This window comes from Delphinapterus leucas, chromosome X, assembly GCF_059928025.1.
Source record: "Delphinapterus leucas isolate spDelLeu-1000000601 "Yukka" chromosome X, BTC_Dleu_Yukka2, whole genome shotgun sequence".
Lineage (NCBI taxonomy): Eukaryota > Metazoa > Chordata > Mammalia > Artiodactyla > Monodontidae > Delphinapterus > Delphinapterus leucas.
This window is the reverse complement of record NC_143150.1, coordinates 88397489-88685846: the sequence shown is the minus strand read 5'-3', so window position 1 is coordinate 88685846 and position 288358 is coordinate 88397489. Positions and strand designations below refer to the sequence as shown.

The 288358-nt window shown below is 40.2% G+C and overlaps 1 protein-coding gene, 1 non-coding gene and 1 pseudogene across 7 annotated transcripts; 2 read left to right on the top strand and 1 right to left on the bottom strand.

Annotated features, from left to right (window-relative positions):
* Positions 1 to 50089: 50089 nt before the first annotated feature.
* SHROOM4 (shroom family member 4) lies at positions 50090 to 269866 on the bottom strand. Of its 6 annotated transcripts, none has more exons than XM_089904543.1 (11): positions 268874 to 269866; positions 164354 to 164483; positions 163305 to 163456; positions 100396 to 100530; positions 95595 to 98055; positions 90040 to 90101; positions 68246 to 69046; positions 64551 to 64700; positions 63494 to 63674; positions 59748 to 60017; positions 50090 to 58837 (listed from the first exon to the last, which is right to left on the bottom strand). In XM_089904543.1, exons 2-11 carry the CDS (start codon positions 164372 to 164374, stop codon positions 58568 to 58570), a joined length of 4503 nt encoding a protein of 1500 aa, XP_089760669.1. In that variant the 5' UTR covers positions 164375 to 164483; positions 268874 to 269866; the 3' UTR covers positions 50090 to 58567. The 6 variants fall into 6 exon arrangements, with proteins under 6 accessions (XP_089760669.1, XP_089760667.1, XP_089760668.1 ...); XM_089904541.1 differs by lacking the exon at positions 268874 to 269866 and adding an exon at positions 165257 to 195916 and having other exon boundaries at positions 164354 to 164512; XM_089904542.1 differs by lacking the exon at positions 268874 to 269866 and adding an exon at positions 165257 to 195916.
* LOC115804067 (U6 spliceosomal RNA) lies at positions 119769 to 119872 on the top strand. Its single transcript, XR_004024910.1, has one exon. It is a non-coding gene; the product is annotated as a U6 spliceosomal RNA (small nuclear RNA).
* Positions 193460 to 194751, top strand: LOC111169469 (spermine synthase pseudogene; annotated as a pseudogene).
* Positions 269867 to 288358: the final 18492 nt, after the last annotated feature.

Here is a 288358-nt window from a genome sequence, read left to right as displayed (position 1 = left end):
GATTTTTTAGAATTCCATTTTGAATTAGCTAGTATTTTTTAGTGCATCTCTTCATATAGATTTTTTAAGTAGTTGGTGTAGATATTATATAATACTGTGCATATTACATATTACATAACTTATCAAAGTCTACAGGTTATGTATACATTTTATTAGTTACATTGAGGTATTTCCCTTTAGTTTTAATACACCTTCTCCCATTCATACTATAATTTTATCAACTATATCCTCTATATACATTGAGAATCATATCAGACAATATTATAATTTTTATTTCAACCATTAAACATAATTTAGAAAAGTCAAGAGGAGAAGGAAAGTTTATTACATTTACCCGTAATTTTATCTTTCCATTATTTTTTCTTCCTTTCTTATGTTCTAAGATTCCCTTTTTTATATTTCTTTTATGTTTCAAGAAGCTCCTTTAGGCACAGCATAGGTCTACTGATGAAAAATTCTCTTAGTTTTCCTTCGCCTGAGAATGTTTTGATTTCTGCTTCATTCCTGAAGCATATGTTCACTGGATTTAGAGATTTGGCCTGATTTTCCATTCTTGTCATTTCACTGTCTTCATTTACCTTTGACATAGGATTCAAAGTCCTTGCAGGGCCAAAGTCTAGCACAACTAGAGGTATAATTTTCACTGTGTTCTATACTGTGTTCTAGGACTGCCATTCACATATGAGAGAGTACTTCTGGGGTTGCATAAGGTGCAGTTTCTCAGCCCATTGCTGAAAAGAAGAGGGATTGGAGGGGTTTGATGAGTGTGGTGCCGATTTGAATAGGCACTGAACAAATGGGAGAGGAAGCTAACAAATAAGAGTTAGCCGAGTGGTGCCAGAGGGCCCAACTGAGAAAAGAAGCCATTTGTTTGTGGTGGCTTCAATCTGCATAGCTGTGTTTTTTTTGTTTTTTGTTTTTAGCAGTCTGGAATAGAGGGTAGTTGGAGGCAACAGTAAGAGGATAAGTTTAATGAAAGCTTTTGTTGTTTTGCTCTTGTATTTCTTCTGTCATGGTACCTACATTATCTACCCTCACTATAGAAATCAATAGTAACATCCCAAACTACAGTTAACAGTATTTGTGGATATATCAGAGTATATAAGGCAGCAAAAAAAAGCCCTGTTTTGTTGAGTGGAAGGTTGAAAACAGGTGGGGATTACCTAATTGGACATTCACTCTTCCATCCCTTTCAAACCCCAAAGGCTGGTAGATTACAACCTGGGGACATTGGCTCCTCAACACTGCTGCTTATTTCAAAGAGTATCAAGATGAAGCCTTGATCATAGCAGCAAATGGGAATGATCAACAGGTTCTGTGGTACCTGGGGCTCTCTTTTCCCCATTCCTTAAACACATTTTGGCTGACACAGACTAGGAGAGATAAGGTAAAACCTGTATATGTATATGTATATATGTATATGTATGTACACATACACATACGCACACATTTTAATGGCATTTAAGAATATCAAAGACTTCTCAAATCTTCCAGATAGAAAAGTAAAATTCTCTACAAAGGAAATAATTAAATTAATATCACTTATTAGCAAAATTAAATACAACAATCAAGTAATATTTTTAAGGGACTGGATCTATCATGTTTAAAATACTTTTAACCTATAATTTTATATTCAGTCATTTTTTATTTAAATGTAGTGGAGTAATAAAAATATTTGGGGGCATAAAATGTCTCAGAAGGCTTGCCACACAAAGATCCTTGTTGAAGACAATTTTGGAGGAGGTCTTCAAATGAGAAGAGATAAAAAGAGATACTGCAAGAGATATGGGAAGTAAGGGTGATTTAATATCATGGTATAGTTTATTGCTGATGTGAAAAATTGAAAATACTGAGCAGAAAGAAGAAAAATCATATTCCTAGTAGCCCAGAACTAAAGTTTTAAACATTATCAAAATGATGGGGAAGGTGTGATGGGATGCAAAGGACATAAGAACATTTTCAAATACTTGTATTGTTAAGAGGAAAATACACTGATAAATTAATAGGGGTAAATAAACATAGATGTTAAGGGAAACCACAATAAGAACAACAATAGAATGTATAACTTTTAAGCCAGGAAAAGAAAATTCCACCTATCCTATAGAAAGCAGTAAAGAAGAAAAAGATAAATGAGTCAAAAAAGATTTCCAATGTGGATTTCCTATAAAGATCCACTGTGTAGTCATGGGTGACAGTGGCTGAAGTGAAATGGGATTGAGGCATTCAACACAACTGAGAATCTAAGGTGCTGGGTGTCATGTCTGCATGGATTCCATTGCCAGAGATGAGAAATTTTATCTTCCTTTGAGACTTCTGTTGTTGGGATTTCCCATTCTCTACCCTCTTTGTCAAACCATATAATTTATGGGGAATAAGAAAATAGATTTCACCAGAGAGGGCTATTTGGAAAGTATAATCTTCAGGGGAGTACCAAGTCTCAGTTAAGGAGGGCAACAAAGTACATTTTCGCGAGCTCAGCTTGCTTTACTGTGCAACGGAGTTACAGGTAGAACTATGGAAAGGTTTTAAAAGAGGGAAATCAATAATGGGAAGAAAAATGGATAAGGAATTCATGATTAGAGTACGAATGTAGGAGGAGGGTAGGTGATGGTGTGGGGAGGTGCTTGCCTTTGAGTAGTGTCTGTGTATTAAAGGATGAAAAGCATAGATGAAATTGGTTGTCCACAGACACTCCAACATTCATGTGCATTGTTTTGTACCCAGAATGAGCTGAATTATTAGGTGGAAAATAACCTGATACTAGCACCACTGACACCACCACCACTACTACCTCATCCTTAACTTGCTATGTTAAAAGTGAAGATAAAGCCCCCTCCAGCCCTATTCTTCATTCCATCTCTCTGTTCCTTCTCTCATCTCCCACTTCTCTCTCACATCCCTATATCACATTCATTTTGGACAGTTAGGTGACTAGACCAGATACATTTACTGTAACCATTGGTCAACCCATAGGACTTTAGACAGAGGTTGCCACCTTGTGGTTGGAGACCAATATAACCAAGGATGGGATGGGTAAAACAAATGTGACTTGAATTTGGGGTCTCACACTTGAGTGTGCATCAGAATCACCTGGAAGCCTTGTTAAAACAGAGTGCTGGGCCCCACCCCCATAGATTCTGATTCAGTAGGTCTGGGTTGAGACTAGAAAACTTGCATTTCTAACATGTTCCCAGGTGAGGCTACTGTTGCTGCTTCAAGGTCCACAGTTTGAAAACCACTGCTTTAGGCAAACCTCATTCAGGATAGGGAGACCTCCATTTAGCCATCCAAGATTGGTAGAATTGGAGTTTGAACCTAGGTCTGTTCAAAGTACATGAAGTTTTTGCTACACTATTATTAGGAAGTGCAGATGGTACTGCTTGGGCAGCAGTCTCGTTTGTATTCTGTATATCTAGAAAGGGTAACTACCTAAAAAAAGGAAAGAATAGTATCCATTCTTTCTGCATGGATTAGATGTACCATGTTATAATTAACAATTTCCCTACTATTGGACATTTAGGTTGCTTCAAAATTTTCACAATTATTAAAAACCTTAACTTGTTCATAAACCCCTCTCTTGCTATTTACTGATCATCTCTGATGGAATCATTTAAATGTACTTTTATGATGCTAACAGTCTCCCTTCCCATGAGGGGTGAGGATAGGTAGGAGTAAGGGGGATATGGGGGAGAACCATATTCCACCAAAAGTACTGCTATAAGCAAAACTGGACACTGGCTCCTGTTCCTCTGGAGATTAGAGTTCAGCATAATACTCAAACATTAATCAACTAGTCATACAAATAAATGTAAAATTGTGGGAGAAAAAATGTTATGAAGGAGAGGTCAACAGTATGGTAGGCAGTGTGACAGTGCTTGGAAATGTTATCCCCATATTATAATAATAAACAAAAAAATTGACTGCTAACAAATAATAAATTTACGATTAATATTTTGATATAATTTCAAATTTACTCTTGTATACAAGAATTTCAATATATAATGAGGATTTGGGTGTTTGGCCTTAGCTTTGGCTGAATATTGTTTTTGATACCTGGCCAAGCAGCATTTGTCCAAACTCTGAATTAGGTGAACCTCTACCACCTAACTAGTAGCACCATACGTCTGTGTGGTGAACAGGTTTTGAGGTAGACCCTTAAGATCCCCATCACCTGGTATTCACACTTCTGTGTAATCCCCTTCGCTTGAATGTGGGCAGAACAGGTGGCTTGCTTTTAACCAACAGACTATGACAAAGGTGATAGGAGGTCAATCCTGTGCCTACATTACATTACATAAGACTCTGTCTTGCTAGCGAGCTTATTTTATTTATTTTTATTTTTTGAACTGAAGTATAATTGACTTATTGTATTAGTTTCAGGTATACAGCATAATATTTTGATATTTTTATACATTACAACATTATCACCACGATAGGTCTAGTTATCATCTGTCAGTATGTAAAGTTATTACAATATTATTGACTATATCCCCTACACAGAACATTACATCCCCTTGACATTTATTTTATAACTGGAAGTTTGTACTTCTTAATATCTCTCACCTAGTTCACTCATCCCTCCACTTCCCTCACCTATGGCAGCGACCAGTTTGTTTTCTGTATCTCTATTTGTTTTGTTATGTTTGTTCATTTGTTTTATTTTTACATTTCTCATATAAGTGAAATCATATGGTATTTGTCTTCCTCCATCTGACTCATTTAACTTAGTAAAATACCCTCTAGGTCCATCAGTGTTGTGGCAAATGGCAAGATTTCATTCCTTTTTGTGGCTAGGTAACATTCCATTTAATCTATTGACAGGCGCTTAGTTTCTTTCCATACGTTGGCCATGGTACCTAATGCTGCACGGAACATCAGAGTACACATAACTTTTTGAATAAGTGGGTTTTGTTTTGTTTGGGTAAATACCCAAAAGTGGCACTGCTGGATTGTATGATAGATATATTTATTAATTTGATTTAAAAATTTTTTCAATTTATTTTTTTAACATCTTTATTGGAGTATAACTGCTTTACAATGGTGTGTTGGTTTCTGCTGTATAACAAAGTGAATAATCTATACCTATACATATAGTCCCATATCTCTTCTCTCTTGCGTCTCCCTCCCACCCTCCCTATGCCACCCCTCTAGGTGGTCACAAAGCACCGAGCTGATCTCCCTCTGCTATGCGGCTGCTTCCCACTAGCTATCTATTTCACATTTGGTAGTGTATATGTCCATGCCACTCTCTCACTTCGTCCCAGCTTACCCTTCCCCCTCCTTGTGTCCTCAAGTCCATTCTCTATGTCTGGGTCTTTATTCCTGTCCTGCCCCTAGGTTCTTCAGAACCATTTTTTTCCTTTTTAGATTCCATATATATGTGTTAGTATACGGTATTTGTTTTTCTCTTTCTGACTTACCTCACTCTGTATGACAGACGCTAGGTGCATCCACCTCACTACAAATAACTCAATTTTGTTTCTTTTTATGGCTGAGTAATATTTCATTTTATATACGTGCCACATCTTCTTTATCCATTCATCTGTCAATGGACACTTAGATTGCTTCCATGTCCTGGCTATTGTAAATAGAGCTGCAATGAACATTGTGGTACATGACTCCTTTAGAATTATGGTTTTCTCAGGGTATGTGCCCAGTAGTGGGATTGCTGGATCGTATGGTAGTTCTATCTTTAGTTTCTTAAGGAACCTCCATACTGTTCTCCATAGTGGCTGTATCAATATACATTCCCACCAATAGTGTAAGAGGATTCGATATCCTCCACACCCTCTCCAGCATTTATCGTTTGTAGATTTTTTGATGATGGTCATTCTGACTGGTGTGAGGTGATACCTCATTGTAGTTTTGATTTGCATTTCTCTAATGATTAGTGATGTTGAGCATCCTTTCATGTGTTTGTTGGCAAACATTTTCTTTGGAGAAATGTCTGTTTAGGTCTTCTGCCCATTTTTGGATTGGGTTGTTTGCTTTTTTGATATTGAACTGCATGAGCTGCCTGTATATTTTGGAGATTAATCCTTGTCAGTTGCTTCATCTGCAAATATTTTCTCCCATTCTGAGGGTTGTCTTTGGCTCTTGTTTATGGTTTCCTTTGCTGTGCAAAAGCTTTGAAGTTTCATTAGGTCCCATTTGTTTATTTTTGTTGTTATTTTCATTTCTCTAGGAGGTGGGTGAAAAAAGACATTGCTGTGATATATGTCACAGAGTGTTCTGCCTACATTTTCCTCTAAGATTTTTGTAGTCTGGCCATACAGTTAGGTCTTTAATCCATTTTGAGTTTATTTTTGTGTATGGTGTTAGGGAGTGTTCTAATTTCACTCTTTTCCATGCAGCTGTCCAGTTTTCCCAGCACCACGTATTGAAGAGGTTGTCTTTTCCCCATTGTATATTCTTGCCTAGTTTATCAAAGATAAGGTGACCATATGTGTGTGGGTTTATCTCTGGGCTTTCCATCCTGTTCCATTGATCTATATTTCTGTTTCTGTGCCAGTACTATACTCTCTTGATTACTGTAGCTTTGTAGTATAGTCTGAAGTCACAGAGCCTGATTCCTCCAGCTCCGTTTTCCTTTCTCAAGATTGCTTTGGCTATTTGGGGTCTTTTGTGTTTCCGTACAAATTGTGAATTTTTTTGTTCTAGTTCTGTGAAAAATGCCATTGGTAGTTTGATAGGGATTCCATTGAATCTGTAGATTGCTTTGGGTAGTAGAGTCATTTTCACAGTGTTGATTCTTCTAATCCAAGAACATGGTATATCTCTCCATCTGTTTGTATCATATTTAATTTATTTCATCAGTGTCTTATAGTTTAATGTATACAGGTATTTTGTCTCCCTTGGTAGGTTTATTCCTCGTTATATTATTCTGTTGGTTGCAATGCTAAATGGGAGTGTTTCCTTACTTTCTCTTTCAGATTTTTCATCATTACTGTAGAGAAATGCAAGAGATTTTTGTGCATTAATTTTGTATGCTGCTACTTTACCAAATTCACTGATTAGCTGTAGTATCTTTTCTGGTAGCGTCTTTAGGATTCTCTGTGTATACTTTCATGTCATCTGCAAACAGTGACAGTTTTACTTCTTCTTTTCTGATTTGGATTCCTTTTATTTCTTTTTCTTCTCTGATTGCTGTGGCTAAAACTTCCAAAACTATGTTGAATAACAGTGGTGAGTGTGGACAACCTTGTCTTGTTCCTGATCTTAGAGTAAATGGTTTCAGTTTTTCACTATTGAGAACGATGTTGGCTGAGGGTTTGTAATATATGGCCTTTATTATGTTGAGGGAAATTTCCTCTATGCCTACTTCCTTGAGAGTTTTTATCATAAATGGGTGTTGAACTTTGTCAAAAGATTTTTCTGCATCTATTGAGATGATCATCTGGTTTTTCTCCTTCAGTTTGTTAATATGCTGTATCACATTGATTGATTTGCGTATACTGAAGAATCCTTGCATTCCTGGGATAAACCCCACTTGATCATGGTGTATGATCCTTTTAATGTGCTGTTGGATTCTTTTTGCTAGTATTTTGTTGAAGATTTCTGCATCTATGTTCATGAGTGATATTGGCCTGTAGTTTTCTTTTTTTGTGACATCTTTGTCTGGTTTTGGTATCAGGGTTGTGAAGGCCTCATAAAATGAGTTTGGGAGTGTTCTTCCCTCTGCTATATTATGGAAGAGTTTGAGGAGGATAGGTGTTACCTGTTCTCTAAATGTTTGATAGAATTCGCCCGTGAAGCCATCTGTTCCTGGGCTTTTGTTTGTTGGAAAATTTTTAATCAGAGTTTCAATTTCAGTGCTTGTGATTGGTCTGTTTATGTTTTCTATTTCTTCCTGTTTCAGTCTTGGAAGGTTGTGCATTTATAAGAATTTGTTCATTTCTTCCAGGTTGTCCATTTTATTGGCATAGAGTTGCTTGTAGTAATCTGTCATGATCCTTTGTATTTCTGCAGTGTCAGTTGTTACTTCTCTGTTTTCATTTCTATTGATTTGAATCTTCTCCCTTTTTTTCTTGATGAGTCTGGCTAATGAATTACAAATTTTGTTTTTCTTCTCAAAGAACCAGCTTTTAGTTTTACTGATCTTTGCTATCATTTCCTTATTTCTTTTTCATTTATTTCTCATCTGATCTTTGTGATTTCTTTCCTTCTGCGAACTTTGGGTTCTTTTTGTTCTGTCTCTAATTGCTTTAGGTGTAAGGTTAGGTTGTTTATGTGAGAGGTTTCTTGTTTCTTGAGGTAGGATTGTATTGCTATAAACTTCTCTCTTAGGACTGCTTTTGCTGCATCCCATAGGTTTTGGGTTGTCGTGTTTTCATTGTCATTAGTTTCTAGGTATTTTTTTATTTCCTCTTTGATTACTTCAGTGATCTCTTGGTTATTTAGTAGTGTATTGTTTAGCCTCCATGTGTTTGTATTTTTTACACATTTTACCTGCAATTGATATCCAGTCTCATAGCGTTGTGGTCGGAAAAGACACTTCACATGATTTCAATTTTCTTAAATTTACCAAGGCTTGATTTGTGACCCAAGATATGAGGTATCCTGGAAAATTTTCCATAAGCAGTTGATAAAACTGTATTCTGCTGTATTTGGATGGAATGTCTATGAATATCAACTAAGTCCATCTTCTTTAATGTGTCATTTATTTAGTTATATTTTTACATCTTTATTGGAGTATAATTGCTTTACGAGGGTGTGTTAGTTTCTGCTTTATAACAAAGTGAATCAGTTATACATATACATATGTTCCCATATCTCTTCCCTCTTACGTCTCCCTCCCACCCTCCTTATCCCACCCCTCTAGGTGGTCACAAAGCACCGAGCAGATCTCCCTGTGCTATGTGATTGCTTCCCACTAGCTATCTGTTTTACGTTTGGTAGTGTATATATGTCCATGTCACGCTCTCACTTTCTCACAGCTTACCCTTCCCCCTTCCCATATCCTCAGGTCCACTCTCTCGTAGGTCTGTGTCTTTATTCCCTTCTAACCTCTAGGTTCTTCATGACATTTCTTTTCTTAGCTTCCATATATGTGTGTTAGCATACGGTATTTGTCTTTCTCTTTCTGACTTTCTTCACTCTGTATGACACACTCTAGGTCCATCCACCTCACTACAAATAACTCAACGTCGTTTCTTTTTATGGCTGAGTAATATTCCATTGTATATATGTGCCACATCTTCTTTATCCATTCATACAGTGATGGACGTTTAAGTTGCTTCCGTCTCCTGGCTGTTGTAAATAGAGCTGTAATGAACATTTTGGTACATGACTCTTTTAGAATTATGGTTTTCTCAGGGTATATGCCTAGTAGTGGGATTTCTGGGTCATATGGCAGTTCTATTTGTAGTTTTTTCAGGAACCTCCATACTGTTCTCCATAGTGACTGTACCAATTAATATTTCCACCAGCAGTGCAAGAGTGTTCCCTTTTCTCCACACCCTCTCCAACATTTATTGTTTCTAGATTTTTTGATGATGGCCATTCTGACTGGTGTGAGATGATATCTCACTGTAGTTTTGATTTGCATTTCTCTAATGATTAATGATGTTGAGCATTCTTTCATGTGTTTGTTGGCAAACTGTATATCTTCTTTGGAGAAAGGTCTATTTAGGTCTTCTGCCCAATTTTGGATTGGATTTTTTTTTTGTTGTTGTTATTGAGCTGCTTGTAAATTTTGGAGATTAATCCTTTGTCACTTGCTTCATTTGCAAATATTTTCTCCTATTCTGAGGGTTGTCTTTTCATCTTCTTTATGGTTTCCTTTGCTGTGCAAAATCTTTGAGGTTTCATTAGGTCCCATTTGTTTATTTTTGTTTTTAATTCCATTTCTCTAGAAGGTGGGTCAAAAAGGATCTTGCTGTGATTTATGTCACAGAGTGTTCTGCCTATGGTTTTATCTAAGAGTTTGATAGATTCTGGCCTTACGTTTAGGTCTTTAATCCGTTTTCAGCTTATTTTTGTGTATGGTGTTAGAGAGTGTTCTAATCTCATACTTTTACATGTACCTGTCCAGTTTTCCCAGCACCACTTATTGAAGAGGTTCGCCTTTCTCCACTGTACCTTCCTGCCTCCTTTATCAAAGATAAGGTGACCATATGTGTGTGGGTTTATCTCTGGGCTTTCTATCCTGTTCCATTGATCTATATTTCTGTTTTTGTGCCAGTGCTATACTCTCTTGATTACTGTAGCTTTGTATTATAGTCTGAAGTCAGGGAGCCTGGTTCCTCCAGCTCCGTTTTCCTTTCTCAAAATTGCTTTGGCTATTCGGGGTCTTTTGTATTTCCATACAAATTGTGAAATTTTTTGTTCTAGTTCTGTGAAAAATGCCAGTGGTAGTTTGATAGGGATTGCATTGAATCTGTAGATTGCTTTGGATAGTACAGTCATTTTCACAATGTTGATTCTTGCAATCAAAGAACATGGTATATCTCTCCATCTATTTGTATCATCTTTAATTTATTTCATCAGTGTCTTATAATTTTCTGCATACAGGTCTTTTCTCTCTGTAGGTAGGTTTATTCCTAGATATTTTATTCTTTTTGTTGCAATGGTAAATGGGAGTGTTTTCTTAATTTCACTTTCAGATTTTTCATCATTAGTGTATAGGAATGCCAGAGATTTCTGTGCATTAATTTTGTATCCTGCTCCTTTACCAACTTCATTGATTAGCTCTAGTAGTCTTCTGGTAGCATCTTTAGGATTCTCTGTGTATACTTTCATGTCACCTGCAAACAGTGACAGTTTTACTTCTTCTTTTCCGATTTGGATTCCTTTTATTTCCTTTTCTTCTCTGATTGCTGCGGCTAAAACTTCCAAAACTATGTTGAATAAGAGTGGTGAGAGTGGGCAACCTTGTCTTCTTCCTGATGTTAGTGGAAATGGTTTCAGTTTTTCACCATTGAGAACGATGTGGGCTTGTCATATATGGCCTTTATTATGTTGAGGAAAGTTCCCTCTATGCATACTTTCTGCAGGGATTTTATGATAAATGGGTGTTGAATTTTGTCAAAAGCTTTCTCTGCATCTATTGAGATGATCATATGGTTTTTCTCCTTCAATTTATTAATATGGTGAATCACGTTGTTTGATTTGTGTATATTGAAGAATCCTTGCATTCCTGGAAAAAACCCACTTGATCATGGTGTATGATCCTTTTAATGTGCTGTTGGATTCTGTTTGCTGGTATTTTGTTGAGAATTTTTGCATGTATGTCCATCAGCAACATTGGCTTGTAGTTTTCTTCCTTTGTGACATCCTTGTCTGGTTTTGTTATCAGGGTGATGGTGGCCTCGTAGAACGAGTTTGGGAGTGTTCCTCCCTCTGCTATATTTTGGATGAGTTTGAGAAAGATAGGTGTTAACTCTCCTCTAATGTTTGATAGAATTCGCCTGTGAAGCCATCTGGCTCTGGGCTTTTTTTGTTTGTTTGTTCTTAGGAAGTAAAAATGTAAAGTTTTAGAATGTGTTCATACTTAACTTGCTATCAATTTTTTTAACATATTTATTGGTGTATAATTGCTTTACAATGGTGTGTTAGTTTCTGCTTTATAACCAAGTGAATCAGTTATACATATACATATGTTCCCATATGTCTTCCCTCTTGCGTCTCCCTCCCTCCCACTCTCCCTATCCCACCCCTCCAGGCTGTCACAAAGCACCGAGCTAATATCCCTGTGCCATGCGGCTGCTTCCCACTGGCTATCTACCTTACTACGTTTGTTAGTGTGTATATGTCCATGACTCTCTCTCGACCTGTCAAAACTCACCCTTCCCCCTCCCCATATCCTCAAGTCCGTTCTCCAGTAGGTCTGCGTCTTTATTCCTGTCTTACCCCTAGGTTCTTCATGACATTTTTTTTCTTAAATTCCATATATATGTGTTAGCATACGGTATTTGTCTTTCTCTTTCTGACTTACTTCACTCTGTATGACAGAATCTAGGTTTATCCATCTCATTACAAATAGCTCAATTTCGTTTCTTTTAAGGCTGAGTAATATTCCATTGTATATATGTGCCACATCTTCTTTATCCATTCATCCGATGATGGGCACTTAGGTTGTTTCCATCTCCGGGCTATTGTAAATAGAGCTGCAATGAACATTTTGGTACATGACTCTTTTTGAATTTTGGTTTTCTCAGGGTATATGCCCAGTAGTGGGATTGCTGGGTCATATGGTAATTCTATTTGTAGTTTTCTAAGGAACCTCCATACTGTTCTCCATAGTGGCTGAACCAATTCACATTCCCACCAGCAGTGCAAGAGTGTTCCCTTTTCTCCACACCCTCTCCAGCATTTATTGTTTCTAGATTTTTTGATGATGGCCATTCTGACTGGTGTGAGATGATATCTAATTGTAGTTTTGATTTGCATTTCTCTAATGATTAATGATGTTGAGCATTCTTTCATGTGTTTGTTGGCATTCTGTATATCTTCTTTGGAGAAATGTCTATTTAGGTCTTCTGCCCATTTTTGGATTGGGTTGTTTGTTTTTTTGTTATTGAGCTGCATGAGCTCCTTGTAAATTTTGGAGATTAATCCTTTGTCAGTTGCTTCATTTGCAAATATTTTCTCCCATTCTGAGGGTTTTCTTTTGGTCTTGTTTATGGTTTCCTTGGCTGTGCAAAAGCTTTGAAGTTTCATTAGGTCCCATTTGTTTATTTTTGTTTTTATTTCCATTACTCTAGGAGGTGGGTCAGAAAGGATCTTGCTGTGATTTATGTCATAGAGTGTTCTGCCTATGTTTTCCTCTAAGAGTTTGATAGTTTCTGGCCTTACATTTAGGTCTTTAATCCATTTTGAGCTTATTTTTGTGTATGGTGTTAGGGAGTTATCTAATCTCATACTTTTACATGTACCTGTCCAGTTTTCCCAGCACCATTTATTGAAGAGGCTGTCCTTTCTCCACTGTACTTTCCTGCCACCTTTATCAAAGATAAGGTGTCCATATGTGCGTGGGTTTATCTCTGGGCTTTCTACCCTGTTCCATTGATCTATCTTTCTGTTTTTGTGCCAGTACCATACTGTCTTGATTACTGTAGCTTTGTATTATAGTCTGAAGTCAGGGAGCCTGATTCCTCCAGCTCCTTTTTTCGTTCTCAAGATTGCTTTGGCTATACGTGGTCTTTTGTGTTTCCAGACAAATTGTGAAATTTTTTGTTCTAGTTCTGTGAAAAATGCCAGTGGTAGTTTGATAGGGATTGCATTGAATCTGTAGATTGCTTTGGGTAGTAGAGTCATTTTCACAATGTTGATTCTTGCAATCCAAGAACATGGTATGTCTCTCCATCTATTTGTATCATCTTTAATTTATTTCATCAGTGTCTTATAATTTTCTGCATACAGGTCTTTTGTCTCCTTAGGTTGGTTTATTCCTAGATATTTTATTCTTTTTGTTGCGATGGTAAATGGGAGTGTTTTCTTGATTTCACTTTCAGATTTTTCATCATTAGTATATAGGAATGCCAGAGATTTCTGTGCATTAATTTTGTATCCTGCTACTTTACCAAATTCATTGATTAGCTCTAGTAGTTTCCTGGTAGCATCTTTAGGATTCTCTATGTATAGTATCATGTCATCTGCAAACAGTGACAGCTTTACTTCTTCCTTTCCTATTTGGATTCCTTTTATTTCCTTTTCTTCTCTGATTGCTGTGGCTAAAACTTCCAAAACTATGTTGAATAAGAGTGGTGAGAGTGGGCAACCTTGTCTTGTTCCTGATCTTAGTGGAAATGCTTTCAGTGTTTCACCATTGAGGATGATATTTGCTGTGGGCTTGTCATATATGGCCTTTATTATGTTGAGGAACGTTCCCTCTATGCCTACTTTCTGCAGGGTTTTTAGCATAAATGGGTGTTGAATTTTGTCGAAAGCTTTCTCTGCATCTATTGAGATGATCATATGGTTTTTCTCCTTCAATTTGTTAATATGGTTTATCACATTGATAGATTTGCGTATATTGAAGAATCCTGGCATTCCTGGAATAAACCCCACTTGATCATGGTGTATGATCCTTTTAATGTGCTGTTGGATTCTGTTTGCTGGTATTTTGTTGAGGATTTTTGCATCTATGTTCATCAGTGATATTGGCCTGTAGTTTTATTTCTTTGTGACGTCCTTGTCTGGCTTTGGTATCAAGGTGATGTTGGCCTCGTAGAAGGAATTTGGCAGTGTTCCTCCCTCTGCTATATTTTGGAAGAGTTTGAGAAGGATAGGTGTTGGCTCTTCTCTAAATGTTTGATAGAATTCACCTGTGAAGCCATCTGGTCCTGGGCTTTTGTTTGTTGGAAGATTTTTAATCACAGTTGCAATTTCAGTGCTTGTGATTGGTGTGTTCATATTTTCTATTTCTTCCTGGTTCAGTCTTGGCAACTTTTGCATTTCTAAGAATTTGTCCATTTCTTCCAGGTTGTCCATTTTATTGGCATAGAGTTGCTTGTAGTAATCTCTCATCATCCTTTGTATTTCTGCAGTGTCAGTTGTTACTTGTTTTTCATTTCTAATTCTATTGATTTGAGTCTTCTCCCTTTTTTTCTTGATGTGTCTGGCTAATGGTTTACCAATTTTATTTATTTTTTCAAACAACCAGCTTTTAGTTTTTTTGATTATTGCTATCATTTCCTTCATTTTTTTTCATTTATTTCTGATCTGATCTTTATGATTTCTTTCCTTCTGCTAAATTTGGGGTTTGTTTGTTCTTTCTCTAATTGCTTTAGGTGCAAGGTTAGTTTGTGTATTTGAGATGTTTCCTGTTTCTTAAGGTAGGATTGTATTGCTATAAACTTCCCTCTTAGAACTGCTTTTGCTGCATCCCATAGGTCTTGGTTTGTCGTGTCTCCACTGTCATTTGTTTCTAGGTATTTTTTGATTTCCTCTTTGATTTCTTCAGTGATCACTTGGTTATTACGTCGTGTATTGTTTAGCCTCCATGTGTTTGTATTTTTTACAGATCTTTTCCTGTAATTGATATCTAGTCTCATGGCATTGTGGTCAAAAAAGCTACTTGATACAATTTCAATTTTCTTAAATATACCAAGGCTTGAATTGTGACCCAAGATATGATCTATCCTGGAGAATGTTCCATGAGCAGTTCAGAAAAATGTGCATTCTGTTGTTTCTGGATGGAATGTCCTATAAAAATCAATTAAGTCCATCCTGTTTAATATATCATTTAAAGCTTGTGTTTCCTTATTTATTTTTATTTTGGATGATCTGTCCATTGGTGAAAGTGGTGTGTCAAAGTCCCCTACTATGAATGTGTTACCGTCAATTTCTCCTTTTATGGCTGTTAATATTTGCCTTATGTATTGAGGTGCTCCTATGTTGGGTGCATAAATATTTACAATTGTTATATCTTCTTCTTGGATCGATCCCTTGATCATTATATAGTGTCCTTCTTTGTCTCTTCTAATAGTCTTTATGTTAAAGTCTATTTTATCTGATATGGGAATTGCTACTCCAGCTTTCTTTTGGTTTCCATTTGCATGGAATATCTTTTTCCATCCCCTCACTTTCAGTCTGTATGTGTCCCTAGATCTGAAGTGGGTCTCTTGTAGACAGGATATATATGGGTCTTGTTTTTGTATCCATTCAGCCAATCTGTGTCTTTTGGTGGGAGCATCTAGTCCATTTACATTTAAGTAATTATCGATATATATGTTCCTATTCCCATTTTCTTAATTGTTTTGTGTTTGTTATTGTAGGTCTTTTCCTTCTCTTGTGTTTCTTGCCTAGAGAAGTTCCTTTAGCATTTGTTGTAAAGCTGGTTTGGTGGTGCTGAACTCTCTCAGCTTTTGCTTGTCTGTAAAGGTTTTAATTTCTCCATCAAATCTGAATGAGACCCTTGCTGGGTAGAGTAATCTTGGTTGCAGGTTTTTCTCCTTCATCACTTTAAATATGTCCTGCCAGTCCTCCTGGCTTTCATAGTTTCTGCTGAAAGACCAGCTGTTAGCCTTATGGGGATTCCCTTGTGTGTTATTTTTTCTTTTTCCCTTGCTGCTTTTAATATGTTTTCTTTGTATTGAATTTTTCACAGTTTGATTAATATGTGTCTTGCCCTGTTTCTCCCTGCATTTATCCTGTATGGGACTCTCTGTGCTTCCTGGACTTGTTTAACTATTTCCTTTCACATATTAGGGAAATTTTCAACTATATTCTCTTCAAATATTTTCTTAGTCCCTTTCTTTTTCTCTTCTTCTTCTGGGACCCCTATAATTCGAATGTTGGTGCGTTTAATGTTGTCCAAGAGGTCTCTGAGATTGTCCTCAGTTCTTGTCATTCTTTTTGCTTTATTCTGCTCTGTAGTAGTTATTTCCACTATTTTATCTTCCAGGTCACTTATCCGTTCTTCTCCCGTAGTTATTCTGCTTTTGATCCCATCTAGAGTATTTTTAATTTCATGTATTTTGTTGTTCATCATTGCTTGTTTCCTCTTTAGTTCTTCTAGGTACTTGTTAAATGTTTTTTGCATTTTCTCTATTCTGTTTCCAAGATTTTGGATCATCCTTACTATCATTATTCTGAATTCTTTTTCAGGTAGACTGCCTATTTCCTCTTCATTTGTTAGGTCTGGTGGGTTTTTATCTTGCTCCTTCATCTGCTGTGTGTTTTTCTGTCTTCTCATTTTGCTTATCTTACTATGTTTGGCATCTCCTTTTTGCAGATTGCACGTTCGTAGTTACCATTGTTTTTGGTGTCTGTGCCCATTGGCTAATGTTGGTTCAGTGGGTTGTGTAGGCTCCCTGGTGAAGGGGACTAGTGCCTGTGTTCTGGTGGATGAGGCTGGATCTTGTCTTTCTGGTGGGCAGGACCACGTCTGGTGTTGTGTTTTTGGGTGTCTGTGGCTTTTTTATGATTTTAGGCAGCCTCTCTGCACATGGGTGGGGTTGTGTTCCTGTCTTGTTAGTTGTGTGGCATAGGGTGTCCAGCACTGTAGCTTGCTTGTTGTTGAGTGAAGCTGGGTGTTGGTGTTGAGATGGAGATCTCTGGGAGATTTTCGCCATTTGATATAATGTGGAGCTGGGAGGTCTCTTGTGGACCAGTTTCCTGAAGTTGGCTCTCCCACCTCAGAGGCACAGCACTGACTCCTGGCTGCAGCACCAAGAGCCTTTCATCCACACAGCTCAGAATAAAAGGGAGAAAAAGTAGAAAGAAAGAAAGAAAGAGGATAAAATAAAATAAATAATATAAAATAAAATAAAGTTATTAAAATAAAAAATAATTATTAAGAAAAAAGGTTTTTTTTAAAGTAAAAAAACTAAACAAAACAAAAAATGGATGGACAATACCCTAGGACAAATGGTGAAAGCAAAGCTATACAGAAAAAAGCTCACACAGAAGCATGCAAATACACACTCACAAAACGAGGAAAAGGGGAAAAATAATAAATCTTGCTCTCAAAGTCCACCTCCTCAATTTGGATGATTCATTGTCTATTCAGGTAATCCACAGAGGCAGGGCACATCAAGTTGGTTGTGAAGCTTTAATCCGCTGCTTCTGAGGCTGCTGGGAGAAATTTCCCTTTTTATTCTTTGTTGGCACAGCTCCCAGGACTCAGCTTTGGATTTGGCCCTGCCTCTGCGTGTAGGTCACCGGAGGGTGTCTGTTCTTCACTCAGACAGGACGGGTTTAAAGCAGCAGCTGATTCTGGGGCTGTGGCTCACTCAGGCCAGTGGGAGGGAGGGGCACGGGGTGCAGGGCGAGCCTGCTGTGGCAGAGGCTGGCGGGACGTTGCACCATCCTTAGGTGTGCCGTTCGTTCTCCTGGGGAAGTTGTCCCTCGAACCGGGACCCTGGCAGTGGTGTGCTGCACAGGCTCCCTGGAAGGGAGGTGTGGAGCATGACTTGTTCTTCCACACAGGCTTCTTGGTGGTGGCAGCAGCAGCCTTAACCTCTCATGCCCGTCGTCTCTGGGGTCTGCACTATTAGCTGCAGCTCACGCCCGTCTCTGGAGCTCCTTTAAGCAGCACTCTTAATCCTCTCTCCTCGCGCACCAGGAAACAGAGGGAAGAAAAAGTCTCTTGCCTCTTCAGCTCGTCCAGAATTCTCCCTGGACTCCCTCCCGGCTAGCCATGGTGCACTAACCTCTACAGGCTGTTTTCACGCCGCCAGACCTCTCCCTGCGCTCCCGACAGAATCCCGAGCCTCAGCTCCCAGCCCCACCCACCCTGGCGGGTGAGCAAACAAGCCTCTCGGGCTGGAGTGCCGGCACCAATCCTCTGTGAGGGAATCTCTCCAGTTTGCCCTCCGCACCCCTGTTGCTACACTCTCCTCCACTGCTCCGAAGCTTCCCCCCTCTGCCACCCACAGTCTCTGCCCACGAAGGGGCTTCCTAGTGTGTGGAAACCTTTCCTCCTTCACAGCTCCCTCCCACTGGTGCAGGTCCCATCCCTATTCCTTTGTCTCTGTTTATTCTTTTTTCTTTTGCCCTACCCAGGTATGTGGGGAGTTTCTTGCCTTTTGGGAGGTCTGAGGTCTTCTGCCAGTGTTCAGTAGGTGTTCTGTAGGAGTTGTTCCACGTGTAGATGTATTTCTGATGTATCTGTGGGGAGGAAGGTGATCTCCGCGTCTTATTCTTCCCCCACCTTCCCCGTCTCCTAATGTGTCATTTAAAGCTTGTGTTGCCTTATTTATTTTCAGTTTGGATGATCTGTCCATTGGTGAAAGTGGGGTGTTAACGTCCCCTACTATTATTTTGTTACTGTTGATTTTGCCTTTTATAGCTGTTAGCATTTACCTTATGTATTGAGGTGCTCCTATGTTGGGTTCATATATATTTATAATTGTTATATCTTCTTCTTGGATTGATCCCTTGATGATTATGTAGTGTCCTTACTTATGTCTTATAACATTCTTTATTTTAAAGTGTGTTTTATCTGATATGAGTATTGCTACTCCGGCTTTATTTTGATTTCCATTTGGATGGAATATCTTTTTCCACCCCCTCACTTTCAGTCTGTATGTGTCCCTATGTCTGAAGTGGGTCTCTTGTAGACAGGATATACATGGGTCTTGTTTTTGTATCCATTCAGCCAGCCTATGTCTTTTGGTTGGAGCATTTAATCCATTTACATTTAAGGTAATTATCGATAGGTATGTTCCTATTACCATTTTCTTAATTGTTTTGGGTCTATTATTGTAGGTCTTTTCCTTCTCTTGTGTTTCCTGCCTAAAGAAGCTCCTTTAGCATTTGTTGTAAAGCTGGTTTGGTGATGCTAAATTGTCTTAGTTTTTTCTTGTCTGTAAAGGTCTTAATTTCTCCGTCGAATCTGAATGAGATCCTTGCTGGATAGAGTAATGTTGGTTGTAGGTTTTTCCCTTTCATCACTTTAAATATGTGTTGCTACTCTCTTCTGGCTTGCAGAGTTTCTGCTGAAAGATCAGTTGTTAACCTTATGGGGATTCCCTTGTATGTTATTTGTTGCTTTTCCCTTGCTCATTTTAATATTTTTTTCTTTGTATTTAATGTTCAATAGTTTGATTAGCATGTGTCTTGGCATATTTTTCCTTGGATTTATCCTGTGTGGAACTCTGCATTTCCTGGACTTGATTGACTATTTCCTTTCCCATATTATGGAAGTTTTCAACTATAATGTCTTCAAATATTTTCTCAGTCCCTTTCTTTTTCTGTTCTTCTTCTGGGACCCCTATAATTCAAATGTTGGTGCATTTAATGTTGTCCCAGATGTCTCTGAGACTGTCCTCAATTCTTTTCATTCTTTTTTCTTTATTCTGCTCTGCAGTAGTTATTTCTTCTATTTTATCTTCCAGGTCACTTCTCCATTTTTCTGCCTCAGTTATTCTGCTATTGCTTCCTTCTAGAGAATTGTAATTTCATTTATTGTGTTGTTCATCATTGTTTGTTTGCTCTTTAGTTCTTCTAGGTCCTTGTTAAACGTTTCTTATATTTTCTGCATTCTGTTTCCAAGATTGTGGATCATATTTAGTATCATTACTCTGAAATCTTTTTCAGGTAGACTGCCTATTTCCTCTTCATTTGTTAGGTCTGGTGGGTTTTTATCTTGCTCCTTCATGTGCTGCATATTTCTCTCTCTTCTCATTTTGCTTAACTTACTGTGTTTGGGGTCTCCTTTTCACAGGCTGCAGGTTTGTAGTTCCCATTGTTTTTGGTTTCTGCCCCCAGTGGGTCTTTTTCAGTGGGCTGTGTAGGCTTCCTTGTGGAGGGCACTGGTGCCTGTGTTTTGGCAAATGAGGCTGGTTCTTGTCTTTCTTGTGGGCAGGACCGTGTCCAGTGGTGTGTTTTGGGGTATCTGTGAACTTATTATGAATTTAGGCAGCCTTTCTGCTAATGGGTGTGTTTGTGTTCCTCTCTTGCTAGTTGTTTGGCATGGGGTGTCCAGCACTCTAGCTTGCTGGTTGTTGAGTGGAGCTGGTTTTAGTGTTGAGATGGAGATCTCTGAGAGAGTTTTCACCATTTGATATTTCGTGCAGCCAGGAGGTCTCTTGGTGGACCAATTTCCTGAACTCGGCTCTCCCCACATCAGAGGCTCAGCCCTGACACCCAGCCGGGAGCACCAAGATCCTGTCAGCCACATGGCTTTTGGGAAGTCTGATGTCTTCTGCCAGCATTCAGTAGGTGTTCTGTAGGAGTTGTTCCACCTGTAGTTGCATTTTTGATATATTTATGGGGAGGAAGGTGATCTCCACATCTTAGTCCTCTGCCATCTAGGGTCAAGTGAAAGAGGCCCTATACCATCAAAATCTATTTCCAGTGTCTAGCGGGGAGATCTGAGTGGCCTGGGCATGGGCACCGGCTTGTCTCCGGTGCCCATTTGTTCATTTTTGTTTTTGTCCCTTGCCTGAGCAGAGAAATCCAGAAATATATTGCTAAGTCTGATGTCAAAGTGCATACTGCCTAGTTTTCTCCTAGGAGTTTTATGGTTTCAGGTCCTACATTTAAGTCTTGAATTCATTTAGTTTACTTTTATATATAGTGTGAGAAAAAGTTCAGTTTGATTCTTTTGCATGTAGCTGTCCAGTTTTCCAAACACCATTTATTGAAGAACCTGTCTTTTCCCCATTGTATATTCCTGCCTCATTTGTCGTGGATTAATTGACCATATACATGTGGGTTAATTTCTGGGCTCTCTGTCCCATTGATCTATGTCTGTTTTTATGCCAGTACCATACTATTTTGATTAATGTAGCTTTATAGCAAAGTCTGAAGTCAAGGAGCATTATTCCTCCAGCTCCATTCTTCTTTCTCAAGATTGTTTTGGCTGTTTGGGGTCTTCTGTGTTTCCATACAAATTTTAGAATTATTTTTTCTAGTTTTGTGAAAAATGTCATTGTTATTTTGCTAGGGATTGCACTGAATCTGTAGATTGCCTTGGGGAGTATGGTCATTTTAGCATTATTGATTCTTCCAACCTATGAGCACAGTATATCTTTTCATTTATGTCATCTTCAATTTCTTTCATCACTGTCTTATATTTTTCTGAGTACAGGTCTTTTGCCTCATTGGTTAGATTTATTCCTGGGTATTTTCTTCTTTTTGATGCAATTATAAATGGTATTGTTTTCTTCATTTTTCTTTCTGATAGTTTGTTGTTATTCTAGAGAAACACAACAGATTTCTGCGTGTTAATTTTGTGTCCTGCAACTTTACTAAATTAATTTATTAGTCTAATAGTTTTTTGGGGAGTGTTTGGGGTTTCCTACATATAGCATTGTTGTCATCTGCAAATAGTGACAGTATGTTTTTCCTTTCTAATTTGGTATTCCTTTTATTTATTTTTCTTTTTTTCTTCCTTCCTTTCTTCCTTCCTTCCTTCCTTCCATCCTTTCTTTCTTTCTTTCTTTCACTAGGATTTCCTATACTATGTTGAAAAAAAGTGGTGAGAGTGGGAATCCTTGAAATGTCCCGATCTTAGAGGAAATGCTTTCAGCTTTTCACCACTGTCAGATGTTGGCTGTAGGTTTATTGTGTTGAGGTATGTTCCCTCTATACCCGCTTTGTGGATAGTTTTTATCATAAATGGATGTTGAATTATGTCAGTAGTTTTTTCTGCATCTATTGAGATTATCATATTATTTTTGTGCTTAATTTTTTTGATGTGGTATATCACATTGATTGATTTGTGGATATTGAGCAATCCTTACATCCCTGGGTAAATCTCACTTAATCATGGTGTATGATCTTTTTAATGTATTGTTGAATTCAGATTGCTAATATTTTGTTGAAAAATTTTACATCTATGTTCATCAATGATATTGGCTGGTAATTTTCTTTTGTGTGGTGTCTTTATCTGGTTTGGGTATCAGGGTAATGCTGTCCTCATAGAATGAGTTTGAAAGAGTTCCTTCCTCTTTAATTTTTTGGAATAATTTGAAAAGGATAGGTGTTAACTCTTTTTTAAATGTTTGGTAGAAATCACCTGTGAAGCCATCTGGTCTTGGCCTTTTGTTTGTTGGGAGGTTTTTTAAATTACTGATTCAATTAATTACTGATAATCTATCTGTTCATATTCTCCATATCTTACCAATTCAGCCTTAGGAAATTATACATTTTGAGGAATTTTTCTATTTCTTCTAGGTTGTCCATTTTATTGATGTATAATTTTTAGTAGGAATCTTGTGATCCTTTGTATTTCTGTGGTGTCAGTTGTAACTTCTCTTCCCTTTCTGATTTTATTTATTTAGGCCCTTTCTCTTTTTTTCTTGATGAGTCTGACTAAAGATTTATCAATTTCTTTCTTTCAGAAGAACCAGCTCTTAGTTTCATTGATCTTTTCTATTTTTTTTAGTTTCTTTTTTATTTAGTTTTGCTCTGATATTTGTCATTTCTTTCCTTCTAACTTTGGGGGTTTTGTACTTCTTTTTCTAGTTCCTTTGGGTGTAAGATTAGATTGTTTATTTGAGATTTCTCTTGTTTCTAAGAGGTACTATAAGCGTCCCTCTTAGAACTGCTTTTGTTGCATCCCATAGATTTTTGGATCATTGTGTTTCCATTTTCATTTTTCTCCAGATAATTTTTGATTTCCTATTTGATTTCTTTAGTGACACATTGGTTGTTTAGCAGCATACTGTTTAGTCTCCATGTGTTTGTGTTTTTGCAGTTTTTTCTTGTAGTTGATTTCTAGTCTCATACCATAGTAGTCAGAAAAGATGCTTGATTTGATTTCGATCTTTTTAAATTTACTGAGACTTGTTTTGTGGCCTAGCATATGATCTGTCCTGGAGAATGTTTCATGTGCACTTGAAAAGAATGTGTATTCTGCTGCTTTTGGATGGAATGTCCTACATATATCTATTAAGTCCATCTGTTCTATGTATTATTTAAGGCCCATGTTTCCATATGGATTTCCTGTGTGGATGATCTGTCTATTGATGTAAGTGAGGTGTTAAAGTCCCCTACTATTATTGTGTTACTGTCAATTTCTCCCATTATATCTGTTAATATTTGATCTATTTAGGTGTTCCTATTTTGGGTGCATATATATTTACAAATTTTATATCTTCTTGTTGGATTGGTCTCTCTGTAATTACCTTCTCTGTCTCTTGTGACAGTCTTTGTTGTAAAGTCTATTTTGTCTGAAATAAAGATTGATACCCCACCTTCCCTTTTGTTTCCATTTTCATGAAATACCTTTTTTCCATCCCTTCACTTTCAGTGTGTGTGTCTTTGGATGTGAAGTGAGTGTCTTGTAGGTAGCATATATATGGGTCTTGTTTTGTACCCATCTGGCCACTTTTGATTGGAGCACTGAGTCCATTCACACTTAAAGTAAATCCTGATAGGAATGTACTTATTGTCATTTTCTTAATTGTTTCTTGTTGCTTTTATAGTATTTTTTTTTGTTCTTTTCTTCTCTTCCCTTGTGATTTGATGACTATTAGTTTTATGTTTGAATTCCTTTCTCTATTTTTTGTATCTCTTACAGAGTTTTGGCTTGTGGTTACCATGAGGTTCATGTATAACAGCATATACACAATCATATATATATATATATATATATATATATGATTATTTTAGGTTGATGATATTTTAAGTTCAAATGCATCCTATAACCCTGCATTTTAATTCCCTGTAACACGTTTAATGTTTTGACATCATGTTACTTTCTTTTATCACCTTAACTACTTATGGTAGATATGACTGATTTTACTATTTTTGTCTCTTAACTCTCTTACTAGCTTTATAAGTAGATAATTTACTACCTTTACTGTATGTTTGCCTTTACCAGTGAGATTTTTCCTTTCATAATTTTCATACTTCTAGTTGTGGGGGTCTTTTCTTTTCTGCTTAGAGAAGTCCCTTTAACATTTCTTGTAAAGCTGATTCAATGGGTCTCAACTCTTTTAACTTTAGCTTGTCTGTAAAAATGTTGATCTTTCCTTCAACTCTGAGTGATAGCCTTGCCAGGTAAAGTATTCTCTGTTGTAGGTTTTTTCCTTTCATCACTTTAAATATATCATGCCACTCCCTTCTGGGCTGCAAATTTTCTGCTGAAAGTCAGCTGATAGTCTTACAGGAGTTCTCTTGAATATAACTCATTGCCTTTCTCTTGGTGCTATTAAGATTCTCTCTTTACTTTTAATTTTTGACACTTTTTTAGACATCTTTATTGGAGTATAATTGCTTTACAATGTTGTGCTAGTTTCTGCTGTATAAAAAAGTGAATCAGCTATATGTATACATATATCCCCATATCCCCTCCCTCTTGTGTCTCCCTCCCTCCCACCCTCCCTATCCAACCCCTCTAGGTGGTCACAAAGCACGAAGCTGATCTCCCTGTGCTATGTGGCTGCTTCCCACTAGCTATCGATTTTACATTTGGTAGTGTATATATGTCATTTCCACTCTCTCACTTCGTCCCAACTTACCATTCCCCCTCCCCGTGTCCTCAAGTCCATTCTTTACATCTGAATCTTTATTCCTGTCCTGCCCCTAGGTTCTTCAAAACCGTTTTCTTTTTTTAGATTCCATATATATGTGTTAGCATACGGTATTTGTTTTTCTCTTTCTGACTTACTTCATTCTGTGTGACAAACTCTGGGTCCATCCACCTCACTACAAATAACTCAGTTTCATTCCTTTTTATGTCTGAGTAGTATTCCATTGTATATATGTGCCACATCTTCTTTATCCACTCATCTGTTGGTGGACACTTAGGTTGCTTCCATGTCCTGGCTATTGTAAATAGAGCTGCAATGAACATTGTGGTACATGACTCTTTTTGAATTATGGTTTTCTCAGGGTATATGCCCAGTAGTGGGATTTTTTTTATTGCCAGTTTTAAAATAAAGTGTCTTGGTGTGGACCTCTTTGGCTTCATCTTGTTTGGGACTCTCTGTGCATCCTGGACCTGGATGCCTGTTTCCTTTTCCAGGATAGGGAAATTTTTAGCTCTTATTTTTTCAAATAAGTAAGTTCTCTGTCTCTTTCTCTCTCTTTTCTCATTCTGGGACCCCTATAATGCGAATGTTAGCATGCTTGGTGTTATCCCAGAGGTCTCTTAAACTGTCCTTATTTTTTAAAATTGGTTTTTCTTTTCAGCTTGGGTGATTTCCACTACTCTTTCTTCCAGCTCACTGATAGGTTCATCTGTACCACCTATCTACTGCTGATTACTTCTAGTGTATTTTTTTTAACATCTTTATTGGGGTATAATTGCTTTACAATGGTGTGTTAGTTTCTGCTTTATAACAAAGTGAATCAGTTATACATATACATATGTTCCCATATCTCTTCCCTCTTACGTCTCCCTCCCTCCCACTCTCCCTATCCCACCCCTCCAGGCTGTCACAAAGCACCGAGCTAATTTTTAACTTCAGTTGTATTCTTCAGCTCTGTTTTTACTTCATATTTTCCAACTTTTTGTTAAACTTATTGTGTTCACCCATTCTTTTCCCAAGTTCACTTAGCCTCTTTATGATCATAACCTTGTACTCTTTATTGGGTAGATTGCTTATTTCATTTTGTTTAGTGTTTTATTTTTTTTGAGGTTTGGTTTTATTCCTTAGTTTGGAACATATTCCTTTGTCTCCTCATTTTGCCTAATTCTCTATTTCTATGTATTAGGTAGGTTAGTTACATTTCCTGATCTTGGAGAAATGGCCTTATGTAGGAGACATCCTATGGGGCCTAGCTGTGCATTCCCCTCTGGTCACCAGAGCTATGTGCTCTAGGGGTTTCCCCCTATGTGGGTTGGGTGGGAAGCTCTGTTGTGGTGGGCCTGACTACTGTATGTGCACTGGTAGGCAGGACTGAACCCTGGCCTGGCTGGCTGCCAGGCCATGCCTTAAATGGGGCTGCCAACCCACTAGTGGGCAGGGTTGGGTCCCAGCATGGCTTGCTCTGTGGCCCAGAGGGTTCTGGTGCTGGTACTGGATTGCTGGTGGGCAGGGCTGGGGACACAGTGTGACTGGCTGTGGGGCCTGTGTTTCCCAGGGTTTGTGCCAACTTGCTGGTGGGTGAATAAGTCCCTGGTGCTCTTAGGTTAGAGAGAGGACTCCAAAATGATGCTTGCCAGCACCAGTATCCTCGTGGTAGAATGAATTCCCAAAAGTTGGTACTGCCAGCATCTATTATTTCAGAGGGAGTCCCAGTTGCCACCTGCCTCTCCAGGAGGCTCTCCAAGATCAACAAATGCTTCTGAACTTGGTTACTTTCAAATGACTTCCTCTGTGCTGGAACTTGGAGCACATGAGAATTTTCATGTGCCTTTTAATAAAGTCTGTTTCCTATAGCTCTCCAGCTCTCCTATATGCAAGCCCCACTGGCCTTCAAAGCCAGAAGTTTTGGGGTCTTGTCTTCCCAGTGCAAGACCCTTGAGGCCGGGGAGCCTAATATGGGGCTCAGACTCCTCACTCCTTGGGGAGAACCTTTGCAATTGACATTATCCTCCCATTTGTGGGTTGCCTACCTGGGGGTGTGGGTCTTGATTATACTGTGTCTCTTTCCCTCCTACCATTCTCATTGTGATTCCCTCTTTATATGTTTAGCTGTAGAAAATATTTTCTGCTAGTCTTCAGTTATTAAAGATAGTTGCTCTGTAAATAGTTGTAATTTTGGTGTGTCCTTAGAAGGAGGTGAGTTCAGGATCTTCCTACTCTGCCATCTTGGCCATACCACTAGCTGACTTTTATAGAGTCTCTCTCTCTCTCTCTCTCTCTCTCTCTCTCTCTCTCTCTCTCTCCCTCTCTCTCTCTCTCTCCCCCCATCCCCCATTGCTGGCTTGGAAGAAGCAACCTGCCGTGATTCCTAAAGCCACAAGGAAAATAATTCTGCCAACAACTGGACTAAGCTTGGAAGTGGCCCCTTCTCTAGTTGAACCTCTAGATTAGAGCCCAGCCTTGGCTAAGATTTTAACTTCAGCCTTACAGAGAACCCAGCTTAACTTTGCCTGGATTCTTGACACATAGAAACTGTGAGATAATAAATGTATGTTGTTTTAGGTCATTAAGTTGTGGTAGGATAGTAAACTAATATACCTTCCTCACAGCACTTCAGCCCCTTAACATGTACTCAGCCTTCTCATTCCTTTATATGCCACCCCCTCTACTTAGAATTTCCCTCCAGTTTCTTCACTATACTTTTGCCTGGCTAAATCCTTCAGGTTTTAGTTTAATTGTCATTTGCTTTAGAAAGGATTCTTTAACCTGCATTTTTGAGACTTTCCTTCCTTGAAAATTTGAGATGGAAAAGTTGACATACTGGTTTTAAGCCATCCTCATAAGATGTGAACAATTTCCAAATAAGGTATTTTTTTCTTGAAAGAATAATGAAATTAATCACTAAACATTAAGTATATACTTAAAGGTTATGTTGTTTAGTATTATGAATGCTAATACCTCAAACAAGTCTACAGTTTAGAATTATAATATATTTGGATCTTTGTTACTTAAAAATTTTAAAGACTTTATAGTTTGAAATTGGTATTCTTCCTAAGGTTATCTAGTGAGTACACTATTTAAAAATTTTTATTAACCACCAATATACTTCTCTATTTAACTATATGAAAGTTCTTAAGTTTTATAGAGGTAAAATTAACAGTTGTTACAACCAGCATTAGTTTTTGTTATATTTTACTTTTGCCGTATTAGATATATATTTATTCTTCAACTGATTGATAGAAGTAAAACATATAGAGTATATGACAATACTTTCTCTTCAAATTCCATCTAAAAATGCTTATCTATGTTTAAAAGTGAATGTTAGGGCTTCCCTGGTGGCGCAGTGGTTGAGAGTCTGCCTGCCAATGCAGGGGACATGGGTTCGTGCCCCAGTCCGGGAAGATCCCACATGCCGCGGAGCGGCTGGGCCCGTGAGCCATGGCCACTGAGCCTGCGTGTCTGGAGCCTGTGCTCCGCAATGGGAGAGGCCACAGCAGTGAGAGGCCCGCGTACCGCAAAAAAAAAAAAAAAGTGAATGTTAATTGTGAAAATGACTATACTACCCAAAGCAATCTACAGATTCAATTCAATCCCTATCAAACTACCAATGGCATTTTTCACAGAACTAGAAAAAAATTTTATTTTATTTTTTAAACATCTTTATTGGAGTATAATTGCTTTACAAAAACTGAACTGGAGGAATCAGGCTCCCTGACTTCAGATTATACTACAAACTACAGTAATCAAGACAGTATGGTACTGGCACACAAAGAGAAATATAGATCAATGGAATAGGATAGAAAGCCCGGAGGTAAACCCATGCACATATGGTCACCCATCTTTGATAAAGAAGGCAAAAATATACAATGGAGAAAGGACAGCCTCTTCAATAAGTGGTGCTGGGCAAATTGGACAGCTACATGTAAAAGAATGAAATTAGAACACTTCCTAACACCATACACAAAAATAAACTCAAAATGGATTAAAGGCCTAAATGTAAGGCCAGATACTATAAAACTTTTAGAGGAAAACATAGGCAGAACACTCTAAGAAATAAATCACAGCAAGATCCTTTTTGACCCACCTCCTAGAGAAATGGAAATAAAAACAAAAATTTAAAAATGGGACCTAATGAAACTTAAAAGCTTTTGCACAGCAAAGGAAACCGTAAACAAGATGAAAAGACAACCCTCAGAGTAGGAGAAAATATTTACAGATGAAGCAACTGACAAAGGATTAATCTCCAAAATTTACAAACAGCTCATGAAGCTCAATAGCAAAAAACAAACAACCCAATCCAAAAATGGGCAGAAGGCCTAAACAGACATTTTTCCAAAGAAGACATACTGATTGCCAACAAACACATGAAAGGATGCTTAACATCACTAATCATTAGAGAAATGGAAATCAAAACTACAATGAGGTATCACCTCACACCAGTCAGAATGACCATCATCAAAAAATCTACAAACAATAAATGCTGGAGAGGGTGTGGGGAAAAGGGAACACTCTTGCACTGTTGGTGGGAATGTATATTGATACAGCCACTATGGAGAACAGTATGGAGGTTCCTTAAAAATCTAAAAATAGAACTACTATATGACCCAGCAATCCCACTACTGGGCATATACCCTGGGAAAACCATAATTCAAAAAGAGTCATGTACCAAAATGTTCATTGCAGCACTATTTACAATAGCCAGGACATGGAAGCAACCTAAGTGTCCATTGACAGATGAATGGATAAAGAAGATGTGGCACATATATACAATGGAATATTACTCAGCCATAAAAAGAAATGAAATTGAGTTATTTGTAGTGAGTTGGATAGACCTAGAGTCTGTCTGTCATACAGAGTGAAGTAAGTCAGAAAGAGAATAACAAATACCGTATGCTAACACATATATATGGAATATAAAAAGAAAAAATGGTTCTGAAGAACCTAGGGGCAGGACAAGAATAAAGACACAGACGTAGAGAATTGAATTGAGGACACGGGGAGGGGGACGGTTAAGCTGAGCTGTAGTGAGAGAGTTGCATCGACATATATACACTACCAAATGATAAATAGATAGCTGGTGGGAAGCAGCTACCTAGCACAGGGAGATCAGCTTATGCTTTGTGACCACCTAGAGGGGTGGGATGGGGAGAGTGGGAGTGCAACAGAAGAGGGAGGGGATATGGGGATATATGTATACGTATAGCTGATTCACTTGGTTTTACAGCAGCAACTAACACAACAATGTAAAGCAATTATACTCCAATAAATATGTTTTTAAAAAGTGAATATTAAGATGTTAACAATAAGTCTTACTGACTTCCCTTGTTTATATTGTTATCATTATTATGGTAATGAATACGACAGGTTATCACATGATTATTGATTACACACAAGCTTAAGAATGCCAAAAATTAAGTTTTTGGTAGATTGTATTATATACTCAACATTATTTATTCCTTCCCCACCCTGTAGGCTGAGTATACCTTACTGCCCCATCATTTAGGGAATTGGCCAGCCATGTGACTTACTTCAGTCAATAGAATGTAAGTAAATGTGGTGTACAGACTCTAGAATTGTCTCCGTGATCCTTACCTGGTGTTCGTGCCCTTTTGCAATCCCTACCCCTTGAGTTTGGGTGGGACTTGTAATATGCCTCTAACTGATGGAATATGGCAAAGGTGATGAAATGTCACTTCCATGGTTATATTACAGGACATAAGATCTAGTCTTGCTAGCAGATTTACTTTAGAGACTCTTCTTTCTAGCTCCATGGAGTCATCAGCCCTGTTGTCACATTGCAAGGAACTGTGGAGAGGCCTCTAGGAACTGCAAACAGCATCTAGAACTGTTGGCAGCCTCTAGGAGCTGAGGGCAACCTTTAGGAGATGAGGGTAGCCTTCAGCTTACAGCCAGCAAGTAGCTGGTGAACCTTTAAGCAGTGGATCCAGTTAAGCAATGTCCAGACTCCTGACCCACAGGAAATGTGAGACAATAAATGTGTTGTTGTAAGCCACTAACTTTTTTGTAAATCGTCATTTAGCAATAGCTAACTAATATAGTGGATATGGTATACCTCACATCAGAAAAGAGGGTTTAAATACCCTTTCATGGTTTGGCTCTGTCTCCCTCAAGCTTTAGCTTTCCAACAAGAGAAGAGTGGGCCAAAGGGAGTGGCAGTACCTTTAGCTTGGGTCACTGAATGAAAAGATTCATGAGGCCCAGCCAAACAGCAAAGCTGTAACTAACCATTAGCCCTCATGTAAGAATCACTGGGAATGTTTGTTGTAAGCCATCGAAATTTTGGAATTGTTTGTTGCCACAACATAAACTAATTAATTAAAGATAAATAAAATTCATTAATTAATTAAAAGTTGAAGAATATATTGGCTATTCAGTCTGCAAATATCAATGCCAAAGCTAAGGAGTAATGTCTTCAAGATGGTGAAGTAGAATACCAAGCCTCTGTCTTCCCACAAAGATCAACAATTACATAGCTATCCATAAACAGAAACAGCTCTAGGAGACCACAAGAGTCCACTGAAGAAACTTCAGCAACACAGTGGAACAAAAAACCTAAGAATAACCACACAAAAAGAGAAGGAACAACAGCTTCATTTTGCCTGCATCATCCCATCCCCCAAGCTGACATTACTCAGTGCCAAGAAGTAACTCTCCAGCTAGAAAGAGTTCCATTGCTAGGAAAGGGAGAATGCGGTGAGTGACCAGCTTTCCCACCCTTTCAAGGCACCACATGGAGGACCCATTTCAGTTTTTTCTCACCGAGACTGGCAAAGCTGAGACATATAGAGGTGGCAAGGAACAAGAAAGAGAGCAGGGCTACCAGTATTAGCTATGCAGCAGGAGAGTCCATGGTTCCCAGTGGCCTGCTCTATAGAGGACCCAGCAGCCTTTGCCACTAAAGAAACCAATGGCCAGCACAGCCTGTGTGGACCTCCTGCAGATTTCACCATTTTTTGCTCCACAGGTATTTGCATTCACAGATGCCAGCTACCCACGACCCTCCCAGCTCCCTCTACCCGCTCCTACTGGAGCCTGAGATCTGTACCAGCAGCCAGCCCAGGCCTCTGTAGCCATGTGAATGCAAGACACTAGTCTAGATGCCTGTGGCTGACCCTAACTGCTATATGAGTGCTTGGGGATAGTCCCTCGAGCAGTGCACTAGCACGCTGACACCCTGCCTCTCATCACTGCTACGTTTGTGCCCATGGCAAGATCCTGCAGTCAAGGTCCTCACAGCTGCTTATGGGTCTAGATTTGGCCTTATATCCAGTCACTGGCCTTATATCCAGGTGAGCCACCAATGGGCTCACCTGCATCTAGCCTCCCCCATCCCCTAGCTATGCACCTGCATGCCCCTGGCCTGACCCTCATCACCCACATCCATTGTTGGGCACAAACCCATGTGGAGACACTGCAGCCGCTATAGTGCATGCCAACAAACAAGGCCCCTGAAACTGCTGTGGACCTGGCTCTTGTCCTGTCTCCTGTCTTTAGCCTGAACAACTGGTCTCACCCGCTACTAGCCCTTCCAGGTTTGCACCTGCATAACTCTAGCTGATTTCCTTCCCTGGCCTCAACTGCTGTATGTGCACTCATGGGAAGACCCTACAGCAACAGGAATGCATGCAAATACCCAGGTCCTCCACAGCTGCCAGTGTGAACCAACAGTTGGCCCAGTCCCTTACTGTTGGCCCTGGCCCCCACCACTGTGTGTATGTCTGCAAGCAGCCCCTCCCACTATACAGTCACTGGCAGCTGGCCCCCATAGCCAAGCATGTGCATGCCACCAACTCCAGCTACCACCACTGCCTGACCTGGTCTCTAGCTGCTAGGCCTGGAGGTACAGCTGAGGACCCCAACAACCCCTGTAGCCACTGCAAGCCCCCACAGTGCTCACCAAACATTTATGGATGCTGTGGATCCCAGCAGCCTGAGCTGACAAGACATCATGACTCCACTCAGACCTGGAGCCACCACATGCCCCTGAACTTGTGCCCTTCACCACCAGATCCAGGGTCACATTATGCTCCATCATGCTTCAATTGCAAGTGAAGGCCTTTCCTTACCAAAGTCAGTCCATAAAGTCTGGAAAGGGTGACTGAATCTTCAAATGTGCAGGAACCTATGCAAGACTACAGGGATCACAAAGAATCAGGGAAATATGACACCACCAAAGGAACATAGTAAACTTCTAGTAACTGACCTTAAAGAAATGGAGTTATGTGAATTGCCTGACAAAGAATTCAAAGTAATTTTTCTAAAGATGCTGAGAGAGCTATAAGAGAACACAGATAAACAATTTAACAAAATCAGGAAAAAATACAAAAACAAAATTAAGTCCAACAAAGAGACAGAAAACATAAAGAAGAACCAAACAAAAATTGTGGAGCTGAGGATACAGTGACTGAAATGAACTCAATAGAGAGCTTCATCATCAGATGGGACCAAACAGATCAATGAGCTCAAAGACAGATCATTTGAAATTATTGAGTCAGAGGAACAAAAAGAAAAAAAGAATGAAAAAGTCTATAGGACTTATGGGACATCATTAAAATAAACAATCTATGGTGTCATTGGAATCCCAGAAAGAGAAGAGAAGGAGAAAGTTTAAATAAATAATAGCTGGGAACTTCCCAAACCTGGGGAGAGATTTGGATATCCAAATTCATGAAGCTAGGTGGCCACCCGATAATATCAATCCAAAACAATCTTTTCTAAGAAACATTATAATAAAACTGTCTAAAAGCTAATACAGAAGAGATTTTTAAAGCAGAAAGAGAAAAAATCTCTTATACAAGGGAACCCAGCAGAACCTTGAAGACCAGGAGAGAATGAGATGATATATTTAAAGTGCTGAAAGAAAAAGCTGCCAACCAAGATGACTTTACCTAGCAACGTTGTCCTTCAGAAATGAAGATGAGATAAAGACTTTCTCAAAAAAACAAAAGATGAGGGAGTTCATCACCACCAAATTTGCCTTACAGGAAATGCTAAAAGGAGTTCTTCAAGCTGAAATGAAAGGATGCTAATGAGTAATATGAAAACATAAGAAAATATATAACAAACTGGTAATGTTAAGTATATAGTCTGATTTAGAAATCTCTAATACTGTAATAGGGTGGTATGTTGACCACATAACTCTAGTATAAAAGTTAAAGGACAAAAGTATTAAAAATAGGGAGGAGATAGGGGGATGGGGATATATGTATATGTATAGCTGACTCACTTTGTTATAAAGCAGAAACGAACACACCATTGTAAAGCAATTATACTCCAATAAAGATGTTTAAAATATAGCTACAATAATTTGTTGATGGCTACACAATATAAATACATGTAAATTGTGACATCAAAAACATAAAATGGAGGGAGCAAAAGGGTAGAGTTTTTGTATACAACCAATATTGAGATGTTATTAGCTTAAGTAGATTGTTATATCAATAAAATGTTTCCAGTAAGCCTCAGGGTAACCACACACAAAAAATCCTATAATACATGAACACAAAATAAAGAAAAGAGAATCAAAGTACATTACTGTGGAAAAATCATCAGTTGAAAAGGAAGACAGTAAGAGAAGTAAAAAGGAGCAAAGGAACTTCAAAACAGCCAGAGAACAATTAATAAGCTTTTAATAGTAAGTCCTTACCTATCAAAAATTACTTTGAATGTAAATAGATTAAATTCTCCAATCAAAAGGCATAAAGTTACTTAATGATTAAGTAAAAACAAGACCCAGCTATATGTTGCCTATAAGAGACTCACTTCAGCTTCAAGGACACACATAGGCTCAAAGTGAAGGGGTGAAAAAGATATTCCACGGATATGAAAACCAAAAGAGAGCAGGGGTACTAATATCAGACAAAACTAACTTTATTTTTTTTATTGAATGAAAGATTTTTAAAATTCTAAAGTGCTTTACAATTTTTATGTTTCACACACATGATTTCATTATAATCCCATAATAACCCTTTTTTTGCCTCTACCCCTATATTGCCCCTCTCTCCTTCTCTCCCCACACTGGTAATCACTGTTTGTTCCCTATACCTGTGAGTCTGCTTCTTTTTAGTTTTATTCACTAGTTTGTTGTATTTTTTAGATTCCACATATAAGTGATATCATACAGTATTTTTCTTCTCTGTCTTACTTATCTGACTTAGCATAATATCCCCCCAAGTCCATCATGTTGGTGCAAATGGAAAAATTTCATTCTTTAGAGAAAACAGATTTTAAGTCAAAAATTGTAATGAGAAAAAGTGCTCAATTCATCAAGAGGGTAACAATTGTAAATATATAGGCACCCAACATCAGAGCACCTAAACATATTAAGCAAACACTAACAGATCTGAAGGGAGTAATAGACAACAGTATGATAACAATAGGGACTTCAATAAACCAGTTTTGACAATGGATAGATCACCCAGATAGACAATCAATCTGGAAACATTAGACTTGAACTATACTTTAGACCAAATGAACCTAACAGACATATACCAAACATTCCATTCACAATGAGCATAACACACATCCTTCTCAAGTGCACATGCAACGTTCTCTAGGATAGATCATATGTGGTCACAAAACAAGTCTTAGCAAATTTTAAAAGACTGTAAAAGTATCAAGTATCTTTTCTGACCACATGATATGAAACTAGAAATCAATGAATAAGGAAAACTGGAAAATTCACAAATATGTGGAAATTAAACAACACACGCCTGACCAATCAATGGGTCAAAGATGATCAAAAGGGAAATCAAAAATATCTTGAAATAAATGAAAATGGAAACACAACATACCAAAACATATAGGATGAAGCAAGAGAAGTCCTGAAAGGGAAGTTGATAGTTATAATGCCTACATTAAAAAAAAGAAAGATCAAGGAGCTTCAAGAAGGTGGAAGAATAAGACACGGAGATCAACTTCCTCTTGACAAATACATCAGAAATACATCTACATGTGGAACAGCTCCTATAGAATACCTACTGAACGCTGGCAGAAGACCTCAGACCTCCCAAAAGGCAAGAAACTCCCCATGTACCTGGGTAGGGCAAAAGAAAAAAGAAAAAACAAAGACAAAAAATAGGGACGGGACCTGAACCAATAGGAGGGAGCTGTGAAGGAGGAAAGGTTTCCACACACTAGCCTTCCACACGAAGCCCCTTCGCAGGCAGGGACTGCGGGTGGCAGAGCGGGGGTGGTTCAGAGCCATGGAGGAGAGTGCAGCAACAGGGGTGCAGAGGGTAAAGCGGAAAGATTCCTGCAGAGAGGAGCGGTGCCGACCAGCACTTACCAGCCCGAGAAGCTTGTTTGCTCACCCATCGGGGCGGATGGGGGCTGGAAGCTGAGGCTCGGGCTTCAGTCGGATCCCAGGGCGAGGACTGGGGTTGGCTGCGTGAACACAGCCTGAAGGGACTAGTGCGCCACAGCTAGCTGGGAGGGAGTCCAGGAAAAAGTCTGGACCTGCCAAAGAGGCAAGAGGCCTTTTCTTCCCTCTTTGTTTCCTGGTGCGTGAGGAGGGGGGATTAAGAGCGCCACTTAAAGGAACTCCAGAGACTGGCGCAAGCTGCGGCTATCAGCGCGGACACCAGAGATGGGCATGGGACACTAAAGCTGCTGCTGCCACCAACAACAAGCCTGTGTGCGAGCACAGGTCACTATCCACACCTCCCCTTCTGGGAGCCTATGCAGCCCACCACGGCCAGGGTCACGTGATGCAGGGACAACTTCCCCGGGAGAACACATGGCACACCTCAGCCTGGTGCAGAGTCACGCTGGCCTCTGCCGCCACAGGCTCGCCCTGCATCCGTACCCCTCCCACCCCTGGCCTGAGTGAGCAAGAGCCCCCGAATCAGCTGCTCCTTTAACCCCGTCCTGTCTGAGCAAAGAACAGATGCCCTCCGGCGACCTACATGCAGAGGCAGGTCCAAATCCAAAGCTGAACACCTGGAGCAGTGTGAACAACAAAGAGAATGGGAAACTTCTCCAAGCAGCCTCAGGAGCAGCAGATTAAATCTCCACCATCAACTTGATGTACTCTGCATGTGTGGAATACCTGAATAGACAATGCATCATCTCTAATAAAGGAGGTGGACGTTGGGAGCAAAGATATATATTTTTTTCCTTTTTCCAGGGGGATGAAGGGCTCCTGGTTCTCCAACCAGGCATCAGGGCAGTGCCTCTGAGGTGAGAGAGCCAAGTTCAGGACACTGGTCCACAAGAGACCTCCCAACTCCACGTAATATCAAATGGCAAAAATCACAAAGAGATCTCCATCTCAACGCCAAGACCCAGCTTGACTCAACGAACAGCAAGCTAAAGTGGTGGACACCCTATGCCAAGCAACTAGCAAGACAGGAACACAATCCCACCCATTAGCAGAGAGGCTGTCTAAAATCATAATAAGGCCACAGACAACACAAAACACACCACCAGACACGGGCCTGCCCAACAGAAGGACAAGATCCAGGCTAACCCACCAGAACACAGGCACTAGGCCCCTCCACCAGGAACCGTACAGAACCCACTGAACCAACCATAGCCACTGGGGACAGACAGCAAAAACAACGGGAACTACAAACCGGCAGCCTGCAGAAAGGAGACCCCAAACACAGTAAGTTAAGCAAAATGAGAAGACAGAAAAACACAGAGCAGATGAAGGAGCAAGGTAAAAACCCATCAGACCTAACAAATGAAGAGGAAATAGGCAGTCTACCTGAAAAAGAATTCAGAATAATGATAGTAAAGATGATCCAAAATCTAGGAAATAGCATAGAGAAAATACAAGAAACGTTTAACAAGGAACTAGAAGAACTAAAGAGCAAACAAACGAAGATGAACAACAGAGTAAATGAAATTAAAAATTCTCTAGAAGGGATCAAGAGCAGAATAACTAAGGCAGAAGAACGGATAAGAGACCTGGAAGATAAAAGAGTGGAAATAACTACTGCAGAGCAGAAAAAAGAATGAAAAGAACTGAGGACAGTCTCAGAGACCTCTAGGACAACATTAAATGCACCAACATTCGAATTATATGGGTCCCAGAGGAAGAAGAGAAAAAGAAAGGGACTAAGAAAATATTTGAAGAGGTTATAGTTGAAAACTTCCCTAATATGGGAATGGAAATAGTCAATCAAGTCCAGGAAGCACAGAGAGTCCCATACAGGATAAATCCAAGGAGAAACACACCAAGACACATATTAATCAAACTATGAAAAATTAAATACAAAGAAAAAATGTTAAAAGCAGCAAGGGAAAAACAACAAATAACACACAAGGGAATCCCCATAAGGTTAACAGCTGGTCTTTCAGCAGAAACTCTGCAAGCCAGAAGGGAGGGGCAGGACATATTTAAAGTGATGAAGGAGAAAAACCTACAACCAAGATTACTCTACCCAGCAAGGATTTCTTTCAGATTTGATGGAGAAATTAAAACCTTTACAGACAAGCAAAAGCTAAGAGAATTCAGCACCACCAAACCAGCTTTACAACAAATGCTAAAGGAACTTCTCTGGGCATGAAACACAAGAGAAGGAAAAGACATATTATAACAAACCCAAAACAATTAAGAAAATGGTAATAGGATCATACATATCGATAATTACCTTAAATGTAAATGCATTAAATGTTCCAACTAAGAGACATAGACTGTCTGAATGGATACAAAAACAAGACTCATATATATGCTGTCTACAAGACACCCACTTCAGACCTAGGGACACATACAGACTGAAAGTGAGGCAATGGACAAAGATATTCCATGCAAATGGAATTCAAAAGAAGCTGGCGTAGAAATTCTAATATCAGACAAAATACAATTTAAATTAAAGACTATTACAAGAGACAAAGAAGGACACTACATAACAATCAAGGGATTGGTAAATGAAGAAGATATAACAATTGTAAATATTTATGCAGCCAAGATAGGAGCACTTCAATACATAGAGCAAATACTAACAGGCATAAAAGGGGAAATCGACAGTAACACAAACATAGTAGGGGACACCCCACTTTCACCAATGGACAGATCATCCAAAATGAAAATAAATAAGGAAACACAAGCTTTAAATGATACATTAAACAAGATGGACTTAATTGATATTTATAGGACATCCCATCCAAAAACAACAGAATACACAATCTTCTCAAGTACTCATGGAACATTCTCCATGATAGATCATATCTCGGGTCAGAAATCAAGCCTTGGTAAATTTAGGAAATCTGAAATTGTATCAGGTATCTTTTTGGACCACAATGCTATGAGACAAGATATCAATTACAGGAAAAATTCTGTAAAAAATGCAAGCACATGGAGGCTAAACAACACACTACTTAATAACGAAGAGATCACTGAAGAAATCAAAGAGAAGATCAAAAAGTACCTACAGAAAAATGACAATGAAAACACGACGACCCAAAACCTATGAGATGCAGCAAAAGCAGTTCTAAGAGGGAAGTTTATAGCAATACAATCCTACGATAAGAAACAAGAAACATCTCAAATAAACAACCTAACCTTACACATAAAGCAATTAGAGAAAGAAGAACAAAAAAACCCCAAAGTTAGGAGAAGGAAAGAAATAATAAAGATCAGATCAGAAATAAATGAAAAAGAAATGAAGGAAATGATAGCAAAGATCAATAAAGTTAAAAGCTGGTTCTTTGAGAAGATAAAAAAAACTGATAAACCATTACCCAGACTCATCAAGAAAAGAAGGGAGAAGACACAAAACAATAGAATTAGAAGTGAAAAAGGAGAAGTAACAACTGACATGGCAGAAATACAAAGGATCATGACAGATTACTACAGGCAACTCTATGCCAATACAATGGACAACCTGGAAGAAATGGACAAATTCTTAGAAATGAACAACCTTCTGAGACTGAACCAGGAAGAAATAGAAAATATGAAAAGACCAATCACAAGTACCGAAATTGATGCTGTGATTAAAAATATTCCAACAAACAAAAGTCCAGGAACAGATGGCTTCACAGGCAAATTCTATCAAACATTTAGAGAAGAGCTAACACCTACCCTTCTCAAACTCTTCCAAAATATAGCAGAGGGAGGAACACTGCCAAACTCATTCTACGAGGCCACCATCACCCTGATAACAAAACCAGACAAAGATGTCACAAAGAAAGAAAACTACAGGCCAATATCACTGATGAACATAGATGCAAAAATCCTCAACAAAATACTAGCAAACAGAATCCACATTCAAACGATCATACACCATGATCAGGTGGGGTTTATCCCACGAATGTAAGGATTCTTCCATGTACACAAATCAATCAATGGGATACACCATATTAACAGTTTGAAGGAGAAAAACCATATGATCATCTCAATAGATGCAGAGAAAGCTTTCGACAAAATTCAACACCCATTTATGATAAAAACCCTGAAGAAAGTAGGCATAGAGGGAACTTTCCTCAACATAATAAAGGCCATATATAACAAACCCACAGGCAACATCATCCTCAATGGTGAAATACTGAAACCATTTCCACTAAGATCAGGAACAAGACAAGGTTGCCCACTCTCACGGTTATTATTCAACATAATTTTGGAAGTTTTAGCCACAGCAATCAGAGAAGAAAAAGAAATAAAAGGAATCCAAATCAGAAAAGAAGAAGTAAAGCTGTCACTGTTTTCAGATGACATGGTACTGTACATAGAGAATCCTAAAGATGCTACCAGAAAACTACTAGAGCTAATCGATGAACTTGGTAAATAGCAGGATACAAAATTACTGCACAGAAATCTCTCGCATTCCTATACACTAATGATCAAAAATCCGATAGTGAAATTAAGAAAGCATTCCCATTTACCATTGAAACAAAAAGAATAAAATATCTAGGAATAAACCTACCTAAGGAGACAAAAGCCCTGTATGCAGAAAACTATAAGACACTGATGAAAAAATTAAAGATGATACAAATAGATGGAGAGATATACCATGTTCTTGGATTGGAAGAATCAACATTGTGAAAATGACTCTACTACCCAAAGCAATCTACAGATTCAATGCAATCCCTATCAAACTACCAATGGCATTTTTCACAGAACTAGAACAAAAAAATTCACAAGTTGTATGGAAACACAAAATACCCCGAATAGCCAAAGCAATTTTGAGAAAGGAAAACGGAGCTGGAGGAACCAGACTCCCTGACTTCAGACTCTGTTACAGTGCTACAGTAATCAAGAAAGTATGGTACTGGTGCAAAAACAGAAATATGGATCAAAGGAACAGGATAGAAAGCCGAGAGATAAACCCATGCACATATGGTCACCTTATTTTTGATAAAGGAGGCAAGAATATACAATGGAGAAAAGACAGCCTCTTCAATAACTGGTGCTGGGAAAACTGGACAGGTACATGTGCAAGTATGAAATTAGAATGCTCCCTAACACCGTACACAAAAATAAACTCAAAATGGATTAAAGACCTAAATGTAAGTCCAGAAACTATCAAACTCTTAGAGGAAAACATAGGCAGAACAGTCTATGACATAAATCACAGCAAGATCCTTTTTGACCCACCTCCTAGAGAAATGGAAATAAAAACAAAAATAAACAAATCAGACTAATGAAACTTAAAAGCCTTCGCACAGCAAAGGAAACCATAAACAAGACCAAAAGACAACCCTCAGAATGGGAGAAAATATTTGCAAATGAAGCAACTTACAAAGGATTATTCTCCAAAATTTACAAGCCGTTTATGCAGCTCAATAACATAAAAACAAACAACCCAATCCAAAAATGGGCAGAAGAGCTAAACAGACACTTCTCCAAAGAAGATATACAGATTGCCAACAAACACATGAAAGAATGCTCAACATCGTTAATCATTAGAGAAATGTAAATCAAAACTGCAATGTGATATCATCTCCCATCTGTCGGAATGGCCATCATAAAAAAATCTAGGAACAGTAAATGCTGGAGAGTGTGTGCAGTAAAGGGAACCCTCTTGCACTGTTGGTGGGAATGTAAATTGATACAGCCAGTATTGAGAACAATATGGAAGTGTCTTAAAAAAGTACAAATAGAAATACCATACGACCCAGCAATCCCACTACTGGGCATATACCCTGAGCAAACCATAATTCAAAAAGAGTCATGTACCAATATGTTCATTGAAGCTCTATTTACAACAGCCAGGACATGGAAGCAACCTGAGTGTCCATCAACATATGAATGGATAAAGAAGATGTGGCCCAGATATACAATGGACTATTACTCAGCCATAAAAAGAAATGAAAGTGAGTTATTTGTAGTGAGGTGGATGGACCTAGAGTCTGTCATACAGAGTGAAGTAAGTCAGAAAGAGAAAAACAAATACCGTATGCTAACACACACACACTTGAGAATGGACTTGAGGATATAGGGAGGGGGAAGGGCAAGCTGTGAGAAAGTGAGAGCGTGGCATGGACATATATACACTACCAAACGTAAAATAGATAGCTAGTGGAAAGCAGCCGCATAGCACAGGGAGATCAGCTCGGTGGTTTGTGACCACCTAGAGGGGTGGGATAGGGAGGGTGGGAGGGAGGGAGACACAAGAGGGAAGAGATATGGGAACATATGTATATGTATAACTGATTCACTTTGTTATAAAGCAGAAACTAACACACCATTGTAAAGCAATTATACTCCAATAAAGTTACAAAAAAAGAGAGAAAGATCTCATATAAACAACCTCATGAAACTAGAAAAACAAAGCCAAATTAAACCCAAATTTAGCAGAAGTAAGGAGATACCAAAGATTATGCAAAAATAAGTGATATAGAGAATTAGAAAAATAATGGAAAAGATCAACAAAATCAAGATTTTGGGGTTTTTTGAATTTTGTTTTACTTACTTTTTTATACAGAGGTTCTTATTAGTTTTCCGTTTTTTACATATTATTGTATATATGTCAATCCCAATCTCCCAATTCATCACACCACCCCCACCCCCACCACTTTTCCCCCCTTGGTGTCCGTACATGTTTTCTACATCTGTGTCTCAATTTCTGCCCTGTAAACCTGTTAATCTGTACCATTTTTCTAGGTTCCACATATATGCGTTAATATACAATATTTGTTTTCCTCATTCTGACTTACTTCACTCTGTATGACAGTCTCTAGATCCATCCACGTCTCTCCAAATGATCCAATTTCGTTCCTTTTAATAGCTGAGTAATATTCCATTGTATATATTTACCACATCTTCTTTATCCATTCGTCTGTTGATGAGCATTTAGGTTGCTTCCATGACCTGGCTATTGTAAATAGTGCTGCAATGAACATTGGGGTCCCTGTGTCTATTTGAATTATGGTTTTCTCTGGGTTATAAGATTAACAAAAGTGACAAACTTTCAGCTACACTAAGAAAAAATGAGAGAGGACTTAAATAAATAAAATTATAAATGAAAGGACAGACATTACAAAGGATAATAAGAGACTACTGTGAATAATTATATGCCAAAAATTTGGATGACCTAGAAGAAATGGAAAAATTCCTAGAAACATACAAACTACCATATCTGAATCATAAAGAAATAGAAAATCTGAAGGGACAAATAACAAGTAAGGAGATTGAATCAGTAATCAAAAACCTTCCTATAAACAAAAGCCCAGCACCAGATGGCCTTGTGTGGGTGAAATCTATCGAACATTTAAGAAAGAATTAATGCCAACTCTTCTCAAACTCTTCCAAATAATTGAGAGGAAGAAACAGTCTCCAACTCATTTTATGAGGACAGCATTACCCTGATACCAAAGCCACATAAGGGTACTATAAGGAAAGCAAACCACTGACTAGTATCCCTCATGAATATAGATGCAACAATTCTCAACAAAATACTAGCAAAATGAATTCAACAGCATATTGAAAGGATCATACACAGTGATTATGTGAGATTTATCCCTGGGATGCAAGGATGGCTCAACATACACAATAATAAATGTGACACACCACATAAATAAAATAAAAGACAGAAATCATATGATTATCTCAACAGATGCATTACAAGCATTTGAGAAAGTTAAACATCCTCTCATGATAAAAACTCTCAATAAATTGGGTATAGAAGGGACATACCTTAATGCAGTAAAAGCTATATATAACAAACTCATGGCTAATATCATACTCAAGGGTGAAAATTTGAAATCTTTTCCCTTTAAAATCAAGAACAAGACAAGTGTGCCCACTCTCACCACTTCTACTTAACAAAGTACAGGAAGCCCTAGCCAGAGCAATTAGGCAAAAAAAGAAAATAATAATAAAAGGCATTCAGTTTGGAAAGGAAGGAGTAAAATAATCTCTGTTTGCAGATGACTTAATATTGTGTATAGAAAATCCTAAAGACTCCACTAAAAACTGTTTGAACTAATAAAACAAATTCAGTAAAATTTCAGGATGTAAAATCAACATGCAAAAATCAGTTGTGTTTCAATACATTATCAACAAAAGAAAATAATCCCATTTACAATAGCATCAAAAAAAAATAAAGTACTTAGGAATAAATTTCACCAAGAGATGAAATATCTATACACCAAAACCTATAAGACATTGATGAAAGAAACTGAAAAAGACACAAATAAATGGAATGATATCCCATGTTCATGGATCAGAAGAGTTAATATTGTTAAAATGTCGATACTACCCAAAGCCCTCTACAGAGTCAATGCAACCCCTATCAAAATTCCAAGTGGAATTTTTCACAGAAATAGAAAAAGCAATCTTAAAATTCATATGGAACCACAAAAGCCCCCCAAAACCCAAAGCAATCTTGAGACGAAACAAAGATAGAGGCATCACACATCCTGATTTCAACGTTATTACAAAACTGTAGTAATCAAAACAGTATGGTATTGGCATAAAAACAGACAGCTAGACCAATGAAAAAGAATGAAGAGCCCAGAAATAAATCCATGCATATATGGTCAACTAATATTTGACAAGAGAGCCAAGAATAATCAATGGGGAAAGAATAGCCTCTTCAATAAATTGTGCTGGAAAATTGGATATTCACATGCAGAACTATGAAATTGGACAGCTCTATCTACACTACTCACAAAAAAATAACTCAAAATGGATTAAGGACTTGAATGTGAGACCTGAAACCATAAAAATTCTAGAGGAAACAAAATACTAGCAAACAGAATCCAACAGCACATTAAAAGGATCATACACTATGATCAAGTGGGGTTTATCCCACGAATGCAAGGATTGTTCAATATACACAAATCAATCACTGTGATACACCATATTAACAAACTGAAGGCGAAAAACCACATGATCATCTCAAGAGATGCAGAAAAAACTTTGAACAAAATTCAACCCCCATTTATGATAAAAATCCTCCAGAAAGTAGGCATAGAGGGAACTTACCTCAACATAATAAAGGCCATATATGACAAACCCACAACCAACATTGTTCTCAATGGTGAAAAATTGAAACCATTTCCTCTAAGATCAGGAACAAGACAAGGTTGTCCACACTCACCAATGTTATTCAACATAGTTTTCGAAGACTTAGCCACAGCAATCAGAGAGGAATAAAGAGATAAAAGTAATCCAAATCAGAAAAGAAGAAGAGCAGTCACTGTTTGCAGATGACATTATACTATACATAGAGAATCCTAAAGAAGCTACCAGAAAACTACTAGAGCTAATCAATGAAGTTGGTAAAGGAGCAGAATACAAATTTAATGCACAGAAATCTCTTGCATACCAATACACTAAGGATGAAAAATCTGAAAGAGAAATTAAGGAAACACTCCCATTTACCACTGCAACAAAAAAATTAAAATACCTAGGAATAAACCTACCTAAGGAGACAAAAGACCTGTATGCAGAAAACTATAAGACACTGATGAAAGAAATTAAAGATGATACAAAGAGATGAAGAGATATACCATATTCTTGGACTGGAAAAATCAACATTGTGAAAATGACTCTACTACCCAAAGCAATCTACAGATTCAATGCAATTCCTATCAAACTACCACTGGCATTTTTCACAGAACTAGAACAAAAAATTTCACAATTTGTATGGAAACACAAAAGACGCTGAATAGCCAAAGCAATCTTGAGAAAGAAAAATGGAGCTGGAGGAATCAGGCTCCCTGACTTCAGACTATACTACAAAGCTACAGTAATCAAGACAGTGTGGTACTGATGCAAAAACAGAAATATAGGTCAATGGAACAGTACAGAAAGCCCAGAGATAAACCCACAAACATATGGTCACCTTATTTTTGATAAAGGAGGCAAGAATATAAAATGGAGAAAAGACAGCCACTTCAATAAGTGGTGCTGGGAAAACTGTACAGCTACATGGGAAAGAATGAAATTAGAACACTCCCTAACACCAAAACAAAAGCCCAGGACCAGATGGCTTCACAGGCAAATTCTATCAAACATTTAGAGAAAAGCTAACACCTACCCTTCTTAAACTCTCCCAAAATATAGCAGAGGGAGGAACACTCCCAAACTCATTCTACGAGGCCACCATCACCCTGATAACAAAACCAGACAAAGATGTCACAAAGAAAGAAAACTACAGGCCAATATCACTGATGAACATAGATGCAAAAATCCTCAACAAAATACTAGCATACAGAATCCAACAGCACATTGAAAGGATCATAAGCCATGATCAAGTGGGGTTTATCCCACGAATGCAAGGATTCTTCAGTATGCACAAATCAATCCATATGATACACCATATTAACATATTGAAGGATAAAAACCACATGATCCTCTCAATAGATGCAGAGAAAGCTTTTGACAAAATTTAACACCCATTTCTGATAAAAAGCCTGCAGAAAGTAGGCATAGAGGGAATCCTAAAGATGGTACCAGAAAACTACTAGAGCTAATCAATGAATTTGGTAAAGTAGCAGGATACAAAATTAATGCACAGAAATCTCTAGCATTCCTATACACTAAGGATGAAAAATCTGAAAGTGAAATTAAGAAAACACTCCCATTTACCATTGCAACAAAAAGAATAAAATATCTAGGAATAAACATACCTAAGGAGACAAAAGACCTGTATGTAGAAAAATATAAGACACTGATGAAAGAAATTTAAGATGATACAAAGAGATGGAGAGATATACCATGTTCTTGGATTGGAAGAATCAACATTGTGAAAATGACTGTAGTACCCAAAGCAATCTACAGATTCAATGCAATCCCTATCAAACTGCCACTGGCATTTTTCACAGAACTAGAACAAAAAATTTCACAATTTGTATGGAAATACAAAAGACCCCCAAAAACCAAAGCAATCTTGAGAAAGAAAAACGGAGCTGGAGGAATCAGGCTCGCTGACTTCAGACTATACTACAAAGCTACAGTAATCAAGACAGTATGGCACTGGCACAAGAACAGAAATATAGATCAATGGAACAGGATAGAAAGCCCAGTGATAAACCCACACACATATGGTCACCTTATCTTTGATAAAGGAGGCAAGAATATACAGTGGAGAAAAGACAGCCTCTTCAACATGTGGTGTTCTGAAAATTGGACAGGTACATGTAAAAGTATGAAATTAGAACACTCCCTAACACCATACACAAAAATAAACTCAAAATGGATTAAATACCTAAATGCAAGGCCAGACACTGTCAAACTCTTAGAGGAAAAGATAGGCAAAACACTCTATGACATAAATCACAGCAAGATCCTTTTTGACCCACCTCCTAGAGAAATGGAAATAAAAACAAAAATAAACAAATGGGACCTAATGAAACTTCAAAGCTTTTGCACAGCAAACGAAACCATAAAGAAGACGAAAAGACAACCCTCAGAATGGGAGAAGATATTTGCAAATGAAGCAGCTGACAAAGGATTAATCTCCAAAATTTACAAGCAGCTCATGCAGCTCAATATCAGAAAAACAACCCATTACAAAAATGGGCAGAAGAGCTAAATACGCACTTCTCCAAAGAAGATATACAGATTTCCAACAAACACATGAAAGAATGCTCAACATCATTAATCATTAGAGAAATGCAAATCAAAACTACATTGAGATATCATCTCACTCTGGTCAGAATGGCCATCGTTCAAAAATCTACAAAAATTAAATGCTGGAGTGGGTGTGGAGAAAAGGGAACCCTCTTGCACTTTTGGTGGGAATATAAATTGATACAGCCACTATGGAGAACAGTATGGAGGTTCCTTAAAAAACTACAAATAGAACTACCCTATGACCCAGCAATCCCACTACTGGGCATATACCCTGAGAAAACCACAATTCAAAAAGAGTCATGTACCAAAATGTTTATTGCAGCTCTATTTACAATAGCCAGGACATGGAATCAACCTAAGTGTCCATCAACAGATGAATGGATAAGAAGATGTGGCATATATATACAATGGAATATTACTCCGCCATAAAAGGAAACGAAATTGAGTTATTTGTAGTGAGGTGGATGGATCTAGAGTCTGTCATAAAGAGTGAAGTAAGTCAGAAAGAGAAAAACAAATACCGTATGCTAACACATATATATGGAACGTAAGAAAAAAGAATGATCATGAAGATCCTAGGGGCAAGACGGGAATAAAGACACAGACCTACTAGAGAATGGACTTGCGGATATGGGGAGGGGGAAGTGTAAGCTGGGACGAAGTGAGAGAGTGGCATGGACATATATACACTACCAAACGTAAAATGGATAGCTGGTGGGAAGCAGCCGCATAGCACAGGGAGATCAGCTCGGTGCTTTGTGACCACCTAGAGGGGTGGGATAGGGAGGGTGGGAGGGAGGGAGATGCAAGAGGGAAGAGTTATTGGAACATATGTATATGTGTAATTGATTCACTTTGTTATAAAGCAGAAACTAACACACCATTGTAAAGCAATTATACTCCAATAAAGATGTTTAAAGAAAAGACACTCCAATATTTAATAATTGTGTTGAGGCAGAGGAACCAGCATAAAATATCTCCAGAATATGAAGCTCACAGTAAAGACTTCATGAATGCCTCCCTCTCATAAAATATTACTACCGTCTATTTCTGAAGTGTGTACAATGAGCTAGGTCCAGTGTGAAAAGTGTTGGTGGTCTAAATTACTTTCTGCCCTCAAAAAGCCCACAGCCTAAAGCAAGAGACAGAAAACATTATTATCTTATCCAAATATCATATACTCTTATTAGTATAATTAAGGGATGTTTCTGAAAGTGGTGAATTCCGAGTTGACATCGAAGGACAAGCTGGAATTAGTTAAATGGGTGAAGTCAGGGGAGGGATTTTCAGGCAGAGGAACCTGTCTTTCTGCAGGCACAGAGGGATTAGACTGCATGACATGTTTGGAGAACTGGCTAGAGTGGAGGATGAATGTGAGGAGGTGTCAGGAGTCCTAGCTGGAGAAGAGAGAGGTCCACAGGAGACAGATCACAAATGGCCTTGTATGCAAGGAGTCAGGACTTTATCCTGTGGGCAGTGAGGCCAATTAGAGAGACCTGGCCTTGTATGCCATTTGGGGGTCAGGTGTGGAGAGTGGTGTTACATGCACCCTATATTCAGAGCCTGGAGCCAGGAGGGGTATTACTTCTTTAATAACCCCAGAAGTATCCGCTTCACAGACCTGACAATGGAACTCTAGGTCTCAGAGGGAGGGCAGAGCTAGCTCTATGTCTAAGGGTCTGAGTGCCATTACAGCAAGGTCCAGAAGACATGTGATTTTCCTCATTTTCAGATTGTTCAGTAACAGACATGCTTTAGGCTGTTTGTCAAAACCGGATTTGTCTGATTCTTACAACAGGCTTACTTAATAGCTGCCAGGCTGTGTGAAAGTGACCAAAATTATGTTCTAAATGCATTGCATTATCTAATTTACCCACAGTCTCATTACTCTTCTCTATCTGCCTCTCCTCACTCTTACCATTGCCTACTTTTCTGAAAGAAAAATAAAGCTTTCCTATTTGTAAAAGGTGTTTAAATATATAGTCATGTATAAGACTTCTAAACAGTAGCTATTTAAGCTTAGCCAAAATAAGAGATTTCTCTCAATTAGAAGTTATCATTTATTGTATCTACTAATGGGTTTGGTCTGCTATTTTACCTTTCTCAAACTAAAAAATGTGGACAAATCAGGGTACAGATGATTTTTTCCAGCACTTTGACTTATTTCCATTTAACCTAATGCATTTTCAAGTTGGAAAGATTTGTCACTCATGGCCTTTTCCCAAATTATTTCCTCTGTAAAAAATATGACCAACTCAGCACCCAAAGAAGTGAGTTCCATTAATTATCCTTTTTAGATGGAAAATCAGTAGCTGAGAGGAAAATGGAAATTCAAACCATGTTGTTTCACTCAGTTAGCAGCAGTGAGCAAATCCAGGATGAAGGGACATATTTAAGAAACTTAGTTTACAAACAGAGCATGGTCTTTTAAGATTTATATTGCCCAGTAGCAGAGAGGCTTTTGCCAGAACGCTTTAGCCTGTGGCTATGTTTGAACCATGCACAAAATGGGCATTAGTTCCATGTGATATAAGTTAGCTGTCTTTATTAATAGTGGAATTCAACCTTTCTGTCTAAACCATCTTTAAATCCAACTTCTTCAGGGACAGGGGTTTGCCATCCTTTTGCTAGGCATTTTTAAAATATCCCATTACAGATTCCATTCAGTCAGAAAATAAGAATATCACTGCTAAAATTAACATAAAATATTTTAGTTATTACAGTAGCAAAGAGAGTCATGAATTTAACCTATTGCTAATAGCTGTGGAATCAAGGAAAAGTCTGTTTTGTCTTGCTCTACTAGGGTAAAAAATGATTATGTGTGTATATTTCTAAATATAAAGCATTATGTAATTGTCTCATTAGTGTGGAAGCCTCATGAAGGTGGACAATTTGCCTGTTTTGTTCACTTCTGAATCTCTATTTAGTAAAGTGTTTAAATGTCACATAGATATTGCAAGGATTAAATGAGAATTTTTGTTTAAAATTGTATATCTAGCTAGAAAAAAATAGTGGCACATATGTAAAAGCGCCTAACCTAGGGTAGGGAACTCAATGACATTTAAGTTGACACCAAATATAAAGAGGAAGTTTGAGGAGAAGTTGATTTCCCTAAGCCATCCTTAAATTGGAGCCCAAGTAGTCCACAGGCAAAATAATTCTTTCCCTACTGCTCTGAATGGGGTATGTTCTTAGAAATATAGGTGGTCATCTTGCAGGCAGCTAATAGATGGCATTGTTCCCATCAGATGGTAGTATTGAGCCTGCCAGAAAATTCTACTTACTATGAGGACCTCCTTAGTCTGAAACATTTTCTCTGCAAGTCCGAGGAAATCTTGACCTGGTTCACAGAGCAGGATGGGTGAGGAAGGGAACCGCCTTTTACTGAGGACCTACTACATGCCTAGCTTTACCAAGGATCTCATTTGTTTCCTACTTTAGCTTTATAACAACCATTAATATTCATTGAGTACTTACTGTATGCTAGGCACTATTCTAAGCACTTTACATGGATTAACTCAATAATTCTTCACACCAACCCAAGGAGGTGTAAGTATTTTTGTTACCTCCAATGGACAGAAGAGGATACCCACACACAGAGAAGTTAAATATGCTCACGGTCACACAACTTGTAAGTGGTGGAGACAGTATTCAAAACCAGGTGGTGTGGGTTCCAGTGTCTAGGCTTTAAACTGCCTCCCTAGAGAAGGATTATTATACTCATTATTACAGGGAGCTTAAAGTCCCATAAATGAAGTGACTTCCCCAGGTCACCTTAACAGAGCTGTCTGATTCCAAAGCTGAGGGTGCTTTACTTTTCCTTATATGGTTTTGCTTCAATTTCACCTCAATAAAAATAATAAATCTAGCAGCTAACCTTTACTGAATGCTTACTGTATGGCAGGCATTATTTTAGGTGCTTCATGTGGATTATCTCATTTAATCTTCATAACACTTTGAGGTAGTGCTTTTTATTAGCCCCCTTTTAGAGATGAAGCTTGAGAGGGGTCAAGTAACTTGTATAGGTGACATAGTAAGTTGATGGACTCAGGATCTAAAACCTGATTTATTTGCCTAAAGAGTTGAAGTCCTTATCTACTCTACCATACTCCTTGCCTAGAAAGATTGCCCTCTTCCCCAATAGGTCCCATCCCTACTATTCCCGCTGAAGTCATGAGATAGCGTTGAGACTACTCTTACTCCTTGTGTTGCTGGGTCTGCCAAGTCTGCAAGGGGAAGGATGTAATGACAAGCTCCCTCCCAAAACACAAATGGTGTGAATATTGTATCTTTCAGGCTCAGGCATGAACTACATGCTTACCATCAATTCAGATTTTTGTCAATAGGAATGAGACTGACAGAAATAGGCCAAAGTATTTTTCTTTTTTAAAAAAGCACTTTTATTGAGAAATAATTCATATACCATACAGCTCACTCATTTAAAGTGTACAATTCAATGGTTTATGGTATATTCACAGAGTTGGGCAACCTTGATGACAATCTAATTTTAGAATATTTTCATCACCCCAAAAAGAAACCCCATGCCCATTAGCAATCATTTCTCCCAGACTACCAGCCTTTGGCAGCCACTCATCTGCTTTCTGCCTCTGTAGATTTGCCTATTCTAGACATTTCATATAAATGGAATCATACAATATGTGATCTTCTGTGACTGGCTTCTTTCACTTAGCATAACATTTTCAAGGTTCATCCATGTTGTGGCAGGTATCAGTACCTCATTCCTTTTTATGGCTGAATAATATCCCAACAAAGTTTGTGTATCCCTTCCTCAGCTGATGGACATTTAGGTTGTTTCTACTTTATGGCTGTTATGAATAATGCAGCTTTGAACATTTGTGTACATGTTTTTGTTTGAATGCCTGTTTTCAATTCTCTTGGCTATATGCCTAGGAGTGGTATTGCTAAGTCATATGGAAACTCTATGTTTATCATTTAAAGAAACTGCCAAATTGTTTTCCAATATGGCCACATCATTTTACATTTTACCCACCAGCAATGTATGTGTTTCAATTTCTCCATATCCTCACCAACACTTGTTATTGTTTGCCTTTTCTATTATAGCCATCATAGTCAGTATGAACTGGTATCTCATTGTGGTTTTGATTTGTATTTCCTTAGTGTTGAGTATTTTTCCCCGTGCTTATTGGTCATTTGCATATATTCTTCGGAGAAACGTCTATTCTGATAAAAAGAAAAAGTCTTTGCCCATTTTTAATTGGTTATTTTTGCATTGTAAGAGTCCTTTACATGTTCTGAATAAAAGCCCAATATTAGATACTTTACCAATTATGTGGATTGTCTTTTCACTTTCTTGATGGCATTGTTTGCAGCACAAAAGTTTAAAGTTTTGATGTATTCCAATTTATTGATTTTTTTTCTTTTTGGTGGTACGCGGGCCTCCCACTGTTGCAGCCTCTCCCGTTGTGGAGCACAGGCTCTGGACACGCAGGTTCAGCGGCCATGGCTCACGGGCCCAGCCGCTCTGCGGCATGTGGAATCTTCCCGGACCGGGACACGAACCCATGTCCCCTGCATCGGCAGGCGGACTCTCAACCACTGCGCCACCAGGGAAGCCCCCAATTTATTGATATTTTTGTCAGTTGTGCTTTTGAAGTTCTACTGAAGTAATCATTGCCTAACCCAATGTCAGGAAGATTTATTCCTATGTTTTCTTCTAAGAATTTTGTAATTTTAATGCTTACATTTAGCTTTATAATCCATTTCAAGTTAATTTTGTTGTGTGGTATAAGGAAGAGATCCAACTTCATTCTTTTCCATGTGGATACCCAGTTGTCCCTGCATCATCTGTTGACAGACTATTCTTTCTCCATTTTATTGTCTTGGCACCATTATTGAAAATTAAGTGACCATAAATATGAGGGTTTATTTCTGTACTCTCAATGTTATTCCATTTATTTATATGTCTATCCTTGTACATATACTGTCTTGATTACTGTAGCTCTGTAGTGAGATTTGATTTTGAAATTAAGTGTGAGTCCTCCAATTATGTTATTTTTAAAGATTGTTTTGACTATTCTGGGTCCCTTGCAATTCCATATGAATTTTAGGTTTGACTTTTCCATTTATGCGAAGAAACCAGCTGGGATTCTCATAAGGATTGCACTGAATCTGTGGGTCAATTGAGGAGTATTGTGATCTAAACAATATTAACTCTTCCAATCGATGAACATAGAGTGCCTTTATTTAGATTTTTTAAAATTTCTTTCAACAGTTTTTAGTTTTCAGTATAAAATTCTTATACTTCTTTTGTTAAATGTATTCCTAAGTATTTTATTCTTTTTGATGCTACTATAAATGAAATTGTTTTCAGATTGTTAATTGCTAGTGTACAGAAACAGAAGTGATTTTATATATCAGCCTTGTATCCTGAGACCTTGCTAAACTCATTTAGGCAGGTAGTTGTGAGCAATATGAGAAAAGCAAGAATGTGTCTGGGTTGGAAAAGAATGAACTGAGTAAATCAGGACTCGAATGATGGTTACTATGTACTGAGCCTATTTGTGATAAGCTGGTGCTTCTCAACTTTTAATATGCACATGAATCTCCTGGGAGTCTAGTTAAAATGCAGACTATTATCATTCAGTTTCGAGTGGAGTCTGGGATTGATTCTGCCTTTCTAACAAACAACCTCTTAGTATATAGCTGGTGGCTATCATTTATTATTTTTAAGCCACAACAGTCTTGTAAGAAAGACACATATTATTGTTTCCATTTTACAGATAAGAAAATGAACTCAGAAGTTGAGCAAATAAGCCAGATTCATAGAATAAGAAGTAAGTTGCAGAATCAGGATTTGAACACAGTTCACTCCAATACCCAAACTGGGCTCTTTCTACTCTACTGCACTGGATATCTGGAATAGGAGGAGATCAGTTGGGATATCAATAATGTATGGATGGGGGGGCAAGTAAGATTTTCAGGGTCAGAGGAGCTGCCTGGAGTATATTTGGGTCTAAATCTTGAGGTTATCTTGGAAAGCTGATCAGTGACTAAGAGTAAAGGTGTGAGACTGAACTATCAGGTAGAAGTCAGATGATACTAGTAGAGAGAACTCAAGATTGGAGGAGGTCTAGAAAGTGGCTCACCTCTGATCAGGATAGACTCCAGAACTGGGCTCTGTATACTGCTGAGGTCTACACCTGAGATCATGCCTATTGTTGACTCTTCCTGAATTCTCAGTTACTGTACTGGGAATAATGAATGGTGTAGCATCAATGCTATCCCTGAGGGGCCAGCATAAGGGTTTAGGGATGTGGGTAAGGCTCTGATCATACGGTTACCTATGAAGGACTATGGATAGGTGACCAAATTCCTTTCCAATACTTTTCAGCAGTATATTAGGGAATTTCCATGACCTTAGTCAAAACACGTGAGATAATTTTATTTTTGTCCTTAGCACCTTTTATTGAAGTATGACCCTTGATGACAATCTGGCAGGCATATCAATGTCAGCCAAGAAGGGAGTGGTGGAGGACACAAACGCAGAAACAATAAGATTCAGAAAAATAATAGCTTCACATGGGATAGATGACCCCCCCAACATTTGTACAACAAACACTGGTTCTTTCCCTATAGAAATTGCCCCTTGCCCCACCCCCCTCTAAAGACCTACTAATCTTCAAAGAATACAATATGCTGTTACAGAAATATTATTGGCATAGACAATTCCTTTGGCAAAGACAGAGGGAGACATCAAGCTTCAGACAGGAGAAAGTGGCCAGAAATGTGCCCAGCTTCCTCCATTTGGGGCCTGCTACTGGCAGAGCAGCACCTTTAGGGAGGCTGGGGTTAAGGCTGTGGCTCCGGTGCCCCTCGGCAGCTTTTTGGCACATGAGGTGAAATGGAAAACAGAACCTGAATCTGGCCTTGAAAGAGGCTTTTCATCTTTTCACCCTCTCCGTTCCTCAGCTTCCAGTCTCTCATTTTCTAGGGCTTTTTCTTGGCTTCCCCTTGAGCATTTACTGCTCTACCCTGGCTGAGTCTGCAGCTGGTGGGACTCAAGGAGACTCGATTACCCAGAGCCCCTTATGCTGATTCCGCTCTAAATTTCAACCACTGTGCTTACACATTACCCACTGTGGCCTGTATGGGGAAATCCCTTGCCCTGCCTTCCAAACTGCTACTCCCTGGCAGGCCTTGGTGGAGGGCTGAGCACAGCAAATGAGAATGGGCAAGAGATACTGCATCTCAAGTAATACCGGCGGCTTTGCAGTGCTATCACTCATGATGGGCCTGCCACGTCAGCATTGTGGGGCATCTGTGCCTGTCTGGTAGTTCACCTTTGTCTGCCGAGCTTCACTGCTCAATATAGTATTAAGTGCTTTGGAAACTCCGTGTGAAAATGAGCATTCTTGTACTCTGATCCTAACTTTAGAATAATTGGAGGTGGGATAAGGGAAACAAATAACAAAGTCAATAGTACTTTTAGTCTGATAAACTTAAGATACAATCATTCTAATGCTGACTAGAAAAGCCCAGACCATGGTCATGGTGTCCAGGTAAGTGGCCACTTTTTTCCCTAGGCTATATTCCCAAAAAGCTGTTCTGGCAAAAAAAAATATTAGAATGTTGGGCTACATTGGCCTCATCCTCCCCAATACAGGACATCTCTGCCTGCTCACTGTTTAAGAGCCTGTTTACAAAAAAAAAAAAAAAAAAAAAGATGGCAACCACAGCCTCTATTCAAAGCATTCCCCCATCTCATGCAACCTTGGCTTAGGTAAACCTAGCCCTTTATAAGCCATCAGCCTTCCTGAATAGAGTAGAATCCTCCACTTGATGGGAGAATGGCAGGTTGACATTTTAACAGTGGTTCTGACAGCAGCAGTGTACTGAGCATACTCAGGGCACCCCTCCCCACAGGACACCCTGCTGGCCAAGATTCTTCCATTGTTTCCAAATACAATGAAGAGGAAACGGAAGCTAGCAACCAGTATTTGTGGCAGCAGCAAAGTTCCTTGGCAAATTCTTTGGTTGAATGAGGCACCCCTGCTGCTACAGTTAACCTCCAAGGACCCTGAGGAACTGAGCAGTAACTAGAAGCGATGGCAATGCCGGGTTGGCTGCACAGGGCTGTGCAATACCAAGCATGGGCCCCAGTTAGCAAGGAACAGAAGACTGAGCTGGGTAACAGGGCAGCATTTGGCCACAACTCCCTTCCTGCCATCACCCACCTGAGGGCTTTTCCAGGATAGAAACTGGCTACCGGGTGGCCACAGCAGCAGCATTCATTATTTGTGTGCCTAAGATCCCGGCTGGATTATAACTTGCTCTGGCGGGCTGGCCCTGGCTGGAGCTTCCAGCTACCATGAATTTCGGCTACTCGAGCCAGGCCACAGGATAAGAAAACAATTAGATAGAGGAGCTCTTCCTGAGATCACCTCTACGCCTTCCTTAGCTTGGAAATGGTAGAGAAATGGGTGAACCTTTGTCCCTTTCAGATTTCTTTGGTTTCAAGAAAAAATAAGAAGCAGTTGAAGCCTGTTGGGGAACTCTAAGCTCATGGTCATCCAGACTTCAAGGGAAGTATATGGCCAGGCCACAGTGGGGAAACTGAGTTAGAAGTGAGAACTCCTTCCTTAGACACTTGTTAGCTATGGTGGGAAGAATTCAAGGCCTTGGCACTTGCTTACCTAGCCATGATGAATTCAGGCTGATCTGCAGAAAATGCTTTCCTTCTGGGCTAACTTTTCCCTCTCCAACTCCCCTCTTCTTACCTTATTAGTTAAAAAACAGAAAAAAACCATCAAGACATAAAAATAAATAAAATCAAAAGGCCATTTAAAATATAACAACAACCCCCTCCCCCCAATAATAAAACATGTATCCAGAACTCAGCTTTAGTAGAGCTATTCATGGCCCATAGTGTGAAGCCCTTAGGGTAGGCACCTGTAACTCCCAGCAGTGAAAAGGCAAGATGAAACAGGAAGTGGTAGGCCAAAGTCTTAGGACAGGAGGAGGGCCACACTAGCTGGGGCTGAAGATAGTCCTCCTCCCCCTCAGCTAGGTAATGGGGAAGGCAGGGGTAGAGCCAGTTTGTTTAAGCATAGCTCCTTCTAGCAGGGCATCAGGTGATTCCCAACCTCTGCTCACATTCTGTTAAATGTCATTTCTCCTTCTGTGCTTCCTACTGCAAAGCTGGGGTGAGGCCCTGAAGCTGGTGGTAGGTGAATGCCCTCAAGACAGCCAGATCTCTGTGGGAAATGGCTGGGCCACGAGCCCTGGGGAAGAGTGGAGCTGCACAGGCAACTTCTCTCTGAGACTTCAAAGGCTGATGATGGTGTGTGTGGGGGGGGGGGCTGAGTACATGATGTTCCTGGTGTCCTAGTACAAAGGATAATGAAGGCATTTTGTTGGTCCTGTGTGTGGTGAATGCTTGGCCGTGCAAACTGTGGGAAGGAGAGTGTGGTTGTATGATCACACTTTGCTGCAGCTCCTGCTTCTTGCTTCTACTCCCTTGGGTAGAAGCTTGGTGCCTCCCCAGGTCCTCTTAGTTGGTTGGGAACACTGCTAGGTTAAGGGGTAGTGAGAGACGTACAGGGTAAAGAATATGGAACAAACTGCTAACTAACTGTTATCTACTTGCTAACAAAGTGCTAACAAGGATTGAAAGCGCTTCCCATCATGGCGGGGCAGGGATGGTGCAGGCAGTCTGCTGGTGGAATTAGAAATTACTGGGCCCCAGGAGTAGGCTCTCCCTGAGACATTTGAGTTGCTCTTCCCCGAGCTTGATCTTCTCTTCCAGCTCTCGCTGTTCAATGATGAGAGCAGATTTCATCTTCACAAAGTGCTGGTAATCTTGGAGCTGGTCCTGAGGCAGATAGCGGGAGACCATACCAAACACCAGCTTCTCCCGGCGCTCCATGTGCTCCTTCAGCTCCTTGGCATCTGCCAACTGCCCTGTCAGCTGCTGCTTCTTCTCTATCAGCACCAACTGGGGAAGCAGAAGACCAATAAGGCTATCCCAATGACCAGTCATCTGCCCGACCCAGTGCTCCACCAGTGATGCTCCCACAAAGCCACTAGCCCCTCTGCTCAGTGATCAGTCCTAGATTTCTTGCCCTGAAGTCCACCTTCATGCAAAAGCCTTTCTTTCCTGTAGCAAGGGGAGGATAAACATGACAGCAATTCTGGATGGGGGATGAGCAATCACCTCTTTCTATCTCTAAACTGTTGTTAATCTGTGGACCACCGCTGGGATTGGGGTGGGGGAAGGCTCTGACAAAGCCAGCTCGTACACCTTCCATCTGGTAAAAAAAAAACATCGCTGTGACGATACTTTCAAAACAGTGTGTGTCTCTGTGTGAGTGTGTGTGTGTGTGTGTGTGTGTGTATCCATGTGTGTATACACAAGCATATGTGCCTTTCACTGTGGGTTCAAATTTGTATCCAAGAACCACTGGATAGAAAAAGGCAATGCCATTTGGGTTCAGGAATTATGCAGAGTGTCCCAACCTATGAAATTGACAGACTCCCAATCTCAACTACTTGCTACTATTACTACTACTACTACTGGCAACTAGCAATGATTTAGTGTTTATCTTGTTCCAGGCTATGTTTTAAGTCATTAACATGGATTATCCAATTTAAGTTTCACAACCCCATGAGGTAGGTAGTGTGTTTACCCTATTTTTGAAGGGATGGAGACAGAGCGAGGTTAAGTGAATTGCCCACAATCACACAGTTACTTAGTGGTAAAGTCAGAATTTCCACTTAAAAGCCAGTGCCCATACTCTTCACACTATGCTCTGCTGCCTCCAGACTAGCCAAACTTGAAAGAGGGATCCCTGGGAAGAAGCAGATGGCACTTCCCTCCATCCACACCCTGGAGACCTCAACCCTACCTTCTCCTGGTTGGCCTCTGAATCGATGCTGTTGAGAGCATTTTCCACACGGGCCAGTCGACCAGAGAGCGACAGCAACAGGTTGACTACTTTGTCCAGGTCCCCAATAAACAAACGGTATTTTTCAAACTCATTGGATTTGCAGACGGCTTTTAGGTTGGTCTCCACCTCCTCCCCAAGGGCAGAATTGGCAGTGATGTCCTCCAGCAATCCTCGCTGGGCCTCCTGCAGGACTGAAAGTTTTCTGCCAATGCTTTCGATGAGCTGAATCTAGGAGAAATAAACAGGAGAAGCAAAGGATGAGAATGGGGACTGACAGAAATGGATCTGTCCCTGGAACCGCTGTTTAGAGATCTAAATAACCGAAGGCGGGCTCTACCCTAGTCACTGGAAACAAAGGAAACCTGAGCAAGTTGTGAGCAATTCCAGTTTTCTGGACAGGCACCTTCTTTCTCATCTCTTCAGATCTGCTAGGAATCTCTGTCACCACCAAACTTCTTGGCATTAGATGAGTGGTACCCATTGGCTAGTTCTCGTTTGCCAAATGTAACTTACTAAATACTTGCTGAGGCTATTTAATAAACAGAAATGCTTGTGAGAGCATAGGTAAGAAAAGCACTGCCATCAAGTGTTTGCCTATTACTTCATTCATTCTCCTTCAATCCCTTTCAGTACCTCTGATGTTGATGACACTGTGCTAGATCTTCCACCACTCAGCTTGGCTCTTGAGGCCTTTTGGATAAAAGTGTGAGTCCTGGAGTCACAATGACTAGGTTTGACTGCTAGCTCTGCCACTTCCTAGCTGTGTGACCTTAGGTGAATTTCTGTATGGAGTTTTGCTTTCTTTATCTGCAGAATGGGGTAACTGCAGTACCTACTTCACTGAATTGTAATAAGGGTTCAATGAGATAATGCATGCCAAGGGTTTAGCACAGACTAAGTGCTCAATAAAAGCAGCTGCTATGATTATGATTCAGTCTGGCCTCACCCTACCATTCTAATCTCACTCCTCAGAACCTCTGAGGATTAGCCCCTCACGCTGTGTTCACAACACTCATTCTTATATTCCTGATTTGCTTATGCAGTTCTGCCAGCTCTTTATCTCTTCCTTCACTTTGGCTATTCCCATTCTTTCTTCAGAGCCCAGCTTTGCCCCTACCCTCCCTGCTGGAAGCCCCTGCCCCCATAACTCCTCTCTCAATGATCTTTTTCTTTTCTAAACTCTCCAGTCTTTTAGAATGAGAACCTTGAGTGTACTTTGAGGTTGTTCACTTTCTGTTTCCTGTGTGTGCATCTGATCCCTCTCCCACTACTGACTGTAAGTTTCTCAAGGGAAGGACTGCTTGTGTCTTCTGATTTGTCTCCCCTATAGGTGTAACCAGTTGTGGGACTGCACTCACAGGAAGGTAGTGTGGTAGAGTGGAGTTTTAGAGTCAGAGATGCCTGGATTCCAATTCCACATCCTCCAAACTGTGTGACCTTGGGCAAGATACCCAATCCCACTGAGACTTCTGTTTCCTCATCCGTAAATTGGAGAAGTGCCCCCCACCAACCGTCCATTGTTGTGAGGGTTAGATGTGATCATAGAAGTAAAGTACTTAGTATTGTGCGTGGCACATTAAGTGCTCAATATATGTTTATTGATGCTGTTACTACTACTACTTCTACTATTACTACTACTACTACCACCACCACCACCACCACCTGGCACTCTGAGCTAATGGATACCTGTCTAGCTGCAAGGTCCTGACAAGAATAGACCTGTCCCAGGTTGCTCCCAGCCTTTGCAGTCAGTATTGCATTATGGTCAATGGCATGGACTCTAGTGCCAGACTACCTGGGTTTGAACCCCAGCTCTGCCACAAAGTAATGGTGTAAACTTGAGCAAGTTACTCAACCTCTCTGTGCCTCAATTTCACCATCTAAAAGATGGGGTAACAATATTACTTACCTCATAGTGTTGTTATGAGAATGAAATGACTTAATACATACTACATGCTTAGAATAGTGTCTTCTATATAGGAAGTATGCTTCAGTGTTTTATTACTATTCCTGCTCAGGCACTCTGGGAGCATAAGCTTGTAGTTATGTAGAGTATGTTCTTTTCTCGTCCTTTATTTAGAGATGTCCGAGGTGACAAAGGACAAGAGAGCCTGCTCTGGGTCTGGGCCAGGTGTCATAATTCAGAACTGGTCAAAAGTCAGGAGCTCACCATGATCTTAGTGTAAAGTGTAATAGGTTTACATTTAGGGAAATTTCCAAAACCCACTGGAAATTAAGGATCAATGATATGAATGAGGCAACACAATTAGATGCCAAGAAGCTCCCAATTATATCCGCACCCTCTGCTTTCCCAAACAAAACTCAGTGCCAGGGACAAGGGAGGGCTGGGGGCCAAATGATCAACTTGGAAAATCACCTACCTACCCCCAGCTCTTAGGTCCCATAGATCTGGAAGGAAGAAAGTGGACAGAGCCCTTTGTTTCTCAGCACTTGGGCTTTATAACCTGAACTTCAACTCTGGGGAAAGGGTAGTGGATACAGCTGTGGAGTCATCACAGACCCAGCTAGAGCTGAGTGGCTTTTCTGGGATATTACAAATTGGTGACCTTCCTCACCTATCTTCCTCAGAGACAAAAACTGTCTTAGCCCACCCACAATCACTTCAAGTCACTATCTGCTGTTCTGTGTTTTGCCATTTCTGATCATGTCTCTTTTCTCCTCATCAGACATTTATTAGGTTTGCTCCTAATAAAAAAAATCCTGAGTGAGCCAGGAGCAGCCCTGTCATATTTAGGAAACATGGAATCCAAGGAAGCAGGCACCTGGATCAATAAAACTTTGATGCCACCATGCTTCCTATTCTTTCCCTGACATTTTGCTTCAGATTGGAAAGTGGTGGGGGTCTCTTGCAAATGGCCTTGAGCTTTTGTACAGGTCATGTCCTGAATAAGAAATATGGGCAGAAGAGCAATTTGCATTGAGTTCAGATGTCTACAAAGTGGTAAATTGGGCCTTTGAGGTTGCCGTGGAAACCCTATTTGCTTATGAAATAAAAGGGGTAAGTGCAGGGAGGGCAAAGTGATTCCAGGAATTTGATTAGAAACCCAGGCTAGTGGTACTTAGAGGAAGAAAGGGGAGGCTTCAGAACAACATCATCTCCATTTGTCTATTTTAGTACTTTTAAGAGATGATTGACTATTCTTGCAAATAAATATTAAAGTTGACTGGCCTATAATTTTTCCTTTTCTTTCTTGGCCAGTCTGCTCTCTCTTTGAAAGTTACACAGAATAAAATCAATGGCTGCCATTGGTTAGAGCTCACTGGCAAAAACTCTGATGTGCCTTGGGTAGCGAGTTGCTTACAAGGCTGGCTTATTTCAGAGCAGAAAGTCAGACAGTCTTGACTTTGAGTCCTGGCTCAACACTTAGTCTGTAACCCTGGGCAATCTGGTCCTCTCAACTGGTAAAAAGAAGACAGTAATGTCTATCTTATAGAGTTGGTTTTAGGATTTGAGAGACACTGTGATGATGATGATGATGTTTACTATACTATTATTACTTTTATTGACTGGATCAAAAAGAGACTGCAGTTGCATTTGTGAGAAACCTAGACAGGCTATTTGATTTCCATATTGAAAATACAGGAATGTACCAAGATATTCTGGATTGTGTAGAGGGCAGGTCAACCTCCAGACACACTCAGGCTAAATGCAGTAAATCTCTAAGGCATGCCAAAAACTTCACCTTTTTTTGAGCCAGTTCGTGGTCAATTTCCTCCTCTCCCAGGCCAATCTCTGCCATCTCGGGTTGGTCTTTCAACTTGTTCAGCAGCTCTGCTTTGGCCACAGAAATATTGTAATAAGCTGAATAAGAGGTAGGGATCCCTGGGGCACCCTGGGGAGGTGAGAAGTGCTGAAACTCTTGTCTGTGGAAACAAAAAATGACCATTTGAGCACCTCTGTTGACAGCCTGCTGACCTTTCTGCTTCCTAATTTCCTCATTTATAAAATGGGACCCTGCTTCACCAAGGAGTTATAAAATAAGGAAATAATGGATGGGGAGGCACTGTTCAAACATAAACAGGCCATGTGAAGGCTCCCTAGAAACCAAGTTAAGGCCAACTTTAAGAACTTAGAAGGCTATTTCTACATCCCTGACTTCCACAGCTGGGGGGACTTCTTTAGAGATCAATGGGTTTGGTCATTAACACCCCAATAAAATCCAGAAAAAACTAGAAGGCCCCTAAAGTTCCAGGCTTCTGATCATCAATGATTCCCCTTGGTTCAGGGTCCCAGTATATGGATCCCACGGGAGGGGCTAGGTGGTAGAGACATGTCTGAGACCTTAGCTATTTGTCCTCTAAGGCCGTTGGGCTCCATCCTACCCATCCTGGATGCTAGCCCAACCTGGCTCTATCTAGTCTGCTTGCTTATAAAGGCACTCCATGGCTTTCCTGGACACGCTCATCATTTCACCTTTCCTGGTGGTGCCACTCCTGCTTGAAATAACCCCTCCACTGCATCTCTCCCACAGCAAAGAGGTCACCTATGACCTCAGCAGTGGTCACCGTGTTGGAGGATGAGTTTAGCACCCCTGCCAGAGACTTTTCACAGCCCACCACATCTCTCATGAGCTCTTCTGAGATTGCCTGAGGTGGGGCAGGCCTTTGGCCTGAGAAGGGATAACATCTCTCAACTTCTGGCATATCCCCAATGGTCCCAGCCTCCTCCATGGTTGCAGAATGAAATGGGGGGAAATGGAACCAGTGGTGCCCAGGGGCTTGACAAGTGTAACAGCAGACCCTGTTGTCTTGGGTTCACTGAAGGCTGCGGGGTTGAGGTGCTGCTTCTCGGAGCCCCAGCCCATGAAAGAGAACTTCTCCTCAGGAAAGAAGTAGCTCTGGCTCCATGCTGGCTTAGGTTTGGACTCTTCTGCCATCAAAGCTTCTGGTCTGATGTGAGGAAAGAAATGAAATGCTTCAATGTTAGGGTTCAGTGATGGAGAGGCAAATAATTCCGCCTATGGTTTATGTAAAGGGGAGACCCACCCCCACTATGTTCTTGTTGCCTACCAGCCATCCCTACCCTCCACCTGTCTGTGTCACTGCCCCTTCACTAACCTCTAGCTGTTTGAAAGGAAAAATAGGAGAAACTCATTAGTCATTTTTGCAGCTATTTGCAGCTCTTAGATAAAGGTCAAAAATAATGGGTAAAAGGCTCCACAGCTATTTACTGATTCATGCTATGCTGTCTCCTAATTCACCACACAAAAGAAATTTGGGCATGCCAATATTGCTCATCCTAGGTATTCATTTTACATGTAGGTTTTTAAGCTGATAGCACTGATAAAAGAGCACTACTAGCTAACATTCACATAGTGCTTACTATGCCCAGGAGCTGTACTAAGATATATATGTATGTGTGTGTGTGTGTGTGTGTAAATATAGACATAAAATGTAATGCTCATGACAACCATTTTATGGATGAGGAACATGAGGCACTGAGAGGTAAAGTGACTTTCCCGGGATCACGACAGTAAATAGCAGACCCGTGATTTAGACCTAGGTGACCTAACTCCAGAATCTGTGCTTTTAGCCACTATACTATACTGCCAAAGGGTCAACTTGACATCACATAAAACCCTGAATGTAAGGAATTTTCTGGCTGGACTGTATCTATGTTAGCAGAGAAGAGAGAACATTCTGGAGGAAATATAAATGTATGAATTTAGGGAATTCCTACCTATAAGAAAAATATTTAGGGGCATGTGTGCGAGTTGAAAGTTAGAAAGTACTGAAAGAAAGCACAGAATTTTTTTTAAAAAAAGGATGTGGCTATCTGTCAATTATATCTCAATAAAACTGGAGAAAAATTTTGAAAGAGGATGTGCTAATTAGAGACTCAGTTCCCTAGCAGACATGGCCCTGTACTATATTATAGTGTATCATATCAGGCACTGTGTTCTAGGGCTCCTTTCCTCATATTCTCCATTAATAGGGCAGAGGTTATAGGAGATCTATGAGAACATAATTTGACCTTGATAATGAACTTTGTTGCAAAAATAAGATTCCTTCTCCAGAGCACTGAGAGAAAATGCATAGAGTCCATAAAGCAAACTATACCTGTAATTGAATCAGAGTTATCAGATTTAACCAATGCTCAATAATTCCACTCACCTGCTTCTACATGTATCCTGACATTTTATAACTAAAGAGTATGTGGGTTACAGAGAGACTCTAGTTTAACGTGGCTGAAATTAGGATGTCTTTTTTTTTTTTTGCATTTTAGATTCAAAATATTACACATCTACTTGCCCTTAACACTACTTTCCCTTACAAAACCTTAAAGGCACTTCCTGCTGGGTAGAACCCTGTGCTCTCTGAGGGTCTGGAATAGGATCTTCTTGAGGAGCCCAGAGATCCTGGGGTGATGTAGTTGGCACAGTGAGCCAGACTATCTGGGTCTGGCTACCTGTGATCTTCTGCAACTTAATTTATATCCCTGTGCCTCACTTTTCTCATCTAAAAACTGTAGGAAACTAATGGTATCTATTTCATAGGCTTGTTGTGAAGATTAAATCAGTCAATAAACAAATGTGCTTAGAACAATGCTTGGCACATAGTAAAGAGGCAAAAAATATTAGCTATGTCGGGAATGATGTTTTTCCTTAAATCTCCATCACTCAAAGAAGCATCTACAATTGACATTTTGCAGCCACAAGCCAGGCTTGTATGCAAACAAATGTTTCCCCTTGCATCCCATAGTCATTAAGAAAAAGAAAATCTGTGCAACAAGTTACAAGATCTCTAGTAATAGCAATTTCCTTCTCTCTGGACAAGGTGCCAAGATGAATGGAGGTACATAAAGGAGGAAGGACTAGGAGGCTGAAAGGGGTAAGCCTGGGGCCTGTAACTACTACCTCTGGTACACATTGCCTTCTAGGGGACAGGAGGTCTAAGTAAAGGCCTGGCTACTGCAGGAACCAGATCTCCCTAAGAGAGCCTGCCTAGGATGGCAAAAGCAGCATAGATTTTGGAGTAAGATCTGGCTTTGAGTCTTTTCTGTGTAATTCTGAGTTAGGTAGTCCCTTATTTTACTCAGCTTTAGTTTCCGCATCTGTCAAATGGGGATAATAATGGCCCATAGGGCCGTTGGGAGAATTCAATGAAATAATAGATATAAAATGGCTAGCAGTGTCTAACACATATCACATGCTTAATACGTGATCATTCATTCATTTATTCATTCTTTCTTCAGAAATATTAAGTGCCTACTATGTGCTAGGTTGCCTTCTCTTCTCTCTGCTGTGATAGGTAACAATCCACAGTCACTTTCCACAAATGTTTTCTAATTAGAATAAGAATACCCCCCAGCTAGATGGGCAGCTTGAGAAGCAGCCACTAGGGATCTGACAAATTCTCATAGTGTCTGGGAGCCAGGCCCTGTAAGTGCTGTGCCTGTGGCACCTTAGGCTGGAAAACTTGTCAACTAGCTCCAGATAGCCAAGTAATGGATTTGTCCATCAGTAAAAGACACGATAACAAGGTACTTCTAATAGCAACAAGTCTCAGGCAAGTTCCTTCTGTAAAGGTATTTAAAGGAAGCACTGAAAGGATAGACACCTGCCCCTCATCCCCATCCCCAGCAGAGAGTCCATGGAGCTCTCTGCAGGAGGATTGGCAGAGCCAAAAGCCAAAGCTCTTTTGTTTTGGAGCAAAGAGGACAACCACACATTGTGGGGCACGCCAATGAGCATTGGCACAGTGAAGGGAACAGTTCTGTGGCCAGAGTACACTCCTTCTGCAGCCTCTCTGCCCAGACAGCTGACCCTGTCAACTACCACTTTTGGTACTACCATTTGCCCACTGAAGCAAATGCAAAGAGGCAGAGGAAACAAGGGTGGGGGTGATGGAGAAAGTGGAAGATGAAAAGAATGCCTTTGGCTGTTGTAAGGAATGGCCAGGGCATAATGCATCCAACCCCAGGAACACCTTTGATGCTGGGGGTGGGGGAAGAGTTTAGAAGCTCAGACAGGTCCTACAGCAGAGGCAGGTCAGGTTGTGAGCTGGCCTCTTGTTCTAGAGAGCAAGCAGCAGAAAAGGCAGAAAAGGACCTGAGCCAGGCTTCTGGAAAAGGCCACAAGGCAATAACGGTTCAATGCCTTATTGCTCAGGGGCCAGACACTGATGCATACCTTAAAGACAAACTAGAAAAAAATAAATATAGAACCTTGATAGTGATATTTAGGGATAAGAACATCAATGACATTTACTGAGTACCTACTATGTGTTAAGTATGGGGCTATGTCTTTTACGTGGATTATCCTCATATTCACAACAACCATGTATCATCATGCCCATTTTCCAGGTGAGAAAACTGAGGCTGGAAATAGTTTAATTGACCAGCCCAAGGTCACACAGCTGGCAAATGGTGAAGGTGGAATTCAAACTCATGCTGCCACCTCTTCAGGGACCTAATGTCTTTCATAAGCACTTACTTGGGGGAATCAGTGGTCTCCTGCTCTGATGTTCTCCAAAGCCCACCAATGCCATAATAGCAAGGGGGCAGAGCCTTCTCAGCTTGAGATCCCAAATGGACCCTTACTGGAGGCAGGAAATTGCTGGAATGGAGAGCAAAGGACCCTTGCTCTGCTGGAAGGCTTTGTGAGCCCTGCCTTGAAGCCTCCAGGTGGCCAAAGCCCAGCGGTTGGGGCTGCTCCAGGACCTCCTCAGGATTGAGGGCACTGGAACCAGTGGTTTCTGAACTGAAATACTGGGGTGGCAGCTCTTCCTCCTCCCCCTCCTCCTCCACCCCCTCTTCCTCTTCTTCCTCTTCCTCCTCCTCTTCCTCCTCCTCTCGCTGCTGCTTTTGCTGCTTCTGCTGCTGTTGCTGCTGCTGCTGGGCTGCACGAAAGAGCCTGTACTTCTCCCAGTTGGGAGGAGGAGGGCGAGGAGGAGGAAAGGCCTTCTTCCTGGCACCCAGAGGATCTGGCTGGATCTCATCAACTTTGGTAAAGAGCTCCTTCCTATGCTGCCCCCAGGCCCGGGAGCTCTGAGGATCCAAGCTGATGTGGCTCTCTGAGAAGGCCCGGCCCCGCAGTGGGTGGGGCATGGAGGCTAGGGAGCTATCCTCTTCATAAACGGAGGTTTCCTCTGGTTTTTTTGAGGAGTGCTTGAAGTCTCCAAGGAGGTCAAGAGAAGAGATTGCTCGGTAGCTTGACAAGTCCAGTGCTGGGTTCTCAAAGCAAGGATGGAAGGGGGTTGCCCATGAAAAGCTAGCCTTGGAATGAGCCATTTCCCTGCAAAACAGCAGATAAAGGTTGTATAAAGCAAGCACGTTGCAGATGGTCCCATAATTTTGGATAACATCATTTATGTAAAATTTAAAACAGCCACAAAACAATATAATATAGGTAGTAAGTGTAGCAATAATAATATATGCTATATAATACTGATAGCTAACACTTACTGAGTGCATACTAAGTGCCAGACACTGTTTTAAGTGCTTTCCATGTCTTAACTTATTTAATGCTCACAATAACCCTAGGAAGTAGCTATTATTATTGTCCTGATTTTATAGCTGGGGAAACTGAGGCATGGGCAGGTTAAGTCATTGCTCAGGGTCATAAAGCTGGTAAGTGGCAGAGCTAGGATTTGAACATGGAGAGTCTAACTCCAAAGTCTGGATATACACACCACCCCACACAAATGTGCTGTGTTCTGGGGCTTGCAAGTGCGGTTATCCTGCTACATCTGTTGTTTTTGTTTTGTTTTTAATTATGAAACATTTCAAATGTTTAAAAACATACAGAGATTGTTATAATAAATATTCATGTTCCCACCTACTGCCCACAATTAGCACATTTTAATACTTTACCATCTATGCTTCATGAATTTTTAAAATAATAATATCCTTTGTTTCACTCCCCACTTCTATTCCCCTGCTGCCTCTCTACATGCAAGCTATATCATGAATTTGGCATGTATACTTTCTGTCCATGTTCTTATACTTGTACCAAAAAACATCGAGCAGGCCATTCACAAATATCTGCTATTTTGGATTTAAAATATATCCTTCTAATGCAATTCCAATCAGAATTCTCACCAGGACTTTTAACTATAGAATTTTTGTGTTAACTTGCAAAATAAAGCAGGATATGGTAGTCCCCATTTGTCCGCTGTTTCACTTTCCAAGGTTTCAGCTACCTGTAGTCAACCACAGTCCAAAAAATAGTAAATGAAAAATTCCCAAAATAAACAATTCATAAGTTTTGAAGTGCACACTATTCTGAGTAGTGTGATGAAATCTCCCGCCATCCTGCTCCATCCTTCCCAGGACTTAAATCATCCATTTGTCCAGCGGATCCCACCCATTAGTCACTTAGTAGCTGTCTTAGGTTATCAGATGGACTGTCACAGTGTCACAGTGCTTGTGTTCAAGTAACCCTTATTTTACTTAATAATGGCCCCAAGGCCTAAGAGTAGAGATGCTGGCAATTTAGATCTGCCAAAGAGAAACCGTAAAGTGCTTCCTTTAAGTGAAAAGGTGAACGTTCTTGACTTAACAAGGAAAGGGAAAAAATCATATGCTGAGGTTGCTAAGATCTATGGTAAGAACGAATCTTGTATCCATCAAATCATGAAGAAGGAAAAAGAAATTCGTGCCTGCTGTCATACCTCAAACTGCAAAAGTTACAGCCAGAGTGCATGACATGGGCTTAGGTAAGATGGAAAGGCATTAAATTTGTGGATGGAAGACATGAACAGAAAGCATGTTCCGACTGACAGCAATGTGTTGCGCCAGAAAACATGGAGCCTATACGAAGACTTCAGCAAGGGATCCCCTGAAACAAGTGACTTCAGCCATTTACTGCAAGTAAGAGATGGTTACAAAGATTTAGGAATAGGTTTGGACTGAAAAACAGGAAAGTTACTGGAAAGGCTGCATCTGTCAATGAAGAAGCCACTGCCACATTTCTGGCAGGGTTGAGGAAGTTGATCAAGGAGAGAGACAGGATTCATATAACTTTTATTACAGTATATTGTTATAATGTTCTATTATATTATTAGTTATTACTGTTAATCTCTTACTCTACCTAATTCACAAATTAAACTTTATCATCAGTATGTATGTATTTAAAAGAAACATAGTATATATATAGGGTTCAGTACTATCTGTGGTTTCAGGCATCCACTGGGGGTCCTGGAATATATCTCCCACAGATACATGGGGACTACTGTATAATAAAAAACATATTTTGCTACAGAAGAAATGGGGGGTAAGTAAGGTATAAAGCATAATATAAAGCAATTATAATTAAAACTGTTTTACTGACTAATAGAACATAATTGAAAGTCCAGAAACATATCAAACTATTTATAAAAATGTCATATATAATTCACCTTCCATAACAAGAAGATAAAGATTATTTAATAGATATTTTTGAGACAATTGCAGAGCAGTGTTATTTGGAGCTGTACCATATATTATATACCAAAATAAATTTCAGATTCAAGAGTTCAGGGTGTGTGTGTGTGTGTGTGTATAAAATTTTAATATGTGTTATATGTGTATATATGTATATATATATTACGTAGTTATAAGAAAAAACTATCAGAAAGCTTAAAAACTATGACTTGTGAGGTGAAATAAGACTCTCATCTCATAAGTAATAGAAAAGTATATGCAAGGAAAACAAGTCCAGGTTTAGTTAAATATGTATAAAAGTTAAACTTCTGTATAATAAAGAGGGACCAAAGCAAAGGACATCTCTTTAATCTCTGAGTTTAAAGAGTTAAGCCCTCTAAGCCAGAAGATCTGGTTTCCTGCTGTAGTCTGTGAGCAATCAGCATCATGCTAAGTACTGCCTAGTGACAGGAAATTCCAGCAGTTCAATTAAATCATCAGACAGAATATCCATTCAGTAGTCACAATGAAGACTGAGAATATTTCCTCAAAAAATAATAATACACATAATGGTGGCCCAGGTCAGATAGAATGGAAAGCAAAATCTCCTTCATTCCCCTCATCTGCAGTCCCCATCCTGGCTAGCTCATCCCTCATGTGGATCAGAAATTCATAGCCACACATCCCCATTCTCTTCTTATTTGGACCTTAGCCCACCTATAGCTCCTTAAGATTATAATAATCCCTTGTGTACAGACTGTTCCACCTGGCATTTCCCCCCTCAGGAAACAAACAAACAAGGTGGTGAGTGGGAAGTAATAGGATGATAAATGCTATCAGGCAGTGAGGCCTTTCCTGACCACCTTATCTAAAGTAGAGACAACTTATCCTTAATTATCATTTTTCTATTTTGCCTTTCTCAGAACATACACCCCCACAAGGGCAGAGATCTTGTGTGTCTCATTCATCTGGTACCTACTGCCTGGCACATAGTAGGCATTCCATAAATATTTAATAACTGAGCTAATTCCCAAAAAAACCCCAAGGACCATGATACTCATATCATAAAAAAAGTTGAATTAAAGGGAAAAAGCAATAAACAAGACAAAGAAGGGCACTATAATATTAATGATTAGAAAACACAATTAAGATCTAATTACCCTGAATCTTTATGTACCAAATAACATAGCATCAAAATTCATAAAGCAAATATATAGAAAATGCAAAGGTAGAAAAAGCAGAAACAAAATATAAGACTTTTTCAGCTGATGACAAAACTGTATCCAGTCACAATAAAATAACACTAGAAATTAATAGCAAAATGAAAAACAAATACTTCTAGCACACAGAAAATAAAAGGGAGAAAATATCCCTCACTCTAGTCAAAGAGGAGATCTAATCTAAAATTGTAGACTACCTACAAATAACAACAATGAAAATATCAGAAGCAAGAGGATGTGGTTGATTAAAACAATGATTAAAGGAAAATTGATAGTCTTAAATACTTATATTAATACATAAAAACAAATTAAAATAAATGAATTATGCTTTCAACAAAATAAGTTAAGAGCCACAAAAATAGACCTAAGCAAAGCAGAAATAAAACTAATGGCAGAAATTAATACACTAGAAAACAAATAATAGAACTAATAATTAAAGCCAAAAGCTTTCTTCAAAAGAAAATATAAAACCATAAAACAGATAAACCTCTTGCTAATCTAATTAAAAACCCTAAATGCACAAAATTAGAAATGGAGAAATAACCACAGTTACAAAGTAAATGAAAAGAGTAAGAGAACACTTTGCTCTACTGTATGAAAACAGATTTGAAAACTTAGTTTTCTAGGAAAACATAATTACCAAAACTAATTGCAGAAGAACGAAAATATCTAAACCACAGGTTATCATAGGAAAAAATTTGATAAATTTGACCAAAAAAACAGCACACTCCCATGATCTTGTGTTAATTCTACCAACCTTCAAGTAACAGACAACCTCAATGCTATTTACACTTTCTAGACTCTGGAATCTAGAGAATAGGGGGAGAAGAAAAGAATCCTGCATAACATCAATACCAAAACCTAGCAACTAGAACATACATAAAGGAAAACCAGAGACCATTCTCATCGAAGAATACTAATGCAAAACTCACCGTTTTTTGCATTTAAAAACATAAATATTAGAACATTAGTAGATATAAGTAATTTATTAATAAACTACCAACATATATTAAAGGTGAATGCTCAAAACAATTCTTTCTGAGAAGGGTGCATGATCCAAAAAGTTGGAAACCATTGGTCTGAGGCAGTTGTTCCTAATCGAAGTGGCTCTTAATTGGAATTACCTGAAGATGTTGTTTAAAATGCAAATTCCTCGGCTCCACTTCTATCAATAGAAATTGAGATTTAGTACCTTGTGGTGGAGCCCAGGAATCTACATTTTAAACAATTTCCCGAAGGGATTCTAATACCAGTGGTTCAGGGATCATACTATGGAAACAAAGGTCCAGGGTGAAAAAGATGGGAGTGTTGTGGTTTGGAGGTAGAGGTTTGGGGATAGAGTTATTTGTTCCAGTTAGGTTGGTTTCCAATCTGTACAGTATGTGTCCCACCCCTCAGCACACACATTCCTACCTTCTGTCCTTGCCTCTCCTGTTCTTCCCCACCTTCATCTCAAATCTAGATCTTATGAGATGCAGGTGGTGAAAGCAATGTCTCCAAAGGCTCAAGTTGGGCCAATGTCCTGCAGCTGTGGTGAGAAAAACCCTGCTCCATGATAGTCATCAAATTTACCACTTTTCCTTGCCAGGGCACAGGAAAGGCAACAGAGCAGAGCACAAAGAACACAGTGTTAGAAAGACTTGGGTCTGAATTTCAGTAAAATTTAAAAATCTGCCTCCAGAACCCAAAAGCTGCATGACCTTGAGGAAAGTATTTAATTTACCTCAGTTTCAGTAAAATATCTATCTTAACAAACCTGCTGTGAGGATTAACCATATAAAATAAAAAGGACCTAGCAATGATGCTGGGTACATGGAAAAGTGATTAATAAATGACAGAACTATGCTTATTATTAGAGTGAAGTCCTTAGGGCCACTGCATACGGTTGTGCAAACTGTGCAGTGTACAGCCTTCACTGCTGTATGCTTCAGCCCTGCTCCTTGTTCCCATCAAGGGAGTTGAACTGCACTGTCCCCTGGTTAATGTTCAGCCCTGCTCAATAGCCAAGAAACCAAGAGACCTGGAGTCCCAGCTCAGCTACATGGCTGCCGAGCCAGGAGGCCCTAGATAACCAAGGATTTTAATCCTAGGCTCATTCACTCACTCTTCTCATCTACTAAAAGGGAGAGAGAATAAAAGGCAAGTTTAGGCTTAAAAGCAGTGTGACGATCAACAAGACTAGATATTCTATGTTGTCTTGTTTAGGTACGAATCACTTATGTCAGCATTACAGAATTTACCTTTAAGTAGCCAACTCCAGAACCAGTTGGGAGAAAAGAGCACACCCTTCTAGGGACATTCGGTGCCCCGATTTATGGCACTGTGACACTATCCTGAGGCACTAGGCTCTAGCAAGGCAACCTGGAAATTGCTATTCTCTGCATCAATCCTAATTTCAAAAGCACTGCTCTCCCACTGACACAGCTTGTGTAAGGGCAGCCTGAACCTTGCAGAGTCATTTACATCAAGGGAGCAGAACTAGGCAAGACTCCAGAAAAGGGGAAGGACTGCCCTCGATGGGACCAGCTGGGCCAATGTGTGTACAAATCATCCAAGCTGTCATTCAGTATTACACTGTGCAAGGTGACCAGATCTCAGGGGAGCAAAACCCGTAGCCCTTGCTTTCCAGGCACTAATAGCTGAAGCAGACTGGTGAATGGGAGGCTTGCATTGAAGTGTGTCAGGCTCAGACCAAGGATATTGGTCTCTAGAGGCCCTAGTTTCAAAGGGCTCAAGCCACCTATATGCACAGAAATCTAAATCTACAACTCTTCTTTGGGATGAAGTAATGATTCTTCCCTAGAGTGGAGGATAAGGAGCTAAATTAAGGGAAAAGAACTATGGTTTCTTACATCTTACTTACTATGTGTCACACACTGTTGTAGACACTTTCATGTAGGTATTTCTATTAATCTTCACACCAGCTCATTGAAGTAATTACCATTATTGCCAGTTTGCAGGTGAGGATCCTGGGGCTTAGAGAGTGTCATTAATTTTCCCAGCTAGTAAGAAGTAGTAGTGTCCAGGCTGGAACTTGCCTTATCTGGCTCCAAGGGAAATCCCACTGAAGCAAGGACTCCTGAGTTAATGCAAAAGGTACTTGCACTACATTCATCCCCAAGGTGTTCTCAAAGACTTTAACTCCTTGCTGAAGAGAGGGGAGGGAGCATGAAAGCTAAGTCTGAGAAAGGGCTTTGTTGACACCAGCAAGGAGCCTACATCTCAAAAACAAAAGCAAATCGTGTGCCAAGTTCTGGGCTGTTCTCTTTTCCTCTTGGCACAGGCTGCCTGTTCTTCTGATGAATAGATTTTCCCCTTTTGTTACTATCTTTTTTTTGGGGGGAGGGGCTCATAGTAATTGAAAATGTAAACCAGTATTTTCAGAGACTGAAAAATCTCCTCCCGCCTCCTCCTTAGGCCTTTTGAAGTTTTCTTGTTTGGAATTTTTATTTTTAACCTCACCACAATAGCTTGGCATTCCAGGATCTCAGCAGCAAGAGTGCACAGTCCCAGCCCCTCTCCCCTTCCCCTTTCCCCAGCAGCCAAAAGATAAGACTGCTCCAAGAGAAACAGCCACTCCCAGCTTATTGCTGAAGGAAATATTTACAAGATCCAGGAAGTGAGATACAAGGAGGCTACACAGGGAGGGGAGAAGGGCCCAGAGAGCTTGTTGTTGCCACCCTTCTCTGTCTCTGGGGCCACAGAACTTCAAGCAAGGAACAATTAGTCTGGCAACAGCAAATACAAGTGGCAGGACTCACTCTGAGCCTTCTACAGCCCCCAGGAGCCTGCTGCAAAGTGTCCTTTGAAGAAATCAGAGAAGTCCTTGCTATACTGGGGCTGTCCTGGGTGAAGCTTAGATTCCTCTCTCCAATGACTCCAACTTGGAGTTTCCAAGAAGGTCTTTCCATTACTCCTCTGAACCCTACATAGTGTCACAGACATGGTGCTAAGGGATGGTAATGACCACTCTTGTTTACTCAGAGTCCACCATGTGTCAGGCACAGCACTGGACAGTTAACAGACTCCATCTCGTTTCACCCTGAAGACAATCTTCCAGCCTGAGTATTCTCTTGCCCATGTTAGAAATGAGACTCAGGGAGGTTAAACAACTGAGGGAACATAAAGAGAATAAGCAGCCAGGAGAAGTTACAACTAAGGTCCATCTGACTCCAATGCCCGTGCTTTTGCCAGCACAACATGCTGCCTCTTCAGCATTCTCATAACCTTCTCAAGAGATTTAATAAAAGACATTTTAGCAGCACGTAACACACTGTGGAGGGGCCTGGAGGGTTTGATATCCATGAGAACAATTTAATGGAGGATCAGGCTGGCCGAGGTTATTGAGGCTCTATTCTCTAATAGGCAGTGGTTCTGAAACTTGAACATGAATCAGAATCACCTGGAAGGCTTATTAAAACACAGTTGGCTTAGTCCTACCCCCAGAATTTCTAATTTGGTAGGTCTGGGGCAGAGTGGAGAATTTTTATTTCTAACAATTCCCAGGATGATGATGGTATTGCTGGTCCCAGATCACACTTTGAGATCCACTGCTCTAAACAGTCATTATCTACCAGGTTCCCAACTCACCAGGGTATCTTAAGAGGTATAAAGCCATCAAAAAAAATTCTCAAGGAGTTCCCCGGTGGCGCAGTGGTTAAGAATCCGCCTGCCAATGCAGGGGATATGGGTTCAAGCCCTGGTCCGGAAAGATCCCACATGCTGCAGAGCAACTAAGCCCACGCGCCACAACTACTGAGCCTGCGCTCTAGAGCCCGTGAGCCACAACTACTGAGCCCGTGTGCTGCAACTACTGAAGCCTGCGTGCCTAGAGCCCATGCTCTGCAACAAGAGAAGCCACTGCAATGAGAAGAATAAGAAGCCCACGCACCGCAAGGAAGAGTAGCCCCCACTCACTGCAACTAGAGAAAGCCCATGCACAGCAACAAAGACCCAATGCAGCCAAAAAAAAAAAAAGCTCTCAAAACAAAATGCATTTTAATTAACTATATACATACCACCCATGTAACAAGTGCGAGAAGATTTATAAAATAAAATAATGGGAGGTCCATAAAGCTCTGGGAATCCTGATGCTATTTAAGGAAATTCGGTGCCCCACAATCATTAAACAATGGATGTGCCAGGGGAAGAGAGCAATTTTTGTATATTTAAGTCCTCATATATACCAGATGTTAATGTACTAAATTTCGAAGACCTAAAATACAGTGGAATAGACTTAATACCAAAGTTATAAAGAACATGATTTTATCTCAGTTTAAAAGGCATTCTGGGTGCTCAATTATGAATGACAATTATCATAGAGTAGTTCTTTGGCACGAACATATTTAACATTTGAGGTTTTAACCCTTTGAGAGTAGCCCTAAAGATCCATGAAGTGTAATAACTGGTCATTTTGCAAAGGGTATGAAGTTGACTTGCAAGGCCTCACAATACTGCTTTGTAGGGCAAGTCACCAAGCAAAGGAGGGAGCCTAGTCAACCACTTGGCATTCCCATCTCAATGTGGCTTGATAGGTCTCTATTTGTTAACAAGGTACATAGGTGTGGAGTAACCATGGTAGAGAGAATATGTGCTTCTCTGTGAATAATGGCACTGAAATGCAAACTATTTGCAAACTAGTGCTGATGATGGAAGTGAAGAGAAATGTAATGGTCTTGAGAAAGTAATGGTTCTGAGTCAGATAATAAAATGTTCATTAGTGGGGGTGGAGAGGTTCTATGTTGTAATAATGGTGACAAATTTGAAGATTCACAAATGTCTGGTGATGTACCCCCCCAGAAATGTCAAGTTCTCACAGATTTAGATAAGCAGAAGTGCTGGTTGATGGAGAATTCTAGCAAAACAAATTCTAGCTAACAGAGAGATCAAGCATGTCTGGTAAGTAACAGTCTGTCATTGGTATAGGGATTTTTCTAAACCCCTTGATCTTTAACTTTGCAGGCCTAAATCAAACCAATGTGGGCTGCCTCTTCTTCAGATTTTCTTTTTTATTATGAATTCCAGCAACTTGACATGTACCCAAAGAACACCATGTGCATTCAACTCCAGCTATTTACATTTTACCAGATGATTTTCTGAATCTTCTTTGTGCAAGGCTACTATCAGATTCAACATGTGAGTTTAGAATTTAGCATTTTTTGTTGTTAATACTATCACAAATACCCATTTCTGTATAAGACCCAATATTTGTATACCTGTCACTGTTAATGGCTATATTCTATTCCATCATGATGATATATTAGATTAGTAAATATTTTCCATGATTATAAATAGCACTACTTTAAATATCTTTAAAAAATTATTTTTTTCCTTTTTAGGTTATTTCCTTGGGGGTATGCTGGATCAAGGAGTATGTACAAACAGTTTTGTAACTCTTGTCACATATTTCTAGACTGTCTTTTAGGAAAACTGAACCAATTTATACTGCCCCCCAAAACACATACTGTTTCCTTAAGTCTTGTCAAGATAGGGTTTTGTAATTTCTATTTATAATTTCCATTAATTGTTGATAATTTAATAAGCAGGTTGTGATACCTTGATGTTGTTTTTATTTGCACTTCTTTAATTGGTAGAGAGGTTGTACTTTTCGAGGCAGTGATTTTACTGCCTTTATTTCCTCATGTGTAAATTGGCTGTTCATTTTCCTTGCCCTTTTATGAAGCTGAATTTGAAAGCCGACCTTCTATATCTGTATCCATTCTTTATATTTTTCGGACAGTCAACTGTTATCTGTGATGCTGACCCCAGACATTTTCCTCATTCTGCTATTTAGCTTTTTATTACATTTTGTTGTACAAAGGTTTCTTCCGCCAACTTTTAAATATTTGAAACCATCCATCTTGTCTCTGATGATATCCTCCGTTTAACAGGCACAAATTTATCTTCCATCCGTAGCTGGAGTGAATATGCTGTTCAACTGGTCTGCTTTCTGAAATTTACTACAGAGTATTCTATGCACTGTGGCTCTAAGTTAATTATTCTCCATATTGATACCTACAGTTCCCAACATTTACTGAAGACAGATGATTGCTTTCTAAAGTTCACGGTTGCATCCAGTGTGCTCTATAGTCTTAGTATCTGTTCCTAGAATCTCTCTTTTTTATTTAATTTCACTGTGTGACTTTTTTTCAACCCACTATCATATGGTTTTAATGACTGTCACTTTATGACAGACTTTAAAATCTGATAGGGTAAGTCTACCACCATTAGCTTTTTTTTTTTTAACATCTTTATTAGAGTATAATTGTTTACAGTGGTGTGTTAGTTTCTGCTGTATAACAAAGTGAATCAGCTATACATAAACACATATCTCCTCCCTCTTGTGTCTCCCTCCCACCCTCCATATCCCACCCCTCTAGGTGGACACAAACCACTGAGCTGATATCCCTGTGCTATGCGGCTGCTTACCACTAGCTATCTATTCTACATTTGGTAGTGGATATATGTCCATGCCACTCTCTCACTTAGTCCCAGCTTGCCCTTCCCCCTCCCCGTGTCCTCAAGTCCATTCTCTACGTCTGCGACTTTATACCTATTCTGTTCTTCAGAAACATTTTTTTTTTAGATTCCATATATATGTGTTAGCATATGGTACTTGTTTTTCTCTCTCTGACTTACTTCACTCTGTATGACAGTCTCTAGGTCCATCCACCTCACTACAAATAACTCAATTTCGTTTCTTTTTATGGCTGAGTAATACTCCACTGTATATATGTGTCACATCTTCTTTATCCATTCATCTGTCAATGGACACTTAGATTGCTTCCATGTCCTGGCTATTGTAAATAGAGCTGCAATGAACATTTTGGTACACGACTCTTTTTGAATTATGGTTTTCTCAGGGTATATGCCCGGTAGTGGGATTGCTGGGTCATATGGTAGTTCTATTTGTAGTTAAGGAACCTCCAAACTCTTCTCCATAATGGCTGTATCAATTTACATTCCCACCAACAGTGCAAGAGGGTTCCCTTTTCTCCACACCCTCTCCAGCATTTATTGTTTGTAGATTTTTTGATGATGGCCATTCTGACTGGTGTGAGGTGATACCTCATTGGAGTTTTGATTTGCATTTCTCTAATGATTAGTGATGTTGAGCATCTTTTCATGTGTTTGTTGACAATCTGTATATCTTCTTTGGAGAAATGTCTATTTAGGTCTTCTGCCCATTTTTCGATTGGGTTGGTTTTTTTTTTTGATATTGAGCTGCATGAGCTGCGTGTATATTTTGGAGATTAATCCTTTGTCCATTGATTCATGTGCAAATATTTTCTCCCATTCTGAGGGTTGTCTGTTCGTCTTCTTTAGGTTTCCTTTGCTGTGCAAAAGCTTTTAAGTTTCATTAGGTCCCATTTGTTTATTTTTGTTTTTATTTCCATTTCTCTAGGAGGTGGATCAAAAAGGATCTTGCTGTGATTTATATCATAGAGTGTTCTGCCTCTGGTTTCCGCTAAGAGTTTTATAGTATCTGGCCTTACATTTAGGTCTTTAATCCATTTTCAGTTATTTTTGTGTATGGTGTTAAGGAGTGTTCTAATTTCATTCTTTTACATGTAGCTGTCCAGTTTTCCCAGCATCACTTATTGAAGAGACTGTCTTTTCTCCACTGTATATCCTTGCCTCCTTTGTCATAGATTAGTTGACCATAGGTGCATGGGTTTATCTCTGGGCTTTGTATCCTGTTCCATTGATCTATATTTCTGTTTTTGTGCCAGTACCATATTGTCTTGATTACTGTGGCTTTGTAGTATAGGCTGAAGTCAGGGCATTTGGTTCCTCCAGCTCCGTTTGTTTCCCTCAAGACTGCTTTGGCTATTTGGGGTCTTTTGTGTCTCCATACAAATTTTAAGATTTTTTTGTTCTAGTTCTGTAAAAAATGCCATTGATAGTTTGATAGGGGTTGCACTGAATCTTTAGATTGCTTTGAGTAGTATAGTCATTTTCACAATGTCGATTCTTCCAATCCAAGAACATAGTATATCTCTACATCTGTTTGTATCACCTTTAATTTCTTTCATCAGTGTCTTATAGTTTTCTGCATACAGGTCTTTTGTCTCCTTAGGTAGGTTTATTCCTAGGTATTTTATTCTTTTTGTTGCGGTGTAAATGGGAGTGTTTCCTTAATTTCTCTTTCAGATGTTTCATCATTAGTGTATAGGAATGCAAGAGATTTCTGTGCATTAATTTGGTGTCCTGCTACTTTACCAAATTCATTGATTAGCTCTCGCAGTTTTCTGGTAGCATCTTTGGGATTCTGTTTGTATTGTATCATGTCATCTGCAAACAGTGACAGTTTTACTTCTTCTTTTCCGATTTGGATTCCTTTTTTCTTTTTCTTCTCTGATTGCTGTGGCTAAAACTTCCAAAGCTATATTGAATAATAGTGGTGAGAGTGGGCAACCTTGTCTTGTTTCTGATCTTAGTGGAAATTGTTTCAGTTTTTCACCATTGAGGATGATGTTCGCTGAACCACCATTACCTTTTTAAATAAATGTATTCTTTGGTCTTCCTGCCCACTTATTCTTTCAGATAAATTTTACAGTGAATTTGATAAGTTCTACGAAGTATACCACAGTGACTCTAATTGGTAGTGCATTACATCTATATATTATTAACTTAGGGAGTATTGTAATCATTACTATATTAGTCTTCCCAAATTGAAGCAGAGTATAGCTATGCATTTATTCATGTCTTTATTTCTCCCATTAGAGTTTTATAATTTTCCTTGAATAGGTTTTGTGTGCCCACGATTAAATTAATACCCAAGTATTTAAATTCACTTTGTCACACTCTTTGACAAATCCTTTCATGCCTCTGAAGGTTGCATTCTTCTTAGCTGGTAAAGCCTTCTTGAAAAGTGTACTATTCCTAATGAAATGAGATTCAATTCTGAATTATCCGTTTTCTTTTACTCAATTGCCAAATAGGAAATGTGTACTGGATATTCCACACTCTGCTCATGATGTGGTATGATAAAAAGAAGGAAGAGAGCCCTAGGCTGTGAACTGAAAAACCTGGGTAGTAGTCTAGTTTTGTCACGTAGTTGCTGTATAATCCCAGAAGTAATGGGCTCTGGAGTCAGATGCCTGTTTGACCTTGGGCAAGTGACTTTAATCTATCTGTGAGTAAGTTTCCTCATCTGTAAAACTGGGTCAATAAATGGTAACTATCTCATAGGGTCATGATTAGTAATAAATAAAATAATTCATGTGAAATGCTTAGAGCAGTGCCTGATACCCAATAAACACTTAATAAATGTTAGCTATTATACCTTTTGTGGTTGTTGTTGTTAATAATAGTATAATAATACCTTTCCTGAGTCTCAGCTTCCTTATCAGTCAAATGGGAAAAATAAGGCTTCACAGAGTTTCTGTGAGGATTAACTGTGGTTTTATATATAAACACTCTACACATTCGAAAGGTCTGTGCAAAGTAGAAAAATGGAAATGATCACAGGAGGCAATTATAAGTATGGAAAACCAAATGAGATAATCTAGGAAATAATTTCTTTGGGCTTTTAAATGCTTCACATTTATGTAGCTTTTTCTCCCAGCAGATCTACTCACCAATGTTTTTTTCCCTCCTGCTAATATCAAAATGTGTTTGCATTCTCTGCATGCAAACTAAATAACTGTGGAGGGAGACAACCAAGAGTGTAACTACCTGGAATTAAAATTTGTTGCAGGCTTCCAGGCAGAGAATGGCTCAAGAATATACATTTGATTTTCCCACCTACACCCATCATTCCAGTTGTGACAGAAATGATATAAGAAATGTTAAAAAATGTGTGTGTAGTGGGGAGAAGGTAAGCGGAAGCTCCATCAGGATTTCTCCTCTTTAAATGTCATCTCTGCCCTTGACCTTTCCTAGGCCTTCTCATCTTCCTTGAGATCATAAACTATGATCTGCTGCCTCCACATTCAGCAAAAATATTCTTTCCCTTTCCATTGACCTCTCCTTTCTGTTTTTAAACTTAAACCAGTTTCCCAAATCCTGATCAAACCATCACTTAAACCAAAGGTTCTCATATTTAGCTTGCATCAGAATTGCCTGAAGGGCTTCTTAAAACACACATCTCTGGGCCATGTCCCAGTTTCTGAATCAGTAGGTCTGGGTGGGGTCCAATAATTTGCATTTCTACTTCAGTTCTTAGGTGATACTGAGGTTGCTGGTCCTAGGACCACATTTTGAGAACCACTAACTTAAACCTTATCTCCCCCTCTAACTACCACCCCATTTCTCTCCTTCCTTTTCCTAGCCAACTTCTTTTTAAACATTTTAAAATGTATAAATGTCTTTTCAAGCACTCTTCTTTTAAACCCTTTTACTAATCACATAGTAGCACATAATCATTGTATTAAAATTAATGAAAAGAAACTGAAACCCTCCTACTTTGCTGGTGGAAGCTGCTTTGGAAAACAGTTAGGCAGTTCCTTAAAAAGTTAACAGAGTTATCATATGGCCCATAAATTCTACTCCTAGATATATACCCAAGAGAATTGAAAACATATGTCCACATAGAAATTTGTATGTGAATGGTCATAGCAGCATTATTCACAAAAAAAGTGAAAACAACCCAAATGTCCATTAATGGATGAATGGATAAATAAAATGTGGTATGTCCATACAATGGAATATTACTTGGCAAAAAACAGAATGAAATACTGATATATGGTATAACAAAGATGAACTGCTAAAGCTTGCTAAGTAAAAGAAGCCAGACACAAAAGCCCACATATTGTATGATTCCATTTATATGAAATGTACATACAGAATAGGCAAATCCATAGAGACAGAAAGTAGATTAGTGGTTTCTTGAGGCTAAGTGTGGAATAGAGAGTGACTGGAAATGAATAAAAGCAATCTTTTTAGGGAGATAGACATGTTCTAAAATTGGATTGTGGTGATGATTGCAATAGCATGCAAATTTACCAAAACTCACTGAATTGTACACTTAAAAGGTGAATTTAGGATGTGTAAAACTGTGCGCATTTCTTCTGTATGCATCCCCTTTACAGACCATCATGCCATCTGCTTTCTATGCCCACCATTTTACTAAGTTTGCTTTCTCGAAGGTCACTTGTGTGTCCAAACCGTCAAAGCCAATAGCAGTCCTCTCTTTATCATCTGTGATGGTACACTGGCATACTTCTCCTTCTTACTACTCCAGATGCTTGCCCCTTCAATCCCCTTTGCTGGCTATTCTTCTTCATCCTACCTCCGCTGGCTGGGTGATCAACAGGCCTCCTCAAAAGCATCCCCTTGTCTTCCTCACTAACTTTAAATTCAACATATCCCAACTCAAACTTATTATCTCCACCAAACCAGGTCCCCTTGTCACCTGCCCCCACTCTGTCAATAATTTTCTCTTTCTAAAGACACTGGGGCAGAAAATTATTTTTGGCTTAACTCCTTTCATTCCCAAGTTCTTTTTACTTTTCTCTCAAAAGTTGTCACGTATTTGTGAGCAAATTATCTGAACCAACAATTCACATGGGAATCGATGCAAATATTAAATACATGAAAAATGTTCAAACCAGAATAATCAAAGTAAGCAAATTAAAATTATAATATGTACCATGTATACCTATTGTATTAGAAAAAGAAAAATCTCCATGATGGCAAATTTTAGGGGAAACTGGTATTCTCCTATATTGTTAATGGCAGAGTAAAACACCTCCAGGGAAAGCAGTTTGGTGAAATATATCAAGAACAATAAGAATGCTAATTTTCTTTCAACAACTAATCCCAACTCTGTATAACTGTTTTTAATGAGATCATTCAAAATGAGAAAAAGGTTATAGCTGCTCAAAATTTTTTAGCAGCATTACTTTATAATAGCAAGAAATTGGAAACAACCTAATTATCCACCAGTTTGGGAATGATTAAGCAAATTAGGGCACATTAAGCTGGTGAAATATTATACAGCCATTAAAATTTATAACTATTGAGGAAGGCTTTATAGCAACAGGAAAAATTGTTCACCAAATAATGCTTAGTGGGGAAAAAAGAAGCAGGACACATAAAATCACATCTACATAGTTATTATAATCATGACCCCCCCCACCCGCAAATCTCTACACCTATAGATAAAGGCTGGCAGGGAAATGAAAACAATTAGGGTGTTAGGGCAGTAAGAATAAGGATACTTTTTCTATGGTTCTGAAGAACCTAGGGGCAGGACAGGAATAAAGACGCAGACGTAGGGAATGGACTTGAGGACACGGGGAGGGGGAAGGGTAAGCTGGGACGAAGTGAGAGAGTGGAATGGACATATATACACTACCAAAGGTAAAATAGATAGCTGGTGGGAAGCAGCCGCATAGCACAGGGAGACCAGCTCAGTGCTTTGTGACCACCTAGAGTGGTGGGATAGGGAGAGTGGGAGGGAGACGCGAGAGGGAAGAGATATGGGGATATATGTATATGTATAGCTGATTCACTTTGTTATACAGCAGAAACTAACACAACATTGTAAAGCAATTTTGCTCCAATAAAGATGTTTAAAGAAAAGATGCTTTTTCTTCTGTTTTTAATTTCCTGTAATATTGCTTTCGCAATAAACATTTTCCCCCGAATATCCACATATTTATCTATCCCTTCTGTTACATTCCTATTGCACCCCCACCTTCCCAAAACAAGGCCACACTCATTCATGCCTGGATCACCGCCCCTGATTGGTCTTTCTTCAACCCATCTAGGCTGCAAATGCTGCCAAATCATCTGAAGTGCCATATTTACCATGTCACTTACCTGATCAATAACCTTCAATTGCTTCCATATTTGCCATCCTACCTAGTTTTCAAGGCCTAACTATCCTGGTGCAATACTTCACTCTTTACCCTTTTTCTCTACTGTTACTGTTGCTGCTGCTGCTCCTCTTCCTCCTCCTCCTCATTACAACTAACATTTACTGAGGGTTTATGGTGCCAGATTTTGTCCTAAATACTTTACATATATTAACTCAATTATTCCACACAATAGTCACAGGAGGTAAGCACTCTTACCCCATTTCACAAATAAGGAAACCGATGGGGTGGGGTGAAAGAGAGGAGCTGGGCGGGGTGGGGGTGGGGGGGAAGAGAAAGCCACTTGCCAAATTCACACAGCTAGCGAACAGAAGAACCTGGATTTGAACCCAGGCAGACTGACTTCAAGGCCAGAACTTTTTTTTTATTGAAGTACAGTTGATTTACAATGTTGTGCCAATCTCTGCTGTACAGCAAAGTGACTCAATTATGCACATATATACATTCTTTTTTTATATTCTTTTCCATTATGGTTTATCCCATGAGACTGGATATAGTTCCCTTTGCTATACAGTAGGGCCTTGTTTATCCATTCTAAATGTAATAGTTTGCATCTACCAACCCCAAACTCCCACTCCATCCCTCTCCCTCCTCACGTCCCCCTTGGCAACCACAAGTCTGTTCTCTATGTCTTTGAGTCTGTTTTTGTTTTGTAGAAAGGTTCATTTGTGCCGTATTTCAGATTCCACATATAAGTGATATCATATGGTATTCGTCTTTCTCTTTCTGACTTACTTCACTTAGTATGATGATCTCTAGTTGCATCCATGTTGCTGCAAATGGCATTATTTCGTTCTTTTTTATGGCTGAGTAGTTTTCCATTGTATATATCTACCACATCTTCTTTATCCATTCATCTGTTGATGGACACTTAGGCTGTTTCCATGTTTTGGCTATTGTGAACAGTGCTGCTATAAACATCGGAGCGCATGTATCCTTTTGAATTATAGTTTTGTCCGGATATATTCCCAGGAGTGGGATTGCTGGATCATATGGTAATTCTATTTTTAGTTTTCTGAGAAACCTCCATACTGTTCTCCATAGTGGCTGTACCAACTTACATTCCCACCAACAGTGTAGGAGGGTTCCCTTTTCTCCACATGCTCTCCAGCATTTGTTATTTGTAGACTTTTTAATGATAAGGCCAGAACTCTTAACGACCAGCAGGGTTTATTCCTCCAATACAGCCTGCTTAGTTTCCCCTCTGGGCCTTTCCTCCTATAGGCCCCAGCCTTTAGTTTTCTTACCCTCCAATGAACTTAAATAGGGCACAATGATACTTACCATGTATTGGCCCCTTACCATGTGCCAGGCTTTTCTTGTTTAAACCATGTATTTGACACTTTTTCATCTTATAGCAACTAGCCTGAGTTGAAAACCTGGCTTGTCCCTTTAGTATCTGTGAGACCTTGAGTAAGTTACTTAGCTCCTCTGAACCTCAGATTCTTTATCTGAATCATCAGTTCTCAAAGTGTGATCCCAGGACCAGCTGCATCAGCATCACCTGGGGAGCTTGTTAGACATACACATTTTGAGCCCCATTCCACACCTACTGGATCACACTCCCTGGGGGCGGGGTGGGAGCTATCATGTATCTGGATTTTTTTTTAACAAGCCCTCCAGGTATTTCTAATGCACATTCAAGTTCAAGAATCACTGCCCTAGTTATAATAATGCCTACCTGACAGTTTTGGGGAAGATAAAACAGGATATGTGTAACTTAGCTAGTGGCACATAGGTTGTTTTGCAACTGGTAATTTATTATTACTGCTACTTAACTTTATGTGGATTAGTCTTCCTTGCTCAAGCTGGGGATGGGCAGGCATTATGCTTCCTGATGCTCTTCCTTTAATATTTCCCTACTTGCCTAGAAACAGGCAGTACATATACTAGGTTTTAAATAAAGTCCCCTTCATTGACTGGCTGATTAGTAAGAGAGCCATTTTGGAGAAGCACCATAGCGTAGTATAGTGTCTCTGAAGCTAGGCTACCTGGGTCTAGTCAACTTACTAGCTGTGGGACTTTAGGCAACTGAATTTATCTATCTGTGTTTCAGTTTCTTCTCTCGGTCAAATGAAGAAACTAACAGTACCTACCCCTTAAGGTTATGGTGGTAAATAAATATTTGTAAAGCACTTTGAATGGTGCCTAGAATAGAGTACCGTGCTCAAGAAATGTTAGTTGGCATTATTATTTTTGTGTCATTTTACCTATTCAATGGTGGAGGAGGCTCTGTTTCTTCATTTGGCAAGCAAATGACAAATACATCTTGAGCAACTTCTCTGTGTCAGGCACCGTGCTAGGCATGGAGAATACATCCGTGACCAAGGTGTGGTCTCCTTTCTCGACAGTCTCAGTCTAGTAGGGGAAACTCAGCAGACCCACTAGACTGAAATGATTTCTCCAAAAACAGTGGGGAATCAAGGCCAGCCATAGAATCCCACAGTATCCCCACCCAGGCCTTAGGTCCCTGAGACATGATACTGAGGGGTCCATTTGAAGTGTTTCCTTAGGGATCCTAATTGAAGCAGTTATAATGGAAAAAGCATGAACTTTGGGGCCAGACAAACCTGAGTCTGAGTCCTGGCTCCATCACTTACTAGCTGTGCGACCTCAACTAAGTTATATAACCTCTGTGGACCTCATCTATAAAACAGGTAGTAAAATTAACTGTTGTGGAGAATAAATGAGATTATGGTTATAAAAAGATCCAGCCCAGTGACACTTAGCTGGTGATCAGTAAATGTTGGCTTCCTCTCTTTCCATTGCCAATCAGAAAACCAATAGGTTTCCCAGACTTTGGAGTCAAAAGAAAGCCCAATTTATTCCTGACTACACCACCAAATCACAGGGGATAATATAGACCACTGGAAAGAACCTGGGCTTTTCAGAGGTCAGGGGATCCAGATTCTAGCCCTCTTCCTAGGTGCCCCCACAGAGGCGCAGCTAAGAGCCATCTTCCCTGTCCCTCCTTTATTCCTGGAGTTTGAGTTAAAGAATCAATACAATTTACGGGCCTCTTGTCCTGGAGAAGAACTAGCTGAAAGAGTATATCAAACAATTTCACAAAAGGGGTTCCAACCAGACTGATGGAGAGCAACCTGGAGGAGGTAACTGTCTCCTCCACATGGTCACCTATGACAGGTGGGCTCATGTCTTTGGAGCATAAGTGCCAGGTGCCATGTTCCCCACATTATAGGAACAGATTCTCCACTCTGGGCATTCTTTTTTCCTTAAGGACTCTGCAGAAGCAACTCTTTCCCCTCTAGCCCAAGCCATACATACCATTTGTAAAAATGTCCCTGCCTTCTTTTAGGAATTCTAACCTATTGTTAGCATGATCTGCCTTGGATTTTTAATGAACAGACCTTAATCTCTCAACAAGCCCTATAAAAAGAAAGGTGGCAGAACCCAAGAAACATTCTGAGGCAAAGGCACAGCAGTGGCTGGACAGTCTTACCTCCTCTCTGGCCCCTCCAACCACCCAGCGGCTGCTTGGAAGGCAAGCATAGTTTATGCCTTCCCATCTGTGTTTTAGCATGGTCTGGTCCCCATGTCCTTGTGCCTGGGCACCTGCCTCAGGCCTCTGAGCTGATGGGCACAATGTCCCACAATACTCCTTTTTACGTATTCCAAAATGTGCTACCCATCAGTTTGGTCTATAGCCCAGCTGCCTGGTGGGCAGGCTGGATTACATCTTACAGCATCAAGGCCTTTGTACTGACACCAGACAAGGTTCCTCAAAGGAAACAGAGCAAATAGAAAACAGAAAACCTTACCAGTTTCCACAGAAGCCTCAGAGGTACTAACTCACTCCAACTCCCAGAGCGGTCACTTACCTCCCTGACTGGCTGGTCTTCCTGTTTCCTGTTATTGGCTTCCATTTGTCCCCAGGAAAGTCCTGCAAAGCAAAATTCTGATAAGTTAGGGAGCTCTGGACAGCCAGGTATATAGATGGCTTCAAAAATGTAAAGAGGTCAGGAGCTTGTCCTGGGCCAGGCCCACCCCCTCTTCCCCACCCCCACAGCTGGTTCCTTCTACTCTCCCATGCAGGCTACAGAACTATGTACCTAGAGGGCTGCCTTTCTGTCAGGAGGCTTGCTGGGCTGCTGGGGGCATGCAGAGTCTAAGACAGCACTCAAGGACCTGGACAATGTGGTCTAGAAACTGAGTTTCCCTCTCTTTCTTCACTCCCCTCCCAAACCACGTTAAAAACCAGTTTAGCATGTTTGCTGTTTGTTCTGGCTCTTGCAAAGAAAATCTCTTTGTTTGTTCTTCCCAGTGAACCTGCTTGTTCCTCTTGCCTCTTCCACCATAGAAAGCAACTTCTTGGAAGCCGCAGCCCTTGAGGAGGCTTTGAGGCCTAAAGCTCCTGCTGCTACAACCCTGTCCTAGCCCACCCTGTACTTCAGGGGCCCTTCCTCCTCGTTCCAGATCCGCTGACAGTGGCTGAGGCGGGCTTATTTCTGGGGAGCACTCATCCCCCATATTACAGGAGGAGACTCTTCACCCTGGGCATATTGTTCTTAAGGGCTTTGCCCAAGCATTCTTTTCCCTGCAGCCCAAGCCACATACGCCATTTGTAAAAATGTCCTTGCTTCCTATTCTAGCTCCAAGCCTAATGCAAATTTGCCTTTGACATTCTCCCTGATTTCAGCATTCCGTACCCTCTACCTAGCGACTCAGAACTTAGCCCAACGGGAATGCACAGTTTTTCCTAAACCTCACTGATCTTCCAAAGTCCCGCTTTCTCCAATGCTATTATTGGTCCCATTCAAAGTTTTATTAACTTTGCCTCAGTTAAAAAAAAAATACTACCTTTTTGGGGGTAAGACACCTGGTTGTCAGTCATTCTGGCTAAGATACTCATTATTTGAGGGTAGTTATGTCACTTCCCTGAACCTCAGCTTCCTGTCTGGCAAATAAGGACTAGGCTATCTAGCCTTGCTGGATTCTCAGGAGTGAGGATAAAATGGGATGTGTATAGAGAATGTTTAGCACAGCACTCGGCACATAGGAGGCTCTGGACATTAGTAGCCATGGAAACGATGAGATTTCACAGCTTTCAGAGGACCAGAGCAGTCCCTGCCTGTACCTGTCATGTGAGAGCATCAAAAACCACTTGTTCAACACAGATTCTGCCTTGATGCCCTTGTAAGATGTCCCTGCTTTCAAAGACACTATTACTCATTTTGCCACAGTGGGAGCCAGGATTTCCTGTCCATGCCCTGTCTAGCCCTGTGGGAAGTGCTCAGTAAATAGAAGTGGCCAAACCAAAGTCCTGTCCCAACTCTCAATCTCCTCAACTCCCCAGTATCACCTTACTTTTTTTTTCACTGAGCCACTTAGGTTGCTGTAAATTGTCTGCACTCTTTGAATCAAAGAGGCAGATATCTCCACGGCTTGTTGCAGATGGGGATTGACTGTGGTAGGAACTTGTTGCCCTAGTGGAAGTTATATTGCTAGAAGGCATACTGCCAGAGTGGGGAGGGCCTGGGCTTTGCAATCAGCTTTTGGAGAGGCAGTGTAGCACAACTAGGAGCTTGGCCTCTGAGGCCACAGTACATGGATTCAAATCCCACACTGAGTGTGACCTCAGGCAAACTACCGAGTTCCTCTTAGCTCATTTCCCCCAGCTATTTAATAGTGATCATAACAGTATCTATTTCTTGATTGCTTTGAGGACGACATGAGTTGACAAATGTAAAGCACCTAGAACAGCACCTGGTACGCCATAGACACTCAAATGTTAATTATCATTATGTTGTTCAAATTCTAGCTTCACCACTTGTAGGATGTGTGATCTCACTGAGCCTCAGCTTTCTCAGCTGTAAAATGGGGATCCTATTATAATGTATCTCATATAGTTGTTAAATGAAATACTTTGATAATATATGCAGAACTAACTGGCATGAAGCATGAGGGATTTAGGTGTGTGCTGATTTTAGTTCTCTTAACAGCACCAAAGAGGATCCAATTGGCTCCCCGTCCTCTTCCAGGGGCCATAAAGAGCAGGATCTCAACCCTACTTCAGATAGCCACCATCACAACTACCTTAGCCACCTGAGTTGGAGTATCCTAACGCATCTACAAGTTTTCCCCATGTCTGGAGGGAAGGTGAGCTCAGGTGGCAGGGGTAGAAATGGGTATGAAGTGGCTTCTGGACGGCTGTCCACATGTCTGAAAGCCTAGCGTCTAAGCAGACCTACTTATCTAATCTAACAGACATTAGGAAACCAATGTGTCCTTCCCTCAGAGTACAAAAGGAGAGGCATGGTATGGGCACATGCACACCTGCATTGCTGCTGTCAGCTGCTGCAACCTGCAAATTTCACCTCCTTCCCTTATGGAGTTACTGGCCCTAGGATGACCGTTCTGCAGCTGTCATCTGCTTACCCCATCCCCACCCCCAACTTTAGCCCCTTTTCTCCATTGTCTACTTGCAGGTCCTTGTTTCAGCAAAAGTTTCTCAAGGTAAGCCCAAATCTCCCTTTATTCTAAAAGATAATAACTAACCTTTAAAAAATGATTACTATCTGGTAGTTACTGTTCTAAATGCCTTGCACATGTTACATCATTTAATCCTCTCAACCAACTTATGAAGTAGGTACTGTTATCATTTCCATTTTTTTTAGATGGGAATGCTTAGGAATTCAAACCCAGGTAGTCTGGTTTCAGCATCATGCCCTTAAACCATTATTTTATATTTCCTCTCCTTTTTTCCTGCTACATTTTATTATGAATATTTTCAAACACTTAGAAAAGTTGAACAAGTTTACAATGAACACCTATATATCCACCATTGTATAGTTTCTACAGTTAGTATTTTACTGTATTTGCCTTATCACATATCTATTCACTCCTCTATCCATCCACAAATCCATCTTAAATTCTTGATGCATTTCAAAGTACAACTTTATCCCCATACATTTGAAAACTTAAATGGAATGGACAAATTCCTTGAAAGGCAAACTACCAAAGCTCACTCAAGAAGAAACAGATAACCCAGATAACCCTATATCTATTAAAGAAATTGAATTTGTTGTCAAAAATCTTTCCACTAAGAAAACTCTAGGCCCAGATGGCTTCAATGATGAATTCTACCAATCATTCAAGGAAAAAAAAATACCAGTTCTATGCAAACTCTTCCGGAAAATAGGAGAGAAGAGAACAATTCCCAAGTCATTTGGTGAGGCCAGTATCTTGATATGAAAACCAGACTCGGGCTTCCCTGGTGGTGCAGTGGTTGAGGGTCCGCCTGCCCATGCAGGGGACACGGGTTCATGCCCCGGTCCGGGAGGATCCCGCATGCCGTGGAGCGGCTGGGCCTGTGAGCCATGGCCACTGAGCCTGCGTGTCCGGAGCCTGTGCTCCGCAATGGGAGAGGCCACAGCGGTGAGAGGCCCGCGTACCGCAAAAGAAAACCCCCCAAAAAACCCAAACAAACAGAAAAAACAGACTCGGACATCACGAGAAAACTACAAACTAAAATCCGTGATATACATAGACAAAAATCCTTAACAAAATACTAGCAAATCAAATCTGGTAATATATAAAAAGGATAAGACGTCATGACCAAGTGGGATTTATTCTGGCAATGCTAGCCTGGTTCTTATTTCAAAAATCAATCAACGTAATTCACCATATCAACAGACTAAAAGAGAAAAACTGTATGACCATCCCAGTAGATACAGAAAAAGCACTTGAAAAAAAATTCAATATCCACTCTTGATAAAAGCTCTCCCAACAAACTAGGAATAAAAGGGAATTTCTTCAACCTGTTATAAGGCATCTACAAAAAAATCTACAGCTAACATCAAACTTAATAGTGAAAAATTGGGAACAAAGTAACAATATCTGCTCTCATCACTTCTACTAAACACTGTATTGGAGGTCCTAGACAGTACAATAGGGGCCTCCTCTCCTAATAAAGCCACACACAGTGGAAATGAAGACAAAATTACTTATATTTACGGATGACAAGAAAATCTTTTAAAATCTACCAAGAAAAGTGAGTTTGGCAAGGTTGCAGGATACAAGGAAAATATACAAAATTAAATTGCATTTCTACATAATAGTAAAGAATTTTAACTTGACCTTAAGAAAACAATAGTATCTACAATGGCAGCAAAAACATGAAATCTTAAGGATAAATATAACAAAATATGTGCAATATCTGTATGCTGAAAACTAGAAAATAAGTTGTGTAAATCAATATACTTCAAAAGCTCAAGCATACATATCATTAAAGTTTGATATTTGTTTACAGTATTTTAGGCAAAATCTACTTCCAGGGAAATGCACAAACATTAAGCGTACATCTGTTAAGGTTTGGCAAATGTATACACCTGTGTAACTCAAACTCTTATCAAGATATAGATCATCACCCAACAAAGTTCCCTCATGCCCTTTCCTAGTCAATCTCTGTGCTGCCTGCCACAGGCAACCACTGTTTTGAAAATTTTTTTCCATAGAATAGCTGTTTTAGAACTTTATATAAAGGAATAGTAGAGTATGTACTCTTCTGTGTAAGGCTTCTTTACCCCTAAGTTTCATTTCTTCAAAGAATATGTATTGAGCAATTTCATACAGTAAGTCTTTCAGAAGTGTAGGCCTATGCAAAAACAGTTCAACACAGGAACTAACTTCTGGTTTGAATGCACCAGCCAAAAGGTGGCACTAGGAAAGCCATGGGAAAGGAATCTGGCGGTAAGCTGGCAACAGCATAGGGAGTCCTTCCACAGATACCCTGAGGGATGGTGGTGGCTTGTATTAGAGTTGTAGGTCATAACCAGGGTATAGCAACAGCCAATTTAGACCTGGGTCTCTGCAAACAAAGCCTGGGAGACATCTGCAAGTTTTGCAGCTCCAAATATATTTTAAAGCAGGAAATGGAAGGGAATACATGCTGTTTTGGATCAGGCACTGAGCCTGGCACTCTGTGTTACACAATCTCATTTGATCCACCCAACTAATTCATGAGGCAGCCATTACTTTCCTCCACTTTAGAGATGAGGTAATAAGACTTTATTTAGTACTGGCCATTTTATGAGGTAAAAATTCTTTTCTTTTTCCCTTTAAAAAGAATCACATAACTACAACTTTTGGTGGCTGGATGACTTGCTTAAGTTCACTCAGATACCAATTATACAGTTAGGATATAAAGCCCAGTTGTGTTCATTTTGTGAAGCAAAAGTTATTTTATTCTACCTCTAAAGATGAGGTAAGTGCAATTTTGATCACTGAATGTCTTGCCCAAGGTTAGTAAGCTACCAGTGGACCCAGCACTATATAATTTTAAGATATTATAATTGTTACGTTTTCAAATGATTTACCTAGCTTCTCCTCACAAAGAGAATAATGAAGCTCACCCATCCAAGAGCCAAGTCCTCACCTGCACTGTTGGATTCCTGGGTTTCCAAGTGTTGCCAGGTGCCAAGCTGCTGTCCTCAAGGGTACCATGCTGGGGATTATGATAACAAGCTGAACACCGGATACACTGGTGGTGGTGGCACCGGCAGTTGTAGCAGTTTGGCATCATATTTCTCTTTCGCAAAGCAGGGCAGACTTCCCCAGAACAATAAATGCAAGGGTCATGGACTACAGCTCCCTGGACATTGCAGGAGTAAGAGCACGTCCTGCGGTAATCAAAATCACCACAGTGTAGTGGCTTACAACACATGGATTGTTCTAGACCTTTGCTTGCAAAACATTCTTTGTAAGTGGTAGTTTCTGACTGAAGGGGTGAAATGGAATGATATGATTGGTCTGTGGCATGACAGGGTTGGTCTGTGGAGTGATATGATTGGTCCATGGGATGGCGCCTCAATTCCCTATAGCTGGAGCTCATTGGCTGGAAGTTTTGGTCAACAGGTTTTGGTCTCTGGGTAAAAGTCTTGCTATGAGTGGTTAAACCTGGCAAATGAGATGTAGATAAGGATTTGCTACTCTCTTCAAAGAACTTTCTTCTGTCTGCAAAGGGCAAGAGGATGGCTTCCTCCCCAGCTTGGGCAGTAGAAGCCTTCAATTCCTTGTCACCTGGGTTGGAAGAGTTTTCCACGGCTAGTGCCACATGTGGCTGCAGGTTGTGCTCTGGCGGCCATCTCCAGTGACCTCCACAGACTCCACGGTGAACATTTGTTTTTTCAGAGTCTGAGGAGGATGGGTCAGATGCTTTCCACCAGGTGTTCAGGCTCAAAGAGGACTGGCCAGGTCTCTGGCTAGGGCTCATTCGTCCCTCCAAGCCCGTCCTAGATTCATGGCCCTCAGGGGCTTGGCTGAGGCACTCTGAAGACCTAGCCCTGAGTATCATGCTCTTGTTGAAGAGCTTGTCTCTGGGGCTAGGTGGTTTTTTATACGAAGATAGAAGGGATGAGTTAGAGGCAGGAAGTGGAGGACTTTCTAGGCACTTCTCGGTCTCTTCCACTGGCTCCCTGGTGTCACACAGCTGTGACAAGGGACTCTTGCCTTTCTGGAGCTGGGCCTTCCTCCTCTGAATTTCATTACGTAGATTGGTAGCAAAACGCTCGTTCTTCCGCCGGTTTTGTATTGAGCGGCCCCGGGTCCCTCCATTTCGCCTACCACCCACCCGGCCACACTCCTTGGGCTCACTGTCCCCTTCTTCAGTTGTCTCTGTGCGGCCAGCTACTTTAGTGGTTTGTTGAACAAGGGAGCCAGAGGCAGAGGACTGCTGGCTGGCCAATTCACTGTCAGCTCTGCTTGCTCTGTTTGGGTCCTGGAAACTTCTTTCTGGCGGATGTCCATCAGCCTCTCCATGTGGGGAACTGCTTGGGCTCTGATGCCCCGAACCCAGAAGTCTATCATCCACTGGCCTGGTCTTTCTCTCTTTGCTGGGCTGGTCCTGGGTTCCTCCTGCAGGGGGACATGGGCTTTTCTTGCCTGTGTGGCTACTGTGCAAAGGGGATAGAGTCCACTCCTGCCCATCCTGCCCAGCTGGAAGCTCCGTCCCCTTGCTGTCCCTAGTATCAAGGTGCACATGCTGCAAGTGGGACGCCAGTAGCTCTTCAGGGGCACTATGGCGATGTCCTGTGAGGTGTGGAGGGCCGCCAAAAGAAGAAGCCTTAGCTAGTTCTGCTGAAGCCTGGTTAAGTGGGCTGGAATCCGTGCTGGAAGCTTTGTCATATGCTTTTGGGAATCCAACAGCTTTGGCCGAGGCCTCCATCAGTAGATGCTCAGAGCCCTTCTGGCTGGATTCAGGAAGTTGGCTGAGCTCACAGTTCTGATGGCCCTCATTTGTCACTTGGTCTTGCCCGCTGAGGCAGCAGAACCTGTTAGGGTTCCTTGGGGATAGCATGGTGTCCAAGCTAGGTTTCTCCTTCTGTTGCAAGGAGTCCACAAGCTCAGAAGCCCTGCTCTGCTCTCCACTGAGGAGTTGGGCTCTGGAGGCCTGAAGACTGTCTCGCCTCACTGGAGGTTGTGGTGGACCCCTGGCAGCCTTGGCAGGCCCTGAGTGGTGGACCTCCTGTGGATGGGATGATATCTGGGAGCTAGGAGTCAAGTGGCTCCCACTGGTATGCCGGCCACCTCCTGAGGTTTCGGCCACATTAAGCTGGCCATTAGGGGCCTTAGTTGGCCCTGGGCCTTGCATGATGCAGTCCACAGAGCCTGGCTCCTCTGGCCTGAGGGAAAGGGCACAGTCAGAGGCATTTGAGCTGGCCGAGAAGGAGCTATAGGCTGAGTCACGCTGATTGGGGTATGTGCTCTGGTCAATGGGCAAGAGGTGGCCCTCATAGGTGGCTTGGCCTGGTTGCTCCAGGCTCTCCATGCTGCCAATGGAGCTGCTTTTCTCAGTGCTGCAGTGCCGGGAGAGTGGACACCACTGCACACACACGTCACTGCAAGACACAGGGCACACCAGTTAGTTACGTCACCAGATCCCTTTCCCACCTTGGCCAGCCCTGCCATGGGAGAAGCAGGACAACCCAGAGGCACCCATGTCACAAGTGAGAGAGAGATAAGACAAAAGAGGAAGGAAGGGAAACAGGGGAACAGATGGACACTGGGGGTACTACAGAAATGTGGTAAAATGGGAGACAAGATGATATGTGGAAGAAGGATAGGGCAAGATCCCAAAGACTAACAGTGTGAGAACTCCACTGAGGGTTGTGCTCTGTTTCTCTGCCTTCAGTGAGTCTAGAATTGCTTCTGGACTATTGCTGTCCCCAGGGAGTCAGCTATAGCTCTCTGCTAGGAGAAACAAGCACGGACTATTAGCATTTGAGAGGGGCCCTAAAGGGCTGATTTAATTTCAGCCAGCCCATTTTGTAAATCAGTGGTTCTCAAATTTGAGCATGTATCAGAATCACCCAGAGGGCTCATCAAAACACAAGTGACTAGGTCTCATGTCCAGAGTTTTAGGTCTGGGTGGATCCTGAGAATTTTACTTCTGACAAGTTCCTGGGTGATGCTGGTGCTGTTGGTTCAGGGACCATATGCTTTTGAGAATCGTTGGTGTCAAGCAAGCCCTGCAAAGGGAAGTGATTGTGAGGATGTGATTTTCTCAACATCGTCCAGCTCTAGTTCATGGCCCAGACAGGGCCAGAATTTAGGCGTCCTCCTGTTCTTTTCTTGGTAATAGTAATCCTCACCATTTACCGAGGACCTACAATGTGCCAGGCACTTTACAATGTCTCATTTCAAATTGAAGGGGAGAGATTATTATCTCCACTTGACAAATGAGAAAACTGAAGCTGAGAGAGGGAAAGTAAACTGACAAGCTCACACAGCAGCTAAAGAAGCAGACCTGGAATTTGAACCCAGGCCTCTACGAGTCTAATGTCCTAGGTCTTCTGCTACACTGTCTGTTAAATGTAAATAATAGTAATATCTGTATCAGAGGGTTGCTTTGTGGGTGAAACCAGATAAAAGTGAAGCTCTTGTCGCAGCCTGGGCACCTAGCGAAGGTTCAATACTTGGAGCTGCTGCTCTCTTGATTGTTGTTTTCATGGCTATTGTTATCAGCATCCTCTCTACTACGACTTTTGATACTATAGTGGTCCCTGCCCACCCAGGCCGCCCTCGTCCCCCATGGCAAAGCCAAACCAGGGAGAACAAAGAAGGGACTAGGATCAGACACAACCTTGAATTTTAAGTACCATTTCCCACACACAAAGCCAAAATGAGCCAAGTCATGCCAGTAACACCCTGTGGCTAGAAACCCAGGAGGTTGCAGGCTGCCCTCAGAAAGGCCACAGTTCCAAACACCAGAGCTGAGCAGTGGCGGGAGCCCACAAGATCCCCCAGGTCAGCCTTCCCTAATTCTTGCTCCCTGCCTTGCCCATTAGCCACTCCACTTACTTGACCTCTGGGCTAGGAATCCATCAATTACTCCTTGGCAAGGAGATCTGCTACCCAACCCACCACCCTTCCTGCTGAAAACAGCCACACCCCCACTCAAACAGGAGCCAAGCTCAGAATGTATTTCTGTGTGTTCTCCCAGAACAAAACTGCCTCTGCCTCTTCCCTGAGCCCCTGACTTCGGATGCCAAATAAAGACACCGAGTCAGGGCAAACTTAACCCTTAGCTTCCCTGAGCCTCCTCAACAGAAATCCCTTCTCAGAGGGAAGATCTTGTTGTGGAAGGGAAAAGGCATCTGAGGCCAGCAGCTTTGCTGGCTCTGGGCTTGCTGAGAAAGTTCTCTGAGTCTGCTGGGCAGCTCTTTCAACCACAGACCATCCCAAGCACCCTAAATTGAGAGATCCTCATTGCAGGTGACCCTGTTATTCAGGGAGGTTCCCATTCTGAAAGCTTTGGTTCTGTGACAGAGCTGGGATGAGAGGAACAATGGATGAGGTCACCATGAGTCACTGTAGTTAGAGAAGAGGACCAGAACCCAGCCCCAGGGCCACCGATATCAGAGACCAGGACGATGCAGAGGAGCCAGGGAAAGAGACTGCAAAGGAAATAAGGAGAAAAGGAGGAGAAAGTGGTGTTTTGCAAGTTGAGTGAGGTCAGTATTTCAAGGAAACATTTTTTAAAAGGAAAGGGACTGTCCCAAAGTCACAGACAGTTCTCAGTAGACGAGGACCAGAAGCCAGGCACACTGGAAACCCACCCCATTTTCCAGGATAGTACTCTGGGCTCTACAGCCTCCAACGGGGATGAGAGCAGAGGAGAGGAAGTGGCTGGGTGATCTAGCCTCTACCCTATCTTGAGGGGAGGGTTCTAGACTTACCTCGTGTTGCAGCCGGAATGCCAGGACAAGCTGAAGGCTTCAGAAGGGAAGTGCATATTGGTGGCTGCTTCAGGGCATCCCTCCAGCAGCTTGGCCACATGCCATGAATGTGGCCTACTGACGGGGGCGTTCCTCCTACAGTAAGAAAGGGACAGGAAGTCAACTTAGGGAACCAGAGCTGAAATCACTTCCCAGGCAGCTTCCGCCCCCACCCCCTCTTTCCCTTAAATGAAGTAGAACATCTTGCAAGGAGCTGATGTAGGAATCTTAGTGGCCACCCCCTCAGCTCTCAGTACTCAAATCTCCTTCACCCCAAGGACAATGCCTGGAGATACAGAATGTTAGCGTCACAGGGCTCTTTTGCTCATGGGTGTATCCCAAGCGTGTACAGCAGTGCCGGACGCATAGTAGATGCTCAATAAATATTTGTGGAATAAGTGAGTGCTGCTTCCCAATGAACAGTGTGCCCACCCTAAGTTTTCTCTGAGAAAAAAATCATTCTGGCCAATCTTCCCATTTTTCTCTAAGAAAGGGATAGGTAAATGACTGAGAAGTTTGAGCAAGTCAACACCAATTGGCTGCCAATTTTTGGCTTATTCATTTGATAAGCATTTGTTGTATGTGTCTTGTGTACCATCTGTACATACCTCTGGGGATACAGAGATCAATCAAATATGGCTTAGCCCTTGAGAACTTACAGATTAGTGAGAGAGAAAGACCTAATTCAAATAAAGCATGGTAAAGACATTCACAGAGTGAAGGATAAGATGGGCACAGAGGTGAGATCCCCAAGTTTGTAGGCAAAAGGGTGGCAAGGAGCCCCAACTCCTGCCAGGGAGAATAGAACGAGATGGTGGATGGTGTGCTAGGCTGACAGGGGAGACTGGCTGTTCAGCAGGACAGGGGTGAATAAAGGGAAATGGGTCTGAGGCCAAGGCTCTGGATACAACCACAGTGTCTGTCTGGTGCTGGAGGCTGCAGCCACAACTCTTGCACTCACTGGCTTCTACAGGACCCATCCCTGTGCTCTGGTATATTTCACATGAATAGATGTCACTCTTGCAAGTGGGGAAGAATGGGATGGGGAAGAGCATGTATGGGGCATGGGTAGTGCCAGAAGACAAAGAGATGATTGGTATGAGAGAGATTGAGGGGAAGGGGGAGAATAAGAGAGAGGGGAAAGGGAGGAGGGAAGGGGGAAGGAGAGAGAGAGAGAGGGAGGGAAAGGGAGGGGGGGAGAGGAGAGGAGGGGAGGGGAGAGGAAACAAGGAAAGAAAGATAGATGTCAGAAGGACCAGGCAGATGACAGAGATAAGAGGGAGAGACGGTACAGAGAAAAATAAATGACAGAAAGGAAAAAAAGTCTGAGAAAGACTATAAGGAACTACACAGAGAGAAATGGGTGATAGAGAACAAAATAATGACAGGCAAAATAATGACAGAGTAAGAGAAACATGATAAATAAAGGAGATGGTGGAGAGATAAATAGATGATAGCTTATTTACTAATTTATTCATTCATTTACCGTGGCAGATTCCATACTAGACACACTGAGGGAGCAGAGCTGACTAAGATAAGGACCCATGTTTTCAACACTCTTGTTATAGAGGGGGATAAATCAGCTCTCTACCTCCCAGGAGCAGTAGTAGACAGACTCAAGCTGATTCCATCGTAGCTGGGAATGCCCCTCACCCCAGCGGAAACACAGAATATCCCAGCTGTGCTGAGCTCTAGAGGGCTAAGGCCTAAAAAGGTAGTCCTGAGGAGAATGACCTTGCTGAGGAAAACATGTGTTGAGCAGTAACAGGCCAGACACAGAGAAGGAGGTGTAAGAGGAAGGGCAGGGGAAGCTGCCTACCAAAGGGCAGGAACCAGAGCCACAGGTCAGTAGCAGTGGCTAAAACTTATGGGAAGGAAAGGAGGTGAGGCTCCCACATTTAACCACACTGTTCTATTATGGATTCAGAGTGCCCAGCAGGGAGGCTCAAGGCACTAGAAGACCTTGTGGGGAGGCACTTGCTCCAGAGTTTCACACACAAAACCATGATGCTAGAAATCTCTCCAGTGGCTGTTACCCAGAAGTCATCCATTAACAACGATTTATAAAGCATCTCACAGAAGTACTATGTACTAGTATGTGCTAGGTACCATGTGTATCTACCATGTACAACATTTCTAGGCACGGGGATACAGTGGAGAGCACGGCACCTCTCTTATTTTGGGCCCTTCTTCCACATCCAGCATTCCTGAAGTTGAGTGCACCAACCATCCAGTCTCTAGCTAAATTCTACTGAGCCTTCTTTTACAGTATTTCTTTGGCTTTTCCTCTTTCTGTCTCTCCCCCAGCTCCCCACCACTATTTTCATTGAGGTTATTCCACATAATCATTTTGTTCCTCCACAGAGCACGCCACCCACAGTTCCTGTTCTAGCCTTTAACACTTTATGTCCAAAATGCTGTGCTGGAGACTGTGGGGAGATGGCGGAAGAGTAAGATGCGGAGATCAACTTCCTCCCTACAGAGACACCAGAAATACATCTACATGTGGAACAACTCCTACAGAACACCTACTGAAGGCTGGCAGAAGACCTCAGACCTCCCAAAAGGCAAGAAACTCCCCACGTACCTGGGTAGGGCAAAAGAAAAAACAGACAAAAGAATAGGGACGGGACCTGCACCAGTGGGAGGGAGCTGTGAAGGAGGAAAAGTTTCCACACACTAGGAGTCCCTTCGCGGGTGGAGACTGCGGGAGGCGGAGGGGGAAAGCTTCGGAGCCGCGGAGGAGAGCACAGCAACAGGGGTGCGGAGGGCAAAGCGGGGAGATTCCCGCACAGAGGATCAGGGCCGACCACCACTCATCAGCCCGAGAGGCTTGTCCGCTCACCCGCCGGGGTGGGCGGGGCTGCGAGCTGAGGCTCGGCTTTGGTCGGATCCCAGGGAGAGGACTGGGGTTGGCGGCGTGAACGTAGCCTGCAGGGGGTTAGTGCACCACGGCTAGCCGGGAGGGAGTCTGGGGAAAAGTCTGGACCTGCCGAAGAGGCAAGAGACTTTTTCTTCCCTCTTTGTTTCCTGGTGCGTGAGGAGAGGGGATTAAGAGTGCTGCTTAAAGGAGCTCAGGAGACCGGCGGGAGCCGCGGCTAACAGCGCAGACCCCAGAGACGGGCATGAGACGCTAAGGCTGCTGCTGCCGCCACCAAGAAGCCTGTGTGTGAGCACAGGTCACTATCCACACCTCCCTTCCGGGGAGCCTGTGCAGCCCGCCACTGCCAGGGTCCTGGGATCCAGGGACAACTTCCCCGGGAGAACAAACAGCGCACCTCAGTCTGGTGTAACGGCCCGCCGGCCTCTGCCGCCGCACACAGCGCGCCTCAGGCTGGTGTAACGGCCCTCCGGCCTCTGCCGCCGCACACAGCGCGCCTCAGGCTGGTGTAACGGCCCGTCGGCCTCTGCCGCCGCACACAGCGCGCCTCAGGCTGGTGTAACGGCCCGCCGGCCTCTGCCGCCGCACACAGCGCGCCTCAGGCTGGTGTAACGGCCCGCCAGCTACTTCCGCCACCGCAGGCTCGCCCCGCCCCCGTGCCCCGCCCTCCCCGAAGCCTGAGGGAGCCAGATTCTTGGAAGCAGTTGCTCCTTTAACCCCTTCCTGTCTGAGGGAAGAACAGACGCCCTCTGGCGACCTACACGCAGAGGCGGGGCCAAATCCAAAGCTGAGCCCCAGGACCTGGGCGAACAAAGAAGAGAAAGGGAAATCTCTCCCAGCAGCCTCAGAAGCAGTGGATTAAAGCTCCACAATCAACTTGATGTACCGTGCATCTGTGGAATACCTGAAGAGACAACAAATCATCCCAAATTGAGGAGGTGGACTTTGAGAGCAAGATTTACTATTTTTTTCCCCTTTTCCTCTTTTTGTGAGTGTGTATGTGTATGCTTCTGTGTGAGATTTTGTCTGTATAGCTTTGCTGTCACCATTTGTCCTAGGGTTCTATCTGTCTTTTTTTTTTCTTAAAAAATTTTTTTTTCTTAATAATTATTTTTAATTTTAATTATTTTATTTTATCTTTATTTTGTCCTTTCTTTCTTTCTTTTCTTTCGTTCTTCCTTCCTTCCCTCCTTCCTCCCTTCCTTTCTTTCCTTCTTTCCCCTTCCTTCCTTCCTTCCTTCCTTCCTTCCTTCCTTCCTTTCTTTCTTTCTTTTTCTTTCTTTCTTCTTTTTCTCCCTTTTATTCTGAGACGTGTGGATGAAAGGCTCTTGGTGTTGCAGCCAAGAGTCAGTGTTGTGCCTCTCAGGTGGGAGAGCCAACTTCAGGACACAGGTCCACAAGAGACCTCCCAGCTCCACATAATATCAATGGCGAAAATCTCCCAGAGATCTCCATCTCAACACCAGCACCCAGCTTCACTCAAAGACCAGCAAGCTACAGTGCTGGACACCATATGCCAAACAACTAGCAAGACAGGAACACAACCCCACCCATTAGCAGAGAGGCTGCCTAAAATCATAATATGTAAACAGACACCCCAAAACACCCCAAGAGACGTGGACTTGCCCATCAGAAAGACAAGATCCAGCTCCATCCACCAGAACACAGGCACTAGTCCCCTCCACCAGGAAGCCTACACAACCCACTGAAACAACTTTAGCCACTGGAGACAGACACCAAAAACAACGGGAACTACGAACCTGCAGCCTGAAAAAACGAGACCCCAAACACAGTAAGATAAGCAAAATGAGAAGACAGAAAAACACACAGCAGATGAAGGAGCAAGATAAAAACCCACCAGACCTAACAAATGAAGAGGAAATAGGCAATCTACCTGAAAAAGAATTCAGAATAATGATAGTAAAGATGATCCAAAATCTTGGAAATAGAATAGAGAAAATACAAGAAACATTTAACAAGGACCTAGAAGAACTAAAGAGGAAACAAGCAACGATGAACAACACAATAAATGAAATGAAAAATACTCTAGATAGGATCAATAGCAGAATAACTGAGGCAGAAGAACGGATAAGTGACCTGGAAGACAAAATAGTGGAAATAACTACTGCAGAGCAGAATAAAGAAAAAAGAATGAAAAGAACTGAGGACAGTCTCAGAGACCTCTGGGACAACATTAACTGCACCAACATTCGAACTATAGGGGTTCCAGAAGAAGAAGAGAAAAAGAAAGGGACTGAGAAAATATTTGAAGAGATTATAGTTGAAAACTTCCCTAATATGGGAAAGGAAATAGTAAATCAAGCCCAGGAAGCACAGAGAGTCCCATACAGGATAAAACCAAGGAGAAACATGGCAAGACACATAGTAATCAAACTGTCAAAAATTAAATACAAAGAAAACATTTTAAAAGCAGCAAGGGGAAAACAACAAATAACAACCAAGGGAATCCACATAAGGCTAACAGCTGATCTTTCAGCAGAAACTCTGCAAGCCAGAAGGGACTGGCAGGACATATTTAAAGTGATGAAGGAGAACAACCTACAACCAAGATTACTCTACCCAGCAAGGATCTCATTCAGATTTGATGGAGAAATTAAAACCTTTACAGACAAGCAAAAGCTGAGAGAGTTCAGCACAACCAAACCAGCTTTACAACAAATGCTAAAGGACTTTCTCTAGGCAAGAAACACAAGAGAAGGAAAAGACCTACAATAACAAACCCAAAACAATTAAGAAAATGGGAATAGGAACATACATATCGACAATTACCTTAAATGTAAATGGATTAAATGCTACCACCAAAAGACACAGACTGGCTGAATAGGTACAAAAACAAGACTCATATATATGCTGTCTACAAGAGACCCACTTCAGACCTAGATACACATACAGACTGAAAGTGAAGTGATGGAAAAAGATATTCCATGCAAATAGAAACCAAAAGAAAACTGGGGTAGCAATTCTCATATCAGACAAAATAGACTTTAAAATAAAGACTTTTAGAAGAGGCAAAGAAGGACACTACATAACGATCAAGGGATCGATCCAAGAAGAAGATATAACAATTGTAAATATTTATGCATCCAACATAGGAGCACCTCAATACATAAGGCAAATACTAATAGCCATAAAAGGGGATATCGACAGTAACATATTCATAGTAGGGGACTTTGACACACCACTTTCACCAATGGACAGATCATCCAAAATGAAAGAAAATAAGGAAACAGAAGCTTTAAATGATATATTAAACAAGATGGACTTAATTGATAATATAGGACATTCCATCCAGAAACAACAGAATGCACATTTTTCTGAACTGCTCATTGAACATTCTCCAGGATAGATCATATCTTGGGTCACAAATCAAGCCTTGGTAAATTTCAGAAAATTGAAATTGTATCAAGTATCTTTTCCGACCACAACGCTATGAGACTAGGTATCAATTACAGGAAAAGGTCTGTAACAAATACAAACACATGGAGGCTAAACAATACCCTACTTAATAACGAAGTGATCACTGAAGAAATCAAAGAAGAAATCAAAAAATACCTAGAAACACATAACAATGGAGACACGACACCTAAAAGCTATGGGATGCAGCAATAGCAGTTCTAAGAGGGAAGTTTATAGCAATACAATCCTACCTTAAGAAACAGGAAACACCTCGAATAAACAACATAACCTTGCACCTAAAGCAATTAGAGAAAGAAGAACAAATAAAACCCAAAGTTAGCACTAGGAAAGAAATCATAAACATCAGATCAGAAATATATGAAAAAGAAATGAAGGAAATGATAGCAAAGATCAATAAAACTAAAAGCTGGTTCTTTGAGAAGGTAAACAAAATTGATAAACCATTAGCCAGACTCATCAAGAAAAAAAGGGAGAAGACTCAAGTCAATAGAATTAGAAATGGAAGAGGAGAAGTAACAACTGACACTGCAGAAATACAAAGGATCAGGAGAGATTACTACAAGCAACTCTATGCCAATAAAATGGACAACCTGGAAGAAATGGACAAATTCTTAGAAATGCACAACCTGCCAAGACTGAATCAGGAAGAAATAGAAAACATGAACAGACCAATCACAAGCACTGAAATTGAAACTGTGATTAAAAATCTTCCAACAGGGCTTCCCTGGTGGCGCAGTGGTTGAGAGTCCGCCTGCCGATGCAGGTGACGTGGGATCGTGCCCCGGTCCGGGAAGATCCCACATGCCGTGGAGCGGCTGGGCCCGTGAGCCATGGCCACTGAGCCTGCGTGTCCGGAGCCTGTGCTCCATGACGGGAGAGGCCATAACAGTGAGAGGCCCGCGTACCACAAAAAAAAAAAAAAAAAAATCTTCCAACAAACAAAAGCCCAGGACCAGATGGCTTCACAGGTGAATTCTATCAAACATTTAGAGAAGAGCTAACACCTATCCTTCTCAAACTCTTCCAAAATATAGCAGAGGGAGGAACACTACCAAACTCATTCTACGAGGCCACGATCACCGTGATACCAAAACCAGACAAAGATGTCACAAAGAAAGAAAACTACAAGCCAATATCACTGATGAACATAGATGCAAAAATCCTTAACAAAATACTAGCAAACAGAATCCAGCAGCACATTAAAAGGATCCTACACCATGATCAAGTGGGATTTATTCCAGGAATGCAAGGATTCTTCAATATACACAAATCAATCAACGTGATACACCATATTAACAAATTGAAGGAGAAAAACCATATGATCATCTCAATAGATGCAGAGAAAGCTTTCGACAAAATTCAACACCCATTTATGATAAAAACCCTGCAGAGAGTAGGCATAGAGGGAAGTTTCCTCAACATAATTAAGGCCATATATGACAAACCCACAGCCAACATCGTCCCCAATGGTGAAAAACTGAAAGCATTTTCACTAAGGTCAGGAACAAGACAAGGCTGCCCACTCTCTCCACTCTTATTCAACATAGTTTTGGAAGTTTTAGCCACAGCAATCAGAGAAGAAAAGGAAACAAAAGGAATCCAAATTGGAAAAGAAGAAGTAAGTCACTGTTTGCAAATGACATGATACTATACATAGAGAATCCTAAAGATGCTACCAGAAAACTACTAGAGCTAATCAATGAATTTGGTAAAGTAGCAGGATACAAAATTAATGCACAGAAATCTCTGGCATTCCTATACACTAGTGATGAAAAATCTGAAAGTGAAATCAAGAAAACACTCCCATTTACCACTGCCACAGAAAGAATAAAATATCTAGGAATAAACCTACCTAAGGAGACAAAAGACCTGTATGCAGAAAATTATAAGACACTGATGAAAAAATTAAAGATGATACAAATAGATGGAGAGATATACCATGTTCTTGGATTGCAAGAATCAACATTGTGAAAATGACTGTACTATCCAAAGCAATCTACAGATTCAATACAATCCCTATCAAACTACCACTGGCATTTTTCACAGAACTAGAACAAAAAATTTCACAATTTGTATGGAAACACAAAAGACCCCGAATAGCCAAAGCAATCTTGAGAACGAAAAACAGAGCTGGACGAATCAGGCTCCCTGACTTCGGACTATACTACAAAGCTACAGTAATCAAGACAGTATGGTACTGGCACAAAAACAGAAATATAGATCAATGGAACAGGATAGAAAGCCCAGAGATAAACCCATGGACATATGGTCACCTTATCTTTGATAAAGGAGGCAGGAATGTACAGTGGAGATAGGACAGCCTCTTCATTAAGTGGTGCTGGGAAAACAGGACAGGTACATGTAAAAGTATGAGATTAGATCACTCCCTAACACCATACGCAAAAAATAAGCTCAAAATGGATTAAATACCTAAGTGTAAGGCCAGAATCTATCAAACTCTAAGAGGAAAACATAGGCAGAACACTCTATGACATAAATCACAGCAAGATCCTTTTTGACCCACCTCCTAGAGAAATGGAAATAAAAACAAAAATAAACAAATGGGACCTAATGAAACTTCAAAGCTTTTGCACAGCAAAGGAAACCATAAACAAGACCAAAAGACAACCCTCAGAATGGGAGAAAATATTTGCAAATGAAGCAACTGACAAAGGATTAATCTCCAAAATTTACAAGTAGCCCATTCAGCTCAATAACAGTAAAACAACAACCCAATCCCAAAATGGGCAGAAGCCCTAAATAGACATTTCTCCAAAGAAGATATACAGACTGCCAACAAACACATGAAAGAATGCTCAACATCATTAATCATTAGAGAAATGCAAATCAAAGCTACAATGAGATATCATCTCACACCAGTCAGAATGGCCATCATCATAAAATCTAGAAACAATAAATGCTGGAGAGGGTGTGGAGAAAAGGGAACACTCTTGCACTGCTGGTGGGAATGTGAATTGGTACAGCCACTATGGAGAACAGTATGGAGGTTCCTTAAAAAACTACAAATAGAACTACCATATGACCCAGCAATCCCACTACTGGGCATATACCCTGAGAAAACCATAATTCATAAAGGGTCATGTACCAAAATGTTCATTGCAGCTCTATTTACAATAGCCAGGAGATGGAAACAACCTAATTGTCCATCATCGGATGAATGGATAAAGAAGATGTGGCACATATATACAATGGAATATTACTCAGCCATAAAAAGAAATGAAAGTGAGCTATTTGTAATGAGGTGGATGGACCTAGAGTCTGTCATACAGAGTGAAGGCAGAAAGAGAAAGACAAATACCGTATGCTAACACATATACATGGAATTTAAGAAAAAAAAACAATGTCATGAAGAACCTAGGGGTAAGACATGAATAAAGACACAGACCTACTAGATAATGGACTTGAGGATATGGGGAGGGGGAAGGGTAAGCTGTGACAAAGCGAGAGAGTGGCATGGACATATATACACTACCAAACGTAAAATAGATAGCTAGTGGGAAGCAGCCGCATAGCACAGGGAGATCAGCTCGGTGCTTTGTGACCACCTAGAGGGTTGGGATAGGGAGGGTGGGAGGGAGGGAGACGTACAAGGGAAGAGAGATGGGAACATATGTAGATGTATAACTGATTCACTTTGTTATAAAGCAGAAACTAGCACACCATTGTAAAGCAATTATACTCCAATAAAGATGTAAAGAAAAAAATAAAAAATAAAGAGCAAAGGTCCAAAAAAACCCAAAATGCTGTGTTATTCCGCCAGCCAGTGTCACCTTGTTCCACCTCCAGTCACTGCTTTTAGATCATATCATGTCAGACAACAACTGGATTGTGGCACTTTCCTATTCAAGAATCTTCACTAGCTCCCTATTTCTTAACCTTTCCTGCAGCAACTGTAAACTGGATCAGACTTTCAAAGCCCTTTATAAGCTATCTTTACCCACCCAGCCCAACCTCTCATGTCTCTTTTCCGATCATACCCTGCAACCAGCTTTGTGCCTCTGCTTTTGGTTTTCTAGTAGAATCTAGCACAGGCTCTGGAATTGGACCTTGGCTGGAATCCACCACTTAAAAGCTCTGTTGCTTTAGACAGGTGCTTTCACTTCTCAGAGCTCTAGCTTCCATGACTGTAAAGTGGGGATAACAGTACCTAGTTAATGGAGTTGTAAAAAAAATCAAATGAGACCATGAATGTCAACTGCCTAGAATGGGGTTTCAGTTGCTACTGTGAATGTTCCCTCTGCCTGGAATGCCCTCTCTCACTTTGTTACTCTAAATCCCACCTGTTATTCAAGGTACTGCTCGAGTAATGTCTACTCCAGGGAGCTTGTCCTTAGTAATCTAGTCCCCACAATTTAGCCCATCATAATATAATGTTTGATATTGCTCATCATCATTTCATGTACATTAGTCTCATCCTACCAACTATACCAAGCCAGCAGGCAACGAGGCAAAAACAAGTGAGACAGATCTACTAGGTTCATAGCCTAACTACCATTTTGGATGTGTGATTCTGTGTAAGTCACTTAACCTATCTGAGCTTTAGTCAGTTTTCTTATCCAAAAAAACCCAAACCAAACCAAAACAATAATCCTTACCTGGCTAGGTTATTGTGGGGATGAGAGAGAATATTCTCAAAGCATCTGGGACACATACTGATGCATAACAAGTGGTCAATATGTAGTAGGTGCTATAGTAAGGGTTGTCAGCTCAGACTTTTCCTTCTCGATGGTTTAAGAGTACTTCCATCCAGATTTGTCCATCCACTGTCAAGGTTCCGCTAGCATCACTCCCTTGCCACACTTTGAAAGATAGCTTACAAAGGCTCCTACTCTCTCTAGGGTTTCTCCAGGAGTGGGAAACAACCCTAAAGGAGACAGAAGCAAGGCAGTGGGGGCTTTGGGACCACTGGGAGAAAAGCACAAGCTGCAGGGAGGAAAATCCCAGTGCAGGAACTGTAGCCAGAGCTGGAGCCTTCTAGCCCTAGATTAGGAAAGGAGAGGAAACTATCTATAGGGTCTAATACTTGGCCTATTATTCTTCCTGAAGAGGCCTAGACTTGGAGTCAGTCCACACTCACATTCCAATCCTAGCAGTGTGACCTGGGGCAAGTCACTTCTCTGTTGTAGATTCTTTATCTGTAAAATGGAGACGATCACCATCCCTTACTCATGAGTTAACGTCTGGATTAAATGCAGTCCCATGTGTGAAATCACTCAGCATAGTGTCTGACGTACTATTAACTTAAAAAAACATAACACTATTAACTTAAAAAAAAATAACAACAGGGACCACTTATTGGATACTTAAGATGTATCTGGCACTGCGCACTTTGCATGCATTAGCTGATTCAATCCTCACTCCAGCCTTATCAGTAAGCGCTATTATTATGACCCCTTTACAGATGTAGAAACAGAGACACAGAGAGCTGAACTGCTTTGCCAAGAACACACAGCTAGTAACCAGCAGTTGAGAATGAGGCTCAGGTCCTCCAACCCTTTTTAGGATACCACACGACCCCGCCTCCCCAAAGAGGGATCTATCTCAAAAAGCTTATACACCTAAGGCTTCTCCTAGCCATTCCTTCAAGAAGCAGTCAGAAAAGGGAAGTCTCAGTAGTCCTAAAGTTGAAACCATCCCCTCCTTAGGCAGTGGGGAAAGAGGATGAGGAGAAATAAGCACAGAGGTAAGAAAATGCCAACCACCAACCATGTAGCTCCAGGCCTAGCTGTGGAGGCAACAACCCCTTTCTCCTAAGGCACTATCATTAAACACACACCCTATCATTCATTACCCACAAATTCCTTTCTTAGGAAGCAAAACGGGATATTGAAGAAAGAAAGCCAAAGGGGGAAGAGGGAGCAGCAGCCATGATGGCCATGGCTACCAGTAGTACCTACCATAGAAGTTGCCCAGGATGGGGAGATGGCTTAGGAGAGAGCTGGTTATCCAGCCAGCTCAGATGCTCCTCAATAACCCCTCCAGCCAGCCCCTTGGGCTTCTTTCTGCAGGCTGGATCCTCCTTTAGCAGAAACCCATCTGCCTTCCTTTAAGTCCTCTTGACAAGAGGGGCCATCAGCCCAAGCCCCTGAGTGTGATTCAAGGGGCTCAAGCACAGCCAGGTTCCAGTTCCAAGAACAGAAAGGAGTAGCACTGAAGGCAAGGTATGGCCATCAGCCTGGTTGGGCCTAGAGGAGGCCACAGCCTTAGGGAATGAAAGCCAGTGTCAAGAGCTGGATAGGAGTGAAGACGCTGCTCCAGAAACCAGCCAGCACCCTGGTGGCAAAGGGAAGGATGAAAGGCAGTTCCAGCAGCATAAACAGCCCCCCTGTTCCCTACTCCAGCCTCCTCTGAGCCCTGGCCCGCCCTCTTCCACAGCTCAGAGGCCAATAAGGAAGCTGGGCCCCCAGCCACTGCTAGAACTCAGGAAAGGAGCAAGGAAATGATGTTTGGGAAAGATAAAGCGGGTGTCTAAAAAGAATTTTTAAAAATACACGTAAGTGAGGGAGAAAAATACCCCAGACACATACACTTAAAAGAATTCCTGTGCTTCCTGGACTGGGTTGACCCCACCCAGCCATCTCCGCAGGTCCTCTGGGCCCCAGAAAAGGAAAGCCCAGATCAGCCAGGCCCAGCAGCCTCCAGGTCCAGAAAAGCAAGTAGCACTACAGCTGATTTTACATAGATAGGGGCAAGTAACCTAGAGATCTCCCAAGATGAATGTCCTGCTGAGACAGAAAGATTCACAAACCATTCTGGGCTGTATTTTCAGGGTCTGCACGTCCTACAGGCACCTGAGCAGACCCAAAGGAAACTGCATTTCACACCAGAGACTCCAACTCCAGAATAGTGCTGCTTGGAGTAAGCATCCCTGCCTCTGCCATGATTTTGCTCTGACCTCTGGCAATTTACTCCCCCTCTATGGGCTTCTGTTTCCTCTCTGCAAAATAAAACATTAAAGTCCATTGTCACAAACAACCCGTCCAACTATGGCATGCTCTGATGTAATAGTCCCAGGCCCCAGCCTGGGGGTCCACATGATGTCCTCAATGACCTATGCAACAGCCAGAACCCAGAGCAGCCCCACAGGAGTATGTTGCACACACTAAGCCCAAGCTCAGGCATCAGAATTTGATTTCTGTTGGGGATTTAGAGTTAGGGTTTTCCCTTCATAATATTCCTGGATCCCCACTCCAGTTTCCCTTGGCCTCTGGTCCCAATTCCAGCCATTTCTGGCCCCTGAGAGGGTTTATGTGAGCTTCCTCAGGACAAGAATGATGCCAGGGCCTTCACTTTCTAGGAAAATCATGCCGGGAGGCACCTTCCCCTCTCTTCCCTCTGTACCTCCTAGGGAGGTTTGGGTGGACTTTTGTCTGTTCCACAAAACGCAGGTGCCAAAGCCCTCCTTTGGTAGTTAGAAGTACTGTAAGGGGGAAGTTTGGGGATTTTATGTGCATGTGGATCTGGCTTGGAGTCTCAGCTTTCCCACCCATTAGTTGTTTGGCCTTAGGCGTGTCACAGAGCCTCAATTTCCTCATCTGTAGTGCATGCCTGGCACGTGATAGGCATTCAATAAATGATATCCGCTATTAATATTATCCTCTACCCCAAATAATAATGGGAAGGGTATTGTTAGTGGCTAGAAAAAGAATGTCTTCAAGCCAGATGAAGAGGAGAGCAAAAGGACTACTTAAGAGAATGTTCAAATGCCAAGCCTAGTTCTCTAGAGTAGCACTCCTTAAACTTCAGTGGCCAGACTAATCACCTGTCCATCTTGAATCAGATTCTGATTCAGTAGCTCTAGACTGGGCTCCAGATTCTGACTTTCTAACAAGCTCTAGAGTGATGGTGATGCTGCCAATGTGATAACCACATTCTGACGATACACTAGGGAATATAATACCTTTAGTGTTAGCAGTACACTAGGGAATAACCCCTGGTCTGAAACAGCATCAGAATAAACAGTCCCTTCTAATGTCATTATTCAGGCCTGGGTACCCAGCCTTCCCTAATCTGGTCGCCAAGTGCCTTCCTCTCTCCACTCAGTAACCCAGTCCATAAAAATGCTTCCCTGACCCCCCATTTCCTAACAAAGTAAAGAATAACAAATTTGATAGCAGTCTGGCCCTGTCAGTGGCCAGGTGGGCTGAGGAAGTTTTGATTAAAGGTGCAAGCACATTCTTGGGACTGGCTCAGGCAGGGAGGCAGGGTGGAGCATGACAGTTGGGTAGTCACCAGAGGAGGTGATATGATGGGCAGATGGGCACAGATAGCATATACTGAAGAAATCCTTGGGCAGAAGATGATTAGAGAGGAATGTGAGCAGTTTGGCCAGTTTGGGATTTAGAAAGGAGGCTGGGAGATGGGGTGGAGGTAAAAGAAGTACCCTCTCACTTAGCAGAGCTAAGTTCCAGACAACATGAGCAAGTATCACCTCCTATGTTCAGGGGAAGGAAAAGATGACTGCTTCTTTTCCAAGCACTCAGAGGATAAGAACTTGGCATGGGTGCAAAGAGGGTGAGCACATGCAGGCAGAAGTGGCAGATCTGTCAGAAGCTGGCTCCCAGAACAGGCCTCATAAAGGCTGTTGTGAGAGGTGAGGGGAGGGAGGTGGACCAATTCTAGAAGGAGTCAACCACTGGCTGCTGTAGTGGGGTGTCACCCCAATACCTTCTGACAGCACTACCAGTCTCTGAGCCTGGCTCCCAGCAGACCCCTCAATAACTACTTGGAGGGAGGAGGGTAGAGGGCAAGCAGAAAGAGAACCGTGGCTCTGATCCAACCCAGGGCAAGAAGAAAAATATGGCCCCTGTTGCTTGGGGTTATGCTTAGCCTGGGGTCTGGCCCATAACCTACTGCAGGCTCTTTCACTTTTTGAAAGTGTTTAGATAAGGAGAAGCACAAAAGAGTGTCCTTGATTAGCTCCGTTTACTTTCTGTGGCTCTTCCAGCCTCCCCCACCCCAAAACCGCGCATTCCACCTGCCCCACATGAAGGAATCCATGCTCATTCTGGCCCGCTCAGCAGGAAGGGAAGCCCGCACACAGCTGGTGGACAGAACAATGCATGGCTTGTTTATCTGACAGAAGGAGGCAAAAGTCGCTTGATCACTGTAGAGGGATATAGAGCCCTGAAGGCCTCCTCATACCCTCACACTGTTACCTGGGGGACCCTGAAACCTGGTGATCTGGAGACCTTCCTTATACAGACCCAACCAAGGGAGAACATGTATGTGTATGTAAATGTGTGAATGTATATGTCTGTATACACGTATGGGTATGTATGTGTGTATCTGTGTGTATATCTATGTGTATGTGGGTGTATATATGTATGTATAATTTAAAAGAGAACTTTTAGGACAAGGCCTTTCTTGTCAGTTGGGGAGCTATAATTTGGGTCATCTGAGATACAGGTGCTTTACATAGAAGGGACTACCTCCCCTCACCTCTCGGAATAGCCAGGTCAAGTACTTTCATGTAAACCTGCTGGATCCCCCTCTCCAGCCTCCACCTCAGGATCCATTCATGGCTTAAAGAAAACCCAGGGTAGTGAATAAGAAAGGAAAGGGATGTTGGGGTGGGAGTAAAGACTCCCTGAAATGCTGTGCTGCATGTCAAGGGGTGTCTTGTGGCTTTCCAAGTAAAGAGCAATACCCTCATCTGGTTAGGGCCTTTACACTTGAACTTTTGCTTTCATTTCTCCACTTTTTCACATTGAAATCTTTAAAACACAGGGACACCTCTTTTTCCAAAGAAGGTTGGCACGAAGCAACTATATGAATGATGTGGGAGAGCTCTGCAAATATTAGGGGCTAGAAAAATGCTTAGTAGTTTAGAAACACAGTACTTGGAATTCTCTTTCAGAGTGGGCTGTGAAGCATACTCTATCTATGTATATCTGATAACAAATACCCATCATAGACTATTTCTTGTTAATGATCCCAAAGGCAAGGAGGTGGATGGTGCATATTTCACAGCTTCTAGAAGCAAGGGGAGCAAGTCAAGAATCTGAATAACAAAGAGGGCTTTTCTCTCTTCCCTTATATACAAAAGCTAAGGGTGCAACACCAGAGGCCTGAGGGAGACTTCAGAGGAGCACATAGAGAAAATGACAATAGGTTCACAGAACCCCATCTGTTGAGTCAGCTTCTGCTGTGATGACCAATTTTCTAAATCAACACCCAGGGTGATAAAGAAGGTGGAGGATGTTTGTCCTCCAGCTCCAATTTCTATCAGTAATATTTGTAGCATCCCTTGGGAAGAAGGTTACAGGAATAATATAAGATTTCCTTTCTTTTCCCTTTCAGCCAAATACCTCCTTCAGCTCAAACTCAGTATTGGAGTACCAATTTTCAGCAAAATGATGGACTCCACAAAAGTTTTGCCTAAAGTCAAGTCTCAAAACCTTTAGAATTGCTTCTGGCCACTCCCTGAGTCATCTCCACTACTAAAGGCATGAAGCCCAAAGACAACGTCCAATAACAGTAAAGACCTAAATAGAACCAAGAGAACCTACTCACTCTGCTTTGAGCAAACATGACAATGAGGAATGGCTGATGCTCAGCAGAGCTGGAGCACAGTGAGCAAGGTAGACAGTACAGGAACATGAGGTTGGGGAAGTGCCAAGGCCAGATCATGGAGTTTCCAAAGGCCAAGATAGGAAGTTTGTGTTTTATTCTCAGTGTAGTGGGAAGTAAGTTACTGGAGGTTGTTAAACAGAGGACTACCATGATCTAAGTTTTATAAAAATCTCACTTGGCTGATAGATTTAGGCAGGACAAGAGTAGAAGCCAGGGAACCAGTTTAAAAAGGCTCTTATAGGTAAGAGATAATGGTGATTTGTTCTAGGGAGGAAGCAGTAGGGGTAGAGAAAAGAGGTTTGATTAGAGGTACCTTGAAGAGGTAGAGCTTACAGTATTTGTTGATGGATTGGCTGTGGATAGTGAGGGAAAAAGAAGAATAAGCCATGACATTTGGGTTGTCTGGCATCTGTACCTTAGCACAGAATTTATTCCCGAAACTGAGTCATTAGTAGTTCTTAAAAAAAAAAGTTGGCAGTCTTTAACATTCTTTTATTCAAGCATTTATGGAGCTCCTATCTACATTTAACGTGCTTGGAGAGGTACTATGGAACATGCCAAAATGAAGAAGATATAATTCCTGTGCTCAAGAAATTTATAGTGTGGTAGGGGGTGAATAAAAATAGCTAAGTAACTAAACAGGGCAGAATATCGTGTCATAAAGGAAATGCTAACAAAATGAGAGTTTAAAAAAGGAGAACAACAAGGATTTACTGTACAGGGAACTATATTCTATATCTTGTATAACCTATAATGGAAAAGAATCCAAAAAAAGAACACACACATACATATCCAAATCACTTTGCTGTACACCTGAAACTAACACCACAACATTGTAAATCAACTATATTTCAATAAAAATTTAAAGCCACTCATGTAATAAAAACATTATTAAGCAAGCTTCCTTAATTTTTTGTTGAAAACACTATAAAATTGCTGTCTAAAACCAGACAATGAGGAAAAAAATGGGAAAGTACAGCTAATTGAATCAAGGAAGACTTCACAAAGCCTCTGATTTTGAAGACTCAGGACAATTTCAGCTGGAGGAGACTGGGGAAGAGGTCATGCCAGGTTTTGCAAAAACAAGAGTGGATAAAGCAGGAATATGCTGAAGGAAGAACACAGTTTCTGTAAGGCACACAGGAAGTAAAATTAGAATGATGCAACAACACGGTGGGCCTTAAGTGTCAGGATAAAGCATTTACTTTACCAATAGGCGAGAGAGAGGCTTTGGAGGTTCCAGGATAGGAAAGCAACATGGTAAAAGCATATGTTAGGAAGGTTATTCTCATAGCTACATGTAGAATGAATTATATGGATAAATACTGAAAGCATAGTGAAGTGAGTAGGCTAGTGTAATAGACATAATAAAAGGTAGAAGTAGAGCAGTGACAGTGAGGGTGGAGCAGAAGGGAAGGATGTGAGGAAGGACATAAAAGACAGAATCAAGAAGCTTGGACTACTAATTAAATATGGAGTAGAGAGAGGAGTTAAGGTGACCATGAAACACCTAGGAGAATGGTGGTATCACTAATCCAGATAGGGAAGTTGAGAGCCAGAGCTGGCTTCAGGAGTCATGAGTTTGATTTTAGATATGAGCGTGTTTGATATGCTGTCAAATATGCTAACACATATATATGGAATCTAAGAAAAAAAAAAGGTCATGAAGAACGTAGGGGTAAGACGGGAATAAAGACACAGACCTACTAGAGAATGGACTTGAGGATATGGGGAGGGGGAAGGGTGAGCTGTGACAAAGTGAGAGAGAGGCATGGACATATATACACTATCATACGTAATATAGATAGCTAGTGGGAAGCAGCCGCATAGCACAGGGAGATCAGCTCGGTGCTTTGTGACCACCTAGACGGGTGGGATAGGGAGGATGGGAGGGAGGGAGACGCAAGAGGGAAGAGATATGGGAACGTGTGTATGTGTATAGCTGGTTCACTTTGTTATAGAGCAGAAACTAACACACCATTGTAAAGCAATTATACTCCAATAAAGATGTTTAAAAAAAATGTAGATAGTCATGCCCAGCAAGCAGCTTGACATCTGGGCTGCAGTGCCAGAAAGAGGTTAGGGCAGGGTATGGACATGTGATCATTATCCACAGAGAGGAGGCAGCCGAGGCTGTCGCAGTGGATGTGACTGCCCACGGTAAATGCATGCAAAGGAAAGAGGGTGGATGACATATCTCTACAGAACAGCTACAGAGGAAGAAGAGCTAATCAAAAATACAAAACAATAAAATGCCTTTTTCAATGATATTGGCAATATATTTTTTTAACTAAGTGTCAGCAAAGTTGCAGGGAAAGAGGCATTCTTATACATTGCTGAATGGGAATGGATTGGGTATACATTTACTAGAGGGAAACTTGCCATATGTCATCAAGAGACATAAAAATGTTCCTACAGTGCTTGCTTTAGCTGACATATACTAAAAATGGAACAATACAGAGAATATCAGCATGGCTCCTGCACAAGGATGACATGCAAATTTGTGAAGCACTGCTTATTTTTTCTGGAATTAGACAGTGGTGGTGGTCATACAACCTTGTAAATATACTAAAAATCACTGAATATCACACTTAAAAGTAATGAATTTTATGGTAGGTGAATTATATCTGTTTTTAAAAATGTTCCTACCTTTAATCTAATCTTTCCATTCCAAGGAGTCTATCCTAAGAGAGCAATTAGAGATGCACACATTGATTTATGTACATGAAGTGTCATCGAATGCAGGGTTATTTATAATGTAAAATTAGGAATATCCTAATTGTTCAACATTTAGGAAGTTATGTGAAGTACTGTATATCTACAGGAAGGAATAATAGTCTGCCATTACAAAAGTGAAAAAACAGTATACAAACCTGTATGTAGTACCAGCCCAATTCAAAAAATATATATCCATACACATATATTCATGTATAAGCATACACATATTAAAAGGCTGAATGAAAATGTACCAATATCTTACCACTAAGTATTTATCTCTGTGTGGCAGAATTAAGGGTCATTTTAATTCTTTATACCTTTAGAAAATTCCAAAATTTTCTACACTACACACGTATTAGTTTTGAATGAGAAAAGTTTCCAAAGAAAAAGGACACCCTTCTACACAGACATATCATTTACCCTGGCAACTGTCTAATACAACTGTCTGACACATTCCTAAGTTAGAAATCTGCAATTATACTTATGATTCCACTTAACTCTTTCAAGCATCTGGATTTTGCCCTCAGGGAAATCAGCTCAGAGCCCACCAACCTAGTAAAATGGTTTCCCCAACAAATGCTTTCCTGCTTGGCAGTAGATTCCTCTGTTTATGCTACTAATTAAAAAAAATTCCATCTGACAGTTTTTTACCCCAATGTCAGCACTAGTTGCTGTTCTTTGCTGTGAGAGGTGGCCAGGGCTGGAAGAACGAGGAGCAAGTTGAGAAGAGGCCAGTCAGAGGAAAAGGGAGGTCAAGTCAAGGTCAGCATTATGGCCATGCCCAGTGGGTTAAAAATTTTTTTACTACTCAGGGCCTTCTTGGCTTCAGTTTTTCCTAGGCGCCTGATGGACTTGATGGGACAAAGTTGTGTGGAGAGGGGACAAAGCACAGGAAAATCTGCTGGGGGGGGGGTGGCAGCAAGTACTATTTGTGAAGCCATTTAACTGCTAATATTTACAGTTCACAAAGAACTTTCATAGACACCATTCTATTTAATCCTTCCAACAACCTTATAAACTCCATGTTAGAAAAGAAAAAACTCAAGTTCAGAGGTGAAGTAAATCATACAAGGCTTGAATCCAAGTTCTTTGCTTCCAAATTCCTGTGTTTTTGTCCCTAAACAGTAGTTCTCAAAGTCTGTCGAATAGATCAGCATCAGCATCACCTGGGAAATTTGTAAGAAATGAAATTCTGGGGCCCCACTCCAGACCTTTTGAATCAGAAACTCTGAGAGTAGAGCCCAGCCATCTGAATTTTAACAAGCACACCAAGTGATTCTGATGCACGCTCAAGTTTGAGACACATCACTCTAAAGAATGCTATCATACATTTGAAAACAGATTTTCAAATGGCTTCTTTAAAATACTGGCTGCTGCTGGTTTGACTTATGTGGGGTCTTGTCTTCCAAGGGAGCCTAGGAACCTTCCTTCAACTTCCAGTGGCTATGTACACAATAGAGGGCAGCTGCTTGAATAGAATTTGGGCTCCAGGGGCAGGAACATTCTACTTCCTGGTGAGGCACATCCCAGAACCAAGAGGGCAGTTCCCACATCACAACTTCCCGTGTTGAGTGGAGATATGAGCTGGCAAGCAGCTGCCATATATCTGTCCCCCTTGCTGAAGTTTCTGTTCATAAAGCTTTCACATGGTTTCACAATGCTCTGCATGAGCTGCTGAGAAATTCCCTGATCTGATGTATTTACGTTTACGAACCTCTAGTTCATCAAGCTTTTCATTTCTTTGGATTTCAGTTTGGTTTTCTAATGGATTTGGAAGCAACAATTTAGAAAAAATAGATAGCAATTTGCAAAATTATTTTCCTTCTGGGGAACCTGGACTCCCTACTCCCGCCTCCCCAACCTACTCCCTACCCAATTTCCTCACTGCAGGTAACTGTTCTAGTTCTCTCTCTCTCTCTCTCTCTCTCTCTCTCTCTCTCTCTCACACACACACACACACACACACACACACAATCATAGACATTCCTTCCCCATGGGATGGAGAACAAACAAATCAGCATTTTTTTTGTAAAATTGGACTTGATTTATATTGGATTTTAACTTTTGTCAAGGTGATGTTTATAAAATTGAAACAAAACCCATACATGGATATGGATTTAATTTGAAAATGCTAAAGCTGAAAGACAGAATCATGGACTGAAAATTATAAAATTTTCAAAATTCTAGGAGTGAACAGAATTTGTTGTATTTCCCCTTCTACACAGGTACTTGCATTGAATTCATTCCTTTATTTATTCATTCATTGATTCTTTCATTCATTAGTTATTGAGAGCCAAGAAAGCACTGTTCAAGGTGCTGGGGACAAACCAATGAATAAAACAGACTAGACAGACCTCAGGGGGCTCAACTCAATATATAATATGACAGGTAGTGCTAAGTGCTATGAAGACAGCGAAAGCAGGGTAAGGGGTAAACTGTCAGACAGGGCTATGTGAGGGCCGATTCTATTTTAGAGTGTGGTCAGGGAAGGCCTCTATTAAGAGGTGATATCTGAGCAGCGACTTAAAGTCAGGGAAGGAGCCAGGTGAATATCTGAGGGAAGAATGTTCTAGGCAGAGGCATCAGCCAGGGCAGTGGTCCCAAGGTAGGATCAGCTTGCCATGGTCCAAGAACCATGAAAGCCAGTGTGGCTGGAGGAGAATGAACAAGACAAAGAAGCGTAGGAAACGAGGTTGGGGAAGGAGCCAAGGGCCAGTTAAGTGGGTCATTGTAAGGACTTGGATTTAATTGTAAGGCTGATGGGAATAGATGTGTCTATCATGTGTTTAACAGGTGCCAAGGAGTCTTAAAAAGTCTACACTATGATCCTTGCCCTCAAGAAGCTTCAATCTGTCATCCATTTAGGGAAACAAGCCAGAATTACAGGAGACTTGAAAAGGGGTGGGGATTCTTGCTGACTCATGTATACTTGTTCCTAATACTAACCAGCCATCTTTAGTAGAAAAGAGCTCCAAAGGAGAAAAAGGCCTGCCTCCTATGCCAATTTGAAACGATTCTTCCACGCCATGCTTTAGGCATTTTTATATCAAAAGCACTTATAGTGTTCACTATGTATTACAAATATTAAAATATTTAATACTCATAACAACCCTATGAAGCAGGTGCTACTCATCTCCATTGTGCAGAGAGGAAAATCAGAGGTTTGGAGAGGTTGAGTAACTTGCCCAAGATCACAGAACTACAAAGTCACAGGGATCGTATTCAAACACAGGCAGCCTGGCTCCAAAGCCCATGTTCTTAACCACTATTCTAACCTGCCTCACCTACAGGTAGAGATAGAAGGATGGGAAGGGGGGCATGATGAATCTACAATTGAGAATAAAAGAAAAAGTCTCCCAGATGTCCTGGGTGACCAAGAAGAGTTCTGGGGCCTATGGGAGACCTGGGGAGAAGACTGAACTAGCTAGGGAGAGAGCTAGAGAAACAGAAACAGCTGCATCCATGTTGGGAGTCCATGAGGAATGTGAATGCACAGCATTCAGACAGGAGTGCTTTGATAGTGGAGACATTTCCTGTGGGAAACTGAGAGGCCACGGGACTTTAGGGTATCCTAACCTGCCTAGTACAGAATACATAATGTCTAATAGCCGGCGGCCAGAAAAACCCACATAAAGGAAGTCATGCTTGAGGTCTGGTCTTGAAGGAAGGGTAGGAATTTACCAAGATAAAACATACTTCTATAGAAGAAGTAGTATGTAAAAATCATGGAAATGTGAGGAAAAAATAGTGTCCTGAAGGTAAGGTGTATGAGGAGGGGTGGTGGGAGGTAAGGCTAGAGAGGCAGGCTGGGCCAGAATGCAGAAGACCCAGGTTGCCATGCTAATGAGTTTGGACTTTTCCCACAGGCACTGGGGAGCCAGTGAAAAATTGTAAGCATGACAATGGCAGAATCAGATTTGCATTTTGGAAAGATGTATCTGCTAACATTTTTAGGGAGAAAAGAAGCAGGTGTACCAGTTAGGAAATGAATGTTATAGTCCAAAGTGATCTATGATTCAGGGATAGAGTGGCAAGGCAGATTTGAGGCTTGTCTGAGAATGGTCTAGGAGGTAGAACCAATAAATCTTGGCTCCCAGTTGGACAAAATATGAGGGGTAGAGGAAGGAGCCCAGAGTGTCTGCCATATTTCTCACTTCAAGGATTAATTTCCAAAATTTACAAGCAGCTCATATGCCTCAATAACAAAAAACAAACAACCCAATCCAAAAATGGGCAGAAGACCTAAATAGACATTTCTCCAGAGAAGATATACAGACTGCCAACAAACACATGAAAGAATGCTCAACATCATTAATCATTAGAGAAATGCAAATCAAAACTACAATGAGATATCATCTCACACCAGTCAGAATGGTCATCATCAAAAAATCTACAAACAATAAATGCTGGAGAGGGTGTGGAGAAAAGGGAACACTCTTGCACTGCTGGTGGGAATGTGAATTGGTACAGCCACTATGGAGAACAGTATGGAGGTTCCTTGAAAAACTACAAATAGAACTACCATATGACCCAGCAATCCCACTACTGGGCATATACCCTGAGAAAACCATAATTCAAAAAGGGTCATGTACCAAAATGTTCATTGCAGCTCTATTTACAATAGCCCGGAGATGGAAACAACCTAAATGCCCATCATCGGATGAATGGATAAAGAAGATGTGGCACATATATACAATGGAATATTACTCAGCCATAAAAACAAACGAAATTGAGCTATTTGTAATGAGGTGGATAGACCTAGAGTCTGTCATACAGAGTGAAGTAAGTCAGAAAAAAAAAAGAAAGAGAAAGACAAATACCATATGCTAACACATATATATGGAATTTAAGGGGAAAAAATGTCATGAAGAACCTAGGGGTAAGACAGGAATAAAGACACAGACCTACTAGAGAACGGACTTGGGGATATAGAGAGGGGGAAGGGTGAGCTGTGACAAAGCAAGAGAGAGGCATGGACATATATACACTACCAAACGTAAGGTAGATAGCTAGTGGGAAGCAGCCGCATAGCACAGGGAGATCAGCTCGGTGCTTTGTGACCGCCTGGAGGGGTGGGATAGGGAGGGTGGGAGGGAGGGAGACGCAAGAGGGAAGAGATATGGGAACATATGTATAACTGATTCACTTTGTTATAAAGCAGAAACTAACACACCATTGTAAAGCAATTATACCCCAATAAAGATGTTAAAAAAAAAAAAGTAATAAGAATGATGCTAAGAAATCCTAAAAAAATAAAATGGAAAAAAAACTACCTAGGAATAAATCTAAATAAAAATGTGTAAGACATTTATGGAGAAAATAAAACCTTATTGAAAGATTAAAAAACAAACAAACAAATAATTGAGCCTGTCACCAAGAGGGAAATTAGTCCAATTTTGGACAAGTCGATTTTTAAGTTTTTATTTTTTAAATCAATACTTGCAAAAGGTAAACCATTCAAACAGTACAAAAGCATATACAATGAAAAATGAGTTCCCCATACTCTGGGGGAAACCATCATTAACAGGTTCTTGTTTATCCCAGAGCAGCAGTATGGCATACTGTTAAGAACATAAGCTCTGGAACCAGACTGTCTAGATTTGAATCTGCCACTGCTGGCTGTGTGGCCTTGGGCTAGTTATTTAACATCTCTGCCTCACTTACATTATCTGTAAAATCGGAATTATAATAACAGAATACAAAAAAAAAGCATACTAGAATACTGTTCAGAACCTTGCTTGTTAGTGTTTAACAATATATCTTGGAGATAATTTTGTATCTGCATGTACTTTTTCACAAATTTTTAATAACCGCCTAGTGTTGCACTTGTGTGACTTTTTCATAATTCATTTAACCTTTACCAAATTAATGAAAACTAAGGTTGTTTCTAATTTTTTGTTAATACAAATAATGCTGCAATGAATATCTTTGAACATCTCTTCACACACATATATGATTATATCTGTTAGATAAATTCCTGTAACTGGAATTCTGGTTCAGAGCATATGAATGCTTAATTGTGATAAAGTCTCCTGAAATCCAAAGAGGTTATGCTAATTTGCATTTCCTCCAACAGTGTATTAGAGCAGTGCTTTTCAAACTTTCATGTGCAAACAAATCACCTAGGGATCTCGTTAAAATGCAGATTCTGGTTTAGTAGGTCTGGGATGGGGTTGCATCTGTAACAAGCTCTCAGTTCATGCAGATCCTGCTTGTTCAAGGGTCATGCTTTGAGTAGCAAGGTATATAGCAGGGTGTAAGAGTGTGCATTTCTCCACATGCTTGCCAAAAATGGTATATTACATGCTCTGATTTTTGCCATTCTGACTGGTGAAAGTTGTATCTTAAGGTGAGGGCTGTTGCTTAAATTAACCTATATTCCTTTAATTATGAGTGTTGCTGAGCATCTTTCTGTTTATTTTTATAAGCCAATTTTCTTTTCCCCTGGGCTGGCTATTTAGGTCCTCTTCTCCTCTTTTTAAATAATGGTTTATGGGTATTTTTCTAAGTGATTCTCAATCTCAAGAGCTCTTTATATATACAGGGAACCAGCCCTTTCCCATATCAGATGCAAATTCTTCTTCCCAGTTTTTTGTCTTTGGATTCTGTTTCTGTATTTTTGTGGTGCTGTAAATTTTAACTTTCATGTAGTCAAATTTAACAATTTTCTCCTTTATGGCTTCCTTTGTGTCTTGCTTAGAGAGACCTTTAATATTTAATAATAAAATCATACATTAAAATATCTAAATTATGTCTTTGGATCAATTCCTAGACTCAATTATGGTCCATTGATCTGTATTCATGTGGTAGTACCAAACTATTTTAATAACTGTAGTTTTATAATATGTTTCAACAGGACTGGTTCCTTTCTCCCTTATTACTCTTCTTTTTCAGACCTTTCCTGACTAATCTTACAGATTTATATTTCCATATGTACTTTAGAATCAGCTTGGGCATGTTGAATTATGATATGTTTGGGAGACAACTTGGTGGCAAAGTGTAACATGCAGTTGAAAATGATAATCTGGCATCTAGTAGTGTGGTCTTCTCTGGATATAGAAACCTGAGAGTCATCAGTGATACCTAAAGCCTCTCAAGAAAAGTCCATAGAATAAAAAAGAGGGTCTGAGGCTGAACTCTAGGTTAGTGTGGTTCTCAAAGTTCAGTCCTCAGACCAGCAGCACCAGCATTACCTGAGAACATCTTGGACCCTGACTGGAACAAAAACTTGGTGGGGGGAGAAATATGTTCCTCAACAAACCCTCCAGAGGATTCTAACGCACACTCAAGTTTGAGGACCACTCTTCTAAGGTATACTGTAGTTAACAGACAAATTAAGGAAAGAGAGCTGAAAATAAGTAGTAGTAAGAAAACCAGGAGAAAGATATATTTAATAATCAAAGAGAAGAAATTTCCAGAAAAAAGTTCAATAGGGCCAATATTAATTAAGCAACAACTATTTTCAAAGGGCTTTATACATATTACCTCATTTACTCATATAACTCTATAACGTAGATACCATTATTCCTATCTTGAAGATGAGGAAATTTTGGTTAACTAACTTGCTAAAGGTCAGCCAGCTGATATGTGATTTGACACCAGTGCTGTTATATACCAATGGCTATGTGCCTTCCATTGTACTCCTTCCACTGTACTGCTGAAAAACTGCTATTGAAAAATTGCCCACTGGAAAAGGAGAATAAAAAGATGCTCCTTGATGTTTTTTTTCTCAATCTGGAGGATACTAATTCATCTGGAACTATACAGAAGACTGTCATGTAGTGGAAGAAGGCACACTTCAGTGAGAAAATGAGAAGAAGAAAATGGAGGATGAAAGTTAATGAGAGCTGATATTTTTAGGATGAAGTGACCACCAGAAGATATTTATGTGTAATTGAGATCAGTTTAGATTAGGAGTGACATTCAATAGGCCTAGGCCAATCTCTGGTCCTGATCTGGACCTAAACAACACACCACTTCTACCTATGCTCTACAACTGCCAGTTGAATCTCTACATATCCCATCAATGCCCTCAAACTAAAGACAAAACAAAACAAAAACCAAACACTGACATCAAGCCTAGCTCTTCCTAATTTATCTTTTTATTTTGTCTTAAATCCTTAAAGGTCTGACTGGCTCAAACCTTGTAACCATTGTTTCCTTCTCTTCTTCGGCCTTCATATTGAATCACTCACCAAGTCCTGGCTTTGAAATATCTCCCCCATTAACTCGTCCTGTCCATTCCTACTGTCACTACTTTGCAAAAGCAGGCATGTCACATGGCCTCCCTACATCCAGTCCAACCCACACCAATTTCCCACAAATACCAATTTCATTCTTATTCACCTATTCACAATCCTGCAATGACTCCTCATTGCCTACTAGATAAACTTTGCTTTACTGGGCCTTCTATTAGTTCAAATTTACCTCTCACTGATGGGTAAATTTGGATGAGCTTTCTTAATATTCCTCACACCTGCATCTACATTTCTCTCCATCCTCTCTTCATGCCTTCCCACATACCATTTAGGAATTGAGCCAACCTCCCCTTCTTTTGTTCAAGTTCCTTGTGATGTTCTTCTTCCAATTTTCATAACCACTTGCTGCTGGTATCACTCATTTTGTCAATCACCTAATTCCTTTCTCAACCATTTTACCTATATATGTCTTATCTCCATCCACTAGAGTTCAGGGGTGGAACATACTCCTGCTGTGAGCCCCACTACATCGTTTAACATATTGCTATATACATGCTAAGCACTCAAACTCAAAAACACTTATTAAATCAATGAAATCATATCATGAGAACTTGGTATTTAAAGAGATATTTGGTGAATTAATGTTTAGAAAATGCCTACTTTCTTTTTCACTTTCAAATGTCATATTAAAACAGTACACATTCACTAGTTATTACCCAGTATCAAGTACTATTGTAGGCACAATCTCATGAAGTACCTATTTAATCCTTACCAGATCCCTGTCAGGTGGGAATTACTGCCCTGAATTACTCATAAGTACAAGACTATGAGATGGTTAAAGACTTGTCCAGTATTTCTACCGAGTACTCAGAGTCTACAATGAAAACCCCCAAGTCCACTGCTCTATCCTCCATAATACAGATTCCTTTCTTTCATTTTTAATTTTTAAACAGGCTCCTATGGTTCTTAGTTGAATTATAAACATGGTTTTTCTATAGTCTTGATGTAAGAAAAAATTGTGACTAACAAAATAGGTAAATAATAAATATATTTATATCTCAAGTTTAGTGTCAAATTACAGTTACTATGAATAATGAGAGAAAGTACCTGTGTGTCCCCGAAGTAAACTTGTGGCATAATGCAAATAGAGATGAGATGCAGCAGGGTGCTATATTAACATTCATAATTATGCATCTTATGTTCCAAAAATGAATTGTTTGCCAGCAAAGGAAAATGGCAATAGTAAGAATTATGGCAAAAGCACATAAGGTTAATCAACATACAATCGACTCTCAAATATGCACATTTTAGCTATTTTCTTTTATTGGTGTTTATGATTTATTATTTAGAAACACTGTAATCTACCAGAATATATTTCCCTATTAAGGACACCCAAAATGAAAACACACTCACATCAAGTGAATTAATTTTTATGACACATAGTAGATATATCACTTAAAGGAGATTTTGTTCTACAAATGCAATAACCTACATGTAATAAGGTGTCAACTTCTTCAGTGATATTTGGTCTATACACACACACACACACACACACACACATACACACACACACGCACTTTGGGGGCAATTTAAACTTTCTGGGAGAAAAAGACTAGATTAAAAACTCTTTTTTCAATATCTCCTAATGCATGCTTTATTAAACATAGCACAACCCAAAGAAACAGGAGGAATGCAGAGTACAAATGACAACACTTTCCCACTGACTGAGACTGACCCAGCTTCAGGTAAGAAAGGAAGATGCCTTCACCCAGCAGACGGCTACTGGATGTCTTTATTTAGGTGCCAAAACCCATCAGTTCAGCTGCAAACAGACCCATTCCTAGAATCTTAACTCTCACCCTATCTAAGAGCCAATTAACTCAGATTATTCTTCTGTCAAGATTAGCAAGCATCCCAGGTCAAGGCAAAGCTTAAGCCTGGATGACTGAGAAATATTCATTTGTCCTCTCAGACTACTTCTTACACTTCCTTTTGCTCTGGGCTCTACTGGAGTGCAAGGTTACTGCTGAGGATAATACTAACAGGGTGAAGCAAGGGAGAAAGCATGCACAGCATAAGGAGTTTTAAAGTCATACAAGGATTTCTTGAAGATCTCAACCAATATATTCAATTTAAAGCCTCGGAAAATGTTACAGAGACAGAAGCAAAATAGTAGGTAAGCAGGTAGGTAGGAACCAATGAGGTATTACAGACAGCTAACTATATACTATGGAGTCAGATTGACCTGGCTATGAGATAGTGGACATGTCAGTTATTTCATTTCTTTGTACCTCCATCTCCTCATCTGTAATATAGGGATATATTCATCCCTATACCTCATAAGAGAGCTGTGATGATTAAATGACATGATGCACTTGAGAGCTCCAAGCACTGCATCTGACCCACAGTAAGTGCTGGGATAGGGGGACAGAACTAACATTTACAGAATGTCTATTAAATCTGAAAGTAATCATGGTTCTGGCTGTGCCTCTTCAGACTTAGGTGGGAAGGCACCTTGGAGAAACCCTTCGGCCTGAATCCAAAGCCCTGTGGAGAACTCAGTTCATCCTTACTGGTCTTAACATTTTCAAACCAACTACTTGGTAGAGAACTGATACAGCACTATCTCAGTGAGTTGTAGAACTATGATAGTCCCTATGACTGGAATTCACAGCAATGTTAATACAGGAGAAAGAGGTGGATTCTGTAGTCACACACAGAGACTGGATTCGAGTCCCAGCTCTGACACTTATTAGCTATGTGGCTTAAGACAACTGATATGTCCATTCTGAGCCTTGGTTTCCTCACATAATACATACTTTGCAAAACTTTGGTAAGGATTCAGTAGATGTAAGGGTGCTATCACTAATTAAGTTCTCATGATCACACAAGGTCTCAGGCCAAGCAAGCCACTTAGATCCTCGGATATAATACACAGGCAACGCAGAGCTACTTTCCCTGTCCAGTTATGGCAAATCAATGGCTATTGCAAGTGTTTACCCTGATAATCATTAGGGAGGAAAGAAGAAATTCTTTTTACTGTGGCATGACAAAGGGCTTCTAGCAATTCTTCATTCTTCGTGTTTGGAAGGATTCATCATAATCGCGATCCTGAATCACATATAAGAGATCAGCCATACTCTCCATCACTTCATGAGTGCCCTTCTCCACTCATCCTTTTTTTTTTTTTTTTTGGCTGTGCAGCTTGCATGATCTAAGTTCCCCAACCAGGGACTGAACCTAGGCTCCCTGCAATGGAAGCGTGGAGTCCTAACCACTGGACCACCAGGGAATTCCCTCCACTCATCCTTAAACTTTTCTTTATTAAACCTCAAGCTTCTCCCAAGAAGTACAGAGTAGCAAAATCTCTCTCTCTCTCTCTCTCTCTCTCTCACACACACACACACACACACACACACACACATACACACACAAAGAGAGAGAGAAGGAAGGATATCACAAGAGAAAATTTTCCTAATTTCATACAAAATTCATGTACCAAGACTAGTTTTGAATTTTTGTTTCAAATGTTCCATTCTGTTGGAAGGGCCATGAGTACTTTAAGAAATCTATTCCTGAAGTGCAAAGAAGGATAACCTCAGGTAAGTAACTTTCACTGTATGTAAATTTATTTATTTATATAAATTTATTTATTTTGGCTGTGTTGGGTCTTCTTTGCTGCGTGCTGGCTTTTCTCTAGTTGCGGCGAGTGGGGGCTACTCTTCGTTGCGGTGCACAGGCTTCTCATTGCAGTGGCTTCTCTTGTTGTGGAGCACGGGATCTAGGCGCCCGGGCTTCAGTAATTGTGGCTCGTGGGCTTCAGTAGTTGTAGCTCAGGGGCTCTAGAGCACAGGCTCAGTAGTTGTGGCGCACAGGCTTAGTTTCTCCGCGCCATGTGGGATCTTCCCGGACCAGGGCTCAAACCCGTGTCCCCTGCATTGGCAGGCAGATTCTTAACCACTGTGCCACCAGGGAAGACCAACTGTATGTAAATTTAAATCACACAAATTTTATGACTGAGAGAAAGAGAAGGGCAGGTGATGTTCTGCTCCTTCCCCTAGAGAGAAAAACTACCCTTCATAACTTCTCAAAGACTATTCAAAGGCACACATTAACTTTATACTTAACAAAATTGAAGGATATTCTGCACCCTCATCACAGGAAAAAAAAGGAAGAATATATCTTTGCATTAGGAGCCAGAGACATAATCATTTTTAGCTGAACAAGGATGCCAGAATGGCCAACCAATGCTTTCCCTTTGATTAGCTGGAAAGCAATCAATGCACTCTTGCTAGATTGAAGCTTTCACTCAAAATAGAAACTGGCCTGAAGTCCAGAGCTGGCAGTTCAGAGACAAATCCCCAGAAGGGATCTGGACACTTGCAATAAGATCCAGGGTTGGCATACTCATTAGGATCCATGTTTAAGACTGGGGCTTGAAGAAGCTAAGTAATAAGGACTGGTGAAAAATAAAATACTGACTGCCTTCAGGATTCATATGCTTCTTTCATCAGCTAAAAGAAACACTTTTGGTGCTTAAGGTTTGCTTAGTTTAGCTGTTGTAAAAAAGACACTGGATTTTTATATGTATAACTGATTCACTTTGCTGTACACCTGAAACTAACACAACACTGTAAATCAACTATACTACAATAAAATTTTTTTAGAAAAGAAAATGTAAAAGGACTATTTTTTAGTGTAGATTTAGATTCACAGCAAAATTAAGAAGTTACAGAGATTTCCCATATACCCCTTGCCCCTACACATGCATAACCTTCCTCATTATCTATATCCTCCACCAAAGTGGTATGGTACATTTGTTACAACTGATAAACCTACCTTGTTACAACATTATCACCCAAAGTCCATAGTTTACATAGTTTACTCTCAGTGTTGTACATTCTATGGGTTTGGATAAATGCATAATGACATGTATCCACCATTAGAGTGTCATCAGAATAGTTTCGCTGCCCTGCAAATCCTGTGTTCTGCCTTTTCATCCCTCCCTTCCTTCCCTCTAACCCTGGGCAACCACTGATATTTTCACTGTCTCTATAGTTTTGCCTTTTCAAGAATGTCATATAGCTGGAATCATACATTATATAGCCTTTTCAGATCAGCTTCTTTCACTTAATAATATGCATTTAAGATTTTTCCATGTCTTTTCTTGGCTTGATAACTCACATATATATAATGTGGAATAATATTACATTGTGTGGATGTACCATAGTTTATTTATCCATTCATCTACTGAAGGATATCTTGGTGCTTCCAAGTTTTGGCAAGTATGAATAAAGCTTATATAAACACCCATGTGCATGTTTTTGAATGAACATAAGTTTTCATCTCATTTGGGTAAATACCAAGGAGTGCAATGGCTGGATCTTATGGTAAGAGTATATTTAGTTTTGTGAGAAACTGCCGAACAATCTTCCAAAGTGACTGTACTAGCAATGAATGAGAGTTCCTATTGCTCCACATCCTTGTCAGCATTTGGTATTGTCAGTATTCCAGATTTTGACCATTCTAACAGGTATGTAGTGGTATCTCGTTGTTATAATTTGCATTTCGCTGGTGACATATGACATGGAGCATCTTTTCATATGCTTATTAGCCATCTGTATATCTTCTTTGATGAGTTGTCTGTTCAGGTCCTTGGCCCATTTTTAAATTAGGTTGTTTGTTTTTTTATTGTTGTGTTTGAAGAACCCTTTGTATATTTTGGATAACAGATGTATTTTTTAAAACTATTCTCTCAGTTTGTGGCTTTTCTCCTCATTGTATTGACAATGTCTTCCCCAGAGCAGAATTTATAATCTTAATGAAGCCTAGCTTATCATTTATTTCTTTCATGGATCCTGACTTTGGTGTTGTATCTAAAAAAAGTCATCACCATACCCAAAGTCATCTAGGTTTTCTCCTATGTTATTTCCTAGGAGTTTTATAGTTTTACATTTTGCATTTAGGTCTATGGTCCATTTTCAGTTAATTTTTGTGAAGGGTGTAAGGTCTGTTTCTAGATTCATTTTTTTGTAAGATATTGATTTTTAATAAAGACATTTATTCAATTTAGACATTTATTTAATTTTGTATTAATTGATGATATGGGGAGGTAAGGCTTAACAATCTCAGGATGAGGGATTAAAACATTATTGAGACTTCCACTTCTGTGAAAATGTAGTAGATGAACTTTTCCTTATTCCTTCCACGAAGTACAACTAAAAATCTTGGACACTAAGACAAACATAAGAAGACTCTCATATGTTTTCCTCTGATACCACTCACTAGGAGAAAATATTTGCAAAACATACATCAACAAAGGACTAGTATCTAGCCTATATGGAGAAATTTTAAAACCCAATAGTAAAAAGCAAACAATCCAATTAGAAGAGTCTTAAGGTAATGAAGAAGACATCTATTCCATTAAAAAAGCTGACTGACAAAGGACCTTCCTTTCCAAGGAACAATATGGTTGTAAGTTCCCTGGGCTTTCTTTTTGCCTTATATAGCCAAGGCTTGGATCTGAGAGGCAACAAACTGGAAATGCTAAATGCGCACAGACAAAATAAGTCCCAACAGAAGCCTGCTCTTCCTATCCAGAGAACCAGGAGAGGGGTAGACTAGCAAGACAGAAAACTTTTAGATATAACTTCTCTATTCCAGCCAAATACCACAGAAAAACTGTGGCCCCATCTCTACTCATGCCAACAAAGGCTGAATGGAGAGCCTAGATTTCTACCCTGGCCATGCTATAATAAGGTCTTTTCTGACATCATCACGGCCAAGGTGGTGGCAGAAAAGGCTGAATTCTGGGATAGGACTCTCATCCATGCTGGGTGCTAACAAGCCCTCCTCTATCCACTCCTCTCTCCATTATCATGGAGACCATGTAAGGAACGTGGGCATGTAATCCCACCTGTGGTAACAAGGAAGCACTCCCTCTCCCTATTGAGGTGGTGTCAGAGGAGGCCACATGGGGAGCACCAAGGACAGATTTAGCAAGAGAAAGGAGCCTCCCTCCTTGGGTATTAATAAATTCCAATAGGGAACCTGGACTTCTACCTCCATGTGGCAGCAAGGAGGCAGCAACCCCTTTCCCCTGCCAGAGTGGTGTCAGAAGAAGCCAGCTAAAACATAAAGTTTAGATATGACCCAAAGTTTCATAACATAATACTCAAAATGTCTAGATTTCAACTGCAAATCACCTGTCATACAAAGAGCACAGGAAGATCTCAAACTGAATTTAAAAATATAATCAATAGACACCAATATCAAGATGACAAAAATGTTAGAATCATATGACAAAGTGACCATAATAAAAATGCTTCAGTGATCAAATATATACATAATGAAACAAATGAAAAAACAGAAATTCTTAGCAAAGAAGTGGAAGCTATAAAAAAGAACCAAACGGAAATTTTAGAACTTAAAAATACAATATTCAAAATAAAAAACTAAATGTATAGTCTCAACAACATAATGAAGGGAACAAAAGAATCAGTGAACTTGAAGACAGAATAATAAAAATTACCCAGTATTAACAACAGGAAGAAAATAGACTGAGAAAAATAAAGAGAACCTTAGGGACCTGTGGGACTATAATGAAATATCTAACATTAATGGCATTGGAGTCTTAGAAAAAGAGAAGAAAGATGACAGGGCTAAAAAAAGTACTTGAACAAATAACACCTGAAAACCCCCCAAATTTGGCAAAAGACCTAAACCTGGAAACTCAAGGAGCTAAGCAAACTCCAACAGGATAAACCCAAAGAAATTCATACCAAGACACATCTTAGACAAAAGTCTGAGCTAAAGACAAAAGAAAATCTTAAAAGCAGAGAGGGAGAAATAATACCTTACCTGTATAAGAAAAATAATTTGAAAGCCATATGATTTCCCATCATAAATCAATGCAGCCAGAAAGAAGTTGGCACAATATTTTTCAACTGCTGGAAGAAAAGAACTATCAACCCAGAATCCTATATCCAGAGAAAATATCCTTCAGGAATGAAGGGGAAATCAAGACATTCCCAGATGAAGGAAAACTAAGAGAATTCATCACTGGCAGACCTACTCTAAAATAATAGCTAAAGGAAGTTCTCTAAAAGAAAGGAAATGACAAAAGAAGAAATCCTGGAATTTCAGGAAGGAAGAAAACAAGGCAAAAAACTGGGTAAAAACAATAGACTTCCTTTTCCTCTAGAGTTTTCTAGATTATGTTTGATGGTGGAAACAAAAATTATAGCAATGTCTGATATGGTTGTAAATGTATGTAGCATAAATATTGAAGACAATTTTATTATAAATGTTGGGAGATAAAGGGTTGTAAAAGGAGACAAATTTTCTGTATTTACTCAAAATGGTAAAGTGACAACACCAATAGACTGGGATAATTTATGTATATATAATATAATACCTATAGCAGCAACTAAAAAGGCTATATGAAGAGATATACCCCAAAACTAGAGATAAATAAAAATGGAATTCTAATAAATGTTTAAGTAACCCACAGTAAGGTAAGAAAAACAAAGAGTACAAAGAGAAAGAAAAATAAAATATTTTACTTACGCCCTAACTTATCAGTAATTATATTAAATGCAAATGGTCTAAATATACCAATTAAAAGATAAGAGATTGGCAGAGTGCATAAAAACACATGACCCAATGACATACCATCAAAAGAAACTCACTTCAAATAAAACAATATAGGCAGGTTGAAAGCAAAAGGATAGGAAAATATATTATGTGAATACTAATCAAAACAAAGAAGGAATGGCTATATTAATAACAGGTAAAGCAGGTTTCAGAGAAAATAAAATTACTGAAGAAAGGGAAGGACATTGCAAAATGATAAAAGGGTCAACCCACCAAGACGAAATAACAACGCTAAATGTGTATGCATCAAACAACAGAACTGTAAAATGCATGAGCAAAAACTGATAGAACTAGAAAGAAAAATAGACAAATCCACAATTATACTTGGAGACTTCAACACTCCTCTCTCAGCAATTAATAGAACAACTAGACAGAAGATAATCAAGGATACTGAAGAATTCAACATTACCATAAACCAACAAGATCCAATCTACATTTACAGACTACCTCACCCAACAACAGTAGGATGTACATTATTTTCAAGTGCTCATGGAACATATACCAAGATAGACTATATCCTGGGATATAAAACAAACCTGAGCAGATTTAAAAGAACTGAAGTCATACACAGCATATTCTCTGAAAACAGTGAAATTAAACTAGGAATGAATACTATTGTAGAAAACAAATGGAAGCTAAACAATATACTTCTAAGGAATCTATGGATCAAAGAGGAACTCTCCAGAGAAATACAAATTACATTAACTAAATGAAGATGAAAATACAACATATCAAAATTTCTGTGACACAGATGAAGTAGTGCTGAGGAAAATTTATAGCACTAAATGCTTATATTTGTAAAGGAAAAAAGGCTCAAATCAATAATCTAGGCTCCCATGTCAAAAAGCTAGAAAAAGAAAAACCCAAAGCAAGCAGAAGACAGGAAGTAGTAAAGATAAGACCAAAAATTAGTGAAATTTAAAGTAAAAATATAGAGAAAATCAATGCATAAAAAAGCTGATTTTTTGAAAAGGATAATATAATTGACAAACCTCTAGCAAGACTGACAAAGGAAAAAAGAGACAAGATACAAATTACCAATATCAGGACTGAAACAAAGGCTCTCACTATAGACTTTGCAGATATAAAAAAGACAACAATGAACAACTTTATACACATCAATATGACAACTTAGATGAAATGCACAAATTCCTTGAATACTACAAACTACCACAACTTACCCAATGTGAAATAGATCATTCGAATAGTCCCATAATTACTAAGGAAATTTAACTTGTAAATAAATATTCTCCTTAAAGAAATCCCCAAACCCAGATGGTTTCCCTAGAGAATTCTACCAAATGCTTAAAGAAGAATTAGCACCAATTCTACACAGTATCCTCCAGATAATATAAATCCCAATTTATTTTATGAAGCTAGTATTACCCTGATATAAAAACCTGACAAAGACAGATTTATAAAACTACAGACTGCATGAATAATGATGCAGGTAATAAAAAATCTTTAACAAAATATCAGAAAATAGAATTTGGCAATATATAAAAAGAATAATATAATGTGGTCAAGTGGGGTTTATTCCTCTGATGTAAAGCTGGTTCTATTTTCAAAAATCAGTCAATGTGATATATCACATCAATAGGCTAAAGAAGAAAACTCATACAATCATATATTCACACAGAAAAAGCATTTGACAAAATCCAACATCCATTGATGATAATTCTCAGCAAACATGGAATAAAGGAGAACTCCATCAACTTGATAAAGAGCATCTACAAAAATCCTACTGCTAACATCATACTTAATAATGAAAGACAATGCTTTCCCCCCAAGATAAGAAACAAGGGAAGGATATCCACTCTCCCCACTCTTATTCAAAATAGCACTGGAATTTATAGCCAGCACAATAAGGCAAGTAAAAGCGATAAAAAGGCATTCAAATTGGAAAGGAAGAAATAAAACTGTCCCTATTTATAGATGACATACATAGAAAATTCAAGGAATCTAAAAACAAAAACAAAGGAAATTCCTGGAACTCCCAAGTTCAACAAGTTTGAGACATACAAGATCAACACAAAAAGCAATTGCATTTCTATACATTAACAACAGACATGAGGAAACAAATTTTTTAAAGTATCATTTACAATTGCTGCAAAGGAAATGAAATACTTAGGTGTAAATCTAATAGAACATGTATAGGATGTGTATGTTGAGAACGACAACAATGCTGATAAAAGAAATCAAAGATCTAAGTAAACAGACACACTGTGTTCATGGATTAGAAGACTCAACATAGTAAAAATGTCAGTTCTCCCAAAATTCATATACAGATTTAATGCAATTCCTGTCAGAATCTCACCAAGATTGTTTTTGTAGGTATAGACACAATTATTCTAGAAAGACAGGGACCTAAGAACAAAATAGAAAATCCAGAAATAGACCCAAACAGATATGCCCCACTTATTTCTGACAAAGTTGCAAAAACAATTTAATAGAGGAAAGATAGCCTTTTCAACAAATGGTGTTGAAGCAATTAGACTTATGAACCTTGACATAAGTCCTACACTTACACACAAAAAACTCAAAATGGATCATGGATTTAATGTAAAAATAAATTTAGAAAAATTTTTTTTTTCTAAAAAAAATTTTCCTTTTTCTATAAAAAGGAAAATCTTTGGAATCTAGGGTTATGCAAATAATTCTTAAACTTGACACCAAAAGGACTGATCCATTAAAAGAAAATTTGATAAATTGGATTTAGGTTACATCATTCATTCTTTATTGTTATCACAGATCATTAAATGCTGGGATTTTAAATACGATTAAGATGCAGTCCCTGCCTTCAAGGTGCTCATAGTTTAGTAGGAAAAGAGATACCTAAACTGATAGGTATGATGAGATACGGTAAGTGCACAGAGGAGAGAACCATGAGCTCTCCTGTGGGAATGAGGAATGGCTTGTAATATATAGTGGGGCCCTTTACAATGAGTAGAGGCTTACCAGGTAAAGAAGGGATGGGAGACTATTCCAAGCAGAGAGAAATGTATCTGTAAATGGCAAAGAGTCATTAGAAGATACTAAAGTAAGTTAGAGAAAGACAAATATCATATGATATCACTTATATGTGGAATCTTAAAAAAAATGATACAAGTGAACTTATTTACGAAACAGAACCAGACTCACAGACTTCGAAAACAAACTTATGGTTACCAAAGGGGAAACATGGGGCAGGGGGAGGGATAAATTAGGAGCTTTGGATTAACATATATGCACTACTATATATAAAATAGATAATCAACAAGGACCTACTGCATAGCACAGGGAGCTCTATTCAATATTCTGTAATAACCTATATGGGAAAAGAATCTGAAAAAGAATATATATATATATATATATGAATCACTTTGCTGTACACCTGAAACTAACACAACATTGCAAATCACCTATACGCCAATAAAAATTAAATCAAATTAAAAGAAAAGAAGATGTTGTATATTCAGGGAATGATTAAGATTTTCAAAGAGGCTGAAAGCATGAGATGTGAAAGAAGACATATTTGAGGTAGAATCAACAGGATTTGGTAACTGATTAGATAAAAGTGAAATGGGTAGCCAAGAGAAAGGAGGGATCAAGATGTTCCTCTACGTCCTACGTTAGGTGACTAGGACTATTAAATGAAATAAGGAACAGGAAAGGAAGAGGGGTTCTTGTTTTTGGAGGGGCAATATCAAGAAATGTTGAGGTTGAGGTAACTGTTTTTAGACAGAAATATCCTTTGACAACTGGAAATATGAAGCTAGTATTCAGAAAATAGTTCTGGGCTAGAGATGTAAATGGGAGAGTAATCAGGATTCAGGTAGTTGAAGCCATGGTAATAAATTACGTTACATGTTGAAAGGACAGACTGGGAAGCTGGGTGTGTGTGTACATGTGAGGGACAAAAAGAAACTGACGGAGCAAAGTCCAAATATTCTTTTCTGACTGCTTGCCATTCAGTCTTCACAAAAGTTGTTTAGATTCCCCTCAATGCATTTTGAGAACTCTGGCTTGAATAAAATAAAGAGATGAAAAGGCTGTAGTTCATCCATTTCTCAGCCATTGCTGCCAACTCCCTTCTCCTGTTCTGTCTCAGCACGGCATCTCTGGGGAGGTAAGGATCTGCTGAGGTCAGTAAAGAAAATTCCATAGCTTTCTTTGGTAAATTATCACTGACTACAGAAAGTGATTTGGAAGTCCTCTAGAAGACCTAGCTAAAATCCCTTCTGCTACAAATGATGCCATTTCCTCTTGTGCTGTCCTTAACGGAAAAAGAAAACAGTTAGACATCCTGTTGTGTGTGTCACAGAATGTATTTTCTGGTATGGACAGCATGGGAAAGTAGATTTTTTTAAGAAAAATAAAGTGGCTGACGGGAAGTCTTAGGGTCGACAGGGAAAAGGGGGTGGATAGAGGAGACCATGGGACTCAATTCCTAGCATTCTAGAAATGTGGATTTTTTTTCCTAGAGAATACTTTTCAATACTTAAAAGCAATTATTAAATCATGTCTTCCTGTCTTGCAAAACAAATATATAAAGAATCCAACACAAGGCTTATTTACTTTACAAGGCAAAACTCCTCCATGAACATTAAATTGGTTGTGGAATGAGTTAAGTCGGCATTTTTTTGTTTTGTTTTGTTTTTTAAACCATCCATGGTAAGTGGCTATTTCTCAGGGTCTGAAAATTTTATCTTCTCTGGGTTGAATAATCTTGCTTCTTTTACAAAGCCTTCACTTAATGACTTTTCAATCCATGAATCATTTTACTGCACTTCCTAGACTGCTCACCAAATTCTCTGCACCCATCTTTAGCTGTTATGATAGGATCACTTTAACTCTCTGATAAAAAACTATGTTTAAATATTGTCCAAAACATTCTGTTCTATGCAAGGGATATAAGCCTTTGGAATAAACATTTCAGAGGAAAAAAAGTGTCAGGCAGCGTTGCTAAAGGAAATGACCTGCCCTGGGATATTAATTAAGCCCAGTTATTGTATCCAAATTAAACCAGTGTCTCCTAACTCCAGCTCACAAAGCAGCAAAGTGGAGGGAAGAGAAGAAATACAAAAGAGAAAATAACCTTCTGCTTAAGGACAAGAGAGAAAAGAGATTTTTATACATTTTTAATGAAGCTATTCTTTTATTTATAAATTCTGTCTGGTGTGGAAGGACCAAAAAAACGATAGAAGGAAATCCGGAAGCAAGGAGGTGGAAAAGGTAAACTTAGAATTTCTTCCACTGGTTAGGTCCAACAGCTAAGGCCAGTGGAGCAGCTTATCTGTGGCCAACATAGTGTGAATTACAGTTAATCACTGAGAGCGGCAGCCTCGGGTGTTTTGGATACTGACCCAGTCCCAAGGATGAGGACATGTTGCCAGAGAGCTTTTTTATTTTGTTTGCATTAAGATCTGGGGTTGAGTTGATAAAAGCAAAGTGAAGGAGTATCATACCCAATAGTGCCTTAGCTGTTTATTGTTTTTAAAAATTGCTCTAAAATTGCATGCTGTGTCGGCTAATGTTAAGCTAAGCTGTTTTAACATCAATATCTACGATTTTTTAAGAGAAAAGGTATAATTTTCCTTATTCCAACGTGGTAAAACATAAACAGAAAGTTTGACTTGTTGGGAGAGATTGAGTCTGGAAAAATAAAGAGGAACTAGAGCTAATACTTTTTAAGGTGCTAAATGCCAAGCATCTTATCTACATGCTCTTATTTCATCCTCAGAAGCACCCATTGAAAAGGAAATGAGAAAGCTGATTCAAATATGTTAAGGAACACGTTCAATCTATCAGTCCACTGCTTGTATTATACTGGTGTTCCTAAGTGTTCTTCCCAAGGTGCCATTAATTAATTCATCAGCTATTTATTCCTCAAATACTATACTCCAGGCTCTGGATCCATGTCCTGAAATCAATGGTAAACAACACAAGGCCTTAATTTTAGGGAGCTTTACCTGTTCCTAACCAACTCTTCAAGTTTTGAAGAAGTTTGTCTTCTCCTCCAACCTTTTGGCCCCCCATTCCATATTCTGTCTTCAGCCATATTCTGTCCCTGCCTAATCAATGGACATTCTCTTTGTTATAACCCTGTGGTCAACTCAGGTATGAGTCACTCAACAGCAGGAAAACAAAATGATCAACCAGTTTTTTCTCTGACAGAATCAACCAAATTAGTGTAGGAAAAAGCTATTAGGTCATATCCAGTCCATCCCTCTGGGAACAGAGCAAAACCACTCCTTGTATTATGCTACATTATTTCTCAACTACATTGTCCTGCCTAATTGTAAATAATTATAAATGACTCAGTGGCAGGGTTTCCACTATTTCCTCTCAAAGGTTAGCCCACAATCCAGTCATTTTCAGTGTCAAGATGGCTTCTCTGATAGTCAGCCAAAATATCCCTTGTCTTGATTTCTCTAATTATGCTCTGATCAACCCTGATCCCAATCTCTGCAATTCCTCATTTGTTGTTGTATTTATACCCTTCAATATGGCTATCACACCCTATTCCCTCCCCTCCCCAAGAGTCAATTGGCTGACTCTTAAGCTAACATCGGCAAAGGAAACTCCGCAGCCCCGTCACAACTTCTAGCCACCTCCGTATTTCCTACCCTATGCAGAAAACACCATCTAAGTTCCTGCAGTTCTGGGGTCAGACCTTCCAGGTCTCCACCAATACACTGGGCAGTGGTGTGGGTGTCCAGACACCACAGATTGCATTTGAACTTCCTCCTTTGTCATCTCCATTCTTCTATTCCTCTAGGGTACAGAAGCACCTCTTTAGCTATTTTTTCCAACCACTTGTTTTGAGGGTAGTAAAACAGATCCAATTTCTCAAAAGAACACCTTAGAAGATTTCATTGACTCTATCTGGGTACAGAATTCATTCATTCACTCACATACTCAACTTTTATTGAAAACCAGCAGTGTCATATCCTGTATAAGTTACTAGGTATACCATGTGAATCTGACATATTCCTCTTCCTCAAGGAATTCACAGTCTAATAAAGAAGATAAATAGAACGTTCTCTCCAACTTATTATCCCCTACCTCCTTTTCTTTTCAATTTTTATTGGAGTATAGTTGATTTACAATGTTGTGTTAGTTTATACTGTACAGCAAAGTGAATCAGCTATACGTATATATATCTCCCCTCTCTTTTGGATTTCCTTCCCATTTAGGTCACCACAGAGCACTGAGTAGAGTTTCCTGTGCTATACGGTAGGTTCTCATTAGTTATCTATTTTATACATAGAATCAATAGTGTATATATGTCAATCCCAATCTCCCAATTCATCCCACCACTCCACTTTCCCCTTTGGTATCCATACGTTTGTTCTCTACGTCGGTGTCTCTATTTCTACTTTGCAAATAAGATCATCTATACAATTTTTCTAGATTCCACATATATGCATTAATATATGATATTTGTTTTTCTTTTTCTGACTTACTTCACTCTGTATGACAGTCTCTAGGTCCATCCATGCCTCTGCAAATGACCCAATTTCATTCCTCTTTATGGCTGAGTAATATTCCATTGTATATATGTACCACAACTTCTTTATCCATTCGTCTTTTGATGGGCATTTAGGTTGCTCCCATGACCTGGCTCTTGTAAACAGTGCTGCAGTGAACATGGGGGTGCATGTGTCTTTTTGAATTATGGTTTTCTCTGGATATATGCCCAGGAGTGGGATTGCTGGGTCATATGGTAATTCTATTTTTAGTTTTTTAAGGAACCTCCATACTGTTCTCCATAGTGGCTGTAACAATTTACGTTCCCACCAACAGTGCAAGAGGGTCCCTTTTTCTCCACACCCTCTCCAGCATTTGTTGTTTGTAGATTTTCTGATGATGCCCATTCTAACTGGTGTGAGGTGATACCTCATTGTAGTTTTGATTTGCATTTCTCTAATAATTAGTGATGTTGAGCATCTCTTCATGTGTTTGTTAGCCATCTGTATGTCTTCTTTGGAGAAATGTCTATTTAGGTCTTCTGCCCATTTTTTGATTGGATTGTTTTTTGGGTTTTTTTTGATATTGAGTCGCATGAGCTGTTTGTATATTTTGGAGATTAATCCTTTGTCTGTTGCTTTGTTTGCAAATATTTTCTCCCATTCTGAGGGTTGGCTTTTTGTCTTGTTTATGGTTTCCTTTGCTGTGCAAAAGCTTTTAAGTTTAATTAGGTCCCATTTGTTTATTTTTGTTTTTATTTTCATTACTCTAGGAGCCTACCTCCTTTACTAAAGAATATTGTTTACAAATACAGTTCCTTATATCCTGTTTACCCTTCACTGAAATTGGGCCTCTGCCTCTAATATTTTAATGAAGTCTTTTCTGCCAACATCAACCAGTCATCTAATTAGCAAACCCAATAGCCTCTTTTCAATATTCATACAACTTCAATGCAAGAGCATTTTGATCGATGGCCTGCTCCTTCTTGAAATCCTCCCCCTGCCCTTGGTTTCCACTCTCCCATGTCTCCTACATCTCTGATTGTCCTTTCTTTCTCTTTTACACCCCTTTTCTCCTCTCACTCTTAGCTGATGGCTTCCCCTTATGTTTGATTTAAAAAGAGATGTATTGAAAAGAGAACATCCTCATCTTTCCATCACTTCATTACTAACCTACCTTGCTTTACCTCTTCTTAATATAGATCATTATGCTTATTTTTTAAAATCAAAGTTCAAGCCCCTATTTCTGCTCAGACCTCCCAAGGACTTTGCTGCTGAAATTATCCCTTATTTTCTACACCATCTATTTCTCCCTCACTACTGGATTATCCCATTAGCAGTCAGATATTTAATATTAAATAGTTAGATGTTTAATATTAAATCTCCCTTTCTTGATCCCAAATCCCTTCCAGCTAATACTCCACTTTTCCGTACCCCTTCACAGCTAAACTCGTAGGGACTTATTATTATCTTCACTTCCCATTCTTTAATGAAATAATCCATTCAGGCTTTTATCTCCAACAGTCCATTGTCAAGGTTACCAATTGCTTCCATGTTGCCAAAATCAGTAGTCAATTCTCAGAATCAATGTCTCATCAACATTTGACACAGTTGACTACTCCCTCTTTCTTTAATCAGTTTCTTCACTTGGGTTGTAGACACCATTCTCTTTTGGTTTTTTCCTACCACACTGGCCATTTCTCAGCTTTTTTTTTTTTTGGTTGCTCATCTGCCCTACCTCTAAATATTGGAGTACCCCAAGGCTCAGTCCAAGGACCTCCCCTCTTTGCTGTCTACACTTAACCCATTAGAGATTTCATCTAGTCTCAAAGCTTTATCAGAGGGTGGTTCTAAAATTAAAATAGTTAACACTGACTTACTTCCTGACATCTATGTCATTTCTTAGTAAATATTAGCATGTAGCTGTCAAATGGACATCTTAAACTTAACACGTATAAAACCAAGCTATTTATTTCCTATTCCTTCTTACCACTCACCAAACTTGTTCCTCTTCCAGTCTCTCCTACTTCAGTTTTCCCACCTTGGTTTTCAGGCCAAAACCAAGGAACCTTTTATTCCTTACCTACCCACTCCATACCACAACGCTGCCCAACTCAAACCTAATCCATTAACAAGCCCTCCAAAACAAATTCCACATCCAACTACTTTTCACTATTTCCACAACTAAAATCCAAGCCAAGCCATAACCACCTCTTGCCTGAATTAATTAGCCTCCTAACAAATTTCCCTGCTTCCTCTCTGCCCCCTACAGTCTGTTCTCCATACAGCAGCCAGGGTGTTCATCTCCAAGTGCAAAACAAATCATAGTGCTGTCCTGATTGGAACAGGTTTGCTCTGCAATTAGAATAAATCTGAACTCCTTACGAGAGCTTACAAGGCCCTATGTGACTGTTCCTGACTACCTTTTCAATTTCATCTCCTTTCATGCTCCTTTTTGCTTACTACACTCTAGTTTCAGTAGCTTTCTTTCTGATCCCTGAATACATCATGTATATTTCCATTTAAGGACTTTTATACTTGATATCCTTCTGCCTGGAATGCTCTTCTTCCCAGATCTTTATATGGCTGCCTGTCTCTCATCATTTGATTCTTAGTTCAAATATCTTCAGAGAAGCCTTCCCTGAACTAGCTAAAGCCTCCTCTGTCCCCATTATATCCACACTCAGTCATTTTATATGCTCTTACACTTATTTGTTTTCCTTTATAGCACTTCTCACAACCTGATATTATATAATTTGTTTGTGATTATTGTGTACTTCCTCTATCCCCACTAGAGTATCAGCTTCATGAGAAAAAAAACTATTTTGTCCCGTGGTATATCGCCAGTTCCTATAAGAGTACCTGGCACAGAGTATGGCCCTAGTAGATATTTGTCTGATGAAGGAAGAAAGGGAGGGAGGGAGGGAGGGAGGGAGGGAGGGAGGGAAGGAGGGAAGGAGGGAAGGAAGGAAGGAAGGAAGGAAGGAAGGAAGGAAGGAAGGAAGGAAGGAAAGGAAAGGGAAGGGAAGGGAAGGGAAGGAGGGAGGAAGGAAGGAAGGGAAGGGAAGGAGGGAGGAAGGAAGGAAGAGTTTCTCTCCCTGTGCTTAGCTCTTAAGTATACGTCCCCCAGGATTTCGTCCATCCCTCTTCCCTTCCCCTCTATACTGCCCTTTTTGGAAGATCCCTCCCACATCCCCCAAGGTTTCAATTACAATCTACCCAACTAACTCTCAATCTAATTATTGCATCTTTATTTCTTTTCTATACCCAAGACTTATAATTACAATTGACTGCTGGACATTTCTACTAAGAGGTCTTAATAGATACTTCAATCTCTGCCTGTCTAAAACTGAGCTCATTATTTTACTTCCTTCTGATATAATGTATATAAAATACTGGGTCAAATGTGCAGTGTCTAGTAGGGACTCAATAAATCCTAGTTCTTGTAACTCCATCTAGCCTATTAAGCAAGAAACTCTGGACTCATCTTTGACTCATATTTATTTTCTTGAACCCACCACCTCAATTTTCAAGCATTTGGAAGTCTGACAACCCAACACCCCTGGGATTCTCAGCTTTTAATCCTCACTCTGGTAACCCTGATTGCCCTTGCCTGGCACACATTCATTCAATTCAATTAGCTATTCGATGAGTATTGACCTTGTATCCCTGCTAGGCACTATGATGGCTATGTCAAAGATACAAGGATAAATAACACATGGACACCACCCAAAATTCATAGGGGGAAATGGATGAGTAAACAGGCTGTTACAATATAGAATAAGCAGTTCTAGACAGAGGAAATCAGCGGGTGTTGTTTATGGGAGGAAAATTTAATACAGTCCAGGGATGAAAGAGCTAAGGAAAGAGTCTTACAAGTGGCAAAGCCTTGGTCAAGTCTTGAGTTAGCTAAGCAAACAAGAGGAGGGAGCAGTCATCATGCCAAGAAGGAGCAGAATGTGAAAAGACACAGAGATATGGGCGATGATGTTATAGTTGGAGAGTACCTGCAGTTGAACATGGGCATAGCATAGATTGGAAGCTTGTGTGGAGATAAATACGGTTATATTCTAAAGGGCCTTGTTCAACCAAATTAAGGAGTTTGGATTTTATCTTAAACATAATAGGGAAGCTTGAAGGGTTGTGGTGAGTAAGGGTTTCATAACCAGATTCAAGTTTAAAAAGAAGACTCTGGTTGTAGAGTGGAGAAGATTCAATTCAGGAGGTGGAGAGCATGGAAAGACTAGAGGTAGATAAACTAGTTGAGGGACTATTGCAGTGAACACATAAGTGAGGAGAAATGTGAGAAATTTTCAGTAGGTAAAAATTGTCAAGACTTGGTCGATTAGATACAGAACTGAGTAGTTGAGAAAACTGAGTTCACTGGGAACTATTTATTTATACAGAGGTACACAGGAGGAGAAGCAGATTTCGTCAGGTGTTGGAGGTGGAGGTTAATAAATTTAATACATACATGTGGAGATTTTGAGATATCTGTGGGGGCATACAAATATCCAGAAAGCAGTGGGATATATGAGAGAGTAGTATGGGATAGAATGAGATATTTAGAAGTCTTACTTGCTAAGTAAAATCATGAGAATGAATTAAAATCACCCAGATTGTACAGTGTGAGAAGAGTAGAGAGCCTTGTGTAGAATTCTGGAGAATACATACTTAAGGGGAGTGGAGGAATAGAAAAGAAAAAAAAATAAAGAAAAAATGGGGGAAATATAGTATTACTGGAGCCATAGGAAGAGGAAATTTTGAGAAGGAAGCAGTGTTCAACAGTGTTAAGTACTGAGGAAAGGCTGTACTGGGTTGAATGGTGTTCCCCCCCAAATTAATGTCCACTCAGAACTTCAAAATGCAAGCATATTTGGAAATAGGGCCTTTGCAGATGTAACTAGTTAAGATGAGGTCATACAAAATTAAGATAAGCCATAAATCCAATAAATGGTGTCCTTATAAGAAGGCCACGCAGACGCAGACACAAAGAAATGCTATGCACAAAAGGAGGCAGAGATTAAAGTGATGTGCCTATAAGCCAAGGAACACCAAGAGTCGCTGGCAACCACCAGAAACTAGGAAGAGGCAAGGAAAGATTCTTTCCTAGAGTCTTCAGAAAGAGCATGGCCCTGTTAACACCTTGATTTCAGATTTCTAGCCCCCAGAACTGTGAAAGAATTTCTGTTGTTTTAATGTACCCAGTTTGTGGTACATTCGTTATAGCAGCTCTAGCATACTAATGCAGAGGTGAAGTAAGATAAGAATACGAAAAAGTTCATTGCTTTAAATAATTAACAGGTCACTGGTAATATTGGCCAGAGTCACTTGAGGAACATGGTGAGGGACAGAATTAGATTCTTATGAGTTGTGTTGTGAATGGAAAGTGGAAGAGTAGGAACAGTGAGTGTAGACAAGGTAATTTAGCTATGAAAGAAAAAAAGGGTAATATCTAAAGATAAACATAGGTCTGACAAAGGTTATTTTCAAGATGGGAAAGATCTGAGCCGGTTTGCAGACATAGAGGGTGGACTCAGGGCAAAGAGAAGGATAACAGGCTGATAATATGTGAAAAAAGGAGAGTGGGAATCAAAAGTGCAAAATTTCTCCAGGAAGTAGAGGGGAATGAGGACCAGGCCACAAGTGAAAGAATTGGGTATGTCCAAGTGAGGAGATAAACGTTTCAAATGCATATCCCTTGAGTTTCAGGGAGATGAGGATAGAAAAAAAGTCCTTTAGACCCATCTATACAGGGTCTTCAATGCTGGAATGAAGTGGCTGGACTTAATTCTGGAGGCAATTGCATCTTTTTTTGAGAAAGGGAATGACATGACCCAGGCTAAGCACAATTGAGATCTCATAATTCATGAGGTTTACCCAGAGCACGATTACTGCTGATTGAAATGAATACATAGATGTGCTTTAGGGAGATTCATTTGGCAGAATTGCAGAGAATGGGTTAGGGGGCATCCAGACACGAGGTAATGAGTCCCTGGCAGTAGCAGGAAGAAGGCAAAGGAGATAGATGAGTTGGATATTAGAAACACTGCAGAAGAAGCTCAGAAAGGGCTTGGGGACTGTTGGGGATGAAAAAGGGAATGGAAGAGGATTCTACAGTTGTGAGCTTGACTTACAGGGGTGGGAAATATGCCATGGTCAGAAATAGAGATATTAGGTGGGGAAGTTGGGTGAGGGGTAATACACACTTTGGAATGGAAGTCTGCAGGTCAGAAAGAAGGTAAAGTTGGGCAGAGGTATCTGGCAGTCTCCTGCATCTAGGAGAGAGGTGAAACACTTGGATGTGCATCAATTCATAAAAGAGTTGGCGGAGGGAAAAGATAAGGTAAAGGTTAGGACAGTGAAGGTACTTTGGGTGTAAGAAGATGATGTCTCCCTCAAGTGCAGGAAGGCTTCTTAGAGGTGGTAGCAAATGTGAGACATCCCAGAAATGGTGAAACGAATGCTTAACTGGTAAGCAGAGGCTTCTTGTTTAGTCCTACCTCTGTCACTTCTAAGCTATGTGAACTTAGAGTCTTTTCCTGTCCTGGGCATTTTTTTCACGTATAAAATGGGGTTGCTAAATACCGTGATTAGAGAGACCTCTCTTAGCTCTGACAGTACATTTTCCTTTGATTGCAGCTTGACTTTAGTGTATGGCCAGTCTTTGGTTCAGCAGAGAAAGGTGAAAAACTTTCTAGGTCAAGGAACAACATAGAAAAGGCAGAGAGGCACATGCAAGGAACGAGAAGTAAACCAATTTGGAACTAGTTGTTTTTCACAACTTGTGCTATCCAACCTAATGATTATTCTCGTTGACAATTATTATTATGATTGATAATAACATCTCATCTATGTTGTTAAAAGTGCTAGCCATTAAAAGGAAATCTGTGTGACATAGTTTTAACCAGTATTGTACTCCCTGCTAAAGTCAGTACTGAAGGATAAGGACTGCCATCTTTTTATTTATCGGGAAAAGGAAAAGAACAATCGTTAAATCCTACTTTGCTTCAGGTACTTTCATATATTTGACTAAAATGCAATTTCCATGAGGGCAAGATTTTCTCTTTAAATCTACTGTATTAACTGCTGTATCACCAATACTTGGAATAGTGCCTAGAATATAGTTGGCACTCGATAAATATTCTTTGAATGACTTGGGAAAGTGTATATATATAAAATCTCATTTAATCCTTACAACAAACTTGCAAAAGAGGCATTAGCATTCTGATTATACAGGAGGGAAAAGAATGGCTAAAAGAAGTTATGTAAACTTGTTCAAAGTCATGCTAAGGTCAAACACAATAGACTATAAGCTACATATGGGCAGGGGATGTGTCTGTTTTATTCTTTATGGTATCCCCAGGAGTTAGCTCATTATCTAGATTATAGAAGCACTCAATACATATCTTTCTTAATGTATATGTATAACTGATTCACTTTGCTATACACCTGAAACTAACACAACATTGTAAAGTAACTATACTCTAATAAAAATTTTAAAATATATATCTTTTTATTGAAGTATAGTTCACTTACAATGTTGTGTTAGTTTCTGGTGTACAGCAAAGTGAATCAGATATATATATGTGTGTGTGTGTGTGTGTGTGTGTGTGTGTATCTATACATATATATAAACATACATATATACATACATACATATTCTTTTTTAGATTCTTTTCCATTATAGGTTATTACAAAATATTGAATATAGGTCCTGTGCTATATAGTAGGTCCTTGTTTTTTTTATATATATAGTGTGTATATCTTTTGAATAGGAGGAAGCAAGCAAGCAAACACATACTTGTATGAACACAAATACAATTCATTTTGCCTTATACCAACCACATCATCACCCAAACTCAAAAGAATAATTGAATCTCAAGAATTCATCAGTTGGCCTCACATGTTTGTTGGTTTAAACATTCTGTGATTTTTTTTTTATGCAGTCTCACTTGTAGACAGTGGTGGTTCTCTTTCAGTCCTTTTAACCTTAGATAGTCTCAAGGTCTTCTTTTTGGAGGATGTTTATACCTTCCTTTTGGAGGATGCTTCTTTTTGGAGGATGCTTTAAACTTTTTCTGTAAAGAGCCAGGTAGTAAGTATTTTAGGCTTTGAGGGCCATATGTCCTCTGACAGAAATAATCAACTCTGCCATTGTGGTATAAAAGCAACATGTAGATGAATGAAAATGCCTGTATTCCAATAAAACATTATTTACAAAAAGAGGTAGCAGGCCAGATTTTGCCACAGACCATAGTTTACCTATCCCTGTTTTATAATAGTACGTTGATTCTTCCATCTCTTGCCTTTCCAGGACTTCTCTAACACTGTGTCAACTGTGAAGCTCCCCCTATCCTTGGTATATTAATACATGACAGGACAAATACAGTTTTAATGAGTTTTAACAGTTAAACCCCTTCCATTTAATAACTGTAGATGGCAGAGGCATAATCACAACAGAGAAAGATCAGCTAGAGGGGGTGGCAGGTAGCCTGGACAAAGCCCCAAAATATGGTTCCTTCTCCTAATCATGTTGGTAGAAGATCTGGACATCAGGTTTGCAGGAAAAAAACCTAGATTTTTTGGCTTTTTTTCATCAGTGAACCTAGAGTTGATCAGATAAAAACAGGCTCACAAATAACCATATCCATAAGAGACTGAATGCAATCTCATAAGCCAATTTAGGTGACCATGAAAACTATCAAGTGGACCAATTACTCATATTCTCTACTTTCCTACTTCCCTACATCAGGATGTGTAAAAAAAAGTCTTGAGTCTTCTTCAAGGAAAAAAAGGGAGAAGACTCAAATCAATAGAAATAGAAATGAAAAACGAGAAGTAACAACTGACACTGCAGAAATACAAAGGATCATGAGAGATTACTACAAGCAACTACGCCAATAAAATGGACAACCTGGAAGAAATGGACAAATTCTTAGAAATGCACAACCTTCCGAGACTAAACCAGGAAGAAATAGAAAATATGCACAGACCAATCACAAGCACTGAAATTGAAACTGTGATTAAAAATCTTCCAACACACAAAAGCCCAGGACCAGATGGCTTCACAGGCGAGTTCTATCAAACATTTTGAGGAGAGCTAACACCTATCCTTCTCAAACTCTTCCAAAATATAGCAGAGGGAGGAACACCCCCAAACTCATTCTACGAGGGCACCATCACCCTGATACCAAAACCAGACAAAGATGTCACAAAGAAAGAAAACTACAGGCCAATATCACTGATGAACATAGATGCAAAAATCCTCAACAAAATACTAGCAAAGAGAACCCAACAGCACATTAAAGGGATCATACACCATGATCAAGTGGGGTTTATTCCAGGAATGCAAGGATTCTTCAATATACATAAATCAATCAATGTGATATATCATATTAACAAATTGAAGGAGAAAAACCATATGATCATCTCAATAGATGCAGAGAAAGCTTTTGACAAAATTCAACACCCATTTATGATAAAACCCTGCAGAGAGTAGGCATAGAGGGAAGTTTCCTCAACATAATAAAGGCCATATATGGCAATACCACAGCCAACATGGTCCTCAATGGTGAAAAACTGAAATCATTTCCACTAAGATCAGGAATAAGACTAGGTTGCCCACTCTCACCACTATTATTCAACATAGTTTTGGAAGTTTTAGCCACAGCAATCAGAGAAAAAAAGAAATAAAAGGAATCCAAATCGGAAAAGAAGGAGCAAAGCTGTCACTGCTGGTAAATGACATGATACTATACATAGAGAATCCTAAAGATGCTACCAGAAAACTACTAGAGCTAATCAATAAATCTGGTAAAGTAGCAGGATACAAAAATAATGCACAGAAATCTCTGCCATTCCTATACACTAAGGATGAAAAATCTGAAAGTGAAATTAAGAAAACACTCCCATTTATCATTGCAACCAAAAGAATAAAATATCTAGGAATAAACCTACCTAAGGAGACAAAAGACCTGTATGCAGAAAATTATAAGACACTGATGAAAGAAATTAAAGATGATACAAATAGATGGAGAGACATACCAGGTTCTTGGATTGGAAGAAATAACATTGTGAAAATGACTCTACCACCCAAAGCAATCTACAGATTCAATGCAATCCCTACCAAACTGCCACTGGCAAATTTCATAACTTGTATGGAAACACAAAGGACCCCAAATGGAACAGGATAGGAAGCCCAGAGATAGACCCACGTACATATGGTCACCTTTACTTTGATAAAGGAGGCAAGAATATACAGTGGAGAAAAGACAGCCTCTTCAGTAAGTGGTGCTGGGAAAACTGGATAGCTACATGTAAAAGAATGAAATTAGAACACTCCCTAACACCATACACAAAAATAAACTCAAAATGGATTAAATACCTAAATGCAAGGCCAGACACTGTCAAACTCTTAGAGGAAAACATAGGCAGAACCCTCTATGACATAAATCACAGCAAGATCCTTTTTGACCCACCTCCTAGAGAAATGGAAATAAAAACAAAAATAAACAAATGGGACCTAATGAAACTTAAAAGTTTTTGCACAGCAATGTAAACCATAAACAAGACAAAAAGATAACCCTCAGAATGGGAGAAAATATTTGCAAATGAAGCAACTGACAAAGGTTTAATCTCCAAAATTTACGAGCAGCTCATGCAGCTCCATCTCAAAAAAACCCAATCCAAAAATGGGCAGAAGACCTAAATAGACATTTCTCCAAAGAAGATATATAGATTGACAACAAACACATGAAAGAATGCTCAACATCATTAATCATTAGAGAACTGCAAATCAAAACTATAATGAGATATCATCTCACACCGGTCAGAATGGCCATCATCAAAAAATCTAGAAACAATAAATGCTGGAGAGGGTGTGGAGAATAGGGAACCCTCTTGCACTGTTGGTGGGAATGTAAATTGATACAGCCACTATGGAGAACAGTATGGAGGTTCCTTAAAAAAAAAAAAAAAAAAAAACTAAAAATAGAACTACCATACAACCCAGCAATCCCACTACTGGGCATATACCCTGAGAAAACCATAATTCTAAAAGAGTCATGTACCAAAATGTTCATTGCAGCTCTATTTATAATAGCCAGGACATGGAAGCAACCTAAGTGTCCATCGACAGATGGATGGATAAAGAAGATGTGGCACGTATATACAATGGAATATTACTCAGCCATAAAAGGAAACGAAATTGAGTTATTTGTAGTGAGGTGGATGGACCTAGAATCTGTCATACAGAGTGAAGTAAGTCAGAAAGAGAAAAACAAACACTGTATCCTAACACATATATATGGAATCTTTAAAAAAAAAAGGTTATGAAGAACCTAGGGGCAAGACGGGAATAAAGACGCAGAACTACTAGAGAATGGACTTGAGGATATGGGGAGGGGGAAGGGTAAGCTGTGACAAAGTGAGAGAGTGGCATGGACATATATACACTACCAAACGTAAAATAGATAGCTAGTGGGAGGCAGCCGCATAGCACAGGGAGATCACCTCGGTGCTTTGTGACCACCTAGAGGGGTGGGATAGGGAGGGTGGGAGGGAGGGAGATGCAAGAGGGAAGAGATATGGGGACATATGTATATGTATAACTGATTCACTTTGTTATAAAGCAGAAACTAACACACCATTGTAAAGCAATTACACTCCAATAAAGATGTTAAAAAAAAATTCTGAGTCCTTCTTATGTGCCATAAGGTATACTAGGTGCTGAGGACACAACAATGAATATGAAGCAGCCGCTCCCCTCATGGTTCTTGTAGTCCAGTGGTCAGCACATTTTTTTCTGTAATGGGCAAAATAATATTTTTTTGGCTTTTCAGTTGTGACAGTTTCTGTCACAACTACTGAGTTGTGCCATCATAGTGTGAAAGCAGCTATAGACAATATGTAAATGAATAGGCATGGCTCTGTTCCAATAAAATTTTATTTATGGACATTGAAATTTGAGTTTCATATAATTTTCACATGTCATAAAATCCTATTCTTTCTTTCCCCCAACCATTTAAAAAGACATTTTAAAAAACACTCTTAGTAGCAGGCCATCCCCAAAAAGGTGGTGGGTTGGATTTAGCCCATAGGCTGTAGTTGGCCAACTCCTGGTCTGGTGTAATGGGGAAGATAAACATAGAAACAGATTATTTCAACACAATGTGATAAAACCTACTAGAGTTCTATGGGAGACAGAGAAATTTCACCTAACTCAACCCAAGGCATCAAAGAAAGTACCCTAGAAACATCCCCAGAGCTGAATCTTAAAGGTCAATATGAAGGCATTAACTAAGGAAAGGAAGAGGAAAGTATGCTCCAATAGAAAACAGAGAATGATCAGAGTCAGAGGTGACAAATAGCATGAAATTCTTGGGGAATGGTATTGCTCTAGCACAGAAGACAAGTGTCAGATGAAGTTGCAGGTATGGGTAGGGATGAAGATATACAATGTCTTATTTACCATGCCTCTGGGCAATGAAGGCCACTTAGAAGTTTCCAGGAGGGGATTAATATAATTGAATCTGTATTTTAGATTTACTTCTGTGGCAACACCTTGGCAGACAGATCTGAGACAGTCAAGAGGCTACTGAAATAGTACAGGGGAGAGATGAGAAGGGCAATAGTGGTGAAAATGGAGTGAGGAGTGTAAATTCTGGAAGTGTCTAAGAGGTTAAATCAACATGGCTTAGTGAGGGAGAACAAGGAGTCAAAAATGATTCAGGTTTCTCACTTGGATGGCTAGATGGATGAAAGTACCACCAACTGCTATTGGAAAGGGAGAGAGTTTTATAAACCAGATAATGAGTTCAGATTTACACACATTGCCTTTCAGTTCCTGCTGGGTTTTCCTGTAGAGATGTTTACCAGGCTGCTATGCATATGAGCTTTGGGGAGAGATCAGAACTAGAGATATAGTCGTGAGCACAGAATAGTGGAAAATGATATTTGAGGGCTAGATATTGAAGAGCAGCTGTAAAGGGAATGGGGTATGTGAAAGCTAGGAGTAAGGTTGTTATCAGAGAGTTGAATTTAATCTTTCTCAGCTGATTCCTGAGAATTAAGCCCGAAGCCCTCAAGACAGTGGTTCTCAAACTGTAAGCTTTACACCTGGAAAGCTTGTTAAAACATATTGCTGAGTACCACCCTCAGAGTTTTGATTCAGTAGGTCTATGGTAATGCCCAATAATTTGCATTTCTAACAAGTTTCTAAGTGATGCTCTCCAGTAAGAAACACAGCCCTGAAGAATCCATTGTATGTAATGAATTAACTTCTCTCTTCTGCATCTAGCACACTCCTAGTTATGTGCCATCCTTGGGAAAACTGAGATAATGGTCACTCAACTTATTTTCTTTCTTCTGTGATTCAGATAAGGAACTCCAATGGAGAAAGACTGGAAGGTGTCAGGGTTCCATGACTGAGTCACCAGACTGTAACCTAGATTAGACATTCAATAAATATTTGTTGACTGAAAGGTTGGCACAGTCCATGGTACAGTCAGGGGAGTGAGCTGCTGATATAGAAGGGTTTATCTCTGAAGTTGAGATCAAGGACCCATAAGACTAAAGTTTGTGATTCTTTACAAGAACAATGAAATCTTTCAGTATGACAGCAGAAACTGGGGTAGAGAAGATGATGGTGAAGCAGGTGCCAAAGTATAAAACAGAAGTGGGAGAATGACCTGGAGGCTGATAGATGACATTGGTAAGGAAATGAAAATGATAAAGCCTGCTTGTTTGAATTTCAAAAGGGATTTTTGTGTGAGTTTAGAAGAATAATGGTTTAGAAGTTGTCTGTGGAAAGCATGCCTAAACCAGGGCATGTGTATATACTATCCATCAAATTGTGTCTTAATTTTATCATTACAACAGTGCCCTGAGACTTTACCCATGTGATAAAAAATAGCGTCTACACATTTTCTCTTTCTGGACAGTTTTGTAATTTCCAGCATAAACAACTTCTTGCTTTCATACATATTTCCTACTAAGGTCATTTCTAAGAATTGTATGTGTTTGGTTGCTACTGTGAATGGGATATATTTCTCCTTATAGCTCCTCATTGGTTAATGTGGTCTACTTTTAAATTAAATTTGTGCTTCTTTGACTTATCCTTTGAACTGGTTGTAACACCTTACAATATCCTTATTACTGTTAAATAAAAATCTTTAACACGTTCATTTTTCTATCGCTATGAGTTAAGATTTTATCTTTTTAAAAATTATCTTTTAACATTTGCAATGAATTGTTATTGTCCAACATTACTGAAGTAGATTTGATAGAATTTCATTCATAGGTTTTCCATCTAAGTTCAAAAATTGGATAGAGGGCTTCCCTGGTGGCGCAGTGGTTGGGAGTCTGCCTGCCGATGCAGGGGACACGGGTTTGTGCCCCGGTCTGGGAGGATCCCGCATGCTGCGGAGCAGCTGGGCCCGTGAGCCATGGCCACTGGGCCTGCGCGTCCGGAGCCTGTGCTCCGCAGTGGGAGTGGCCAGGGCAGTGAGAGGCCCGCATACCGCAAAAAAAAAAAAAAAAAATTGGATAGAATGTTCTTTTTGGAGCAGTCTGTCAGATGTTGGTATCAGAGTGATGCTACCTTCAAAACCAATGCGAATAACTCTTCAAGATGTTCAACTGTATAACACTGCTATAGAATTGAATTTGTCTATTCCTAGAAAGTTTGAAGGAACTCGCTGGTAAATACATCTGACCTTAAAGTATTTGTAGAAGTTTCTCTTTGATGATTGTTTTCAATGTTTCTACAATTACAGGTCCATTTAGTTTGCAACTTCTCAATAATGCTTGCCATTTAATATTTATTAGATATTTCAAATTTCTCTGAGATTTTCAAAGTTATTAAGGTACAATTTAGTAGTATCCTATAATTTAAGAAACCTTTGTATTTGCTCTTGTATTCCATTTATCACTTAAATTTTATTTATAATTCATCATTGTTTTCTTGATTAAATTTGCTAGAGGCTTATCTACTTAATTCATCCCCCCATTAAAAAAACCCTACCCGTCGGCTTCATATTATATTGGATTCTTAGTCACATAATTTCATTCTTCATATTTAATAATGAAATATTTAAGGCTATAAATTTACTCCTGAATATTGCTCTCAAAGATTTGATAAGTCGTGATCTCGTTTTTGTTATTTTTTATTAGTCTGCCAGTGTTTCTTTGAGCTAATACTTGCATATAAATTGTGTTCTGAAATATTCATGCAGTTGAAGACTTTTGTTTAAATTTGTTTTCAAGTTTATAAAAGTTTTACATTATCATCAGAGAACAGAGAAAGTGTGTCTACTTGCAAGAGTTTGCGAAGGTTTTCTTTGTGGCATATCAATGATCATTTTTTTAAATGTTACCAGAATATTTGAAAATATAGTGTATTCACTGTCTATAGAATACAGTTTTTGACATTTATTAATTAGACCCTAGGAATTATGGTTTTCAAACTTTTAAAGTATATATTTTAGGTCTACTTTATCTGATATAGTTAAATTACGTTAAAGTTTCCCATATAGACATTTATATAATTTTTCTTCTTTTATTGCAGGTTTTTTCTTTACATATTTAGATCCTTTTTTTTTCTCAAAGAATGGTTTCATGAATACAAATCCTTAATATAGTCTGTATCTTCTATCTCTTGGGACCAATGTGATTGTATGGTTATTGGTCCTGTTTTGTTTTCTTTTTTTCAAATAGATAAGTGACATGATTAGATGCTTATTTGGAGAATGGATTGATTGGAAGGAGGTGAGACTACAAGATTAGAAGCCAGTGAGAAGACTATTACAATGGTCCAGGTAAGAAATGATGAACAATTGGATTAAGACAAGGGCTACAGAGAGGTTTTTAGCAAGTAGAATAATCAAGACTTGGAATAACTTGGATTGAAGTGGCTTGAGGCAAGTGAGAAGAGTTGAGGGCAACACCTAGATTTATGACTTAGTTAACCATTATCTAAAGAGCAATATAGGAGGAAGAGCTGGGCTGGCTTTTCAGAATAAGCCATTTTCTGAAGTTCCTTCTTTATATTCATCCACAAACACTCAAGCTCAGACCTAAAGCTCAGTGTTGAATCTTTGTCAGTTGATTGCTTTACTCAAACCAAAGACTTTCTACCTTAGTATAAAACACTAGGCTAAATATTAAATTTCATGGAGATCACATTTCTTTTATGTGCTGAGAGCTCTTTCATAAATTAGAAGAATAACTTGGACCAGGAAAGAAGGAATAATGTCCTACACCATCCCCAGGGTAGTCCATAGGTGAAGGTTAAGTTTTCCACAAGAGGGCAGCATCACCTAATAAATTATGTCATTGAACGCCTCCTCCAATCGGGGTTGAGACGGGGAAGCTGAAAGGGTAGACAGTGTAGGTTCTGGGAGCCATAGGACCTGCCACACCATGAAAAACAAAGGGCCCGATTATCTCCAAGGCCATAATTATAGCCACTCTTAAGTGACTGGTAGTGGCAGATGTCACCAACAGTAGGGAGAAAGAAGACATGGAGCTCACCAAGGGAGGATGAGTGAGTGACACACCTGAACACTCTCATTCTTAGGACTGGTTCAGAAGCCAATACGGATCATGTCTACATTCCTTCTAAGTGCTGGTACCTCTGTATAACCAATATTTCTCAAGGGGCTTTATTTCCTGTCAGATCTTTTTCACCCCTAATGGTTTCCCAGCAAATCTTGTCTCTGAAGGTTAGGTTGCAAAGCACAATACAGTTTGATGATCTCCTTATTTCATAATGGTGTTTGGTTACCAATTATGCTTCTTTTATACCCTAGGGAAAGGAATGGGACTGAAATTCACTGAGAACCTATTATGTTAAAGGCATTTTACATAAATTGCCTCACTTAATCATAATCCTACTATATAGGGACTATTATTTCCCATGTGACAGAACCAGGAAGTAGCATACATGTGTCTATCTGATTCTAAAACAAAAACTTCTAAATTCACCAAGCTGCCCCTTTAAGAAGCCTTATTTTAAACCTAAATTATGACCTATCCAATACTGAGTCAGTGACAATGTGTCTATTGTATAAGACATTATTTAACATGTCACCTCTTACCTAGGTACATGGGAAGGCATGGCTTAGTCTTATGTAGCAGCAGGTAATATAATAAATCAATGGGATCCTATATAACTTCACCCTTACTAACTCAAAATCTTTCCCCCTAAGTATTCTCTCCTCAGGATAAATCATTTGCATATAGAGCAGGAGAACAATGGAAAAATTAAAGATGGCTTCTGTGTTTCTGGCTTGGTTGACTAAGGGCATGGTGGTCCCAGTCACTGAGATAAGGAGCTTGTGAGGAGAAGAAGATGATGCATTAGGCTTTGAGCATGTTGCGTGTGAAATGCTTCTGAGACATCTAAGTATAAATGTCTAATAGAAGTTGGTTATAGGGGTCTGGGGCATTAGAGATCTAGTCATCCACACACAGATGATCATTGAAACTCGGGGACCGGGTGAGATTTTCCATGGTATATTGATGAAATTAGAAAGGGTAGAACTAGGGGAAACACCAACATTTAAGGGATGGGCAGAGGAAGAGCAGGTGGTAGAGGAACCTCATTTTAAAAAGTGAACAGAGAGACAGAAAAAGAACAAGGAAATGGGGTATCTTGAAAGCAAGAAAGGAGAGTTTCACAAAGAAGGGTGTAATCCAGAGCAGCAATGTCAAACGCCATATGTAAGTCATATATGATAAAGACTAGAAATAACCCATTGACTCTGACAACTAGGAGGTTATACATATATTTTGACAGAGTAGTTTCAGTGGACTTCTGGGAGTCAAATTCAGACTGCAGTGGGTGGAAAGCTAAACGGTAGGTGAAGGTAGGTGAAGTAGAAACAGTGAGTATAGACTCGCCTTTTGAGAGACTGAATATGAACAAAAAGAAGAAGATGGGGCAGAAGCCAGAGGGGGAAGTATGATTACAGGAAGACACAAAATTTTTTCTAATAAAAATAATTAAGATGGAAAAACTTAGGCATGTGTATAGGATAAAGGAAACTAACAGAAAGGGAGAAGTATGAGCTCCAGGAGTAGAAAACAAAGATACAGCAGCAAAATGAAAGGAAGACCTATGGTAAGCTCACCTATAGGTGGATGCTTTGGCAGCAGTAGAATGACTGTCCTTATCTTCCAAATATGTCCTTGTCTTCCTCCTGCTTGTGCCACTCTACTTACCTAGAAAGCTTTTCCCCTCCTGATGGTTTCTTTGTCAAATTCTACCTGTCTTTTAGCTTAGATTCCACCTCCTCTATGAAGTCTTACCCTAACCATCTCTTCTGACGTGCTTTCTCTTTCTCTTGAACTCTAATAGCAATTTCTGTCTGAACGATTCATTTGACAATCACCCTTCACCCTGTGGAATCTCCTTTACGGCTTTCTTTAAGAAAATGTATTGCTAATTAATTTGTCTTATGTGTGTCTTTTCTCCCGTTAGACTGTACACTCCTCAAGGGCAGGCTTCCTGTCTTAGAGTTTGCCACAGCCTCCAGAGTGCCTACCATGGCTGGGAGTAGGATCTCTCTAAATCTATGTGGTTCAGCAGTGGCAGCCTTTTATGAAGGAGGATACAGAAAAACACTGGGTTAGGTAGGCCCTTCGTGTGTATTGAGTCATTTAGTTCTCTCAAAAGCAAATGAGGAGAGTGAGTCTTTCAGAGGTAAAATAAATTTATGCAAGATACATGGGTAGTATGAGATAGTGCCAGGATTTGAACCAAAGGCCCTTTCTCTTATGCCATTCTGCTTCAGTTGTCTGCAAAATTCTGTTCACATGAAACACCTCTTTCCTTGATATTGATAGAGACATGCCTCTATTGAGGCTTTTCTACCAACCAAGTGGTTTCAGCGGCCCCTGCATCTAATAGCAAAGCTCCCTGTGTCTTACCTCCTGACAATCAGCTTGAGGATCCGGAAGGAGCCTTTGATGAGGATGAGGGCCTCTTGGCGGGAGCCATACAATGGTGTGCCATTGATATTCACCAGCTCATCACCAGTCCTCATCTTCTGCGACAAGGCTGCCTTGCCTCCATCTTCAATCTGTGTTGCAGAGGACAAAAAAGAAAGCAGGTGGTGAGGCGATTCCTTCCCCCAAATTCTACTTCCTGGCTCCTCCCAACTTCTGAGCCACAAATAGTCCTGGGGGATGGCACCAAGATGCTCCAGGGAGCAGCTAAGAAGCTGATTATAGGCCATTATTTACTGAAGGCAAAGCTTGGGCAAGCCCTTGAGGAAGAAAACAACACAGATATAATGCAATCTTTGCCCTGGAGGAACCAACAGTCCATTTGGGGAGACAAGTACTTCTAAATAAGAAAATGATGTTAGAAGGAACTCCACAGTGTGGGCATGGAATAGCAAATTGTGCACACAAATTAGAGCCAGAAGAACTAGGATTCAGCAAAATGATCTTTGGCAAGTCCTCCTCTCTTTGGGCAGGTTCTGAAGTCTGACAAACTTGAGTGTGAATCTTGGCTCTAGTACTTCCTAGCTCTGTGACTCCAAGCAAGTTACCTAACATCTCCATGTCTCAATGGCCTCATATGTGAAATACAGATAATAAGCATCCCTACTTCACAGGGTTGTTAGTATGTGAAGGATCTGGGAGCAAGGGGTTGACTCTGAAGACCTTGAAGGTGGCTTCCAGCTCAACCTTCTGTGAGTGGAATTGCAAATCCAAAAGATACAAAGTAACTGATCATTTATCTATATCTCTTCAACAAGTATGTTGTTGACAGTGGGCACTGACCAAATGCTGGGAACATGGGTGTTCACTGTTCCACCATAGCCTACAGTATTTCCATTGGTCAAGGGCAATCTTGGCAGGAATGTAGTCAGGCTGGGGCGTGGGCATTGAAAGCAAAGGAAGAAATAATAGCCACTAGGGTAGGCAAAAGCAAAGCAAAGCAGAATGTTCCCCCAAGGATCCTTACTTACGGCTACTTTTGTATGTGACATTTCTTCTACTACAAAGGTGAGTTCCACCTATTGGAACATCAATTCCATCCATGGTGGTAGGAGTCATCTCATCCATCCATTAATCCATCCTCAAGATTTTGGTTAATTTCTAGTATGCAGGGGACAACGTGCTTAGTGCTAGAGATACAGAAATGAACAAAGTACACATAGCTCCCAGATTCAGGGGTGGGTTACCATCTAAAGTTCACATGTCCATGGAGATGGGCAGGTGAAAAAAGGTCCAACCCACTAATGGAATCAGGAAGAGGTGTTTGTTTGTTTCTCTCAGAAGCAAAAGATTTGAGGATGATTAAACCATACAATTCTTAGGGAAAGGCAGGTTCTAAATGGCGCAACTAAGGGCTGGTCTTTGCTGCAGGTATTTTTACATTTACTTCTACTCTTGTTCCAATCTTTCTTTCAGTCCTTTATAGCATCCCTCCAATCTATCCCCACACCATGTAAGTTAGAATATTGCTGAGCTTTAGGTTGGCCAGCTCATGTGCAATTTGGCAGATGAGACCTCCTGAGTTCAGAAAAATATGTTAATTCAGGATTTTAAAAATCCCATCAAATAAATTGAAATTCTGAGTTAAATCACAGACTGTTATTAAATTTATTGCTGCTAACCCAACAATTTTTTTAAATTAACCTTTGTCTGACAAATCATAGGTTAGCCAAGTGACATTGAATATATATATACCTTTGTTCCAATACCTGGGCCACCACTCAAGACAAAACAAGCCAATATTGGTAAATGGGGAACAACTCTCAGCAAATTAAGTAGGATCACACTCTTATTTCCATTGTCATTATCATTATTACTTCACAGTCACTGCTACCAAAAGAAAAAGAAAAAGAAGAAGAAGCAAAGTGCTGTACTTGAATTTCAGAAGTTCTGTTTGAATGATTCATTCCTTTGGCATCCATGGAAGGCCCTCAGCATCAGGCAGGACTTTCAACAGGCATCATCAGCCATTTGAAAGGGCTTCCTTAGGCTAACAAAGAACCACAAACAAGAGTCTAACTAATGAATGTTAATAGATATTTCCTGTTGATGTACATTAGTCTTAATTCACTCTACCCATTTTTAAATTCATATAACTCAATTATCCATATTACTGTTAACCGTGGCAAGTCTTTCCTTCAATATGTATTGATATTAAGTACCACCTCAGGTTAATTAAGCACTTTGTTACATCAATAAGATTTGTTTATTCTAGACCAGAAAATGAAAGAGGGGTACCTTTTAAACTAAAGTGCTTAATTATGGCTGCAGCAAAAGATCAGGCATTTTGCATTCCCTACTGCCACTTTGTTTGCCACTATCTGAATCCTTGCAGGGACTCTTTCTTGGGCTATAGCCTCAAGCCAATTGTCCATGCCCCTTTTTCTGTTCCATGCCCTTTCTCAGTCACCAGCAGCATCACCTTCAGAACATGAATAATAATAACTCCATTTTAGCACAAGTTTGAGGGTTCGCAGACAACAAACCAGCAAATTATGGCACCAAATCCCAAAGTACAGACAGGTCCAGATCAGGAAATGAAACTCCATTTGGTTGAAGAGCTCTTGGACTATACCCCAAACTAGCCCTTTCCCAAACCCAGGGCATTTACTGAGCTATACAACAGATTCCTTCTTATTCCTCCTAACTTTTGGACTCTTTTAAAAAGTATTGCTTACAGGTCTTCCTCCTCCCCCCTCCACCTCTAGATTCCTGGGATCCAGCATGTCTTCCATTTGTTGTTTGGCATCCTGACAGCCAGTTCTCCAGGTCGATGGCTCAACCACATATTTGTTTATATAGAAGATAAAGCAGCTGTTCATTTTTCTAGCAAGGAAAAGGAATGAAAAGGAAAGGAAAGGGAAGGGAAGGGAGGGGAGGGGAGGGAAAAGGAAGAAGGGAGGGGAGGGGAAGGGAAGAAGGAAGGGAGGGGAAACAATATGTATATTCTCCTATAAAAGATTTTTTTTCCCTTCCCACTGTGCCACTCGTAACTCTGGCTGGGGCACAGAAGAGGTGTTAATCAACAAACATGTTGAGAATAACATGTCCTTCTTGAGAGGGCTGTATAGCATCATTTGATGCTGTCCATTCAGTAAGGCTGGTCAACTTTCCAGCTCTTCCTGAATCAGCCCTTCAGGGTGGCTTTCTTGTTTCATTTGAAGTGTTGTGAGTTCTCAGATTGGACCCAGACGCATTGGAATGTCAGTATAAACACACACCACAAAGCCCAATGTAAACGATGGTTAACTTATGTGTCATTTTGGATTATCCAAGTGATTGCTGGGCTAGCAGTGAGTGGTCCAAGTAATTGAAAATTGATTGCATAAAGGTCATATAGCCAAAAGCCAGCTGTTGCCTGGAAAGTTGGGAAGAGCTGATTGACCTTGGACAAGTCCCTTTCCCCTCTTTTGGCCTCTTTCACCCTTACTGGTAAAACATGGGGGTCTGACTAGATGGTCTCTGATGACCTGTGGAGCTCTGACATTCAGTGACCTGTGTACAGTTAGCAAAGTCATGCATTACCATTCTGCTGACACAGATAATCCCACTGTGCTTTGCCTTCACCTATGTTTCACTCCCTCGAAACTAATCAACATCCATCTCTCATTTCCCTGTGGTCTTTATCCATTGTTTCAGAGTGGTCCATCAAGGTTTGAACACTTATAAAAGCACAGTTGGGACACTGAGAGAAAGAGATTCCTGAAGCCCCATTTTGTGCTAATGAGCTGATGAATTGGAAATTTTTGATGGATCTTCTATGAAGCATGAAGTGCTCTAATAACTGTCAACAAAGTGACAAATTGGCCGCTTGAGAGTAAAGGCAAAGGAAAATGGACCTAACAGTACTTACTGGCTTTCTAGTAGCTTTTATACTAAATAAAAGATACTAGCAGATACTTGCTTGGGTCTCTTGACTAAACTAGGAAATATGAGAAAGTGAAGGAAAGAAAAGTTAAGCCAGGTTTATCTTGGGGGAAAAATGCATCAGCAGGAGACATACCATCTGCAACAATAACCAGCAAGTATTGAATGCTTATTACAATAGTGTAAGAGCAGTATTAAAAGTCAATGGCATGATTGTGAATACCTCTGCTTGCTACAAGAAATTTATTGGAAAAACTAGGCATTAACTGAAATTTTGTTGGCCAGTTCTAGGAGCTTCTGGCCAAATTACGCCACGGCGCATGTTCCGCAGGATGTTCTGGCATTCCACGGGTTCATCTGGTTGGCTGAATCCACAGATGCAAAATCCCATGCATGGGGGGGCCACCTGTAAGGTACTTGAGCTTCCATGGATTTTGGTATCCACGTGGGGGTCCTAGAACCAATCTCTCACGGATACCTAGGGACCACTGTACCCGCCTGTTCTCCTACCTCCACCAGCGTGTCCATTGTCTAAGAAGGCAAATAACATAGTTAATTGTATGAATTGATTTTTTTTTACTACATAAATGGAAAAGGTCCACCTAGAATACAATAGTTATATTGCTTTTTTAAAATAAGTATATCCTCTGAATGTCTTTTTATCACTTTTTGAAAGATTTTCAAGTTTTTAGTAACACTCCAGACACCAATTCAGCAATTTGGCCTTTTCTGGGGAATCAATAGAGAGAAAATGTAGAGATGGAGATAATCTGTCTTTGAGAAGTTTAACTATTAGGAAGTAGGATCATCAAATAATAAAGTCTGTGCTTATTCTGAAACTTAGTTTGACTTGAACAGACCACAAGTTGGGGGCTGTTTCTGATCTGCCCTCTCTTACCCCATTGGTAGCCCTTAGAATCTGATCATGCTAGGAGAGATCAATCAGAGTGACCTGGACAAGGGAGATACAGGCTTTGAAACCTCTGTGATCTCTTTCTTTGCCATGACTTTCAACGGTCTGATCCTGGGTTGCAGACAAACTGCCTGCCCTAACTTGTTTCTTTTAGCAACTTTCTCCCTTTAAAATCCCTCCCAAATTCCAAAGTAGTCTAGATTTGAAAAATAAGAAATTGCTGTTCCTAATTTCATCTTCTCTACCTTACCCCAGCTTCCCAAAAGGCAAAACGGAAAACAAAAACCTCTCTCAAATAAATGAGAATTCAAAAACATCACCCAATTAAAAAGATGTAAGTAGGCATGGTTCTAAATAGTAAGTCCTATATGGAACTAGACTGAGGAGGTGGACACCAAAGGAAAAGATATTCTTTACCTTACCAGCTAAGAATCCTACAAGGGGCTGCCCCAGAATGTTCAGTTCTGTGGATCACGCCCATCGGCTCTCTTGACCTTGGACCAAGGGAGCTATGCTGTGCCCCACAGTATGACCTATCCTTACAGACAGCTCCTTCCTCCCCAGCTGCTTAATTACCATCTATTTTACTAATCCTCACAAGGAAAGCTCTCTAAGCTCCAAATCATTAAATTTCCCCGGGGATTACCCCAAGTCAAATTCTAAGTATCTTTGCCAAAAAGTCAGTCCAGAGCCAAGCTCAGCTCTAGGAACTTGGTAATGAGAAAAGGGATAGGGAGTCAAGAGCACTGTACCCTACATCAGCGACCAAAAGCAAGTCTGTCTTTGCTCCTACCAAGTCAGATCAGTCTTGCTGTCTCCGTAAGTCAGGCAAGGGAGAACAAACACCACTGTGCAAGAGCAAACTCAGAGTTTCTTACATTATCAGCAAATATGCTCATTGGGGTCCTCTTCACACTTTGTCAACTCTAGCCATTTGTTAACACTGAAGTCTTTTGCTGACATTAATGTTATCAGTGTTTGTCAAAAATGTTATTTAGCCTTTGGTGGTTTAGAACAGTAGTCTCCAGGGTGGATTTATATATCCCAGGCTATGCACAAATGATCTACTGGAAAGGGTGATAATGGAAGTTCTGTTTATATTTATCTAATTTTTAAAAAACCAAGCTTTATTAGTATTTAATATTGGTGGTGGTAGATTGTATCATCCATAAATAAAATTATGTATATTGGGGAAACATGCTCAAAACATTTTTACTGATATAAATTTTTACTAAAAATTTTTTGGCCAGATCATAGACTTCAATGAGAGGGCTAAAACCATAAAGCTTTCAGAAGAAAACATAGGAGAATATCTTTATGACCTTGAGGTGGGCAAAGTTTTATGGGAAGGATACAAAAAGCAATAATCATAAAAGATATAGTGTTATATTGGAGTTCATCAAATTAAAAAATAAGTTCATTTAAAATGTCACTGAAAAAGTGAAAAGCCAAGCCACAGATTGGAAACATAGTCATAATACGTATATCTGACAGAGGACTTACATTCAGAATATAAAAAGAAATACAAATCAATTAGAAAAACACAACCAATTGGCAAAAGACTTGAACAGGAACTTCACTAAAAAGGTATGTACATCAATATGAACTCCACATTTCTGGTGGGAGTGTAAAATTGTACAACCACTTTGGAAAACTGTGTACCTAATCTAGCACCTAGAAATTCCACACCTAAGTATCCCCAAGAGAAAGTAGCATATGTGTCCACCAGAAAAAGGACTTGATTATTCATAGCAGCTTTATTCACAATAGACAAAAACTAGGAATAATCCATCAAGACATACCTACACACAAAGTAGCACACTTCATAAAAATAAAGAAAGAACAAACTACTGATACATGCAACGAAATGGATGCCTATGAAAATATTACACTGAAAGAGACCAGACTAAAACAATACATACTGTATGATTCCATTTTATTTAAAGGACAAGAACAGACAAAACTCATCTATGGTGATAAAACTCAGACTAGTAGTTACCTTGAAAGGGTGCACTGACTGTGAAGGCACATGAGCATAACTTTCAGGGGTGCTGGAAATGTTTTACATGTTAATCTGGGAACTGATTACATGGAAATATACACATCTAAAAATTCACTGATGGCTTCCCTGGTGGTGCAGTGGTTGAGAGTCCGCCTGCCAATGCAGGGGACACGGGTTCGTGCCCCGGTCAGGGAGGATCCCACATGCCGCGGAGCGGCTGGGCCCGTGAGCCATGGCCGCTGGGCCTGCGCGTCCGGAGCCTGTGCTCCGCAACGGGAGGGGCCACAGCAGTGAGAGGCCCGCATACCGCAAAAAAAAAAAAAAATTCACTGAGATATGTGTTTTTTATATATATGTATAAAAATATATATATATAAAACATTCCTTAATTTAAGAAAGAATTTTAAAAATTAAGAACTCTACACTATACAGATTATATTTCTGAGGTAGGGCCCAAGGATTGGGCACTATTTTCACATACTCATAGCTTTAATCAAGGCAAAAACATCTCACTTAAAGGGTAAGTCTTTACAATAGGCCTATAATTTACGAATTTGCCCATTGTTCCACTGGGCTTTGCGACAGTATTCATCTGCTCTTCTTCCCACACCCACCCTTCCAATAAGGTGGATGATTTATGTAGGAAATAAAAATGAAGACAAACATTTTGTTTTCCTTACCTGCCAACTGGTAAAGATGAAAAGTGTTTTTTTTAAATCACCAGCCAGTTTCTATCTTGACATATCATAAAACCGGAATCAATCCCTCATCTAATCTTGGAGCCATCCACTTCTGTTCCTCCTGTCTCTCCCAGATACCTCTCTTTGTCATGGTCCCTAGGGTTCCTGCTACCCACTCTGAGAAGCAGAACTTTAGGTCAGGCCATTGTCACAGAGGCAACAATCTCTTATTCAGGTATCTTTACTGCTTCCTACTGGATTACCTATGCTTCTTAGCTGTCTAATAAGCTATGAATTTCAGTGGTACAAGTGAGCAAAGAACCTTGTAAAGCTGATGTGGTAGAGAGAGTTCAGGGAGGACCGGGGTTGAAGAAACTTAACAAAAGGATATGGTAGCATGTTAAGGACTTTGCTCCTGACTTCTAGAAGCAGTTACCAGCAAGAGTTCACTGTATACAACCATGATATAAGCTCCCTTGTATAGGGTTAAAACATAAGTCTAAAACAAACCAGAAAGTCCATGATGCCACCCAGCATTAAGAGAGTACAGTATGCAGATCTAGCTGCTGAGCCCAGGGGGCTGAAAAGACAAAACAGTCTTTTATATACCACCTAATATAAAAACACTGTAAATAGGACACATTAACATATTGGCATTTATGAACTGTGCATGAATGCTTGTAAGAAATGCCCAAATTAAAAATAAAAGTGGGTGTTACTTTTATCACCAGATTACTACACAGAGATGGAAATTATTCTTCTTGGATTAATATAATCTTTCTTTCTCTAGTACCAACCTATTTTTGATGTTAAAACTATTCTTCAAGTTGATCAAAAGTGTCTTTTTAACTTTCCAGCTGAATGTGAATGGGTTAGATACAGCCTTCCAGCCCAAGAGAATGTGATTAACTATCTAGAATCTGAACCATCCCATAGCCAAGTTCACTCAATAACTCACTTCTGGTTCCCTGAAGCCATTTATTTATAACCCATTATGCAAAAAGCTAAAGACAGTTTCTAAAGAGTGCACATACCCCACATTAGTCATTTCTGACTAGAAAAAGACCAAAGGACTAACACCCTTCAGGGAACGGACAAAAGGCTGCCTCTGGAAACCACTAGGCCAGCTCTACCGCCTGGAACCCACTTGTCCAGCTTCCTAGGCACCCGTGTGCCCTCTACCAGACGTGGACCAAGGGGTTGCAGCGGGGTGGGGGGGCAATGGGGGGCTTGCTTCCTATTGCCCACAGCTGGGCCCCTGCATTCTGCTCCCAGAACATTGTTTGCCTCTGCCCAGGTCCCCTTCCCCCAGCAGTGATTTGAATCTTTGGTCTTCACTTAGCCCTTGGAACAGTATTAGATAAAGAGGGGGGAAAAGAGGCATTTAATTTCCTCTCATCCTTCTGCATAACTGCTACCAAAGCAAACAACTCCCACAGAAATAACCTACCAAGGTATATATACATGTTGCAAAGGGAATAACAGTACCATTCCTTACTGACCCTAGGACAGATCCAATTTTAAATTAAACCGGCACACTTGCCGCTGCTTTCACACAGTGCTGCAAATCTGGGAACAAGTAAGCCACCCATACTGTTGTGTTCCAAGCTACTGTCCTGTTCACGTGGTGGCTGAGAAGTGACATACCATCTCTTTTCCGCTCAGTGAGATGCGTCAATAACAGAAAACAAAACTGAGTTTCCACAAATGAAAAAACTTAAAGGGAGAGAAAATGTACTCAATTGTTCGTGTGTTAGTGTTGGATAGGGACTCTTACATCAGAGCGCATTTCCCTTTGCAATGCCAGGATTTGTTGGGGAAGAAAATAAGGAGGAAATAATGGGCATTTGAGTTCAAGGTCTGAGGAATCAACAAGGGTAAAGCAGTACAGAAGCCTTTCTCCTGATTAGCAGGCTTGCTTTTCAGGTTAAGGCTCGATGAAAAGAAATAACCAAACTTTTGCCTCCTGCCCTACTCACTCCCCCACTTAAGATTTTAAACACAAAGGCAGAGCCCTGCCCCTTCCCCTATAATGGTTGACCCTTCTGACAGTGGACTCCACAAACCTAGGCACTGAGGGTGTTTCTCATAGCCAAGGTCGCTCTGGTGCTTTTCCTCCTCCCTCCAAGCTTTCTCCAGCCCTCCCTAACCATTTCCCTTGTGTACACACTCACTCTTCCATCCCCACCTCTCTCTCCCCCAAGAATTTGAGCTTTCATTCTCTGTTTTAACCCCCACATCCACCCCCCTCCACCAGTGCCTCTTCCTGGGTTTCTTATGGGTAAATATCAAGCAGCCCTATCATTAACATCTGGCACTTATGTTTACTAATTGAATCAGAGAGACCAAGGAATGATTCTTACAGTGTAAATAGCAGCAGATTAGAAGCCCTACACAGTCTGGCTATGTCTGCCTTTCTGGTCTCATTTCCTACATGTACTGCAGTCATACCAAACTTTCTGTTCTTCAGAGAGGTCAAGCCAATCCTCACCTCAGGACCTCTGCATTTGCTGTTCTCTCGGTTGAGAACATTCTTTCTTAGATCTTTATGTAGCTCCTTTCATCATTCAGTTATCAGCTCAAATGCCACCTCCTCAGAGAGGCCTTTCCTGACCACCAATATCAAGTAGATTCCTTCTTTGTTTCCCCCACCCCAATCCCCATCATTCTCCATCACGTTACCTTGTTTTATTTTCTTCACAGAATTTATCATTTTGCATTATTTTATTTATTCCTATATGTGTTTACTTTCTGTCAGGATACTTGCATTATAGTGGGAGAGATGTCAGACAATGTCTTTTTACAGTTCTATCACTGGACCTAGGAAAACAAACGTCTGTATTGAGTACATAGTATTTGCTCAATAACTGTTGAAATTAGAATTAGAAGGGACCTCAGGATATCACCCCACTCATTTGCTTGATTCTGGACAAATAACATTATTTTCACTTTTCCGATCATGTAACTGAGTTTCAGGGATGTTACGTGACTTGCCCAAGATAGAGAATCTGTTAGGCTTCAGATATTTTCTTCTGCAAGGTTTTGTGACAAAGCAGTTTTGTTCTCCATGGGTATATTGCTAGTCATGATCCTTAACTAGAAACGCAGAGTTCTGGTTAAAGAGGCACTTTAGGTTTCCAAGCCTTTTAAAAAGCATTGTTATTATTGGCTCAGAATTATTATCCTTTGAGCTAAACATCTCCTCTTTTTCTTTTTTAAATAGATCTTTATTGGAGTATAATTGCTTCACAATACTGTGTTAGTTTCTGTTGTACACCAAAGTGAATCAGCCATATGCATACATATGTCCCCATATCCCCTCCCTCTTGAGCCTCCCTCCCACCCTCCCTATTCCACCCCTCTAGGTGGTCACAAAGCACCGAGCTGATCTCCCTGTGCTATGCTACTGCTTCCCACTAGCTAACTGTTTTACATTCGGTAGTGTATATATGTAGATGCTACTCTCACTTCGCCCCAGCTTCCCCCTCTCACCCCATGTCCTCAAGTCCATTCTCTATGTCTACATCTTTATTCCTGTCCTGCAATAGGTTCATCAGTACCATCTCCTCTTCTTGGTGAGTGCCCAGAGGTGAATGCTAGACTCTTAATTTGGTGGGAGGAATGAAACTTTTAAGTAAATTTAGGTGCATGGCAACAATACCTTGTATCCATATATGATTCTGCTTAGTTTGTAACATTTCCAGCCTTAGGAAGTTAATTTAAAACACACACAAGCCCTCACAAACAGACGTGAACACTGAGAGATTTAACTGCTCCCAGCATCTGGGAATTCAAAGTAACATCTACTCCACCTTCCTGTGTACAGAAATTACAACAGGCTCTTTCAGTCTACCATCCCTGGAAATTTTAAGAGCAAATCCAGACGATGGGCATAAACCAAATTCTAATTTGATTTAGTGCTTAGTTAACCAATTCCCTCAGACCCCTAAAAAGGTGTGTGTATGGGACCCTCACCAATGTTTGAATGTAAGTTAGCCCTGACCCAATTTCATGTGACTATAGTTCCCTCCTTAAAGGCCATTTGTTCAGTGTTTAACTAAGTGTGATTTAGTGTTTATACTTTTGTGAGGTTTTTCATATAAACATATTCACAAGTCTGAAAAAAATCCTTTGTGAAGCCAGGATTCCTGATTTGGGTTTTAGAAAATATGGCCGTCATGATATGAGTTTTAAAAAGTTTAAATATCTGTAGTATGCATTCAGCACTAATGGATAATAAGTGATAGGGAAGTTTTGTCAGGTCTGATTCAGATTACCTGTGGCTGCTGTGAATTATATGGAATTACAAAGAGTTTAATGGTTCTCTGGCAATTTGCCTTGGCTCAGTGCCAAGGCAGCTAATGCTTCAATCAAGCTGTTCTCTCCACCCCCACCCCAAGACAATTTCTGTTCCTAAGTCTTTAGTGTATCTGTGATGAAGCCTTCAATGACACCCTCATACAAATGCCAACTTTTTATTTTTTTCTCTGTCACTTTCTCTTCCTTCTTTATGGCTGGGTATATTAACTGCTCCTATAGCTTTGTTGAGACAAACTGCCTGGCTAGCATTTATGAAAAGGAGAGCTTTTAAGGTTTTATTAAAAAGGAGGGGCCAAGAGTGAGAAGATGAGAACAGGACAAGTATCAGTTGGCCCTATGCTTTTCCTGTGCAGCGCCATCAGCTAGATCTATTTCATTCTGATCAGCAGAGGCCCTGAACCCACCCTACAGCGTGACCTAAAACAGCACATGAACAGCTCAGTAATGCATCCCACCGAAGGCATGTAACCCCCCTGACAAAGAGAGTCGTTTCATGTGGCAAGTTACCCTCCTCTCTTTAAGAACCAAACTGGCCCTGAGGCTGGGATTCTGCCACAGATCTGGCATCACTTTCACAGAGTTGGTGCAGTGGACAAAGGCCAAGTACACAAACAGAGGCCAGACAAGTCCTCCGCAAACTTGCAAAAAAAGGCATGCCCAACTCTGAGGTGCAATCATCCGGTAGATAGCAAACATTCCAGATCCAATCTCTCTCACAGATCCCTGTTCACCTCTGTCCCCCCAGCCTCTCCTAAACCTCACGTGGAGCTTCGGCACTAGCACCTCCTGCTCTTTGGCTATGTGATTCCTAGACCCTTTGCCCAACTGATTCCAAAGTCACATTTACTGGCCACACTAAGGAGAAAGCTTATTTTAAGAGACTAGCTGCCATAGAACCAGCAGGAGGGAAGGGCAGAAACCACAGGATTCCTACTCTGTGCTGATTGCCACTAACTCATTTCAGCTGCTAAGGGGAGGCCCTGTTGGGGGAGCTGGGAGAGGAAATGGGTTCCATGTACAGTCCACTTTAAATTGTTCACAATTGTGTGCTCGAAAATAGTCTCTACTAAACATTTAGCATGGCCATTAGCACAAGTCATAAAGCTTTAGGCTTTGCTGCACTGTTGGTCCAAACTGCCTAAGCTGCTTCCCCATGGCAAAGATGATTAAACGGTTGGCAAGTCAGATACATGCAGGAAGGATAAAGGAGCTCCAAGGATGGTTAAACCTGGGCCCAGGAAAGATGGTTTAATGACTTTTAAGCCATAAAGAATGTACAGGGTGAGGACCAGCTGTTCTCAATTTTGATTGTAAGCAGAACAAGGGAAGAGAAACTGAAATCACAATGAGAGGGACTGATGTTAGCAAGAAGGAAGAACTTCCTGCCAGAGAAAGTAGGTAAATATTAGACTGAGTGGTTGGTCAATGAAGGATGTGGAATTTCCTTCTTTGGAGTGGCTCTTCTGTCTGGGCTATTTCTGTGTGGTCCTTCCAGAGGGCGGGGGAAGGAGGAGAGAGAGGCAGCCAGAGGTCCAATTCAGTCCCTCTCAGCACTCAGAATCTCATATTCATAACATTCAAGGATCTGTAACAGGGATCACTGAGAGACGCTTGTCAAAAAAAGAGCAACAAGCAGCTTGTTGCTGATCTCAGATGTTTAGATTTACCCCAATTCTTTAGCCCTTTCTATGAGCCAAGCTTTATGCCCTGGCCGCCATAATCTCAAGAAAGAAGGGGAAGACTTGCTTTTGGCTCCCCAGGGCACCTAAGCCATGCATATGGGAACAATACTTTTTGAACCCAGAGCAGGACATGGTCTGCCAATTATATTTATGGGGACAAAAGGATATAATATGTGAAATCAGAGCTGTCCTAGGAAATCTGGTACGTATGGTCTCCGTAGCCACATATTATCTCTTTCTAAGGGTCCCAACACAGGAGGGAGTGAAAACTGTGCCATGTGGTTTAAGGCCTGGGTTCTTTCCTTGTCTGCAGCAAGATCAGTTAGGAGTGTGAAGAAGCCAGGGTCATAATAAGCCCAGTACAAACTGAAATCCCTGCTGTGGAGGTTGGAGGAAGAAGTAATGTGTATGCCTTCTCCAGTATCCCCTGCCAATTCTAAAACTTAGTAGGAACAAGCACACCCTATACGGTAGTGTAGTGTAGGGTGTGCCTGTTCCTATTTATTGTGTCCAACTATAAACAATAGCATAAGGTTATAGAGGGGAATAATGCAGTCTTGTACAAGAGATCCTATTCATTCATTCATTCAAGCAGTGGTCCTCAAAGTGTGGTCCCTGAACCAGCAGCACCAGGGTCTCCTGGGAGCTTGTTAAAAATGCCGATATTCCGAACCCACTGTGGGTGTACTGAATCATGAACTCTGAGGGTGGGCCCCAGCCATTTGTGTTTCAATCCCTCAGGGTGATTCTGATAAACTCTAAATTGTGAAAATTCCTGGATCAGAAGTCCTAGAGGTGATGATCCCATTGCCCACCAGCAACAGTACTATTAACCAAAAGGACCAAAGCCACAGGCATGTTTGGTAGGCCCATCAATATCTCTGCCAGTTCAGCCTAAATGCCTTTCACAATCCCCAGATCATAGAATAGCCTGACTCTTACTACATACCAAATTACTCGAAGCCTGGGTTTCAAGGAGGTAACCCTGCTTATCTGTTCCAATAGGCCTCTTTCAAATAGGGCAAAGGACCTTCGGGTTTCTCATTTAGATCCTACTCAGGCACACACATTCCTTTGGGTGTCCTATGTATATTTCAACCCTTAGCCCTGATCTGAGTTTCAAGGAACTGACTAGAGTTCACTTTGACGTCCAAACTGGGAATGTTTTATCTTTAGCAGCATTACTTTTACTTTTAAAAAAACACAGATGAAAGAGTCCCTGCTGAAAAGAGCAGGCCCTTATACATTACTGACATTAAATTACAATAAAATAAAACAAATTATTCATTGTTTCACTTCAGTTTAAACTGATAAAGTTAATAGCCATAACCAACTGGCAAACTTTCACAAATGTTTGCTTGAAAGGAGAAGAAGTGCTTCCAGGTGAAATTTATCAAAGTAAAGGGACCTGAGGACCAAATCCTGTTAAGTGCCACCTGGTTCACTCCCAGAGCATCAGTCAATGAAGGAAAAGCAATCTCAACACATCCTCCCAGTTAGAATCATTGACGTCTACCTTTCAGTGGAGTTGCTGGTTCAGTTAAGGAAGCTGTACAGCACAGTTAAAAGCAATATATGTGAAGAAAATTTCTGTGTTGATGATAACGTTCTATATATTGATAGGGGTTTGGGATACACAGGTGCAAAGTGTGTCAAAACTCACCCAATGGTACACTGGAGATTTGTATATCTCATTGTATGTAAATGTTACCTCAAAAGAAAAAAAGAGGAGATTGGTTCAAGATGGCAGAGTAGAAGGACGTGCGCTAACTCCCTCTTGGGAGAGCACCGGAATCACAACTAACTGCTGAACAGTCATCAACAGGAAGACACTGGAACTCACCAAAAAAGATACCCCACATCCAAAGACAAAGGAGAAGCCACAATGAGACAGTAGGAGGGGCACAATCACAATAAAATCAAATCCCATAACTGCTGGGTGGGTGACTCAAACTGGAGAACACATACCACAGAAGTCCACCCACTGGAGTGAAGGTTCTGAGCCCCACATCAGGCTTCCCAACCTGGGGGTCCAGCAAAAAGAAGAGGAATTCCTAGAGAATCAGACTTTGAAGGCTAACGGGATTTGATTGCAGGACTTTGACAGGACTGGGGGAAACAGAGACTCCACTCTTGGAGGCCACACACAAAGTAGTGTGTGCATCGGGACCCAGGGTAAGGAGCAGTGACCCCATAGGAGACTGAGCCAGACCTACCTGCTAGTGTTGGAGGGTCTCCTGCAGAGGCGGGGGTGGCTGTGGCTCACCGTGAGGACAAGCACACTGGCAGAAGAAATTCTGGGAAATACTCCTTGGCATGAGCCCTCCCAGACTCCGCCATTAACCCCACCAAAGAGCCGGGTAGGCTCCAGTGTTGGGTAACCTCAGGCCAAAAAACCAACAGCGAGGTAACCCAGGCACACCCATCAGCAGACAAACAGATTAAAGTTTTACTGAGCTCTGCCCACCAGAGCAACACCCAGCTCTACCCACCACCAGTCCCACGCACCAGGAAACATGCACAAGCCTATTACATAGCCTCATCCACCAGAGGGCAGACAGCAGAAGCAAGAAGAACTACAGTTCTGCAGCCTGTGGAACAAAAACCACATTCACAGAAAGACAGAAAACATGAAAAGGCAGAGGGCTATGTACCAGATGAAGGAACAAGATATAACCCCAGAAAAACAACTAAATGAAGTGGAGATAGGAAGGCTTCCAGAGAAAGAATTCAGAATAATGATAGTGAAGATGATGCAGGACCTCAGAAAAAGAACAGAGGCAAAGATCGAGAAGATGCAAGAAATGTTTAACAAAGACCTGGAAGAATTAAAGAACAGACACCTAGAAGAATTAAAGAACACACAAACAGAGATGAACAATACTATAACTGAAATGAAAAATAGACTAGAAGGAATCAATAGCAGAATAACTGAGGCAGAAGAACAGATAAGTGACCTGGAAGACAGAATGGTGGAATTCACTGCCGTGGATAAGAAAAAAGAATGAAAAAAAATGAAGACAGCCTAAGAGACCTCTGGGACAACATCGAACGCAACAACATTTGCATTATAGGGGTCCCAGAAGGAGCGCAGAGAGAGAAAGGACACAAGAAAATATTTGAAGAGATTATAGTCGAAAACTTCCCTATCATGAGAAAGGAAATAGTTACCCAAGTCCAGGAAGTGCAGAGAGTCCCAGGCAGAATAAAACCAAGGAGAAACATGCTGAGACATATAGTAATCAAATTGACAAAAATTAAAGACAAAGAAAAATTATTGAAAGCAACAAGAGAAAAACGACAAATAACATACAAGAGAACTTCCATAAGGTTAAGAGCTGATTTCTCAGCAGAAACTCTACAAGCCAGAAGGGAGTAGCATGATATATTTAAAGTGATGAAAGGGAAGAACCTACAACCAAGATTGCACTACCCAGCAAGTATCTCATTCAGATTTCATGGAGAAATTAAAACCTTTACAGACAAGCAAAAGCTAAGAGAATTCAGCACCACCAAACCAGCTCTATAACAAATGGTAAAGGAACTTCTCTAAGTGGAAACACAAGAGAAGAAAAGGACCTACAAAAATAAACCCATAACAATTAAGAAAATGGTAACAGGACCATACATATCGATAATTACCTTAAACGTGAATGGATTAAATGCTCCAACCAAAAGACACAGGCTTGCTGAATGGATACAAAAACAAGATCCATATATATGCTGTCTACAAGAGACACACTTCAGACCTAGACTGAAAGTGAGGGGATGGAAAAAGACATTCCATGCAAATGGAAATTAAAAGAAAGCTGGAGTAGCAATACTCATACCAGATAAAATAGACTTTAAAATAAAGACTATTACAAGAGACAAAGAAGGACTACATAATGATCAAGGGACCAATCCAAGCAGAATATATACCAAATATAAATATTTATGCACCCAACATAGGAGCACCTCAATACATAAGGCAACTGCTAACAGCTATAAAAGAGGAAATTGACAGTAACACAGTGATAGTGGTGGACTTTAACACCTCACTTACACCAATGGACAGATCATCCAAACAGAAAATTAATTAGGAAACACAAGCTTTAAATGACACGACAGACCAGAGAGATTTAATTGATATTTATAGGACATTCCATCCAAAAACAGCAGATTACACTTTCTTCTCAACTGCACATGGAACATTCTCCAGGATAGATCACATCCTTGGTCACAAATCAAGCCTCAGTAATTTTAAGAAAATTGAAATCATATCAAGCATCTTTTCTGACCACAATGCTATGAGATTAGAAATCAATTACAGGGAAAAAAAAACACAGATACATGGAGGCTAAACAATATGTTAGTAAATAACCAAGAGATCACTGAAGAAATCAAAGAGTAAATCAAAAAATAACTAGAGACAAATGACAATGAAAACATGATGATCCAAAACCTCTGGGATCTAGCAAAAGCAGTGCTAAGAGGGAAGTTTATAGCAATACGAGCCTACCTCAAGAAACAAGAAAAATCTCAAATAAAGAATCTAACCTTACACCTAAAGGACCTACAGAAAGAAGAACAAACAAAACCCAAAGTTAGTAGAAGGAAAGAAATCATAAAGATCAGAGAAGAAATAAATGTAATAGAAACAAAGAAAACAATAGCAAAGATCAATAAAACTGAAAGCTGGTTCTTTGAGGAGATAAACAAAATGGATGAACCATTAGCCAGACTCATCAAGAAAAAGAGGGAGAGGACTCAAATCAATAAAATTAGAAATGAAAAAGGAGAAGTTACAACAGACACCACAGAAATACAAAGCATCCTAAGATACTACTACAAGCAACCCTATGCCAATAAAATGGACAACCTGGAAGAAATGGACAAATTCTTAGAAAGGTATAACCTTCCAAGACTGAACCAGGAAGAAATAGAAAATATGAACAGACCAATCACAAGTAATGAAATTCAAACTGTGATTAAAAATCTTCCAACAAACAAAAGTCCAGGACTAGATGGCTTCACAGGTGAATTCTATCAAACATTTAGAGAAGAGCTAAAACCGATGCTGCTCAAAATCTTGCAAAAAACTGCAGAGGAAGGAACACTCCCAAACTCATTCTATGAGGCCACCATCACCCTGATACCAAACCAGACAAAGATACTACAAAAACAGAAAATTAGAGACCAATATCACTGATGAATATAGATGCAAAAATCCTCAACAAAATACTAGCAAACAGAATCCAACAATGCAGTAAAAGGATCATACACCATGATCAAGTGGGATTTATCCCAGGGATGCAAGGATTCTTCAATATATGCAAATCAATCAATGTGATACACCATATTAACAAACTTAAGAGGAAAAACCATATGATCATCTCAAGAGATGCAGAAAAAGCTTTTGACAAAATTCAACACCCATTTATGATAAAAACTCTCCAGAAAGTGGGCATAGAGGGAACATACCTCAACACATTAAAGGCCATATACGACAAACCCACTGCAAACATCATTCTCAATGGTGAAAAACTGAAAACATTTCCTCTAAGATCAGGAACAAGACAAAGATGTCCACTGTCACCACTATTATTCAACATAGCTTTGGAAGTCCTAGCCACGGCAATCAGAGAAGAAAAAGAAATAAAAGAATCCAAATTGGAAAAGATGAAGTAAATCTCTCACTGTCTGCAGATGACATGATACTATACATAGAGAATCCTAAAAATGCCACCGGAAAACTACTAGAGCTAATCAGTGAATTTGGTAAAGTTGTAGGATGCAAAATTAATGCACAGAAATCTCTTGCATTCCTACACACTAATGATGAAAAATCTGAAAGAGAAATTAAGGAAACACTCCCATTTACCATTGCAACAAAAAGAATAAAATGCCTGGGAGTAAACCTACTTAGGGAGACAAAAAACCTGTATGCAGAAAACTATAAGACACTGATGAAAGAAATTAAAGATGATACAAACAGATGGAGAAATATACTATGTTCTTGGATTGGAAGAATCAACATTGTGAAAATGACTCTACTACCCAAAGCAATCTACAGATTCAATGCATTTCCTATCAAATTACCAATGGCATTTTTTACAGAACTAGAACAAAAAATCTTAAAATTTGTATGGAGACACAAAATACCCTGAATAGCCAAAGCAGTCTTAAGGGAAAGAAATAGAGCTGGAGGAATCAGACTCCCTGACTTCAGACTATACTACAAAGCTACAGTAATCAAGACAATATGGTACTGGCACAAAAACAGAAACATAGATCAATGGAACAGGACAGAAAGCCCAGAGATAAACCCATGCACCTATGGTCAACTAATCTATGACAAAGGAGGCAACGATATACAATGGAGAAAAGACAGTCTCTTCAATAAGTGGTGCTGGGAAAACTGGACAGCTACATGTAAAAGAATGAAATGAGAACACTCCCTAACACCATACACAAAAATAAACCCAAAATAGATTAAGGACCTAAATATAAGGCCAGACACTGTACGACTCTTAGAGGAAAACATAGGCAGAACACTCTATGGACATACATCCCAGCAAGATCCTTTTTGATCCACCTCCTAGGGAAATAGAAATAAAAACAAAAATAAACAAATGGGACCTAATGAAACTTCAAAGCTTTTGCAAAGCAAAGGAAACTACAAACAAGATGAAAAGACAACCCTCAGAATGGGAGAAAATATTAGCAAACGAATCAATGGGCAAAGGATTAATCTCCAAAATATATAAACAGTTCACGCAGCTCAATATTAAAAAAACAAACAACCCAATCCAAAAATGGGCAGAAGATCTAAACAGACATTTCTCCCAAGAAGACATACAGATGGCCAAGAGGCACATGAAAACCTGCTCAACATCACTAATTATTAGAGAAATGCAAATCAAAACTACAATGAGGTATCACCTCACACCAGTCAGAATGACCATCATCAAAAAATCTACAAACAGAAAATGCTGGAAAGGGTGTGGAGAAAAGGGAACCCTCTTGCACTGCTGGTGGGAATGTGAATTGGTACAGCCACTATGGAGAACAGTATGGAGGTTCCTTAGAAAACTAAAAATAGAATTACCATATGACCCAGCAATTCCACTACTGGGCATATACCTAGAGAAAACCGTAATTCAAAAAGACACACGCACCCCAATGTTCATTGCAGCACTATTTACAATAGCCAGGTCATGGAACCAACCTAAATGCCCATCGACAGATGAATGAATAAAGAAGATGTGGTACATATATACAATGGAATATTATTCAGCCATAAAAAGGAACAAAACTGGGTCATTTGTATAGACGTGGATGGATCTAGAGACTGTCATACAGAGTGAAGTAAGTCAGAAAAAGAAATATCGTATATTAACGCATATATGTGGAACCTAGAAAAATGGTATCGATAAACCGGTTTGCAGGGCAGAAATAGAGACATAGATGTAGAGAACAAACGTATGGACACCAAGGGGGGTAAGTGGCGGCGGAGGGGGGTGGTGGTGTGATGAATTGGGAGATTGGAATTGACATATATACACTAATATGTATAAAATGGATAACTAATAAGTACCTGCTGTATAAAAAAAATAAAATTCAAAAAAAAGAAAACTATGAACAAGGATAAATGATATGCATGCTGAAATGTTTATAGAGACCTGTACTGATGTCTTCAGTTTACTTTGAAGTGCATCAAAAAATAACAGGGATTGATGGATGCAAATAGGGAATCAATAAACGAACAGATATGTGATCAAATAAATATAACAGTATGACATTAATAATAGAATCTAAATGATGGGTATTTGAATGTTCAATGTAAAATTCTTTCAATTGTTCTGTATGTTTGAAAAATTCAGTTATAAAATGTCAGAAACACATACCAACAGGCCCAAAAGTTGCTCCTGGATATAGCTCTCTAAAAGACTGTTCATTCATTTATTCATTCCATAAACAATATGCATGAGCTGAGACTCTACTGTGTGTTAGGCATGAGTTCAAATCCTGGGTCTGCCATTTAGTAAAAGTTTGAACTCGGGCAAGTCACTTCACCTCTCTGAAACTTGCCTTCTTATCTGTTCAGTAGGGAGAATAATAACTTCACTAATTGGCGTGAGAAAGGTGAGGTGTTCCATTTTCAAGGCCAGGCCCATGCAAGTGGTTGCTTCTGGCTTTTGCAAGTCCTCCAGCTGGTTTGGGGCAACAGGGAGGCTGGCTGTGTCCACTAGGAAAGCACTGTCAAACTGTGGGCCTGGGGAAGTAACTTGAGAACAGGCAAGTGGGTAAGTACCTCAGGAGGTAATAAAGCACAGAGCCGGCCAAGGAGCAGAAACCCGGGCCTGAGAAGCTGTCCAGGAGTGTGCTTTATGAGCCTCTGAACAGCAGAGCTCTCTGGAGCACAGGAAACCGTGCATCAAAAGTGCAGCAGGCTTTCTAGTGGCCAAATCCAATCAGGCTCTAATTAGGCTAAGTTTTAGGAGGCAACAGCCTTGGGCAGCAAATATCTCTACACAACAAAGTGGTGACATATAAGGCTTTGTCACTGAGACTCAACATCTAACCCTGAAGTCTGGTTCAAGGATTAGATTCTTTTTTTTAATTTTTATTTTTATTGAAGTATAGTTGATTTACAATGTTGTGTTAGTTTCAGGTGTACAGCAAAGCGATTCAGATATATATATATATATACATATATCTGTATATACACTTCTTTTTCAGATTCTTTTCCATTATAGGTTATTACAAGATATTGAATATAGTTTCCTGTACTATACAGTAGGTCTTTGTTGTTTATCTATTTTATATATAGTAGTGTGTATCTGTTAATCCCATACTCCTAATTTATCCCTCCCTACCTTTCCCCTTTGGTAACCATAAGTTTGTTTTCTGTCTTGAGTCTGTTTCTGTTTTATAAATAAGTTCCTTTGTATCATTTTTTTTAGATTCCACATATAAGCGATATCATATGACATTTGTCTTTCTCATAAAAAAGAATGAAATAATGCCATTTGCAGCAACATGGATGGACCTAGAGATTAACATACTAAGTGTAGTAAGTCAGACACAGAAAGACAAGGATTAGATTCTACAGGCTTTATATACCCTCTCTCCACAGCACAACCAGCAGGTTCAGGGAACTGATAAGGTTGATGAAAACAGCATGTGAAAAAAACTAAAAGATTGCCTTATATTTAAAGAATATTTTGTTGTTTTAAAAATGTATATAAACCCTTTATGAATACAGTTTTAGTTTAAGGTATGTTAAGACAGCAACATAGGATAGAGAATTGTAACTTTTATGATAGGATATGTGAGGCTCTTCAGCCAAATAATCTTTTCTGAAAAAGCTGATACACATGCCCCAACCAGTGATTAGAGGTCCAATCTTCTGAAACCCCCAGAGGATATGCTATAGCAGATCATGAAGCGACTTAGGAGGATATTGTTCTGTCAATGAGAGTCAGTGTTCCATGACATTTCTTGAGGCCCCATTACGCATGGAGATGCTTAGGTTTCAGACTGTAGATGTGGATTGGAACCTCTAGGGAGCATATGTGGTGGGTTAACCACAACATATGGAGACGAGGGAGGAAAGAATTCGTCACTCCATTGTTTTCTACAGACTCTACTCCTTAGTTTGCTCCTCAAGTATAAAGTAAGAAGGCTGTTTGGGGGGCACTGTTATATATTTATCTATGCCAGATGGTTCTTTTCTTACCTTCTTATTGCTTTATAAGCTCCCAACACTACTCCTATCCCTTCCCTGTGTAGCCTGGATAGGTTAGTAACTCCTATGTACTCCCAGAGCTCTCTACACTCACCTCTACTGTTCCATGCACTTACTGCATAGTACTGAAGTTGTCTGTTCGTGAGTCCGTCTCCTCTGCTCTACTGGGAACTCCCCAAAGACAGAGACTAGGTCTTTCTCATATCTGTTTCCCCAGCACCTATGGGTGCTTAGTAGATGTATGTTGGACAGTTTGGGGGAACTTGAGGGTATTAACTGAGTTTTATTTTAACCTTGTAATCTAACAGTACCTTATACACAGTAGGTGTTCCATGTATATCTTCTCTGATAAAAGTAATTTTTAAAGGGCTTAAAGATATATGGTACTGTCATACAGAGTGAAGTAAGTCAAAAAGAGAAAAACAAATACCATATGCTAACACATATATATGGAATGTAAAAAAAAATGGTTCTGAAGAACCTAGGGGCAGGACAGGTATAAAGATGCAGATGTAGAGAATGGACTTGAGGACACAGGGAAGGGGAAGGGCAAGCTGGGACAAAGTGAGAGAGTGGCATGGACATATATACACTACCAAACGTAGAATAGATAACTAGTGGGAAGCAGCCGCATAGCACAGGGAGATCAGCTTGGTGCTTTGTGACCACCTAGAGTGGTGGGATAGGGAGGGTGGGAGGGAGACACAAGAGGGAGGAGATATGGGGGTATATGTGTATGTATAGCTGATTCACTTTGTTATACAGCAGAAACTAACACACCACTGTAAAGCAATTATACTCCAATAAAGATGTTTAAAAAAAAGATATGTGGTACTTTATTTGGCTTACCAAATGCTTTCGCATTATGTCACATGATCCCCACCATGAGCTTGTTAGGAACCAAATCAGATATAACAATTGTCATTTGACATGTAAGGGAACTGCCTCACAGCAGTTAATGGACTTTTGCAAGGCCACACAGCTAATGTGAACTCAGTGGGTACTCTGAATCTACCCTACTGCTCTACACTGCCCATGTTTCTCTACTATCTATAAAGATGGAACTGAGAATGTTGGATACCAACATGGTTTCCTGGACTTCCTAGTTATTAGATTCTTCTCTCTCCTGCTGGACAAGAACAAGGTAACCCTGGTACATGCTGACAGTCATTATGAGCAGCTGAATCAACCCATCTTGAAGCCTACCCTTTCCCTGGATTTCCTGTTATGTGAGATAATTTCCAGTTACAGTCAGTTTCAGTTACTTGCAGCCTAAGCATACCTGATGGATGAGGCTTGTTGACTAAGTTCTTTGAAGATGGGGCCCAGCCATTCTCCCAGCCTGGTCTTCTCTACAGTCCTTACAGCTTGGCTGGCTACAGTGGACTATTCTTGTGGGAGTGGGGAAGAAAGGTTGTCAGAGAGGTTCCTGAAACAAAAGTTAGCTTCTTGCTCAAGGGACCACCAGTTATGAAGCCATGTTAATGAAGCAGAAGCTGGCAACGAAATCAATAGAGATGTAATGTATTCTCCACCCCAACCCCACAAACTGGTATCCTCCCTGGCAGTGCTGGAGGAGAAGGGGCAAGAACATTTACATCAGTTCCAACAGATAGGCCTCAGGCCCCCCTTAGAGAGACTGCAAGCCAGCATCTCCCCAGAAGTCAGGGGTCTACAATTGGTCACATTAGGACAGCAGTTTTCACCCCCAAATCCCAAAGGGCTTTACAGCACTGTGGGTAAGAGAAAGTTCCAGAGACATGACTGTACGTCTCAATTCTATTAAGCATTCATTGTGTGGTTGAGACACACTCTTGAAATATTTCCATTTTGCAGTAAGAGAATGGAAATAGTATTTGCTCTTTCCCTCCAACTCAAGGATATTGGAAATGTGAATAACATTCAGGATGTATGTAGTAAGACCAGGAAAGTGCCTTGCATCAGCTTCAGGTCTGGACCCTGGAGTAGTTTAGAGGATTACAAACAGAACAGTTCCATCTACCAGCATTCTCTATGTTAAGAAACAAGCATGTATTGAGTGTCTACTACTATGTTCTGGGTTCTGAGCTAGGCTATGGGACTACATGATGGAGTCACTGTCTCTGCCTGCAAGAAATTTCCAATATAGTGAGAGAGACAGGTGTATCAATCCAGACATGGAATATGAGAATTTCAGTGTTATTGCCATCTGTGGGGAGAACTTGAGAGATGAGGCCAGAAAGATGATCTGGGATGAGATGAACCATGAATGCAGAGAGAATCCTCAAAATATTTAAAAACCAGAACATCAACTTGAGGATATGGGGAGGGGGAAGGGTAAGCTGGGACAAAGTGAGAGAGTGGCATGGACATATATACACTACCAAATGTAAAATAGATAGCTAGTGGGAAGCAGCCACATAGCACAGGGAGATCAGTTCGGTGCTTTGTGACCACCTAGAGGGGTGGGATAGGGAGGGTGGGAGGGAGGGAGATGCAAGAGGGAAGAGATATGGGAACATATGTATATGTATAACTGATTCATTTTGTTATAAAGCAGAAACTAACACACCATTGTAAAGCAATTATACTCCAATAAAGATGTAAAAAAATAAAAATAAAAAATAAAAACCAGAACATCAGGAGCACTGACCAAGCAGAACAGATGTAGATCAACACACGAAACAGTGTCCTCCAGGCTCCCTGCTGTGCTGGGCACTATCCCTTTAGTTGCTGGGTCTTGCGGAGGTTAAAAATGGGTCCAGGAGTGGGGAACAGGGCAGAAGGAGGGATCTTGAGGGGACAAAGAGGAGCAGCTGGTATTAAAATATTCCACAATTTTAACAAGAGGTGTGACTATATCAGTGTCCTGCTTCAATGTCATGTGAAGGAACATGTATGTTACCTTGTGGGCAACCAGGAGCCCAGGAATTCCATGTGGGTTGGAAAGGGCACTTTAGCAGCAGTATGGAGGATGGACTGGATTGGGGCAGCATGCAGCCAGGGAGACAAGCAGAAACGCTTTGCAATACACCAAGGAAGATAGATAACAGGGCTTACTGCAGTGGCAACAGGGCATGTATTTCTGTAAGCATGCTCAAAGATGTTTGCACAAATCCCCATCTCTATATACCACCTTTGTTCCTAAGAGTTCTCCAGTCTTTTTGCTGTCATGGCTCCAATATCCTAGCCCATTGCAAGCTTATACACACAAACACATATATACACAAATACATACACGTGTACACTTGTGTGACAGGCCCTGTTTAAGTATACACACTCAACTAGTGGCTGGCAGGCTATAATTATGGCAAGTAAGAGGCCTGCCAAGAAAAATTCATTTAAATATTGAGGTCATCCTATTCCCAGATGCAGGAGAGTGGCTGCAGTATAAACATCTACCTTCATGATACCAACCTATGTTATGGATCGTCCTCTCTAATTTTCCAAGCATAGTCACACAATTATCTCATTTGTTTTCTTAACAATGGTCCTGGGAGGTGGATAGGACTGGTATTATTTAGTTCCAAGGTATAGATAGGGAAACTGAGGTTTGGAAAGAAGGTCACTCGTAATGGGTCGGTGGTACCACTAGGACTAAGATGCCTTCTGCCTCTTGTCTCTGTTTTGTTCTTCTGCCTCTGTCTCCTGTTTCTCTCAACCTTCCATGTGGCGGCCTCCTTCAGAATAATTCCTGATCATTCTTGCTCCCACGTCCTGCAAACAAATACTAATTCTAATGCACATTGCTAAGAGAGTACTGTGGATGACTCAGAGTCTCCAACCCTATCCTCCACGGCCCTGCTCAAGTATTACCATCCCCTCCAGGAAATCTGCCCTGGGACACCAGTTCAGTAACCTCAACCCCTTCTCCTTTAATATTTAGTTTGTATTACTGCCTTAGTGCTTTCTTTATTCTCTCCTATTGTGTTCTGATTTCTCCATCTGTGACTTCTGTTTCCCTGGCTTCTTTTTTCTCCCTGCCTAGCACAAGGCTTGGCACACAAGGGAACACTTAATAAAGCATTGTTAATGAATAGCTGGATCCAATAGAGCCTTACTCTGGCATTGTAATGCCTGAAATTCCCAGTTCACAACAAAGCACTCTGAATGTGTGTGTGTGTGTGTGTGTGTGTGTGTGTGTGTGTGTGTGTGTATCCATGCACCACTCATCCAGTGACCCTGAGGATAACTAAATCAATGCCTTCAAAGTGCAGCATCAGCACATAGTTATTGTACATTCCAGTAGGAACTGAAGCAAGGCAACTTTTTTCCCTCTAATTTTTTAAAAAATAAATATTGCTCCGGTTCCAAGTGGTATATTTTTGACATCTTGTGTACATTTCTGAAATAGAGTCCAGATGAGAAATGAGCTCGTGTATGTCCATCTCAACCGGAGAACAGTAGATTCCTATTCATGGACAATTTCATTTCTGAAATCCCAATTGCGGAAAAAAGCCTAGGGAGCAGGTTGCAGGAAAGAACGAGGCCAACGTGGAGTGACTGCTTGACAATCTCTTTGAGGCTTGAGGACAAGAGCAGGGCATGAGGAAGAGAAGAAAGAGGCACTAAAATGTTACCCTCCCCTCTCATACCTGCCCATTTAGATTTCTAAGGGACATGAATGGGAAGGCAGCTGATGGCTGATCCCAAGCGGGCAGGATACTTGTAAAACACCCTTTAGATATGAGGGTGGCCAAAGGCAGGTGAACCTCAAGAAGAGAACTAGGTAAAGCAGGTCCCAGAGAACACCACCCACTAGTTTGCATGGAGGGAAATGCCTCCATAGAGTCCCAACTGAGAATGAAGTAATAATTTTTCTACCTCTTTTATAACGTGTAACATTGCCCAAGTACCTACCATGTACTAGGTACTGTTCTTGGCACTTATAAACATCAACTACTTTGTACTGTTGGGATTCACATTCTGATTTTACAGGTGAGGAAACTGAAGCTCAGAGAGAAATTAAGTCATTTACCTGTCATCACACAGTCTGGCTGACTGCACATTCTGGGTTCTTTCCATTGCACCACTCTGCCTTCCTCAGGTATATTCAGTGAGCTCTGGCAACAAGAAAAAAGCTGAAAACCACTCCCAGTGAGCACTTGGTCTTAAACGATGAGTGAGACATCGTCTAATGGAGAAAAAGAGGAAAACGGTATTCATTCCTGGCTGAAGGAATAGCAGATGCAAAGGGGCCGATGAAGGAAAGAAAAAAGCACATTCGGGAAAGTGGTAAATAGTTTTGTGGGGTTACTTGAGAGTGAGTACAGGTGATGAAACACGAGGCTAGAGCAGTTGAGGCCAGTTTATAAAGGGTCTCATCTATCACGTTAAGGAATGTGGTTTTCTCTCTGAGGAGATAAAAAATACTAGAAGAGAGGGAGTAGAGATCACACCTCTGTTTTAGAAAGAGCACTGAGGCAGCCATGTGGGCAGACAGTTCGGAAGAGGCACTGACTGGCTGCAGGGAGACCAAGTTGGGAACGTGTGGTAACAGTCAAGGCGAGAGTCAGGGTGGTGAAACAAATGGAGGCCCAGCTCGTAAAATGCTGCCTCCAGAACAGTCATTGCAAGTCAGCCTCAGTCTAACTTCAAAGCTTGGATTCCAGGCTTTGCAGTACCTACCCCCACAGCCCTTAAACACTGCATGTGTTGCTTTGGCCTCAAAACTAGTAACAAGTCTTGTTTTGTCCCTTGGGCCTTGCCATTTGTCTCCATCTTCTAAGCTGGTGGCTTTGTAGCTCCCCTGAGCCTAGCCTAGCCCAGCAGTCTGGGGAGGGAGGAGAGAAGTCAGGTAGGCTCCAAGCAGAAAGGGCCCTGATGAACACATGTTTCACGTTCCCCACATTGCATGGCAATTCAAAACCAAACCCTATGGGATTGTTTTCTTAAAGATTTGGGATGGGTTTGGGGCTTCTTCTCTTTCTTTCTTTTTCTTCTTTTTTTATTATGTGTGTTTCTGGACTGCAAATATTTCCTCTGTCCTTGAGTTAAGTAATAGCAGAGGGTGAGAGAAGATGAAAATTTGCAGCAATGCAGAAAAGATGTTTCTGGAAAAGTCCAGAGGAGGGAAGGAAATCCAGTGTGGGGGCTCATAGCAATGTTCAGAGAAGGCCAGAGAATGTGGCTGTGGAGGGGTGGCAGTGGGGTTTCAGCTAGGGCAAGTGTATAGAAGTCAGGCAAAAGCCTACCTAAGGGACATGGCCCCTGACATGCAGGCTAGTTGCAGCCCTTGGCTCCTCTGCAATCAGCACTCAGATTGATTTTGCTCTGGTCATCAGCAGCTGTATAGCACCAGCACAGCCTGCAAGGTGTGGGCTCTTCCTGTTAACCATGGAAATTAAAGCACTAAAATGAACCAAAAGCACTTTACAGGTAAAGGCAGCCAACAATGCACTCCTCAGAAGCCCATGCTCCCCAAGAACTGGAGGATCTTACAAAAACCTCCCAGGCTTCCCTCTATATATAACTGTACAATTCTGAAATGGAGCCTAGATGAGAAGCCAGGTCATGTGTATGTCTCTCCCAGTCTGAGAACAGTAGATTCCTACTCATGGACAACTTTATTCTTGAAATTCCAATTGTATAAAAAAGACTAGTGGAAAATAGATAACTAACAAGGACCTACTGTATAGCACTGAGGACTACGCTCAGTATTTTTTAATAACCTATAAGGGAAAAGAATCTGAAAAAGTATATACACATACATAGAATTTATACACACACACACACACACACACACATATATATATATACACCTGAAACTAACACAACATTGTAAATCAACTATACTGCAATATAAAAAAAGACTAGTGGAACAGGTTTTATTTTATTTTCCATCTCACTCCCTTTCTATCATTTCCCTTAAGATATAATGAGAGAGCCTCCCCGGCGCGGCGCACTCCCTGCCGGCCGCAGCCTGACACGCCGCGCGGCCCCCCAGTCTCCCCGGCCACCTCCCCCAGGCATGGCCCAGGGCCTCGCCTCACTATGGCAGCAGCACGGCACAGCACCCTTGACTTCATGCTCGGCACCAAAGCTGATGGTGAGACCATTCTGAAAGGCCTCCAGTCCATCTTCCAGGAGCAGGGGATGATGGAGTCGGTGCACACCTGGCAGGACCATGGCTATTTAGCGACCTACGTAAACAAAAACGGCAGCTTTGCCAATTTGAGAATTTACCCGCATGGATTGGTGTTGCTGGACCTTCAGAGTTACGACGGTGATGCGCAAGGCAAAGAAGTTGACAGTCTTTTGAACAAAGTAGAAGAAAGAATGAAAGAATTGAGTCAGGACAGTACTGAGCGGGTGAAGCAATTACCACCCATAGTTCGAGGAGGGGCCATTGACAGATGCTGGCCCACTGCAGATGGCCGCCTGGTTGAGTACGACATAGATGAAGTGGTGTATGATGAAGACTCACCTTACCAGAACATTAAAATTTTACACTCAAAACAATTTGGAAATATTCTCATCCTCAGTGGGGATGCTAATTTGGTGGAAAGTGATCTGGCGTATACCTGGGCCATCACGGGCAGCAGCAAAGAAGATTACACTGGCAAAGATGTACTGATTCTAGGAGGCGGAGATGGGGGCATATTATGTGAAATAGTCAAACTGAAACCAAAGATGGTCACTATGGTAGAGATTGACCAAATGGTGATTGACGGATGTAAGAAATACATGCGAAAAACATGTGGTGATGTCCTAGACAATCTTAAAGGAGACTGCTATCAGATTCTAATAGAAGACTGTATTCCAGTACTGAAGAGGTACGTCAAAGAAGGGAGAGAGTTTGATTATGTGATTAATGATTTGACAGCTGTTCCAATCTCCACATCTCCGGAAGAAGATTCCACATGGGAGTTTCTCAGACTGATTCTTGACCTCTCAATGAAAGTATTGAAACAGGATGGGAAATATTTTACACAGGGGAACTGTGTCAATTTGACTGAAGCCCTGTCACTCTATGAAGAACAGCTGGGGCACCTGTATTGTCCTGTGGAATTCTCGAAGGAGATCATCTGTGTCCCTTCATACTTGGAATTGTGGGTATTTTACACTGTTTGGAAGAAAGCTAAACCTTGAAAATCAATTTCCCCTAATCATGTGTGCTGCAAATAGCCTTCCTGACCTTCATATGCTGTACATGACATCGAAAGGAGTCAGGCAATTAATTGTGAATTCCTTCAAGTTTCCTTTTTTTAATTATTTTTTAATTTAAAAATCAAATGGAAAATGTATATTTTGATGAAATAGGGTGTTATTTTTTTGAAGGATGATTAGACAGCACAGTGAAGGCTGCTAAATGCACTGAACCTCTAGAATGTGATTTTTGTTTTTGTTTTTCTGTGTGGGCTTCTTTTGTTTCTGTTTTGGTAGACTTCAAATTTGATTGTTTGGAGGAATGAACATCATTGTTTTCTTCTGGAGGGAAGCTCTTGACGGGAGTTTCTTTTTCCCCCAAATTGACATAGGTATTAAAATTTGGTGCTTATAAGGAAAGACTTTAAAAAATGAATAGCAATGCTTCGATTAAAATTACAAATGAGAAAAAAAAAGATATAATGAGAAAGTACAGCTGAAGTCTTCCGACAATGTGTAGCATTTAGGGGAACAATTATTTATAATTTTTAATGAATAGCTTTGTTGAGATACAATTTGTATACCATAAAATTATCATACCATAAAATCCACCCATTTTAAGTATATTTCAAAGGTTTTTAGCACATTTATAGAGTTATGCAGCCATCACCACCACATCTAATTTTAGAACATGTTCATACCCCCAAGAAAGAAACTGAGCTCATATTCAGTCAGTCCATGTTCCTACCCACAGTCCTAGGCAACCACTAATCACTTTGTGTCTCTATAGATAACCCTTTCTTATAAATGGAATGATAAAATGTATGGTCTTTTGTGCCTGGTTTCTTTCACTTAGCATGTTTTTGTGGTTCCATCCATATTGTGGCATGTATCAGTGCTTCAATTCTCTTTATTGCCAAATAGTATGCCATTATATGAGGTATAATAGTTCGTTTATCTAGTCACCATTAATGGACATTTGGGCATTTCTGCGTTTTGACTATGAGGAATGATGCTGCTAAGAATATTCGTGTACAAGTTTTTGTGTAGACATATGTTTCCATTTCTTTTGGGTAGATATCTAAGAGCAGAATTGCTGGATCATATGGTAATTGACCATAGATCAATGATGTATGATTTTATTGCTGGACACTCAATTCTATTCCATTTATCTATATATGTCTTTCCTTATACCAGTACCACATTGTCTTGATTACTGTAGCTTTGTACTAAGTTTGAATTTAAGAGGTGTGAGTCCTCCAACTTTGTTCTTCTTTTTCAAGATTATTTTGGCTAGACAGGGTACGTGCAATTCAATATGTATTTTAGAATTAACATTAAATGGATATGAATGCATGAAATGAATATTCAGCTTGTCCATTTCTGGAATATCTTCAAATCAATCAATATGAAAAACCACATTAAGAAATTGAAGAGTAAAAATCATATGATCATCTCAGTAAATGCAGAAAATTCTTTTGACAAAATGCAACATCCATTTATGATAAAAAAAAAACTCTCAAGAAAGTAGGTATAGAAGAAACATACCTCAACATAATAAAGGTCATATATGACAAGCTGACAGCTAACATCATACTCGATGGTGAAAAGGTGAAAGCACTTCCTCTAAGATCAGGAACAAGATAAGGATGCCCACCCTTGCTGCTTTTATTCAATATAGTATTGGAAGTTATAGCCATAGCAATCAGACAAGAAAAAGTAATAAAAAGGATCCAAATTGGAAAGGAAGAAGTAAAATTGTCACTGTTTGCAGATGACATGATACTATACATAGAAAATTGTAAAGATACCACCAAAAAACGACTAGAACTCATTAATGAATTGGGTACAGTTGCAGGATACAAAATTAATACCCAGGACTCTGCTGCTTTTCTATACACTAACATAAACTAGCAGAAATAGAAATTAAGAAAACAATCCCATTCATAATTGCATCCAGAAGAATAAAATATCTAGGAGTAAATCCAACTAAGGAGGTAAAAACCTATATTCAGAAAATGACAAGTCACTGAGGAAAGAGATTTAAGATGACACAAATACATGGAAAGATATACCATGCTCGTGGATTGGAAGAATTAGTATTGTTCAAATGACCATACTACCCAAGGCAATCTACAGACTCAATGCATTCCCTATCAAAATACCAATGGCATTTCTCACAGACCTAGAACAAGTAATTCTAAACTTTGTACATAAACACAAAAGACCCCTAATAGCCAAAACAATCTTAAGAAAGAAGAACCAAACAGGTTTCAAACTATATTACAGAGCTACAGTAATCAAAACACTATGGTACTGGCACAAAAACAAAGAGATAGATCACTGGAACTGAATAGAGCCCAGAAATGAACCCACACTTAAATGGTCAATTAAGTTATGACAAAGGAGGCAAGAACATACAGTGGGAAAAAGTCTCTTTGATAAATGATGTTGTGAAAACTGGACAGCTATAAGCAAAAGAATGAAAATGGGGCACTTTTTTACAAAATACAAAAATAAACTGAAAATGGATTAAAGACTTAAATTTAAGACCTGAAACCACAAAAGTTGTAGAAGAAATCATACACTTATGCTCTTTGTTATCAGTCTCAGAAATATTTTTTTTTGGATCTGTCTCTTCAGGCAAAGGCAACAAAGCAAAAATAAACAAATGGACCTATATCAAACTAAAAAGCTTTTGCACAGTGAAGGAAACCACCAACAAAACAAATAGGCAGTGTACTGAATGGGAGCAGATATTTATAAATGAAATATCCCATAAGGGGTTAATATTCAAAATATATAAAGAACTCACACAACCCAATAAAAAAAAAAGGTGATTAAAAAATGAGCAGGGGATCTGAATAGACATTTTTCCAAGGATGACATATGGCCAACAGGCACATGAAAGATGCTTAACATAACCAATCAAATCAACATGCAAATCAAAACCACAATGAGATATTACCTCACACCTGTCAAAATGGCTATTATCAAAAAGGAGAGAAAAAAAGAAGTGCTGGAGGAGATGTGGAGAAAAGGGAACCCTTGTGCACTGTTGGTATGAATGTAAAATTGTTTGGCCACTATGAAAAACAGTATGGAGGTTCCTCAAAATAGTAAAAATAAAACTATCATATGATCCAGCCGTTCCACTTGTGGGTATTTATTCAAAGAAACTGGAGACACTAATTCGAAAAGATATGTGCACCCCACCCCATGTTCACTGCAGCATTATTTACAATAGCCAAGATATTGTAAGTGTCCATTGATAGATTAATGGATAAAGAAGATGCTTTTGCAAATATTTTCTCCCAGTCTGGTGGCTTGTCTTCTCATTCTCTTGACAATGTCTTTTGCATAGCAGAAGTTTTTAATTTTGAATGAAGCCCAGCTTATAAATTATTTCTTTGATGGATCATGCCTTTGGTGTTTTATCTAAACATTCATCACCTTACCCAAAGTCATTTAGGTTTTCTTCTATATTATCTTCTAGGAGTTTTATAGTTTTACATTCCACATTAAGTCTATGATCCGTTTTGAGTTAATTTTTGTGAAGGGTATAAAGTCTTCGTCTTGATTTTTTTTTTTTTTTTGCATGTGGATGTGCAGTTGTTCCAACACCATTTGTTGAAAGGGCTATCTTTGCTCCATTGTATTGCCTTTGCTCCTTTGTCAAGAAACAGTGAGCTTGGGCTTCCCTGGTGGCACAGTGGTTGAGAGTCCGCCTGCCGATGCAGAGGACACGGGTTCGTGCCCCGGTCCGGGAAGATCCCACATGCCGTGGAGCGGCTGGGCTGGTGAGCCAGCCATGGCCGCTGAGCCTGCGCATCCGGAGCCTGTGCTCCACAACGGGAGAGGCCACAACAGTAAGAGACCCATATACCGCAAAAAAAAAAAAAAAAAGAAACAGTGAGCTACAATATCAAAAAAAACACAAAAAACCCAATCCAAAAATGGGCAGAAGACCTAAATAGACATTTCTCCAAAGAAGATATACAGATTGCCAACAAACACATAAAAGAATACTCAACATCATTAATCATTAGAGAAATGTAAATCAAAACTACAATGAGATATCATCTCACACCGGTCAGAATGGCCATCATCAAAAAATCTAGAAACAATAAATACTGGAGAGAGTTTGGAGAAAAGGGAACCCTCTTGCACTGTTGGTGGGAATGTAAATTGATACAGCCACTATGGAGAACAGTATGGAGGTTCCTTAAAAAACTAAAAATAGAACTACCATACGACCCAGAAATCCCACTACTGGGCATATACCCTGAGAAAACCATAATTCAAAAAGAGTCATGTACCAAAATGTTCATTGCAGCTCTATTTACAATAGGCAGGACATGGAAGCAACCTAAGTGTCCATCAACAGATGAATGGATAAAGAAGATGTGGCACATTTGTAGTGAGGTGGAGGGACCCAGAGTCTGTCATACAGAGTGAAGTAAGTCAGAAAGAGAAAAACAAATACCGTATGCTAACACATATATATGGAACCTAAAAAAAAAAAAAAAAAAAAAAAACCTAGTGGCAAGACGGGAATAAAGACACAGACCTTCTAGAGAATGGACTTGAGGATACGGGGAGGGGGAAGGGTAAGCTGGGACAAAGTGAGAGAGTGGCATGGACATATATACACTACCAAATGTAAAATAGATAGCTAGTGGGAAGCAGCCACATAGCACAGGGAGATCAGTTCGGTGCTTTGTGACCACCTAGAGGGGTGGGATAGGGAGGGTGGGAGGGAGGCTCAAGAGGGAGGAGATATGGGGGTATATGTGTATGTATAGTTGATTTACTTTGTTATAAAGCAGAAACTAACAAACCATTGTAAAGCAATTGCACTCCAATAAAGATGTTTTTGTAAAAAAAAAAAGAATCAGTGAGCTATATTCATGTGGGCCTATTTCTGAGCTCTCCATTCTGCTCCATTGATCTATTTTTCTATTCTTTTGCAAATACCACACTTTCTTGATTACTGTAGCTTTATAGTAAATCTTAATGTCGGGCTTCCCTGGTGGCACAGTGGGTGGGAATCTGCCTGCCAGTGCAGGTGACACGGATTCGATTCCTGGCCCGGGAAGATTCTCACATGCCGCGGAGCAACTAAGCCCGTGTGCCACGACTACTGAGCCTGCGCTCTAGAGCCCGTGCTCTGCAACAAGAGAAGCCACGACAATGAGAAGCCCGTGCACCACTCACTGCAACTAGAGAAAGCCCGTGCACAGAACAAAGACCCAACACAGCCAAAAATAAAACGAACAAATAAATAAATGAATTTATTTTTAAAAAAATCTTAATGTCAAGTAGTGTCAGTACTCCAACTTTGTTCTACTTCAATACTGCGTTGGTTATTCTGGGTCTACTCCCTCTCCAAACAAACTTTAGAATTAGTTCGTTGATATCCACTAAATAATTTGGAGGGATTTTGATTGGGATTGCATTGAATCTATATATCAATTTGAGAAGAAATGACTCGACAATATTGAGTCTTTCTATCCATGAACATGGACTATCTATCCATTTATTTAGTTCTTTTTTAATACCATCGGACTTTTTGTAGTTTTCCTCATATAGTTCTTGTACATATTTTGTTTGATTTATACCTAAGTATTTCATTTTGGGGGCTGCTAATGTAAATGATGCTATGTTTTTAATTTCAAGTTTCACTTGTTCATTGCTGATATATAGGAAAGTGATTTACTTTTCTATATTAACCTTGTATCCTGCAACCTTGCTGTAACTGCTTATTCGTTCCAAGTTTTTTGTGTCCATTCTTTCAGATTTTTGATATATGCCGTCATGTCACCTACAAGCAGTTTTCTTTATTCCATCCCAAACTGTATACCTTTCATTATTTTACTGCATTATATAGTACTTCCAGTACAATGTTGAAAAGGAGTGGTGAAAGGGAACATTTTTTCCTTGTTTCTGATCTTAATGAGAAAGCTTATCATCATTAAGTATGATGTTAGTGCTATTGCTTTTTAAATAAACTTTTATTTTAGAATAGTTTTAGATATACAAATTACAAAGATAGTACAGAGATTTCCCATACACCCCACACACAATGTCCCCTATTATTAATGTATGACATTAATATGGTACATTTGTAATAACCAGTTAACCAATATTGGTACATTATTAGTAACTGAAGTCCATACTATTCAATATTTCATTAGTTTTTACCTAATGCCCTTTTTCTGTTCCAGGATGCCATCCAGGATACAACATTACATTTAGTTGGTACATCTCTTTAGGCTCTTCTTTCCTTTGACAGTTTTTCATACTCTCCTTGTTTCTGACAACCTTGACATTTTTGAGGAGTACTGGTTAGGTATTTTGTAAAATGTTCCTCCATCGGTATTTGTCTGATGTTTTTCTCACGATTAGACTGGGGCTATGGGTTTTTGAGGGGAAGATCACAAAAGTGCAATGCCCTTTTCATCACATCATATCAAGGGACATACTATAAACATGACTTAATACTGTTGATGTTAACCTTTATCACCTGGCTGAGGTAGCGTTTGTCAGCTTTCTTCACTATATATTACTCTTTTCTCCTTTTCCATACTGTACTCTTTCAAGGAAGTCACTATACACAGGCCTGACTTAAAGAGTGGAGAGTTATATTCCATGTACCTGAGAGAAGAGTATCAACATAAATTATTTGGGATTCTTCTGCATGAAAGAGTTGTCTATTCTCCCCATTTATATATTTATTCAATCATTTATTTATACCCATATAGACTCATGGATATTTATTTTATACCTTGAGATATAGTCCATTACTAATTTATTGGGTTTTTTTCTGCTCAAGTTGTTTCAGCTTTGGCCATTAGGACCTCTTTCAGTTGACTTCAGTGTCCCTTTCACATACCCCCTTCATTGTGTGTGTGTGTGTGTGTGTGTGTGTGTGTGGTTCTTGTTTTGTTTTGAGCACTTCCTTACTTTCTGGTACTACAAGATTCTCCAGGCTCATCTTGTATATTTTTTAGCCCAGTCCTAGAATCAGCCATTCCTCCAAAGATCCCTGGTTCCTTTTATTGGAGAATGGTACTAAAATCTAAAATCTTGGTGCTAAGTGTGCTCATTGCTGTTTCAGTATGCTATTGTCTTTTAAATAAACTAAGGAAATATGGAGAAGAAATAAGTAATTATACTGTCTTTTATAGTTACTTCATAATTACTTTATAAGCACTCTTTTTTTTTTCTGTATGGATTCAAATTACTGTCCATTATTGCTTTTTTTTTCAGCCTGAAGGATTTCTTTTACTTTTTCTCGTAAGACAGGTCTGCTAGCAACAAATTCTCCTCATATTTAGTTTTCTGGGAACATCTTTATTTAATCTACAAATTTAAAGTTAGTTTTTCCAGATATAGCATTATTGGTTGATTTCTTTTATGCTGAAAATGTCATCTCCCCATCCCATGATAGCCATTGTTTCTGATGAGAAGTCAATTGTCAAACTTACTGGGGTTCCTTTCTGTGATGGGTCTTTTTTCACTTGCTACTTGCAAGATTTTCCTCTTTGGCTTTGAATTTCAACATCTTGACTATGATATCTCTAGGTGTGGATCTGTTTAGTTTATCCTACTTGGAGTTCATGAACTTCTTGGATGTTTAGATAAATGTCTTTCATCATATTTGGAAACTTTTAAGCCATCCTTTCTATGAATAATTTTTCTGCCCCTTCTCTCCTCTCCTCTGGCACTCCCATTACACATTTGTTGTTGTGCTTGTATTCTACATGTGTCTGTTCAATTTTTTGATTCTTTTTATTTTCTTCAGAATGTATACTTTCTATTGATCTGTTTTCCAGTTCACTAATTCTCTTCTGCCATGTAAAATATATTGTTGATCCTCTTTTATGATTTTTTCATTTAGGTTATTGTACTTTTACTATCCAGAATTTCCATGTGGTTCTTTTCTTAAATGTGTTCTATCTTTTCATTGATATTCTTTATTTGATTAGTCATCACCATTATATATCCTTTAGATCATAAAACATGTTTTCCCTTACTTCTTTGAATATATTTATAATAGCAACTTTGAAGTACTTATCTGACAAATATAACATCTGGGCTCCATCAAAAGTAATTTCTATTACCTGACTTATTTCCTTTCCATGGTTACACTTTCCTGGGTTATTTTTTTGGGGGGGGTGGGAAGGCTTATAATTTTTATTGCAAAACTAGATATTTTAAATAATAGAGTTAAAATTAGAGCTACCATATGACCCTGCAATCCCACTGCTAGGCATATATCTGGAGAAAACCATGGTCTGAAAGGATACATGCACCCCAATGTTCGTTGCAGCACTGTTTACAATACCCAAGACATGGAAGCAACCTAAATGTCCACCAACAGAGGAATGGATAAAGAAGATGTGGCATATATATATACAATGGAATATTACTCAGCCATTAAAAAAATGAAATAATGCCATTTGAAGCAACATGGATGGACCTAGAGATTGTCATACTGAGTGAAGTAAGTCAGACAGAGAAAAAGAAATATCGTATGATATCCCTTATATGTGGAATCTAAAAAGAAATGATACAAATGAACTTACAAAACAGAAAGAGACTCACAGGCTTAGAGAACGAACTTATGGTTACCAGGGGGGCAGGATGGGGGAAAGGGATAATCAGGGAGTTTTGGAATGACAGGTACACACCACTATATTTAAAATGGATAACCAACAAGGACCTACTGTATAGCACAGGGAACTGTGCTCAATGTTATGTGGCAGCCTGGATGGGAGGGGAGTTTGGGGGAGAACGGATACATGTATATGTATGGCTGAGTCCCTTCGTTGTGCACCTGAAACTATCGCAAACATTGTTAATTGGCTATACTCCGATATAAAATAAAAAGTTAAAAAATAAATAAATAATACATTGTAGTAACCTTGGATTCTGCTTACCTCCCCTTCTTGGGTCTTATTTCTGTTTCTATTTTGTTTTGTTTTTCTCTATTTGTTTAATCACTTGCCTGGACTAATTCTCGCTGAAGTCTATTTTCTCTGCAGTGTGCAACCTCTGACATCATGCTCATTTTTCCCTTTGTTTTATTTTTAAACCTGGCTTTCTGGGAGTCACCTCTGGCTCAGCATAGTTAGTTTTAGCCTGTGATCAAGTGGTCAAAGGTTTTTCTTAGGCACCCAGATCCAGTAAAGCTTGTACCCTTTGCCAAAGTATTTTGTATGGCTTGTGGAATGCCTTCATAGTTCAGGGAGGTTTTGATTCTACCCTGCATTCAAACAGAATTCAGCAGTTCACAAATAACATTTCTGGTTGCCCCTGCATGGGTTGCTTTTACCTACAGCACATGTACAGCCCAAACTAGGGATAAGTTTGATCTTAGCAGGGCCCATTTTGATGGTTTCTTTCCCTAGGTCTCTCTGCAAAATGTCTGGCTGGTCTGCTCTTTTCTGTCTGCTACTAATATATAATTGCTTTTCTAATTTTCACTACTATGATCTCTATGGTTTTCAACAACACGTTTAGGCATAGTTCCTTCATGCTCTGTTCTAAAGAAAGTCAGCCTCCATAGGCTGTGCAACTATGCTGGAGCTAGGTGAGGAAAGTGTGATATGGCAGCCTGTCTTTTTCTGGAGTGACACCTCTGCCCTATGAGCCCTTGAAGTCCTTGTCTGACAAGTACAACATCTGGGTCCTTGCCCTGGACCTGGGAGGGAGAAAATAGGAGTTGGCAGTCTTCTCCAACTGCCTCTCATAGTTTGCTGTACCTGCCTAGGAAACAGGCTTCATCCTAAGAGTGGGAGCTGGGCCGGGGATGAGAGCCCTCCATCTTCTTGGCCATTTTCGCCCAGAATAAATCTTCCACAACATAAAACTAGAGGGTAGAATTAGAGTCACTAGCAGCCTGCCCATCCTGGAGTGAAACTATACCCTATAACCAGGAGTTAGTGAAGAAGACAGCCCCTGTACTTTTTGTTTGTTTGTTTGCCTTTTGGCTGTGCCCACCTAGAATAAAGTTTCCGCAATATAAAGCTAGGAGGAGAAGTAGGAGCAAGTCCTGGATCAAATGCCACGTATGACAATTGTTCTTACCAAGATTCCATAAATGTTCTTAAATAAATGCTTCTCAATTTGTTGCATGCCCTTAAACCAATTTCCTGACACTTTAAACAGTTGTTTCTGATAAAAAATTTTACCAGTTTAATGGTTATTTCACTAGTGAGGGTGTCTGCTAAGCTTCTCACACAACCATTCCAGAAGTTGGTCTGTCACAATTATTTATCTTAATTCAAGAACATACTTAGCGAGCACTTACTACATGACAGGTGTTATAGGCACTGGGTTTTAGTAAGAGCTTTATTAAGGTACAGTTGAAATACATTAAATTGCACATGTTTAAAGTATATTATTTGATGAGCTTTGACATATGTATGTACCATCACCATAATCAAGACGGTGAACATATGTCAAAGCTCATTAACACCAAAAGTTTCTTTCTGCCCTTTGAACTGCCACCCACCCTTCCCTGGCCCCCTCCACAGGGATCATCTTTCTGTCACGATAGATTAATTTTTGGGCCTATTTTTAATTTATAAAGCTGGTTGGTGGCGAAGTTTATCCTTTACTAAGTAACCCACCTCAGCCAGATTGCTCTTTTCTTGTGAGCAGAATATTTTAGGGATTTTCTTTTTGTCTCTAGGGCAAGATTCCTCAACAGGAAACAAAGATTCCAGTAACCTCCCTCCTCCCTAAAGGGAGCTTTGGTGACTGGCTCACCAGATTCATGAATATACGTTTATAGAACCCCAAAATGGCAGCAGCATTTGACTCCTGCTTGGGTTGATAAATCCAAGTACTTGCATTTAAAGAATTGTGGGCAAGAGAACAAGCAATACATTACTCCCCAGGGTTCTTCTCACTGTTTTTGCCCACATGCCGCCAAGGGCTATTAAACAACCCAGTGTATTCCCATTGTCCTTCAGGTGAATGGTTATAAACTTATAGCAAAATCTGAAGGACTCAGGGTGGCTTAGTTTCTACGTGAACCCAGGAATTGAATCCCCAAATCATGTACATGATATCACTCTTTTCACTCTCCAATAGGGAAATGATACTGCAGCTCCAAGGGGCTTAACTGCTATTAACTGGAATCGATCCTAAGAGCAATGATTTATTGCTTGCCTACCATATGCCAAGCACTGTGCTAAGTGGTACAGAATTGTTAACCTCATTTATAACACTAACAATAAATACTTGGTATAATTGTTCCCCATTTTATACAAGATAAAGCTGAGGTAAGGTGAGGTCAAAGGACCTGTCCTAGATCATACAGCTAGTGAATGGCTGAGGTGGGATTCAAACTCAGATCTGACACCAAGACTACCCTCTGTTCACTCTACTATAATGTCTGATTGCCAGGCTTAGGGATTTCCCTCCACACCCCAAAATCCTCTCATAGAAGGTAATTCTAACGATGTGACCTTTCACTAGTGTGGCACTAAGAACCACTTGGGTCCCTGTATTTTTATTGCTCTTATGCAAACCTACATCATCCTGTCAGAGGAATTAAAATACCAATTCATATAAATGTTCCTTCTCAGAAAGAACACAGGAATCATATTATCCAGAAGACCTGTGAATGAAATTCATATTCAGGCTGTGATTTTTACTGTTTACATGACAATGAACAACAGAAATTGGATTACATTCCAAACATCAATGATTAGCACCTTGGGATCTTATAATACTTAAAAAAAAAAAGTCTCACCAATAGCTATCCATGCAATATAGAACTCTAATTCAGTTGTGCTGTGTCAGAAATTGGCAAAGATATCTACTGCAATATTTTTACAAGAACTATTCTCTCAAAATTGAGTCCAGTCTACCAGTTTATGTTATATCTCATATAAGACTGCCATTCTTTAAAGGGCTAAAAAGAGAGTGAATGGAACAGAGCTACTTGGCTCAAACCAGAAATGCAAGTTCAAAGCAGTTACTGACTCTCCTCAGTAGAGGGCAGTGGTAGGCAGGACCAACTGGCAGGAAGACAGGGACATTAACTTCTATTGTGTACCCACTAAGTGCTCAGGCACAGTGCTTAATGTTTTATAGATAGTATCTCGTGAATCCTGACAATGACCCTATGAAGGAAGGATAATTAGCACTCAAAGAGTCCCAAAGAGGTTAAATAAATTGAAAACAGATCTGGTGTCCTCCAATTCAACTATACCATACTATTTCAGGAGAGGTACTATTTCAAAGTCCCATAACTGGGTACTTATACTGATTAACTAAAAGAGCAGACTCACCTTGAACATGGCATGTCTCACATATGATGGGATCTTAAAGATCTGGACTGGCTGGAATAATGGGAAGCATTTAACAAGAATATCATGTAACAAGTTCCAAACTTTGGAGCCAGTGACAAGGTGGAAATTATCTATAGAAGTGGTTCAGAGGAACCTGATACATGGGAAACAGTTGAGGGACCTGGAGAAGATTAGACCAGGGTGCCTGGCACTAGGAAGGTGCTCAAAAATATTGAAAAAACTGAATTTAAAAAATATGTCATGAGGAATCCAACACTGTCATTAGCTACCCAAAAGGCAGTTAGTTATTAAGAAGGTAGAGATCATTTTGTATGGATCAGTTGGAGGCAGATTTTAGTCCCTTAAAAGGAATAATCTTCTAAAAGACAGAGAAACCTCTAGAAGGGGGAGCAACTCAAAACTGGTACGAGTTGCTTTGGGAGATTAGGTTATAAAGATGACCTTCAGGAAGCCTTTTAACTCCAGGGTGCTCAGATTTTTGAGCTGGTCAAGATTCCTAGAATGGCTTCTTTACCCTTGTCAAGTGAAGGTCTTAATGTTTTCTAAGAAGTAACTGATTGGTTCACAACACTTAGAAGCCAAAGCATTCAGACCCAGAACAACTCTACTGAGATGTACTTGTCCACAGACCTCCTAAGAAATTAATTATAGGAGAAATTCTGAGACTGCCTCACAAGAGGGAGCCAGTGGTGTTCCATTGGAATCTGGGAATTGGACCAATTCACTTGAAGGCTACAAATGTACCTTTTGCTCAAAGAAACAAACAAAAAAGCTCAAAAAGTTTAATCATTCCATTAAACAAGAGGTCCCTGAAATACACATACACAGGGTATGATACTAAATAAAGCCTACTGATAATGGAATTCAGAAATATGCAACCCCAGCCACATCTGGATAAATAATTCAGTTACTTAATCAGCATTTACCTGGTTCAGCATGCTGTATGCCAGTCTCTGTTCTGGCTAATGGAGATAACAGAGACAATAAGATACAATTCCCACCTTTGAAAAGATCACAATGTAACAGAGAGATCTCCTCATAGATGATTTACTTCCCAGTATGAACAATGCTAGAATAGTTCTGTAAAAAGGAGATGGGGATATTCTAGAAAGGGTACAACATGTGCAAAGACAAAGCAGTGGGAAAGATCTTGGTGTACTTGAAGAATATAGTTTGTCAGGTATGGATTGTTTAGGGCATAGGATGTGTGAGGAAGTGGTGAATCAACTTCTTGATATTCTTGCTACGGGGAGACTCTCTCTAAAACTAGACTTTTGGGATTAACATATACACACTACTATATATAAAATAGATAATCAACAAGGATCTACTGTATAGCACAGGGAACTCTACTCAATATTCTGTAATAAACTATATGGGAAAAGAATCTGAAAAAGAATGAGTATATGTATAAGTGAACCACTTTGCTGTACACCTGAAACTAAAACAACATTGTAAATCAACTATACTCCAGTATAAAATAAAAATTAATTTAAAAAAATAAAACTAGAGTTTCAGCAAGCTTACCAATTGCTGATACCCTGAACTGGCTTCCACTGCTGACCCCAGACTGGGCTGTGACCTTGCCACTAGAAATCTGGTTTTTAGAAGACCTCCATCATCTATCTCTTGAGGATTGTCAAAGCCACAATGAACTGGTCTTGGACAACAGAGACACTTCTTGGGGACTTGGAGCTGGTCATAAGCCACCAACAAAAGTGGGAAGCCACCTCATTATTTTGGCCTCCTCCAGGCAACACTTCCAGGAAGGGAAGGATTATTATGGAGGTCTTTGCTAGAATCTAGGCAATGAGACTCTAATACTGAGAGACCAGAAAGGAGTGCCATATGTGCCAGCCCACCTGGCCAACATCAGCTACTAAAGGCCCATGCTTTTCCAGAGGAAAGTGTCCAAAGGGCTTCAGTCAGGAATCCTTATTGCTGTTATTACAGGCCCTTCCTAAAGGGATGAACTTCTGAATTTGTCAGTAGCTTTCTTTTTAAAATGGTTCCAAGAGGTCCTATTTCTATAGCTATATTTCTTCTGAAGCAGTCAAGTCTCTGAATTATTTCTAACTGCATTTACCTCAGTTGATTTTAAGGACTATAAGGAAAGAAACCTTATAATGTTCATCATCATCCTTCATCACCCTCAAGCAAATGATCAGGTTGGAAAATGGTAGAGAGTAGTAGTACAGTGCTGGGCATTTAATAAAAGCTCTCCAACCACAGCTTGGTTAAGATTGTTCTGAAATGGGTTACTAGAAGAGGTTGGTCATTAAGACTTGTCAAGCCATTAAAAGACATCATTTAATATATCACTCCATATGTCTTTCTTGCTCAATAAAAAGGGGATGAAATTTTAAGACTTGTCTTCGTTATCTTCACCGAAGGTTTCATAAAGACATACATATAGAAGAATGTATTTTTAGAAGCACTGTTAATTGAACCCATCTTTATTCATTTATAATAAGACAATTGGTTTTGTTAAGACTTATGAGGCAATGAGAGAATTCTATCATTCTAATTGAAATCATGGAGTCTACGCTAAACATAGTTCAGAATATAGATGGACCCATGTGGTACCACTGCTTTGATTAACTGTGAACTTGTTGCTTCTAGGGTGATGTGACAGTGGGACAAAACAATATTGGAACTTTTATCTTCAAGAAATATCAGGCATTGAATCCTCAGCTATGTCTCCTAGGGGAACAATAAAGAACTAGTATTTCTTCACCCACTGGTATAACTCAGACCTAGCCTTGCCAAAAGGGTGTTTCTCTATCACTATGGCAAAATAATGTTAGCTAAGGAGCTAATGATATTCTGCATACCAAGCAGAGCTGGGGTTCACTGTTAAATTTTGGTCCAGGTTTTGCTTTTGAGATGGTTTGGGGGAGGGTGATCATAGTCATTTTCTTTAGTAACATTGGACTGTATTGTTGACAGCGCTTTGTCCAATCTTCCTACTACCCAACATGAAACTAACCAACACCATCAGGGGAATACAAAGTCTGCTCTGACCTTAGAACTGTTCCTGATCATGTCAAATACATGCTGTCTCTACTTTACATTATTAGTGTTTAATTATTGTTAACATAGAACTTTCGTTCCTCTGATTGTTTCTTGAGAATAGATGTCATGTCTCCTTAGCTAAAGAGTAAGACTTAAGACAGCAGCATAGGGCGGTGGGAAGAATGGGCTTTGGAATAAGGCATATCCAAGTTTGAATTCCCCCTCACTAGCTATAAGTCACAAAAGTCCTATAGATATTATTAGTCCCCTCATCGATAAAGTAGGGAAGATGCCATCTACCCCATAGGATGGCCTTAAGCATATGTGAAGTGCCTGGCACATTTCTGTAAGTGAAAGTTACCTCCCTCTTTCGTCTCTATGATTCCTACATCTGGGAAGATAACATAGGATGTTCTAATCAGGTGTTCGATAAATCTTGACTAAACAGAGGATAAACATTTTATTCCATGCTTTTTGTTCCCAATATTTACAAGGATTCCTTTTCCTGATCTCCCTCTAGCTTTAACCCAGGTTTAGTCACTCCTGGCTGCACATGGTTCTTCAATAGCAGATTAAGCCCTCCGGGAAATGTGGTCGGTAAGCACCTCCTATTCTGATAGAGCAGACAGGGTAAGTCTCACCCACACCTTAATCCTAAGGAATGTGCCTTTTTTCTTCTCTTTTGATGCACTGGCTTAGAGCCACATCTTCTCCCTGGGGAAAGCAGACAACAGACAATCTATGATTGTGTCTGTTTCAGAGCAGGAAGATGGCCACCTGTCTTGCTTTTCAGATGATTAACCCTATTATCCAGATTGCCTTTACAAGCAGTATGAGGGAACCCCTGATGTGGCTTAAGGCCTGCTGGGAAGGGCTCCCTGAAAAGTACTACTCTCTCATCCCTTCTTTCCTTTCTACCCCGAAAGGTTAAAAAAAGAAACCTGCCTTCTCTAAGGGCTCTCTTTTAAAACACATTGCTAAGTCAACAATCAAGGAAGATTGCCTAAAACTTATGATAACTCTGAAAGCCCTTTATGTGAGAAAATAGATCTAAAATATTGTCTTCCAAAGGAGAAAAACCGATTCCAGTTTTGAATCCTCCTTTGTGCCAGACAGTCCCTGCAATGACAGGGAGAGTCTGTCGCTAGAAATTGTCAGGTGAGCTCAGGGCCTAAATTCAGGCTACACTAATTTGTGTCACCTTCTGAGAGGACACAAACTAGGAAGATTTCTTTTACTTGATTATTCCTAGATATACTTTTGGGGCTGTAAATTCACCTATCCATCCCTTACACAGCTGAGTTATGACAGCACAGACACAGTCCCACAGACAGCCACACGCTTTCACACAGCCACACACATGACTGCACACGCTCACACATACTATTACATATCCTCCAGAGCGCAGAGGTGAGACAGGGAGCCCCTGAGAGATGGACTGTCCAGGGAAAAGAGATTGAGTATGGGGAAGGGTAGAGGATAGAAAAGAGAGAATTCCCAGGCTAGTAGGTAGTTCTTTGTTGGTACTTCTCCTGGATCACCTGAAGGACTTGAATACCAGGGGCCTCTTCTTTGATGACTCTGATGTTCCCACCTTAAATCACTTCCTGCCTCAGTTCATGGCCACTCTCCAGAGGTCTATGACCTCCCTGACTTGGAGAATATTTGCAGAATCAAAATGATGTCGTGCTTTAAGAGAGTTGCTCTCCCAAAAGCAGTGGAGGAGACTTTGAAGGAGCTTAAAGGACTGTTAACGTTACATGGGGTTCTAACCTCATGATGTGCAGCCCATGTGGGTCATAATTGAAAGAACAGCTTTCTGCTGAACAAATTATTATCAGGCTCATTCCCACTAATGTGCCTTTCTTCATCACCTCACAGAAAGGTATCTAATATATTCCAGTGTTCCTGAGAACAAGGCCTAGCACTGAGCTGTCCTGTCCACTACCTACCCACTAGCCACATGTGAGTACTGAGCACTTAAATGTGACTAAACTGATATGTGTTTGTAAGTTTATTATACACACCAGACTTCAAAGACTTAATATGAAAACAGGAATGTAAAATGTCTCATTAATAACATTTTATATTGATTACATGTTGAAATGTAAATATTTTGGATATATTAGGTTAAATATAGATTAAAATTTCTTCCAATTTTTTAATTGAAGTATAGTTGATTTACAATATTTCAGGTGTACAGCAAAGTGATTCAGTGAAAAAGAATATATATATTCTTTTTCAGATTTTCCATTATAGGTTATTACAAGATATTGACTATAGTTCCCTGTGCTATACAGTAGGCCCTTGTCATTTATCTATGTTATATATAGTAGTGTGTATCTGTTAATCCCAAACTCCTAATTTATCCCTCCCCCTCCTTTACCCTTTGGTAACCCTAAATTTGTTTTCTATGTCTGTGAGTCTGTTTCTGTTTTGTTAAATAAGTTCCTTTGCATCATTTTTTTAGATTCTACATATAAGTGATATCATATGATATTTGTCTTTCTCTGTCTTACTTCACTTAGTGTGATAATCTCTAGGTCTATACATTATTAAAATTTATGTTGCCTCTTTTTTTTTTTTTTTTTTTTGGCCACACTGTGCAGCTTGTGGGATCTCAGTTCCCCGACCAGGGATAGAACCCGGGCCCTGGCAGTGAAAGCACCGAGTACTAACCACTGGACCACCAGGGAATTCCCTCGCCTATTTCTTTTTACTTTTTTAATGTGACTACTTGATCACTTACAATGGCATATACATAGCTCTCATTATATTTATATTGGACAGCACCAGCCTAGAACCAGGCCTGCTACATAGTTGACATCCTATAAATGTTTGTTGAAGGAACAAAAGAACAACAACAACAAAAGGGACAAGAACTTTAACGGAAGTATCAAGGAATGGTTGGTTCAGCCCTGGGTTTAATCCAATCCCTTTCCACCTCCTTCTGAGTCTCCAAGCCCAAGAGGGGCAAATTGTATTGCTGGGACTCCTTATGTGACCCTTTAAAGCCCCTTTAACTAGCATTAAATAGATTTAGGATTTTTGAAAGAACATTCTTGAAAGGAAAGGCTGTATTCATATGGCTCTGACTCATCTGGTATAAGGTAAGCATTTTCGGGGGAGCATCTCAAGTACTGAAAGCAAAAAGAAAACCTTTGGGAGTTAGATATGATGGAGTTTGTAAAACCATTGCTTGAGGTTTCATTCATCTTCTGGGACTAAATAAGATACTCTTACCCCAGGGACCTTGCTGAAGCATTTGGGAAGAGGAGAGGTAAAGTTATTTGATATCTCTTGGTAGCTCCAAATTACTAGGCATCATAGTTATGGGAAATAGGGAGAAATGGTGTTAGAAAATGTAAGTGTTTTTAATCACATTTCAGCAGAGCAAGATTCCCTTTCCCTTCAGAAAGTCTAAGCGTCTGGCATACAACAGAGCTTAGGACTTAATAAATGTTCCCTGAATCAATGAATGATTAGTAACACAGAAAAAGAGGCAATGTACTGTATTAGAGCAAGTATAGGATTAATAGTTGGGGGAAACCGGGGTTGGTTACTGGCTCTTCTTCATACTAGGAGTACAGCCTTGTGGTGCAATCTATTTAAACTCCCCAGGCCTCCATTTCCTCATCCATAAAATGGACCTAATTGTCTCTTTCATAAGGCCATTATGAGGATTTAACATGTTAATGCATGAAAAACACTTATCTCTCTACCTAACATACTGTAAACACTCAATAACTGGTAGCTATTCTACCCAAAGACAATGAAGAGGACTTCCTAAAGCAATGTTACACATCTCATCACCAAGTAACATCATTTGTTTTTACATAATTGCTAATGAGATCCTTAGCTGGCAAAAAGTGAGGAGCCTCAGTGTTGGTCTCTTAGAGGTCTCTGAAAAAAAAAAACTTGCTTTCAAGTAGTAGCCAGGTCTGGAAAAGAGCTACAGGCCTGGAGGCAAATCATCCATTCATCCATTCATCCATCCAACATATTGAGCGTCAAGCACTGTTCTAGACAACAGGGATCTAGCAATATACAAAACAGACAAAGATTCCTGTTGTTATGGAGTTTTATTTCTAATAAAAAAAATAGAGGACTTCCCTGGTGGTCCAGTGGTTAAGAATCTGCCTTCTAATGCAGGGGATGCGGGTTCAATCCCTGGTCGGGGAACTAAGATCCCCCATGCCACAACTAATCCTGCACACCGCAACTACTAAGCCCACGTGCCTCAACTACTGAGCCCACATGCCGCAACTAAGACTCGACGCAGCCAAAAAAAAAAAAAAAAAGGCATAGATTTGTTTTCAGAAAATTGCTTCAATCATTTATGTTCCCTAACTTGATTTGAAAACCACTACCTTCAGGGACAGTAATGACCTCAAATGGACAATTCTAGGCCTCGCCTGAGGCCCAAAAGGATTGTGTTCTGCTGCAGCACCTCTGTCACTCCTCTGGAATAGTCAGGAACTCCTGGCTATTCAATTCAGTCCCTCCTTAGCTCAAATTAATCAAAGGGTTTAGAAGTCCCCTGCCCCACACCAAGGTCTTCACCACCTTCCCTTCCTGCTGCCCACAGACAGATTACCCTAACATCCTCTAGCAAGTGAAATGCACTTCAAGTGATGTGCTTATGTCCAATCTCCAGAAGGTGAACAATATCTAGGGCACTACCACTGGAAAAGTACATTGTCTCATTCTCTGCTGCTATCTTTGCCGTGGGAGGTACCATGGTACAATGAAAGTAGCATGGGATTTGGCATCAAAATGATCAGGATTCAAATCCTAGCTCTGCAGTATACTGTGGGGCTTTGGGCAGACCATTTTAACTCTTTGAGCCTCCATCTACTCACCTGTGAAATGGGTATCTCCCTCACAGGTTTATGAGGAGTACTTAAAGGGCACAGTGCCTAGCACAGAATTGGTATTCCAGAACCATTCATTCTCTTCTCCCCAAAGTCCTTCCAACTAAGTTGGGTAGTATTTCAGAGACAGTGTGAAAGCTATTTTTGGTGGGATTAGGACTAAGCAATTACCTCCCAGAAGGCTCAGACTGGATAGCTTCCCACTTCTGCATTCAGTAATATCATGTTAATAACTTGAAACTGACTATGGTGGGAGTATACCCACTATGGAAATCACAAATTCAACAAATCAGGTTTTATTTATTTAATTTCCCTGGAGGTCCTGTTTACCAGCACACCACTGGCTTAACACCCAAACAGAGGGACAGCTCAGGGACTAAGAGAAGGCAATGACACACTTGCCATTTTGAAATAGAGAATTTTCTATAGGTTGAACAAAAATTGCCATGAAATACAGCTCTTTAGAACTTCTACACAGAATATTTTATATGCCACATTAAAAATTCTTATTGTTCCCCAAATATAAAGATCAGCAACATAGGCCACCACAAGTATCATCACAGAGTCAAGTACACAGCAGGTGCTTATGTCAAATGCATAAACCCAGGAGAAATTATGTGCCCCCTTTGGTCAAAGAAATAGAACCAGCAGTTTGAGAAAAACACTCATGATTTGGAAATGAAATAAAACCTCAGGAGAAAAGGACTTCAGGAGAGAGATGAGAGCACAAACCATAATGCTGGGAGAGAAAGAAGTTCTGGAAGGGTAAATAGGCTCAAGGCAAGTGAAAAGGTGGGACACAGAATCGAAAGGAAGAGGTCCATGGTAGGGTACAGAAGGGGTACATGGAGGAAATTGACAAATGGAACAAGATCCTGAAAAGGTAATAGGAATAGAAATTTGGGAGTTATACTTTATCAGGGAATAGATTTTATAATTTGTTTTAGTGATCTTATTCTTTATAAAAATCATCACAATTATTATTACTTTCTCAAACCACTGCATTTAACAGTTTTGTTGATATATAATTTACATATGACAAAGTTCACCCATTTAAAATGTACAATTTAATGAATTTCAGCATATTTATAGAGTTTTGCAACTATCACCCAATCTAATTTTAGAATGTCCATCATCCTAAAAACGCTTGTGCCATTTACGGTCAGTCCCCATTCCCATACCCAGCTCCAGGCAATCACCAATTACTTTGTCTCTATAGATTTGCTTTAAAAAAAAAAAAGAAACACTCCATATAAATGGAATCATACAGTTTGACCTTATGTGTCTGACTTCTTTCACTAAGCATAATGTGTTGGAGGTTCATTCATATAGTGGCATGTAACAGTGCTTCATTTCTTTTCATTGCTGAACAATATTCCATTGTATGGATATACCACACTTTATCCATTCATCATTTGATGGACATTTGGGGTGCTTCTGCTTTGGGACAAGTGTGAATAATGATATTATGAACATTCACATACAAGTTTTGATGTGAACATGTTTTCATTTCTCTTAGGTAAATAGGTATCTAGGAGTAAAATTGTTGATTCATATGGAAATTCCACGTGTAACATTTTGTGGAGCTGCTAAACCATTTTCCAAAGAACTGCATCATTTTACATTCCCAACAGCAATGTATGAGAGTTCCAATTTCTCCACATCCTCACCAACAGTTGTTATTGTCTTTTAAAATAATTATTATGGCCATTCTAAGAGTGAGAAATATTATCTCACTGTGGTTTTGATTTTCATTTCCCTAATGTCTAAGGATGCTGCATTATCTATTCATGTGCTAGTGGCCATTTGTATATATTCTTTGGAAAAAATATTTATTCAAATTCTTATCCTGATTTTTAATGGGTTATTTGTCTTTTTAGTCAGTATTAAAGTTGTAAGAGGTCTTCACATATTCTGAATTCAAATACTTTAGAAGATACATCATTTAGAGGTATATTCTCCCAGACTTCGGGGTGACATTTCAGTTTCATGATGGTATCTTTTAAAAAGTGAAAAGTTTTAATTCTGATTAAGTCCAGTTTATCATTTTTTCTTTTATCACTTGTGCTTTTTTGTCATGTCTAAAAATCTGTGGAACCCAAGATCATGAAGATTTACTCCTATGTTTTCTTCAAAGAGTTTTACAGTTTAAGGTGTTGTACTTAGGCCTATTATACTTTTTGAGTTAATTCTTTGCGTATGGTGTGAGGTCGAGGACCAAATTCATTATTTTGCATGCAGATAGCCTTTTGGCTAAATACCAATTTTAGTCAATCCTATTGGCTAAATCCTATTAGCTAAACATCATTTCTTCCCTTTGAAATTTCTTGGCAATTTTGTCATGAATCAATTGATCAAAAATGTAAGGGCTTATTTCTGGGATCTCAACCAATCTCCATTAATCTATATGTCTGTCCTTATGCCAGTACCACACTGACTTGACTACTGTGGCTTTGTAGTAAGTTTTGAAATGAGCAATTGTAGGTCCTTCAAGTTTTATCTTTTTCAAAATTGCTTTTGGCTATTCTGGGTCCCTTGTATTTTTATGTGAATTTTAAGATCTATCTGCTTGCCATTTTCTGAAAGAAAAAAAAAGGCACCTGGGATTTTGATAGGGATTGTGTTGAATCAGTAGACCCATTTGGTGAGTACTGACATCTTAACAATATCATCTTCTAATTCACGAACATGGGATGTCTATTTATTTAGGTCTTATTTCATTGCTTTCACTAATGTTTTATAGTTTTCAGTGTACAAGTCTTGCACTTTTTGTCAAATATATTCCTAATTATTTTACTTTTGGTGCTATTACAAATGGAATTTCTTTTTAAATTTCATTTTCAGATTGTTCATGGCTACTGTACAGAAATACAAGTGCCTTTTAATGTTGATATTGTATTCTGCAAACATGATGAATTCCTTTATTAGTTATAGTAGTTTTTTTAGTGGATTCCTTAGGGTTTTCTATGTATAAGGTCATGTCATCTACAAATGAAGACAGATTTACTTTTTCTTGTCTGGTTGCCCTGGCTAGAAGCTCCAGTAAAATGTTGAACATAACTGGCGAGAGCAGACATCCTCATCTTCTTCTCATCTTAAGCGGAAAACACTTAGTCTTTCTCTATTAAATATGATGTTACCTGTAGGATTTTGATAGATGCCCTTTATCAGCTTGAGGAGTTCCTTTCTCTTCCCAATTTGAGGGTTTTTATCACGAATGGGTGTTGATTTTTGTCAAATGCTTTTTCTGCATCTATTGAATTGATCATGTTCTTTTTGTACTTTATTCTACTAATGCAATGTTTACATCAACTGATTTTTGGATGCTAAACAACCTTGTATTCCTAGGATAAATCCCACTTGGTCGTGATGTATAATCCTTTTTATATGCTGTTGGGTTCAGTTTGCAAGTATTTTGTCCTGGATTTTTACATAAGGGATATTGGTCTCTAGTTTTATTTTCTTGTGATATCTTTGGCTTTGGAATCAAGACGATACTTGTAAAATGCATTGGATTGTTCCCTCTTCTATTTTCTGGAAGAGATGGTGAAGGATTGGTATTAACTCTTCTTTACATGTTTGGTAGACTTCACCAGTGAAGCTATCTGGGCCTGGCCTTTTCTTTGTGGGAAGATTTAAAAATACTAATCCAGTCTCTTTATTTGTTATAAGACTATTCAGATTTTCTATTTCTTCTTGAGCAGTTGTGACAATTTTAATTTTTCCAATAATTTCTCCATTTCATCTGTTATCAAATTTGTTGGCATACAGCTGTTCATAGTTTTCTCTTACCATTTTTATTCACTTTTCTGTAAGTTCAGTAGTGATGTTCCCTCATCATTCTTGATATCAGTAATTTCATTTTTCTTTTTCTCAATCAATATATTTAAACGTTTGTCAATTGTTATGGGATGAATTGTGTCAACACAAAATCCATATGTTGAAGCCCTAACTCCCAGTATCTCAGAATATGACTGAATTTGGAGATAAGGCCTTTAAAAGAGGTAATTAGGTTAAAATGATGCCATTGGGTTGGGCCCTGATCCAATGTGACTGGTGTTCTTATAAGAGTATGAAATTTGGACAAAAGAGACAACAAAAGCATGCATGTGAACAGAGGAAAGACCATGTGAGAACAGTAAAAAGGGGGCCATCTGAAAGCCAAAGAGAGACGTCTCAAGAGAAAACAAACCTGTTGACACCTTGATCTTCGACCTCTAGACTTCAGAACTGTGAGATAAATTTCCGTCATTTATGCTACCAATAGAAAATGGATATTTTCTAATGTATCATTTAAACTAATTTTTCACTCTATTTCTTAAAGTTATTTTCTTATTTGTTGCTCTCGGGATTACAATATACACCATAACTTACCATACTCTAGTTTTATACTAACTTAATTCCAATAAAATATAAAAAGTTCGCTTCACTATAGCTCTATCCCCTACCTCCTCCTTTGTATTACTAATGCCATATATGGCTATATACTTTACAAACCCAACATCAGTGTTATAATTGTTTCTTTAAATAATCATATGCTCTTTGAATGAACTAGGAAAAGAAAGGGAAAACTATATAAAGTTTTTTTTAATTGAGTTTCTTATTTACCATTTATGGTACTCTTTGTTTCTTCCTGTGGATTTGAGGTACTCTCTGGTGTCACCTTCTCGCTCTACTATCACTTCCTTCCCTCCCTGCTACTTTGCGCTGTCATTGTTAAGTATATTTCCATATGCTATAGCCCCCAAAATTCAAGTATACAGATATCTTAAATGCTATTGTTTTTTAAATCAATTAAAGAAAGATGAGAATATGCAATTATACTGTATTTTATAGTTACTACACAATTACCTTTACTAGCACTCTGTTTTTTTCATGTGGATTTGAATTACTGTGTGATGTGATTTCCTTTCTGCCTGAAGAACTTCCTTTAATATTTCTTGTAAGGCAAGCCTGTTATCAATGAATTCTCTCCACCTTTGTTTATCAGAGAATGTCTTTATTTTACCTACATTTTTGAAAGTTTTGCTGGATATGGGATTCTTGTTTTCTTTCTTTTTTTCCCCCTTTAAACACTTTGAATATGTCACCCCTCTGCCTCTGGTCTCTACTTTTTTCTGATGAAAAGTCAGCTACTGATCTTATTGAGGTTCACTTATACATGATGAGTCATTTTTTTCTCTTTCTGCTCCCATGATTTTTCCTTTGACTTTCAACATTTTAACTATGATATGCCTAGGTGTAGACCTCGGTAGTTTTTGCAGGTGTGGACTAATGTTTTTTTACAATGTTTTGGAAGTTTTCACCCACTATATCTTCAATTTTTTTCCTACTCCATTCACCCTCTCCTCTCCTTGTACTCCCATCATGTGTATGTTGGTGCACTTAATAACGTCCCATAGGTTTCTGGGGCTCTGTAAAATTTTTTTCACTTTTTTTTTCTGTTCTTCAAACTGTACAATCTCTAATTATTTATCTTCAACTTCACTGATTCTGTCTTCTAGCCTAATTCTAGTGCTGAGCCCTTCTGGTAAATTTTTCATCTCAGTTATTGTACTTTTCAGCTCCAGAAGTTTCATGTCACTGGGCTTCCCTGGTGGCGCAGTGGTTGAGAGTCCGCCTGCCGATGCAGGGGACATGGGTTCGTGCCCTGATCCGGGAAGATCCCACATGCCGCGGAGCGGCTGGGCCCATGAGCCATGGCCGCTGAGCCTGCACGTCCAGAGCCTGTGCTCCACAATGGGAGAGGCCACAACAGTGAGAGGCCCGCGTACCGCAAAAAAAAAAAAAAGTTTCATGTCACTGTTTTTTAAAATCTAACTTTTATCCCTTTACTAATATTCTCTCTTTGATGATTAATTGTTATCATATCTTCCTTTCATCATTTTTTAAAATGATTCCTTTAGTTCTTTAAAAATATTTATAATAGCTATTTCGAAGTGTTTGTCTGCTAAGTACATCATGTGCCGCCCCCCCGCCCCCCCCAAAGGTAGTCTCTGTTGCCTACTTTTTCCCTGTACAATGGTCACACTGTTTCTTTGTATTTATTGTAATTTTTTGTTGAAAACGACGCATTTTAGATAATATATTGCAGCAATTCTAGATTCTGATTAGTCCCACCACCACCACCACTATGGGCCTTGTTGTCTGGTGGCTTGCCTGAATTAAGTTTGTGAAGTCTAATTCCTTTGCATTGTACAACCTCTAATGTTACTGCTCAGTTTTTTCTCCTTGTTTGTTTCCTTGTTTTTAACTACCTCAGAGTTGCTCCTGGATCAGCATAACTTAATGTTCAGCTAGTGACTGGTCAGAGGTTGCTTATGCCCCTTGAGCCAGTAAGGCTTCAAACTTGATGATGGATCTCTGTGTGGCTTGGGAAATGCTTTTAAGTCAGCTCCACGTTCAAGAACTGGCTAGTAGCTCTCAAGTGCCCACTGAGGTTGTTTTTGAAGGAATGCAATGTAGCATATATGCACAGCCTTCCCCACCCCCAGGGATAAGTATGATTTTAGCAGGGTTCTTTTTTAGCTGTCTCTCTCTCTCTGGTTCTGTTAAACTTCTGGCTGGTTTGCCATTTAATTTGTTGCTCCTTGTTTCATGGAATTATTAGCCTTCTACTAGTTATTCAACACAAAGATCTGTATTGTTTTTGACAATACAGGAAGGAGTGCATCCATGCTGTTCCAAATAAAACCAGGTCCCTTAACAGAGCTGGAGCTGCTGACCCTCCAGTCTTGCCTAAGCCCCTGCACACAATTCCTATACTGTTTCACTGGAGTGAGGGTGTGGTGAGGGCCCGATTCTCCCTGAGTGATATCTCTACCCTATAAGCAAGAGCTGGAAGGTGGAGATGGAAGCCCCCATCTTCTTGGTATGCCCTTCTTGGTATGGAATCTCCACCCTACAAGCAGGACCTGTGGGAGGTTGGTAGCCCATGGTCTTCTATGGTTGCCTCTTCTAGCATGGAACCTCTGCCCTACACATGGGAACTAGGGTGGGAGGACCCCAGTCTCCTTGCCCATGCCAGCCCTAAATAGAGCTTCCACAGCATGAAGCTGAGAGTGTGGGAAGAGAGATGTTGGCAGCCTGTCCCCACTGAGGTGAAACCACTGCCCTGTGACTGGGAGCTGGGGCTAAAGGGAGCCCCATATTTTGGCTACAACTGTCCAGAGTAAAGCATCCATAGCATGGAGCTGGGTGGGAGAGATGTGACAACTAGGCACCCATTGTTTTCACTGAGACTTAGTAGATTTCCTTGAATAAATATTTCTCAATATATTGAGGTCAATATATATAAGTCAACTTCAGAGACTTTAAATGTTGTTTTTGATAATTTCATCAGTTAAGTGGTTGTTTCACTGGGAAGAGGGTCTATCAAACTCCTCACATAGCCGCTCTGGAAGTTCTGCTCCCAAGCCACTAATTTTCAAGCCTCTGATTAAGCTGGAAAACAACCCATTTTCAAATTTGCAGATGGCTTGGCTCCACTTACCAATGGTTTAATTTCTACACTGTAGTCTTCATGCCCACAACAAGAAATAAAACATTTCTCAAATTAAGTGTATGTTCATGTAAGCAGCCACATTCAAGTTAATTTTGTGTTTCATGAATATTGGCCCCTCATTTTTCCAGCATAAGGTGGGAAGGAAATATTTTCCCATAACCAAATCTTCTTGATACCTGAACTTCATTCCTTTAAGCACAGACACTTCATTTTAGCCATCTTGATGTACTCACTCTAAAACGTCTCCTAAATAACTTAAGCAAAAGGTAGGTGATCCTAACTACTTGAAACAGAGAATGAAGGATTACTAAAAAGGAACCAGCTGCAATATGTCAGAAAGATATCACAAACCCTGTCAATTGTATAGCGGTATCAGACATACTGATAGACACTGTAAAGGGTAGACGTGATACTGCCAAGGAACCCAAATATCAAAATGGTGCACACGTTTACTGTACTCACATTTCAGAGAACAGTCCAAAGAGATAACAGCCTTCCTAATGAAATGGACTGGCCTAGAAATCCACTCTGATCATGGCACTTTCATATCTCTAAACCTTTTCCATGCCAAAACAAAGGAAGAATCAATGCCTCTTCTTGACATCTGAGGCCCCAACCTTCCTTTCCAGTCTCAATCTCCATTATTCCCCAACTTGTAACTTTCTCCTACCACATCCATTTCCCTTTCTACTACCTCCTCCTAGTATGTTTCCTTTATCCACACCCTGTTTTGCTAGTCTGAGAGCTCCTTGAGGTCAGGGATTACATCTTGTTCATCTCTAGCCCTAGCAGCAGCATGAGGCACAGCAGAATAGACATTCAGTACCTGTTTTATTAATGAATGAAATCCTGCCATCTGAGCCCTTCTTAAATGTCACCTCTACTTTGAGGCCTTTCCTTGTCTCGTGTGGAATGTCTCACTCCTTTAAATTCCCATGGCTTCTTGCTTTTAACCTCTCTAATAATACCTATATCATAGTCTTCCTTGTGCTTTGTTATAATTATTTAAATATCTAGGTAATTACTGCCATTGCCACCCTTCCATTCTTCACAGAAACAGGGAGAGCAAGAGGCAGACAGACACAGACAAAGGATAACATACTTGGAAAGCATGGACTTTGCCTCATTTTTTAAAAACTTCCTTGTGGTACTTAGCACAATGTTTAGCACATAGGAGTTCAAGAAATATTTGCCAAATTGAATTGCTAAAACATTTGGATATCAGTATGGAGATTTTACTTTAGATCCATACCTCATACCATACACTTCAATAAATTCCAGATGGGTCCAAGAATTAAACACAAAAAAGAAAAAACACCCTGGGGGAGTGGGAGGACAGAATCACATATTTGTCCCAGCTGTGGAGGAGTGGTAAATTTCTGAATATTGAAAAATGAAAGGAACATCAGAGACAGGATGAATGGATATGAATACATAAATGTGAAAAAGAACACTTTTGCATAGTGAAATATAATAAAGCACACATAAAAATGAAAGCAACAAAATTGGAAAAATATGTGACAAATATAAATGATAAAGTTGAACTATCCAAAATATAAGGAATGGATAAAAATATAGAAGGTCAATAGATTTTACTTGATAAGTGTTCAAAGAAAATGAATAAGGAAACAGATGGCAAATTATGACATTAAGAAATATAAAGCTTCATTAAATAAATAAAAATTAAAACAAATGGAGAGTATACACACATACCTATTAAGCTGGCAAAAATATTAAAACTGATAGCGGCTTCCCTGGTGGCAGAGTGGTTAAGAATCTGCCTGCCAATACAGGGGACACGGGTTCGAGCCCTGTTCCGGGAAGGTCCCACATGCCGCGGAGCAGCTAAGCCCGTGTACCACAACTACTGAGCCTGTGCCTTAGAGCCCGCGAGCTACAACTGCTGAGGCCCGCGCGCCTAGAGCCCGTGCTCCGCAACAAGAGAAGCCACTGCAATGAGAATCCCGTGTACCGCAATGAAGAGTAAACCCCGATCGCCACAACTAGAGAAAGCCCGCGTGCAGCAACGAAGACCCAACGCAGTCAACAATAAATAAATAAAATAAATAAATTTATTAAAAAAATAAAAATGATAACATTCAGTGCTGCAGGGCTGTGAGAAAATAGGAGTACTTACACAGTTTAATCTTTTGGGAGTACAATTTGGCAACATGCAACAGCTATAAAACAACTCATACCTTTTGACCCGGTTATTATATGTTTAGTAACATATCAGAAAGCAATAACTCTGAATAGAAGAAATGCAATTTGTAGAGAAACCGTTTACTATGTCACTTTTTGTAAGAGTGAAAAATTTTAAATAACAAATCCCCAGTAATAATAGAATGGCTAAGCAAAATCGGGCATATTAACACAACAGTATACCACAATCTTATATTTTTGTGTGGAAGGCTATCTCCCTATTCCATATTACCAGATTTTTCCTTTTTGTGTTCTCTCCATCCCAGTTGTTCGGTACTCACTCAACTGTCACTGTGCCAATTTCTAGGGTAAACTACCTCCTGAAACCTATGCAGCCTGCTACCCCCAATTCTAATTTACTGCTTGTGTTCCGCTATAACTGAGGGAATGACAGGTTCCCATTAAATTAAGGATCAGTGGGTCTTTCTGAAGTCAAGGCATGAGGGCCTCTTCCCCTGTACCATGGGCTTTGTGACAGCTGTATCAAGATCTCAAAGCCTTTTTTTTTTTTTAACTTATTACTGGGGTCCAGGCTATGTTCTGAGCTCCCAGATAGGTGAGGCATTACTGCAAATGGTTTTGCCTTAATTACAGGCCTTTAGTAAAACTGTTTGCATTTCATGAACACTATGTTTTTGAACAAAACTCTTTCAGTTCATACTAGAAATATTTTCATATGGAAACACCTCGGATCAGGAAAGATAGCCTTAAACTCTATAAATTATAAGTCTTGAGAATACATGTGGCCATGTTATGATTAAAGAGAAACTTGGGAACAAGTAATAGCAAATTCATTTATTAAGAGTCATGCTCATATGTCTATTATCAACTAAAATACATTTATTTAAACTTAGGTTTCTTTGGTTTATTACAGCTTACTACTGCTTTGAAATAATAGTGTGCTTGAATTTCACAAACATAAAAATTACAGTCTTATATTTATCATCAAAGACCCGATTGCAAACATTTCTCATCAAGGACCCAATCTCAAACTAATTTGTAAAAAACAAAATGTCAGTTCTCTGTGAGTCATAGGTTTTATTTAAGGCCATATATGATTAGCCTTCAAATCTGAAATCAATGCAGGGACCAAATACAAACCCTAACATAAACATATTAGAGCCTTTTTGTGAAAGATCTAGACACCAGTCCTACCAAAGAAGTGAATAGACACATTAAAGGCAATTCAAAATAAATAGAAATAAGAACATTTTAGGTGGAAAAAGTGATTGCTGGCAATGTTAAAAGAGAATGATATCTTCATTTTGACCAGTACAACCAACAAAACAAAATATTCAGAAGAAATTTAAGCTGTGAAAAGTTGGCCGTGATGACAAGATAAAAAAAGTGGAGAATTTCCCACCTTGGGTCTGTTCCCTGGATGGGGCCAGGGGTGTTAATTCTGCTTGTGTGATAGAAACAACCATCCTAATAATTCTGCAAGGAATCCGCGAATGGGAGCCATTCCTTAATTTTGCTCTTTCTGCATATTGCTTTATCTGTAAATCTTTTTCTCTGCCTATGCATATGAGCTGCTTAGTGCTTTGGCCAGCAACAAATACAGTATACACTCTTAATTCAACTTTAATGGATCCAAAGCTTCCCATATGTTGAGCATCTGAAATAAAAAGACAATGCAGGTTGATGGGCAGGAAAGGAAAGAAGAGCTCATGGAATCGCAGAATCAAAACCCACTTTCAGAACCTAGATCTGCTGATGTCTGGCGCCGACACTCTGATACACATTTATATGAATTAGATTGGCAGGTTGATAGATTTCTCATGACCAAAGTTGGGTTTCTTGAACTCTTAGGACACTGGAAGAGAATATTTAGACAACAACCATACCAGCAGCAGGCCAGGAAGGTGAGACCTGCAGGAGATACTGACTGAGCCATTTCCTAAGCATATCAGAAGGAAATTATTTCAATTCTTGTCACAGGATAGGCCAGATGCTCTGTCCTGCCCTAGCCTCACTGTGCTCCCCCTTCCAAAACAAAGAGGGAGGAAGGAAAGTAGAAAGGGAAGGAAGGGGGGTAGGAAGGGAGAGGGAGAGGGAGAAGGAGGGAGACAGGGAGGAATATTACAATTAAGCTAAAGCAAGGATTAACAACGGTAAGAAATAAAGGTTACTTTTGCATAAAATGGAAATATAAAAGGTCAGTGTTCAGGAAATGTTAGCGTACTAGCTCAGTTACTCTCAGTTCATAGGACTGAGTCATTCGGTTTAGCGGGCTCAGGGAATAGTACCATAGCTTTTTCGCTTGCACTTTTATGAGGCATATCTGTGCTGGTGGCAGCTAGCAGACTGGCAGCGCTGCAAACTGGCATGCCCTCAGGTCATAAACTAATTATGGCACAATCATTCACTTGTTCTAACCATTCTGCCTATTACTTCATAAATGGGGGAGGGCAGGACCCTTGTCTAAGTCCAGCTCTGGAAAAAAAGACCTCCCTGGTTCAAGCCTTCCTTCCTGGGGAGTTATGTGGGATTCTGTAGAGCCATCGACAGTCTCAGTTAGCCTAGCAGTCTCTCCTTCTGCCTTAATAATCAATTCACTATTAAGTGTCTGTGCTGTATAAGACCCAGAGAGGAAATGCAAAAATAAGGAAGACTGTACCTTCAAAGGGCTGAGTCTAGAGAGGATGGGGAACATAAGAACCATTCAAAACTTTCACTTGTCTTAAGCCCACCTGCACATCTCAAAACCCACATTTTTCCTGAACAGAAGAGGCCTTTTGACTCTAGACCCCGCATTAGTCATCTGAGTCTACCCCCACAAGCTCTAGAAAAAATGAAGACATTCTCTTCCAGAGTCAGTGTAATCTTCCGTCTTTTCCCCAACAATGGGAGATAAGTTCCCTGTTCATAATTCAATTAAGGACGCAAGGCTGCTTGTCCAAAAGAAGGGCCAACCACTCCCCTCCAGTGCAATAGCTCTCTTGCCTGCCATCCTGCCTCTACTGAACACAGTCAAGGTTCCTGATGAGGTATACACAGATGATATCCCTTCAATCACAAGAAGGCTTACCCACATCCAAACAGACTTACAAATAGCCTCAGGGAGCCAAGCATGCATACCCAGAAATGCATGTGAACATACGAAAAGGTATGTACACAGGTTTGCTTACAGTCAGAAGAGAACGTAAACAGATTGGGGAGGGGTGGTGAAAGTTCACAGCTCAGTGAGCTGGAGACCTGGGTAGGAAGGAGAAAGAATGAGTCCAAAATACCCACAGAGTGCTGCTTTTCAAGACAGCAGCATACACAGAGCCAGTAGTGACAAGTGATTTGGTGGGACTGGAGAGAATGGATTTGTAGCTAGAACTCAGGAAACGGTTTGAGAATCAATAGGCTCCATCAGTATGCCAGTGATTTCATAGTAATATAGTCAAGGTCCCAGAATAAATCATTTCCATGCTCATTACTGCTTATGGCAAACATCACCCAATTCAGACTCTGAGCTTCAAAGAGCCCAAGATCTCTGACAGGCATCATTAAAAACATTCCTGCAAGAAGCACCCTTCATAAGGTGGAGCCTAGCCAAACACACAGGCATCTGCTCCCCACCATGGTCACATATTCTCCTGCTGCCTTCTACCCTCGTACAGGCCCCCACAGTCTGTTTGCATTCCCACACCTGGCCCCACCTTCTAGCAGGGGCCAAGAGCATCATTTCTGGATGAGTGCCCAGCCTTTGAAGTCAGAGAGAATTCAGGCTGTTAGATGAGGAGATCCAGATTCAAGACTTCTCAACACACACTTCCCCCTACTCAACAATGCTTACAATAAAGTTACACTCAAGAGGTACTCTGGCTGCTAGAAAAACAGGAAGCCAGGAGTGGGTGGGTAAGTTAGTGTATCTAGGCTGGCCTGAGCTCTGTGGAATGTCAGGCTCCCAGCAAAGTTGAGTCCCTCCACTGAAGGTGTGACCAAGGGATCCTTAAGCTGGGTGCTGACAAACCAGCCTTGCCTTTTTTTTTTCTAAGCATTTTTAAAAATTGAAGTATAGTTAATTTACAATGTTGTGTTAGTTTCAGTTGTACAGCAAAGTGATTCAGTCATATATATATATATATATATATATATATATATATATATATATTCTTTTTCAGATGCTTTTGCATTATAGGTTATTACACGATGTTGAATATAGTTCCCTGTGCTATACAGTAGGTCTTTGTTGTTTATCTATTTTATATACAGTAGTGTGTACATGTTAATCCCGAACTCCTAATTTATCTCTCCCCTCCCCCCACTCTCCCCTTTGGTAACCATAAGTTTTCTATGTCTGTGAATCTATTTATTTCTTGTAAATAAGTTCATTTACATAATTTTTTTAGAGTCCACGTATAAGTGATATCATGCTATTTGTCTTTCTCTGTCTTCCTTCACTTAGTATGATAATCTCTAGGTCAGTCCATGTTGCTGCAAATGGCATTATTTCGTTCTGTTTTTATGCCAGCCTTGCCTTTAAAAAAGTATTTCTCCCCGATACCCCCCACAGCCCCCACCCCACCCCCAGACACAAATAAAGTCGCCAGGACCTCAGGCTTGGGGCGCAAGAGCATAGCAGAACAACTCAGGGCAGAACTATCTTGGGAGACCTTCTTTATTCCAGTGCTGTCCCAGAACTAAAGGTTGGCAAAGAAATAGGTCTGAACATTTGGTTAAAAGAGCCATATTTAAAAGCAATTTTTCAATTCAAGTTTACAAGAGGCTTTCTTCATCTTCGAAGTCTGGGGGAGGGAGTGAAGATATAGATCCTTTAGGATAAACGGTAACCACCCACTTATGCATGCATGTTCCTATAGGTGTGATTCATGGGAATCAGGGAGAAATTGAGCCTTCCCCCCTCTTCTAGTCCTTAAGGTCATCATTCTGCCATGCCTCCAACAATAACAATTGCAATGCAATAACTCGTACTTATATAACACTTGCCAGTTTACAAAGCTTCCTCCCATTCATTATTCCATTAATACAAATTAACCCAGTATGTGCTGTAGTTAATGAAGGGGATGATATTTAAAGTGTATTCCATCTGACCTAGCAATTCTGCTTCTTCTATGAATATCTCTTAATAAATAAAATAATTAGACAAGTGTGTGAAGATGTATGTACACAAATGGCCACTGTAGCACTGTTTATAATAGCAAAACATTAGAAGTGAATTAAATTAATGTGGTTCTGATTAAAATATTTATAGTATTCATACAGTCATAAAGTGTGACACTGTAAAGTCATTAAAATGATTAGGTAGATTGGAAAAGATTTCTGCAACATATTGTCAGGTATAAAAAAGTGGGCTACAAAACAATATATATTCTATGACCTCATTTTTAATATGTGTGTATAATCAGAAAAAAATTAGCGTAAGATATATATACACCTAATTATCAATCTGGTTATCTCTAGGTGATAGAATGCAGGTAATTTTCATTTTCTTCTTTAAACGTTTATGTATCTTCTAAGTTAATATTAAAACAATAAACAGTATTGTTTTTGATTACATGGAAAATAAAGCTATATTCATTTTGAACAGAAGAAATATGGTATGCAACAACAGTAGTAGCTACCATTTATTGAGCAACTATTATGTACCACAGCTTCAAACACACATATTTTAACCCTCATAACAATAGCAGGAGGTATGTAATATTGTCCCCCATCTTACATATGAGGAGTCTGAGGCTCAGAAGGTTTAAAGGACTTCCCAAGGTCACATACCTAGAAGTGACAAAACTAGGATTTGAACCAAGGTTTCCTCTTCACTCTAAATCTCATGCTCTTATTTGCTGTTCTATCATCTCCCTTCTCAAGGGCCATTTCTCCATTGAAGTGCTCAATGTACCAAAGCCAATTTTTATATTTTTGAGTACTTATGTCTGAGAGACCCCATAATGAGTATAACTGTTGCCAGCTCAAAGCAAGGTTTCAAGAATATACAGGGCTTCCCTGGTGGCACAGTGGTTGGGAGTCCGCCTGCTAATGCAGGGGACGCGGGCTCGTGCCCCGGTCTGGGAGGATCCCACGTGCCACGGAGCGGCTGGGCCCGTGAGCCGTGGCCGCTGGGCCCGCGCGTCCGGAGCCTGTGCTCCGCGACGGGAGAGGCCACAGCAGTGAGAGGCCCGCGTACCGCAAAAAACAAAAACAAAAACAAAAAATAAAATAAGAATATACAGAACCATCAAGGCCTGGTACCAAAAGCCCAGAAAAAGCAGCAATAGCCCAAATTGAAGTCTGGTCCCTAAAATCTCACAAAGCAAGGAGAGTCCTTGCTTGATTCAAACCTTTGCTTCCTCCATCCATCTATTCCTTTCCTGAGTACCTATCATGTGCCAGGAACTGTGGGAGTGCAAAGGTGAACAAGGCAGACTCCTGGCCTTCAGAATTACTTGAGAACAAACTTCATGATGAAATGTGACCAATGGCCAAAGGGCCATAGAAGGAAACTTGGAAAGACAGGAAGCAGGTGGCCAAATCCTTCTTTACTATACTTTAAAAGAATAGTAAATACATGGATTCAATTACCCAAAACCATCCAACATTATTGAGCAATGACTATGTACCAGGCCCTGTGCTGTGTGCTGTCACATATCCTACTAGTATTACTATTATTGCTACTACTAAGGAAAATAGCAGCTAACATTTTATTAAGTCCTTACTGGTAGTGGTGGAAACTGGGCTAAGTGCTTTACATACAGCATATATGTTCACAACCACAATTCTATTAACTTGGATTAAGGTAGAGGTTTAATATGAAAACAAAAAGGAACAAATCCAACAAACAAAAGCTGTAGAGTGCTCCACAGATTCCCCTATTCACCACTAGAAATATAATGGTCATCATAGAGGTAAAATGGTTTGAATATCCAGACAACTCTATAAACATTTTCCATTTGTTCCTTTTATTTTCTTTTGGCTCGATACAACACACATTTATTATCTCTCAGTTTCTGTGGGTAAGAGTCCAAGAATGGCTTAGCTGGGTCATTTGTAAGGCTTTAATCAAGGTGTTGGTCAGGGCTAGGGTCTCATCTGAGGCTCATCTGGGGAAGAATCCACGTCCAAGCTCATGTGACTGTTGACAGGATTCAGTTCCTCGCAGGCTTTTGGAGTCCTGCTGCTTGTCAGCTAAAGACTGCCTTCATTTGCTTGCCACACGGCCTCCTTCATAGGTAACTCACATTCATGTCAGCTTGCTTCTTCAAAGCCAGTAGGGGAATAAGTATCCTGTTCCCTTCTTTAGTCCAGATCAGAGGCTCACATACTTAAAGCATTACTATCTAGGGTTCTATACATGGATGTAGCGCTTTATTGCAATACAAGGGATTTTCAGGGAGAATTTCCATTAATTCATGATTTTTTGTCCTGTGTGCTATTTCTAGTACCTGACTTAAAGGGTGCATGAGATAATAATGATGATATGAAGATTATATGCCCAATAAATGATAGATCTTGCCTTAATATACTAAGCTTCACAATAACCCTATCATAGAAGTACCCTTGATCTCATTTTACAGGTGAGTAAATGTGGTTCATAAAGGGTCATCCCACACTATTTCAGTGTGACAAAGCCAAAGTTTAGACCCAGGTCTGACTGACACCAAAGCTCCTTGCACAGCTTCATGAGAGGTACTTCCTTTTTGATAAATAAATTAGGCTTTAGCTAAAAGGAATGACAAGGGCACAATGAACAAGATGGATCAGAAGGGAGAGCATGAGGCAGATCCAAGGAAGAGTGGTGAGAAAAAAAGTGATACTATCAAAGTTGGGCTTTAGGAAAATTAACCTGATGGTGGTGACACCTGTCCCCTGGGGCAATGTTGGCTCTCATTTGAGGTAGAATACAGACAAGAAACCCTAGTCTACAGAACAAGCTCCCTTTTCTGGTGGAGGACTCCAAGGTACTATCTGAAGGTCACCTGTCTCCTTGAATTCCCAAACTGAGGACTCACAACCACATTCTTAGAGGTGATATAGGAAGCTAGGACCCCAGTTCCCTACCATTGCATATTACAAAGTTCACGCTGAAGAAGACACCTCAGCCTCCCTCCTGTCTCAGAATGGTGTCAGGTAGCAACAACACCCATTAAAATGTCTAAAATGTGCTATTTTTCACCTGAACCACCTGCATCTAATTTCACAAAACACCAGCTTGGGACTGGAGAATAGAGCTCCTGCCAAGCAAAATACCAAAGACCATGCACAGCTCCCTCTCTCTACCTAAGCTAAGCTTGCAGGGGTGCTTCTCCCTGTAAGGTCTGTTGCCTCATCCAAGGAAGACTGAAGAATTTCTCTTGCACTTTTGCCTATTTCCTAGGATAGCAAAAAAATCAAGGATGACAAGCCGTACCCACCAGGTACCCTACTTATATCCAAAAAGATTTGAAGTACCTTACAATAAAAATTCTTATATCACAGGACCATAAAATTAAAAGAGGTTTAAAAAAACAGACGGGGAGATGATTTTATTTAAAAGAAGAAAATCTTTTGTTGATACGTGCTTCAGTTGAAAATTCAAATTTGCTCCAAGCTTCCTAGCAGCCAAGGCATAAAGGCAAACACTACAGGTTCTAAAACTTTGGTCTGATAAAAGGAAACAAGCTAACTTGTCAGGAGGCAAACTATTGGTCGGCCCTGGAATTATACAAGGGACAAGTGAAAAAAACTCACAAAGGCTGATCTGTTCAACATCATTTTGGCAAAATGTACTTTTGTCATATAATCATTTCTTAAATTGACCCTCACATCTTAAATCACCCTCCCTATGTGAACGATCTTTTTCTGTTTCCTCACTTGCTTCCCAGTACTCTTACTGAGGCACCTGTGAACAAGCAGTGCCAACATGCCCCTGAAACTGCAGCTTTGGATCTGCTCCAAGTTCTTGGATACTTGGTTGGGATCTCAAAAAATGCTATGCCCAGAGAGCAGAGAAAATACCAGTTTTGGCCTAGAATATGTTTAGGGCTATGTGGTGTCGACTGCCTTAACTAGCAGCCTAGTTCCTTAGAAACAGCTGACACTAGGCTTTGAGTAGGAGAGTCAGTGGTACCTAAGGTCCTCTTTCTACTGCAGCTTATGTGCCTGTTGGACCAGAAGCACAAAAAAAGAAAAAGTAATCAGCACCAAGCAAGCCAGACCAGAGGCACGCCCAGTTTGGATTAAAGATCATACTCAGGAGAAAAGAATTCTAGGTGTGAATACAGAGAGTGGGGCCGGGGGAGGGGGTGTTAACCAGCAGACAGTTCAGTTTTTAGGAACAGTGCCAGAGCAAGGACTCCAAAGCTGGAAAAAAATGTTTGGCTTTAATCATGGGAAACCTCCCAACCCCCACCCCAACTGACCTGGAGGTGGGGCAAGTCTGAAGCAAGTAAAGAGAAATAAATGGCATGCTGACAAGGGAAGGTAAAAGGGAGGTTGAAGAAACAGAGTCTGGGAAGCAAAATTCTGAATAGCTAGCTAAAAGGACATTTTAACATACATTATGAGACCAACAGCTGACAAGTAAAAGGAGATACTGTTAGGAGCCAAAGTCTCATCGAGGTGTGAGATGTGAGGGAAGTGGTCCTAGTCCAGGCTAAGAGAAGAGGTGGAGGGTGTGGTGTCGCAAAAGCCAGGCTGAAATTCCAATAAGAAATGAAAAGAATAAAATTTGCACTCAACCACTGACTAAACACAATCATTATTACTCAATTTAATTGTCCCGACAACAATCCTGTGACCTAAGAATGATTGCCCTCTGACAGATGAGGAAAATGAGACACAGGTTGTTGCTTCACAGAACTTACTCAGGGTAATTACCTGGCTAGGAAAGAGAACTTCCAGGCTTTGAACCCAGATGTCTGTGGCTCCACAACTTGTAGTCTTTCAACACATCCCCCTGAACAGTGCCAGTCCTGCACAAGTAAGGAACCAAGGCCCCAACATCGGTGGTGGCGGGGGATGGGGGGGAGCAGCAACTTAACCTTGGCAGTCTAAGAAAAGTTTCTTTCCTGAAGTAGGACCAACCAAAATTAGATTTCTAGGCTTCTTTAAATTCCTACCTATTCTATTCTTTCTAAATATAACTGTAAATATAGATGTGTGTGTGTGTGTGTGTGTATAGTTATATTTACAGAGAACAGAATAGGTAGGAATATATATATGCATACACACATACATATACATATAAAATGACAATATATTTTAACCTTTTATTTAAATAATATCAATATATATTATATTTATATTATGTTATATTATATATTAATAATAATAATACTAGGTAGTACTTATTACCTAGTAATAAGCATTACTTCGTGCCAGATACAGGACTAAGCACTTTGTGGCTTAGATCGTTTCCTCACATGAGAAAATCTGCATATAAATCTTATTATTATCCACAATCCACAGATGAAAAATTAGGCTTGGAGAGGTTCAATAACTTGTCTGAGGTTACACAAGGAATAAATGACAGAATTTCAGTTCAACTCAGCCTCCAGATCCATACGACACTGCCTTCCTAACTCTTCCATATAGATACCTCAGAAAATAGAGATGAGCAAAAAAAGGAAAACAAAATCACCCATAACAGCATAAACATATCTGCTTTTCTCTACAGACTTTCAAGCTACATATCCCGGTGTTTTGATTTGATCTGTTCCTTAATTATCCCACATGTGTCTGTCCCCAAAGAGCTGATAAGCCCCTTACAGGCAGGAGTTAGGCCTTCTATTTTGTTTCTCCCCACTGTCTCACTCCAGCCCCAGCACAGAGCCCAATGGGCAGTCATACCTGTTGCCGATGGACCACCATGAGGAGAGTCAAGCTCAATGATGATACCAGAATGCAGCAGAATTTTACAAGACATGATTTCATGAATCTGGCAGCCCAGCAAGAGCTCATTATGTCATCTGAGACAATGAGAGATGCTTGGGTAACCTCCTCAAGCCCTAGGCTGCTGACCCAATCTTTTATCAAGCATTAAGTCAGCCAGTTGTAAATCAATAGAAAACTTCTTAAAGAGTTGATTCGTCTTTAAGTAAATTATCAGATGCTTGGACCAAGATGTATGTACAAAGATATTCTCCACAATGTTATTTATAATAGCAAAAAAACTGCAAACCTAAATGGCCAATTACATGGAAGTAGTAAATTAAATTATAATGCACCCATATGGGGCTATTATTATGCAGTGATCTAAAAGTAAGTTTTAAAAAATTCCTAATGACAAGGAAAAAGAGCCATAACAAGTTAAGTGGAAGAATTTGAGGGAAGGATACAGACAATATAGCCATGTAGTATGATCTCAAATATACATTACTTTTATAATCAAAATATATTACTCTTAATGAGAAAAAAATCAGTTTATAAAAACAAGATGAATAATTGTGACCCTTTCCACAGTGTCTTTTCTCTTGCATTAGCTTTGCCTTTTCTCAGACATGGTTTAAGTTGCTGCTACATTATCTCAGTTTCATTTGTAAAATAGGGGTGAAAGTAGCTACTAATCTCCCATAGTTGCTGTATTGATGAAATGAGATAATGGATGTGAAAGTGACTTTTCAAACAGAGTACTATTCACTTCTAAGCTATTACTGAGGAGATCCTAAGTGTGCTAAATTTTTGGTGGTTTGCAGAAATCAATCTCTCTTGGAGCCAGTCTCTCCTGGGGCCAATCTTTGTCTCTTCCTGCCCATTTCCACTGCCATAATCACACTCCAGGCATTTACCCTCTCATTGCCTGAATTTCCACACTAGTCTCCTAGCTGGATCTCCTCCAGACTCTGGACCCCACTATCCACCCTCCACAAAGCACCAAGAATCACCTTTATGACCATATTAATCCTTTGCTCCGACTCCCAAGTACTCTTCACATACCACACCAATTTTTAAATCAATTCTACAACATTCTCCAACTATCACCCTAGTCCCCATATAATCAGCTTAAAAGTCTTCAACATGTCTTTGCTTAACTAGAAAGCACCATATTACATAGTAGGCCCTCGATGTGTCATACCATTCTACTCTAAGTGTGGTCTTTGGACCAGTATCATCAGCCTCACCTGGGAGTTTTTAGACAGGCAGAATCTCTGGCTGCAGCCAGACCTATCGAATCAAAGTCTGCATTTAAGAGTATCCAAGTGATTTGTATGCACAGTAATGTTTGAAATGCACTGGCCTAGGAGGCCCTAAAGCTGTCAAGGTAAAACGAAGTATTGACAGCTGTAATTAATTGACAGATTTATTAACTCTTTCCAAGCTGTCCTTATGGCTTCTCTCATGTGTTTGTCCATCTCCTTTTTTGGATGGTAAGACTGTTTAAAAAGTTGTAACTTACATAACCTATATGGGAAAAGAATCTGCAAAAGAATGAATATATGTATAACTGAATCACTTTGCTATACACCTGAAACTAATACAACATTGTAAATCAACTATACTCCAATAAACTTTTTTAAAAAGCAAAGTGGAATTGAATGGTAATGTTTTCTATTCTTCAATTAAATTAATTTTGACAGAGGACAAACTATATTTAATTTTTCTAGAAAAAAATCTTCTCAGCAAGAAAAAAAGTAACTTACATTTTTCTCTTTGTCCCAACTCCTATCATCCAGGAGGCCCTCAGTAACTGATCATCAACCCAAAATAGCTTCAAAGGGCTTCCCTGGTGGTGCAGTGGTTGAAAGTCCGCCTGCCGATTCAGGGGACACGGGTTCGTGCCCCAGTCCGGGAAGATCCCACATGCCGCGGAGAGGCTGGGCCGCTGAGCCTGCGCGTCCAGAGCCTGTGCTCCGCAACGGGAGAGGCCACAACACTGAGAGGCCCGCGTACCACAAAAAAAAGAAAAAAAAAAAAAAAAGCTTTAAAGGCCATATTTAAAAGTAATCATGGGGCTTCCCTGGCTGCGCAGTGGTTGAGAGTCCGCCTGCCGATTCAGGGGACACGGGTTCATGCCCCAGTCCAGGAAGATCCCACGTGCCGCAGAGCGGCTAGGCCCGTGAGCCATGGCCGCTGAGCCTGCACGTCCAGAGCCTGTGCTCCACAGCGGGAAAGGCCACAACAGTAAGAGGCCTGTGTACCGCAAAAAAAAAAAAAAAAAAATGTAATCATGATCAAGTTTATTTAATATGGCACAGTAGTTAAGAACATGGAGTCTGGAGTTGCCAGCCTGAGATCAAAAACCTGGCTCCACTACTTTCCAGCTGAGTGACCTTGGGCACTTAACCTCTATGTGCCTCAATTTACTCATCTTTGAAATGGAGATATTAATACATATTCAAAAGATTGTTGTGAGAATTAAATGAGTGAATCAATGGGAAGCCCTTAAATACCATCTGCCACAGTTACCACTATATAAGTTTTAGGTATTACAAATGCTGCCTTAGAAGAGCATTATGATAATGATTTCAAAATTTAGGCCATTAACAATCATAACTACAGAATTATTTCCAAGATGGAGTGTGTGCTGGGAATTTAGCACGGATAGTCATTCTGAATTCTCACAACTCTTCAATGAGATTGACAGTCGTCTTATTTTACAGAAGACAGAGTTTGCACAGCTAAACTTGAATTCAGGCCTGAAGAACTTCAGAGTCCATGTTCTCTAAAGTGTATAAACAGGGGGCTTTAAAGGCAATAGAGAAAAGAAATCGTTTATGGTTTTAAGAAATAATAAAGAATGAGGTAAAAGTTGATGGCTTGACTATTGGGCGTACCCAGATTTTGGAAAAGCAAGATCTAACTTTGTAAGAGCTCACAAGCTCACTGATACGAATAATTAAAATAGTATTGTGGATATTGCACTCAGTGAGCTAAATATGAAGCAGTTTGTGGAGGGTAAGCCAAAGGCAACCATCTGTGGCTCTGGGATTTCTCCCTCAGTATTCCAGGCCAAGAAATGGATAATAGAAACTTGTCTGTATCCCCAGCTACCTGGACTGTCCCTGGACAGGAATTAGGTGCAGATATTTCTATGTGGGAATCAGAGAACATGAAACACACAGGAAGGAGAGGCCCACAATGGCCTGCAACACTCCTGTCCTGGACATTGCTACCTCTGGTTCTTCTTTCCTGTCCTAGAGATTCACCTGGTCACCATCATCACCACCACCACTACTTAAGACAAACCGCCACACTGTTCTTAAGAGAAGTCAGAGGGAGATAATGCCTGGGATTAGAGCCAAAACTAGGAAAGCAGTATAATGTTCCCTTTCTGCTGAAAAAAACTGGAAGGGGGATGGGGCAAGTGAGGGCCTTTGGGAGTCCTCCAAACTCATAGCAAGCAGTGGGAGCATCTTGTGAAGGGAAAAGGCCCAGGGGCCAGAGGCATAGTGAGCTCCCAGTATGGTGTTTGGCACATGGGCGAGGACCTCTCTGTATGACTGTTCAGTAATAAATTCCTTGGGCAAGGAAGTATGCAAAAGAGTACTGAGTCAGCCCTGTGTATACCAAGGGCAGGAAAATAGACACAGAATTCTCTGTGCATACAGGTGAGAGAATTTTAGCCACCTAAATTAATAAGATAGTTTTAAAAAGTCAACCAAAAAGTAGGCAGAGGTCATGGGGCCTAGAATCAACAATATGGTATTCCAGGCAAAGGGAAAGAAAGTGAGGAAGAAGAAACAAAGATTGCATTGCAACCTCAAAGGATGCTGCGGCTGAAAATGAGTCCGTGACAGCAGTGATAAGATCTGATTGGAAAACTCAATTTTAAAGAGTTAGAAAAACAAGAAAAAATGAGTCCTATCTGAAAAGGACATTATGAAAAGCGCTATTAATGAAATGACATAGCATCCAAGCACTGTATAAGGTCCCCAAGCTGAGGGAATAAATTGGAACCTGGGCTCCACTTGGTAAGCCTGTTGCTCTACCCAGGGCTGAATGCCCCCTGAAGAAAGGAGGATCTTTTTGTAATTGGCATAAAAGCACCATATGGGCTAGTGGCAACTCAGGAGTCTGTGTCCTCAGAGGGTTTCATATTAATAAAAACCATGACTATAGAGACAAATATTAAAGTGTTGACCCCAAACAGATCCAGCTAGTTCATCTCTTAACTCACTTGATCTCTTTTCAAGAACATATAGCTGGATATTATAAGAGTTTTATTTGATTGCCTGCAAAGCTAAAACTCCCAACAGAGTTAAGATTCAAATGGGTAGTTTAAAAAAAATTTTTAATCTGAAAATAAACCATCATCATCACCATTATAAATAATTTATTAAGCCCCATATCACACTCACAAAGGGAAAACAAAGGTTAGGATAAGAATTCTTGAGGCTGACAGGGTGCTTAGTTTAAGTCTTCACTACAGTTAGGAGAAATGAGGCCTAAAGAATGGTAGTCACTTGCTCAAGGTAACAGATCACGTAAGAATTTCAACTGTGGACTGTAGGGTATTTTGCTTGACATGAACTAAAAATCTGGTGAGTGTGGAGTGTGACAGGGTAAAGTTCCCTGAAGTCAGGGACCATACATGTTCTCCATTTCTAATTCTATACTTGAGATGAATTGAATAATCATCTCAAATAGTCACTTTGCTAAACGACAAACAAACAAACCCCCCCCCAAAAAAAACAACACAGAACAAAACAAACAGGCAGAGAAGGAAATTACCTAAGTTTCAGAAATGGGACCTTACACATAAGAGATGCTAAACTTTGGTTTACTGAATGCATAGGCAGTTTGGGGGAAAATAAGTTAGAAGACAGATGGGGCCTACCTACATATATGCAGAATCACTGGGGGCAACTTAAACAGCCAGGCTACTAGGATTTCTCTCATCCTCCCCACAGTAAAGTCTCAAATTGAACTTATGCCTGGGCACAATCCTCCTTCCCTTATCCCCACCTACCCCCACCCCCCCCATCCCTCCAACTATTAGAGTCTATTTGAAATCACTGGGGTATATTCTCTTTAGCGCAAGGCTCATCAAACTATATCGAGTTAAGCTGCAAATTTTCCCTCATTCCACATCTTTAGGTTCTAATTTAGACTAGGATGGTAATAGGAGATTAACATGAAAGGACAATCTGGTATAGGTACCTTATCTCCATTTTTCTAATCCAAAATTCTTATTTTGCTCCACAAAGGTCATGTAAATAGAGCTGAAGCCCACTGCAGGTTAAAGGGGAGCAGGTAGAATTGGCAGACAGCTCTATAAATATTCATATATTTCCAGTGAGTGCTCTTGGTTAGAGGGACAGAGATGGGAGTGCAATGAGGGGGATGGTTGGACACTTCCAAAGAGGCTTTTGTCTGACACCCTGGCTACTTATACTTGTATGCCGAGAGACCAAGAGACCTCCCAGCTACTCCAGATGACAGTCTCAAAAGGGACAAGTATAAGGTAATTAATGCTTTTTATGTTTTTGTGGGGGTTTTTTGTAGTATAGGTTCTGCCTCTGGGAATATGGGTTCCAAGCTATCAGCTCTAAATAAGAAAAGAGATCTGGAAAGCACTGTAGACTGTTTAACAAAGACACCAGCCTAATTTTTTCTTTCAGCTAAAATAAGTATTGGTCTACGCATATCAGGAATAGAAAAAAAAAATGAGATGTTCCTTTCCCTCACTCCCTCACCTCACCCTGCCCTCAATTCCTTCCATCATGGTTTGCCCTCATCTGGGATACTGTGTGCAGGTCTGGTCATCACATCTCAGGGACAATACCATCAAGCTGGAGAAGGTCCAGGAAAAGGCTTAAAATGGTAAATTTATAGCCAATAAAACAAAGTCCAACTTCATCAATTAGTATACTTAGAAAACATATCCCCTCCAAAGATTAGAACAGTCTGACAATACAATGTGTTTTTTTACATTTGGATAAATTCATTGACAGATATTAAAAAAGGAAATTAATGTTTGGAGAATATCACTTACTATAGATGTTGACTAGGACGAGGGCCCAAAGGTGAAGATTTAGGGGTTATATATTCTACCAGGTCCTGCACTAGTAACATTACCTATGTTATCTCATTTAATCCTCACAATAACCCTATGAGTAGGTACTATTAGATCTCCATATTAGTGATGAGGAAACCGAGGTTTAAGAGAAGTTACATAATACATCTAACTTGCACACTGCTGGTTAAAACCAGGTTTCGATATGGATAGGAAAGGAAGTGAAATCATCTTTATGTAGAGATGATATGATCAGCTAGGTAGAAAATTCTAAGGAATCTACAAAAGGGCTATTAAAACTAACAAGAGATTAGTACGGTTATGACACAAAATCAATATACATAAATCAATCACATTTCTATTACTAGCAATCAAGAATCAGAAAGTAAAATTTTAAAATACTAACCATTTATAATAGCATCAAAAATATGAAATACTTAGGGAAAATTTTGACAAAAGATGTCCAAGAGCTGTAGATTGAAACTACAAAACACGGCTGAAATAAATTAAAGAACATTTAAATACAGAGATATACCCTGTTCCTACATTGGAAAAGTCAGTATTGTTAAGGTGTTAATTCTCCCTAAATTTATCTACAGATACAGTGTAATCCCAATCAAAATCCCAGCAGGCTTTTTAAATAGAAATTGACAAGTTGATTCTAAACTTTATATGGAAATTCAAACAACTGGGAATAGCCAAAACACTTCTGAAAAAGAACAAAGTGGGAGGGTTTACACTATTTGAATACAAGACGCTATAAAGATACATAGCACAGGGAGATCAGCTCGGTGCTTTGTGACCACCTGGAGGGGTGGGATAGGGAGGGTGGGAGGGAGGGAGATGCAAGAGGGAAGAGATATGGGAACGTATGTATATGTATAACTGATTCACTTTGTTATAAAGCAGAAACTAACACACCATTGTAAAGCAATTATACTCCAATAAAGATGTAAAAAAAACCAACAATATGGTTTTGGCATAAAGATAAACATATAGGTCAAAGGTACATACTACAGTGTCCATGTGTATAGAATCAATTGATTTTTGACAAAGGTACCAAAGCAATTAAATAGAAGAAGGATAATCTTTTCAACAAACGTTGCTGGAACAATTGGATGTTCACAGGCAAAACAAACAAAAACAAAAAGCAAACCAAAAAACCCTCAGCTATTATCTCACACAACTTACAAAAATTAACCCCAAATGGATCCTAGACCCAAGTGCAAGAGCTAAAACTATATAACTTCTAAAAGAAAATATAGGAGAGAAATCATAGTTACCTTGGGTAAGGCAAAGACTTCTTAGGACACAAAAAGCTGAAATTATAAAATGTTTAAAAATATTTAAATGGACTTTATCAAAATGAAAACATTTTACTTTTCTTTTTTAATATTTAGATGATTTAATAGACATTTCTTCAAAGAAGATATACAAATGGCCAATAAGCACACGAAAATATGCTGCTCAATATCATTAGTCATTAAGGGAAATGCAAATCAGAACCAGAATGAGATATAACTTCACACCCACTAGGATGGAGAGAGAGAGATCTAGACAGAGATGGAGATAGAGACACAGACATTTAAAAAAAAAAAAAAAAACCGGGGCTTCCCTGGTTGCGCAGTGGTTGAGAGTCCGCCTGCCGATGCAGGGGACACGGGTTCGTGCCCCGGTCCGGGAAGATCCCACATGCCGCGGAGCGGCTGGGCCCGTGAGCCATGGCCGCTGAGCCTGCGCGTCCGGAGCCTGTGCTCCGCAACGGGAGAGGCCACAACAGTGAGAGGCCCACGTACCACAAAAAAAAAACCTTTTACTTTTCAAATGACACTGTTAAGAAATGGATAGGCAAGCCACAGACTGGGAGAAAATATTTGCAAATCACATATACCCAACAAAGGACTTGTATCTAGAATATAAAGAACTCTTACAACTCAATATCAGAAGAGAAAAACTAATAAAAATAGGCAAAAGATTTAAATAGACACTTCACCACGGAAGATATACATATGGCAAATAAGCACATAAAAACATGCTTAACATCACTAATCATTATAAAAACATAAACTAAAACTACAAAGAAATACCAATGCATACCTTCTAGAATGGCTAAATTTTTTTAAATGACCATAATAAGTATTGGTATGGAATGGAACTCTCTTACACTACTGGTGTAAGATATTTACAACCATGTTGGAAAATAATTTGGCAGCTTTTAAAAATGATAAATATACATCTACCATATGACACAGTCATTCTACTTGTAGATTTAACCAAGACAAATGAAAGTATATGTTTACACAAAGACTTATACATGAATGATCACAGCAGTTTTATTTATAATAGCCAGAAACAAGCCAAATGTTCAACAACAAGCGAATGGATAAGCAAACTGTGGTATATTCATGCAATCGAATATTACTCAGCAATAAAAAGGAGTAAACTGTTGATACATGCAAGAACATGGAAAAATGTAGAAATATTTATACTGAGTGAAGAAGGAAGACAAAAAATATATACTAAATGATTCTATTGATATAAAATTCTAGAAAATGCAAACTATAGTGATAGAAAGTAGTTGTCTGGGAGTAATGGAGGTGGATTATGAAGGGGTACAAAGAAACATTTGGAGGTGAATCATATGTTTATTACCTTTATTATGGTGATAGTTTCATAGGCATTGTCAAAATTCATCAAATTGTATAGGTATTTATACATGTATAATTTCTTATACATCAATTATCGTTCAATAAATGTGTAAAATATAAAATCAAGTCAAATTTGCCTCAACGCAATAGTTAACATACTTGTAAAATAGGGACTGATTTCCCAAACAAATAAAAATAAGTATGCTTATTTTGTAGCCAAACTTTACACAGTATATATAGTTCATTCTGGAAAAGGAGACTAAATAATGACTCCCAGACCCTTCTAATCCAGAAAAATTGTTAGTCAAAAAAAATAAGGGGTCATGAAGGCTGCACACTAATATATACTGCAATAACTAGTATCTCCCTCCTATAGAACAGATTTCAGGTGTTAGCTGAAATAAAAGAAAAAAAGAGGGGTTATGAACTTGGGCTTTACTGGATGATGAAATTAAGACTGGGCTACTTGCTAATAAGTTCTTCAATAGTTAAAAACTAGTATTGGCTGTTTTTTTAAAAAAATTCATTTAGGAAGACATAACCATAATTCAAGAAAGTAGAAGATGTGTGGTTCCTATATGGTTCAGTAATAATCACAACCAGTCTATGACTCCCTTAAACAGTCTGTTGAAAAATATGAAGGGAGAAGAAAAGGGGGCCCTATGAAAGGTGTATAGGGATAGGGTGGGGATTTACAAAGATATTATGGGGCCAGAGAGAGATATCAAGAGCACGTTTTTAACTTTGCAAAACAAACTTAGAGACCCTTAGGTTAGGTGGCTTATACTCATGTAAAATACCAGCCAATCCATCAACAGATTTTTTTTGAAGTACCCACTAGTGATTTATAGTTAATGCTTAGTGAACTGGAACACTGCAACTGGAACTACTTAAATTTTTCTGACTTCTGAAATGTAATTAAATTGGTACACACAGGGAATTAGCAAAAGTATCCTGATCCTTTAGAGACCAATGTGTTACCCATTTAATTAGTCTGTCTGGGTAGTAAATCATGTTCTTGTCTAACATGCTAGATAAGCATATCTCACTCAAGTAGAGAACTCAGAAACTTCAGATGGAAATCATTTACAAAATACCAATGGGAAACCACAATAACTACCAAAAGAAGGGAGGAAAGAGAGAAGAGGGAAGAAAGAAGAGAGGAGGGGAGGGGAAGGAGGAAGTTGTGTAGGATGTAGCATTTTAAAGGGGCTTTATTAGCACAGAAAACATGGAAACTTTCTGCTCCAAAAAGAATCACCCCCTCAACCACTCTACCACCACCACCACCACCGCCACCACTCTCTCTCTCTTTCTCTCTATCTCTATTTTTCACACACACACTCTCTCTCACACACACACTAAATTTTACAAGTTCAAGTGGTGAAGTATCTATCCATACATCTATGTGAAAAATCAAAATTCATATCAGTTTCTAGATAGCATAGCAATAAATGTTAAGGGTAAGGGAGAGGGAAGATGAGAAGTAGTAAATATTAAGCTAAAAGCTTATCCTCTAAGATCAGGAACATGACAAGGTTCCTCACTCTCAAGACTTCTACCCAACATAGAACTGGAAGTCCTAGCCAGAGCAACTGGGAAAGAAAAATAAATACAAGGCATCCAAGTTGGATGGGAAAAAGTAAGACTGTCTCTGTTTGCAGATGACCTTTTGTTATATAGAGAAAATCCTAAAGACTGTACCAAAAAACTGTTAGAACTGAAAAACAAATTCAGTTAAAGCTGCAAGAAAAAAAATCAACATACAAAAATCAGTTGTGTTTCTATATATTAACAATGAACTATCTAAAAAGGAAATTAAGGCCAACAAACACATGAAAGAATGCTCAACATCATTAATCATTAGAGAAATGCAAATCAAAACTACAATGAGATATCATCTCACACCAGTCAGCATGGCCATCATCAAAAAATCTACAAACAATAAATGCTGGAGAGGGTGTGGAGAAAAGGGAACCCTGTTGCACTGTTGGTGGGAATGTAAATGGATACAGCCACTATGGAGAACAGTATGGAGGCTCCTTAAAAAACTAAAAATAGAACTACCATATGACCCAGCAATCCCACTACTGGGCATATACCCTGAGAAAACCATAATTCAAAGAGTCATGTACCAAAATGTTCATTGCAGTTCTATTTACAATAGCCAGGACATGGAAGTAACCTAAGTGTCCTTCGACAGATGAATGGATAAAGAAGATGTGGCACATATATATAATGGAATATTACTCAGCCATAAAAAGAAACAAAACTGAGTTGTTTGTAGTGAGGTGGATGGACCTAGAGTCTGTCATACAGAGTGAAGTAAGTCATAAAGAGAAAGACAAATACCGTATGCTAACACACATATATGGAATATAAAACAAAAAAGTTCTGAAGAACCTAGGAGCGAGACGGGAATAAAGATGCAGGCCTACTAGAGAATAGACTTGAGGATACGGGGATGGGGAAGTGTAAGCTGGGACAAAGTGAGACAGTGGCATGGACATATATACACTACCAAACGTAAAATAGATAGGTAGTGGGAAGCAGCCACATAGCACAGGGAGATCAGCTCAGTGCTTTGTGACCACCTGGAGGGGTGGGATAGGGAGGGTGGGAGGGAGGGAGATGAAAGAGGGAAGAAATGTGGGGACATATGTATGTGTATAACTGATTCATTTTGTTATAAAGCAGAAACTAACACACCATTGCAAAGCAATTATACTCCAATAAAGATGTTAAAAAAAAAAGAAATTAAGAAAGCAATCCCATTTACAATAGCATCAAAAAGAATAAATTTAACCAAGGAAGTGAAAGACCTATGCACTGAAAACTATAAAACAAATTGAAGACACAAATGGAGAAAAGAGAACCCTCCTATACTGTTGGTGGAAATATAAATTGTAAAGCCACTGTGGAAAACAGTATGGAGGGTCCTTTAAAAACTAAAAATAGAGTTACCATATGATCGAGCAATCCCACTCCTGTGTGTATATCCAGAAAAGACAAAAACTCTAATTCAAAAAGATACATGCACCCCAATGTTCATAGCAGCACCACTTATAATAGTCAAGACATGGAAGCAACCCAAGTTCCCATCAACAGATGAATGGATAAAGAAGATGTGAGATATATATACACACACATATATATGTATATAAAATGGAATATTACTCGGCCATAAAAAAGAATGAAATATTGCTATTTGCAGCAACATGGATGAACCTAGAGAGTATCATACTTAGTGAAATAAGGCAGAGAAAGACAAATATCATATGATATCACTTATATGTGGAATCTAAAGAATAATACAAATGAACTTATTTACAAAACAGAAACAGACTCACAGACATAGAAAACAAACATATGGTTACAAAAGGGAAAAGGGGAGGAGGGATAAATTAGGAGTATGTGATTAACAGATACACACTACTATATATAAAATAGGTAAACAACAAGGATTTACTGTATAGCACAGGGAACTATATTCAATATCTTGTAATAATGTATAATGGAAAATAATCTGAAAAAAATATGTATATAAACAATCACTTTGCTATACATGTGAAACTAACACAATAGTGTAAATCAACTATGCTTCAATTTTTTTAAGAAAAAAAGGAATAACTAAGCTGAATATACAAGAACAAAAAAAGAACAAAATTGAAGACACAAACAGAAAGACATACCATGTTCTTGGATTGTAAGAATTAATATTGATAAAACATTTATATTACCCAAAGCAATCTACAAATTGAATGTAACTCCTATCAAAATTCCAGTGGCATCTTTCACAGAAATAGAAAAAAAAATCCTAAAATTCATACGGAACTACAAAAGACACTAAATAACAAAGCAATCTTGAGAGAGAAAAACAAAACTGGAGGTATTGCAGTTCCTGATTTCAAACTATATTACAGAGCTATAGTAGTCCAAACAGTATGATGCTGGCATAAAAACACAGACCAACAGAATAAAAATAGAGAGCCCACCAAAATCCAAGCACATGCAGTCAACTAATCTTTGACAAGGGTGCCAAGAACACACAACGGGGAAAGGATAGCCTCTTCGATAAATGCTTTTGGGAAAATTGAATATCCACATGCAAAAGAATGAAACCTAACACTTATACCACTCACAAAAATAAACTCAAAATGCATTGAAGACTTACAGTCCTGAAACCATAAAACTCCTAGAAGAAAACAGGGATAAAGCTTCATGACATTTGTTTTGGCAGTGATTTCATGGAAATGACACTAAAAGCACAGGCAACAAAAGCAAAACTAAACAAGTGGGACTACATCAAACTAAAAAGCTTCTGCACAGCAAAGGGAATAATCAACAGGGTAAAAATGCAAACTACAGAGTAGGAGAAAAATATTTGCAAACCATATATCTAATAATGGGTTAATATCTAAAATATATAAGGAACTCAAACAACTCAATAGCAAAACAAAAACAAAAACAAATAACCCAATTTAAAATGGGCAAAGGATCTGAATATACAAAGGACCAGTAGGTACATGAAAAGGTGCGGCAAGAGATAACAAGTGTTGGCAATGATGTGGAGAAAAGGGAACCCTTGTACACTGTTGGTGGGAATATAATTGGTATAGCCATTATAGAAGACATTATGGAGGTTCCTCAAAAACAGTAAAAACAGAACCACCATATGATCCAACAATCCCACTTCTGGGAATATATCTGAAGGAAACGAAATCAGTATTTCATAGAGATACCTGCACTCCCACGTTCATTGCAGCATTATCCACAATAGCTAAGATATGGAAATAACCTAAGTGTCCATTGACAGATAAATGGATAAAGAAAGTGTCATGACAACACGGATGAACCTGCAGGGCATTATGCTAATTGAAACAAGCCAGACAAAGAAAGACAAATACTGCCTCGTATCATTTATATGTGGAATCTAAAAATAAAAGTCAAACTCATAGAAACAGAGAGTAGAATGGTCATTGACAGAGGATAGGGGGTGGGGGAAATGGAATGTTGGTCAAGGGGTTCAAACCTTCAGTTATAAGATGAATGAGTTCTGAGGATCTAATGTACAGCATTGTGACTATAGTTAATACTGTATTGCATACTTAAAATTTGCTGAGAGAGTATATCTTAAGGGTTCTCATGGGCTTCCCTGGTGGCACAGTGGTTGAGAGTCCGCCTGCAGATGAAGGGGACACGGGTTCCTGCCCCGGTCTGGGAAGATCCCACATGCCGCGGAGCGGCTGGGCCCATGAGCCATGGCCGCTGAGCCTGCGCGTCCGGAGCCTGTGCTCCGCGACGGGAGAGGCCATAACAGTGAGAGCCCCACGTACCGCAAAAAAAAAAGAAAGGGTTCTCACCAAAAAAGTGTACATGTATCAAATCATCACATTGTACACTTTAAATATGTACAATTTTACTTGTCAATCATATCTCAATAAAGCTGGGGGGAAAATTAAGGGTTTTTTCTTAGCATCTACCTCCAACCATCCAACAACCACCACCACCACCTACTCCCCCAACACTTCACACACACACACTCACAATCTCTAGATCAAGCGGCAAAGTATCTATCCTTCCATCCACCTATCCATTGATGTAAAAAAGCAAAATTTATATCACTTTGTAGATAGTATAGCAAAAAATGTTAAGGGCTAGGAAGAGGGAAAATGAGAAGTAATAAATGTTAAGGCAGTCATATTGGGAATAGAGGCTCTAAGAAAATCCTTCCTTATTTTTAGGTTGCTCCTCGTTCAGCTCTCAGTTTAAATAAATAAATATTTAATATAATATATAATTAATATTATAGTATATAATTAATAAATATAATATATAAAATTCATATTACATTTTATAAATGTAATATAAAAGTAATACATATATAAATTACATTACTATGCAATATATACTATAAAATATTACTACAGATGGCAATGCTTGAACTGTTTGGTTTTTTTCCCTGTCACTGATGGTACTTGGGAACAAATGTACAAACTACAGGGCAATGAGAGAAATGAAATTTTGAGCTGAAGAAAGAAACCAGATTCAGAAAGCAAAGATTCATATAAACTTAAAATATGAAAAAAAATCTCCATGAGGAATATAAAACAGGTTCACACTGCTCATTAGAAAGAACATGATGAGCTCTAGCAGAGACGTGAAGAAAACTGTAAGGATTTTATGGGAGGAAAATTGAAGAAGAATGGAGGGATGGAAGATAGAGTAGAATGGTACCAGAAGGAAGTATAATTTGTGTTGAGCCTCAAAGAATAGGCAAGGTTTAGTCAGGTAGATAGGACTAAGAAGGTGTTGAAAGAAGATAATGAACAAAGCACTGGGTATGTTTAGGAAATTGTGAATTGTCACATTTGGGGCTTACTGTGTATGGCAGGGGTTATAGACATGGGGTCTCAAAACAGCCTTTCTGGATTAACATCCTAGCTCTACCAGTTACTAGCTGTGAGACTTTGTGTAAATCATTTAGAATTCCATATGCTTCATTTTCCTCCTCCGCAAAATGGGGAAGAACAATAGGAATTTATATGGTTGCTGTATGGATTAAATAAGATAATACATGTAAAATGACTTAGAACAGTGTCTGGCATCCAGTAAGTGTGCGACGAATGTCAGCCTGTTTGTTTTTTTTTTTTTTTTTTTTTTGGAGGAAGTGCAAAGGAAGTATCCAGGATTCAAGGCTAGAAGAGAAGGTAGAAGCCATATTATGGAGAACTTGGGTTGCCAAACTTGAGGGGTTGGTACTTAAATCAAAATGAAGAAAGTTTTGAATAATAGAGTGCCATAAAGGCAGAGTAATTGTTGTCAATTTGTGGTAGGAGATTTTTACAACTCTAGCTGCCTGACTGTGCAAAGGGCTGGCTTGTGAGAGCGTTTTTACCATCAACGGAAGGGTTCAAGCACAGCCTGGTCAACCAAAGTCAAGGGTGTCATAAATGGCAGTCAGGCAGTGGGTCAGTGTTGGCCAACTTGAAAGGCCTCAAAGATTCCTTTCAACTGTAAGTTGATTTCAGATAAAGATGCTAGGAACAATATGGAGGAGAGTTTTATGCAAGACTAAGCATAGAGCCAGAGCAACTGTTCAAGTGAGAGAGGGCAGTACAAGAGAGTCAATGGCGGGTTTGCTGGTCTAGAATATCAGAGCTGGAAAGAACTTCTTTCACTCAAAAAAGCTTCTTCACTGTACAGACAAGGAAATTAAAATTCTCAGATAGAGGAAGTGGGTAAATTTTAAAGGGGTGAGCCTAGAGGCGGGGAAGCCAGCCAGGAATCCAGAAATCCAGAAATAAATAAGGGTTTGGAAGAGAGTGGGAGTAGCAGGATTTGAAAGGAAGGGAGTAGATATGAGGGCTATTTTGAAGGAAGAAGGACTGACAGCATGTGATGATTGATAGGATATAGAGGATGAATAAGCAGTGACTCCAAGATTTCAATGCTGGCTGAGTGGGAGGCAGGAGGCCAAGGACAGAGCCTGTTTGGCAAGGGGAAGATAACAAGTTCCGTTTTTGATATATTGGGGTTTGAGATAAAAAAAGAGAAAAGTTATTCAAGTAGACACTGTCCATCAGACAGTTGAAGAGTTTTTTGTTTATCACTTCCCCTGTCTCAGTGTGAGAGGCATCATGGGCATTGGGAAGAAAAGGCACTCTAAAATCTGAATTTTGAATACCAGCTCTGCCACTTACAGGTCCAATGGATTTTGGAAACTCTCTCAGCCTCAACTTCTGCCTCTTAGAATAGGGACACTACTAAGTACATATCAAACACCATATTGTTTAATCCTGAGAGTCTAATTCACATATTTAAAAACTTTCCAGGAAAGCTTGGGAATGACTGGTCTGTGTGACCTGCCTCTTCTCCAATGCTATGGCACACAGAACGTGGGCAGAGGAATAGTTAATATTGGTATTAGAAAGAGAACGTGAGGCACAAAAAGAGGATTTGACACAAAATTCCAAAGTATAGTGGGACAAGCATAGGATTTGGGGTCGGGCCAAGCTGGGTTCAAAGCACAGCTGTACCACTTATTGGCTTTGTTACCTTGAGAATGTTGTTTGGCCTCTCTGAGCCTCTTTTTTTCATCTGTAAAATAGGAATCCTATCAATTTACAGTAGTGATAAGATTAGAGATTATGCACATAAAATTCCCAGAATGTAATTGGCAGTTAATCAATGGTAGCTTTGATCATCCCCATCCCAGAGTTGACTCCCAAGCACATGAAAATAGTGACGCCAATTTCCTACTGTGTACTTCCATTCTCTTGCTCCTTCGAACCAGCCCTCAAAAAATAAAAGCACATCAGCTATCCCTTTGATTTTTCACACACCTATGAGGTCACCCAAAGCATTCCCTCCTGCCCTTTGAACTTTTAGTTCATTCTCAAATGATTTACCGCCTGCCTAGCCTCCAAATGACCATGCTAGCAGTCGTGTCCTTCCTCTCTGAGGCTCTGTCCTTTTGATAACAACAGTGCCCCTGATGGGGTTAACATTCCCACACTCTAAGAGCACCCTCCCAAGACAAAATTGTCAACTTCAGAAGGACCTTAATGGGAACAGCAGTGAGGAGCAAGCTAACATTCTGTTTCTCCACCAACGCCTGCAAAGACTGAATTATCTCCTCTAAGACTTTCTCAGATTGCTGTACTCGTTGCAAACTTACTATGCGATTCTGATGAGGATAAACATTTCCCTGGGGTCTCTTTCGAGGCCTGTTCCTAAAGTTTGCTCCAGCAATCAAACTCTCTAGCACTAGTCTGAGCAGGAACAAATTAAGAGAAGACCCCACAGTGTATCTTAAACTGTCACAGTACTGCCAGTGTGAGTTTTGATGTGTTTCCTTTAGTGCTCTGACATAACCTAACTGACTTCCACAGAGACAGCCGCCAATTAGATGAGACCCCCATTAGGAAGGGGAACGGAGAAGGTTCCTTTTGGCCTTTTTCAGCATTCTCGGCTTCGAGTAAAACAGTGAGAAAAGGAATGTCATGGTCAAATAATAAGGACACTTAAGGCACTGGGTATAAATACCAGACGGTGACTCACATCCAAGGCTAGTCAGACAGAACACGTTAGGGCTTGCTTAAGCAAAAGTGAAAACACACACACACACACACACACACACACACACACACACACAGAGTAGGTTCACTTTGCTTCAGCTGAAGCAATGAAACACTTGACTCAGGCAGAAGCCTCACACTCTGCCCTCCCTGAACACATAGCAACAAGAGGGGTGGCTGCTGTTTTAAGAGTCTCGCAGCAACGCTTCCCAACAGCAAGGGAATGCTGTAATCATCAGCCAGCAGGCCTCTCCCACATGCAAGCCTCAGGAACACAGCTCACGCACAGGAGTTGCAGCGGCAAGAAACCCAACCACTGCAAACGCAACTCGAGGCAGCTCTTGGACAAGCAGGTAGATGACCCTAGCCTCCACTGCCACCCTCTCCCCTCTCATCCAGGGTTGCACCTGGGATCCCTCTCCATGTCCACCTGTACCACTACTTCCTTCTATTCGTTCCCTCTGTCCCAAGCTCGTATGTGTCTGTCATTCAAGGCTCACCCCACTTACTAGGTTTCTCAGAAAGACTGGAAAACTCAGCTAGTATATCCAGCTCTTCAAGTCATATTCGCTTTCTCATTTGTAATGGGGAGAAGAAAGGGGGACGTGGCCAGTTACTGAGTACAAAAGTTTTGCTTGACTCTTCCAGCAAACCATTATGGAGAATCTGCTCTGCTCTGTGCTGAGAATAGTAAAGATACAGCAGACACAGCCATTGTCCTCTAGAAGATTTTGGTCCAGCAAACCAGACACAGGGCAGTCAAAGTCCCCAAACATTTCTACTGGAAAATCAGAAGTCCAGCATTCCAAAAAGGGAGAGATTACATCCACCAGGAGCAGACTGAGATGATGCGCTTGGGGCATAGAGTAGGGCTTGAAGGTTAGGCCCAAGTGGGACGGGAGGGGAGAAGGGAGCAGGCCTTCTGAGTCGGCAATATGAAGCCGAGCCACTCAAGGAACATGGTGATGGGAAATTTGGAGGACAGAACTTCCCAGGTGTGTTGGTGGGGGGAGTGGAGAGGAAAACACTCTGCCTGAGAATTTGGGTCCTGGAAGGAATGCTAGAAAGTAAGACTCAAGCCCAGTGGACAATGGTCCCTACACCAGGCTAAAGTAGTTTGGGCTCTATTTTGGAGGTAGCAGGGAAATATTAAATAATTTTAAGTGGGAGGGGGGATGATCAAAGGGAGGGAAACCATTGAAGAGGCCACTACAATAGTGTAGTTGTTCCAGAAGGAGGCTTCTTCCTGCCTGTCCCAGCTCTTGCAAGATCCTCCTTCAAAGCTGCCTTCTCTGTCTGAGCTCACAATTTCAGAGCTCATTACTATGCTTCTCTTTTAAGCTGGGTGAGATATCAATGACATTTCTTATTCTGAATGAGACTCCTAATGTTGTAGTGAAGCTGGGTCAGGGACTTAAGAAAAAAGTAGAAGCTTCATCCCAAACTCCCAGTTTAGAAGAAAGGAACTATGATACATCATTTCCATTTCTGTAATAGCATCGGTTGGCTTGGCCCCTGGTCTCTTCTAAGATCCCAACAGAGGAGCTGGAGGGGAAAGGGAGAAGGGAGAGAGAGGGAGGGGGGAGGCAGGAGAGGGAGGGAGGGAGAGAGAGTGGGGGGAGAGAGAGAGAGATGCCAACATAAGTCAAAACCTGATTGTCAAGTGCTTTTCTGGGGCCTGTTCCAGATCACTGTCACTTACAGGCTTAGACTAGAGCTCAGCCCTAAATTAGGGCTCTAACCTAGAAGCTGGGATGGGAGGTGGAAGGGCCCCACCTGGGTCTTAGCAGTGGGAATTAACTCTCCCTGATCCTTAATTCTTTTGGCTTTTATTAGTGGCTGGAAGGGGAGAAGGATGAAACCTGAACCCTAATGCAGCTGAGAAGGGCTAAGAGCCAAAACCTTCCTTAAGCAGATACAATATGTGCAGGGCCTGGGCAGGTTTCAGAACACTGAACATTTCTCCAGCCAAAGGCATGGGAAAACATGAAAATTACATATTTAACCCTTTACATCCAGAGAGGGAGAGTATCATCCTCCCACCAGCACTCACACAGCAGAGACAAACTGGCAAGCTGGCTCTTGCAAAAGCCCCAGCACTTGGTGCTTTGTGACCACCTAGAGGGGTGGGATAGGGAGGGTGGGAGGGAAACACAAGAGGGAGGAGATATGGGGATATATGTATATGTATAGCTGATTCACTTTGTTATACAGCAGAAACTAACACACCATTGTAAAGCAATTATACTCCAAGAAAGATGTTAAAAAAAAAAAAAAAGCCTGAGCACTTGGGTAAGCCTTTTTCACAAAAACACCCCCAGCAGCTAGATACTCAAATCAGTTTCAAATATAAATTACAAGCTATTTCACCTGGTCAGAGTTAGGTAAAGGGAACCCATGTGCCCATTAGATTTTTAGCATGAAATGAGTTTTGTCTACGAGGAGGGAGGGAGTGAAGAGACCAAGTTCCATGGCACAAGCATCTTTACGACATTCTGAATTTCAGTTTTTCACCATGCAGAAAAGCATGTGATGCTGTACAAAAAAAAGTAATGGATCTAGAAAGCAAATCTAAGAAGGATGGAGGTAGGAAAGTTAACATTTCCTGAGAATTTTCTGTAAATATACAGGACATCCAGTCTAGGGTTTGGGTCAGATAATCACTCCAAATGTGCAGAAGTCTCTTAATAATAAAGTGATGTTTTCCAGCCAGATTTGCAGCCAATGAATTTGTGAAGTAAATCCCTATTTCCTTTTTTTAATTAATTTTTATTGGAGTATAGTTGCTTTACAATGTTGTTAGTTTCTTTTTTATTTTAATATAAAACTCAGGATGAAAGTATGGTGAGGACACCACTGAAAACAATTAAATCATATTTGCAAGTTTAACAATGCTTTTTCAAAGGTCACATTTTAAGAACCAATGCTACTGCAGAAATATGAACAATGACATTCACAGATTAATAATACTCCCCCATGCAGAGAGCATAAAACTACTAACAACAAAAATGCAATCCAGACTTGAAACTCCAGTGGAGTTTGCCTTACGAAGCCTCCACATTTTACTTTTCATATAGCGAAAACAATCTTTAAATATCTTGGCAAGACAACTGATGTTTTTTAACAGCCTCGAATCTTTTAACATTTCCAGCTTCATGTCTGAACTTTGGCGTTTTGACAGCTTCTTCTATTTTTTGTTTGTTTGATTTTTGGACTTCCCCATCACTTGAAAGTACTAAGTTAGGCAGAAAGAACTTCAGCCAGTAATACCTCAGGTGACTAGGCAGCCTGCAGATTGGAGGAGCTAGCAAGACCAAACTATGACCAGAAAAGCCCATTAAATAACAACGCAGGCCTGTTCCAATGTCTGTTGGGGCATGAGATTGTGTGGCAATTAAGTCATTTCCACAACAATCAGCAGATTAGTAAATCATCTGTGTTAACCATTATGTTCCTAAAATAATGATTTGTTGTTTTAACTGACCAGTGGCCTTAAATAAAATTCTTTTTCTTTTTCTGAACTACCTATGGAACTCCTTTCCCTGATGGTCCTATGGTCTCAGAAGATCCAAAACTTAACTAAACCTGGTTAGCCCTCCCAATCTCCGTCACCACCTAGAGCCTTCTAGATTAGAAATACTGGATTCATCTCTAACTCCTGCCTCTCCCTCATTTCTTCAGATCCAAATGGTGTATATTACCACAACCTCTGGCAACTTGCTAATGTGTTAACAACAGTCAGCACGTTGCCAAGATGACTGATTCCTTTATAATGCCATCTCCAATTGTTCAGTACAGGTCTTTCCTTGTGTAAGCAGTTATATGGCTGGTACTGTGTTAGATGCTTTATTTTTAATACTTTAACTCTAATCCTCCAAAAAACAACAAAATGGCTACATACTTCCAACCTGAATCCATCCTATAGCCCAATGTTCTGGGTTCTTCAGAATAACTGGCTCAAATCCATTCACCCTTATGTCTCATTACTCAAGCAGATCCTCACTGATCCACTTATCCAGCCATACAAGCAGTATCACATTGGGCAAGTTACCTAACCTCTCTATTCCTCAATTTCCTCATCTGTAAAATGGGATTGATAAAGGAGCTAATATGTGTTAAAATAGAAAACCAGTGCCTGGTCCAAGGTACGCACTATGAAAGTATTTTTAGAAAGCAAATAAAAGTGACGTTTATGGGGCTGTGCACTGGTTTCACAGGCCATAGGAAGTGTAGCTCAGCTCCTAGAACAGGCACTCAATAAATTTAATGCATGAATTAATAAGTGAATAAATGAAGAAACCACACATACCTGGCCCTTGGGGAGCTCATACTCTTACTCAGTTCACTGTGGGGGTGAACCAACTGGCCTGTCGCCTGAGTCCTTAGGACATGCATCACTTGTACTAACTGGAATGAATGCCTTTCTTCCTCCCCAACCTACCTAAATCCTGTATAGCCCTCAAGGTCTAGCTTCAATTCTTCCTTTCTCCACAAAGCTCCCTAACCACATCAGCCTGCAATGAAATCTCTTCTCACTGAATAAATGTTGCTCTTCCTCACAGACATAGAGAACAGACTTGTGGAAGCCAAGGGGGGGTCGGGGAGGGATGGATTGGGAGTTTGGGATCAGCAGATGCAAACTATTATATACAGAATGGATAAACAACAAGGTCCTACTGTATAGCACAGGGATCTATATACAATATCCTGTGATAAACCATAATGGAAAAGAATATGAAAAGAATGTATGTATATGTATAACTGAATCACTTTGCTGTACAGCAGAAATTAACACATTGTAAATCAACTATACTTCAATAAATTTTTTAAAATGTTGCTCTTAGATCCTAGCCCATGGTTTCAGCACTTAAATTAAGGTTTTTGTTCCCCAGGCTTGCAGTAGTGCCTCTCTTCAACAAAACCGTCATTTCCAGGGAACAGGTCTTCCATGGTGGCTATCTCTTGTATTCTCTAGTTTAGGGTAAGGCACTTTACAAAGTGTTCAACAAATACATGTTGACTGGTGGACTGATTGATTGATTGGAGGCTTAATTGAGAGCTCTTAGGTAGGAGCCAAACAAGGCTTAGCATAGCCTTTCAAATTGCTGTCTCTTCAAACATTAGCCAGAAATCATGTCTGGTCCTCCAACTTCTGCCAGGAGCAAACGTCACATTAAAGATGTCCTGCCATTTCATACAACTTCCAAAGATTTGGTAACTTCATACACTTAATTTTTTAAGTTCAGAATTCCCTTAAGAGCATTTCTGCTTAATAAGGGACACCTGTAGAATGCTTTTCCTTTCTTAAATCACATACACATCTAGTATTTATATGAGATAAAAGATAAAATCAATCTCCCTCCCTACTGGGGAAAAAATGCAAGTTTTATTATTTTCATTTTGCAAATGAGGAAATGGAGACACCGAGAGGAAAATGACATGCCCAGTCATACACAAATACTGAGCAGCAAAGCGAAGACTGAACTTCAGGTCTTCTAAATCCAAGCTTATACTTCTTACCCTGACTTGAGATTTAAAACAAAATAAAACAAAACAAAACCTTTCCTTTGACCCTGACCCCTGACTGGCATGTACTGTTAACAGTACCAATTTTTGCAGTAAGTTACATTTCTCTAATTTCTCTCATTCCCCACCCCGTCATATTCTTATCCAGTTCTTTTTCTCTCTCTCTCTCTTTCTTTCACCTATGTAAACATGATAGTGTTGAAACAGTCTGGGATATGGAGTCAGACAGAAGTCAATTTGAATGCCAGCTCATCCATATGGAGTCTGTTACTTAACTTCTCCTGAGCCTCAGTCCCCTCATCTGCACAATGGGGAGATCAATATCTACCTCAAAGAGTTACTGTAAAAATTAAATAAGAATATATGTAAAACACCTAGAAGTAGCAGTATTTACCACATAGCAGGTCCACTACCTCTCCTATTCCCCCATATCTACGCCTGGATCACCCATTTAGTTCAAGAGGTTGCTGAGATCCAACCAAACGGCATTACCTCCATCCAATGAGGCACAACCACACAAGTGGAGTATCCAGGTCCCTGCCTGGTCCACTTTTCCTCCTGTTGCCTTGCTACTCCCTGATTACAAATTTAAATTAACACAGAGCTCCAAACTCTCAGTCAAGTCCTTCAAAGAACATGAGAGTCAAGAACTGATACTTACTCTCCCCTGAGTCTCCAAGATATCATCCCTCACCCTCTAAGTCAGAGATAATATGCCATCAAAAACTGCCTACCTGCAGAAGTTTTCAGAGGAGGTTTTACTTACATCAAACACAAACGAAAAGAAATGGAAAGCAGCAAGGCAGCCCAACAAAGACAAGGCTTTAGCTTGTCATGTTCTCATAAGCAAAGATGGGGCAGCAGCCATGAGACTCTAACCCCTTTCCAGAATAACTAGTTGAACGAGCTTTCCTCCCAGGTCTACCTCATCTCACCCCCAACCCCCTCCCCCAAAAGAAAAATCAATTTCTGATGGACCGTGAAAGGCAGTATAGGAGAACCATTCAAAACTTCCCTGCCAGAGGCTCAGGAAGAGAGAAGACCATACAGCTGGGAATCTGCTGAGTGGCGTTAGGGTGGGGGCCAGAAGACACCACAAAGGGTCTGTCCATCACTGGGCTTAACCCTTGATCCTGTCAAATTAGTCCCACCTCCCGCATTCCTCACAGATGTAACATTAAAAGACTTGAGTGAAAGTTAACAGACCATGCGGCACCCCGTCCCTGAGAACATACCAGGAAACAGCCACTTCTGGAAACATAGGAAGTAGGAGCGTGGAGAAAAGCTAAGTCCTGGAAGAACTGCCTGCTGTCAGTCAGCCTTTACACTTCCACAGCCTAGATCATGAGCGAAGATCCTGGAGCTCTTAGCATCCCGTCAATAAAGCAGAAGCTTGCCCCTCAGAGAGGCTGAGAAGAAACAGGAGGGTACAGAGAGGTGAAATAACATGCCAAGATTACTCAGTGAGTTGATAAGAGAATATCAGGAATGCGACAAAGGTCCAGTCCTCCACTGAAACAGGACAGAGAGAGACACAGTATGAGAAAAGTTCCCCCTGATCCGGCTACAAATTTGCTGAAGAGTTTTCAAACTTTATCAACCTTAACTCTGTGAACTTCTCTCCCCCAACCTCCCCACACCGGAAGTATGGCTGAGCCAAGAGAGACAGAACTGGTACAGCAGACTAGAAGGGCCCACTGTACCAAAAAAGAAAAACAACAACAACAAAAAGCTGGGTTTTGGACAGCGGGCAGGGAAGACAATGAATGAACCAAGAAGTAGTGACACTTGAATGAAACAGTCCCAAATGTAGGCCTCAAGCAACTTGGTGCTGGTGGGTGGGGGCTGGGAACCAAAGACTGGACATGAAAGAAGGGTAGCCTAGATGCATGGAAAATTTGTCTCTGTTGCTACCAGGCAGTGCTCATCCCATAGCATGGCGTAGTCACAGACTCGCACTGAAAGAGGAGGGAGTGGAGGTGAAGTCAATGGGGAGGAGTTAGTCTCTTTGAGAAACGAAGTCATCTTGATCTTTGCAATTTCAGTGCCCAGCCAGGATGGCTATGTGCCCAAGTAAACATGCCAGTGTGATGTGAGGAAGAACGAATCATCCCTTGCAAAACTAATGCCTAAGACAATCTTTCCACTTGGCCTGTTTACACTGGATAGGGCGAAGGGGTGTAAGGAGACAAACCTCTATCCCATCCCAGTCTTTGGAACGCAGTCTTTAGCAGGGAAAAATAATATCTCAACTTGTTCATTAATGACTTAATTGAAGTCTGTCTGAAGCAGGTATTTCAGGGGAGCACCAGGAAACAAAATATTGTCTTCATAGAAACTGAGTGAAAGTGATCTAGGTACCAACATAAGTAATATAAAAGGGTCACTTGCTGATTACAAGATAAATCAGGTAAACCTGGAGTTCAGTTTCAGAGAGAAATTTAATGATGCATACACTGTATGTACACACAAATCTGGCCCCAGGATCAAGGATATGAGCACCTGGGCAGTGATAGTAGTAGAAACCCCAAACCCATCTACATCTATGTAACAGAGATATCTAGAGCACTTGTTGTCCCTGACTTATGGATTGTTTTCCAAGATTACCTTTAGTAAATAAGCAGCTTGGAGCTTTGAATGCAGTTCCCTATAGACAGAATATTGTAAATGGTGGTTAGGTTCTGTAATTTCATCAGTGATACACTATAGATGAAAGAGGCCTCTCCAGAACTGTTCTGAACGTGGCCACTATCAATAACTGTGTCAGGGGGACATATTTCCTAGACTTTAACTCTCTTCTCCAGGCCTCTCATCCTTCAGTGATAATGAAGATTAAGCTCCACTTCAATACACTCCCCAATCAGGGCTTCAGTAGCAAGAAAAGGTATTTGCCCAACTCAGGTGACAAACTGGTAGATGTGAGGGTGTGGGGGAGGGGCGAGACTGTCAGTGCAAGACCTCCAGAAGGAACGACTCTTGTGGGTATTCCAGGTACAGACAGAAGACCTCAGAACACAGGAATGGCAGCAACGATAGGAGATTTGCAGCCAGTGCCAGTGGCAATGTGCACAGAAATAAACATCTGACAGGGCTGGGGACTGCTGTGTCTAAATTCCTACCGAGGGGTTCCGTAAGTTGGAGACTGCTTGTATGTCACATAGGGTCAACATCTTCAATCTTGGAGACACCTATTTGTTCCAGAAGGGGAAAATTAAGTTCAGAGAGGTTATTCCTACAATTTCCAAGCCAGCAGTTGGTTAAAAATCAAATCAAATCAATCTGATGTTCTAGAGGTCTGATTTTGACACTATTCGCCAACTGCCACTTCCTTCTTCTATTATACAAATTCCTTGTCTGTAACTCTGTAGAAATATATATGCTCCTGGAATTCATGGCTTATGTCTTCCCTATCATCTCCCTTAGAACACTTTTTCCAAGGCTGACCTGGGCTAGGGGCAGGGCTAGGGGCAATTCTAAATACATAGTGAGTGATGAGATGTGCCCCTCCTAAATCTCTTATGTAGTTGTCCCAGGTGCCTACGTAGAGGCCTTGGGCAGGTGTGGCTTAGCCGTAGCACAGATACTTCCACTAAAAGGCTTTGCTTGACACAGAGTCTTCGTATGGCATGGATGCCAGAAAGAGCCAAAGTGGTCTTCAGCTGTATTTTTTTAAAGAATGGTGCTACCTAACTTTGGTCAGACTCTCCTCAGTTACTGCATTCAGCTGTGGGCTCCCTAACTCAAGAGGAACATGGCCAGGCTGGAGTGCATCCAGAGTGGGAGGAGGCTGGATCTCAGATCCTGTAAGGAACAGCTGAAAGAGCTAAGGCTCTTTAGCCTAGAAAAATGAGACAAAGAGACACAGTCTTTGTCTTCAGACCTCCCAAAGGTTGTCCTAAGTAAGAGAAAGCATCTTGTTCTGTGTGGTCCCAGAAGGCAGAGCTATAGGACCCATAGAGAATAGGTAGATGGAGAATGATTTCAGCTCGACCTGAGAAAAAGATGTCTACTACAGTCAAAACTTTTCAACACTGAAATGGGCTGTCTAAGAAGGGAGCGAGCTCCCCCATGACCACAGGAGAACAAGCTCAGGGCTACTGCACATGGATCGGTTAAGATTAAGACCAGGTGACTTCCACAAGGCCTTCCTCACTCTGCTAATCTGTGATTCCAGCCACCTCAAAGAACAGCATTCCGTTAGCAGGCCTGAGTTGAGTCTGCCCTTTGGTGAGGGTCGGGGAAGGAGGGTGCTTTGTTAGAGCAGCCCTTCACTTAATCTCTGCTGTTCTTCATTAACTTTTCTCAGACAGGTCAGCATATTTTTGTCCCCTGGCTCTGAAGAAGCCTAACTATAAAAATTCTGATGTTCCCTCCAGAAAATCACTCCATAAACACCAACCTCAAATCTGAGTCTCTCTTTTCTCTTAAAAAAAAAAATTCCTGGGAGGAGATGGAGGAGAGCAAGGGGCAAAATCATCTGAATTCTGTTTAAGGGACAACATTCAAGTGTCTTCCAGCTGGAGTTGAATTATTTTCTTTGAGGTTTTAGAGAAGGAAAAGCCTCTAATAGGCTTGGCCTTTTTTCACTTCAGGGAGCACATGTGTGGATTGCAATAGGTTACCAGGTGTATTGTGACAGCCCAGCAGGCCCCAAAGTAGTGTGTACCCAAAGCTCAGCCAAGGGTTGCCAGACATACCACCCACCCTCTTTGCCTTACTACCTCCCTCCAACCTTCTTTGTATTTCTCTGGATGGATTCCTACCCCATGTCCCCAAAAGCTTACTTTCTGAGAGAGGAGCATTTGGGGAACTGAGGTAGTAGACATCTTTGCTGATTCTAGAAGCAGAGATGAGGAGGAGATTCATCTAAGTAATCAGGCTGGACTAAGCTCTCAAGAAGCACACCCCATGAAGGGTCTCTTTGTGAATGCCAAGCCCTGTTCTGGGGGTAGGCCTGGCCTGTAACATGACTAAGAAGGTTTCACAGAACTACCATTTCTCACATAACACTACCTCTGCACCCAACAAGAACTCAAAGTCACAGCCAAATCTACTGCCAGCCACAAGATAGCCTGAATCTGACTTTACCCACGTCCTCTTGAAATCTCAAATGCCTCTTTGTGTACTTCTTCTAGAAATAAAGTCATAGTGGGGATGGGGGAGGGTATAAAAACAAAAAGCATGTCCTGCCATTTTCCTAGGCTAAGGATGGCACACAGAATTAGGGTTTGCCCAATTCATTTTCACATCATCTGTGCTAATAAAGATGGGCCAACGACACTCATTTGGCAAATAGAATCTTGGGTCCAAAGAGGATAAAATAATATAGCAACATCAGTGCACACTAAGTGGAGGAGGTGAAGCTTCTTCCTCCTCCAGGCTACTGCCCCACCCCACCCTCCTTTGTTCCAGGGCAGTAACTAGCATCCACTTCCTTCACTGTGCCAGATAGAGACTGCCACCAAAAATGGGCCAGGAAAAGGGCAAATATGTAGGGTGAGCCAGTTTCTGCAATGTCTTGTCCTTCTCCCCAATTTTCCTCCTTCTCCTTTTCCTGCATCCCCACATTGGTCTCCACCCTTTCTTTTCTCCACCCTCAGCCAACCTCAGGGCACATTTCCAAGAACTCAAAATGAGTATAGGAATCTTACACTACAGCTTAGCAACTCTCTCTCTCACACACGCACGCACGCACACACACCACAGGAGGATACAATTTGAATCTCTGAGGCCTCTGAGAGGCCCTATCTGATGCATAATCATTGGTGCCAGAACCTTGAAAAGGTCACCCACCCTCCAAAGTGGATCTTTTCCAGCGCATGGAGCCAACTTCATGGATGACTGTCTACACTGTAGAGGGGGTAGAGGGGGACCCCTAGGTAGCAAATAGCCAAGTCTGATTAGAAGAGAATCTCCACTTCATCCAGACAGGCCCCCTGGGTCAACGAGGTAGATGCTAACCAAAGGAATCAATAACGCCAAGGGCATGGGCCCAATTCTCTAGTTGGTCACATTTCTTTGGGAACATCACACTGTATGGGGCAATCATAAACCATCCCTTAACACATGGGATAATCAATAATAATAGTTGTTTTTTAACATTTCTTCTTTTTTTGTCACTTAATTGTTAAGAGACGGCTATACCAGTCTCCACAACTTTGGCAGCTGAATTCCCTACTTTCAGGGAAATCATAGGAGCCTATAGGAACTGATGATTTCCCCAACCTGATTATTTCCTGATCCAAAGGGTCCCCCATAACAAATATGAAATACACTTTCACACTCTATGCACTCTTCCCACTAATCATCTTTCCTCAAATTCCTCCACTCCCAAGATGCCTCCACCTGTTCCACAAGCTATCTCCAAGCATGTACACCACATCAGATCCAAATCGTTTTTGGTGTTTTTCCCCATGACACCGAAGGAGGTTCTCCAATATTTCTTACCATGGTTCTGGCACCTTACCTCTGTCTCTGCCTGACCTGAGATCATCACAAGTGATTTGGAGTCACTAAAACTGTCCTCTCCTACTCCCTGAGCCCAGACTCCACCAGGGAGTGTCTGCAACCCAGTGCTCACCTACTCTGGAAACACAAGCTGGCGTGCAAAAGGTCACTGAGGTGGGAGGCCGCCAAGACTGGATACATCCCTCAGTGGTATTGCCCCATGCCCCTTCACAAGCTGCAGTACTACCGGAAGAATTGAGAAACTCTCCAAGTAGAGGATGTGGAGAAAAGGGAACCCTTGTGCACTACTGGTGGGAATGTAAATTGGTGCAGCCAATATGGAGAACAGTATGGAGATTCCTTTAAAAACTAAAAATAGAACTACCATATGATCCAGCAATTCCACTACTGGGTATAGAGCTGGAAAAAACAAAAACTCTAATTCGAAAAGATACATGCACCCCAATGTTCTTAGCAGCACTGTTTACAATAGCCAAGTCATAGACACAACCCAAGTTTCCATCAACAGGTGAATGGATAAAGATGTAATATATATATATATATATATATATATATATATATATATATACACACACACACACACATTATATATATAATGGGATACTACTCAGCCATAAAAAAGAATGAAATATTGCCATTTGCAGCTACATGGATGGACCTAGACAGTATAATGCTTAGTGAAATAAGTCAGACAGAGAAAGACAAATACTGTATGATATCACTTTTATGTGGAATCTAAAAAATAATACAAATGAATCTATATACAAAACAGAAACAGACTGACAGACACAGAAAACAAACTTATGGTTACCAAAGGGGATAGGGAGAGGGGGAGGGACAAATTAGGAGTATGAGATTAACAGATACAAACTACTATACATAAAACAGATAAGCAACAAGGATTTACTGTATAGCACAGAGAATTATACCCAATATCTTGTAATAATCTATAATGGAATATAACCTGAATAAAAAAGGATCACTATGCTGTACACCTGAAACTAACACAAAAATGTAAATCAACTATACTTCAATAAAAATAATAATTAAAAAAATAAACTCTCCAAGTGGTAGAAAATATTATAGATTTGGAGCCTACCACTGGCATAAAGGATTGGCTACCAGACTGTCATAGTCTTATTTAAAGACACCTAAGCCCAGGGAGGGCAAGTGATGCACCCAGGATCGTGGGGCTAGTGAGTGGCAGAGCAAGGATTAGAACCCAAGTTTTCAATCTGTCAATACAATTCTCTTTGTACACCCTTCCATCCCATCCCTACCAATGTGTACAGACTGAAGCTATTTTCAAGAAGAAATCTGTATTGTTCTGAAGCATAAGGGGAAACAAAACTAAGGTAGAAAAATTAAAAGGGGATTAATGAACTATGCCACATACTGTCTTGGCAAGAAAAAAAATACAGGCAACCATTGCACCTTACAAAAATGCCATGGCCCCTTTATACAGTAATAGGGCTAACCAGGTTATATATAGCTGGCTTTTACTGGAAGGAATCAAGCTATCTGGGATAAATGGGAGAAATTATGTTACCCCCTGCATATCCAAATGTGTGTAATAATGAGCCTTCATATATAATAGGGGTCAACTGTACATTCAGCAGAAAGGGAGTCGTTAAAAGGCACCCTCTCTCAACACACGAGTCATTTCCTCAACAGCTTGGCCAAGGAAACCCTCATCCACCCTCAAATAATCCCCCAGCCAGACCACAAATTGTTGGCTGCCCCATACTTAGTAACACCCCCTTGCCATGTTCCTGCTGGCTCACAAAACAATCCAGGACCACAGCAGCAACCACTCTCTGGGGTGCTTCTCAGGATGGGTCAGCCCTGGGCAGGGGTGAAAAATGACCTCTCCAAGGCAGGTTGTCTGGGCAGACTGGAAAGTCTGTGGGTGGTGTCAGGAGAAAAAGAAAGGGGGGAACTGCCAGACCATGGAGGGCTGCATAGACAGTTCTGACCTTGGTGGAAAGAGCAGGGAGAGGAGTCTGATTAGAAGAAATTCCTGAAGGCCAGGATTCCCCTCCTCAAAGGGGTTGTTTGAGAGTGTTTTAAAAAAAAAAGCTTATTACTCCCTCCGGATAATACTGGAGGGAAAGGGATAGTGACTTGTGGGGGGGGGGAAGGAATGGTGTGACAGTGGGTGACAAAGCAATCTTAGGCTGGTTAGAAATACATGACTAGTATGGGGAAAGGGGGTGCTGGGTGAAGATCTGGGCTGGTTATTGGTGTTTGGGGAAGCTAAAGATCCCAGGTTTCCCTGACAGCCCCTCAAAGTTTTGCCTCAGGCGCTCAAGATGATTGGTACACCCCATGGCAACACCCCAGGATTGCTAAGAGTGTGGCCCCCAAGGCCTGAAGGACCCCCTACAAGTTAACCAGCAGCTCCGGTGCCTGGCGAAAGGGGCACAGGTTACGCGGGGGTGTGGCGGGGGCATTCGCCACCCCCTGCTGAGACGTGACCCACGTTAAGAAGCCAAAACAATAAAGTGACATTTGTTCCCCACAGAGAAACCACATCTTTTTATCTGCAGCCCAAACCCACGTCTTCCACCTCAACTGCAATTTGAGCGGGTTGGAAGGGGAAGGGCTTTTCAGATTTGAGCATTTCAGAGAAACAAAAACAACAACAACAAAAAACAACAGAATAAAGTTCGTGAAGTTCGCTCCCTTGGCCATCTGGCGCCTCAAGGTGAGTCGTCCTGCAAATCTCTCTTCCCAGTTACAGCCCCCGCGGCCCCCAACCCCTACACTCACCCCTACCGGGGGATGGCTTGCTCAGGGATTCTAGAGTGCTCGGGAGAGCTCCTCTACCCTGCCCTCAGCTGCAACTTGGCTTCCAGCAGACCACAGCCTCCTAAAACAAACAAACCCTGGCGGCGGCGGCGGCGGCGGCGGCGGCGGCGGCGGCGGCGGCGGCGGCGGCGGCGGCGGCGGCGGCGGCGGCGGCGGCGGCGGCGGCGGCGGCGGCGGCGGCACAGCTGTGCTCCATGGCGCAAAAGTTTCCTCCACTCTCCTCAACGTGCAGGAAATCTCGCCAGCGCTGGGGCAGGACTCCGGCGGGAGGGAAAGGCCGAGCCCAAGCGGCAGCAGCAACGCCCCACCGGCTGAATGGATGTGCGCGCGTCCGGCCGTGGGAAGTGAGGCTGACGAAAGCCACCGATGCCTCATCTCCGTTCCCACACCGGACCCTCGCCCCGCAACCTGCCCGGGCGAGATGACCCGCCGGTCGATCCAGGGACCGACGCCTTGAAGAAATGTGCCAAGGCGCCTTGCCTGTCCCTTCAGCCCGTCGCTGTCCCGCAGGGGCACGGGAACTTCCAAGGAGGAACCCCCAACAGCCAACACTTCCTCCAGCTCCAACGGAGGGGAGCAGCCGCCCAGACACTGGGGAGCAGAATCGGCCCCCGAGCCCTCCCGAGGGTGTCTGCGCGCGGGGCTCTAACCCGGGGCCGGCCGCATTCTCATCCAGCGCTCCCGCCACCCCGAAGGGGTGTCCGCGCCGGGGCTGGTGGCCAGATCCCCCCCCCACCAGTGCAGCTAATGCTTCACGTCGGGGCTTTCATCCCCAGCACCGAACAAGTTTCAAAGTTGGTCTGAGGGCCGCGTCCCGCGGCAGCCTGCGCACCCGCTCGCCCATTCAAAGTTGGGCACCGCTGGGACAGAGCCGCCAGTTCTTACCTTAGACACTGTGAGCGGTTCGCAGTGTTCCAGACCCCCCTTAAGGGTGAAGCCCCAGGGTGCCCCCCCTTGCAGCTGCACAGGGACGTACTGGAAGGACCCAGGCCGGTTCTCCATCCTCCGCTCGGCTCAGGGCCGCGGGGCTCCTTTTCCGCGGGGGCTACGTTGCCTCCGCCCCCAGCGGCTCCACCACCATAGCCCTCCAGCGCTACGCCACCCCGCACCGCCCTGCTCCGCCTACTCTCCTGGCTGGAGACGCTCGGGCAGCGAGCGAGCGCAAGGAGGAAATGACACGGAGCTGGAGAGAGGGGGAGAGAGGGGGGAAAAGGAGAAGGAGGAAAAAAAAAGAAAAGAAAAGAAAGAAGGAGAGGCGGAGGGATAGCGCGTAATGGACAAGAAAACGGAGCAATGGGGAGGGGCAGTCACTGGGACCTCGCCTATAGGATCGCTGGGGAGTGGGAGCAAGGCGAGGCTTCACATCAATTGTTACATTGTTTCATTCAAGCAGGCCCCCCTCTTTGGTTCTCCTCCTTACTGCAGAGTTCCCCGCCCCTCCAGCCAGCCGAGGCGAGGGGAGGTGAAAGTCGTTAGTGTGGATGGCCCGCGTGGCTGAGTGGGCTGAAATGCTGGTTTCCCGATTAGCGCGTTCATGTTTCTCTGACTGCCTTTTTCTTCTGAAGGTCCCGAGAACCGGGTCCTGGGAGGGTTACAAAGCTGCTAATTTGTGGACCTTGCCTAGAGGGATGGAAAGTCAAGCAAGCAGGCCAGCGAACACAGTGGGGCTGTGTGTGTAGGCTGCTCTGTGTGTATGAGCTAGGTGTGTGGGGTCATTATGAAACATCGCCCCGGAGCATAGTTTAAATAAAGAAGCACTTTGAGGATGCCCCCTGCCCAGGCTCAGCCGCACCCTGGCTCAGTGCTGGCGTCTATGGGTAGCACTGTGCTCATGTATGTTCCAGTCATCTGGAGTTCCTGGCACGGCCTTGCACTTGCCCCACTGAGATGACCAAGCCAGGAATCAGCAAAGTTTATGACTAGCAGTATTGTTTTCACTCCTAAACAAACCTACAGGAAGGAGCATCCATTGATAAGCTGGCCAATTAACAATGTGGTGCCTTTTGGAAGAATCGGCTTTTACAGGGGTCAGAAAGTCTCTGCTCATCTGTTCATGCTTGAGGCTGTAGTGTCTGAGCTGAGCTTTTAGAACAGACCAAACAAATACCCACACTAATAGTCCCCAAAACTGAATTTGTTACTAAATCTTGGGCTGATTTCTCAGTCTTGACCTGGGCACGGTTACCACCCCTCTCTGAGGTGTTGTCTCTGGAGCCACATTCAGGCAGTGAGTTTTTAAAGAGCTTCCCAGTAGCGGGGAAAGTTTTGACAACTCAGTGGTGACTCCACAGAACCCCTCAATGCTCTATTGCCTGTTCCATCTCTTGCCTTCTTCTTGTGCAGTTTCTTCTTCTTCGCCAAGAACACACACCATGACACCCTTACTTCCACAGTCAGCTTACTGCAGACAAGGTTGTCACTCTTTGCTTCCATTTCCTCACCTGTCACAGCCTCTTCAACACACTTCAGCCTGTGTGTGCCCCTTCAGGCCACTGAAACTTCTCTCACAGCCTCTCTTCCCTCCCCCAATCCTTTCTTCTCCGCCTCCTGGACTGTCTGCATTATATGATGGTGACCTGACTTTTCTTTAATAAAACTGCAGTTTCGGTGTTTATAACCTGCTTTTTAAAAGTCCTTAGATATGTATAACTGATTCACTTTGCTGTACAGTAGAAACTAACACAACATTGTAAATCAACTATACTCCAATAAAAATATTTTTTAAAAAACAAAAAAAGGAAAAAAAGTCTTTAGATATGACTCACATGGGGAACCACCTTCAATCTTTTAGATTTTTAGACCTGCAAAAATCCTTTCAATCATGTTCATTTTTTGTTTGCGTTCCTCCTACTAGAAAGCAGAAAATTTGAGAAAATGGCAGCTGTTTCTTGATTGCATGTCAACCTATGACATAACACTCATTTGTTCTGTCCCACCTTGAAACTGAGCTTTTTTTTTTTCCTTTGTCTTCTTTTTGAGATAAGACTTCTATCTCCATGATTGTCACTTGGTAAAACTTAGCATGTTTCAGTTTCAGCATATAGAAATCTATAAAGTGCAGTTCACAGGATCTGTGGTCATCGTTCAAGGTCTACTAGAATTATGTGTCTAGACTAGAGAAAAGAGATTGGGAAGCAGGAGACACACATGTGAGCCCTGGCCTTGTCACTAATTAGATGGGTGACCTTGGGCAAATCACTGAACTGTTTTCAGTCTCATTTTTTTTCATCTGTAAACTTCAGCTAATAAGCCCTGACCTCCCTCCTTCCCAGGCCTGTTGAAGACTAAAATGAAATAATACATATGAAAACACTTTGGTAAGGAAAGAGTCAAAATCCTCACAACCTTATTATGAAAGCAAGCACTGAGCTAGCCTTTAACCAATCTATTTTCATTCCAAGACTTACTCCACACTGATGTCTTGTACTCTTCAGTTTATCATTTCCATTATTACAGCAAAAGAACATAAATTACATAGCCCCTGGTGCAAACAGCACATAAGTAGCCATTTTGAACATCGGATGGCTGGGTAATCTTGCTTCTTTACTGATAAAAATTACTGCTAGTGGCAGGGATCTCATTCTTCCTTGGAAGTACAGTTAGTGGGAGCATGATTATGTAATGGAAAGGGTACAGGGTAGGATGTGAGATGCCTGGATTTTAAGCTGGTTCTGCCATTAAATTGCTGTGTGATATTAAGCAGATCACTGCCCCTCTCTGTTAATGGAAAAGATTGAGCTACTTGATTTCTTAAGTTCCTCTACAGTTTGAAAATTCTGGGACTACTTCCTGGCAAGTGGCTAAACATAGTTATATGTGCAAACAAAGCCTTAATGATGGAGATGAACCATGTGAAAATAAAGCAATGGAGAAGAGTCCAGGGGTGTATTTCTCTCCTCTTCCTCTCTCTCTCTCTCTCTCTCTCTCTCTCTCTCTCTGTGTGTGTGTGTGTGTGTGTGTGTGCAGCCAATGGACAGATGATAAATTCACTCTAAAGTATGTTAAATTGCCTGTGGGTAAAAAGGTGGAAAGTCCAGTAAGCAGGTAGAAATAGGAAACCGCATATCAAGAGAGGAATGGTGATTGGTAATACACATTTGGATTATAGTTGAAGCCATTTGGAGTGGATAATCTCATGCAGGGATATCAGAATGATAAGAAAATGGAGATTTAGATGAAACCTTGGATTATGCTAATATTTAAAATATTATGCTAGTATTTAAAAGTCAAGAAGGATCACAAAGGATCTAAAAAGGAGCCAACAGGGGAGGTGGGCAAAAGGTCCATCAGCAGAAACGGGGAGAGAGAAATTTAAAAAAGAGTGTTTACTTCCACCTCATAAAAAAAAATCCTCACAGGAGTCTTTTCTCATTAGAAATCTATTGACCAGTTTACCTTTATTGGTAGGAAGGAGATTGAAATAGCAGTCCTTCTTTGAACTTTTTTATTTTTTAACACAAATTTGAATACAATTTTCCTCATAGTAGTGCCTCTAGCTCCTTTCTGAATTAAGGACTCTTTTGAGAGTCTAGTGAAAGCTATGCACTCTCTCCCCTAGAAACTCCTAGAAAGCTATACATTATCACCCCATGTTGCATATAGTTTGGGCTGAGGCTTAAAGACCCTAGCTTCAGAATCCTTACTCTAGTAAAAGATCAGATTTTTTTACTGTGGCAAAAGTATATGACATGAAATCTACCCTCTGAACAAATTTTTAAGTGTAGAGTACAGTATCATTAACTACATGCACAATGTTGTACAGCAGATTTCTAGAACATTTTCATCTTGCTTGACTGAAACCCTGTACCCATTGAATAGCAACATCCATTCCTACCTCTCCTCAGCCCCTGGCAACCATCATTTCACTCTGATTCTATGAATCTGACTATTTTACATTTCTCATATAAGTGGAATCATGCAGTATTTGTCTTTTTGTGACTCGCCTATTTCACTTAGCAATGTTCTCAATGCCCATCTACGTTGTAGCATGACAGTATTTCCCTTTTTAGGGCTGAATAATATTCCATTATATATATATATATATATATATATATATATATATGCATATGTCTCACATCTTCTTTATCCATTCATCAGTCAATGGGCATTTAGGTGTTTCCACCTCTTGGCTCTTGCGAATAATGATGCAATAAACTTGGGAGTGCAAATATCTCTTCAAGATCCTGATTTAAATTCTTCTGGATAAATACCCAGTTGTGAGATTTGTAAATCATATGGTTGTTCTATTTTTAAGTTTTTGAAGAACCTCTGTACTGTTTTCCATGCTGGCTGCACCGTTTTACATTGCCATCAATAATGCACAAGGATTCCAATTTTTCAACCCCCTTGCCAGCAATGGTTAATATGAATTTCTGTTTTTTTAAAATAATGGCCATCCCAAACAGGTATGATGTGATAGACATTGCATTTCCCTTATGATTAGTGAGTTGTGCATCTTTTCATATACCTGTTGGACATTTGTATGTATTCTTTGGAAGAAAGTCCATTCAAATCCTTTGCCCATTTTTAAATCAAGTTATTTGCTTTTTCTTTTTTTCTTTCTCTTTTTTGCTATTGAGTTGTATGAGTTCCTTATAGATTTTAAATATTAACTCCTTATCAGATATATGGTTTGCAAATATTTTCTCCCATTCTATAGGTTGCCTTATCTACTGTTTGTTTTGTTAGGTTTTGTGTTTTCTGTGCAGAAGCTTTGAATTTTGATGTAGTCCCATATACTTATGCTTGTTTCCTATGCTTTTGGTGTCATATCCAAGAAATTGTTGCCGAGACCAACGTCACAAAGATTTCCCCCTATGTTTTCTTCTCTGAGTTTTACAATTTCCGGTCTTATATTTAAGTCTTTATTCCATTTTGAGTTAATTTTTGTGAATGGTAAGATAGGGGTCCAGTTTCATTCTTTTGCATGTGAATATCCATTCTTCTCAAGATCATTTGTTGAAGAAACTACCCTGTGCCCATTGGATGTTCTTGGCTCCCTTGTCAAATATTAGCTGAATGTCTGTGCGGGGGGTTATTTCTGGGCTGTCTATTCTGTTCCGCTGGTTTATATGTCTGTTTTTTATGCCAATATCCTGTTGTTTTTGATTACTATAGCTTTCTAATATATTTCAAAATCAGGGAATGTAACGCTTCTAGCTTTGTTCTTCTTTCCCAAGATCGCTGTAGCTATTTGGGGTCTTTTGTGGTTCCATACAAATTTTAGGATTTTTTTTTCTATTTCTTTGAAAAATGCCATCGGAATTTTGATAGGGATTGCATTTGATCTGTAGATCACTTTGTGTAGTATGGCCATAACAGTTCTTTTAAAGGGCTTACATATTTACTGACACAATGTTTCAGCAGAAAATTTAGTATTCATTCAGTGGGCTTAATTTGCCCTACATTCAGAGGACAATTGCTAAATGCTAGGCACCATGCAACACATTTTTCATGTATTATTGGCAATGATTACAATAACCCTGCAAAGTAGGTATTAGTAACTGTTTTCCAAGTGAGGAAACTAAGTCAGGAAATGGTAAAACCAGGATTTCAAGGCAGGGAGGATGCAGAAGCATCCTGCGATGACTTTATTAATCATATCTCTGTCATATTCTCCTCTTTTGCAGAGGAGGGAAGAGTTTGGAATGCTCCATTCTGCTCTCTTCATGTTTCCATTTGGGAGTACTCCTGTTAGAATAACTCTCTTGGCCTCTCTTTCCCCACCTTTGGGTGAGTTGGCAATTCTGTCTAGCTAAGTGGGGAGGCTATTAAGAAGCCTATTGTGGACATCTACATATTCCTTTTTCTCCAATCCAGATTTTAACAGTAATAAACAGATATTTTAAAACTCTGCCTCTCTGCTTTCCATGTCTCTCAACTGGTTCTGAACTTGTGTGTGGATGAGAGTATTAATGTTCACCACTACTGCCCAAATATATCTACCCAACATATTTTGTGCAATTTGTGTGTCCTCTGTCCGCTTTCTATTCCATATTGTCTTCTGAATGTCTATATGGGCCTGTTTCTGAATGGAGCTCTGATTGCCTAGGTGCCTCTGTGTCTGTACATCTGTATAACAGGAAGTATACGTGGGTGTTAGGCCCAAGCTCCATGCAGTCCTCAAGGGAGGTTGATCTGAGTATGTGTGGGGGAGAGAGGGAGAGAGAATGAAGCTGTGTTCCTTGAACTTAGCTTTGAGGGCCACCTTCCCACAGTGATCATACTGATTCTTGAAGCAGGCTCTACCTTCTCCCTTAGAAGCAGGCTCTACCTCAAAAGACTGCTTAGTTTCATTTCTTTCCCTTTCCTTCCATTCTGGGGTCACAGACTTCCTACTTCCTGTCTGTGTGCTAGCAGTCACTATTTCAGAAACCCTTTCTGTGCTGCCTCACAGATTGTTTGAAGATTATTTAGAGACTAGGGAAGTTCTCATTTGTCATAGGCAAATGATCCTATTAGAGAAACCTAACCTGTGTTTTGTGATTGTTATCTTGTGTACTATGGCACATACTTCTAAGATACTCAAGTCATCTTCTTAATTTCATCACTCCCTTGGGAAAAATAAGGTAAGAGTCAGAATTAGAGTCACCATTTTACAGGTGAAACCAAAGACAGAATAGATTCATTGCTTTACTAATCATCCCTCCGTGCTTTCTTGGAAAATCAAGTATTGATGGACCCAGAATATTCCTGAGCCAGTTGACTCATAGGCAAAGGGGGACCCAAAGCATTTTTTAATGAAATAGATTATGTCATAAATGATATCAAAAAGTGTTCTTTTTTTTTTTTTTTTTTTTTTGCGGTACGCGGGCCTCTCACTGTTGTGGCCTCTCCCGTTGTGGAGCACAGGCTCCGGACGTGCAGGCTCAGCGGCCATGGCTCACGGGCCCAGCCGCTCTGCGGCATGTGGGATCTTCCCGGACCGGGGCACGAACCCGTGTCCCCTGCATCGGTAGGCGGACTCTCAACCACTGCGCCACCAGGGAAGCCCAAGTGTTCATTTTTAATCTCATCAGTTGGATCTATTGGACTATTCTACTTGGATTTCTAAGGCCCTTGTTTCTCCATTTATCCCCACCCTGCCCAACAATTACCCTGGCTCTTCTGAATGTTTCTCACAGAGGAGAGATCTGGGGCAATGATAATTATCAGTGGAGAGGGAAAAAAAGTCTAGTGTGGCAGGTATTTTTCATATACAGATTACAAGAAAATAATAGCAAGCTCCTCCCTCCCACCTAGTATACACCTAAAGGCGTGTGTGTTGTTGGGGGGAGGTGGGAGGTGAGGGTTGCAACAAAGGACAAATCTAAGTAGACTAACCTGCTAAAGAGTCTCATTCCTGGGGAATTTTGCCTGGGGCTAGGGAAAGACATTACGATAGAGGCCTGTTTCTTTTGAATTAAAGCTAGTATAACATTAGCATACAAAATACTGTATCTGGGACAGTACTTTTGTTAAATAAATCATAAGTACATGCTGCTGAAGAAATATGGAGTTTCATTTTCTCCTTAGGTAACTTTATAAAGAATCCTTCCTTCTATTGCCATTTGGGTCAACCTATGCTTTTATCCACTCAGAAAAACACCAATTGTCTCATGGAATCTCAGGATCTTGGTTTGGTATTATGTTTGAGACTATAGATTTAGAACTTCTTCCTTCCTTAGTAGACAAATCTAGACAGCTTTTGTGTGTGTGTGTGTGTGTGTGTGTGTGTGTGTGTATGTGCAAGAGGCTGCCATCTGTTGTGGTTGGTGTTCTCCAGGAAGGCTTGTTGGAGCAGGAGTTGGTTTGTTTGTGTGCTAAGCTCACACTAATGTCAGCCCAACTGGAAACCTTCAATTTGCCCTTGGGGAAATAAGTCATCTGGTACAGGTTCAGCCGGGCTGTGATGAATGTTTACCATTGCTCTACAGGAGTTTCAGCCAGGGACTGACTCCATATCAAGGATGTGAAAATCAGATGAATTGCTGAGATCCAAAATGTGGGCTTGACGATGGCCTCTTATGGTACCCAGCTTGGACAGGGGCCACCCCTTTCTTTGAGCTGTGTGTTAGCCAGTCCATTCTACTTCTCAAATTCTGTTTTCTGCGGGTCATTCATTACTCCTTAGTCATTAATAAAATAAAATTTTGGTGCATATTAAACTCTTACCTCAATTACTTCAGCCATAGAAAGAAAAAAATCACACGTTCATATACACACAAAATCCAGCCCTTTTACTTTCAGAAAGTTTCCATCATTTTTCCCTGCAGAGAAGTGGCAGAGAAGGTACACCAATGCACTGAGCATTTGAGCAAAATAAAGTCCCCACTATGGTTTTGATGAAGCTCTGGAGAAGTACACAGATGACAGTCAAAATATAGATATAGATATCCTTTTTCTCTTTGATAGTTTACTTTTACTCTAGAGTAAGTAGAAATGAACCCTATCTATGAAATACTGGCTAAAGAGGAAACTGTTTTGCTTTGGCTTGAATCTAGAATGACCTAGCCCAAAGAGGAAAGAATAAACTGTTGCCTTTGTCCAGGAGTGTCAGATGGACTTCAGAAAAATATGATTTCCTCCAAATATTTTCTTTGGGGAGGTGGTCCCAGGCATGTGTACGTGTGCCTAGATGTGTATACATCCACCCCTTCACCCATATAGATACATGAACAAAGCCACACATAAGGCCTCATGTTCAAATTTGGGAATGCCTGGCTCCTTTCTCTGAGAATCTGGCAGCTCAGATTGCTAAAGAAAGAGGTTCCTAAATTCTGGAATAACTGTCAGGCACCTGACTATTACTTGATATTTTAATATCTAGGGCACTTTCAGTGTTTTTTCTTTCAGTGTTTTTATTATTATTATTCATTTTATTTCTTTTTTCTTTCTTTCAGTGTTTTAATTTCAGATTAAACTTCAGAAATCTGGATATCATACTTAACTTCTCCCTTTTTCTTCCCAACTGCTGACATCCACTCAACCACCAAGGTCTGTCATTTACAGTCCTAAAATAGTTCTCAAATCCATCCATTTCTCTCCCTGCCCACCACCACTTCATCATCGTCTCACACCTGGACCATTGGAACAGATTCCTAACTGGGCTTCCTGATGGCACAAATCCATTCTCCACTTTGCAGCGCTTTGTAGCCAGGATGCTCTTTCTAAAACACAAACTGTATGTCACTCCTCTGTTCAATTTTTTTTTAGTGGTTCCCCATTGTTTACTGAATGAAATCTAAGTCCCTTGACTAAGATCCTTATTTTGTGGCTCCTGCTTACATAGTACTATTCCCCCTGCCACCCACAACCCTCTTCCAGCCTCCCCTACAACACACACTTGGATCTCCAGATGTACCAAGTTAGGGGCAGTCACCCTAAGCACAATCTCTTCTCTTGTACCTCTAGGCCTTTTCACAAACTTTTCTTCCTGCCTAGAATACCCTCCACTTTATCCTTGTCCATCTGGCAAACCCCTACTCCTTCTTCAAGTCAGTTCAAAGATCACACTGGTAGAAGAAATCTTCCTTGATACCTGTAAGGTATTCTTTCTTGATATACCCACTGCCCCCTTTATATTACTCTACTGTGGCCCTGATCATATTTTATTGTAATTGTTTCCTCCCTTGGGCTGGATATTCTTTGAGGGCAGGAACCATGTCTGATTCTTCAATATGCTCCCCAAAGTCTAGCACAGGGCATGGACATGGTTGATGCTCAGTCATCACTGAACACGTGACGCTGAGCCTGGAAGACCAAAGGCATTTTTTGTCATATGGAAGGAACATTTTGGTTGGTGTCTTGATATATCTCTTAATCACGGAATGGAAGATAAAGATTGCCTCCCCTAGAGCAGCCAACAAATAGGACATCACAAAGAGGCTCCTCTAGTGATTCAGAATCCACAGTGGATCCTGAGATTGACCAAACTCCAAGCCTAGAGAGCTTTCTACTTTCATACTATTTGTTGGTACATGTGACTGGAGAAAAATTACAAAGAGAAGCAATGCAAAAATTTGGCTAGGCTGTAGAAAAGGCATATAAGAAATACAAGTTGCCCTCTCCTTAACACGACATTCCAAATGCTCCAAAAATTGGCCCCTGCCTTGCTCTCTAGCTTTGTCTCTTCGTCCTCTGACTCTCACTTTACCCTCCGACCACACCAAACTGTTTACTCCCACCCCACCTCATGCTGTCTCTCTGCCTTGAATACATTTCCCTTTGCTTTAGGTAACTCCTACCAACATAAGATTTAGCTCAGGCCATACTTCTTCCAGGAAGCCTTCCCTAACTAACCAACACACCAGTGTATATGTGTGCATACGCTGGCCTGTGCACACACACACAGAGTCTAGATAGACGTTTGTATAAATCACGACTCTTTTGCTTGAAAGTGACAGAAATACAGCACAAATAAGCTTTAGCCAAAAGAAAGGGGTTATTGATACTAATAGAAAACACAGAGGTAATTTTAGGCATAGCTAGATCCAGGTGCTCAAATGATGTTATCTGCATCTGACCTCTTCTATGTTGATTCACTTCTCAAGAAGGCTCTCTCTGCATGGTGGCCAAGATAGTCACGAAGAGCTAGAGATTTGCATCTTACCACTCAGCAACCCCAGTAGAAACACAGACCCACTTTCTCAATAGTCCCAGCAAAAGTTTCTGAATTGAGTCTATCCCCAAACTAATAACAATGACCAGATGTATTAGTCAGGGCTCTCCAGAGAAACAGAACCAATTGTTTGTTCATTTGTTTGTTTGTTTACTATAGGAATCATGCAATTAGGGAGGCTGAGAAGTTCCCTGATCTGCCACCTGCAAGCTGGAGAACCAGGAAAGCTGGCGGTATGATTCAGTCTGACTTTGATGGTCTAAGAACCAGGAGTGCCAATATCCAAGGACAGGATACTCCAGATCAAGCAAACAGCAAATTTGCTCTTCCTCTGCCTTTTTGTTCCATTCAGGCCCTCAACAGATTGGATGATGTCCACTGGCATTGGTGAAGGTGATCTTTATTCAGTCTACTGATTCAAATGATAATGTCTTCCAGAGACACACTCACAGACATATCCAGAAATAATGTTTTAACAGCTATCTGGGCATCCCTCAGCCCAGTCAAACTGACATTTAAAATTAATCATCACACCAGAGTTGGGTGATATACCCATCTAAGTGAGATGAGATATGTTACCAGGAGAAGACATGTTGGATGGCAAAAGCACTATATGTTCACACTTAGTTTTCCTCTTCTGTCCTCCCATGTTCCTCTCCATTTCAATGCTTCTGATCAGATGGTATCATTTGTATTTGCATATATGTCTGTCTCCTGCACTAGACTGTGAGTTCCTATGTCTATTTATCTCTGTATCCCAGGAGACAATATGGGGGCTTGCCTTCTAGTAGGTATTCTCAACCAGTGAAGGATGAATGACTTTGCTGTGCATTTTGAATGGATGATTAAATTACATGGAGCCATACTGAAGGCTAATCCAGGCACATAGTTTAATTTGTTAATTAGACAAATTAATAACATGATTATCTAATTAATTGCACAATTATTACTAGGTTGCATGGTAAGTAGATATAAATAATGAATGGTTCATTCAAAATTATGTAATAAATGCCTTCTCTGTGTCAGGCACTATGCTAGAGACTAAGATTAGCCTCTGCCTATTAATTAGCCCTTTACCATTAATGAGAGTCAGTAGTGTATAGTGATTGTAGGTGTGGGCTCTAGGGCCCTAGATTAAAATCTTAGCACTTGTATTTACTAGTTAAGTGACCTTCTGCCAGTTTACTTAACCACTGTGTCTAGTTTCTTCTTCTGTCAAGTGAGAATAGTACCTACCATACAGGGTTGTTGTGAGGATTAAATACAGAAATGGTAAAGAACTGAGAATAGTACCTAGAACATTTTAAAGTCCTTAATAAGTGTTAACTCTTATGATTAGCTATTCACAGAAGCTCCTCTCTACTTAAATTTCACTTTAACCATTATACTTGGCCTGAGGCAAGGCCCTTGGGTTAAGGATTTAAAATTGAGCCTGAATACAACTTCTGGGTTTTCAAAAAAAGACAACAGAACAGAATGGAAGCTTGTTTTAGCCCTGGCAGAGTTGTATTTGGACATAAAACCTAGGACCTTGGCTCTCTTAGTGGGAAATTACCATTTCCTAATGAGCCACTAGTCCAAGCCTCATAGATACAGAGAAGGAAGAAGTGGTCTTTTCCCTTGGGGAAGAGGTGTTGTTCCACAAGAGCTAGGAGATGACTCAAATCCCTGCATTGCCACCTCATGTGGCTTCTAGGAGAATCAGAGTACAAGCAAATAATTTGGGTGGCTAAACAGGGTTTGCTAACAACATACATTAGTTCTAAGTGGGCTCTTTGATTTAATGAAGAGAGGATGCCATTTGGAGGCCAGCAAATCTGGGCCAGAATCCAAGCTCTCCTCTTTACTGGGTAATAATATGGGTAATCTTGGGTAATAATAATGATCACAGTTAAGACTTTTGGGGTGCTTACTATGTGCCAATCACTGTTCAAAGCACTTTGCATATATCGTTTACTTCAATCCTTGCAAACAAGGTAGGTTCTTCTATTATTATCTTCTTCTACAAGTAGAAGAAACTGAAGGGCAGAGAAGTTAAGTAATGCGTCTAAGATCACATAACTAGTAAATGGGGAAGCCAGGATCCCAACCTAGACACTCTTACTCTAGAACTCATGCTATTAACTACCTTTTCATGCTGCCTGCCAACTCAACCTCTCTGAGCCTCAGATTCCTCATCAGTAAAATCAGCTTAATTGTCCCCACCTCATAGGGTTGTTATGATGATTAGAGATAAGCTGGGGGAAGCATTTCATACAATACTGAACACAAGGAAGGAGCTCTGAATAAGAGTTGTTATCATTCTGTCTCTGCATTGTTCCTAGGGGCAGCTGGTCTGGACCTTCCTTCTTTGTTGCCAGCACTGCTTCTTGATTCTAACTAGTATGACTACAAATGAGTTTCCATATGAGGGAGGCACTACCAGGTTAATTACACAATGGAGGGAACTTTGATGCCAATGATGATTTTTACTTCATCCTTAAACTGTGATTCTGCCTTCTTGTGTCCTGGTTACATGTGCCACTCACCAGGTCTCTCAACACTGGCTGATGTCCCTCCCACTCTCCATCTAACCTTCCCACTGGGGCTCCTGCCAGGTTGGCCCTATTTCTACCTGTCATCTCATTATGGAAAAAATGGATCTGAAAATGACTGAAACACCAGCCTGCTAGCAGTTCCTCATGGACACAAATATATCTGAAAGGGATATTAAATTGTGGCCAGTTGTTTCATTCCTCATTGGTAATTTTTATTTTCCTGTCACCTTCCCACTATTTTGAGTATATACGTAATCATTGAAACAATAAAGTTTAAGACTCAACTAAAAACATGGAAAGAAAAATAGCAACTAAAAAACTCCATCCACCAATGACAAGCTTGCACTCTCACAACTGCAATGCAAATAGGTCTGATCCTTTGGGAAAGCAATTTGGTAATTTGCATTAAGAACCATAATTATGTTCTTGGCCTTTGACACTGCAATCCCCCTGGGGACTCTATCCTAAGGACAGACTTCAGCAGAAGGAAAACACAAGCCTATAGGCACAAAGATTGTCAATGCAGTATAATTTTTACTAATGAGAAGCTGGAAATAATGTTAATGTTGAACAACTTGATGTATATTAGGACCTGTCAGTAAATGAAATAGGAAAGATAAAAGGTTCACTTTATAATATTAAACGAATAAAGCAAAATACAAAATAGTTACAACCAGGTCAAACTGTCTTTATATGGACACAACCTAGAAAGGACTATAGAAAATGAAAATTATTGCATTAGGACAGTGGGTCAAATGATAGTCTCTTCCTCTCCACTTCGATGTCTTTGATTACTGACTTTAGAAGTTTTAATGTGTGTTTGAGTAGGAGGTGAGGAGTGTGAAGGAGTTGGAGAAGGAATTTCAAATGCCAGCCCCCTTAACTCCATTTCCTAATCATCACCTTACAAGTAAAGTCAACTAAGAAAAAGACTTAATTTTGTCTTTCAATACAAAGATTTACAGTAGCCATACTTACTCATCCTATCAGATATGCATACTCAGTCTGGCTCCCACTCCCCAGCCCTTCCTTTTCTTGTCCCATTGTGGCATGCAGCAGGGCACAGGAGCAAACACATTCATATTTCCATCCCCAAGCTGCCACTATCAGCTGTGTGGCCCTAAGTGTGTTACTTTAACTTGTCTTTGGCTTAGTTTGTTCATTTGAATAATGGGGCTAATAATGGTACTTACATTTTGGGGTGGTGTGAGAATTAAATATGTTAACATATGCAAAGTGCTTAGCACTGTACCAGGTATCATGTAAATGCTAAATAAATCTTAGTTTCTGGCTACAAAATTGGAATAGTACTAGCACCTACCTCAGAAGGTTCATAGAGATGAAATGGGAGAATAAATTTCAAGCTCCTTGCCTAATAGGTGTTAAATGTATGGTAGCTGTCAGAAAAATTGCTGCACTGGGTAGTCTCATCTAGTAACAAAATTATTTAGATGATAAAGGGGTCATTTAATGCTCATGCTGATAACAAGTAGATTGGTGCCTGGAGAGACATACCTGTTAAAAATTCCTTCTAAGCAAGCAGTATGAATCTGAAGGTCAAGGGGAACCTGAGATGGTGACTCAGCAGGGAAAACACGTGCAGAATAAAGACGAAGCTCTTTTCAAAACCGTGAAGAAACTAGAAAGTAAACAGGATGATTAATGCAGATTGTAGAAATTCATGGGGCAGTCCCCAAAGGAGTATGCTAAGAGGTCAGAGGCAAGTCAGCTAGAAAACCTTAAAAGCAAACTTAGCGGAGTTGAGTAGAAGTGGGAGGTGGGATCTGAGCCCAGAAAAGAAAGAGGCTGATAATAATAGCTAGTATCAAATCTATACTATGTGTCAGCATTGTGCTAAGCAATTCATATGCATTATATCATTTTGTCTTCCTTATCATGCTACGAGGTAAATTTTTATTATCACTCCCATATTATATTCTGGACCCAGCTATGCCTGACTACAAAACCTTAAAGTATACCAGGCCCCAAAAGAGTATCTTTTGAAAATAAGCTATTGAATAAGGTTTGGAGGATCCAAAACAGAATTCATCATCTTTTCCCAGGGAATCCATCCTTCATTCTGTACTTCCCATCAGAGCACTACCATCGACCCAAGCCAGAAACTTGGGAGTCACCTTGAGTTTTCATTCTTAATTGAATCAGCCACTAAGGCCTTCCTAAGTATTTTTGAAATCCATCATTTCCTCTCTGTCTCCTGCAATTCAAGCTCTCATCCTCTCCAACATGGGCTATTCTAGTAGTGTCCTATCTGCATTCTCTGCCTTTAGTTTTGACTTCCTTGTAATCTAGCTTACAAACTGCAGGCAACATGATCCCTTTTCTTCTACTTTCTTTTTTTTTCTACAAAATAATCTCACTAACATGCAAATCTGACCATATCATTTCTCTACCCAAGAACTTCCGGTTGTTCCATAATTGTCCTCTGAGTGATGTCTGTGACCTGACTCTCCATGTCTGCCTGACTTGTACCTACTTCTCTGGTTTCATCTCCTTTCACTCTCTATCCTCTGAACTTCAGTGTAGTTCCTTCTTATTCATCTCACTAGTCCATGGGCCTCATGACTTTTGCTGCTGTCATTTCTTCCACCAAGTTCACCCTTTTAAATTCCTTTCCTCTCAACCTTTAAGTCTCAGCCTAGGCATCAACACCTCCAGAAAGCCTCTCCTGACCCTTGACTGTGCTAATTGACTCTCCTCTACCCTTTGTCCCTCTCACTCCATGTCTAGTCACTTACTATAGTATATTGAAATGATCTGTGTGGCTATGGATCATGCCTTGTTCATCTTTATACCCCTAAAATCTAGTGAGTCCCTGGTCCATAGTTAGGTTTTGATCTGTGTCTTTGAACTGTTGCAGGCACTTAGGTTCTATATGCAAGTAATGCTTGAGGTATAGAGACCAAAGAGACTTAGAAATATCTACCATTTATGAAGTGCCTTCTGTGTGTGATGAAGTACCTTCTGTGTGTGACGATCTCCAACTCTGACTGGCACTCACTAGCCCTCTATCCTGTCTTATTTTTATTCATAGCTCTTATCACAATCTGTCATATTATATATTTTACTTAATTGTTTGTTAGACTTCCTTCACTATAATATAATCTCCATGAGGCTAGTAATGTTTGTCTTTGTTCATCTCTTTATCCTCAGTGCATATAGCAGTGTCTGGCATATAGGAGGTTCTCAGTAAATATTTTTGAATGAATGTGGAGGGTAGGCACTTTCAATGTATAATCTCATTTAGTAGCCACAACAACCCTGCAAGGTAAGTATTAATGTTTCTATTTTAAAGGTGAGGAAAATAAAGTTCCTCATTATCCCACACAGAGAATAACAGAGATTTTGAGAAATTGGTATGTTTACTGGGCCTATAGATTCAAAGGTGATTGACTCAAAGATCAGGGCCACAAGGTCTGGGGATGCAACAAAAATATCAGCCCAATAAAATACCTATTAATAAGTGAACAAGCTGAACTTAATAGAAAGACTGTATACTCTCCTCCCAGAGAGAGACTGTATACTCCCACATTCTACAAATGAAGTCAGTTTTACAGCCTGAATAGCTAATATTATATCTTCTGTTCTAAAAGAATCTGAGGACTTATGAGGACTTCCATAGGAAAATTATGAGGCAAGGCCATTGAACCAAGGGTACATTTTGGCAGACAAGTCCCTAAGGATTTGCAGACAAAATTTAGTTTGTGGTACAGAGAATTAGGGTACCTGTTGTGTGGCCCCTGTAGTTCCAAACCACACCTACCACCATAAGGGTAGATGAGAACCAAGCTCTTTGCAAAAGGCCTTGCAAGGCTGTCTCTAGTCAGGGTCTGGGATGTTGCCGTTGTGCCTGGAAGTTGGCCAGATCTCAATACAGATGACATTAGCCCCAGAATGCTTGAATTCTATCTCAAGTTTTGGCCTCTGTAGTCCCTCATTTCAACTTTGGTTCCTTCCAGCCCATTGAAGACTTATTTTCAAATTTCCAGCCCATTTTTAGTCTAGATAAATTAGGAGGGGAGAAAAAACGCAGGCTTAGGATAGACAGGGCTGTTCCTATATTTTCTTGAAACTCGTTTTATTGCCCCAGAAGGGAAAAGTTTCCTAAAAGATGATCTAAAAAGTAAGTTTTTTTTTTCTGTGTGTTAGCTCTCCCCCAAAGAAAAATATCTGGCATTTGTATCATACTTTATAATTCAATAGACTGCTTTTCACTTATAATAGGGCAGTTTAATCATTACAGTCATTTTATAATGGAGGAAAGGGTGGCTCAGCAAAGACATATAGCTAGTTCAAGGCCACACAGGTAGAAAAGGGTAGAATTTGCTTTGCTAGTCTTAAGTGATAGTGAATCCCAGCCTTTATATCTTACCTTTGATTAGATTTCTCCACTTGGATGTCCCACAGACCCTTCAAGCTTACTGTGGTGAAAAGTGAACTCATCATCTTTGTCCCCTACCTCCCAAAACTTGCTCTCTTTCTCTCTTCTCTATCACAGAGGATGGAGCTTTTATCCATCCTGGTGTTCAATCAGGCACCTGGGAGTTAAACTTGACTTCTACTCCCATGGTGTCTCTTGAATGTTCCCTCCTCAATAACGCTGTCTCACTACACTACCCGAGATTCTCATCTCCTGTCATCTGAGCTGATGCAATGACCTTTTCACTGGCTTTCTTGCCTCCATTCTTACCCTGCTTCATTCTCCAAGCCAGAAGGACCTTTCTAAACCACAGATTAGATCAAGTTATTAAGACTCTTCAATAACTTTCCATTGTCTTTAGGCTAAATTATGAATTTCTTAGCTTGGCATCACATCCTTCCTCCTTTTTCCCCACTTTCCCTGACATGAACTCTGCAGTCTACTCACTGAAACTTTCTAGTTTCCTGAAAGGGATATAAACTGAACTCATATTTATTGGGCACCTATTATGTGCCAGGTTGTGGCCCAGACGTATCATCTCTTAAAATTTAATCATTAGCAACTATCCTTTGTGGTAGATAATGTCATTATCCCCGTGTGACAGATGAAGAAACTGAGAAAGAGAGGCTAACTAATTTACCCAAGGTCATGCAGTTAATAAGTGGCAGATTCGGGATTTGAGCCCAGGCACTTTGGTTCCAGAGTCTCTGTTCTTAACTACTACCCTACCTCTTTCATTCCTTTCTGTGTGCCAAGAATGTACTTCCCTCCTTCTCATTGTCCACAGGCTAAACCCTTTAAGGCTTAACTCAAGAATCTTCTCTGGGAAAAGTTCCCTGACCTCTCCACATTCCTATGCTAACTCTGATCCCCGCCCCCAGCTGAATAAGCGATCTCTCTTCTGGCTTCTCCTAGAACCTGTGCATTCCTCTAATTATAGTACTTGACACATACCTTATGTGTCTATTCATGAACTTCTTGAGGGCAAGAAGCTGACTTTAGTCACCTTTTATCCCAGCATATATATAACACAGTGCCTGGCACACAGTAAATGTTTTTTGAGTAATTATTCTTCTCCTGGAAGATTTCCCACAAATAACTTGGATGAGTTCATATTTGCCCAAACACGCAAATCCACAGGTGACATCCTTCACTATCCTGGAGCTCTGAGAGCCCCCACAAAACTAAGCAGGGAAGACTTCGAAAGAAGATGGAATGGATCATGAGCTGTAATGTTTTATTTTTTAATGCTTTATTTGGATATGTTTTCAAAGTTATAGAAAAGTTGTAAGAATAAGAGTTATACCAAGAAGACTCAAGTACCTTTTACTCAGGTTCACCTATTTCCAACATTTTGCTTTATCATTTGCTTGCTCTATCATCTACCATCTATTTATCTATCTATACATATGTCATAGTTGATTTTTCCTGAACCATTTGAGAGTATGTTGCACATATCATGGCCCTTTTCCTCATAAATACTTCAATACTCTCTTACATAACCACAGCACAGTTATCACCACTAAATTTGACATCGATATGATACTTTAATATCATCTACTTTCTATATTTGTTATGTGAGATATTCCATATTCCAGTTGTGGCAACTGGCCGCTGTTGATAGCTTTTTTTGTTTGCTTCTGTCAGTATAGGATCCAGTCTAGGATCAGGTATTGAATTTAGCTGTCCTGTATCTTTACTCTCTTTTGATTTAGAACATTTCCACAGCATTTCTTTGTACATATTTTATGACATTGACATTTTTGAAGAATATCGTCTTCTCCACCGTATGCTTT

What these genes read in the sequence shown, in the direction of transcription:
- SHROOM4 (XM_089904543.1), bottom strand. Translation starts at nt 164,374, where the DNA reads ATGTCACATACAAAAGTAGCC. An exon ending in CTCAAGCTGATTGTCAGGAG is followed by an intron (nt 100,531 to 163,304) that starts GTAAGACACAGG and finishes TTCTTACTGTAG; the next exon opens with GAGGAACGCCCCCGTCAGTA. An exon ending in CAGAGGCCAACCAGGAGAAG is followed by an intron (nt 58,838 to 59,747) that starts GTAGGGTTGAGG and finishes CTGCTTCCCCAG; the next exon opens with TTGGTGCTGATAGAGAAGAA.